Consider the following 288,358-nt stretch of genomic DNA (forward strand, 5'->3'; position numbering starts at 1 on the left):
ATGGCATCAGAAAATATCACAGAACAAATGAAAGCATAGGAACCATTTAGGGTCTACTCAGAGCATTATTCATGGCTCCAGAGGTCACCTTTGCTGGAGCAATCATTAATAAGCAGCGCATTTTGCAAGGATTAACGCCCACTAAACCTTTGCATTTGTTCTAGAGACGGAGATCAATGTGGCACTTTAATTCGAGGACTAACATCATCGCTGAACGGTTTCTTTCCCTCTCTCATCCTCTTTGTGGGGGGTAGAGTCTCAAGAGTTCAGAGGACTTGTTTTCTAGTTTGTTTGTGTGTGCGCGCGCATGAGTGCTTGTGTGTATGTGTAGCTGGAAACTAATTACTCCCCGTGTTATCGAAGCGTTACCAAGTCCAGAGTCTGTGAATGGGGTTGCCCATAACTCTGGTCAGTCACTATAAAATGGAGACTTAAACGAACTAGATGCAGGAGACAAAGACTGAAGTTCAGACAGAAGGAAGAGTTTTGTGGAATACAAACAAGGGCTGAAGTAGTTAATTTTGATTCTTCAACGGATGTAGTATGACAAAGACCAATAAACTCCATATTTGTAATTGTGTCTTTTTACACTCAGCAGAGAGGCAGCTAAATGTACACCCTGTTCAAACAGATTATGTTAAACCTGTAGACCCCTTTCCTTTTAGCTTCTTCCCCCACCCCCAAAGTAAAACAAAATCTACAAAGACTGCAGAGGAAACAGCTATTCTATATTAAGGTGCATTTCCTTTAGATTACATTAGTTTTTCTGCATTCTTCCACATAACCCTCAGTGCTAAAACGTACAGAGAAGATATGCTGTTGAGACTTTGTGCTCTCTCCAGTTGCATGGTAAGAGCATAATAAAGATTTAAAAGTGATAAAAAAACCTCTTTAAACAAAAAAGAAAAAAAAAGTGAACATTGCTTCCAGAGCAAATTCCTCTTCTCTTCCCAGAAGACTGCAGAAATAACTCCATAAGGCCACATGTATATTAGTATTTGAGATGTGGGGCTTCTCTCCAGTCCAGGTCTATGAGCTGATCAGCCATCTAAAGATATTTCCCACTGAATAAATAGCAACACACTGTAAAAATGACTAATCTCACTGAGTGGCTAAATCAAGTCGTGATGTGTGGAAGCGGTAGTAAGGCATTGACTGTAATTATTGCTTTCAGGTAACTTGTGCCCTTCATTGCTGGAGTGATTGTATCACCTCCCTTCTTAATGGCAGTCTCTTGCCCATAAGTCATCAAAAGTTTGTGTGGTTTTGTTTTGTTTGGGCTTTCTTAGCTGTTTGCTGGAGGGAAACAGCACAGCTCCAGTAGCAGACTTTTCGGGGAACTCCGGGTACAATAATCCATTTTTGTGTGCGATTTCAAGGCCTCTTTCATGCAAGATCAGACCACTTACCAACGCCTGCATTGTTCAACTGTCCAGCAGCTCAATTAACTTCATAGTACATTTTGATTTTTACTATAAGGCAGATGAATTATTATAAATTTTTGCTCTCAGGTTTCCATCGTCCATGTTTTCCAATGTCTGTCTCTGACAAGACTCTCAGGAACATCACAAGACAAAGGTGGTATAACTGCATGAATTTGAAATTACATAGCTTACTTCTGTATTAAAAACAATTGCAAAGGTGCATTCATCTAACATTTAGTTTGCATTTACTCTGTGTTGCAATTTACTTTAAAATATGTCTAACGGGATTGAGGGGAAACTAAGCCAATAATTTGAAAAGCGACTACCTGCCAGCAGTACACAGAAACGCTGCGAAGTTTTACAAAAGCAGTGAGCAGTAGCTTTAGGTACAGACTTTCTCCAACATCACACAGGGTGCCTGTAGTAGAGCCACTTGTTGTATCCAAACCTATTTGGTTAGTAACTCAGGCCCAGGAGTTTTGCCTCTGGAACGATTACTGGATAAGCCCTGCAAAATTCACTTTCAATCTTACTTGAGCAGTGCCTATGGATTCATAAAGATGATGCACAGTGTAAATGCCAAATAGTAATTTAGGTCGCTTAATAGATGAGTTTTGAAGCAGTAGATGGCACTGCCTGAATAGACCACCTCGCGGGATGCAATCACATTCCTTTGTTCAAAGGAGTTTTATCTTAGGCCTTAAATTTTGCCTTTGTGATTGTAGGGACTAGCTCAAGGACAAGTTGCCGTTTGAGCACAGCAGAAAGAGTCTAGATCATATTAGTCCTTGATCTAATTCACTTTAAAGTGTTGCTAATGACATCTTGGATTTATCTACGCTGTCTAAAGGAGAGATAGAAAAACTGACACAGCCACAAGAAGTCAGCAGTAAGCTGGAAAGCTCTATTTCCTTTTGAAGGCATAGTGACAGCCCTTACAAAAAACCCACATGTATCATTTGAAGGCATCTCCAATTTTTACAGAGGAAACAGAGGAGAAAGTGTCTTCTGGACCTTTCTTCAGCAGAGTTTTTGCAAGAAACACCTTGACCCAACTCCTGCTAATTCACTTCTGTCTTCCAGCTTATGCTCCAGACTCTATCTGCCATCTACTTCATAGACCAGATCCTCTCTCTGAGGTTTTTTTTAGCCTACAATAGTGTCCTGAAAGGTACGCAAGGACTTTGTGCAGTTCATTCTGAGCTGTGGAAACTTTTTCGACTTTATCAGCCGGGGCCAACTTTTGGGGTGACCAGAGCCCCATCCTAGGCTGCGGAGGTTGCTCGAGTCTCACCTCAGATTGCTTTACAACGCAGAGGCAATTGCCCATGTTCTGACACTGTCAAAACCCAAACAGGAGTAGTAAGAAGGCTTAATGGTTGAAAAGATTTGTTTAAGGGGCTTCTGACTGCTGGACACACAATAAGGTTACATGTTCAGTAGGTTTTTTTATCTGTGTTTTGTTTTGTGGTTTTTTTTTTTTTTAAACAAAAGACTGTTAGACAGCTTTTTCTGCCAGAATATGGCAATTCTTCAAAAGTGAAGCATTTGACAAAGAAACGTCAATGTAATTTTGTTTTGAAAGACAATTGGGCAAAGCCACAACATCTTGGTAACATTTAAATGTTCTATCTTGACCTTTAGGAACAGACTGTTTCGATATTCAATTTCATCATCACTTTCTATGTAATTTCTAAATAATATAGGCATAATCTTTAATAGATTTAGTATAGTTCTGAAAATCTAAATCAGAACTTCACGTTTTAATAAAAAACACAATTCAGAGGTTCAGAAGTTCAAAATTCAGACATTTAAAGTGTTATAGTCTTTCCTGAATGAAAACATTAGATCTAAAAGATAATAATCTACCTTTAGAAGGGACATTTCTAAAGTGTTTGTTTCCATTCCCACTTGGAAATGGGAAAGTTAACAGCATTAATTTCCTCAGGGACAAAGAAATTCTGTTCCCAGTCTTGTTAGATGACCAATGCATAAACAAAATCATTTGTTTCAACATAGAAAAGATTAGATTTTTGATAAAATTTTAAAATTGGCAATGAGAAGCTTGGGTTAATCTGTTGTAAGCAACTCTTTGTCTATTTACTCTTGATGCAACTTAGAAAGAGCACTGACATTGTCTAAGAGAAAAATTCAGTGAGGAAATACCAAAAAATTCCATTTCAAATTTTATTCCTAATTAAAAATAGAACTGCTAATGATAATGCCTGTCTACTTTAGAAGGTGCTGCAAGGCTTAATTAATTGTCGGTAAAGCTCATTTGAGATGCTCACACAATGGAAGTATAAAATTGTTTATGTTAATCAGGAGGATGACTATGAGAGCTCTGAAATGGGAGGGGAGCGCTCACCATACCGGCCCCATGGGGCTTCCATAGGATGCTTGGCATTTCTATGCACATCCCATGAGTTCCCATAGTCCTGCTGTCCTCATTTTACAAAGAAAGAGCAGACCAGGACAGCTGAGGCGCCTCCAAGGTCATAAGAAAAGTCCTCCAAGGAGGTTGGGTTGAACCCAGATCACTTAAATCAGGTCCAATGAACCATCCTCTGCAAATGAACGATGGAAACCTCCTCCTCTCCTCTACTTTTAGGAGGGACAACATCTTCACCTCATCTACTGTTACTTCATCTTTCTTCAAAGGTGTCTTAACAGCCACCTCAAGTAAGAGCAACCTCATCATTGCCACTCAGCAATGTCTTTGCGTGGGCTGACAACGAGCACAGAGGTGCAGTCACACAGCAATGAGCCACTGCGCCTCAACACATCCAAACTGCATTGCGGGGAGGGAGGAAGCAGCCCAAAACGATTGGTGCTGTGGCAGAGCCATTGAGGACATGCCACCAAACTCCTGGTGCAAGTTCTCCACAGTCAGCGGTTGTGCTGGAAACCAAAGGGGATGCACGAATGCGCTCCCGGTTTATAGGTGGGGAAAATTCAAACTAAAAAAATATAGGTGGGGAAAATTCAAACTAAAGAAGGTGCACACTCCTCCTCTTTTGTTGACTGAATTATTGTTTTGGTCTTCTCAAGGCATCCGCATGCTGCTGTGTGTTTTTGCCACCTGACTTCCATGTCCTCTCCCCTTGCCATTGCTCAGACAGGCATGCAATTAATCCCATTACAAATGAATGGATTTACACCGAGATTACCTTAAAACATTGTGAAGCAATGCCTATGACACAATTGCACTTTTCTTGGCAGAAACATTCTGAAAACTGCTGTTTCCACTTCTATCCCCTGTGAATACAAATGACTTTTGCTTACTAATGGAAAGGCATTCCCCTGCCTGAGCTTCACATTTGATCTCTGCTGAAGCAGTCCCAAGAGGAAAAATGGAAATCTAAGAAGGTTTGAAGTTTATGTGTAATCAGGATTTATGTCTGTGCTACTTTAGACAAGCAAGTTTCCCTTTTCTTTCTTTTAATACACGTAAAATATGGAGGGGTAGTTAAATGTTTCAAGAGGACAGTCACTGCTGGGATATAATCTGAGTGTCGACTCGCATCCTATAAGATTAAGCTTATGGAGCTCAGGAAGCAATTGTGGGACCCAGGACTAAACAAAATTATTTCCCTTCCTGTTCTAAACCTAATACCGAGTACTGACCCAGTTTTCAAGAAGAGAGGTTTCTGATTACCTGACAGGAGCTCATATTTCTACGAAAAGAATAGCAAGAGCACATTTAATCTTTTATGCTACTAGTATGACAGCTGCACTTTCACTCTCTCAGCTTGCTTGAAGGATGATCAACGCAGAGCTAATTTTTATACATTCAAGATTTCCAGATAGGAATATGCATAAACTGTAGTAGCTGTTTATCTGATTCAAGCACTAATTGTGTGGGTCCTAGCATGAGTACAACGGGAAAGCAGTGTATTTCACGGTTAATACCAGTGAAGAGACACGCAGTGCTTAGTGGATAAAAGGCTTGTAGTCCCAGCTGGGAAAATAGTTCCATTATCTCCCAGCTGCATAGACCTTCCATACGGCTCCGTTCTGCCTCGATGAACACTGTGGCTTGCTGAGAGCTTGAAACAGTTCTGCAGAAAATTGTAAAGATCCTGAGACATTTCACTGTTCAGATCTGTAAGTACAGAATTGTGCTGTCTACTGCAACGTGAATAATGCTGGGGGAACTGCATTTTCTGTGGGTTTTTTTTTTTTCCTTCCTCACTAATTTTCATTAGCATAAGGGGTAGAGAATGAAGAAAATTCACTGCTTTATTTATGCTATGTGTCTGTAAATGGCTGATGCTCCAAATGTACACATTCTTGGAAGAGAAAAACGTATATAATGAATTTGTATGCATGTGAGGTCTGAGTCAAACAGAATAGGAGACTGTGCTAGTAACAGACACCACAGGTATATTATTTGAGTATATCAACAGCTCTGTGCTGCAGTAAAACGGACAACACAGAGGATGACAGTGCTAATTTTGGCACTTTCATATGACTTTCTACAGCATATTAAAAGATGAAGTGGGTAATGAGAGCCTAATCTAATTACTACCAGCTGAAGGTGTAAAAGCAATAAACATAAATCTTCAGGAAAATTTATGTCAGTCCTAAAAAGAAAGTTTTCCCTGTTGCTCATTTTGACAATTAAAAAAAAAAAATCAAGATCACAATATGTACTGAACTTTGGTTTTTGCATCCAGAGATTTGCAAGAGTTTTAGTTTTGATGTTGTCATTTATCTACGCTGTATGTCAAAGCTTTAAAGGCAATGTAATACTTTATAAAAAGTTTTTGAAGTCTGTGGTTCCAGAAGCAAGCAACTGTTTGACTAGTGCTTTATGGTAAATGGTATATTCCCATAGTGCTTTTTGGGTGAATACTTTGATTTGGACAGTTGTTGCATGTGTAAAGGGTCTCCTCCAACAGCTTTTGCACAATCAGGCTCAATGCTAACAATTTCTTGCAGCACTTGCATATCTGAATGACTAAACAAGATGAAAACACTCTGCAGCCTATTTAAATAACAGTTAGTTGTCCTTTTGTCAACACTGCAACCATTTTCAGATAAATATTACAAGCTAAAAATCCGACTGTTTACTTCTCTGAAGTAGCATTTCCTCCTCCCCTCCTTTTATTTTCTCCCTCCAAAGAGGGGGGACTTGTCAGACTACTCCTTCCACATCCAGCATTTGGAAAGTTCTGTAAGTTCAGGGAGTTTTTGTGTGTGTGCAACTAAACCCTGCGGTGTTTGTAATTCCAGGCACCACATCACCACAAATAACCCATCTTCATCAGCCAGCTTTTGCTTTGGTGCTCCAGAGGCACTATGTCAGTGTTTCACGTTCCACGAGTCTCTGCTTCAGAGGTTTTATGTCACTAAAAAGTCCCAAATCAGTACCTATATGAAGTTACCAACTTCCATATATCACATTTTATTGTGTAAAAAAGAAAAATAAAACACACCAATGTATGCAGCTATAGTTTTCAAATGCTGGTGAGGTACTGATTGCCATGTATTAGAAATGTTACCTTCCATGCTGAGGATAAAATTATAAATAATATATAACAACTTAAGTGCTTTAAATCAAGTAGGAGACATGTCTCTTTTCCTTTTCTTCCAGCTTTATGATCAGTATTAAAAAGGTTTGCGGTGCATAATAAACTACCCTAAAATTAATTTCTTGCAGCTGAAGCAAATATTTCCATCACAGAACAAGGTGCCAGCATCCCCAAGGGGACTTGAAACACAAAGTTGTGTGTGCGCATTATGTGGGCATGAAGCACTATTTGTATTTGAACAGAAAATTTTCATTAGAAGGATGTTTGTCTCTCTCGTGAGTATATGAAAATATATCAGCTCTTCAAAATGGCATTCAATTTTTTCTTTTCCCCCAGAAACTATATTAGCTGCATGCTACTACAAGACAATATTCCTTTTGTTTAAAATCGTGACCAAGTTTATTCCAGAGAATTGCCACAGATTGCCTTCTACTAACCCCTGCCCAGAGGTCAGCTAGATGCTGCTCACCTTCCTGGCACGGGGCTTGCTCAGGAAGACCGAGACGCAAAAACCATCTTAATTCTGCCCTGCTTCCCTGCAGCCTCCCACCCTGCCCCTGGGTGCAGCCAAGCCCCTCTGACCTGCTGCGGAGGAGCAGACTTACAGGGAACACTCTTACAGAGGATCAACACCAGAAAGTCTGGCTCAAAAAGTCCTTTATTCCTTCTTACCAAAGGCTATGCTCAAAGTCGATTATAACTAGGTACATGGGCAAGTTTATAGCCTAATCTTCTAGGTAAGAGGCAATCTCTTTTTGAGAAGTGAAAACACAACTTCAGGCAGAGTTTTGCAACTACAGCTACCTGTGCTGGCAGTTATCATCCCTGGGACACCAAAAAACCTGCTTTGTAGGAACACATCAGTATTTAGATGATTAGGTGACCTTATTTCCACTCATGAACTAGCAGACTTCTGCAAACCTCTCTTATTTACACAAAGTCTTTCTACAAGCGCAGAATATGCAAGAGAAAACACCACACCATTAAAAAGAGAACCAAGTAGCTTAACCAAGTAGCTTAATCGTGGAAAATAAAAATAACCCCTAGCAAAATAGATCAGGACATTGTACTTACAGTTCTCCATCTTGCTGAGAGAACAACCACACACAACTAGCGTGAGACAAAGCACCAGAGATACAGAAGACCCTACCTTAATGCCAGGAGGCTGCTAAACAGACCGGGTCAGCATAAAGTGCTAGCAAGAGGTTTTTGCACAAAAACAAACATGGGGACTTGCACACATCAGCTTCAAAGGTTTTCTCCAGACTAAGGTAGAGAGGAAAAGCCTGAGTTTTGCCATACCTTTCTGCTCTCGGCTCCATCTCCTCTCCCCTGAGGAGCTCCCGGTGGGCTCCCTGCCCAGCTCAGCACCTCCCACCATGGCTCTGCCTGGTGGGCCAGGTGCAGCTGACCAGCACTTTCTTCTGCTTTTATTCTTGAGGACAACAGGTGTTTCCACCCATTTGTTCAGGGACTGTAAAGTTAATTGTCCCATCAGAAATAATTAAAGACTCTTAACAGCTCACTCCATTTTTAGTAATTTGCCTTACAAAACTGCTTTTTTGATGTTTTTTCCAGTAGGAAATGTTTTACTAAGGTCTCACTAGCTCTGTGACTTCACTGCCGAGTTAACTCGGGTAACTCACCTCTGCCCAAGCCTAAAGCGAGGGTGTCCCTATAGCAGACTCTTGCCTGCGGTTACTGTCGTCTCTGTGTTCTGACACTCACCCACGTGAGTTTTTTGGCATAGCTGGGTCCTGAAATCTTCTAGGATTTGTTCCCAGGCAATTTGATCAGCTTCAGAAAGTGTGGGAAGGGCACAGTAGGAGAAACACTCGAGAGATCTCGTCTGAGCTCTCCCCATCGAGCAGGCAGCGTCCAGCCTGACTCGCTCCACACTTCCCTCCTTCCTCCCCAAGATGCAGAGGCCTTCTCTCGCAACACCTCTAAAGCCAGACAGAGGATTGCATGCGTGCAAGGTCTAAAAAGTAACGGGAAAGGACCTGCCTTGAGTCACCTGAAGAGGGAAAAGGACAAAACAATGAATCACTGGCACATACAGAAAGGAATCACTCTCCTACTTATACATGATTGAATTTTCATGACTACAGCAGTCTCCATGCTCTGTTTGAGGACAGGAGACAGATGATGTCTCTTCTGTATTGCTAGCAGCAGCTGTGCAATATTTAATCAGGTTACATGCTATTGGCATATTTCCTGGTTTGCCTTTTTGTTTTTTTCTTTCTTCTTTTCTTTTTTTTTTGATCCTGAGTGACTCAGTATTACAATCCTCCTATATTATTATCCCTTGGGCTGATGCTGTGAGTTGGTCAACTTGTTTTCAGGACAGTGGTGGAGCATGGCTCTGTCCACACCGAGGATGTTCTCTAGCCGTACCACCTTGCTTACCGCGGCTGGGCGCTGCGGGCTGTGGGCAGGAGCCCTGCAGTACGGCTGCCACCGCTCGTGTTCACCCTCTTGTCAGCACCCAAAGGGGTCTGGGAATGGGCTCTGCCATGATCTCGGGCCCTCGTGGAGCTCAGTGCAGGAAGGAGTGATGGGGATTGACTGACAGTCAGTGTGAGTAGGTACTCACAGGTAGCCATAGAATCATAGAATAATCATAGAATAGCCATGTGGGGCTTTTTCAGGGGGGTCTTCGTATTTTGGGTTTCCTGCAAGAAGGTATTTTGGGTTTTCCTGTGGAAAAACTCCACAGTATACAGTGCTCAGGAGAGCGACTGAGGGAGAGGGATGGGGAGGAGGGAGTGGGAGAGAAGAGTAATTTCCCTCACTTAGACCCTCTAATATGTTTCTAGACTATAAAGGCAAGAAGAAATGGACAAAGACGGTCAGAAAGGCAGTTTGTTTTATTAAAATTCTTGACACCATCTGCTGTAATGCTCTTGTTAAAAGAGATGGAAAACAGCAGAAAGATGAGAGAAACTGTGTTACATCCTTGCTTTTTACATAAGAATATGGGAACTAATATAATTGGCTTCCAGATAACTGTTTTTATTATCCATATACAAACAAGAGTGACCCAGCTTCCCAGGTACGCAATAACCCTCTCCGGGCTCTCATCACAGTTCCCACCAGAGGCAAGATTCCTCAGAAAAAATACGAGAACTGTTTCATATTTGGTAATGAATTAAGCTTTCCCGTGACCGTAACCAAAGCACGAGGATCCCAAGTCCCTATCTATGGTGATGCCTGCAAGGAATCTCTTATTAAACTTGTGCCATGGGGGAAGGCTGCCTGGAAAACAAGGATCCTCTGCTATCAAAAGTAGTGTAATTTTATTCATTTCCATTCCGGTGTGGACGGGGCTGAAGTAGCCTGTCTCAGAGGAGTTGGTGGTCTGGGAGCCAGGGCTATCATCTCACGTATGCAATCTTTTGACGTGAAAAAAACAACAAAAAAGATCAGTGGTTAATTTGCTGCTCTGGATCGGGTAGGTGATTACCCACTGCTCTTCTGGCTGAACCTTTCTCATGAGGGTTTTTCCAGGGTCAAAATGACCAAAGCCTGGGGTAGGTCTGCCCCCAGCAGCCAGCAGTCTGGGATTAGGACACTCTCCAGGATCACTAGGTAGAGCAGAAATTTCATCGCTGCTCATAACCTTGTGCCTAAACTCCTGGCTATTCTGGGACCTCGCTCCAGCAGTTTTCTCATATGTTTGAGAAATCTTCCCACAGAAAATTTTGTCAGAGCTGGCGTATTTCTGAAGAGGTTGGACTTTGATGAAACGGCTGAGTGCTGAGCGTGAGAGCTGTTGCTATCCCACTGCACTATGGACCGCGTGCGTTCATCTTTTCACAGTGCTCAAACTCCACTGCTAATAGACTTGGGGAGAGGAAGATTTTAGAGGATTTTAGAAGATTAATGAGGAAAATGCTCTCTATTCTGGGCAAAGGACACGCTAGGCTGGGTTGTCAGCAAGTGTGAGAAGTCAACTACCTTTCACCAGCACCTTTTTTTCTTCACATCCTTGTGATTAACATTGGGAATGGAGAAGCTGAAGCTCCGCACCAAGTTTCCTACAGTCAAATGAATGAATTTTCAGATGTTTAGTGATTATTTCCCCTTCAAACACATCTTTTGCTTTTGTGCATTTTAGGCTTCATCCTGTCCCACTGCCTTGTCCGTTGTGAGGTCAGTCCACCAAAAATAGGCCTGGCTGGACCACAAAATATTTGTCACTGTTTCTGAAACCCTGGTGCACCTTTACCAGTTCGAATCCATTTCTCCCAGACATTCCCTCTCAAGTAATGTATATGCTGAGTTTGGCGTATACAGCATATATGTGGTACGTTTGGTGAAAGAAATGGGGATGAAAAGCACTGAAGTTTCTGCAACTTCATCTCTTCAAGCAGTTCCTGATAATCCTACCATAAAATTACAAAACCAGCAAGACCAAAGCAAACCTCACTATAAATTGTGCTTCCCCCATTTGTAAAGGAATCCAGATAGATAAAATGTAGATTTTTATCACCTAAATTAGACAGCTGTGCCACATGGACTATCCAGCACCCTGCATGGACTGTTTCCCACCCCTCAGCTGAAAACTCTCAGTCGTCTTGGTAGACAGAATTTGGGCTTGTGTGCAGTGACCTATGCTCCATCCCTGCCTTTCCCAGTGTCTTACAGCTTCCAAGGAGTCTGTCCTTGAGCCAGGTAAGGAAACCAAGCATCTTATTTGCACTGTGGGACTGTTCTCCACAGACAAAGCACATGCAGACTTTGGAGAGCCATGCATCCAGTGCAGTTGCTCATCATCCTGCGTGCCTCAGTCGCATTTCTCTGGCATGTCCCGTAGCAGCCACTATTACAACAACTATTTCTGATGCTTGCTTTAGGGTCGGGTAAGCCCTGGATGGTGACTGCTGTGTACTGGTTTGTTTTGCATATCGTATTGTAGCTGGTCCCTGGTACTGCAGCATTTAAGCTCTCCTCAAACTGATGACATTCTGTTAATTTCCTTAATTCAGGCACTTAGCCCCAAATGGTTTCGTTTTTCTTACGTTGATAATAGCAGAGAATCTCTGCCATCACCGGCAGATCTGGGCGCTGAGGAAATTTCTCTCCCAGAAATTGTTTTGTCTGCTGGTTTAACAAGAGCACTTAGGCTGCACAGCAGGTTAGAGGTTTTACCCCTATTATACTCACTTAAACTGCCACCTTTTTCTCAGCACTGACATCATTAACTATGACATATTGTTGAAGCCTCTCCACAGAGGTGACCCAGTCCTTTCTGGAGCTATCAGACAAAGCTAAAAGCCATATATATTTTTAACCCTCTCCTTTCCAGTATTACTCGTTCTGAAGCCACTGAAGGTCCAGGCCTAATTTCACTGCCCTAAACCCCCTCTGGTCCCTCTGTTCCACCATATCCATGAGTTAGGTCTGTATTTTCAGTCCTGGCTCACTTTTCCCACCCAAAGATCCATACTAATTAACAATATTTGCTAACTATATAACTGTGTAATGCCCGGCCAGCTGCATAGCCATCTGTTTGGTGAGGGCATAGCCACAGAGGAAAGACTTGTTAGAGGGATCCTCTTCTACTTACAAGGAAAATCTTCATTTCCTACACAGTTGAAATAGGAACAATTCATGCATTGCTTTGTAAAAAGCTTACATAAAAAGTAAACAAAGCAAAAAAGAAAAGACTCATTCTTCAAGGAGATAATTCTTGTAGGACTAAATGTACTATAAATATTTGTTGTCATTGCTGTTTAAGTACCAAGCAGCTCTGACCAGGATAAGGTCAGGCTGGTACCTGTGCAAACATTCCCCACGGAGCACCCCTGCCCCAGGCAGGAGGTATGGTATGGTGAGAAATGGAGTACGGTGAGAAATGGAGGTATGGTGAGAAATGGAAGCATGGTGAGAAATGCACCTCGCTCAGGTGTGGCTGCCTGAAAAGCAGATAGCAGAGCTGTGACTGAGTTCATAGCGTATCCTCAGCGTACCCTTGCCTTCCACTGCTCAGTGAAGGCTCCTGGCTCCGGCAGCCTCAGCTGTCACCTAAGACTTTCTTTTCCATGTTTGCTGGGGGGGCAGCTGAGCAGAGGGCTATAAGTTTATTGCACCGTTTGGCCACTTTTCCATGTGTTTCTGTCTGTTAATAGGATCGCTCACCCCTCGTGCTGCTGCCGTGCCCCAAACACCAGTCTGTGCTGTGGGGATCGTCCTTGCCGCAGTGGCAGGGATGCTTCATACCCCACTGCGGCACCACCTCCATCCTCTCCATCTGAGACATCATTGGCTTTTAGTAGCCACCTGAAGCAAAGGAGAATCCTGGCTTGTGAACCCATGCACAATTGCTGCACTTCCAGCCAGGAATAAACTGCTTTTAAGCTAAATACTCCTCTGAGGACACTGAGCTTGGGGGAAGAAACGTAACAGTGCTGTATCTAGTGCGAGCAGGAATAAGTGAGCCTAGTATGTACTGGATAACTCTAGGAAGACATTGGAAAAGCAGTTGGAAAGAGGAGGGAGGGAAGGAAGAACAGCGGTGAACACGGCTAAACAATAGTGGCCTCTTTATATTGTAGTAAATGCAATGTTTTCAAATAAAACATACGCTACTGCAGCTATGAAGACTGTAAAGGCCTCCAAAGCAAAAGCTTTGTCCGAAGGCAGGCCGTAGCCTAATACCTCAAGGAAAATGAAAGCTCCAGCGTGTTAAAGCCCCCTTCCATAGCGGGAGTGAGCAGGGTGTGGGTGGGGGCTGTGGTTGGTGCTGGGGCCACCGCGGCGGGTGCTCCCCATCACCCCTCCTGCTGGGTCAGGCTGGGTGCTACGGAGCAGCAGCACCTACAGAAAACACTGAATAATTTATATGACAAATTAAAAAGTGATAAAATGGTAGAACAAAGTAAAGTGGGCAAAGCTCATTAGTGCAATAAGCAGCATTGGGGGCACATTTTAGTCATTCAAACCTGGCATAAAATGGGTGCGCTGGGAGCTGATGTAGAGTCCACTGTTAAATTTGCAGGAAAAATATTTTGCATGTTAATGCAAAATACTCACTTAGGTGAGCCTGGATCTCCCACTAAATCTCAAAGAATATTTGATAACTAGAGACTTGAGGGAAGGCTATTGGTATTTTGGGATGCTCTGAGGAAGGCTATGGGGAGTGCTATTTGGTATTATTCTGTACTTGAGGTATTTCAGCATTAATTGCACAGCTTTACTGAGAGATTACTAGCTTTAAAGTTAGTCTTATTGAAGGTGTTGAATAATGGATGATATTAAACTTTGGGTTAGGGACTCAGAGGATTGATTTGGAAGACATAGGACCCAAAATCAAACTTCTGTCAAAAAATGTTAGAATAAAAGTTATGTATGAAGTGTAAGAACTGACAAAAAGTACCTTACTCACTGATTCAGGTGAAATATAAATGACTGACCATGCCAGGATTTTACCTCTTTGGCTGGCTGACTTTATCAGCAAGATTGATTCAAAATCCATCTAAGCCCTGAAAGGAATTAGCAGGAAACCACTTTGTTTGACAATGCTGAGGGGGTCATTCGAGCAGCCGGAGCAACCAGCAGCAATATCCAAAAATAAAGCCCAAGTCCTGACTAACCAGGGGGGCCCTGTTAAGTGCAGTGAAGTATAAGTCATACAAACTTCTCACTCATGTCCACAGATGCAGAAGAAGTATTTTGAGAGGAAAAAACCCCACAAGTTAGAAATTGATCATGAGATACTCTAAAGCTGAATCACAAAGGTATCGGTCACTGGTGATTTTCTAGACTGTCCTGCAGAAGGTTATATCATAAAATATTGCAAACTTTTTTGTTTGTAAACAGGGCAAAATCAAACATGAAACAATGCTATATACCATGAATGCCTGGGTGATGTCTGTGACCATGACCTTTGAATGAGTTAAAAGTAGTAAGGAAATGTAAGTGCAAGTGCCACTGAAATAAAACCAGGTGAGATCCTTATTATTAACTTTCCTTATGGGAGCTCACATTTTAAAAACATATTGGCCAAATCAGGAGGTTGAAAATAGAAAATTTATTAAGAAAATACATCAGGAAAAGCACAATTTTAATAAAACCCTGTGAATAATCTCAATTCCAGATTTTTTTCTTGTGTATGGGGATGCCCTAGAAAACAACCTGCATCAGGGCTGGGGGGGAGCGAGGGGCTCCTGGATGCTGTGCCCTTCCCACGCACCTCTCCTCTCCCTGGGGGGAGCGAAAGCTCCTCTGCGTGGACTGTAAATATACAGCTTGTTTTCAATGCAAGAAGTGGCCAATTTCCTTCCTAGAACTGTCCCCCTCACCAGCAGTGTATGGGATTTCTTTCTTAACCAAGTGGTTAAAGCCGGTATTTCAACTGAATGTGGGATGGGGTGTTAAGGACAGAGTTATAAAAGGCATTCAGAGGAGTTTAACCCAGATCACTGTGGGCTGATTAGGACACGTAGCATCATGTGAGACCATCCTGGGGCCATCTCTTGCAACTTTTTGTTGACTGTCCATTGCCAGCATAGGCAGCATTAGCAGCGTTGGGTATAGCAGTTGAGGGAGTAGCCAAAATTTACACCATCACAGGAAAACCATGTCACTCACTTCAAATGGCCGAGAAACTTGAGTGTGCTGGACTACAAGTGATCTGAGAGCTGACGTGAGCAAGGCCACGTATGCCTGAAATCCTCACGCATTTATGCAGAATGAGGGTATTTTTCAATCTCTCATGCCTGGTCAACAACCACGGCCTTAAATATATTTTTAATTTTATTTCTGATTATTTTTATACATATTTTAGTGGCCCCTTTTTTTGCATTAAGCTTAACAGCTGTATACACTATTACAAATGCATTGTTACCTGTCATACCATTTATACCATCTCATTTATTCTGAACAATACAGCAGCCCACGCTATAATTCATCAGAATCAGACACTGATTATTGAAGTGGGTAATTGCGCAGGATGTGGCCTGGTGATCAACCCTGGGCAAGGCATAGTCCAACAGACAGGACCAAATACAATGAATGTGATTGCAGTGAAGGTGTTTGCCGTTGATAGGTTGCATTCCGCCACGCAACGTAAATCACTGGAATATGGCTCGTAAAATATTGGTGCCTGAGTCTCATCTGCCAACAGGTGTGTAAAATAATACTGGTCCAAATGCACAGCCACTGTTGCCCTCTTCTGGATGGAACAGTGCTAATTAATACCAGTAATAACAGACTTGTTTGTGCCTCACCTCCCTGCTTTAAGGAGCAGTAGTTTTTATTGCATGTCTCTGTAAAGAACATGTACACCTGCAGTCCTTCTACTTTATATATATAAAGTCCTTCTACTTTCAAGACACATATCTCTCTCAAAATTCAGCCAAATACAAAACATTACTATGAATCCAATCAATGGCCTTTCTCTGGACGAAGCCTTCCTGCCATTTAGTCTTTCACCCATATTCTCCTGATTAAAAAACCAAACAAACAAACCCCCCAAAACCACGATACCACTACCTAGGCTTGTAAATATCTCTATAGATCAGGGGGAAGCACAAAAAAAGGCCAGTCCTTGAATAGGTTGTTTTGGAAGATATGTCATGAAACTAGTATAACTTCTGTGAGATTGATATAATTCCTATAACACGAGGTTTTATACAGGGGCAGGGAAAGTCACCGGGTAACACCTCAGCATCCCTGTCAATTTTATTTCTGATGCTGCAATGATATACCTTGCATTTTTTGTCTGTAGCTTTCACTTTGTAATTGCACATGTATGTCTAATTGCTGTCCAAGTTTAGAGTACCAATTGTTGGCCACCATTGGAAATGGTATACTGGCCTTGGTGAAATGCAGTCTGCATCCATAAGAAAAATATCTGTGTTCCCACAAGTCCATGAGGTAGAAGACATAGCCTCCTTGTTCCTGCTTGGTTCCCATCGAGCACTGAAAGTTATTTGGTTTAAAGTGCTGTCGCTTTGATATCCCCTCCTGTGGACTCTGGAGTGTAAATGGTCAAGTGAAGATGGCTTTGCAGCCTAACCATGATTCTCATTGACTTTTTCTCCCACAAAACTCTGCATTTCAGAAAGCAGATGATTGTGCAAAACAAACAGCGCAAACTCTTGATTTTTCACCCACAGTTCCAGGCAGCGCTATCACTCATACAAACAGTAAACCGCTAACATCTCGCAGTGGGAATGTGGCAACAGAGGAGCTTTACAGAATCGTCTTGCAATTACAGCCCAGTGTCAGAAGTTTTTTCTTGGCTTTGTGGTGAACCTCAGTGCTAAGCTCCTCGCTGGAGCTGAATTGCAAGGTTTTCTCAATCATGCGTGGGGAAGAGACAAGGTGAACTCTAGGCTATTTCCAGGAATTTGATTGCATTGTTCAGAGACGTTTCTGGTGGCTACACTTTTAAAAAAAACTGTAATGGAGATTTCTGTTTTCCTTTTATTTCAGTGTTTTGGAGAAACAGTAATGCTTTGCTTTTCGGTAAAATTCAAATCAATGCAAACCTCATAAACCAATAAAATTTTATAGATTATTATCTGACATGTAATTTGTTACACAATATCTATGTGACTTCTGTTTATTGAGACATAAAGACTTTACTTTTTTTAAGGCAGATTTTATGTGAGAAGGGCATAAAAAGGAATAACCTTTCATACCTATTGTGCCATAAATTAAATTACCCTTAACCTAAATCATTTATCATGTAGTGGCAGCCTAATGAGACCAAAATAAAGAGAAACAAACGGCCTGAAATTTTCTTGAAGGGACAACTTTTATTTATATCAGCACAGTCTTTTGCTCGTAGCTTCACAGGTTGGCCACATGGATTTTACAGTGGATAACATCAGATGCTCTGAGCAATAACTGAAGAGAACTTATGTGGCTATAAAGCTTGTGAAAGGGACTTTTTCACACTTGAACCACGTATCACAGGATGTGAGTGTGGAAGAGACGTTATAGGATAGTCGCATACTTTATGTTTATTTTCTGGTAGTAACTTTCTGCTGGATGCGACTAATGCAAGGAAGGGAAGGAAGCCTTCGTTTCTGCAGCACATCTGAACAGCAGCCTGAGGGGTACTCAAATACAGATCACCAGGGCTTTCGTGATTTGGATCAAGAGGGTTAGAAAACCTTTCAGGAAGAATGATACCTACCATACTTGTGAAATACACTGGAATGTATTGTGCTTACTACTAAGATGTTCTTTTTCTAATATAACATTTCTCTGTGCAATATACATTGGCCTGTACACGACATTATTTTTGCCAGTGTAATTTCAAAGAAAAGGAGCAATACTTTGGAGTAAATGCAACTTTTTTTTTCTTTTTTTTTTATTGAGCCAGACACACCTGCATAAAAGAAGCTTTTACTCAGTAGGTCCTGCTTGAAGTATGAGTGCACTGACCTACAGATACACACAGAACGTATAAGCCTATTTACTGCAACATGTGATTGTATCATAAGCTAAGTGAAGATCCAAATCTTCAGAAAGCTGATCCAAATCTTACTGAAGTCAGTGGGATATGTTTCCCTGACTTTCATAAGACTGAATCAGACCTTGTATGCTGCTTACTAGCTACATTAATTACTGTGTGATTTACCCTCCACATAATGTAATTGTGGTTGATATATTCTGATGTGTACAGAAATTGAAATACGTGTTGATGATCTTGCACACTGATGAGAACTGATTTGCTTATTAAGGAAATAAAAGCTAAAGATAGTGGATCACTTCAGACCTGGTGCTTGCTATTTCCCCTAAGGGATGATGGATTTTTCTAAGAGGAGCAGACCAAGAGAGGAATATAATCAATCTATTTGTTGCTCTTAGCCTAGAACTGGTGAAAAATTTGATTTGTGTGACTATGTAGTAGCAATATTGTTTTATATGTCAAGAAAAAAAAAATAGTCCATTATTTAGATCATCACCAGTAAATGGATGTTTTCAAGAACGAAATGCAGGTCCATCATCTTCTTCTTATCATCTCTATTCAATGTCCTAAGCTCTTGCTGAACCTATAACATATGCTGCTAGAGAAAACCCTGGAGTGTGAGAGAGGCTGAGTCAACGATCAGTGACATGCAGCGTAACATCAGCAGAAGTTATTAGTGCCCACATGCAATTTATGAGTGCAATCAAACATGCGGATGACAAGAACTTGGGGAAGAGCTGCAGTATCCCAGGAAACAATCTGCATTATTAAGAACATAACTCTGGTGAAAGTATGATTAGCATACAAAACTACAGACACTTCACTTCAAGGTCCTCCTCAATGTCTCTTCTTCAAAACAGGAAGCGCATTTAAGCCCATTAGAGACTGAACTCTATTTTGAGGTTTTACAAATGCAATTCCAAGGAAATGTGTAGAAACTTATTGATAAAGCAGCTTTGCAGGTATGTGAAACTGAAAATGATACTCATACAATAACTTTTCTGCAGTCATTGGGATGGGTTTGGTGGTCCTGGAAAAACATCGGGTCGGGGCTCTTCTGGCTCGTTTATAGTATGCAATTCTATACATTCGTCTGTATCTTCGAATGGCAAAGCTACAAGTAGCTCCAAAGGCAGGCTGTTACTGGTATCAAGGTTAGTATGCAACCCAAACTGGTCACAAGCTTTCTTCAATGTTGCATAAACAGTACAGTCTCTTGAGCCTTAGGAAAAGGATACAGAAAGACTTCAAATGGAGACTTCGATATTTGTATGTTTTGGATCCCCATTCCATGGACATGCTCAGCAAATGAGAAGGAGGGATATAAACACGGGCTTTTGACCGTTCAGGTTTGCCAATCAAATCACTCTTTCAAGGAAAAGAATCTTCTAATATATAGTCCCAATTCAGCAAAACACCTAAATACATATTTTGCATTTAATATGAGAGTGATCCTACAACTACAGCAAAGAATGCACAGGAGCACCTGAAAATATGCTAATTAGTAACTTCTCCTGCTAAGGACCAACCGTTCTACAAACTTGGGATTAGACAGACCCCGAAGCAGAGAGCTTACAGTCTAAAGACCCTTTAAATTCAGAACAAGTCTTTATGTTCCTCTTGATGTCCTCTGGCTAGAAATATTAGCAGTGTTAAATAGCCAGCCTCCGCTTTTGAAGCTAATTTGCCTTAGGCACCTTTACAAAATGTAGGGAAAATTTTGGTTGTTGACTTGTATTATTTTTATTGATGTGGAAAATGTAAATGTGATTCCTTATTAAGAAATACACTCAAGGATTTATTGTGACAGAATGTTTTTTCATGTTCTAAATGTATTTGCTGTTGTGGCTTAAAACAAAGGACAACCTTTCTAAGAGCTTTGGGGAAATCACATGCTTTAATAGTAACTCCAAAAGGCTAAACTTGCTTTTGATAAGGGATAAGGAAATGATAAGGGGATAAGGAAATGTCCCCTTTATTACTGAAAGACTGATTTTGATATTCTTAAAGTCTACTAAAACACCACTTGGAACGGTTTACAACAAACAGTTTGATGCAGGGATGAAACTAGAGAAAGTAGGTCCCTTTTATATCATTTTCAAAAAGCAAAGGTCATTTCTTGATATAAGGTCCTATAGAACCATATACGGTTGTGAGGGCTTGAAAAACTTCATGAGGATTATTATATGCAGGTTGGGTCATTCAGACATTCAGGAGAGGATTTTGGAGCATTTTCAATTGTTCCTACTACTATAGGTTAGTTTATACTACAGAAAATGCTTCTCCATATAGTTGAGGATTGAAATGTGATTAGCATGTGTGTGCAGACATCGGTACTTAGGGTTTTGCTTGGCAAGTGATGTGGTCTTGACCGGGTTGTGAATGTTATTCAGAGATGCTACAAGTCTCTATTTTACGGATATAGGTATATTCAGCTCCTTTTGGGAGTACAGTCTGAGAGCAGCCGGTGAGGAGGAGCTGTAAGAAGAGCTGAGCAGTGGCCCTGCAATCTGCGATTGTGAAATTGGACCAAGACGAAGAGAGAGGGATCATGGAGTCACCTAAGAACAGTACAGCAAACAAGATAAACATAAGAAACTGTTTCTTTAGGCGCTCATGAATTAATTCATAATAGACTACATTTTTACTCTGTTCTTTAGCGGTTAAAAAAATAAGTCTGGTCTTAGATCCACATGGAGGATTTTGACTGCTGTACTCCATTCTCCTTGCATGAGTATAATCCTTCTGAGAAACAAACAGACACAGTCCCAGCATTATCAACTGAATTTCATGAGTCACATCAGCAGCAATACCTATTCCTCTCTAAAAACAAAGCTGTGCAGCTGAGATCAGCCATGTAAATCTTGGAAGAAAATTTGGCCTTGAACATTTCACTTATTCTACCACTACAAAAATACAGTCATGTATATGCAGCAACTGTGTAAGAAGTACACAGAAACGCTTAGAACAGAAAATACAGAACAGAAGAATGAAAAGGGCGTGAATAACAGCTAATCATGCAGGTGAATTTTCACCATCTTCCTTTAATTGACACAACAGTAATATTCAAAACTTCAGGATTTTTCATTACAGTAATTTCTCTTGTTAATTTGTGAGTGCAGTGCAGCTTACCTAGATGCTCGGGACTGTGTTATGTTGAGGGATGTGCATAGTTCCCCAGCACCTAGTTATATTTTGGGGTACTTAATCAGCAGAATCATTTGCATAAGTGTTTTGCAAAATAAGGGCTCCTCAAAATGGCCTTGAGTAAGATAGCAGTGTGTTTAATTCACTACTATTTCTTTTTTGTATTATAACAGATCATTTGGCATTGTGCAATTTCCTCTCGATTATTCTCTGTGATTCCAACAACATATTTTAGTGCATAAAGAGAATCTAAATGAAAGTGCTGAATAGAGGGGTATAAAAGAGGCTTCTGAGAGCACTGATGCTACAAGAAAACAGGTTAAAGTCCTATTAGCTTTCAATGTACGGTCTAGTAGATGAGAAAACAAAGCAGAAATGAAAAGGAAGTCCTGCCTCTGGAAAAAAAATTCAATGCCAGTAAAAATCTCTTGCTAAATATTTATATCCAGTCATGGCCAGGTTTGATGCAAATAGTTTTCATGGACCTTCACATTTTAGAATTTTAGAATTGATATATTTTAAATAAGTGCATACATAAATAAGTGCATTCTAAATATTCTCTCTATATATATTAGGAAAACTAAAAAAAAAATTGTTATTCTTATCTTACAACAGATCAATTTAAAGGTGTTTTTTCTTCCAAATATCTTTGATTCTGATTCCTAGCTGGTGTAAATTAGCATTTCTCCATAAAGCTCAAAGCTATTCCTACTTACACCACTGGACTATCCAACCCTGTTTACCTGTCAAAACCCAAGAACACCTCCAGAATAGTAATTCAAGCTCAAATCTCTTTAGTGTATCCAGGAAGAGAAAACATTCATAAATACTGATTACTATTCAAGCTAACATTTTGCTTTTCTAACATATTCTGAATCTATATAAATTGTCTGCTGCATATCCAGCAGATGCAAATGTATTGATACTTGCACGCGTGACTTGTTTGGAGTGCAGTATAATTGTCAAGAAATAGAATCAATTTCTAACAAATCATCTGCCATGTGCAAAGCAGGAGTCCAGTAGTAATTAATGTAATAAAATGTATTAATGTTTCTCTCTACCTCTTTATTTTACCCGCTTGGTGACACTTGATAAGGTCTGCCTTCTGAATGAGTAAACAGCTCATACATGAGTCCTAGGAAACAGGATGGACTGCAGAAGAAATTCATTAATAAACAAACAAAAATCAATTAATCTTAGGCCTAGAATTACATCATATTTTTCAAGCAACATGATATATGTTCTGTGAACTGACTTTGAAATGACTTTGAAGGAATTTAGGTGTCTCTATGGAATTCTTAGCAAAAAGAAAGACACATTTAATTGTACGAAAAAGGACAATAGATTAGTCTTGTTTTAAATGTACCAAATGGTTCTCTGAAATAAAAGGAACCTCTAACCTTGTGCTTATATTTAGATCACATTAACATGTGTTTCTCCGTATATATTCAAATACACGGCTCATAATCAAGTTTTCTTTTCAAATTACCAATTTAAATAGAAAAAAGAAGTCTATAAGTTGTACCATGCTTTGAAACGTGATCATTTTCTAAAAATCAAAACAGTGCTTAATGACTGTTTTGTGGCAAGCTGTTAAAGAAAGACATGGCTATTTACATTTATTAAACACTAATAAATCATTTATCTTCACAGCCTTAATTGAGAATAGCGGACCTTCTCTTTACCCAGATCAGACTCTCTTGGGCAGGGAAGCATCACCCAATTTCCAGCCCCTTGCCCTTCCTCCTCTCTGCCTTAGCTGGTAGACTACAAACCTCAGGCAGGCATCACTCTTGACGTGCTCATCTTTGTCTCACAGGCGTGAAGACAAAGTAGCTCTCTCTGGCCCTGCTGCTCGGGCCGGGCCACGTGTGGCTGCTGCAGGCGAGGACAGGGCTGTGGGCTCCTTTCTTCTCTGCCTTGCCCTGGAAGGACAAAATACTCAGTGGTTGTTTCCCTACAGCTTTCCTGATCAGCCTTTGCAAAGACTGTGTACGGTTTGCATGTGAAGAGCTGACATACATAATTTTTTCAGGACTGAATGTACAGCCAAGGACAAATCAGTCTGATTTTTGATATTCAAACCACGAGCATAGCTGAAACACAAGACCTGTGCCATCATTTCACTGGGCAAAGGTTTAGGACTCTAAACTCTTCTTGCCACTGTGCTGTTTGCAGTTTCCTCAGGGTTTAAGTCTTCTGGAACGCGGTGAGGCAGTTTGTGTGACACTCTGGCCATGCCACTGGACATCCAATGTCACTCCTGTTGACACTGGAGTCTGCAGCCATCTCTTTAGCTTTTCCATTCATAGCAGCAATGCCAAAGTGTCAAAGCCCAGAAGCTGCCAAGAAATGTATTTGCTATGCTACTGAATGTGTAAAGAGAGACCGAAATATAAGGGATATATAAATACAAAGGAATAGCACAGGGAGATGGCCAATGTCAGTGGACTGGTACGGGACAAAATGGTGCGTTAATGACAGACCTTCATATGACCTGGCTTTGCCTTGGTTATTAATTTCATTATTGTTGAGTCAGCCCAAGAGCCCTCTGCTCCTCTCTCTTCTTGTAGCACCCAGAAACCTTCTGTAGAAAAGGGACTCGATATGGTGAAACCATTAGAAACTCCAGCACTTTTCTCATTGGCTTTTGTTTAAAGACTTTCTCCTTTTTTCTTCTGATTCCACCAGTATCCAAATCTATTGTTCAAGTAGAAGAGAGAAATAATTTGTATGCTTGTTCCCATCTCCAGATCATCTTGAACCCTGTCTAGACATTAATACAGTCTGTTTGCTGCACTGATTATTCTACTTGGTTATATCCCCTATCTTAAAATACATAGATTATGCTGAATTAAGTCCAATTTCATCTAGAAACCAACTGATTATTTTCTTCTTTTCCTCATTATCAAAGAGATTCTAAATGATAGTATAAACAGAAATATCATCACCAAGGAGAAAGGGAATGGTAAGGATCATCATTTCACGCTGAATCATTTACTTGTTAAACAATAAGCCCTGAAATTAACTTTCCCTCCTGACACACATGCGTGCACATATGCATGCAAATAAAATGATTAGAGACTTCATCTTAGGCAAAAATAATGGCCATGTATGGTTCAGCTAATCTTAAAGTCACCCTGGCATTACAGTCCTGCCTTGTTCCTGTTTATATTATTTAGTATTCAACTTAGTCTCATTGCCAGCTGGTTTAAATTCATCTAACCTATAAGCACTTGTGTCCGCCTAGGTCAGCACAGAACTAGTCCTAGCCGCCTTATTTATTGCTGCACAGCAATGTATGGCTATTCCAAAATCTAAATGTTTCCTGACAGCTCTCTGGGGAAATCTAAAGTTAATAATTTACATTCATGGTACTGTTAATACTTTCTGCCAGGCTGAAGACCAGTTGTTAATAACTTGGCGGATTTCCAGGTTCTTGTCTAAAATTAGCTTTGGTTTCACTTTTTGTTTTATTTTCAAATATTAACTCCGACCTATGAATTCCCGAAGTAGGAGCGGCAGGCAGACTCCCCGGTCCCCTTCCAAAGGCATTTCTCCAAGCCCCTGGTTCAAAAGAGCATTTCTCCAACTCTTCAAAACTGAACTCCACTGACGTTTTGCTCAGCTGCACATTCACTTTGGGAAGAAAGTTTGCTGGATTGGTGGGTGTCTCTGTGGCCGATGTGCAACCACATTGCGTTGGCCGCTGGTATCCACAAAACCCAGTCTGCATGAGGTCTTTGGTTCACACCTGCTTTTCTCATGCCACACAGCTGCCGTTGCTCCGGGGTGGGTTATATGCTGCCAAGGTAATGTTGCAGTCTGATGGGAGGAGGGAGGTCGTCTTTGGTTTGAGCTTGCTTTTTACAGGATAGCCACCATGTTATATCTTGCTGTAAGATCCTAGTGGACACAAGATGCCCATCGTTCTTAACAGCAACTAGGGAGTGCAATGTCAGTAAATCAAACATTTCTTTTTCCAGGGTAGGCTTTTTCAGGCATAGGAAAAAAAAAGAGGTAATTCAAGGGACAAAAACTGGTGCTAGTGAGTGTCTTGCTGCCTCTGCTACTGGCTGAAACTATTTCAGGTGAATTTAGATGACCCAAAAGGAATCAGCGTGGACATCTTGTCCTATTGCAGTTCTTCAGGAAAGCCTGTTGAAAGCTCCTGTAAACTCCCTGCCCTCATACTGCTGGAGTATCTTTAAGCTTATCCTTCCTGGGAGAAGGAGAGTACCCCTCGCCCAAGTCATGAGAAGATTAGAAGCAATTCATTAGCACCTTTTCAACAAAAGAGAAAAAAGGACTTGAGCACATTTCCCCAAAGTCTAGGAAGTCTTTCCTTTCCCTACAGCTTCACTGCAGTACCTTGTTGTTCAGCTGGGAATACCTCCTGGTTTTCTTTCCTGAAAGCGAGTCCCAAGATGACTTGTTGCCCTGTAAGGGAGTCTGAGAAGCAGACAGGGGACTTCTGATGCACCACGTAATTCAAATGTCATGTTTACTACCCACTCAATACCACTCACAGCACAGGTAATGTCCTGCTTTCTTTCATACCTCATGCCTGACACGCTTTGAGTGCAAAGCACATAATTCCTCCCCTTTTTCCTCCGGAACAGAGAATATGAAAATGAATAGTTTCTTAATAAACTGGCCATAACTGTTTTTCTTAAGTAGGAGAAGCTGCTAGCCGGGTGTTGTGATGACGAGCGACTGGCGCCTGTGCTGGGCTTGGGTGCCCAGCATTTGAAGCTGGCTGGCTGTAATTGGGAGGAATAACAAACAATGAGCGACAGTGAAATGAGAAAGAGAGAGATCATTTCAGATGTTAGAGCAATAAACCGCAAATGAGCTACTATGCCGGTAAATATATAATACATCAACGAGCCAAGAACAATAAAAAGAGGGTCTCTGTCAGTAAATGGTAAATTCCTGCTGCATACTGATCAAATGAGATTTGTGAGCCATTGCAGGGAAATCCCCTCGGCCATTAGCTCCATGAATGGGTGCCAGGTAAAGGCATCAGTTGGGTGTCTCTTGCTGGGAAGGACAGAGGCTTGTAATTAATGCTTCTGAGAAACACAGCAGTTCGACCCTGGCTGGAGTGGAAGGTACCGAGTGAGGTGACCTGAGACTGCACCGGTCCCTCCGTGCACCGTGATTCCCTCCATGGCCACCAGCTGGAGGCATAGATGTATAAGAAATGCAGGAGTAAAAGCTTTGTTACTAAGGATATTATTTTGTTTGAAAGGAGAGCACCATAAAGATATCACAATACCTTTAATATGGATTTTAATAAAATGATCTGGGATATTAAATATGAAGCAAGCAAAAGATTAAAATGAAAACACTGAATAGCGGACTTTACGGTGGCACAAATTAAAGCGTTCCTGTTATATAAGGCTCATATTGAAACAACCGCTGCATGAGATCTTGAAAGAGGTGAAGTCTTCAAGATACCATTGTAAAGGTTTATCAGCAGTTCCTTTATTAACATCCCTATCCTTGAAGAAACCTGCACAGTATCTTTTGATGACATTCTAATTTTGATCTTATTTTACTGAAGAAATATGAATTTTGCTACTAACTTCAGTTGGAATAGAATCAACTTTTTTATCATTATTACACTGATAATATTTGGAAGGCTGTTTTCTAGAGTTCTTAAGCTTTTACTCATAGATATGAAGTAGATATTAAACTTTTCATCTGTGAAGAATAATGTATGCTCTTCAGTCTCAGTATTTGCGTACCATCTAGACATTTAGCTTTAGTGTTTGTGAAGATGTTAAAAGAAATGTGATAATTAGTTTACAGGTTGTATTGTCAGGTTTGGTAAATTTAACACTTTCAGATCTCTTCAGAAAATGTATTTCATAATGTATTGAATTGAAAATTGATCCACACTTAGACTTCAGCCAAACCTTTCAAGCCTTTTTATCAGACTTTTCTATCTCAATGTTTGCTCACTAAATACTGTAGACTGTATTGAGTGATTAGTAGAGAATCTTCTAGTTGTTGGAAATTATCTGTATGATGAAAACTTCTAAACTCTAATTCACATGGAAAATGTTCTCCTCTGCAGTTCACAGAAATCTCTGAAGACTAGGCTGAAGTTTTCATCTCATCAAAACTTACAGGACAGATGTCATCCAGATGTTTGAATGTCCATTTCCACATATGTAGAGATTAAATGAGAGCTGCACTATTTTAGCTGAAGAATGTGTAGAGCTCTTGCATTTGGCCCTGGCAGTCCTGTCAGTTACTTGACAAAGAGCTGGAAAGTCCTACACCAGGATGACTAACCGGAATGACTCAGGAGTATTGAAGTCATAACCCAAGCCCATATGTGAATCTAGTGTATGGGTGAAGTTGCTGTCATGTTGTAGCAGATGTTAACATCGTTCTGCCATGCCTTTAAATAAGTATTCTGATTAGCAGGTTCTGCACAACAATTTCTACTTTAGACAGTTCTGATAAAGAATACTGCTTTGACATATACAACATGATTTAAATGTTTAATAACTATGATTGTTTCTAGTTTTCCTCTATGAACATTTTGATGGCAAGTAATACTCCTAGCGCTGGTACAAAGGCAAGGAAAGGGATGAAACTAAGAGCGAGAGGTCTGTCACCTCAGTCCTGATAAGAGAGAAAAAGGCTTAGATGACCTAAGCATTGTGTTGGAACTAGAGGTAGCATTAGATCTTGTTCCTGCCATCATGAGGAAGGTCATGTCCAGAAGGGACAATGGCTGGAGCGTGCGTATGTCAGTCCAAGCTCCCAGTTCTCCTTTCAGTGAAAACCTTCTGTGAAAGGTTGGGGAATCCCTGGATCTTGACTCCAAATGGAGTCAGGCTGTGACTGGGTTACACAGCTGGGCCAAGGACTCAACATGTTCTCAAGTCTAGTAACATACATAGTAAATTTTGCTTTTTCTGTCTTCATACATACCGCATATTATACAATGGAAGACTTAAACTGCAAACAAAAAGGGAAGTGAAATGGAAAATTGTATGAGGTTAATTCTTCCAGCATGCCTCCAGGATCGGCGTGTCTGCAAATGCAAAGAGATGGCAGGTCAATAGCACATAATCTTTTGGCAAACCGCTCTACATATTGCCTACGGAAACTTCTAAGCTTGAGTTAGTTTTGCCTTCCCTCAGTTGCTGGAAACATGGCAGTCATTGCTAAATGCTACTATCACTGCTGCAAATCTTTCTTTAAGGTTATCCGTTTTGCCCCAGGAAGCTTTTGTGGCTGACATTTTTCTTTCTATCGAACAACATAAGATAAATAATTACTCTACTTTGCCTCACTCTACTTCTGCCTCACTTCTGTTTAGTTTATGAAAAGACTTGCAGGCTAGAAATCCACTGTCAAAGGCACCTATGCTTATCCCAGCTACAAATTTAATGTAGAAAACACATTTTCCTGAAATCAGAAGCAATAATTTCTGCTAGGAACAGAGAACACAGCACTGAGGCACATATAGCTGGAACTGAAACACAGTTGTATTAGGGTATGAGACCTTGTGTTTCTTGATATCACATTTCAGGATCTTAAAGATGAGGAACTTACTCACTGTAAATGGATGCTGATCCTCACTGCTGCCTCCAGGAATATCAGTAATGAATACTAATGTTCATGACATGTTTCTAAACTACTTAAACTGATACAATTCCTTTTTACATTACATCATAGGGAAAATGGGGTGAATAACTAACAAAAACAATAATTCACTGAATATTTTAAGACACATGCAATGATGTGCCTCATTTAATTAAGTGTCAAAAATTTTATACTAGCCTGAATTTGGACAGTCTTACATATAAATGATGTTCCAAAAGAAAACCCTCCATGTGATAGAGATTACCGAATAGAAATTACTACAAACTAGTATATTGACTTTGTAACTACATGTTGCCTTCAATTGACTTGAGTCACAACATGTTTATATACAAAGACAGGCATGATAAGTGGACACAGAAACCATGGAAAAGGTGTTATAAAGAGGAATGTAATTATTGGGATTTTATTTATAATGAATTCAGGGCCCGTATTGGGTAATGGGATAAGCAGTTTACTGGAATGCCATTTACCATTCTGGGCAGTGTCAACCTGAATTGGTAGCATATTTTAGTTTTGTCGTTGCCCTGAAAGGGATTTGTCGGTGGGTCTGGACTGAAGCCAATCCTTGGCACAGCCCAGCGCTGTTCTTGAAACGCTGCAGGTGTGAAGACATACCCTGAAGCGTGGTACATCGCCTGAGCAAGGGCACCCTAACATTTCCCATACAGACTAATATCCTTACTCCACGTATCCCAGAGTAAGAGACCAATAGGCCAGCCAGGGTTTATAATGAATAGAAAAGACTTCACCACTCTTCAAACTAAAACAACTTCTGTGCCAGTTTTATCCCACTACACCACAATGAGATATTTCTGTCTTTATTTATCATACATATCTCTGCAAAGAGCAGAAACAGCACCATAACTTTATACGTAAAAAAAAAAAGACAACAGTTGAGATGATTGAATCAAATTATACCTTTGTTTGTACTATGTATATATACACAGACTCACATACATATATACATATAGACACATACATATATAAAAAGCTAATATGTCTACATCTAAGTTTCAAGGAAACACTACCAGCAATGTTGGTACGTGAGCAATGTGAGTATGTGAAGCAAAATTTTATATTGCCCATGAGACAACCCTTTCAGAATGATTACTGGCATTGCATACTGTGTATAAACTGAGAAAAAGAATATCAAAGTACTAGTAAATAAGCTCCAAATGACATGGTTCGTATGAGATAACTGCACCTTTACTGTGCTTTCCTGAGGCTTGGTTAAGCACAAGGGCTGTGATTGTATTACAACAGTTATATTCATTACTACTTAAGCAGTTTGCTGTTGAAAGACATTTTTATGCTGATTTGTCAACAACGCAACACACTGGGGTTTATATCTTTCAGTCTTTATGTTTGGGTTAGATACAGCAAATTCTCTCATTGCCTCTTTCCTATTGAGACACGGTTACTTACAGTTGTGAATGTCCACTCAAATGTTTGTGCTTTTGCATTGAACCAGTGCATATATTCATCATGTTCTGGTGGAAGTGTGTCACTCACTAATACCTTCCCAGGGCGTTGCAACAGCAATGCTAGTGGGACGCTAACTGCACACAAAGCACACGGGCACATTCTGCAGTGCATTGATGGGGAAGGAGTGTTTCTGTTTCAGTTTTCTAGTTTAAGCTCTCTTGTTGCTGTCTATGAAAATAAAACGATGTGAAAAATCAAAAGTACTTTTAAGATATGGAAATCCTGTTGTGTCTTGTACTCGACTGTTAGAAGAAGGTGTGAATCCTCAGAAGGATCCTTCATCATGGGAAGATGAGTAAGTTCCTCTCATGCAGGGATGGTGGATCCCATTTGTTCGGCAGCTTGCTCAACCCAAGCCTTTTGCCTTGTCCCTAGATGTGACAGGACCACCAGAGTGCCATTATTATTTAGTAGGCCAGCTATGGCCTTTATATCTGCTTATTTCAATACTGGTGAATCCATCTGGGGAGCTGAGTGAGGCCTCATCATAGACACCAAAGTAGAGGCCAGCCCGTTACTCCTCCTATGCCAGCAAGGTGCCTCAATGTGGGGAGTTTAAGAAACAAAAGCATCTATAGTGTCACACTGTATATGAGTCCCAATGTCACCTGAAACACAATGAGCTGTTAGGATTTAGGAAAATGTTTTGAAAACACAAGATTTAAACCTTCCCCGAAGGTTTAAATTTGAATTGCAAATAAACTACAATATTTTCTGTTTCCCTAGGAAAAGTCAGGAGTGAAAAACAAATGAAAATCCAAGTCCTTTTGTGAAAAACGAAAAATAGGAATGATCAGTATCGGAAACCTTAGTTAAATAACACGGGGTACTTTCCTCTTTCAAAATATGGTTCAATAATTTTAAATAAGCAGTAAGTACTACAACAGCATAGGTAAATCTTGCTGGAGACTGTAAAACTGGTCACTTCTGCTTCTGCTCTGGTAGTTACAAGTATTTGCTGTTCAGTCTGTTATAGATATCTGGAAAATAGTTTGAGTGCAGAAAGTGCCTCAGGGATAAAAAGTTTGAAAAGAAAAATGTAGCTGTATATCATTGGCATTCATGAGAAAATTCACATTAGATGCCTTCAAATCAGGTGCTCAGGAGACAATATAGACATCAGGAGCAATAGTGTGCCAAGAATGCAAGTCTAGCTGGGACAGACTCAGCTTATTTCCTGGCAGGTGAAGAATACAAAAGTACGTAAGGCCAAATTCAAAAGATAATATAGATGTGTGGAAGCTGGTGGGAGGGAAAGCTGAGGCTGCAGAATAAGAAGGCTATGCATGCACTCCCTGGATTATAGCCTCTTATCTTCACATTTTTATTCCTTTCCTCCTATATGCATTTGACAGATCTCTTTCTATAGGTAGTTACACCAATATACCAGCCCTGGAGTGAAGCTCCTCTGCCAGTACCACTGTGGAATTTGGCCCCAAATCCCTGTTCTTAAGCACCGTTTCTTTCACCGGGTCAAAAAGTTGCTATTTCTGCAAACATAGCTACATTTTGCCATGGGTAAAAATGTCAATTTGCTTGAATTTAGCTAAAAGCAAAATCTCATCATTCCCACTGCCTGACAACTTTTACCTCAGAAACATGTCAGTTTGCTACCTGAACCGACTCTTTCTTGCTTTTACAAAACTAACAGACAGTTGTGGCAGAAATGTGAAATATTGCATATTTTCATGAAAACTCAGATGACACCAGAAGTGCATTTTCTCCTTTGTCACAGACTTGATCTTGTAAGTGTTTTGTTACTCAAAAAATAAGCAGTTGAAGAAAGTACAGGTCCTGAAACCTAAAGCCTAGGCGCCAGGCTGAGCCTCAGCTCAACCTATGAAATAATGGACAAAATATTAGCGCTTATGTTAATGCACTAAATATAGGTCAGATCATTTTAGTTACTAAATGAGTCTATAACTTATCTCCTTCTAAATTCCATTGCCAAGGGAAAACAGCAATACAACTGCAAGCTTCAGACACACGACAAAAACCCCTTTCCCTCTGTGTGCTAAGTGCAATGCCACTAAGTTAATGCATCTACTCACATCCCATGTTTAGACTGAAATTTTCAATATTCCAGATATCCAGAAAGAAATATTTGATGAAGGCAGTACTTTTGTGCACTTTCTTTCCAATAATAGTACCCAGAGCATTTGCAATGAGAAGCGGATGCTGCACAACCCATCCAGGCAGCAGCTTGGCGCTGCGCTGCGTGCAGAGCCACGGCTGACCCGTGTATTTCCCCCAGACTCATTTCAGCCACCTTTTTTCCACCACAGTATTTCTATCTATTCATCTCGTATATACCCCTGTATGTCCCACACGTCACATTTGGGTGTCTCAGGAACAGATACCTTTCCTTCCCCCACAGATAAGAAGAAAAAGTGGCAGCTAAAAAATATCTGAGGATTGAGTCCTTTCCTACGGACTTGTTTTCTCTAATGGGAAAACAACAAAAAATGATGCTGACTACTTCTGTAACAAACATATTTGTATAAATTACATACTGTTGACAAATGGACATGCAATCAGCATTTCTAGGGGAAAATGTAATGTTTCCCCCATGATCATATTTAACATACTTTGTTTTCCATCTATCTATCTAGACCGACTGTTCAAACTGTGGCATAACAATTAGAATAAGTGATAGCGTTACATCCAGAAAACAAAGAGTATGATGGCACAATTTATCTTGTTACATTTCTTGATTTAATGCCAGTCTGGGATTTCTAGTCTGAACCAGATTTTTCTTATGCTATAAATATTTCAGTTTTTTCATTTGTTCTTGATTTAGTTTGACAGTAAATAATCCCATGGAAGCTGCTGTTGGGAAGACGTTGTAAAAATTATTAAGTGCCTGCTTGCCAGTTAGGTCCTTGTGTTTGTCAGAGTGAAATAAGTAAAACAGTTGGGTTACTTAAAGTAAATGTGTGTGTGTATATATATTTACAATAATGTCCCATAATTTGCGATCTTAGAAGCAGGAGAATTACAGTTCTGAGGATTGATCAATACCTTATATGAATACAAAGAGTTTTGTGTATATATTCTGGATATTGGCAGCAGCAGGTACTTGCTTCTTGGTTTCAAAAGACTCAAGTATAACTCAATGAGAGGAGAACAGAAAGCAGGAAATTTTTTCAGAAGGATCTGTCCTTGCAAGAAAGGGCAAGTATCTTGGAAAAGGATGGATCTGGTCAGTTAATTGGCTTGCTTTGGTGATTTTTAGTTGTTCAGAATATTTCCCCTGGAAAGCACATAGTAACATTGGAGGGTTTAAGTCCTTCTTTTGAGCTATAATTGCCTTTGGTAACTCTTGCACCTTTAAAAGGGATTTCAGGTGATCTGCGCAGAATAGCTCACACACCGAATGTGCAATGACCAGACACAGGACATGTTTGAGAGATCTTGAGGAAAGGGAGTTGGGTGGGACCAGAGTAGGCAGCAGCACTGGGAAATGCTCTGTCCACGTCAAGAAAAACAACCACAGAAAAATGCCCAGCACAGGAGGTGAATGCAAATAGAAACGCCAAGGAAACATGTGGGGATGTGCAAAATGCGTTGCAATAACTTCACCAAAAGAGGATAAACCGTAGACAAATACTGGTTGTTATCTACTGATACTAAGAGAACACTGGCACCCAGCCAGGTGGGTAGTAAATGGGCAGTAAATGGGCAGTTTGAGCCTCTTCACCCAGCGGTGTTGCTGGACGCACAGGTCGTGGTTGCTTGGGGAATCTTCCTGAAGGCAACAGATCCCTCCTGCTAACCTATAGTTAGAAAAAAAGGTAAAACTGGGACACAGGGGAAGGCAGGCAGTCAAAGTCACAAAATTAATATAGGAGGAATTAACATGAAATCTTAGTAAATAATTAAAATCTAACTTACTTTTTAATCTGAAAGGATACATTCTGTTTAGGAAGGACAAGGGAAAAAAGGTAAGGGTTTGGGGTTTTTTTGTCTTAACGATCAGAGATGTGTACACCAGCTTCAGGACAAATATTGACAAATGAGAAAGGGTGTAAAATAAATATGATGCAATTCAATAAGGAAAAGTACAAGGTTTCACACTTAAGTAGAAATAATCAATGCCTACCTTCAGTATAGGCAGTCAGTTTAAAGAAGGGGTTAGAGTGGAACCTGAACTGAATATAAGTATAAAAAAGAAAATAAAAATAGCCACCCTCATTTGGGAATGTGTAAATGGCAAATGGCTGTTCATCATCGCCCTGCCTCAGCTGGAGGACTGTGCCCAGCTCTGGGCAGTGTGCTTGTAGAAAAATGCCAGCTATGCTGAAATAGTCCAGAAGAGAGAAAAAAGAAAAGAGAGGATAAAACAATGACTTAGGATAAACAAAATAGGAATCCTCTAATATAAAATATAATAATATTCTTCAAACATACAAAAGGTATAGAAAGAAACGTCCATGTCCATTGAGAGTAGACAAATAAAGGCATTTTTAGGCAATGTTAGGAATAACTTCGAATAAATCAACAACATTGTCGAGGTTTCCTGAGGAAGTTACGGCAACACTTATGTCACCGTATGTCTTTGAAGCATGATAGGCAAATATTTGTTGAGGATGTTTTAGGTGCAGTTACTGTTGCTTGGGGAGGATTGATGTATAAAGGTGCCATCCAGCTCCTTTTTCTCTGTTTCTACTTTAACAGAATTATCCAAACTTTGAGTTCCTTTTTTTAAACAGCTCAAGCCATTTATGCTTTTAAATGATGCAAAGTGCTTCAGTAGACCCCAGATGTGTGTGAAGTAGGACCTCACAAAAGATTAAAAGAAACTCTGCTTTTTCCATGCTTTTTTTCAAAAACTTAGAAGCTTGTCAAGGTTTGAACATTCCCCGCCTGAAATAGCAACTAGCAATAGTGCACCAGGTTTATATGTGTGTCCCCTGAGAGCACGTGCAATTTTTAGGTGAAGTTTATAAAAAACTATGAACAAAATTAAATCCCTTATAGAAATGGGATGACTTCCAAAAGAGTTGAATTGCTTAATTTTCTAAAAAACATCTCTCTCACTCTTATCAGTAATAAGTTTCAGGGCAACCCTGTATGATATTTTTTCACACTGGTATGAAAAATGAGACAAGTGAGAAGAGAATATGGATCCATAAATGTGGATCATAAATGTAATTTCTCAGTGGGAATTTTTCAGCGCTTTAAAGGTTTAGAATGATTTTATGATTTTGTAAACCCATTTTATTAAGTGATTTCTGGTTTCAGCTGTTTTATGAACTGATTCCCAACAGTAAATTACTAGTTTGCTCTTTGGGAGTAAAGGCCAAACAGATACTTCTTTCCTGGTTTAATTCATCATATGTTGACTGAAATGTCAAAGGAAATTAAAGCAAATTGTTATATAAATCCTTACGGGTGAATGTTTCATTTCTGAAGAATAAAGCTTAACACAAAAAAATTTTTTGTCTTTTTTTACGTAGTGCATGTGTGACGTTGCGTTGCCCTCTCCTCCCCTATGAGATCTGCCATTTTGCATCAGTAACTGCTTTCATTACCATGCATTCACCAAAGGATCCTTTCTGGGGTCAGAAGCCAGACCACTATAGGGCAAGAAACATCATAAAGTGTGACGATCATTTAGGAGTCAAGAAGAGCACATTTTTGCAAACACCTCTCCTCCTAACCCAGCAATGTTTGGCGAACGGACACAGACAGATTTTGCTTTCTCACATGGAGAAACTCACGCCCGTGCAAGTGATCTCTGTGCCACGCGGAGTGGATGGATGGGTCTTAAACATTACGTATGCTTTTCATTGATCTCATTTCCAACTCTGTGTTATTTGGGAATTATTTTTACACTGGGATGATCCTGTCTAGACTATTTATTGCATCTTCAGTGTCTGAGTCTTCAATGGTGCCGTAGAACATGATTTTACACATTAAAAATTGGGGTATTTATTTTGAATCTCTACTTTAATTACCCAATATCTCTTCCTGTTTTTACAGAATATCAAGGTAGTCACAGGAAGACACACTTTACTTTCCACTGATTGGATGGGAGGAATTTTTGACCTTGGAAAGTGGAGATGGTGTTGCTATGGAAACTAATAATTCTGCTGCCATTCATGAGCTGCAGCACAGGTAAAATGTTCCACTATTAGTGTTTGTGATTAATAAATCTATATCAGTATCATAATTCTTCTAGAAAGAGAAGCAATTACCAAAACTAACAGTACTTATTCGCATGAACAAGTGACTAAGGAGCTTTTCATTAGGACATGCTTTAATTTTAAGCAACACAAGGTGCTGCCTTTGAACCAGGAAAACATGTTTCAAGATCATAAGAAAGCTGTACGCCAGGTAATAGCTTTAAAAAATATTCTAAAGTGTAATATTGAGAAAAAAGTACAATTGTTACTTGGCTAACAACATGCACATGAAAGACATTTCTTAGCCACAGCGTAACCAACTCCTAAGCCAGCAAACGGAGCTGGACTGAAAACCAGAATAGCTTAGTAAAGTGTATGGGAGCGTTACATGGATGGTTTAGTTTCCACACTTAATATCATACCCTTTGATTGCCTCCATACTAGTAAAGTGTCTTTAAATCATATTTAACTTAAAGACAAATAAAAACATTCATTTATGAAGTCCCAAATTGGGAAGAATCATAAGGACTATCAAACATAAATACCAAAAATGAAAGAAAATCTTGCTTAATGCCCAAAGCAAATGCAAATGTTCCTTCTTTGCCTCCAGTTGGCATGGTGATAGACCCTCACGCAACCCACCCTGTCACTGAACCATGTGCTGGGCATCCTGGGCATCCTGTCAGTCCTCAGGTTGTATTCAGAGGAGAAAGTGTGGTTGGAGGAAGCAGGACTGCTTTCCCCCGTTCTCCTTCTTGAATATCCCTTGTGCGTAATTAAAATATCAACAGGTTGCTAACATATTGTAAGGTAAAATGTTCTTTTCTGTCTGTCTGGGCATTGTTCACAGTGAGGGTTTGGTATTCTGAGTTCATTTCTTTTTTGAACCTTTCTTCTAGTGCAAAGCATATAACTTGACAATCCTGCTTCATAAAACCATATAAATGGGATTAACTCATGTGACTCATTACAGACTCATCTAAAAGCAGACACAAAATGGTAACTGAACTCTTCGAGGTTATAATGAATTTGGGAATGAACTGACCCTTCACACTTGTCTGTGATAGAAACCATGACAACTGACTTTTGTCTGCAATTAATGTATTGAACTCTAAATAGCTGCTATGTTACTCATGTACTTACGAGGAAATTGTATTAAAGTAACCTCAAACGATACTTAAATTAATTATGTAGTGCGTGAGTCAGCAGCTGTCTGAAATGAAGAAACAGAAGCAAAGTGCAGACTTCAGTAGTATTTTAAAATACGATGTAAATTAAGCTAGACAATATTTTATCTAATAGGTATGAGCTAAAAATGTAAATCTCAGGATCAGACTTTCTGTTAAATCAATACTAAGTGCCTGTTTCAGTAACAAACATCCAACACGTTAAGGACTTCATATTAAAATGTTTGTAGAGATTTCAAGCAAGCAGGCACTCGTTTAGGCCCAGATATGCTGAACTAAACACAACAACAACCTGTTTAGGAACACAGTCTTCCCTTTAATTGCCCACTGCACTGCCGCAACATCTATCAGCCCTCTTGGATACTTCTCACAGATCATTTCCTCTACTAGTCTAAGTAAAGGACTTGTACCAATCTTTTAGAGTACAGGATTCCCCTACAATTTCTTGATTGCTTTTAGCAGTTGTGAAATAGATGGTGATCCTGGAATATAAATCACTTGAGGAGCAGTACAGCTTGGTGATGGACAAGATATTTTTACACCCATGTTTCGTATTTCCAAATATAAACTTTTCCTTCACTTCTTTCCATAAAGCTTTCATTTTTCCAACTTTTTGTTGTCTTCATCTTTCTTGCTAGAGGATCATCTTTTAATGAGACCAGTATGCTGGGCCAACTGAGTTAAAAGATACTAGGAACTCACTTTTACATTAACATGTTCAGTTTTTTGAAGACTTAACAATAGATAAAAATTTAAATGTTCCATATTCCCAGGCACCAAGAGTAGATCACAAAGGCACCTTTGTCCTGATCCTGCCATCAATTAAAGGAACAGCAAAAGCTCCCACTGACTTCACTGACATAAGTTAATTTATACCTGGGTATAAATTAACTCCATTGATTTCAGTGGAGCTATGCTGATTTTCACTACATGGCATTCTGAAACATGCCTGATGGTAATAGTCAAACATGCGGTTATGGGCAAAACTTCTTTGATTTATTATATGGATGGTTCGCATCAATTTAGGAGTAATAAAACTGAGTAGGAAAATGAGGAACTAGTCACGATGCTGTGCAGAGCAGTCTTGTGGGCTGGGGCTTGAAAGGTAATTCAGGTTGTTAGATGACATTGGTCAGTCATTTCTTCCTTGTTTCTACCTCAGTTTTACCAGACATGTAGAATGAAAATGGTATTGACGTATAAATGAATTTTAAATCTAAGGATTAAATGTGCTGTACAGCAGAGCTAGATATTATTACCCACCCACCCCCAAATCAAACTAACCTCTATATTCTCTCTATATGGAAAGATCGTGGAAAGAGTAATACTCCCTCCAACGCTTATTTTCCAACAGAGCTTTTTTATGAGACTCAACAAGGGTCTTTGGGGTTTTCTTGCAAGTGCCTTAGGGGATAAAATAAAATAAAGTAATGTATGCATGCACAGTGACACAGTGAGGGAACAGATTAGCCTTTTTTTCATAACCCATTGCTATTTAAATGAGATAATCTGATCTAAGCAGAGCACCAGAGGCAAGAAGGGTGATGAAGATAAACTCAGAGATCGTTACTTTAAATTCCGTGTACTTGTTATAAGGATGCATGACAACCATCTCCTTACGCTATTGTTGAAATTTAAACATTGCTTGATATTAATACGTTAAGAAAGAGCACTCACTTTCTGGATTAAAGATCTAGACAGAATTTTGAGAAGCTGATATGAATAGTGAAGTGTCCAGAGTGCTCAAGGAATAAACAAATCCTTTCTTCACATCAAAACTGTTTCAGGTTTTCCTCCTATGGCTGCCCCTAGCTCATGCTGCTTCCTCTGGAGCTATTGTGCAAGGCTGGTTGCCAGCAATATCATATTGAGAGAGGAAGCTGTCTTAAGCATTCATCAGATGCACATTCGACTGCTATTTGGCAATGGGTGCCAGGGCTGGGTCTGCAGCAGGTTGCCCATGCAACAACAGGCGCCTCATCTATCTGTCTCTCCGGTCCCTCATTCTCTCCTCTGTCAATAAGGATTTATGGATTTTGTCCAATGCTGTAACGCAAATAACGATTTGATCATAAATGCGTTGCAAAAGCCATTCTCCCACCCTTTTCTATTGCCTAGTTTAGGAATACGGGATAAATACAGGTTGCAGATTTTAAGTGAGAAGAGAAACAGGCACAGCTTGATTTTTCCAATAGCTGACCCAAGTATATGATACTGGGGGAACAAACAGGTCTGTTGGTAGCTCCCTACACAGCAGCTTACTTAGAGTCCCACTTTGTCACCAGTTTCACTGCAAATATCTGAGCTTCCCTGCTTCTTTCTTTCAATTCTCCGAGGCTCTTCACTGTTCAGGAAGAGGAGGAGAGTTACCTTCTCATTATTTCTGCAGTTTCTGTCTTCCTCCTGGACAGTTTATCCACATTTTCTGCATCCCTCCCACTGGCTTCTGCCCTTCAAATAAATACCTGCAGCCTTCTATATAGAGATTGCCTTTGCAACTGTTCTTTGCTCTGCTGATGGTCTTACCCCATCAAGGAAGCAAATGGGTTTTCCAGGGTTAAAGATGAGGAAAAAGAAATGTCAGTAAAAGCTATCAGGCACTTGAAATTAGCTATAGACAATATAAATACTAAAAGCTAAAACAGCCAGTCTGAACCTTCATTTTGGAAATGAGGCAGTAACTGTGTTTTTACACAGTCCTTTGGCTTATTGGCTTAAATTCAATTGACGATGCAACTACAACCTCCCGAGCTGTATTTTGGCCCATCATTTTGAAACTGCTAAATTAGAGAGAGAAATTTCATGATGTAAAGTGTCCTGATACTCCTTTGGGTCACAGCATGATGAATATTGAATACATCACATCCCACACTCTGCCTGCAGTCTCTTGCAGATTTATTGTTAGCATAACAGCACCTTTAGGAATGGAACAGCAGACCATATATTTTAAGACAAGTGACATCTTTGCTATTTCTAACAGCGAACTGTGGAGATGAACTAGTCCAGCCCGGAAATGTTAAGGCATCTCTGAACAACCAGAGGCATTTGGAGACCGGCTGATGAGTCAGACAATGATAATAATTAGGTCTCCCTTGGACAACATGGAAGTTTTCATGGCTTTGGGAAACAGTGACCCTGAAAGCTGTATTTCTGCAAATGACTTCCAAGCATCTGGCAGGAGACGATGACTGGTAATGCAATGACCTTCTCAGGAGAGTGAAGAGTGACATTTAAAGAAAAACCTTTGTTTCCATTTTATGGGGTGCCATGTGGTTCAGCTCATTTCCCGACATCAGTGAAGAACAAACATACTGTGGTACAACAAAGCCAGCAAAAGAGACCGCCTAAAGCCCCTTAAGATGGGGCGGGCGAAAGGGTGGTGGTGAGCCACAGAAAGGCGGGCAGCCCTTCCCCTGCCATTTCAAAGACAACAAATTTTTTGGCTATTGGCAAGATGCAGGAAGGGGGACTGTGACTGTAGCTAGGGAGGATTATTTAGTTACTTTGATTGGATATTAACAGGCTTTACGTGATTTCTGTTCTTAGAAAGACTTTGTAAAGATTTTGCTAATTGCACCACAGCTTTACTCTCCTTCATGCTCGGTTGGGATGCTCTAGGGGATACTGCTTTGGCTGCCTCCGATGCTGAAGGAAGACGCTGTCTCAGGGACGTACTTTCCTAATGGAACAAGCTATTTCTCCAGCACCCGGAGGCCCCGGCACAGGCTAATGTGGGCAGTGAGAGGTGGGAGAGAAGGTCTCTCAGGTGTGACCTTCAGTCGCATCTTCCTCTGGTACCTCATTTGCTTTCCCCTTACCTGCAATGGATCAGTTGTCTGGGTCTGACATGGGCCAGCGACATCTCAGCTAAAATCTAGTACTCCAGGAACTGCCACACATACGTTCAGATACAAAACCAGGACCTAATACTTTTTGTATTAGCAAGAAAAATACTATTATCAAAAAAGATGTGACAACATGTGCAAAGGATGAGGAAAAAGACATCATCGATAGGAAGGGAAAATAAGGTATCTGTCTAATCCACCACCCAGTTCTGCAGACATTGCGTTTGGAAAATATTATCCCAAATACTGCCTTAAACTGGAGAGTGGGTGAGTCGCAGAGAGTGAGCTGCTTGCCCCTGTTCATTTCTGGAAGGGATTACAAGGAACTGCTCCCTCGTATTTAATTTACAGAATGAGAATGAGCAATTTCACTACTTCCATTTCCTGTCTCTTATCGGAACACAAACTGTTTCTAACTCAAGGGCAAAAACCAGACAAAGTAAGCGAGTATGCGAGAAATGTGAATCTCTGTCCTCAGTGCAAGGCAACATAAAGGATGAAACCTCTCGTGACAAAGAGGACCCGCGCTCAGGAAGCCTGTGAGCAATTTCTGTCTCTACCACTTGCTGGCTGCTTGAGCAGGAGGATGTTACAAAGCACCATGGAGTTTAAGATAACTATTATGCACTGGTGAGGCTGCACCTCGAATACTGTGTTCAGTTTTGGGCCCCTCACTCCAAGAAGGACGTCGAGGTGCTGGAGTGTGTCCAGAGAAGGGCAACGAGGCTGGTGAGGGGTCTGGAGAACAAGTCTGATGAGGAGCGGCTGAGGGAACTGGGGTTGTTTAGCCTGGAGAGAAGGAGGCTGAGGGGAGACCTCATCGCTCTCTACAACTCCCTGAAAGGAGGTTGTAGCGAGGTGGGTGTTGGTCTTTTCTCCCAAGTAACAAGCGATAGGACGAGAGGAAATGGCCTCAAGTTGCGGCAGGGGAGGTTTAGATTGGATGTAACAAAAAATTTCTTTACTGAAAGAGTGGTGAAACATTGGAACAGGCTGCCCAGGGAAGTGGTGGAGTCCCCATCCCTGGAGGTATTTAAAAGATGCGTAGATGAGGCGCTGAGGGACATGGTTTAGTGGGCATGGTGGTGTTGGGTCAATGGTTGGACTCGATGATCCTAGAGGTCTTTTCCAACCTCAATGATTCTATGATTCCATGATTTCCTTCACTACTCAATTCAAAGAGGGATATATTCACACCAGTTTGTGGTTTAAGCTGCTATGATAATGAAGCACGTGAAGAAAGAAATGACAATGCAGCAATGATAATAACTTCAATAAAGAAGTGACAACCTACATTAGTAGCAATTAGCTGGTGTGACGGTGAGAAGGACTCAGCAATGGTATTTTTCTGCCTCCACAGATTGCAATGGCAGTCTTATCACTTGCTTTGAAAAGGGAAGAATTAGGGCAAAGCTCAGCATTTCTGAAAGCCTCACCTATTATATTAGTGAATGTAAGGGGTTTTGCAGCTTTTCACTAAACAGACATAAACCCACCTCCCAAGCAGTCTTATTCTGAGTGGGCAACAGAGTGTATCACTGCGATGTTTCCCAAGTATACCACACCACAACAAACTGACCTGCTGGATACAGGGAATGATAATCATACAATATTATATAACATGGGCTAGACTCACATTATAGAAGAGTCTTCCTTATTATACTTCATTTCCAAGAAGAATGACTTTTTTGAATTCCCTTGAGTGCACAGACATATGGTGAAAAAGAGGTTAGAGCTCAGATGCTTCTTTGGGGGTGCAATTTCAGATTTTAGGTTGCACTGATTTAGCTGTCAGAAAGATGTTATTTACCGTTCCTGAAGTTAAGTGGAGCGTGCTAGAATTCATGGAAGTCATTACTAGAGTTTTATGTTTTCTAGATGGTTCTAGTGTGTAAGTCTATTCTATAGACTGAAAGGCCTAACCCATTTTTATAGTGGTTTAAATACTGACTACTTCCTAATCTCTTCAATTAGTTACTTTACATTTTAAAAAAAGGGTTTTTTCTATACTGTGAATTTTACATGGTTTCTTTCTGTTTCGTATCAAGTCATTTCACTTCTCTGTGTGAAAGGCTTATTAACTTCATAAAATAACATCCTGGTACTTCAGAAGTCATTCAAATTGTTTTTTCATTTTTTGTTTGCAACAGCTTCAAAGAAAATTCAGTTGCACTTTATTATCACTGCCAAGAAGTTGGAATTAACAGGTGATTAAGCACTTAAAATATTTTAAGCGTTTTCTATTGCCAGCAATAAAAAATTTAAGTATAAAAAAAATTAAACTTAAGATGGCACAGTAATATATCACTGAAATAGTTTACTGAAGTACGCTGTTTTTAAGTAAAATGTAATTGAATATAATTCTTCCATTTAATAGAAATCTTTGGTGGGGAGCCTGCTTCCAATACTCCAGATCAGTTACATATGAGCACTGAACAAGCTGAAACTGTACATCTGCTGTAGCCTCCCACATTGCAGAGGACTTTTCCCTGACCCTAGTGCCACTCATTGGGTTTGTTCACACCTAGAGACCTTCAGAAAGAAGCTCACAGCCTATGTTTGATCTCTCACTAACAAGCTACCCTTTAAGCTAACTTTTAAGACATTGTTTTGCAGAGTTCACTATTAAAGCAGCATGCTTTGTTTATGAATGTTAAACTAAAACCACTGGGCTGGATTTTGAGATCCCCCATTTCAGAGTTGAGGCTGCTGCATCTTGATCCGACATACTGTTACAGTAATCAAACAGTTACCAACATGGATTCCCTTGGAGTTTAATAGTCAGATCCATTCTATTTTTATCTTCACAACCGATGCCTCAATTAAAGCACTGACATGTGAAACCTTAGATTTTGTTATGGTGAGAATGATGGACATGTCCTACATGAAACGGAGAGAAACCCAGCTGTAGTCTGTAACTTTCCACTAGCAGAAAAGTGATGTAAGTGGATAGTAAGAATGAGAAAGATTTAATCTGTTTTCAGAAAACAGACCTTGGAAATGCAAAAAATGATTAAATCTGCTTTACTTAGAAATGGAAACCCAGATCAAATTTCCATGCTGTTTAATATTCCCATCCAGCAGATCTGCACACACTCACACGGGTGAAGACCTTGCCAACTAACTTTTAAGAGCTGAAACAATACCTGCTACTTCCACGTAATCACAGACTGATCATCCCTTCCATTGTTTGCAGAAGCTTGAAAATAAAACGTCTCTAGTTATCGATTTGCTACTTCTTTTTCATTTAGTGACTATTGATCGCTGTTTATGTGTGTGTGTTTCTTGTTGAGCAGAAATTAACATTGAAAACTTCTTGGAATTCACTGCATTCATACCTACTTGACATTCCTGGGGGAAGCTTGCTACCACAATCACTGTAACTGGGGTTTTCAAAAACCTGTTTCGTTTTCTCCTCCGATCTCTTGGCAGCAAAAAAAAATTTCTAGACAAAATCTTTTTTTTTTTATTATTATTATTGTTGGCACTTGCCTGGGACAGAAAATGTGGTTGTCACAGAGTTTGAGCTCACAGAGTCATTTCAAACCACACAGTATTATTTAGGCTGTGGTTATCGTGCCTACATTACAAAAATAAACCTCTTAGGGATGTGAGGCATTTTTTCATTACTATCTGGAAAAGAAACTCTTGTGATTACCACTAAAATTGCTTGCTGGTGTGTGCATGGGAAGCCAACTCTGAGACACATGCTGGTCTGTAATTTGAGAAAAATATGGATGGATTAGTCTAGTGGAGCCATGTGTAGGGGCTGGATGAATGAAAATATCTGAGATAGAGATGAACCATTGTTCGACTGAAGCTATTACATCTGTACCATCTGTAAAACAGTCCTCTCATTGGTCTTATCACATTCGGATCCTATAGTTTTCCTAGTTTTGGTTCTATCAGCTCCAAATACAGTCAAAATCACAGGCCAAGTACACATTTTCCATGAGACTAGATTATAGTCCTGAACCATCAAATAATAATGCAAATAGATTCTTTTTATTTACCTTGTATTTGTTTTTCATCCTCCAGAACTCCCCTTTTCTATATTCTTTCATTAAACTTCAGTGTTAGACTCTAAACAAAAAACAAAAAACAAAAAAAATCAAAATTAAAAGCAATGTTTAATTCTCATGGAATTACACAGTTTCACAAACTGAGGAAAAATCTCACACCTACCATTCCAGGATTTATGTTAGTAATTGCTCTGTTAATGTACCACAATTAACATCCAGACAGAGATAAGGCTCTCTGTGGCTTCTTCTGCAGGAGTTAAGAGGGGAGCAAGTAAGAGGACAACCTTTGAATGTGGAGGCAAACCTCAGACACGCAGGAGACCTGCAGCCCCCACTTCTCTGGGTCTCTCTGCTTCCCTCTGTCTGTGCAAGGTCCATCTGGAGGTGACAATCCTTGTCCTAGTAGGGCAGCTTAAGGAGAAAGCTGTCTAAAGTCCTACCAGCTTTGCAGCAAGAGGTAAATTTATAGGCTTTAATCCTAATCCTTATGCCTTTACTTTTATATGTTTGATTTTTAGACCCTTTTAGAATTTTGGCAATAGGATTTTTTCCCCCTCCTGTATAGCATAGTACCGTGGTATTTTGTCTTTTGTTCAATAATAATATATGCTTTATTGTTTTATTCTAATTACAATCTCATTATTAAAGGGGCACTATGTTTTCCTCTGACAGATATCGCATCTCATTGTTAGTGGATCTTAGTTATTCTGTTGCTTATTGTTATTAATAATTTGTATCAATTGAATCGGTATTAGAATATTACTCTGCTAAATCACTTTTCCTGCTAATTAAGACACTATCTGTGACATTGTTTAGCTCCAAACATCATGCTCCTGCTTTTCAGCCTGCTATAATTACCTGTAAGTCATTCATTTCCACTTATGTAAGTCAGGTCTTTTAATCAAGACTCCTGTGAGCTTTGCCGTGGTGTGAGCTGCCGTTGGTAGGAATGAAAAGATCTCATGGACAAAGATATTTTTGTAATGACAAATGAACCTTTCACTGCAGTCCTGGAAGTCCTTAGAAATAGAATAATTGTACTTGATGGTTCCAAGCTGGGCACAAAGGAAGAAGGAGGGTTTTGAGGGAAAAGTGAAAGATTACTGAAGTAATCCAACTATTCAAGATACCAGGAAGGAAAGTCACCATAGCTTTAAAATGTCTTCTCTTCACAAAACACTTGTCTGTAAGATCAGATCTATCATACTATTTCTTGGGATAATAATTTCTCTGAATAAGCAACATCCTTTGTTATTTCCCTGGAACATTATTCTCTTTTGCTCCCAAACAAACAGAAGATACAAAAAGGTCGTTCTTGAGTCATTAGCGAAGCCTCACGTTAATGGCTAGGGGGCTTATTGATGCATGTCTGGAATAAGCATGATTCTCTTTTAGTGGTAGGACATCCGACATATTCTGTGTATTGCAAACATTTTACACAGATCCCGGAAAATCAGAAACACTGTTTATTTCTGTGTCGTTCATTCTGTAGTCGTTTTACTGGAGTGTAAAAAGGTGTAAAAAGGTAGCAGATATTTGTACTGAAATTGTTATGCTGGAGCTGTTCTGCACACACGCGTGCACACACGCATGTACTTACATGCACACCAGTGCCATAAATTTGTGTAAAATTTGATTTCTGTATCTTCATTAGTTCATTTGCATTTCTGATTTAGGCAGACAATACCAAGAAAGCTGCAGCTGTCGGTGGTGTTACAAGCAGACGCAGGCTGGACTGAAGTCACACCTCGCCTGCCGGAGATGTCACCCTGAGCCCCTTGTTTTGCTGCCGGTGCCTGCCCACCGAGAGGGCTGCTCAGGGGCAGGCTAGCCGCAGGAGAGGGAAAGGAGGGTTCAAAAGCAAAGGGTGGCTCTCTCTCTTAGCAGCTTCACCTTTCTTTCATCCAACCCATGTGGGACATGTTCTCTCCCCTGTCCCCTCCCAGCTCTATCAGCAGCCGTGTATCTTACGGAGGAAGGCTCTCTGAGACAGGTGGGGGCTCAGGCACTTCAGCATCATTGCAAAGCTTTGTTGCACGGTAGGTTGTTTGTACGCATTGATCTCGTGTGTGAGTATATTGTTTGCCACTGGATTTCCTTAAGGGCAGATGCAAAGCTCGTTATCATTTGGGAGAATTGTCTCGGAAAATAGAAGCACGTTATAAAATCAGAGAAGAAACACTGTCCTTTGGAACTGGCTTCCCCTTTGCTGAATTGCTGCGTGCTCTTGGACAGATTTTTGTTGATATTGTTTCATTGCCCCAACAGACATCCAGGCTGCCATTCCTCCCAAACTGCAGCATAGTGTCCAGCTCATGGACTGTGCCTTGAACTCACCCTGGAAAACGGCTTTGTCGTTTAGAGTAAAATCTATCCAAACTTTGACTCACATGCTTAGATGGTCTTCCCACCAACACGAAAGTGATTTATGGAATGCAATTTCTTCATCCTCTAATATTGTCTCACTTCATACGCTTATGCCAAATAGTTTTTGATGATTGATTACTTTTCCTACAGCTTATAAAAAAATGTATACCGGTACAGGCAATGTGAAAAAAACCTGCAGGGGTTAATCTCTGGTAATGTCTTGTTGAACATTAATCAGATTCATATTTCCGTCATATTAGTCTAAAGCTACTGAAATCACTGATGATATAATGCAATTTAAATCAGAATATAACATTATACCTCCAACGACTGTTTCTAATTAGATTTACTCTGCTTTACACTGAAAGCAGTAGAAATAAAAGAGTTTTCTCTGTGTCTTTCTTGTAAACATTTGTGGTTTTGCAAAACACAAATAGTTTGCTCTAGGCCAGAGAAAATGTAGTCATTTATGCAATAGATATTGAATTCATATTTGCCTGACAAGTGACCTTATCAGCTCTAACTTGTCATCTTCTAATTAGTCTACATTTATTTTTTTCACTAAATTAACCCCCAGCCTCCCCCGAAGATAAGTTGACAGTGTACCGAATTGTGTCTGGCGTTGCAATTAAAATGGTGGTGCGTATGTACTCCACAAATTTGCCTTAAAGAAAGGTACATCTTAATATCATCGCAATATGATTACAAATTGAAATAGTTGTTATTCCCAATGATGCCACTGGCTTGCAAGGCTTACTGACTGGCAACAACGTCTTCTCTTTAGAGAGTCTAAAACAGTCACATAACACTAAAAGCGAGATCTAGGGACCACGAATACCTCTGTATTATTAAAACACATTTCAAAGTACGGAAAGCAAACACCACACCTGGTTTTATTACTGCTCTTTGAAGTTTCCTTTTATAACAAATGATAAATAAGCACCCCTTATAAAATCTGAATCCACATGAAGTTTATCTGGATTCCAGGTTAATTTTTGTTTCCGTATCTATTTTCAAGACTTTCTATGACATAATGTTTAAATTGATAATTTCTGGAGATGTACAGAAATACAACTTTAGGAGCTGGGTAAGGTTTCATGTAAATAACCTGCATGTCTACAATATTTGAACACCTCCAGGGACAGATAGCTGCAGATCAAAAGTTTTGAAGATTTGAAGTTAATTCCTTCACAAGTTAAATGTCCAGGTCCTTAAATTTTTTAAAATGTTACTGTGTTTTACAGATCAAGACTGACCTGAGAGGTAAGCATCTAACCTTTGTATGGAAAAGAATGAAATCCCATGAACAGAATCCAGCCTGATTTGCATTGTATGCCTTAAAATAACTTGGTTTTACCGTTTTGGCTAAAAATCTAAACCACGTGATTTGAAAAATCAGCTGAAATTCATATACATTTTAAGGAAACCTAACCTTATTCAAGACTTTATGTCACAATCTGATATGTGTAGAATACTGCACTGTGCATATACACAACTAATTTATAGGGAGAAGTTGAGAAAAGAGCACTTTTGTCAGCCCAAAGCTGGACGTTCACTGCAAGTCAAAATAATAAACCAACAATATGTTATATTGCACTGACATCTTACTAAAATGTCCATATAGTTTTCAGTAGAGACGCGAATATACTAGCACGCAGAAAATAAATGTGGTAAAACAAGACGTGTTGTAAATTCAGTCAGATACAATTATTGAGGAGAAGAAACATGTAATACCCTACTTTCTTTCCTTTAAAACTCTGCACTCTAAACCTACCTAAATTAGAGCAGTATCTATCATTGATTATGTCATTCTCCAGAAATATGGCCTTCAGACAGTTTGTCATAACTCTACTGGTGATACTACACAGCAGACGCATTAAGTATCAGTCAAGATGATACAATCTTCCAACTACTACAAGTCAAGCAAATACGTTCTCAGCCTTCTGGGACAACCTTTCCTGTAGATGGATGACACCAGACTGTGATGTATGGACTGAAACAAAGCAGCTCCTCATAGACCTTTATCGTGCCTTTCCCCTGGCTTTGGTCAGGACCCTAACCCTTATGGGAAGGACAGGTACTTCAATACCGTTGAAATCAGGGGATCAAGAGCCTGAATTTGAGTAACACCTGGCCTTTTGTCTTTACAGCCTGAAATTCTCCACCACCTCCATCTCTTTTGATTTTATTTTTTTTTTTATAATATCATCTTTACATTATTTAATGCTTTTTGGTTTTCACCTTTGCATTTTATTTTATTTTGCCTTTGCATTTATTACATTTTATTGCTCACATTATCCCCGTAATTTAAATGCTCTCTGCCCCAGCTCAAGTTCACTGTGATGAGAAGTAGCTCCCGCATTGAGTATACTTCTTCCTTTGGCACATTACGGCATCAAACCACTTTCTTTTTTTCAAATCTGCTTCAGTTTGAATTTCACCACTGGCATAGATAAGATGACTAATCCAATTTCCCTCTATGCAGAGAGTCCTCTTGCAGTTCTTTCTGCACTTCTACTTTTTCCCTGAATAGTCATCATTTAATGTCCCGTTATCTTAGATGGCACTCATTTAGTGGTTTATTAAGCAGTAATTTAGCAGCCTGTTATCAGTTGCTACTGTAGCTAGGAAAAACATGCAATCCAAGTATGCAAGATTTCTGCAGAATTACAGCATTTTTGTGATTTTTGGATTAGGGAAAAATTACAGAAAAGTAATACATATGAAATGTTTCCCCTGCATTTCATTATTGTCCTTGCACTAAAGCTCCCATCAGGCTATTCAGAATGTAGATTGCCTGATCTCTATTTCTGTTTCCAGCCCAAGGAGTGGAATTGTACAAAATTGCAGAGAACTCAATGGACTGAGATAAGCGTAAAGGAGGTCCTACGCCTGGACTCAGTTCTTCTGCCTGCACTCATACTGTCTTTCTGTAAGGCTTCCAGGTGGGGAGAAGGCATAAGGCGTAGATTAGTTTTTGTGAGCTTCTCAAAAAACAGGGAGTTTAAATGAAATAATGGGCAAGGGTAGAAACCAAAGTGTGCCCTAAGCATTAAATACAGTAGCATAGAGGGATCAGTGTAAATGCCAGCTGGAAAAATGGTTTTGCAAAACAATTTTGGTGATAACATAGGCAAAGACTTGATTTGAAATGACAGTTTTAAGATCTGGATGAAAACATTTTTTATTAATAAATCATTCCTGTTTCTTAAAATCGCCAGATTACAAATAATGAAAGTAGAGCTAAAAGGAGGCAGCTAAGAGGGTAATGAGGTATCAGCCAGCTAAACTGGCACTGGCGATTGAACCGGTACCAGAGATACGGGATTTTTTTGTATCTGCTTATGAAAAGCATTTCTGGTTCTGGTTTCTCTCTGGAAACATATGCACAAGAGACACAAGAGGACAAATCATACAAAATCTCCCCATGTGGAGTATCATCCCACGCTCTACAGGCTCTTTGGAGTGAGTGCCTCAGGAAGGATTAACAGGGACACCTGAAGAAAACTGTATTTTGAACTACTGTTGTTTATAACAGTATAGCGTTGAAATGATGTCAAACATTGACATCAGAAGGGGAAAGGGCCTGCCTTAAAGGTATAATGGTAGGTCTCTCCACTTTTCCAGTTATTTTCCCCAGGTTTTTCAGCCTGTTGACACGGCCAGCAACGTTTCCACTTCACGTACACCTGGCTCCAAGCCCTGCCGTGGTCAGGGTAGCCCTGCCTGCTGAGCCCTTCCCTTTCTGTCTGCTCCAAAACAGAAATTCAGTGCAGCCCTATCAGCCTGCATTTGTTTTTTCTCCTTTCAGTTGGGTTTTGTTTTGCTATTTATGCTGTCATTTTTTTTGAGAATAGATCAGATAAAGGTCATTTTTTACTTGAATGGAAAAGAACAGTAATTTGACAGTGAGACATTCCCAGCTTGCCTTACATCAGAAATGTTGCTATTAGCTCCTTTAAAACAGAGACCAGTGACAAAAACTGCCTGAGAAACTCAATTGCTAGCAGTTATTTTCCAGAAAATGAGCATTTACAAAGTTATGTTCGTGGCTTCTGCTAAATTTTAGGATGCCATTACTGAAAAGACTTTAACTTCATTTGTGTTTGCTCAGAAAAAGATCATCATGAAGATAGTAAATAGTCACAGAAGATGATGGCTTCAAATAGTGTCTTTTGGCTGATCTATAATCATTTGCTTTGGCAATTTTATTCAAGAACATTAGCACTGATAGCTTATGCTGTGCTCCTAATTATTTCTGAAATATTGTGCTGTTGCTCATGCTGAAATGCATAACGAGCGAAGCGGTAGGTTAGTTCAAAATGCAATGTTCTAACTGGTTTTTAATCAATGAGTGATAACGATAGCTTGTGTTTTGACTTTCACTGTTTAATTGTCAGTAATAAAGCAGATCTTAGTTGATGATATTTAACAGAGTTCAGTTTCATTTATCTCCATTTATTCTATTTATTTTAAAAGTGCCTGGGAACTTTCAGTGCTTGACACAGTAACAAAATATATAATGCTAATTATATTTTGGTTGCCTAATATTTTCCACAATAGAGGATTATGATGTCCTTTCACGGGGAGCTATTGCACCTCACTGTTTTCAGCAGGTTTCTGAAATGCAGTAGGTGTCTAATGGTAAAGCTATGTTCCATGAAATCCCAACCAGATTTTTCTGGGATACAGACTGTTTAAATATCTATCTCCCTTCTGCTGCTTATGGTAGTTGTGAATTTTTTTGCCAGGATGCCAAAATAATAATTAAACATAAGTATTCTAAGGATGAGGCAGATTTGCAGGTGATGCTACACAAGAAAGTATATCTCATCTAAACAGCCATACTGGCTTAAAATAAAGGTGCATCCAACTGATTACATGACAGTCAGCCAAAAGCAGACACCGAAAGAAGACCGTAACAGCAGAGATGGCATATAGATTGCACAGTATATTGCATAGTCTTCTACTCTATACTACGTGCAATGCCCAAAGCAGAGCTGAACTGGGATGATTTTTCTGGTCAGGATAGCAGACACAATCAAGCAAAATCCCCTGGGAGCAGAGAAGTGTGCCGTACACCGCACACCAGGTGACAGTTCTCTATTTGTATGGCAGTACAAAGGGCTAAGAGGGAAAGCGAAGTGACATTTCTGCTTAAGCCTTGAGTTTCTTTGCTGGCCGATAGTCAATTTTGCAATAGACTGTACCTGATTTTATGGTCGAGAAAGACCTTTTTTTTGTTTAAGTTCCAAATTTAGTTTCAATCTACTAAATGGATGTCAATACTGTGATGACAAGCATATGTAAATCAGTCAGTCACTACGATAAATATTTCGATAATTTCCTGCCTGATTAATCTAATTTAAATCAGTATCTGCCTTAGGTTTAAAATGTTATAAACATCTCTTGTGTTCCTCTTCAATTATATGTAAGAAAATAAAGACCTTTTTAATCTTGCCTGGTTTGACATTACCTTAATTGCTTAAGATGATTTATTTTCCAAGATTTTATTCCCAAGTTATCAATCATCTAAAAGCAAGAAGTAGGTGGCAGCCTGAAATTTCTATATCAGAGCTTCTTGTGTCCTAAGGATTTTTGCCATGGTAGTAATTTGGACTACAAAAATAAATTCTCTCCACGTGTTTTTCTATTATCTTCATGATCTCTATTATTTCTAAACATTATTCCAGTATATAAACCTTTCTATCTACATACAAAATAATTTCTGATGTCAAGTTCTTACAGCTAGCTCCTGACTAGCTTTATACATGCCTGTTATTTAAGCCCTAGTGCGAAAAGCATCTATGAAGCAACCATTTCATTCCAGTTATTCAAAGTAAATAGGCAAAATTTAAATAACGTACACAGAGCTTAAACATCCACCTGCAATTTAAGTCCCCTATAATGGTGATTGTATCTAGCTTTCTGCAAGGTCTGGGACTCGTAATACTGCAAAAACCAAAATACTGCTTCACATTACGACATGTTTCCTATTGAACGTAAATGGGAATTGTGAAGTGTGCCCTCTGGAAACAAAAGAGGAATCATTGTTTGCTTTAGTATATTCAAACTGTTTGCAAACTAGCCTTTTTCATAATTTCTTTTTCGTTCCAATGTGGATGGATCTTTGCTACTAACTATCTGCCTGAAAATAATGCAGCTGTCATCAATATCCAGTAGCTATTGCACACTGAACTGGTACAGTTTTCAGACACCAAAGTATTTAGTACACCAATTATAATCTATTATGTAGCATGCAGTCAATATAAATAGAACAGCAAAGAGATGTTCTTAGCAGATCTCCTCCCTCTTTCCCCACAGTGTGTGTGTGCACGCACGCGTGTGTGTAGTTGCTTGTAAGGATGTATATGCACTATACATTTATATACACACATAAGTATAGGATAAATATATATTACGTAGTACAGTGTTTCACACACAGAGAAGACTAAGAAAAAATGGAGTATCAGTTGCTTATACTTTGTTGACTAAGGGTTGATCCATTGCCCATTAAAGTTTATGAAAGGCTTTCACTGACTTCAAAGCACTTTGGCTCATAGTCTTCACACAGAAAAAGAAAAAATTGACGAAGCATGAAACTGTATCTACTACCAGCTATAAAAATGTTAGCCAAACTTAGCATTCATCAGGCTGCTGCATATTTTCTGTACTGAAATTACAGTCACGCTGGGGAAATAAAAAAAAAAAAGTGTCCTAGTAAATTCAGTTGTATTTGATCAGTATTTTTCCAACAGATTCCCCAAGTCTTTCTGCCTTGGGGCAGGAAGAGGGGTGCCATGAAAGATGGTAAAGATTTGTGTAAATGAACTTGAAGATTAAAAGCCTTGGTTGTCTCAGATACCTCAGGCTAGCCAAGAATAAGGGGGGCGGAGGAATAACGCATTTCATTCTAGCTCCTTGAAGCCACTCAGATGGTTTATCTTAACATAGAAAAAGGGAGAAAAGGGAGACAGAGCTCTTCCTCGCCCTAGGCTTGCTCAGGATCTAGTGGAAGGAGGTGATGGAGCAATTCCCTTTTGTTTCCCTCTGTCTCCAGAGTCACTGGATGGGAGCGTAAGGCTGCAAAGAAAGATGCTTAAAGAAAAGACTGAAATGGGTCTGAAATGGAGCTTAAAGGCTGGAAGAAATTTTCACAAATCTCTTTTTTTTCCCGTTTTGAGTAAAAGCAGAACTGTAGCTTGCCATATTGTTATATGCTTATTCAAGTTAGTGTTTCACTCTCTCCCCCCCTCCACAGAACATCTATCAATAGTTGCAATGGAGGTTTGGAGTCATCACACAAAAACCCAGAGCTGATCAACGCTAGCAGTGGCAAAAATTATCTGAGCTTAATTAATCACCGACCTTCTAAGACAGTAAAGCACAGTTATATTTTGCACAAAAAAAAGTTACAGAGAAACAGAGTGCTGGATTTATTTAACTGGCAGGATATTAAATGATATAGCTGTTATCTTTTCCTGTATTGTAAATTATTGAATTAATCCTTCAGTCAGTTTGGCAACAGTGCCAAATGAATATTACAACAGTACAATGCAGCAAACAGTATCTGTCATCAAATCTAGGTCTCACTTATAACTGAAATTACAGTGAACAAAATGCTTGTGCAGTAGATTGGAAAAGGTTCATTATTATTTATTCATCTTGCCTAGTAACACAAAAACTAATGAAATTTCATTGAGAAGAGTGCACATCAGCATTACTATACATCATAAAGACACATCCCTCTAACTTCATTGTGGATATTTGTCTCCGTAATTAGATGTCTGTTCCACAATAGTTCTGTATCTGAAGGACATGACCAAGTTCATGACATAAAACAAATCACCTGCACAAATGAAAAGGCTTCCTTTATCTTGTCTACATCTTGCGCAAGAGCACAAAAGTCTTCAGAAAACCTTTCCATAAAGCCAATGAAGTCATGCGCAGTTAGTAATTCTAGCATTGTTACTCACACATCTTTTTATGTTTTAATAAAATATTATGTTATTAATACAGTTCACACATTGGTGTATTTATAGCCCCTATACCTATTCAGGCTATCGTACCTTTACACGTATCTCCACAATGAATTGTTCATAAATCTGTGTTCATCTGTAGCCAAAAGTGTAAATTAGTGAAGCTCCATTGAATGTTATCCAGGATGCATCAATTATGAGCAGTTTTCCTTCACTGTAGCTTGAATTTCTGGACTGGAATCTTCAGGGAACATTTTGGTTTTGTATTGAATGCAGTTAGTATCATGTAAATCTGAAGTAAGAGTTTGATCGCTATACTCAGTATGATATTATGAGAAACATCACATTTTGGCATTTAGAGATCATTAATTGTTTTGGAATTAGAATGTGTGTATCTGTTAGACCAAAATGCAGATGGGTAATAAATTCACCGATATCCAATTATATTCACAGAAAGTTAGCTCAAAGTGCTGAAGCAATACTGGTTATCATTATAGAACTGTTAAAAAATGTTTGAAGCATCAGATTTTGACAAAATCTTTTGTCAATATGTATATTTAATTGAAAAAAGCTCATAATTCAAGAATATGGTCGGTTTTGCATAATACTTCCTTAATTATTACTTGTGATATATTACACCCTAATTTTATATGCTAGATTCTGGCAATCCTGAGAGCTGGTGATATTAGTAATTAAAGTAATATTTTATACTTTTATTGTTTGTTTTCATACCCAAGTACTTCAGGAAAATGTGCAGTTAGTATATAACCTGAGTGCGTTGCTTGCCACATTAGCCTCTGATCACCCTACCTGCACCACCACACAGGCTATGTTTAAATATTAGGAAAAATATTGGAGTATTTGAATAATTTTTAAAGGAATAAAATTTGGGGGATACAGAGTTGTTCTCATTGAAGATATTTAACATTTCTGTGCCATTTGCCAGGGATAGAGGAGCCCTAACTATGCCGGTCTTGAAAGCTATGTCTCCAAACTCATATCCAGACCGTGGTTCTCCGGGAGAGCTGCAGGCAACCTCCACGCACCACGCGTGGGAATGGGGGACAAAGCGTGGCGGGCGCTTGGGGTGACGGCTCCAACCCTGCTGCTGGAAAATGGCAGGTTCACAGCTACGCCTCCTTTCATCTGCTTACCCTCACTGGTTTTCAAATCTGCGAGGAAGGGGTATCGCTAGCCTACTGTGTCCCAGATGAAAGGGATGCCTTGCACTGTTGACTGTCATTTTATAGACAGCTTCGTATATAAAATCTGCACTCGAGCGCCAAGCTTCAATTCATTATCGAGAGTTTCTCCAACTTCAGTAGGGCCAGGACTTCACCCTGTGCACCTCCTTGATGCCTATCTTCCTCCCTACATCAGAGTTAGCTAAGTGTCTTTCTGGTTTTGGTGTCTGATAACAGAGACAATGCGGAATTTCACCACTACTCCCAATTTGACTTTTTCAATAGAAGCTGAAACTTGAAAGGAGCCCCGCGTCTCTGGAGCTCTCTACATCAATGTCTGAAGGGAGAAAACACATGAAAGTTGAAGGCCCTTTGGGAAAATCCTCCAGGTTTTAGGTTGCTTCTGCCTGCTCGAACCTATAACACCTCTTCTAATCTCCCTTTCTCTGTATATGTCTCCTGCTTCACTCTCTGATTGAGAACTGAATGTCACTGAGAGGGAGAGGAGGGGAGCCTGCCTCCCATTGCCTGTAGTACTGACAAGTTGTTTTTCTTTTTACAGAATGCTTTCATGGTCCTTTTCTGCTGCTTCTTTTCCCATCTTCTCTTTCAGCGTTAATATCTGATTCCTTGAACTGATGTGTGTTATTTTACGCTTTCTTGTTAGCAAACAGTGTCTCATCCATTACCTCTCATTTTGCCTCCGTCATGCTCCTTTTAAAGTCCTTGAGCTACCTGGTCCAGGCTTTTGATGAGGAAAATAATCATTTCGTTCTGCTTCTGACAAGATTCAATCAAAAGCCCCAATGTTATTTGCAGGGAAAGACTCCATCACGTTTAAAGATCTGTGGGCCCTATAAATTCCCCCTCTTCCAATTAAAACTTACCAACGTCTTCTGCTGTGAAGAAGACTAAACAGATTTTGAAGTAATTTGGATTTTTCATAGTCTTTCTACCTATGCTGTCATTACAAGGAGGAAGTCTCTAACTCACCCGTCCCATCCTTTTTGCTAGGACTGACAGGTGTTTTACTATCAAGCTGATTTAAAAGAGGCCTCTTAATCAGGTGTCAGCTTTGGCCCATAAAGTCACATTAATGTTTTGGATCAGATATGAGGCTCTATCTAAGGCACATTAAGAAAGATTCATTAGAAACTCACTACCCCTGGAATTTACAACCTTCCTGGAACTTAATAGCCTGGATAAATTCCTCCTTCTCTGGTTTGCTTATGTGAATTATAGCAGTTTTGCATTTAGAAGCTTCTTAGGGTACAGGTTTTACCATTATTCTGGCCTCTTTATTCTTACGATCTTCAGTAAGGATACACCGATATGCTACATATATACCCGTCTAGGCAGCAGCACGACCCCTCCGTGCCTACTGCATGAGTCCAAGTGGGGAAAGAACAGCCCTAGTCCATCACTTATTTGGGATTCTTCAATGCAAGACCTCTAGCTACTTGTTCTACAGCACACAGCACAAAGGACTCCTAATCTCTGAGCAGCTCCACAAAACACGGCAGCAACAGAAATAATCACAGAAGCTGCAAGTACTGCAGACTTTGGAGCTCTCAGACCAACAGAACTGTACATTTCTGGTCCTTGAGAAATGAATCCTCTTGAGTCTGTCTGCTTGGAGCTGACTCACACAGGGAAACCTAAAGCCTTATGTGGTCTTTCTCTGCAAACGGAGCACGATGTTTCTAGGACACTTTCAGTTTCACCAAACAGAATTTATTTGATATTACTGATCAGCTTTGAGTAATAGCAATTACAACTCCACTCTGCAAAAAAATCATAATAGAAAGGAAAATCTGTGGTAGGAAAGGGATAAAAAGTCAGCTGGTTTGCAGTATTGGTCTACTATTATCTATAGGTATGCTACAGACGGGGTCTTGGCCAGCCTAAATTGCTCTCAGGCTGTATGGCTTGGCCGGCCTAAATTGCTCTCAGGCTGTATTGCCTAGCATTTCCAGCTGAGCAGATACCTCATAAGGAGCTAAATATGAAGCCAGCCAGAGTCGGATGACAGGAAAGAACAGGGAGGATGTCCTTTCTTTTCCAGCCACAACAGGATTTGGCTGGAAATTAAGTTGATTAAGTGTGAGCTCCAGATTTGTGTTTCATTCTTCTTGTCTGGATGAAACAGTGCATACACATTTAAATATTTATTGTGACTAACCAAAAACTCTTTGACTACATTTGACATGAATATCATAGCCCAATATAAGTAACCGTTGCCCATAAAGCAATGAGAGGAAAGCACTGTGACATCCTCTGCTGATACATAATTATGAAAAAAAATAGGCTTTCTCCTCTTCCATTGGCACTGTGTTAATCTCTATATTGGCTGAAGACAATATCATATAACGAATAAAGGAATGTCGATTCATTTTCATACTTTAGATTTGAATTCAAACTAGCCTAATTATGGTCTTTATGGAGATCAAACTGATTTGGTAACATAAAGAAATACATTTTAACTCCTTATAAAACATTTCATAACAAGAGTTTATATTTGCTTTCAAGACCATGCTGAGGATTCGCACACAAGTTTTATGTATAAAAATGATACATTTAATCGAATATTCATATTCCAATAGATTAAAAAAAATCTGAATTATTTAAATCTTAACAAAAGTAAACAGTCCTACAAAGATTCATTTGTCATATGTATCTCTGGAGAAATCATGGTGACTGATATTGAATCTGGAAAATGGGGGAGAAATATATGGCCATTCTCTATATGAAACGCAAAAGGATGCATCAGGAAATTAGAAATGACCAGCCTGACCTTTTCTATAAATAAGAGATGGACTCGTAGTACACCATTGGCTCTGAAAGTGCACATCATTTCTCACAACTTTGGTGTTATTCTCTGTTGCAGATCAGGCAGCAAGAAAAGGATATTAAAAAGAAAACAAAATGATAACATGAAGCCACCTTTACTAAAATTCATGGACAACATTTTTGTGATAGGGACTGTGACGTGTCTACTGTAAAAGAGTTGTTAGGGTACATGTAAACTATTGTGTCTTTATTCAACACAATAAAGGTCTGCTGTATTAAGGACACTGGAAGGGGGTACGAGAACTAAGATGTTCAAAAGTCTGCAAATGCCAAAGGAGTCTAAATTCCATTTAGAACTCATCATGGGAATTTAATTCCAGATTTACCAAAATATTTACATTTTTATCAGCTAAACCAAGGATTTTTATGTACATCAGGTAGCTCACCACTGTTAATTCAGGCCCACCCACCTACATTGATTTAAAAAATGGAACAATGATCCCTAGGTCATTTTGGTGCTTTAGAAAAACTTTTCACTGGCAGTTCTGGGAAGGTAACGAGAATGACTAACAGGCTACGTAAATTAACCCAGAAGAGAAGAAAATTCCTACCAAAGAAAAGACAAGTCAAAGGATCAATTATAGAAACAGTGAACTGTCCTGGTTTCGGCAGGGATAGAGTTAATTTCCTTTCTAGTAGCTGGTACAGTGTTTTGGATTTAGGATGAGAACAAAGTTGATAACACACCGGTGTTTTAGTTGTTGCTAGGTAATGCTTACACTAGCCAAGGACTTTTCAGCTTCCCATGCTCTACTGACTGAGGAGGCTGGAGGTGCACAAGAAGCTGGGAGGGGGCACAGCCAAACTGGCCAAAGGGACATTCCATACCATGTGACGTCATGCTCAGTACATAAACTGGGAAAAGCTGGCCGGGGGGGCCGCTGCTCGGGGACTGGCTGGGCATCGGTCAGCGGGTGGTGAGCAATTGTGCTGTGCATCACTTGTTTTGTGTATTATTATTATTATTATCATATTATTATTATCATTTTATTTCAATTATTAAACTGTTTTTATCTCAACCCACGAGTCTTTCTAACTTGTGCTCTTCCAATTCTCTCCCCCATCCCACCGGGTGGGGGGGAGTGAGCGAGCGGCTGTGTGGTGCTTAATTGCTGACTGAGATTAAACCACGACAGTGCTTTTTGGCGCCCAACGCGGGGCTCGAAGGGTTTGAGATAATAACAGATTAACCGGAGTGTATTAAGGAACTTATATCTGTTAATAGTTGAGGGTCACAATGTTGGTTTCTCTGTTCTCGATATTGATTTGTATAATCTGCATCGCGCTCTTTTTCCTGCTGTACATGTTAAAGATTGGTGTTGGGTTTTGCAGTTTGCTGTGGTCTGCAGTGAATAGTAATGTCTCGCTTGTGAGGTTTGTTTTTAGAACATTGACCTTGACGTTTCTGTGGTATGTAAACTTCGCAATGAAGCCGTTACTGTACCATGGATACCATATCGTGGAGACAACTAGCAATTGCAGTAACTTTTCTGAGAGTTTTTTTACAGAGGAAATACAGAATGGCAGTGTCACTACCTTCTTCTATGATGTTTCCTCCTTCATTACAGTAATTTTTCAGTATTTTGAGCATCCTTGGGCAGTTAAGATACTTCTATTAATACTTCTTGGGAATATTGTTTCGGTTTTGTCTAAAGTTGGTAAGCAATTTAAGAATATCATCCAGAGATCTGCCCCAAGGGTGAATAATTATGAGTGGCAGGGTGTGTGGGACAAGATGGGCAAGTACCTAGGCCAATGGGCACCCCCAGTGTTTTGGAACTTCACCCCTGAGCAAGTGCAGAATCCTGAAAAGTTAGTAGAATATTTGGAAAAAGTATGCTGTCACCCTGGCAACTCTAGAGAGATGCAACTCATTGCAACGTGCTGGGGCCTGGCCCATGCCTACCGAGCCCTGTTCAACACTACTCAGTACCCTCAAAGGGAAGAGAAGGTCTCTGGCTCTGACAGTAAAACGACACGCACTGCGGCCACTCAGACCCGGGCAACAGGCCGTGCAGCCACTCAAACCCGGGCAACACGCACTACGGCCACTCCAACCCCGGCGACAGGCTCTGCGGCCACTCAGACCCCGGCGACAGGCCCTGTGGCCACTCCAACCCCGGCGACAGGCCCTGCAGCCACTCCAACCCCAGCAACAGGCCCTGCGGCCACTCAGACTCCGGTGACATGCACTTGCACTGCGGCCACTCCAACCCCGGCGACATGCACTGCAGCCACTCCAACCCCAGCAACAGGCCCTGCGGCCACTCAGACTCCGGTGACATGCACTTGCACTGCGGCCACTCCAACCCCGGCGACATGCACTGCGGCCACTCCAACCCCAGCGACATGCACTGCGGCCACTCCAACCCCGGCAACAGGCCCTGCGGCCACTCAGACTCCGGTGACATGCACTTGCACTGCGGCCACTCCAACCCCAGCAACACGCCCTGTGGCTGAACCAAAGAACGAGCCTGTGCCAGTATCAGTCGCCCCTGTACACAAGAAGAAATCTTGGAAGCGGAAGTCAGCTCGTTTAGTAAGGGAGGAAGAAGCTTCTTCTAAAAGGGAACCGGAGGAAGAAGTATACGAGACAGATGACCCTAGAGAAGGACCATCACGAGAACGGGAGGAGGAAAGCCGGCCGCTGATCGGGGAGGAGGAAGAGGAAGAACTCATAAACGAGACAGTGACCACCCGATCTCTATCCCTGAGTGAGCTGCGAGATATACGAAAAGATTTCAGCCGTCGTCCAGGTGAGCATATTGTCACCTGGCTGCTCCGATGCTGGGATAATGGGGCCAGTAGCCTGGAATTAGAGGGTAGGGAAGCCAAGCAGCTGGGATCCCTTTCTAGGGAAGGGGGCATTGACAAAGCAATTGGAAAAGGGACACGTATCCTCAGCCTTTGGAGGCGACTCTTGTCAAGCGTGAAGGAAAGGTATCCCTTTAAGGAAGATGTCATATGTCGCCCAAGCAAGTGGGCCACCATGGAGAAGGGTATCCAGTTTCTGAGAGAATTAGCTGTGCTGGAGGTGATTTATGATGACCTGAACAATGAACAACTATCCAAAGATCCAGACGAAGTCAAGTGCACACGACCCATGTGGCGGAAGTTTATAAGGAGCGCACCATCGTCATACGCCAATTCATTGGCAGTGATAACCTGGAAAGATGGAGAGGAACAAACAGTGGATGAATTGGCTAGTCAACTCCGGCAATACGAGGAAAGTCTTTCTTCCTCCATCGTCTCGGCTGTGGAGAAACTGTCCGAAAAACTGTCCCGGGAGATCCAGCAACTCAGAGAGGATAGGTCCTACTCCTCACCTGTACGGACCAGTATCTCGGCTATTAGAAGTAAGCGTTCTTTTGCTCAAGAGAGAGAATATAAAGGATACACACCACGGGGCACCCTATGGTTTTATCTGCGTGACCACGGAGAGGACATGAGGAAGTGGGATGGGAAACCTACTGCAGCCCTAGGGGCACGGGTACGTGAATTACAAGGGAAAACAATCACAGAAAGAGGTTCTTCCAGGAAAATTGCTGCTCCAGTTTCCAGCGGGCAGTTCCCCAGAGAGAGTAGAAGGGCTGATCTTACTCTTGATCTTAATAAAGAAACTTCTGACTCATACGTACAAGAAATGAGAAACGAGTACTGTGATGAGGATTAGAGGGGCCCTGCCTCCAGCCAGGGGGAGGAAAGGGACAACCGGGTTTACTGGACTGTGTGGATTCGGTGGCCTGGCACATCAGACCCACAGAAGTATAAGGCTCTGGTAGACACCGGTGCACAGTGTACCCTAATGCCATCAAGATATATAGGAACAGAACCCATCTATATTTCTGGGGTGACGGGGGGATCCCAACAGCTATCTGTATTGGAAGCCGAAGTGAGTCTAACTGGGAATGGGTGGCAGAAGCACCCCATTGTGACTGGCCCAGATGCTCCGTGCATCCTTGGCATAGACTACCTCAGGAGAGGGTATTTCAAGGACCCAAAAGGGTACAGGTGGGCTTTTGGTATAGCTGCCTTGGAGACGGAGGAGATTAAACAGCTGTCCACCTTGCCTGGTCTCTCGGAGGACCCTTCTGTTGTGGGGTTGCTGAAGGTTGAAGACCAACAAGTGCCAATCGCTACCACCACAGTGCACCGGCGGCAATATCGCACCAACCGAGACTCCCTGATTCCCATTCATGAGCTGATTCGTCGACTGGAGAGCCAAGGAGTGATCAGCAAGACCCACTCACCCTTTAACAGTCCCATATGGCCAGTGCGGAAGTCTAATGGAGAGTGGAGACTAACAGTAGACTATCGTGGCCTAAATGAAGTCACGCCACCGCTGAGTGCTGCTGTGCCAGACATGCTAGAACTTCAATATGAATTGGAATCAAAGGCAGCCAAGTGGTATGCCACAATTGATATTGCTAATGCATTTTTCTCAATCCCTTTGGCAGCAGAGTGCAGGCCACAGTTTGCTTTCACTTGGAGGGGCGTTCAGTACACCTGGAACCGACTGCCCCAGGGGTGGAAACACAGCCCTACCATTTGCCATGGACTGATCCAGACTGCATTAGAACAGGGTGGAGCTCCAGAACACCTGCAATACATTGATGATATCATCGTGTGGGGCAACACAGCAGAAGAAGTTTTTGAAAAAGGGAAGGAAATAGTCCAAATCCTGCTGAAGGCCGGTTTTGCCATAAAACAAAGTAAGGTCAAGGGACCTGCACAGGAGATCCAGTTTTTAGGAATAAAATGGCAAGATGGACGTCGTCAGATCCCAATAGATGTGATCAACAAAATAACAGCCATGTCTCCACCAACTAGCAAAAAAGAAACACAAGCTTTCTTAGGCGTGGTGGGTTTTTGGAGAATGCACATTCCAAATTACAGTCTGATTGTAAACCCTCTCTATCAAGTGACCCGGAAGAAGAACGATTTCAAATGGGGCCCTGAGCAACGACAAGCTTTTGAACAAATTAAACGGGAGATAGTTCATGCAGTAGCCCTGGGGCCAGTCCGGGCAGGGCAAGATGTAAAAAATGTGCTCTATACCGCAGCCGGGGAGAATGGCCCTACCTGGAGCCTCTGGCAGAAAGCACCAGGGGAGACTCGAGGTCGACCCCTAGGGTTTTGGAGTCGGGGATACAGAGGATCCGAGGCCCGCTATACTCCAACTGAAAAAGAGATATTAGCAGCATATGAAGGGGTTCGAGCTGCTTCAGAAGTGATCGGCACTGAAGCACAGCTCCTCCTGGCACCCCGACTGCCGGTGCTGGGCTGGATGTTCAGAGGGAGGGTCCCCTGTACACATCATGCAACTGATGCTACATGGAGTAAGTGGGTCGCACTAATCACACAACGGGCTCGAATAGGAAACCCCAGTCGCCCAGGAATTCTGGAAGTGATCATGGATTGGCCAGAGGGCAAAGATTTTGGAATATTGCCAGAGGAGGAGGTAACGCGTGCTGAAGAGGCCCCAATGTATAATGAACTACCAGAAAATGAGAAGCAATATGCCCTGTTCACTGATGGGTCCTGTCGTCTTGTGGGAAAACATCGGAGGTGGAAAGCTGCTGTATGGAGTCCTATGCGACAAGTTGTAGAAACGGCTGAAGGAGAAGGTGAATCAAGCCAATTTGCAGAAGTAAAGGCCATCCAGCTGGCTTTAGACATTGCTGATCGAGAAAAGTGGCCAGTGCTCTATCTCTATACTGACTCATGGATGGTGGCAAATGCCCTGTGGGGGTGGTTGCAGCAATGGAAGCAGAGCAACTGGCAGCGCAGAGGCAAACCCATCTGGGCTGCCGCATTGTGGCAAGATATTGCTGCCCGGGTGGAGAACCTGGTTGTAAAAGTCCGTCACGTAGATGCTCACGTACCCAAGAGTCGGGCCACTGAAGAACATCAAAACAACCAGCAGGTGGATCAGGCTGCTAAGATTGAAGTGGCTCAGGTGGATCTGGACTGGCAACATAAGGGTGAATTATTTCTAGCTCGGTGGGCCCATGACACCTCAGGTCACCAAGGAAGAGATGCAACATACAGATGGGCTCGTGATCGAGGGGTGGACTTGACCATGGACACTATAGCCCAGGTTATCCATGAATGCGAAACATGTGCTGCAATCAAGCAAGCCAAACGGTTAAAGCCTTTTTGGTATGGAGGACGATGGTTGAAATATAAATATGGGGAGGCCTGGCAGATCGATTATATCACACTCCCACAAACCCGCCAAGGCAAGCGCCACGTGCTTACAATGGTGGAGGCAACCACCGGATGGCTGGAAACATATCCCGTGCCCCATGCCACTGCCCGGAACACTATCCTGGGCCTTGAAAAGCAAGTCCTATGGCGACATGGCACCCCAGAAAGAATTGAGTCAGACAATGGGACTCATTTCCGAAACAACCTCATAGACACCTGGGCCAAAGAGCACGGCATTGAGTGGGTGTATCACATCCCCTGTCACGCACCAGCTTCTGGGAAAATTGAACGATACAATGGACTGTTAAAGACTACGCTGAGAGCAATGGGTGGTGGGACATTCAAACATTGGGATACGCATTTAGCAAAGGCCACCTGGTTAGTCAACACTCGGGGATCTGCCAATCGAGCAGGCCCTGCCCAGTCAGAACTTTTACGTACTGTAGATGGGAATAAAGTCCCTGTAGTGCACATAAAAAATATGCTGGGGAAGACAGTCTGGGTTATTCCTGCCTCAGGCAGAGGCAGACCCATCCGTGGGATTGCTTTTGCTCAAGGACCTGGGTGCACTTGGTGGATAATGCGGAAGGATGGGGAAGTCCGATGTGTGCCTCAAGGGGATTTGATTTTGGGTGAGAATAGCCAATGATCTGAATTATGTGATGTTAAGTACTAATTATAGTTATAATAGTTATACTAATAATACACAGATATACTAATAATACTAATAATATTATATGCCATACTAATGTTATTATAATAAGAATCACCCAGATTAATGAAGAATAACTTCAGTGAAACCAAGCAAAGCACAGTGATGATGGTACCAGAACTGACTTCAACCTGAAACAATCCAACACCACATACCATCTCCATTTTTCCTGCCCTGAAAGATTATTATGACAGATGGAGCCCGAAGTCATGGACTAAATGAACTCACCGAACATTTTAGAGGGATGGCCCACAGATGAAGGGAATGATATCTGTGTATGTGTGTATATATATATATAAAAGGGGGTGGTGATTAATGAAAATGTACTGGAAAATGTGAGACTTGAGCATGATGCAAATGGTATAGAATAAGGGGTGGATATTGTCCTGGTTTCGGCAGGGATAGAGTTAATTTCCTTTCTAGTAGCTGGTACAGTGTTTTGGATTTAGGATGAGAACAAAGTTGATAACACACCGGTGTTTTAGTTGTTGCTAGGTAATGCTTACACTAGCCAAGGACTTTTCAGCTTCCCATGCTCTACTGACTGAGGAGGCTGGAGGTGCACAAGAAGCTGGGAGGGGGCACAGCCAAACTGGCCAAAGGGACATTCCATACCATGTGACGTCATGCTCAGTACATAAACTGGGAAAAGCTGGCCGGGGGGGCCGCTGCTCGGGGACTGGCTGGGCATCGGTCAGCGGGTGGTGAGCAATTGTGCTGTGCATCACTTGTTTTGTGTATTATTATTATTATTATCATATTATTATTATCATTTTATTTCAATTATTAAACTGTTTTTATCTCAACCCACGAGTCTTTCTAACTTGTGCTCTTCCAATTCTCTCCCCCATCCCACCGGGTGGGGGGGAGTGAGCGAGCGGCTGTGTGGTGCTTAATTGCTGACTGAGATTAAACCACGACATGAACAAAGAAGTCTTAAAATTTGTCAAGGGATTAAAAATAGAAGAGTAGAAGGAGAAGCAACAAAGATTGACTGTATCCACCCACCATCTCTGAGAGCCACTCTGCCTTGCCCCGCATGGTTTGCTGAACAAATTGTCTTCTCCCCTACTCCCCACAACAAGGAAGACTACCATGAGAAATAGAAATAGTTCTGGTTTACTTTACAATCATTTGATTCTGAAAGTATGAAATAAAGGAAAAATAATTTGGGGTCTTAGGTCAATATTGGGAGTTGTGTAATCTTTCTGATCAGAAAGTTGGAACTGTAAGATATGAGTTAGTTATTTTTCCTACAGCATCTTGCTCTATGACTAAAGACCCCTGGAAGAATCACAATATAAAGAATAAAAAAATTATGAATTTAAGCTCTAGGCAGAGGTAAGGGCTGAAACGCGTGCTTATCTTTAGGTATTTGAGTAACCCCACCAAAAGCAAACAGAAAGGCCCTACCATGTCTTGAATGTAGTTGAGCGACAGCTTCTTTCATTCGGTTTGCTTCATATTTTCTGAGATTTTCACCTGTGTCCACTAGTTATGGATAAGTCATGAAATATTTGGAGTCTAAGTTCACATACAGTCTGCAAAGTTTAACAGAATGAAAAAGTTATGGAAATGGATACTTTTTATGTGATTTACTGCATTTTATGGTCTGCTATGTCACTTATAACATCACATACAATATTCAGCCAAGTTTAATATTTTGTCTCCAAACCACTAGCTCATCTCAGCTTTTACTAGCCTGACTTACTTTATATCCTAAACTGAGAGGATGTATTTTTTCTTTCTAGTATGCCCACGCTATCCCCTTTATAGCATGAGATATTCTTAAAATGAGATGTGTCTACCCAAACAGCTACTGTGGTATAAAACAAATCAATCTTTTTTGACTGCTACTTTGAATTTTACTCCAGTTCTCTTGAAGGCTATTTCTCACAGGTACTGCTCATGAAAACACAGTCACAGCTGGGCTGACTGTCTGAGTTTCTGAAGGATATACAGTGTAAATCGGGCTAACAGACACATAGGAATGGGCATCTCAATTAAGATACGTGGAAAACATTGTGATTATCAGATGCCATCCTTAAAAAGGCTTCTGGTCAAAAAAGCTTAAGTATAAAACACTTTCATTTGTTCATCACTCTCTAGAGTTTTGCCAGATGTTCTTTGCTTTAGATCCTCTGAAGTAGAAAAGTCTGACTACATTCATCAGTAAAAAACAATTTCACTCCCAGAAAGATGGGGTTGTTAACTTTTCTAGCTTAGTCAAAAATATTGCAGCTATGAAGTAAAGATTAAAAATCAATGATATTTTTAAAAAGTAAATATTATATTCTCATTACTTCAGATAAAAATTATTTACACAATTCCAGGATTAGGACTCTCAGAAAAACAGCAAGTGTCACAAAAAGATGAAAGCTGACAACAATGCTGATCTGGCTTTTTTAAAATTTAGAGGGAATAGATTGAAGCGGTTGAAAAGTACAAAGGGAGATGAATATGTATACAGCTGGTAGCAGATACAGACGATCTGATTTTTGATGTGCACTCTGTGCAGTTGCTCATGGCCTTGCAGAAGGCGCTTGGGTTGACAGGGTGCCAGAGGCCGGAGCTGACCTGGCTGGGGTGAAGCTTGGGGAACTGCCTGGGTGTGCGCGCTGAGTTAATGCGTTAGGACAGCTGACCACCTTTGGGGATGCAGGAAGAGTGCCGGTGTCAGTAAAGCAAGACCTATTTGTAGCAGCTGAGAAAATCCTCTAGGAGATCCAGAGCTATAGAGCAAGAGGATTGCACTTGGCAACCTGGGGACTGAAGTGATGACACAAGGTGCGGTGAAGCAGTGGCCTTTGGGAAGTAGGTTGTACCTTCCCTCCCTCGTTACTAACAAGCAGATAAAATAGGTGAATAAAATCAGACATGATTACTGCCAACATTATGTTGCTTCCAGAATACAACTGAAGAGCAACTAGTTTTTTGGGTTAATACCTCTCCTTCCCAGCTGTGTAACTGTACTGCAAACTTTCTGGGTTTCTTGGACTCATGTAAGACATCTGGGAACTGGAGGATGGTCCAGTCGCTAAGCTTTATTCAAGGATCTGGGGTCATTTATTTGTTCTGTCACTAGTATTTGGTTATAGCTGTGAAAAAAATCAATCTCCATGAAAGTTTTCCTTGCAGGAACCTCTGAGATTTTGAGGAAGCAAATGGGTCTTGCCTCAGCCCATGTCTGTTGTCCCCTTGTGTTTAAATGCTGTAATTAGACTCTGTGGGTCACCGGGAGGATACAGGTTCTAGTGAAAATGATGAATAATCAACCTTTATTTAATGCTACTTCTGTTTTAAAAGGGCCCTAACGAGGGGGTGGTGGTGGGGGAAACCAACCCAAAAAAACCCCAAACCAAACCCTGAAACCAGGCCAGCTAAAGTATACAAAAATAATATATCAAAGGATGTGAAGGGTTAAAGGAGAAGGAAATGACTGATTCCCTTAGACTGTGGTGTGACCTTCTGGACCCCATCACCAGAAAGAGAGGCCAAACGGCAGAGGAGAGGAAAGCCCAGGACCACTGCCCCACCATGACATACCTCCCGATCTAGAAGCTATTTGCTGGTCTGCTAGAGGTCCTCCCTCTCCCTCTCCCATGGTATGCACTCTCATGGACCGTAGCAAGACGTCTGTTGCCAGAGCTTGGCCGCAGTCAATGAGCTGCCTGTCTTTCAAAGGGTGACGTGAGGCTGACACGTCCACTTCACCAGGCGAGCAGGGAGGTAGAAGCGCCAAGCACAGAAAGCCTCAACTTCATCCTTTCCTGCTTCCAGTCATGATCTAAAGCACAAGTATGAGGTAGATGGGGAAGATTTAATAGATGGCCATATAGCTTCCATAGAAGATATGCAAAGAAGCTAGTCTTCACTGTCACTTGCAAAATAAATCACCAGCACCTGGGATATGTGATTTTATTATCAATCAGGCTTGAAATATTTCCTCCTTAATAGTCAAATGTCTGGAGGTGGATTCTCTGCTGAATATAATAGCAGACCTTAACTTTTGACCGAAAGCAAAGGAGACCAAAGGACACTTTTATGTGCAAGGACATGCTAAAGATGTCTAATCTTGAATTATTGTTTTTCTTTCACAGGGGAAGACACCCTTCATGGTCCTATTTTTATCCAAGAGCCATATGATATCACTTATTCCATGGGCTCAGCAAATCCAGAAATCCTACTGAACTGTACCGCTAAAGGATATCCACTCCCATACTACAGGTGAAGTCAACTTTGGAAAAGTATTGTCTCACTGTAAATCTTAACTGTGTTTTAATCAGTAGTGCACTGTCATACATACCTCAGGATGTGTAGAGCCCTCACAGCAAGAGTATGCATAGGTATAGTAAATTTGAGGAATGAAGGAAAAATATTTTTGTTAGTCTACTGTTAAGAAAATTAACGCAAGAAAAGAAAGCACATCATTGGAAATATTTTAAAACATACAAAATAACTTCTGAATCCACAGGACAGCTGTGAAAATGGAAAAATGGAAATGCTGTGCATCTGTATTTGATAAAACTTTCCGTACATCAATAAATGCTTAGAAAGCAAAACAGCAACATCCTTGCCCATTTCTAATTCTAACATTTCATGTATAAATTTATAGTGTTTATTTAGAGAAACAGCAAGGCAAAGCTCTGATATCTAGCTTACAATACTCTGTAGACTCAATAAAACCTTGGTACATAGGATTGTTTGTTTATTCAATAACCATGGACTCATAATTTAAAATGTAGCTTGTTGCACCAAGGATCTGGAAACCTGAGTCTAATAAGAGGAAAAGCTGGAAATCTGAAAAAAAAAAAAAAAGAAGTGTGCTTTCTTCAGAAAAGACTAGGGAAAATAATGATCTGGGAAAAGGAAAATTTAAAAAAAAAGAAATCATGCATGCAAGACATAAAAGAAAATTGTGGCCTACCAAATACTTAGACAATATTTATTCAATAGCTTTTAATTGCTCACACAACAGTTTCCTCTGTAAAGTACCAGTAGTAGTTATCAACTTGGCTTTTGTACTTCATGTATTAATTTGTTTCCAAACATTGTGCTAGTAAAGGAATACTTTATCTCCTTTTCACAGTGTAACTTCTCTTCCTATGAGTCAAAATCCTCACCCATTTCCCATCCCATTTGTTCTTCCTGTTTTCAACATGAACATCTACTGTCATGAATTTCAAGTATTTCCAGTTCATCCATCCATCTGCTTCATATCCATTTATAGCTTCCTCAGAGACCTATAAAAATTATTGACTCTTGTATTCCAACCATGGACTCCTCACATGCACAAATAGTAGAGGCAGCAGGTTTCATTAGGCAGGAGAGCTATGAAGTCTCCTCCCATCATATATCTGACATTCATTTTTTCTCTTTCACTTTTTTCCTGCTCATCCTTTTATTAGATTCATTATTTTCTTTGCACCATAAGGACATTTTGCAAAGCCTCAGTTACTCTAGTAAGATGAGATCAACATCTGGGGATGGATCCTGAACCATCTAGGTCAATTAGAAGTTATCAGACTGTCACTGCTGCTATTACAACCTTTTCACCATGACTTGAAAGGAATGGGGAGTCTTCAGCACTTTTCTTTGATTTCACTAGAGCTAATGCCGGTTTTGTCAGATAAGGATTGAGCCCATATATTTAAAGTTCCAACAATTTTAGATAAATCAAGCACAGTATGAAATTTTAATCGTATCCTTTGTTGAGTGATGGAAAAGAAGAGCAAGGACTACTGTGAGGTTTTTCTTTGATTCAGAAATACAGAACCACTACAATAGGAAAAAAGTTATATACAAACTAATTTGCTATTTAGCACCTTTTACATAAGTAAGTACGCTGATTAATACCTTTTCTTTAAAGAAAAATTGCTTAGCATTTCCTAAAAGTTTTGTTTTATTATGTGCTATATTAGTCTTATAGACTCATTGAATATAGTAGTAACTGTTTGCAACTTCATTTCAAAATCCTGTGTGTCTAACACCCACAATGCAAGAATTGTATAGAATTGAAGTAGGCATAAGGGCTAAGTAACAAAAAATGAGAGACACTGATTTCCTGTTGGACACTGTTGGGAGTAACAGAGAACATAGATCTGATTACAATGGAAACAAAAATATGGATAGAAGTATCTCTAAAATCAGCAGAAGTGTTAGGAAATCTATATAAATGTCCCGCTAAATACCGTTTTATCTATTATGCCTTTTTCTATAGAGTGAAAATTGTGTACAATTATCAGGTACGTTATTTCAACTGTTTCCCTGTGTGATGTTGATGGCAAATAAACATAACCTTTCAAATTAGATTTATAATATTTTGCACTTAAGCTTTTCTGTGATAGATGATTGAGGGATTATCATCAACTAACTTAAGTAATGAATTTTACTTCTTTTTCTGCTTACAGCCTATCCATGAACATATCACAGTTCCACAGTTTCCTTCCATTAAGTCATTCAGTTCAGTACAGCTAGCTGTCCCCCACACTGAAAAAAAACCCAGAAAGAAGTCACCTAGAGCCTGCCAAGCAAGTGTTTGCTGCAGTATTTTCACATTTCCCGTTTGGTCTCAGGTGCTTAGTCCCAACGCTTTTTCCGAACTTACATTCAGTATCCAGAGTAATCACATAATCTCGCATTTTCATGCAGGTTTGAAATTGAGGATTTTTTTCCCCTCAATAATCTTCACAGAGAGCAGTCAATTGAACAAATAAATAAGAAATCCAAAGACAGCATAAGCATTATTCATTATAACAATATTTTAATATTTCAGCATAACTTAGAATGATGCAGTAAAATAAGACAAAGAGATTCAGATTCAATCCAAATCAAAGTACCACAGAAGATAACTGTAACAGACAAATAAAAGTGAGGGGAACGGAAGTGCAAAGTTTACGATGATTGCAAATGACATATAATATGCTTATAATCATTGCAGAAAATTGTAGAATGATTCCCAGTAACCCCGATATATTTATCTTGTTCATACCCTTGAAAAACAAATGACAACCCTGCTATAGTCTACTTGTTCCCTAAAATGCTGTCCCTTGACTCATTGCAGATTCTGCTTCAAAAGTGGAGTAGAATTAAAAACGCCTTCAACCTCTGTTGTCTTGTACAGAGTCAATAGTTTTTAAACTTTCCATTTTCTTCCTCTGTGGAAATACTGTATACTAGGGGGGTTTGCAAGCTTTTTTTCCCAATTACAAGAAAGTCTCGGGTGACTTGGCAGGACATTTCCATTTGAATGTAAATAATCTAAGAAAAATAGAGCACAGTGAAGACTTAAAAAAATACATATTTTTATTATAGCAGTACACTGAAAAGATAATTCATTAAATCATGTTTGCATATATCCACACAGAAAGTAGTTCAAATTAGGGAAAGATATATGCAAGTAAGAGCTTCTAGCTATGATAAATTTGGTACAAAATCATGACACAGCCATGCGTGCTTTGTAAAACTTCCAGGATTTTACTTGTAGAGCTGGAGAAAGCTCAGGAAATTTTAAATAGTCCTAAATGTATCTTTTTTTAAAGACAAGTAAAACAGATTAATGAAATATTGCATTTGAATTCATCCAAAATATTTGCACATTGACTAAATGGAATGTTTTACTAATTCCTTAATTGCTTGAACATTCATACATTGATAGTTTCACTGAAATTGATACACCTTCACATTTCATTTCCAAAAAGAAGTCACATCTTCTGAAAGAAAATGTTTCCTTTTTCTAAATAGTTTCTATGGAACAATGCTATTTTCCAGATTCATTAATCATAGAAATGGGACTCATGGGAAATGGGACTACTTAGACATTACATAGCACTGTATAATATCCTTACAGATGGGATCTAACCAGAAATTTCCTGGTTAATTATCCACTTACCAGAAATCATAATTTTATGTCAAAAGTTAAAATTTTCCCTACCAAACTATCAAAGATCGTAGGTGAGCAAACAGCAGTTTTACCTCCCTGAAACAAACTTCTTGCTCTGGGGCTCATTATCAGCCTGTGTAAGTCTTGGATCGCAAGCCAGAGGCCTCGTGCCTGCATTTTGTCTATAAAGTGGCGGCTCCAGGCTGAGGGCTCTGTCTCCTCAGCTCTGCTGGATGCACTTGAACATGGGTGGGGGTGCAGGGAGAGGTGTCGGGATCGTGGCGTCAGCAGGTACATGGCCCAGAAGAAATTCTGCTCAGAGAGGATGAGGGAAGCCTAAACACCAGAGAAGCCTGTGGGTATGCAGCTTAACAGTCAGCTTGTGTACGACGAAACATATTGACATTTCTCAAACAAGTCCTAAGAATATTTGTATTCTGCAAAGATCTCTAATATTTCACCATTTTTATAAGTTTTATGTGCTTCTGTGTTCTATGAACATTTTTAGCTAGATCAATGTGTTTTTACTGTGAAAACATGATAGAAATTAATTTTTTTTTCACAATTCTTTTATAAGATATTACCCTAAAGACAGATTGCATAATTTGCAGTTGCATTGTAAATACACATTACTCACATATTCATGTTCATTAATAAATTCTACTTCTCATTTTTATTTGCTTGGAGATGGAGACTATTGGAATAGCAAATCACAAGTATTGATTAAGTAGTATAAATAAGAGGAAATCATCGTATATTACAAGTTTATCCCTGTATCAGTGATTTGACTGCAGTGTACGTTAGAAGGGAGTTCCCAACAAGTCCAGCATCAAAGATTTAACATAACCCAGTGGCTTGGAAGAATACTGGTATATTGGTATATTCAAATATTAGGATAAATGAGTAACAATTAAAGAAAAGAGAACAAGAGAGAATAGACTACCTCTTGCTCGGGATCTTTAAATCAAGATGGGAAGGGGGGGAGGTCCCCCCCCCACATATCTTCTGAAAGTCTTTAACTTAATGAAGAATTTTATTGGGAACATCTTAGAACTAGTGTTTTATAAAAAGTTAGATTTTGAAGCAAATAGAATATGACTATTTGTTCTATGAATTCATAAAACACACAGCTTTTTTTTTTTTTAAGTTTGGACATATCAATATGATTTGAGAAGTTTTACATTCCTAGGGAACTAATGAATTCAGCATCAGAATATAACATATTTTTTGAATGTTTAGGTTCTGAAACTGTTAGTCCAGGATGCATTTCCTATAATTGATGAAAAGTATTTTCCAATAGTTGCATGAAGAAGCTCACGAAAATGTGTAGGTGATCCCTGCCTTAACAGGCTTATGTTAAAATTTTCTTAAAATAATTCTTCAAAGATTTCCGTGTATTAGACAGCATACTGCAGAACACAAAGTCATTAAATCATTGTCTATCACATGAATTCGTTAATTTGCTTCCTTCAGTGATGTAAACATATTAATTAGGGAAAAGCCCACACGAGGAGATGAACCCCTTATCTATATGCAAAGTTTAATAATCATTGTACCACGGCGATTAGAATGATTATGGGGATACTGTGAAGAATTCATTTGCAGCAACTAAGCCAACAACTTTGCATTTGTTTTGAAAAACAATTATAGAGCTTAATTGGGAGCCATGTAATGATGACAGCAGTTATTTCAGTGATTGATTCTGAAATTAAAGAGAACTGGCAAACTAAATACCAGAATATCCTATATCAGAAAATTGAAAGGTTTAGACAGCACGTACCATATGTAAATCCTGAAATATGTCAAAATCCTAACACTGACACAGACTACTGCTTCGTAGAACAGGCTCATGGATGGGCACCAGCTAAGATTCTGCTCATCTTTGGTGAAAAAAAAAGAAAAAAGCCAAAATACCCCAAAACAACAGCAAAAGCCTAGACCAACTAAAGCAAAACATAAAAAAGGAATAGGGCAGAGGTATGGAAAGGTCAAAAATCAGCTGCAATTGGTAGGAAGAATTACTGATGGTCCACTGTTGCATCTAAATTTCTTAATGTTGATGCATTCATGAAAGAGGAGGCAGTGATTGGCAGACCCAGATAAATTATTTAATGTTACTAAAATTTGTTCACAGAATTCAATTGATTTCATATTTTAATCAGTCATTACTCATCTTTAAAAAACACAAGTGCCCACTTGACAGGTCAGGATCCTTGCTTCCTCTGTACATATTTGTCAAGATTCCCCTTGGAACACACAATTGCATTTTACAGCACAGTTTGAAAATCTTCCTCCAAAAGAAGAACTACCTGCGCAGTCTGATCGTGTAGAGAAAGGTCTGTGAGTGACAGAAGTATTGTGCTGTATACCCAGGCCAGGTCTGCCAGCAAAACAGTTATGGTGCAAGTTTGCTTCAATTTGTTAACTGTGGAAACTACCGTCACTGTCAGTAAGTTCATCTCTGCAAATAACAAGTAGTAGGAATTTTGTTATGCTGTGATCCTTCAGATAATTAAGAAGGAGACAATTGCCCTTGTTTCGAGGACTGCCATGAAGCCTTCCGCAGACCCAAAGTGAGCCATTAGCAGCCCTTGTGTGGTCTTTGCATCCTATGGAGGGGTAGGCATCATGCCCGCACAGGTCAACAGAAACGATACAGGCTGAAAAAGATGGTTGTGGTATAAAATTAGGAGGAGAAAATATGTGGTTATGTAGTTTTAGGATTGCTGACAACCTGAAGTGTGGCATTAACAAGCCCAAAGCTTGCAGACGTCAGTGACTGAGGTCCTTTATTCTTCCTTTGGACCTCATGTGGACAATGAAAATTCAACCCTTATGTGACTAACGGTAAAGCCACAAAATTTCCCTTCTTAAAACATATATTTATTTTCTTTGAAATATAAATTTTATTTTGACATTTGTAAATGGCTGTGTAATGTTGCAGACACAATCCATTTTCTACTTAGTGGACTAACAGGGACAAATCATGTTTTAAAATAGCAGCGTTCTCATCATTAAATTATCAGTCTCAAACTTGCTGTATAAAACCTCTCTCTGCTTTCGTCTGTCCTCTGACGTGTAATCCTTCCTGATCTATATCTCCAAATCATTTTTGTAGCCAAATTTATGACATCATTTGCAAGGAGTGTAAAGCACATTCAGGTACCATTTGTATTATAAAAAATAAGGTAGCTGTAGTTGAGGCATGTACCATACTTTCGATTGGATGGATAACTTAGTTTGTGTGAATAAATTATAATTAATTTTGTAGACATTTGGATGAACACTGGTGACTAGCATAAAAGCAGTAAAGATTTTTCAAAGAACTGAATTATTGATATCATTAAGATTGATATAAGAAGCAGTCTTGTGTGAAAAATGATATAATTTTGTGATATTTAACTACATTTTTACCATTACAGGTATGCTACAGCACACTATTTAAGATAAATATGAATAGGCTCTGTAAATTATAAGCATAATTTGATTTTTTTCCCCTCAAAGGTGGAAGCAAAATGGCACAGATATTGATCTTACCATGAGTTATCACTACAGGTTGGTTGGAGGCAGCTTGGCAATCAATAACCCACATAAAAAACAGGATATTGGAACATACCAGTGTTTAGCCACAAATTCATTTGGAACAATTCTAAGCAGGAAGGCAAAGCTTCAATTTGCATGTAAGTTGGGAAGTTCATATTTATTAGAGCATTATTTTCCTATTAATTCTGCACATGAACTGTAATTTATTGGATAATTAAAGTATCATCGGTGATTCTGTTCAAAAGTTTTGGCTTACTTCAGCAGTGTTTATTCTTAAAAAAAAAATCATTCCTAGTAAATATTAATAACAAAAACAGACGTCTGATGGCTGCTAGCCCTCAGGAACAAGAATAACTTCCAGAAAATTGAAAGGTCAAGGCAGATGAGTGCAATTATTTCCACTTAATAAAGGTGTTTCCACTTTTTAAGACAGTGCTTTCTTTGCTATCTTGCCGGTAGTTACAACTGGGGGGGGGAAACGTTGCAAAAAGTTAGGCTATTTTCTATAGCATAATGAGGTCTGAGACATAAAAACATTGTACCCCTAATTGCCACACTGATATTTTGTTACATTAACAAAGCAAGAAACACTCTTTTTTTCCTCACACAGCGTGCAAAGTGGTGAGCTGTGCTCTGAAACGTTTCCTATTTCAGCTCGACTGGGTAGAGCACGTATGCTGTCTTGAGACGATTTAAAATTTATTTTAGGATTGCTCCCCATTTCACTTCTTCACAACTTCACAATCTTTTTCACAATGTTTATATGTGGTGACTGAGTTCTGTTAATGCCCTGGGGGGGGGGGGGAACAACAGCGCCAACAAAAAAACCCCAGATATTACCTCCATTCCTTTTTCTTCAGCATAAAGGTCTGAGCTGTCTGTTGCTGGGAGAAAGCAATGGTTTTCAAACCTCATTAATAAAACATGTGTCTAAAGCCAGCCTTGTGTCGCTATTTCAGACACCAGCAAACATATTAATTATTAATCTTGTTCCATTTCTCATAGCAAATCTCATGTCGCAGAGGTTATACAAAGGAGACATTAGAGGTCAGGATGGTTCACAGACTCTCTTTTAGTAGAGCTGATCAAACGCTGTATTGCTAGTATCTCATTTAATAATGTTTTACCCTGAATTTCTCAAAGAGCTTTTGATTCCCAAGAGCTGGTCAAATGGAAACAAAAATTTTGATTCCTTATGTTCCCACTTTTTCTGAAACATCTTTGCAAGCCAGCCTTCCTGTATAGGAAATTATTTCATGATCTGGAGATGCAAATTGTTTAGTGGCAGAACAAATCCCATTTTAGAAAGAAGCAAGAATAGATGGCCACCTCAAAATTGTCTATGGAATCAGTAATCCCCAAGGAACCAGGATAGGCCAGGCATGGAGCTGGGAAAAGACCTAAAGAAAAGGAATACCCTCAAACAAAGGCTCAAAGGAGATACAAAAAATAAAAGGGGGGGGGGCAGGGAAAAACAGGAATATCTGTGAAAGAAAGAAGGCTCTGGTGATTGTTCAGTCTCTCATATTACTCAATGATTTAATCTTTCTCTGGAAAATTCTATCCCTGATTCCAATTCCTGGAAGCACTTTGTTTTCCCGTTCACTGCTCTCCCAGCCCAGAGGGAATCACAAGGGCTTGGTGCACCAGCTCTTGGGGTATAAACAGCTCTTCTGGCCAGTGCTCCTTTGCATAATATTTAGTTGCACTTCCTTCCTACGGTTTTCAATGTTTACTTTTACCTACTGCCATTTCATAACCATGTGTAGGACCAAAGCTAGCTCTGGAAAAATTGTCTTGCTTTAACCCTTTGCACGAGGAAGGGCTTGGAGAAAGCTGAAAGAGTGAAAAGAAGGGAAAGAAAGCTTATGGGGAAAGCCTCATTGGCAAGGAAGAGAGAGGAGAAAGGACGTCTCAGGACGCTGGCCCATATTTGACCCTACAGTCACAAATGCATCCCTGATAGTCCTCAGGAGAATGAAAGATGCTGGTTGGCACAGAAGTGTCTCATCTTCAAGCTCTTGTTGGAAATGTGATCCTTTGGAAGTTTTCCCTAGTAGAAAAGAGGAACTGTACACCACAATACAGTGTGCTTTATGAGACTGCGTTTACTAAGGATCTAAACATGGGTGTGCACCTTCCCATGGAGAGCAAGGTGGATCTGCAGAGCCCCCTTGCAATTCCCCCCCTCCTGGCGTGGCTGTGGGCCAGGGGTCTGCACTCAGACATGCAAACCTGAAAGAAATCACGGGTGATTTCTGGCCTGCCTGAGGCAAAGCACATCTCGGTGCGATACAGCTGATGCCACTTAGCAGCTAGAGGACCTGTTTGCCAGAAAAGGGACTTTGTCAATGGCATTAAGTATTTTCAGCTGTTAAACACCAGTTCTTTAATACTCCTTGCTGGTGAAGCATTCCCCCTGAAGCACTTAACTCACTGATAACTTGAAGTCTCATGCCAATATACAATAATCAAAATGGGCTAAATATCAAGCAGTTCCTTTACTTAGGCTCCATACCCCTACCAAGACACTTCCCAGAGTTACCGCGGGGAGCGGGTCACAACAAAGTTGGGTCTCATTTGTCCACGGCAGCAGACAAACACAGCTACCATCCTGCTTTAATCCTCCTGTTCTTAGCAGCAACCATATAAAGGTAAATATATCTCATATTCAGGAAACACACTACTTTTTCATTAGCGGTGACAGATGTTTACATCCTTTCCCATACAAAAGAGAGAGGACAGACAAATTGAAGGTTGTCATTTACATTGGCAAACACAAACATACAGGAAAACGCTTCCATTTAGTGGCATCACTGTGAAACTATGAGTTTTAACTTGTCTTACAATAGAAAAAAACACAGTACATGGAAAATGTTATAATGACCTGATGAGAAGAGTGGAACAAATTACCTTGAAACAGTTATTTCACAGTTAACATTTTCTTATTTCTTGTTTTCGTGTTGCCGTCCAATTTACTTCTTTGTTTCAACCAATACTTCAGGCTGTATCTTAAAATCCAGGCAGGCAGGCATGTTGATATTATGACACTTCCATTCAATACCTAACAAAATGGGACTCTTCCCTGAATTGGGCCGCCTGGCATATTGTTGCAATCACCATGATAAATAATTGAATCAAGCCTATTATCCAAGTAACAGGGTTTATGCGTATTTGTCTTTTTACTGCAAGGTAACTAACTCCGAGTTCGAGTTTGAATTAACGATACCTCTGGAAACCTACTGTACATCTCAACAAAATATGTGAAAAATACTTTTTCCTCTGTTCAAGATAGCGAGCTCTCCGAGTAGCAAAATAAATGCGCTATGAGATTAGAAATAAGTCTTCAGATTCAGCTGGAGTTTCATGCTTATCCTCTATTAAAAACAGAGCTGTCAAATGAAAGCTGCAGGAGGAATATTGTACAGAAGGAAGTGGCATAGATTATTAAAGCTACAAGCTAAAAATGAGAGACAGCATCAGTGGGAGAGAGTAGAGCAAGAGCACATAAATGCATTAGCGGGATGCATAGGATGGCAGTCCTATGTTATTCGTACTTTCTGGCAAAGGTCTGTTTTGTCATAAATAAAGTTGAAAGCTCCCTATAAATCCTGTGTGTCTCTTGCTACCCAGCGAGCAGTACATTTTGAAAAGCTAACGTGTGTCTCGCGAGAGCTGGAGCTGTTGATCTGGATCTTCAGCCTGGTTAAAAAGCATTGGTGTCAGATCCCAGCTTGTGTAGCCAGAGCCTGTCACGGACGGAGGGGTCCTCATGCAGATTTGAGTTTTGAGCTTTGCTCCCGAGTCACAACCTGCCACCCACATGGTACATTCCCCCCTCCAAGTTCAGTCCCACACAAGGTCACCAGTAACGCTTCAGCTCTACATAAAAGGAAGGTCAAAGACAACTCCGTGGGGACCTCATCTTTGTGAGCTATGCAAGAGAGCCAGCTTGAAGAAAGAGATGGGGACATGGAAGGTTTTCCTTCACGTTTTACACAACTTAGTTTCCAAACCAGAATGAAGATGCTTGTGCACAAGCTTCCCACAGGTTTTGCTTCTCCTGCATGCACATCGGAGCAGACACCTCTGATGAAGCAGCTGCCCTGAGCCCCACCACCAGCAGAGCCACCTGCCGAAGCCACCGCAGAGCCTGACCAGGCACAAACACAGCAGCTAGCGCTTCTGAGCCAGAGATAGCGGGATCACAGTTGCATTCAAAACTCACAAAAGAAAAAAGCATCCAGGTTTAAAGAAGTATTTTGATCAGTAAAACTGGAATTTCTCCTATTCTGTGGTGCCAAGATGCATTTATATGCATACTAATGAGGTGTTTTGCAAAAATCTATTTTTATTAATGAAGAGCATCTAAATTGCATTTCATGCCTTAAAAAAAGACAAACAAAAAACCTGTTGTAGAGAACTGCTTAAATATGGCTTCAACCAGAACTCTATCCCAAGGCACACAGGGGATTTGTTTTAATTATTTCATCAGTTTTAAGTAAAAGTAACTGTGTGCAAACAACTAGTCTTGAGGGAAATCCCCATAACTAGCTGCAGGAAAACAGTTTGTCCAGGCCTGTTACTAATTCTTTTAGTTCTCATACATATCTATAACAGAGACATTAACAGATACGTAGGAGAAACAAGAAGTGCAATTAAACAAACTAGAAAAAAAAGTACTCCACCATGAAAAAGAGTCATGTGTGAACTTAATTCATAACTATTCAGGGCATAAACTCAGAAAATTCAGTATTAATTGAAAACACCTAGTTGCAGAGGGATCTTAAATTAGATTCACAGTCAAATTGTTCTACCATCGCTGATAGACAGTCGTGATGATTGTGGCTTTCTCGGACCTCAGGCCCCCATTATTAATCATGAATTCTGAGAAACAATGACAACAATTTAAATTCATGAATAGGCTTAGTCATTTTGTCCTGAACCACACAGGAGGGCACACAGTGGAGACATTAGACCACGTATTTAAGAGCTTCCCCCAGTGCTACAGACCAAGGACAGATTTGTCCTTGGCATTTTTGGGCTGCAACCATATTCTCACATTTTTCAAAGGGGTGCTCGGGGGTTTTGCTTGGTGCTTATTCTCAATAACATTTTTCTAAACACATACATCCTCCCTCCTCTTGGCCAGTGACGATGTGCTCATAGCAGCGTGGACGAGAGTGACAGTGCTGGAGCACTTGGAATAAAATCTGCAGCTTTCAAGTGCTCTCACATACTTTTTGTCAGATAGACAGAAGACGACACAGTTTTGCTGAAATAACAAATTAGAGAGGCAATAATTCCTCCTGGACAGAGTTTTTCCATTCTGAAACATAAAATAATAGTCCATCATTAACATTTAACCGTTTCAGGGGAAATATATTAAAAGCAATCAAGTCCGTTTAGTCTTTGCTAGATCATGACAGTCTGAGCATTAGCAAAGCCCTGTTAGAGTGACTGACTACGAGATGCTCAGCTAGCATGAAAGCCCACTTTTCGTCTGATTACTTCATCACGTTATTTACCTTTGACTGCACACAAATTACAGAAACATCACAAAGCAATACAGCATGCCTCAAAATGTCATAACCCTTTTTACTTGTAGTATATGCTTTGAAACAGAAAATGGAAAAATCAATACACTTAGATCAGATAGTCTGAATTTGCAAAGTCTGGACATGCATGAATTTTAGTCTAAATGGCACATACTCTTCTGGATTGGTTGTATTGTGGTACCGTGTGTGTCCAGAAATCCCTTTGTAACAATTGTATTTGATTAAAAGGTGTGCTAGAAGTTGTAACTACCACCTTGAGTAAAGCTCTCTGGGTCTTTAAACTGATTGGTAATTCATCACTGCGTGCAAGGGCTGGCATACTGATCAGGCTGTCTAGCAGCTTATATTGTAAGAACGAACACTGCAACTTCTTTCTTTTTCAAAAGGAGGTATATGCTTCTCAATTTAGTGTTCAGCAGGCACTCAGGGATGGCCAACTGATAACTGAAGAGCAAACAGGAGGAAGAGCTCAGCTTTCCAGTGGCAGAAGTGGGTCACCGTCAAAGATACATCCCCAAAAGTTTTACTTCATTTGCTACATTCCCTTATCCTCTGTAGGGACACTTCAGGGAAAGTCATAGACTTGCCTCTATTCACATCATTCTATAACCTACAAACGCTAAGTAACGCATTAAGCCTACCTCCCTCTTTTGAAAGGGCTTCCTTATATATAATGCAGAAACATATCTCAACTTGCAGATAGGTGGAGAATCGGATATAAACCAGTGTTCTTTCCAGACTCCGCACAGCCCTCCTGATCCTGGCGACACCTCACAATCTGCATCTTCCCTTGAGCAGGTGAGAAAAAAATGCAACCTGCAGTAGCAACACTCCCTGCAGCTCGATCCTGTCCGGAGGATGGAAACGCTACTGTCATCTCTCCTTAGGTCACTAAATAGGCTAACAGCTCAAAATTACCTTTTGGACTTTTAACCACAATTAAAGAATCCAATAGAACTACAGCAGCAGTACCTACCTCTCCCTCTGTACGGGTAGGTGGAGCGCAAGCTTCTGAATAGAGTTACAGTAAATATACCAAGAATTCAGTTTATTACTTGGAAATAAAGCCCGTATTTTGTCAAAATTCTGCCTGGAGTAAAAAGAAACGGAACTTTCATTTATCAGTTCTGATTGCTACGGACACTTTGTGCCAATGCTCCAGCACTCTTTGCAGCAGTTCCCCATGGTGGGAGTCTGCATCAAGGTCTTTACTTGATGGATGCTCTCCATGGAGCAGACCCAGCAGCCTCAGGCATATTTTCTTTTTTTCTTCTTATTCACAATGTTTCCCCACAAAATTAGGAAAAACATGGTGAGAACTTGATCTATATCGCTGTAAGGGGTCTGTACACTGCTCTAACCACTCTGAAGTGGGGCACTGTTTCCTTCAAGGCTACTTTGAGCAGAATATTTGAAGAGAACCAACTATAAGCGATGCAGGTTATTCACTCAAAGACCAAAAATGCTGCAAGACCTCACTACGTTCAGTTCATCTTTCTGTATCTCTGTTGAGCTTTCCAGTAGTTATTTCCTTGGAGAAGTCTGTGCACACACAGGCTCTCTCAGGCTTAAAGAAAAGCAGAAGCCATCAACCACCATTCAACAGTGATGAAGCAGGAAGCCTGGAAGCGTTTCACCTGCTTGCTGACAGGACAAGGCAGGGTGATAATAGCATTTCTACTTTAAAGCTCAGATACTACAAGAATAAGATTATGCAAATATCCAGACATTCCTGAAGACAGCAAGAACAGCCTGGAATCTTAAAACCAGAAGATATAGGTATGTCTACATAATGAAGGGGTTTTGCTTTCTCCATCATTCCCTAAAGGTTTGAGTCTGCTCTGTGTTCTCAGAGCCCATCTAATGTCCATCGACACCAAATGCAGCCATGACCTCCTCTCTCTTGTTAAACACACGAACTGGAGCTGATGCTAGCAGCATTCCCCTTTTATTTAATGTCATAGCAGACCAAGCAGCATCGGAACCCCAAGCTGCATTTTTATCTCTCTCAAATGGTTTTAAACATCTCTCAGAGTACTTAACCACCATGTTCAAGGCTGTGCTGTATCAGGACACTTTGTTAAAGCTGTTTTATTCCATTAGGTTAGTTGCTTAAACTTTTATTATAAAAGGAGGCTCTCACTCCTCTTGGACAGGAATTCTTCATCTATGAAATGGAGACACACACTACAGAGATGTTGTAAGGAGCATTACAGGCAGTGAGCTAGTCAGATAAAGTAGTAATAGGGAATGTATAAGTATTTGAAGATTGTCTTTTAGTTATATATTACTTACTATTCTGTAGTTCCTATAAAAGTTTATCCTAAATCAACCCATTGCAAGTTGTATTGGAAAAGCAATATATGTGATTGAGGTACGGTAGGTAACAAAGCACCTACAGATCCCAGAGCTGCTAGATTCTGATTGATAAAATTTAATATTTTTGAAGGATAAAACCAGTCTATATTTGCAGTCTGGGTGATTTTCTTTTTATCTGCTCTACTTTCATTGCAGACAATATGACTTAGATTCCAATAAATTATTGAATGAAATATCCATAATGTCCACGTGAGCTGCTTCATTCTTTGGTGTAACAAGAAAAAAAGTTACTGGTGGAGGCTTGCAAGGGAAAAAAAAATACTGAATTAAATCCTTTGGAATAAATGACTGGCTTTTTAAAATAAAAATAATGAAATTAATTGAGTAGTTATTTTTGCAGTGAAGGTTGATCCTGTCTAATACAAAGGTTTTAAGATACAAGATAAACTTCTCTATTCCATAGCTTATGTTGAAGAAGGAGGAACAGTGTGTGTCATCGGTACTTCCACGGTGTGAAGGAATAAGGCCACAGGCATAGCTTCCTCAATAGGCAAACCACATCTGGTACGGAGAATGCACTGAGCTGTAAATATTCATTTCTAAATGCTACTGAAAGAACAACCAATAACATATACTACACCTGAAATCCTGCTTACAAGATTCACATTCAAAAATCCTTTACATCAATCGTTCAGGTAAATCTTGAAATTCCCATTGGAAGTCTTTGATGGCTTTGCAGCTGGAATGAGCCAGATAAAGCAGTGGTGTCTGGGGATAACCCAAGGTCATTCTGCAAGAAGTAATTCTGTGCTGGACTGAGATCTCCAGAGGGCTCAGCAGGAATTTGGGAAGGGCTGAAATATGCACGTGGACATGCTCATTACACACTTTCAGCAGTGCATGAGCACCCTCTCTTCCTTGCCATTTTTTTTATTGTATGTATTATGAGCGTAATTATTACCTTGTTGGTAGAAGCATTATAAAAAGAAATTAATAGCCTGAAGTGGGACTGTGGGGTGTTTAACAGGAGGTACCCAGGAGGATCCTGGACATGGAGGCAAAAGGGGCTCTCCACAGGACTGGGGGCATGGCTGCTCACTGCCAACAAGGTCAAGGTCCAAGGGAAGGGGCGAGTTCATGAACCATCTCCGCGCACCCTGGGAAACCAGGTCTCTGTGGGAGCAGGGAGAAATATAAATGAGAGAAGCTGGTTTTGGATAAGAGTTAACACCCCTCCCAAGAGGTAGTTTGACACAGGGGGCCAGGGCCATCTCCAGTGTAAGTCAGTCAAATCAGCGTAGTTCTGGGGGATAAATCTGGCCCATGAGATTTAGACTGGGGAGAGAAATCTGTTTTTAAGAGCACTCCAATCTGGAGAAAACTCATGCAGACGGCAAAGTGACTCTGTGATGACAGGTGACAAATGAACTCTGCCGTGATAAGTGAGAAAACTGTTCAGAAATATAAAATATTAAAAATATATTTCTTATGTCCCTCTCCCTTTGAGAGGGTCAGATCCTAGGATACGCCTCTGGCCTGCAGATGGGGTTTAGAGTAAGAGCCCTAAGGCTGCATCAACACTTACTGCTCTGTGCAAGTCCTGTGTTCAGTTCAGAAGAGAGCTTTAATATTTTATGCTGCTAACTCTGTAAAAGGGGAAAAATTAACAAAAAAACAGATGTAGACCAGCATTACAGGTTCACAGCATATGTTTCTTTGCATTGGGTTTCTTGGTGCATGAACAAAAATCAAGACAGCTAAGGATTTCCCCCCCTTCACTCTCCCCGTTTAATTTAATTGTGACCTTCCATTTTTTCCTCTAGAGAAGCTTGATATTACTTTGTAAAGGGCATTTTCACTCTTTAATTGAAAAAGACAATCAGGCTGTGGCAGAAATTATTGTTCCCCACCTTGAAAATTAGTGCCTGGATTGGCTATTCATACCATTTAAGCTGAATTGAAGACCTGGGGCCCATGTGCATCCTAATGTGTAAATTACAGGTCCTCTCCCCTTAGAAGCTCCAAAGCAATTTAACTAAATAAAGGAGCACTGATGAAGGTCCTTGGTTGATTATGCAGCTTTGGAGAAGAACAAGACCCAGTGATTGTGCTTTTCCCTCTCAGTTTGGCAGACTGCTCTGTCGGGGCAGAGAGGAGCAGGGCTTTAGGGCGAGAGCAGCAGCGGGGCTCTCCTGGTGGTCTTCAAGGGGGAAGGAGAGGGCAACTTTCTCTTTTAACCAGGGTGGGATGCAGCGTTCACCTCAGGTGGAAAACTAGAACAAAAGTGGGAATTACAGTTGATTTTTAACCTGTCCTGGTGAAAGGAGACACTCAGGTGTTGCCCAGGCTCATCCTCGCTGAAGCAGCTTCAAGTCCTACAGACCCTGTGATGTTGCAACACTGACAAAGCAGAGGTTCACATGTACTTCAAACGGGGAAGGAGCAGAAGAACTCAGTAGGTGTTAAGTGGAAAATGCAAGTATTTAAAAATCAGGAAGTGGGAAATGTTAAGCAGCTTTCAGACACCTTAGAGATAACACTGCTCTTAATCTCAGAATTGAATTCTTAGAAAATCAATTAGAACATTTAAAAAATTGAGATTAGATGGTAACGGAAAAAGATTAATGTATTGACACTATTATCAAGACAAAGGAACTGTCAGAGGGTTTGTTTAGCAGGTTTACTACAGTTTTGAAAGCTGAAAAAGAGTTTACTTCCCAGTGAAAGTTGTAGGAAATGAGATTAGCCATTCCTTTGGTAGATGTTTGGAGGAAGAAAGATATTTCCATAACACACCCTATTGATAACCAAGCTGCAAGAGGTTGGTACCAGTCTCCCACAAGGCGATTCAGTACAACAATACTGGGGAGAATCGAGAGACACGGCTAGATGGGCAGGAGGTCTTCTGGAGTGGCCTGAACAGACGGTCACAACCTTCTGGCAACAAGCACAGTCTGTGTCTAAGTGTTTTAGCTCAACAAAAGTTTGGGACTTCCTGTATGTGAAAAATAAAAACAAACCCAAGATCTGGCCAAGTATGGGACCTCTCAGAATCTGAGATAATTTAAAAGCTCCAATAAGTTCCAGTTTTTCTATTTGCAGCTATAACAGACCAGATTCCTCTGAATCAGGCATTGAATTCAGACCCACACTTACCAATGGGCCCCCTAATTCATCGCGGTCACAGGCAGGTGAAGGTAACTAATTGTCAGCTCATAACACAGGTGTTAGAAATGCTTACAGCAAGTCAAAACGATGAGCTGCTTTTAAAAACTGCTGAGGTTGTAATTTTTATCCCACTTCCCTGTGAGAGAATTTCTGTTGTGATACATCACATCCAGTAACACTGATCATATTGCAATATATCATAGCCAATAAGAGAAACAGAAGAAACTGGAACAGATGTGATATATCACCATTTGACACAGCCACATGGACATGTGAAAAATTTTATTGATTTGTCCTCAGGAGCATAGCTAATTTGTAAAGTGCTCTTACTACTAATGCCTTAACACTCATTGCACATTTCAATAACAAGTAATTACAACTATGATATTTGGGATTATGTAATGACAAAACATTTATAAAAAAATCAAAAGTTCAAGAAAGCATGAAATTACATTAATTCAGATGAACTATTAGTAATTATGCCAGGTGATAAATTGGACTTTCTCTAATTGTCTGTTACAATTTCATATATTAAAATGCCCCAGTTTTCTTGTTTGCTATTCGGTAATGCAGAGATAGCCTACGCTTCTTCCTAAAATGGGCTGATTTGGAAGTGCTACACCTATCCCTGAGCAGTTTAAGGAATTTCAAACACATGATTGGGAGGTTGAAATGCATGAGTTCCTACTTGTGATTCGTTTTTTGTTCCTATCAGACATATTTAAGAAGTAGTCCCCTAATCCCAGGAAAACCGACCATGGTTTCACACATTCTGTTGCACAAGTTAAACCTACCACTCTAACACTTTTAAGGCAGTTTTATATTAAAAACCAGATGTGTGGGTAATACACATACACCAGTGGTGGTGGGGGGGAAATTAGAAGTTATATATTCATGATACAATCAGCAATTATGTCAGTGCTGAGCTTTAAAACACTAAAGAAAAAATACCATGGGACTGAACCTATTAATTAGCCTATTAATTAACACAACTACTTAAGCAGGAAGTATTTGTGTATATCAGTTACATTTGTTTCTATCTCCATAGATCATCACTTCAAGTAAACACCTCACCCACCATTTGGGTTTGCTTGCCTTCTCCCAATGGCAGCTCTTTACTCAATAAAGCTACATCTGTGGTCATCCTCATCCAGAAACACCGTTCTTCCCACCTTTTCTTTTTATTGTAATTGAATATCCACACTGAAGACCTGCAGGCCATATCCTTTGCTGCCATAAATCAGCATAATTTCCTTGACCCCAGTGGGGTACTATTGACTCACACCAGCTGAAAAAAGCTCTGGCCCATTCCTTCTCCCCATTCCTCCCTTCATACCTGGTAAGGAGCTGAAGGTCTCCTTCACCTCAAGTATTCCTGCTTACATCAGAGAAAGCCCTGTCGTTCTCTAGTTCAGTTTCCACAAAACGCCGTACGTTTTGCTTGTTCTGAGCACATACCTTTCTCACTTAGGTCTGCAAATGTTCCCAGCCGAAGATGATGACTTCTTGCCACACACAGCTGAATCCATATATTTCCACTCTTCACTGTGAAGAATCACTTGTTCACCTGAGCATTTTGCTTAGCCTACATGACCTCATTATCACATCCAACTGATTAATTGTGCTATACCAATAGTAATCTGCCAACATGCACAGTGCTGGAAAAAAAGCTGGTCTTTTTGTTAAAACTCACAGCTGAGAGAGCAGTGAAGTGCGAGGGAACTTCTTGTTCATGAAGTGAGATAAATACAGACAAAGAATGGAAGGAATTATTTAGGAACTAGGTGATAATTTATTTATAGATCTCTGCAGAAACACTGAAGTTAGCAAATATACCATCTGTTAAATAGTCGTATTATTCCTAAGTGCACATTAACAATCTAAATGTGTGCCAAACACCTGATCTTGGCGATCTTATTTCATACTCTTTTTGACAAGCGACATTATGCTTTATTAGATTATGTCATGTTATAAAGCTATGCTAGGTGACAGTAACTGGGAGAACGGCGTGGTTGTGCTCTGTTGGTGTAAATGCCCGCTCAGGACAAAGAAGTGGTTTTGAGAAGCAGCCAGATTTTCAGAATAACAAGAGCAAAGTAGAATATCTACATTTATATTCATCTTCGGGTTTTTTATATATATATTTAACACATTTTAGATTGCAGGTAATCATTGAAAATACATGCAGCACCATAGGGGGAAAAATGGATGCAAAAATCTTTTGGGCAAAAAGACTGCCTCCAGCAAAAAGAAACATTATTTCTGATGGTCCACCTCATTCCTCTGGTTTATCACCCTGGGCTACATAACAAAGGTAGACAATTTTATAACTCATTATTGAATCCCATCTGAATGAGGTGTCATAATATTTCATAGGAGATGCTGCCTGCCTGGAGAAAGGGTCCAATAAAGATGACAACAGAAGTAAGACTGACTCCCCTAATAAGTTATTTTTACTCATTTTGCTTTGTTTTGCTCTTTCAGAGATTTTTAATATGCAATGATTCTTTATTACAGAAAGAGACACAATAAATTTTGTGCAACTATCTGTCAAAATCAACTTCAGATAGAGAAAAAAGATCATTCTTGTTTAGGCCTACTAAATTTTTGGGGGTGGGGGTTTCTAAAAGATGCAGTGTGTTGACCTCAGAGTCAAGCACTGGAATGGATTGTCTAAAGAAAATGTCTATCCCTAGAGGTCTTTAAAAATGGGTTAAATAAGTATCTATTAGGAAGGACATAGCATAGTTGTACCTGTCATGGGCCAGAGGAAAACATTAAATGACCATTTATGTTCCTCCATATCTACTTTTCTTTCTACCTATGATTCACTAGTAAGCGTAATGGGATGAAAAACTTCTCTCCAGCACCAGGAAAAGCTGAGCTGCTTTGTATAACTGAACTATAAACCTACTATGAAAGAGCTTAGACTCTTGCATGCAGGTTTTGATACTCAATTTAAGGTTGAAAAGGCAAAGTCAACTTTTTCCCCACATATAATCAAAATAGTCCTGCTAATTATAAAATAGTGGATCCCATAAAAGATCTAGTACTACTGCTTTTGTGGTATTTAAATCAGGGATACTTGTCATGATTTTAATGGAGAAACACAGACAGGTGATACAGTTTCTAAAATTAGAGTAAAAATTATACCACAACATACCATGTCATTAAACTAAGAATTCCTACTAGCAACTTATTACTTTCCAAAATCTCTTCCAATTTCAGAGTAAAGTATTACATAGTTAATTCTGAATTGTCATGAGAACCTTTGCTACTGCTGCACTGCACTTCCTTTTTTTTCCCCTCCTTTCTCAGGTGTCTCATAACAAGTGAAATTTTGTTCTCAGCAGAAAAGTAGACCTGATTTACCATAGCGGAAAGCATTAGAAACCACTAGTTATACTACGTATATTTTCCATTACAGCCCAAGATTTTGTTTTTTTTTTTTTAAACTCCATTTTTTTTGTAGAAACTGCACAATCTGCATTGTATTAGCAGCTCAAGGAAAGTGATAGGAAAGGGAAATGTGACCATTTTTGTTGCTAGTGCCTGAATCCTGAAAGACCTGAATGTTTTGCACCTTTCCAATCTTTTTTTCTATTTAACATAATAAATAGGAAAATTTGAGGGTCTTGTTTGCCATACAAAGCTGGCCCCTTCTCCCAGACCACACAAGCCTCAGGGCAGCCAACCCAAGCAAATCCCCATCTAATGTCTTGACAGCTGACCAAGGGGCCACTTTTCCACAAATATTTTGTGCTGACCGCCTTCTCAGAATGCACTTAATGCACAGGAAAGAACAGAAAAAGGAGAAAGCTGATAAATTTTCTCAGACTGAATTTTCAGAACAAGTAAATAAATCCACACATTCAGAGACTGGACCAGTAAGTACCTTCTAAGTATGAATCTAAACTCCAGTCGGTCATATTACATCCATCCACTGTTTTCTTTTCCAGTTAGTATTACAGGATGGAATAGAACTAAGTAAATAAATATTTTTCTTTTTTTTTTGGCCTTTCTTGTCTTTTTTTTTTTGTCCTTCCAGACTACCCAGACTGCAAGACAGAGATCTAGCCAGCAGGCAATTAAAAGAACATCAGAGTTTAAAACACTTTCCCAGTGTATTGACAGGTACCATCTATTGTGGCTATGACAGTACAAGGAGGTGCTACAGCTGCCTAATTCAATTCAGTCACCTCTGAGTAGACAATGTCTTCATACGAGACCAATATACAGGAGATGAAGAGGAGGAAAAGAAAAATTAACTGTGTAAAGTTCAACTAAGGGGGAGAAAATTGATATATTGACATAAATAGCTGGGCCTGTACAGGTAGTAATCATTATTGCTTTGACCAACGAGAACTGTTTCTCTCTACTGAACTCTGGATCAGGCAGTTGTTCAGCTGATGAAAAATGGAACAATTGTTTGAAACAAGAATCTGCAGCAAAGTAAATAAGCTTAAGGCAAGCAGTATACGACACTGGAATAAAGATTTTTAAGGGGAAGCTGATATTATTTATTATATTAAAACATATTTTGAACGTATTTCAAGCAGTCATTTCCCAAAGTACTCTGAGAAAAGTAGTAAGTCTTCTCATTAGGATGAGAACTGAATCAAAAAGTAAATAATCAGGTTTTAAAGTACATCTATTGTGTCAGGTTTTGTAACTGAATTATTATTTAAAGGGAATGATATTGATAGAAATACTTCCACATCTTAGTGAAATGCAAGAATGCAGAAGAGATTGTGTGATTCAGTAAAAAAATAATAGCCATAAAAATCACCTGTGGGAGATAGGCATGGTCATGTTTATACAGGAGATTTCCCCAAACCGTCACATGATTTCTTACTGAAAGCATCCTCTTTCTTCCCTTTAAAACCAGTGCTAAAGTTTGTTCAAGCCAATTAAAACATACCTACTTACTGCAGCCCAGCTTTAGGGTAGAACAGACTCATACTTTTATACAACATACTTTTATCATCATTTAAACACGCACTCTGTGGGAGTCCTGATGATGTTTAATTATCATTTGTATATATAGAAGAGCACACCTGCTTTTTATTTCTATGGAAAAGGGAACAATGCAAAATGCTTTTCTCCTACTCATGTAGACTAAGAGTCTAATAAGCTCCAAAAAATGATGCTAGAAAAAGTCATGGAATAATACCCTAGCTTTGCAATTAGGAATTGTAAATACAGACTCACAGGATTAGAGTATAACTGCTTTATGAACAGGTATTTCATGATTGCCAAAGGACTAGATACTAGGTTGGATGAGCTATTTTTCCATACAGTGTGGCAATTCACATACTGAGATTATATTATGCTATAAATATGTGACTATGTTCTTGAGTTACATAAGCATTGCATAGCTTGGGGTACAGTTAAGTATAAATCTGACAGATAATAACTGGGTCTTGTTTTCTCCTTCTCTCAAGATCTTGAAAATTTTGAAATGAAAACAAGAAGCACAGTGTCAGTCAGAGAAGGACAAGGAGTGGTTCTGCTCTGTGGTCCTCCACCACATTACGGAGGTATGATGAATAGCCCTACGTTGTGTGCAGCCTGAACATCAACTGCTATAGCTCAGGAGAAGTAGTCTACGCAGTTCCCTGCCTGATTAGCACTGGAATTTATTTGTGCACGAAATGTATGGGTTTACAGCAAATTTGGATTTCATTTCTTTAAAGGACACTGGGGTTTGGACTTCTTAAGGGTCCCTTTTTTATTATTCTATGGTCACCTGAGGGACTAGAACATGTCATTGCTCTTTGGGTGTGACACAAGCAAAGAAAGCATGAAGGTCCAAAAGGCTATCTCCTGACATGACCGGTAATCTCAGCTCCTTCACTCATATGGAATGGCAGAAGAGCAACCAACAGCAATTCTTTCCACATTAAAACCACTTCAGGTCTGAGTGGAATGACTGTTTTGCCTTTTAGTGCTTGGTACTTCAATGCTATCATTTGAATCATGCATTTTACACGTTAGATTTGTAATGAAAATTTGTCTTCTGTTCTTGAATACCTGATTCTCTCCTTCCTGATAATCGTAAAAATCATAGGAACAATTAGATTGGAAGGGACTTCTGGAGAGGTAAACTCTCTGATCAAAGGAGGTCTGAATAGATCAGGTTGCTTGATAATTTTCAATGCTTCAGGTAAAGAATGAAAAGGATTTTTCTGTGCAATTGATTTGGGGATGCCTTGCATCTGTTGCCATTACCTACTACTGCTTCTTAACCATAAGGCTGTTTTTGAGGTCTTGCCTTCTGGACAAGGTAAAGTCCAGGTGACAACCAATGAACCAGTAATGCATTTCATATAATGTTTGACTTTTCACCGAAGACAACCCTAAACATGGGGCACAATTTTCCTTTTCCTCCTTTTTATAGGCATATTACCACCTCCAACATCAGCATTTACAGAGCAATACAAAGACTTGAACATGCACATACACTGCTGCTGCCATTTTTTCCTGCCATTTTTTGTACCTACCAGAAGTGAGAAGCTCTTGAGTGATCTCTGGATATTTATTTTTTTCTTCCCAACGTTGACTCTTGCAAGTTTTGAGCTACATACGTTCACAAGTCTCCTCCAGGGTTGTTAGAACCCAGATCAAAACTGCTTCAGACCTTTTGAAGTCTGGAGTAAGAACTATGGTTTCCTAATGTAACTAACTGAAGATGATCAGAAATGTCACCGTGGAAAAGCTAATGTATATTAATAACGGGGAAATAGCAATAGCATAGTTACCAAATTGTGTTGTTCTGGATGGAAAGAATCAGTAGCTCTTAGATGACTCATGTCCTGCTTTTGGCAGGAGTGACCACACATCCACAGGAGCCGCAGTTTTCGGTGTGCTAGTGCCAACATCCTACTCCCAATGTTTCCTCAATTCTTATTAAAGAAACAGAGTTATAAGACAAATTCCCATGAGAGAGTAAATAGTGATCTATAAAGAGATTGTAGTATATCAGAGATATAGATAAACCCATCAATCAATTTAAAGCCCACAAGTCTTGAACAGAGGGGAAATGTCAGTTCACTTAGTGTTTACAGCCATATGAAAGATGTATATAATCAAGGGGATGAAGTGAAACCTAGTCCTGAAGGGCAGAAAAGGCTTGAAGAGTTCCTGAAATGTATCAATGGGACAGACAGAAAGACAACACATCCATCCTTGAGTCAGTAAGCTATATACTTTCCTCTTGCTGTAGGGTAAAAGTTATGTTTTGACAAATGAGAATGAGTAGAAGAAAACATTCAGAACAAATAAATAGTTAACAAATGAGTTCACCCCAGATTAATTGAACTGACAAAATTGTATCCATGAACAAAGCCTTTGCCACAGTTTCTTAAGCTAGAGATGTGAGCTGTTGACCAATAGGCCTGAAAAATATGTTATCTGAAATAACAAGTCTCTAGAGAACAGAAACTGAGTTCTTTTGTTATCCATAAACACTGTATTTATGATCCAAAATTATATGCCATCAGATGAAGCACATGATGTAAACTACATAAGTTGTATACTATCTCAGGATGCTTAGGAAGTTGTTTTTATTAAAAAGGATTGTATATTTAGTTCTTTTCTTAATTGAAACCCTTGCCTCTGACTTACAATACCTATAGGAGAAAGGATTACTAGCCTTGCATACAGCTTCCATTACAAGTGTTCTGCACAGTACTTTAAATGTGATAGGAATTAGTTAGATATCAAGGAATCTGGAAGATATACCATACTCAGCAGGAAAAGAGTTGCCTTTCCTATACCGTTAACATGAGTAAGACAACACAAGCTGTATAATGTGTCCTATACACTAGGAAACAAAATTGCTCTTAGAATTTCCTATACAACTTAATAGATACAGCCTATAACCACTGCAGACATTTTGCTAGTATGAGCATTTGCAGGGAAACAGGTTAACTGTTTGGGTAGAAAACACTGACTATGCTCTTGCAAAGAAGTTATCCATGTCATTGAAAAGACACCCAAGGGAGCCAGAGCAGATGGATACAGCCCTTCAGGCACTCCTTCCTATAGACCGGCTGCTTCTTTCCCCAGGGTGAGTCACTTAACAGACCTGGCCCTACCATACATTACACAGAGGGAAAGGAACACGGTTCTGATGGCTACTGGCTTTGTTTTCCTTTGTCTTGAAGGAAGACAGAAAACCTCTGTACACCAATTGTTCAAAGCAGCTATCATTAATACAGATATTTTGGAATAGGATGCACTAGGTAAAGCCTCCTGCCTTCCTGCTAACCTAGAAAGTCTGTAGCTGCTTCTACTAGCAATAGAAGAAGAGACAGAAGGGCAAGAACCTAAGAAAGCAAGGAGATTTTATTAATTGAAGTTTCTTCCCATATAACATCAAGAAGTAGGAATAGGTAGATAGAATGAGAGCTCAAGAAATATTTCTATTATCTCTGGTATCTACAGAAATGTTTCACTTCTCTCTACCTCTCACTACAGAGATCAACACATTGCCAGGCTTATCTAGCCCTATACCACAGTCTGAATTTAGACTTTCTGCTAGGTTCACAGGAAAGCAAGCTCTGCAGATATCATTAAGCCACTCAGCTGTTTATCATATACTGTAAGTACTCTTCCACATTCAAAAAGATTTAGAGCTTAAGTTTAACAAAACTTAGTTTTCTGATATAGTAGACAAGAACAGCTGTACTACTGGTTTTTTTGCACATGCTTCTTAACTGAGACCGCACCAATAACCTATTTTTGCTTATACAAGAGAAATAAGTGATTGCACTCTAATAGTGAATAGAGAATGTATTAGGCAGCTATGTGATAAAAAACAAGAAAAAAGTACAGAAGGGTTGCTCCAACAGCTTTAGACCTTAAACTAACCCTCAGAGAACAAAAACCTCAGAGCTGTGTTAAAGCTATACTGAAAAATTTAACATCAAAACAGAACCTACTCTATATTGCTATGAACAAACATTAGCACTTTTAGCAAAAATCAAACACAAGAATGAAAGAAAAAAGACCCACCTTTTAAAAGCATAACTTATATCAAACAAGGCATTAAAAATTTTCTACAGTTAATGAACAAAAAAACATAGCCTGTAATTAACTTTTGAAAGAAAAAGCAAAGCTGCCTTACACTACCTGACCCAGCCTAAACCCCTCATTTCCTCATCCAGCCCCTCCTTGCCTATTTATGCATCGGCCACGCTCCAGCCTCAGCTGTTGTTATTTGTGATGCTCATTAACACACCTTATAAAGTTCAGCATGTGACTTTTCTCTGCTTGTTAGTGAGGCTCTGGAGTGTAGGTGTGGGAAGGTAAGCTGTATTTCCTTCTCTGAGAAGTGTTTCTTCTCTACCTTAAGTTCCTTAAGTCAGCTGTTTTTTTTTCCCCTATGTAACCAACATATAGTAATATCTTATTATCAAAAAATAGTGCTTTATATAAAGCTAAGATGCAGAGAAAAGCACGTAGGGAGGAGGAAGGAAGTTTGAAGAAGCCTTCATTTCTGTAGCTATGTGTGAGCTTGACCTGACTGCTTAAGAAGCTGCTGCCTAAATGGTAATACTTGACACAAGACTGTGGGGTGGGCTGTTATTCATTTATTTTCTTAGAAGTGAATTCTGATGTAAGGCCTGTTTCCTTCAAGCTGGCTCCCTGCAGAGCTTTAAGGAAGTTGCTAATCTTGTTAGGAGCAGCAGGACCGCTCGTGCATTTGCATTTACTTGTGCATAAGAGCTGCCAGGGTTTGAAGCTGGGATGCTGAGTCTGTAGGCTTTTCTCTATGCTGGCGTTACTACACCAAGGCTATGTTAAAAAAAAAACCCAAAACACTCTTAAGGAAGTAGGTGCCCTGTGGACCTGCTTCGTGGGGGAATAGGCTAAATCCTCAGCCAGCAGAAGGGTGGGAAAGGAGGTGCATGTGAAAGCAGGAGATAGGAAACTGGGTGTGTGGAGGGGATGGGATGAGATGAGCAGTGCTGCCTTATGTAAAAGGGTGTTTGACTTCTGCCTCAGGTTGTTTCTGCATTTTATATTAAACAGTCTACTTCATAAAATGCATAATCTTAAAAGTGAAGTTTTGAAATGTATCTCCCTTTATAAAGCTGAGTGCCTTAGTCACGGGTTTAGAGTCCCTTTCTCTCTGCTCCTATTGCTCCTGTGAATCTTTAATCCTTTCCTGCCAGCTCTGGCAGGAGGGGAAGAGTCTCTTCCCTGAGACCAGCCTGTAGCTGTTCTCCTGCAGGGTGAGCAGTATTGATTTGAATTTGCTTGGGCTGAGGAAAGCACTGAAATGTTATATTCCCTGGACTAGTATATCAGGAGTGATTATCAGCTGCTCTTCTTCCCCAGTTGTGCTCTGAAAGAAAGTGCTCACAGCTGACAGACACAGGCAATGCTCTCCTGCCTGGCCAAGCTCAGGACTTGCCCCACCAGGCAGTGCTTGGCTGGAAGGTGGGGTGGAGTTAACCTACTTTTGGGGGCCCCTGGGTTGAGAAGGGAGACTGACACCACATAGTCCCCTGCCTTGGATTAAAAAAAAAATCCCAAACACACCCTAGGATTGCAGCACTAATAAAATAGCTTATGCTCTGGCATATGCATAATGAAGTCTATATTGCTGTAATTATCCCTCCACTGACATGTAGCCCCTTTGAAGTAAAAGCAGTTCTGTGCTCTCCCAGGCATCTTCTCACAGAGTCAATAACAGCCTTGGGATCGCTGTCTTTTGAGAGCAAATATCATTTTCCAGTGTTCAGTGCTCAAATATGTTAATTTGGGTTGAGGCCAATCAGCTGTACATGTGAAAAGGAGCTGTACATATTTATTATGCCATAGCTAGACAGAATTAAAAAAAAAATTACCTGAAGGTGATTAATGTTTTTGAAGCTTGTCTTAGAAAAAACCTTGACGCATAGGTGTTAAATTAAAAAATTGAGGGTAGAAATTATATGAATAATATTTTTAGTCTTTTGTGAACTAAATCCTGAAACTTTCATAGTGCTCTGAATTTTATATTATTATTTGTAGGTCCAGATACCAGAGGGAATCTCTCTGGGTTTAAAACTCTGTAAGGTTAGCAGAATTTTTTGTAACCTAGGTGTAAATCATAGTTTCTCTCTATCTGTCTTTGGAACGAGCTCAACTTTTACTGTAAGAAATTTCCTTCAAAAGTTTATGGGGGGAAAAAAACCCACAACAATCTGGGACCAAATTCTGCTTGTTTGGTCCATATCTAAATCACCACTGAGTAAGGACTCATCTGAAATTACTCCAACTTGCTTCTCACCATACACAGCGGCACCCTGTGATCAGTGAACATTTCTCTGGAAGGGCTTCCTTCCCCAACCGCTTCTTTCCCTTCTGCCCCACTACATAGTTTTACCTCATACATTTATTTTTCTAAAACATCATGTGTTAACTATAGTGAAAAGAGCAATAGGAAAATTGGACTAATTCCTCTAATATAGAAAAACCTCTATTCCCTTACTTCAGGCATGTTGATTCATCTTCAATGTCATGTGAAAAGTGGTTACTCCAGAGGGAAAGTTACAGCCCACAAAAATCTTTGGTGCTGATAATGGCTAAGACTTGTGTAAGACCTTTTGTGCTGAAGCCCTTTAATATTGGTCTCTGAAATTCAGTAATTCTGAGACTGTTGCGGTGTGTTGAAGCGTGATCCCAACTGCTGTCCGTTTCAGAAATACAGTGGTTAAATTGAAAACAAAAAGATAAACTAAAAAATAATTGTAACTTTATTTGTTCTTCCATAAAATAGCTGTCAGCAGCAATTTTCAAGTTCATTTTAGCTAGACTTCATTAGCAGGTTGCTATCTCTATATAATTTCCCTTCTATGCCTCTATTACCTTCTGTTCAGCATTACCTTCACCAGACTCTTCCCAGCTGCTGATTTACTCAGGCAAATGAATGTGGCCCTGAAAGTGATGGCATGGGCCTTTTACTACTTTCTTTTGCTCATTCAGTGGATCTGCTCCACATCTGATTCATTCAAAGTGACCCAAAATGGAAATGTTTAAGTAATAGTAGCTTCTTTTATAATGCAATGTTAGATTTTCTAGCCTATTACTTCTGTTGATGTTGTCACTTAACTTTCTAAGAGATATTGTGTAAGGGAGTAGACTGCTTTGATCTCCAAAGTTTTGTTCCTTTCTCTTGAGATTTCATCCAACTCCCATTGAAGTCAATTAAAATCAGGGTTTCCACAGAGTTTAGTGGAGCTGAGTTAGGCTCTAGGCAAGTATGGCCTGTGGATTGGTGATGATGAACCCGCGGTTAGGTGAGCGGTAGTGTTTGTATCCTTCATACTGGGGGGGAAAAGGTTTTAAATATGAAAAGGAGGGGCCTGCACTTGTTCCCAGTTAATAGGAAAATTCATCAATAGGTCCTAAGGCAATGGTGGAGTACAGACAGGGAGAGAGTGACAGAAATTTTGGAAGATAAAGTCAATTGGAACCTCCTGAGAACTGAAATCAGGACAGACAAGGACTGGCTCTCTTTTACTGATTAATTAATTCGCACATTGACCTCATGAAGAATTTCTCTGTAGCATAAAGTTGGTTTTAATAGAGTTTTATTAGGATTTGTATACTCTGTCCTACACAGAAAATTTAGCTGCATCACCAGGTCCTACAGCAGGGATCTGTTTTTTGATGGCATGCCATAAGATGGTTTGAAGGTCCTTCATGGGCATCCATTTGGTGTCTTAGCAGGTATGGTGGTGCCCTGCTAGAGTGGGTCAGTGCTTTCTTCAGCCCTGTAATTGCCAGCACCAGAACTAGACTCTGGGAAGGGAACCTCCAAGCTCATCTTTCCTATTTATCTCACTTTTTAAACTACCTCCAGTTTATCATTAGGTACACTAATGTTTCATGAAAGTCTGTCCATCCAGCTCTTGGTGGTTCAAACTCTCAGAGCAGTTTTGTTGCAGATAAGCACACATGTGCCTTTGTGTAGGTCTGTGTGAGGTGGAAAGCAAGGCTTCCAGCTGTCACAAAAGGGACATCAGGGCAGCAGGCCCAGTTCTTGTGAAATCTGAGGAGATTGCAGATCCAAGGTATTCCACAGAAATCCCAAGTTTACAACATACTGTTTCATTTAACATAGATTGAAGCACATACCTTGCAAATCTTCAGCATTTTCTTTACAGTCCCTAAATTGTAGGTTAGATAACTTAAAAAAAAAAGAGTTGAAACCAAGAGTTTTGCCCACACCAGTCACTTTGGTCTGTTTGTCCAGCCAGACTATAGTCATCACACTTTGTGCCTGAGACAGGAACATGGTATGTGTATAGTATGTCTCTGGAAGACATATCAGGTCATGGCTACACCACTTATACCTAGCTATAGGCTGATCCTCCCTGTGGAAAAACCCACCCGTCTCCAGATTTTCTTCTGTAAATAGATGCTTTAACCAGGTACCTAAAAGTACATGGGCATGCAAATGTGAAAACATGGTGTTTTTATCTTGTGTGTATGTACGTGTATATGTACACACACGTGTTGTATTACACTCTTTTAGGAATTGTTGCATCTTCTAGGTTTACTGTACATCAGGAAAAAAGTTTAGCGTTAAGCTGTAGTAAAACAGAGCCTATTGCAGGATTTAGCCAAGTAAAGAAAGTGTCATTGATTGCTCCCTGGAGATGCATCATTTCTAATGAGAGTCCTAAAATGTTAGGAGATGATAACATAAAACTCCACAAAACTACTGGAGTTTGCAGACTTATTACCATATTGTACCCATGTTGTAACTGAGGGGGGGAAAGAAATGTAAATAATCTTTTTCAAATGGGATTGTTGATGGGGGAAATGTGTAAAAATGAAGCTGTTGGCAGAACACTGTTAGCTTATGAATTATACATTTAATTAAGGAAAGCTAAACTGGTAGATTTTGAAACTTGTGATTTACTGTGTCTCATTAAAGACAGAATTTCAGTCCTGCTCCCGCTGTTGGGTGCTGGCAGCAACGCGGAGCAGCCGCAGCGTGGGGCTGGCAGGGCACCTCGGGTGTACCTGCGCTGCAGCACGCTGTGTTATAAGCACTGAACATGCTCGCTGTGGTACTGATGGCAGTGCAAGAAGGCTTGGCCAAAAAGCCCTTCTGAAAAGCAGGGCCCTTGGATAGTAAGCTCACGTGGAGATCGGCCCTTCCAGGGTGGGCTAGTCAAATAAATTAGCTTCAAGTTGCCTAGACTATAGACACACATTATTAAGGTACGCGTTGTGAAACACTGTATGGAAAAAGATGGCAAAAAAGGGTTAGGAAGTCAGAATAGGACGAGAACTGAGAGCAGATGTAAGAATGGAAGATAAGAAGGGTCAAATGTGCAATAGGACCAAATATTAACTAATCTCCAAAATATTTGCATGCAGCTGAGCTCCTCCCTTCATGAGAATCTCATGATAAAGTTGTTGTTACCAGTTTCATTTTTCCATATCCAGAGTGAAGAAAGGAGCTGTAACACTGACCAGCAACTGGCTCTCTTGATGCTCAGAGGAGGAGTGTTATAAATAGAAATTTTTTACTAAAACAGCTTTCTCATGGCATTGCAGCACTGCCATTCCTACTTAAAAATAGGTTAAGCAGGAAAATGAAAATTATCAGGGGACAAAGACTTTTGTGACCTTCTGAAGTGGCTTGAAATAAGTTTAAAACTGAAGCAATGCTTACCTTGCCTTTGCTAATTTGTGCATCCCCAGTGGTTTGCCCTGTAGCTGACTCGTTCTTTCAACTGGCGATATTGCACTTAAGCACTAACGGGAAGCAGATTATACTGGAAGGGATACATGATATGTATCTGGTGTTTTCTAGGCTTGTCCTATACATGGATCTTCAACAGTAATACCTTACATGTTCAGGAAGATGGTCGCCGCTTTGTTTCACAAGAAACGGGAAATCTGTACATTGCCAAAGTAGAGCCATCAGACGTGGGCAATTACACCTGCGTCGTAACTAACTCTGAAGCAGAGCAAAGCGTGCAGGGGCCACCCACTCCTCTCACGCTCCGCAGCGATGGTAAGTTATCTGGGCGTGCTTGGCTGAAAACATGCAGCACAGTGCGAACTGGTCCATCCCCAGTTATTGGAAATTAATACTGCTATGCGTCCTCACGGAGGTAAAAGGCTCCCAGTAAAAAGCTGTGCGGTGGGACATGATCTTAGTTTCTGCTGGATTTAAATGAGATTTGAACTGTCAGGACAGGAAAAATTAGATAAACGTATGCAAAGAAAGTGGTGCTCAATATCATTGAAAAATAGCAAGAGAATGTCAAATGGTATGTTAATGTTTTTCATCTTAGGGATGCCTGTGTTGAGGTTTAAATCTGGCAAAGCTTTCTAAATTTATAATCTAGGTATAACTCGAATAACAAATCTAGAAAGTTATTTCAAAGTGAGTCACCGAGGTGAGAAACTCACCTGCACATATACAAATATCTTTCTGGTAACATTTCTAATTGAATGCTCACAGTGAGAAATATATACCTGGGAAATCTTTACACAAAGTTTGTTTTGTACGTTTGCTCACCTAAATGTCAATATACTTGCACTGTTTGCAAAGCAGTGGTGGCAATCAGTAACAAAAGTCTGTATAGAGTTATGTTTCTAGGATAAATAAAACTCAAGTGTGCATTATAGAATAATACTTCCACTAGGAGACTGTGCTGCTTTATAACATATTCGATCAGATCACCCAAAACAAAGTTATAGTTCCACAGCTCAAAAGTTAATAATTGGGTACAAATTGTGAGTGTACATGCTTAAGATCTCTTCTGACCATTTTCTTCCTTTTCATCACCCTACTTTATTCCTTTTCTCAGAATCATTCTATCAGTCTCTTTATCTTCTCCCATTCACTTTGGTGGCCTCCGGACTGGGTCATAAACAGGCAGCCTTTAAGGCAATGATGCGAATTATATGGGTAATATTAGTCAGATCCCTGTTAAATATAAAATAAGAATCAGCTCATTTTCAGTGTGGGATCTGTCCTGAACTGATAATGGGTTATCTGTGGTTTACCAGATGTTCAGCCAGATTTTCAAATGTGATCATTGCATCTAATTACATCAGCCTTTCTCAAGCCTGGAGCTCGTGTTTGGATGCTTTAAAGAAGTGTTTTACAAGTATTTTGGACACAGAATTCCATAAACCTTTCTTGCTCCCAGAGTATATCCAGTGTCCTGAGAAGTGGCCACTCAGTGAAGTGACCAGTGTTAAAGGCATTGCTTGTTAATGCCTCTTAAAAAGAGGTGTGAACCCTAAATTGTCTCTAAAACTTTAATGCACAAGTGTAACATCCTTGTACGCGTAGAACCTGTGTATAAAGTCATGCTCTTCAACTCTCAAATGCATAGAACTTACAGATTTCACACAAGCTTTCAGCATGGGGTTGAATTTCACCCAGCAGGCTAAGCCTGCTCCATAGACATCACGTGTTGATTGCCACGGGTGGAACGTAAGGCTCTGACATTAACACCATCCTTTCTTTTACACTGAAATTCTGTTGTACTAGACAGGTCTGAGGCTCAACTGGAGTGCTAGCTGTTTTGATGTTCAACAGGTGTGATGGGGGAGTATGAACCAAAGATTGAAGTACGTTTTCCAGAAACAACATATGCAGCGAAGGGCTCATCTGTTAAACTGGAATGCTTTGCCCTCGGAAAGTAAGACTTTTGTCTTTTATTAAAATGTGGGTTCTAACACTGTTCTACAGTGAGAAACAATGGTTCGTTCTAATTTGCACAGTATTTTTTTGGTCAGAATGTAAGTTTGTAAAACTTACTTTTTTAACCTTATCTTGGTTTGATTGTTTCTGTGCAATGTGTTCCCAAGGAAATGAGAGAAAACTATACCACAGCTGAAGCCCACTTGGTTGCAGCTTGAAGGGTGGAAGGGTGGGGAGGGAAGGGAAAATCAGAACAAAGACTATATTCCTTGAGAGTAGATTTAACTCTGGGGTGAGACGTGACTTCAGGTTACAGCGTTCAGTGTAACTGCACATTCATATCTGATCTGCATCAAAACAGGAATATTTTTGTGCGTGGCATCGTTGTTAAGAATGAAACTCGGGGAAACGGGCTGTGTTTCAAGAGCACATAGACTGTCTAGAATGGATCTGACAGATTCACATGGCTCTCAGCACACTCTTCTCCAAAGAGATGCTGAGGAGCCCTGGGAAGCCCTAGCAGTAGCCCCTCCTGCTAAAATCTACAAATCCATTAGGCTTGCGGTAGCCTGTATTTTTCCTAGATTGCTTACACTGCTGTATTCACTTACAGAAGGAGCAGTGCATTCAAACAGCAAGGGGTGCTCTGTATTCAAAGAGCAGATGGTTAACTGAGTAAGCGTAACCAGCCTATGAAAACTAGTCTTTCCAATGAGCATCCGTTTTCCCTGGCAAAGCTAAAATAACCTTAGATTGTTGACCTCTATTTAGTTTAAGTTCACTTTGACAATCTGTTTTAAGGCTGTAAGCTTTTAAAGTGTTTAGAGCTTTCCCAGAGGTTAAAAGCCTGACTTGCAGACAGCACAAATTAATCAAATGTTCCTCTGGAACCTATGCTGAGAAGTAGAAAAATAAAGCAAATAAAAAGTTAATAAGACGGGAAATGGCCGTCCCTTTCAGATGAGATTTTTATATAAACTAATCTTGGGGCTAATTTTTATTTAAGGATGAAGAATATTTCTACAGAGCCATATTCAAAGGCATATGCATTTTTTTGGCCCCAAACAAGTACCAGACTGGAACACTCCTGCTAAAGCTGATTTTCTTTTCCAAATACTGTCAAGCTACTTCTCTTTAAATACCTCCTTAATTATGTGTGAGTCAGTGCAGGCTTTACATTTCGAGTTGTCATTTCATATTTCCATCTGTTGCATGGAAAGCATTTAACAATGATACACTGACTGCATAAAAGCATTTCAAAAACAGAGTAAATTATATGTACAAAACAGTGCCTTCTTACTGAAGGGGTAAAGACGGGTCATGTTAATGTGACACACAAGCTTTGCCATTTTAAGAACATCTTAAGGAGAAAAGGTGGACTGAAGGACATACAGATAATGAAATCCCTCAGCGAACACAGTACCTTCTGTGCTGTGCTTGGAAAATGGAATGGCTGAGGGTTGATGCAGCTTTAATATACATTTTCTTCTTCATATATAGGACTGCAGCTGAAACCAGTGTGGCTATACTTCCCTGGAGTTATACTGAGTAAATACCAATGATCCATGGGCAGAAATCCTTTCTTCACAACTTTTTTTATCATACTATTAAAGTGCATCTAATTTATTGTATGTATTTGAGAGGTGCTGTTTGTGAGTAAAGGCTCTTTAGTGGTGTGGCTAGAGAATTTCTCCTCTCTAGATTTTTTTTGACAGGTTAGATGTCTCATACAGAACTGTACTGTTTTCAGTCTGCTTTTTCTCCCTGAACCAGAGCCTTGAACCACATTTTCACTAACATGTCAATCTGTGAAAAAGCTTTATTTCAGAGCTGGCATTTATATGTGAATAAAGCAACAGAAACAGATTGCAGGTGAAATACTCTTAACTTACTAGATAAGGCCAGATTTCTAAAGGTATGTAGGTGATTAGTGATAGTGTTAAAAGCTTGATGTTTCCTACCCCCAGCTGTTTACAATTGTAGTTAGGCACATATAAATGCAGCAGTGTGGCCATCTGCACCTTTAGATGCTTAAATTCCACTAAAACACTAGCCCCTACTATTGTCTGTTTATGTTAAAATCAATTCAGCTCACCGTTTGTTGAGCTATACCTCTGATCTGCCACAAGCACTAACGGTTATTATCTCTCTTGGATTTCAGAACTGCTTTCCCATTATCCATAATTTTCTATATTCATACTGTTAGGCCACTGGTTCAGACAATGCTGTCAGCTGCTACTACCTCTGTGCTATGAATAACAGAAATCTTTCACATCTAAGGCAGATTATAGGCAACCTGCTGGGGTTTTGGTCTCCAAAAGTCTTAAATGAAAGTACTTTCACGGTATTTAGAGAAATAGCATCTCTTTTCTATATGGAACAGCAAATCATACCTATTGGACCTTGCTCAAAAAACACTTCCACATTTAAAATGCAAGTACAAGAGGCCAGACTTACGGCTGAGTTTTAAGGTGTCTTTTTACCTGGAGGAACTCAAAGCCACCTAACTAAGAAGTACTCCTTCAGCCAGGCTGTGGGACACCCAGAGGTAGGTATGTTCCACATACCTCTGTTGCAAAGCTCTGTGTTTTACATGAAAATATCGTGACTGACTCTCGCGAACGGTCTTCTAGCCCAGTCACAAAACCTTGCTTGTTTTGAGGAAAATAAATATGGGGGGGGCAAAGAATCAGTATTCATTCCTGGGAAGAAGGTTTGGAGGGATGGATCCCGAATGGACAAAAGCACTTGGGCTGGCTCTTGGCTGTGAATCCCGTTTTGCAAAACAGAGACCATGAATAGTAGAGAAGTTTTTGAAAAATAAATTAGTCCTCAATGTGATGAAAATACAGCTGGGCAAAAAGGAGTGTAAGTAGCATGCAACTATCTGATGATTGGCATGGGGAATCTAAACAGGCAAAAAATGCACATTATACTTAATTCTTTAAAAGATGGAAAACTGAAATATGAAATCGTAGCTTGACTATTTCAAATACTGTAGCCTGTGGCAATTTAATAGAAGAGATGAGACTTTGTGTTCTGCACTAATATTCATTGCGTTGACAGTGTTTAATACTATGCCAGTATTAAAAGACATGTTTTGGACCAACCTATATTAAGCATGCCATATGTCTAGATTATTGTTCACTATGTCTTTGAGGGGATTGAGTACCATGGAAAGAGTTATGTTCAGCTGAGTTACTGTGCTGCTTTCTCTAGATTTCTTCCAAAATAACTTTTCTGTTGCACAAAATAGAATAGTTTCTAAAATGAAAATAAGCAAAGTAGTTTCCATGTCTGGTGCACACTTTTATTAAACTGTGTTTTACATTTTTCTTCATTCTCTTCTGTTCAGAATCCTTGCAGATGGGCTGTTGCCAGCTGAGGTTGTAAAGAGCATATGTGAATAATATAAACCAGGATTTCTTTCAACCCAGAATATTGGTTTTTCATGGGAAGACCCCACATATTCCTGTAAATGTATTCAGGAAGGGTTTTTCTAGAGGCTGTTAGTATAAGTAGATAATCACACATCTATAAGGGGGTTCCAAATAACCATCTTTACTAAACTTACATAAAAATACCAGGCTTCACTTCTTCATTAGATGGCTATTCTAGTATATTCTCAAGGAGTTCATGTAGGAGGATATAAAAGGATCAATTAGGGGATTCTAAAATCATATATATATATGAATTACTTCTGCCACCACAAGTGAAGTTTGCTATTTTCAGCCCACATTCCTGATAGAGCTAATACCTAAAGGTTTGTACTTTAAGGGATGAGCAAGCAGCTCTGGAAGATCCTCTCTTACGTAGTTAAGGTGAGTGGCTTGTGACCGCAGGAGAATGAGACACAATATCAGGTTTCAGAAAATTTGCTGCTCTGCTGTTTCCCTAGTAATACATCAGGATGATTAGAAGCCTGAGTGCTTTAATTATTATGCCCCTTGGATCCTAATTCTTCCTTGTGTCAGCAGTTGATGCAGATGTGATAGCAGCTTTCAAACCTCAGCTTTGTCTTACTTGTTTAACTAGGCATGGTCTTCATTATCGAAGCTGTAGATTTAATTTTATCGTGAAGTGTCCTCAGATGCATAGGACGAAAGATGAGGCATAGATGCAATGCATCATCTGGCTGCTGAGTCTTTGCTACAAAAGGGTGGAACCTTCATCTTGGTGTGGGCAGTAATGCTGCAGACAAATTAATTTCATGTTCAGTGTGACAAGGCTTGTCACCAGCCAAAAAATATTTTCCATCTCCTTTTCTTTCTGAGTTAGTAACTTATGGTTTTGTGATTCTGCTGCCTGTATGGTAGAATATAAATTAAATTAGTACACCTAGATGCTCTGAAAGTTTCAGACAAACTACAGATTTATGTACAAAGACACTCTCATGTTTATGCACTGTTTTCCTACTTATTCAGGTGAAAGCAAGACTTTGTCTATGAAGTGTAATAAATTTGAAAAGTGTACTTGTTTCTTTATATATACCAAAACTTTTTAGCTCCAAGCAGTATCTATTTTAATCTGGTTATTGGTAGTGACTAAATAAAAAAGACCTACCAGTTGCAGGACCACCCCAAATCTGCATGGGAGGGTCCTAGTCCGCGTAGCAATGTCAGATACTGGCTTCAATAGAATAGGGTTATGCAACATAATCCTACAAAAATTCACAGGGCTCTATTTATCAAACTAGGTTTTGTATACACTTACCTATACCTAAAGGACAGTTTCACTTCTTAAAGCATCAACTTGTAAAATAGATAATTTGTTACAAAAAGCAATTTCATTAAAGTAAATTTTAAATTTGAGGTAAAAAAGACCCTGAAAGGTTTCATATGGCCTGTAATAATGGTTGCTGTTAAGAGGTTTGGTTATAAAAATGTAAACTAACATCAGAAGAAGGTGAAACCAGCAAAAAACCCCACCTTTTGCAAAATACAGTGACTGAAGATGCTGGAAAGGCTATGATAATGAGGTGTCAGCAAAGGCAAGGAAGAAAAAATGCGCATCTTCTCAAGCTGCTGTGATAACAAAGATCCTTCCTATGGATGATGGCACACGGCTGAGCTATGGATCCTCCTGCAGTCTGCTCATTTAACCTGTAGCTCTGGCTGATGAGGAGCTGCTGTCCTGACAAATGAATTCCCTCTGCTGATAAAACTAGGCCACTTGGCGCAAGGCTCCCTGGCAGGAGAACAAAGTGCTGTTAAGTATTTATTGCAATTCCGCATTTAAACGCAGCAAAGTTGATGAACCGAACTGAGGTTTTTATGTCGTCCTGCTACAGTTAACATCAGAGGGAGTGCATTTCAAACATCCTTGTGTTTGGCCAAAAATGAGGCAAGTTTGCCTTGAAACATCCCCAAGGATGTCATTATAAGTATGTGGTGTGGATAAGGAAAACAGGATAGCGTCTTGAGCTCAAACCCTGGTAAACTTGACAAGTTGACAGAAGGGGCCTTTTTCCACAGAGTCTTGCCTGTGGCCTTGGTGTCAGTGCAGACTTTCCTTCTTCATGAATAGTCAGTACTAAGAGAAAACAAATGGCTAATAGAATAGGAAATATTTAGATGAAGCACTTTCAGGTAGTGGAGCATGAATGAATGTATCTAATTGTTGTTTTTCTTCTCCCATGTGGCTGTTAGTTTCCTTTAATCTCTTTGTTACGAAAAAAAAATCCAGAAGAGAAGCCTTTAAAATAAGTAGTTAAATGCTTCTGGCATTCAATGCACTGCATGCTTCTGTTATACAGTAGCTATTCACCCACTGTTTAATATGCGATAGCATTTTAGAAGCCAGCCATGCTCTCCTTTGTGTCGTCAACAGTCTGTATCAATCCTACCACAAGACTGCAAAACACCTCGTTGTTTTCCTGACTAGAGCACAGCAATTGTGGGACAGACTTATTCTGCGCAAGAGCTGCATTTCTTTTAAATAAACAGTAACTTGGTTTACAGAAATTCTGCATTAATAATGTCATGCAAGGTTTGTGGAAGAGAGAGCAGCTTTTAACAGACCAGCCAGTGCATTGGAGAAAAACAGACAAGCCCTTTTAAAGTTCCTCGTAAAAAATACTATTAAAGAAGTTTGCATCTTAAATAGATTTTGGTCTCATAGTGAAGGGCATTTAATAAAGGTGGTGATGACAACTACTGTTGTCTGAAAAGATTTGGAATTTAAACAACCCTATAGGTCTTGAACCATAAATGGGAAATAGAAGAATAAAATCTCAGGTGTTCTTTCCAGCTCTTTCACTGGTTAATGATATCTGACATGTCCCAGTCTCTCTCATTCATAGAAAATTGTTCAGCCGTATTGGAGGAGTCATGTAAGAGTCAGAATTTGTGTGTGTATAAATTGTGTGTGTATGTACATATGAGTTATCCATATACATGCATACCAGTGCAGAGTTTATTCCAAAATCTGGAACAAATTGTGTCTAGTTCCAAACCACTTTCACAGGCGGCTCTGTTATGTTGGAAAATGTAAGGCAGCTAGAGGAATTATTATGCTGCTTAAATAGCTCTTAGAGATCCCTCGGTTAAATTTGTGGTCTTGGGACTATGATTTTCTGTTTTACGGAGCAGGGGAAGGGCAGCTTGGAGGCTCTCTTGCCCAGCTGAACTCCCACCAGCACGAGGAAAACATTTACAGACTTCCAGTGCACCCGTTCTATCTTTCAAGCTTAAATGCAGAACTAATCAAATTTGTGGGATTGTTATTCATCGTATGTTAGAGTGGTCTAGCTGTAAATTGTCCGGTACATAGTCTGTTTCTGTTGATTTTTATATTTGTAGTTACTCTGTTAACACCTGCCCAGCTGCTCAATCCATGTAATGTGCTGAGCACTCACACTTCTCCCGGGTCCTGGTTCTTCTGGCTTTGAGTGAACTTGGGCACATCATAGCCACACAGACCCAAAATGCAGAAATTAGGCCTAAACTTACCTGTGTTAAGTAATTTGTCCATTCTGTATTTGTGACTTGATTTCTTTGGTCAATAAAAAAGGATTTGAACCAGGGACCTAAATAATTTAAAGTGTGAGCAGTTATAGCCTCTGCTAAAAAGGCATAAATACTTTGTAAGTCAGCACTGCAGGCCAGAGACCTCGGGGACTGGCAGACAAGGGCAATGTGCACTTCCAATTTCCGTGAAAGTTATATTTTTCAAGTTCAGTACCGAGTGTTTGCTGTTGATGTTACTTCCAATGGAAAAGAAGTCAGCATTTAGCCAAAGCCTCTGTAAAAAGCTGTTCGAAACGTAGCTGCTCATCTGCTTAGAAAAAGCAGCTTACTGTAGTTTGCAGAAACAGAAAGCAACTGTGAAATCCAAGACTATTAATATTTCAAAGTGTTTTGGTGACATAATAGATCATGAAAGTGAGGCTTGTATGGTTTGTGATATTACCAGAAATCCAAGAAGTATTTATAGCCGCTTTCACACTTGACTTTTTTTTACTGTATAGAATACATTGATCCAAATATAAATGAAAATGATAGAAAGCTACAAAAACATGAAACAAGAAATATTCTCTTTTGTCTCTATCTCCTTTCAACCTCAATGCCTCATGCTTTCCACTTCGTCTCTCAACTGTCTGCCCTCCTCTACGCTGGCTCCCATTTTTTATACCTAGATTTATTGGTATTTTTAGGTCCTTTGAGTTCTTGTCCAATATTTCCTATTTTGAGGTGTGAAAATACCTCTAACGCTACAGGGAATTTGTTTGCTCTGAAAACCAGTCAATAATTCAGTACTTCTATGGTGTTTATTTGGACTTCCAAAGTCATTCCTTCAGTGTCACAGTGTTTAAAAGCAGGTTTGAGCCCTAAGTAAGAGTTACTGCGGGGAAAACCCAAATTGGCCTAAGAAGCAATCATAGAATTGACTGAGGACTTCATCCCACTGTTGGACTTGTGCCCCGAAATGAATTGGACAGGTTATAAAAATCTCAGTGTTATGAACCTCTGTATGTCACGCTTAGAAATAGAAATGATTTCTTTTTTTTAAATATTATTACTCTTTTGAAAAGATTTCACATTATCTTTTATCTGCTGTAACAAATGCTCTCTCTTTTTCTCTAATGAAATATAATTATTTAGTCCTGTCCCTAGTATTAGCTGGAAGAGGTCTGATGGAAATTCATTGACAAAGAAAATAGAACACAACAAAACCAAAGGAGTTCTCGAAATCCCAGATGTTCAGCAAGAAGATGAAGGCTCTTATGAGTGCGTTGCAGGAAACATTCGAGGAAGAAACATTGCAAGAGGTCGATTATTTGTCTATGGTAAACAGATTGATTAATTTCTTCATTTATTTTTTTTTTTACAGAGCATGATGGTGTTCAGATGTATTTTGTAGATGAAGTCTATTAGCCCCTTACTGGAGATAAGAAATGTAGTTCAGGTTAAGCTGATTAAAAAATGATTGGAGGTCTGCAGTGACCTTCACTGAATTACATTCTCAGCAAATAAAGATATTTTGCATTAAAACTCAGATTGAAAATGTGGGCTGTGCCATGATGAAGTTGTAAAGGTTAATACGAGGCAGAAAGAAATCCCTGGTACATTTACATGAAACATTAAGGGCAGGCAAAAAGATTTACTCTCAATAGCTCACAGCAGCATAAAGCTGTGCTGCCCCAGATGCAGATCAGGGAAGGATTCATGAGGTTTTGGTTCATGGGAGTGTAAGATTATCTCACCTTCTAGTCTAGCTGAACTCTATTGCTCCATAAACAGACGAGGGCAAAGCAGGGGAAACTCATTCCACTGCCTCCCTCTCCTTCTTCCTTGTCTGAAAGTGGAGAATAATATTTCCATGAAACTGGTGTTCAGATGGATTTTGTAGATGAAGTCTATTAGCCCCTTTCCTTTTCCCTTCCCACATGCATTTATTTCCTGTGATCCAAGTCACATATGATGGTCCCTCATAGCCAAGGTGAATTATATGCTCTTTAGTCCCATTGTTAATACCCAGGGAAAGCAACATATTTTGACATGGATAAGAAGGGAGATCTTTTCTTTACCTCATAAAACTTTCAAAAGAGAAGGAAAAAAGAAGTAACAGTAAGAAACAAATTACAGAAAGCTAGACTGAGCCTACAATTAACATCTGTTGAGAAGACCTTGGCAAGTATTTTTTTTTTTAAGTAAATCTCTTCTAATGAAGAGATGTAGGCTTTGCTGATAAGCTACCAGTCTCCTGCAGCTGTGGCTAATATCAAGATATATGCCAGGAACAGAGCATTCTGCTGCTGTTTTGAATATTTAATTATTTCTTTGCTTTTAGGGGGTTATTTTTGTTCTCATTGCTCACTAATTTTTGCAGAACATCAATCAAGCAGTTCCATTAAAATTAAGTTCAGTAGATTACCTGGACATGATTGATAACAGCATAGGCAATTACAAAATTATGATCAGTTAATACAATCTAAAACAATGTGCTTATTAAATGTGCTTTGTAAATTAATTAATAGCTGTTCATACTGAAATATATAAACAGCGCTCATGAAGCTTTTGCACAAGATTTTTTTCATCGTGTTAGGAGTGGGCTGGTATATTATCTACATAATTGACTTCCTCTTGCTTAATTTCTGTGCTGCGGTGTTTTTACTCTGTCGGCAGCTTGTCTCTAGGAAAGAGGGTTTCTTTCCTGGACACTGTCTGCTGCTTTGTGTGTGATACGTAGGTCCCGTGCCTTAGGCTCCGAGAGCAATAAAAATGACGTGTAATCAGAATCACTTTTAAGCATGGTGAGCTGTATCCCAGATACTTTCCCATTCTGGGAAGCGGCTCGTTGGCATTGTATTAATCTAGTGTTGGACAATCTCGAGGTACTTTGTTGGGGCAGAGTCATGACCTACCCGCAGGGTCATGCTGTAGAGGGAGGCTTTTTAGTAGCTTGTTCCGCTAGTCTCAAAGGATAACGATTCTCTTCCTAAAATTAAATTGCTCTATGTAAGAACTACGTGTGTGTGTGTATATATTTTTATATACATATGGAGACTACAGCATTATGATTTAATAACCCAGCCAAAAATTTTTCACAGGATGTTAAGACACCAGCCACTTATGCTAGAGGCAGAGGGATGCAACCTAGTATCTCATTGGCATGTGGCTTTGGTCTATCCCAAAGTTAGGTGGGTGTTACTTGTTCTCCCTAGGTCTCATATTCACCTATATCTTGACAACTATTCTAAATGTCAGCCCACCTCAAGCTAATTCCTGCTCAGCTCGGTCCTTCAGTGCTTAGTTGAATGTTTACAGAGCTTGTAGGTGATTCCTGCAAATTCTGCTTTTAGGCAGCAATGAATTTACGTAAATGTGCCACAAGTATTGAGAGGGTGTTTTTCTAATCTCAGTAGCCCTAATTCCTTTGTGTAGTATCTGTGTTCTACATTACGAAGAACCCATGGTCTGAACCCATGGTCTCAGGTATGTGGGTAAAACAGAGGGGTAATATTTACAATCCATGATTTTTATTAGCTACTGACTAATGATTTTGATATTTCTATTTTCGGTACACAGATCCAAGTCCCTTGAGAGGAGGACTCTTTTTCAGAAGTAGGGGTCTCTCAGTGTTTTCAGAGACCATGTCCAGAATTTCAGGCATCTAAAATCACGCTTCTGCAAATTTTGGCCATAAAAATGAATAATATCTAAACTGAATTTCCTGCCCACTGGTCACTTGATCTCTAACGTTTTTCCAAGTTAGTCCTGAAATTGGATGCCAGGGAATTGTTGTGCAGAATTCACTTGCAATATAATAAGAATGTGTTGGACAAATACTAATTAGCCTTGCTCAGTTCATTAATTAATGGCAACATACCTCCAGCGAAATAATTTTTCTCCTGCTTAAAATGGTTTGCATATTCTTTTCAGCACTCCCTGAATGGGATAAAAAAATCCAAAATGCCTTTCTGTCTCTCTATGACAGTTTAGTTTGGGAATGTAAGGCAAAAGGAAAACCAAGCCCTTCCTACAGTTGGTTAAAAAATGGCCAGCCACTCACATCAGAGGTAAGGTTCCTGTTGTCTTGTTTGCTTTCTTGCTCATCTTTTTTTTTTTTACATGTTTTAGTCATGACATTCATTTTACAGCATAGCATATTACCTTTTTTCAGAAATTTAATTAAAGTTTAACATATTAAAATAAATATAATAGCACAAAATCTTTGCAGCACAAAGCCTCAGTTCTTGGAGTTCATCTTTATTGAAAATGTATGGTAGTGCTAGTTTATATATATAGAGAGAGATATAGATACACCAATTTCTTCATATGATTTATCTTACAAAGCATCTAATTGCTACAAGATATGGCAGTAGGTATGGATGGGTTTAAAAATAACAATTATACTTAGGGAAGGAAGGGTCTGTCCAGAAACACTAAACACCTTTGTAGACATAATCTGTAATTTGGGAAAACGGTAGGATGCCAGCTGACTGTTTGTGGAAGAGTGGTTCGGAGCTGGCATCGCAGACTGATCAGCCTGTTAACTTGCACTTTTCTTCTGTTTCTGTTCTTAATCTGCAGGCTGGGTGGACCTTTGGTCTCATGCAGTATGGCCATTCTTATGCTATGTTAATCCTTTAACTGAATTAGTCAGTCAGCTATGAAAATCAGCTAATATTGAGGTTAATACTTTTCTGGTGCTATGTAGAAGAATAATAGACTAAAGAAAACCGCATGAAGTTATAAGGGAAAGGTGAATAAGTGAAAAAAAACTCACTTAAAGAAAAAAGAAGGACCAAGAGGAAAGGAAAGTAGTGAAGTGGTAGGAGTGCAGGAGGAGAGGGGAAATTAATTGGAGCTCAGACATTTAAGAAACCTGATCAGATACTTATGTAGCCAGGTCTTTGAGAACCCAGCTTTGTCTCTTTCCAGGCAGTATAATTATACTTCTGTGGTGGCCAAGCTTTGGCACATCCATCTTCCAATCTTCACTTGTTGGCAACCTTGTGGAGAATGACTTCTGTGGCAAGAGACTCTTTGCTGCATTTGCATTCTGCTGAGGCCAAGTTTTCCTTTTTATTAAGCATCTATTCAGCATCTATCAGGCATAAAATGGCATGGCTCATCTGTAATGCATTCTTACTGGGTTGGAAAAAAATAATACTGTCATTAATTTCTGTCTAGCAAGAACAGATACAGAATCATTTCCAAAACATATGGGGCGAATTAGCGCCTGCTGGGTTGCAGAACCAGCACTTGTTTGACTTAGTAGTACTGATTTGAAGCAATTGGAGGGGGGTCCAGCCTTCCATATGATTTTCTGCTGGATTAGTCCTAAACAGACCCCAACTAGCATCTGAGAAGGCTAGCTAGAATTTACTTGGATTGCAGTTTTTCTGAACCTGACCATTCTACTCATTGTCACCTCTTCCTAAGCAAGATTACCTAGTTTCTCTCTCTTTGAAGACAGTGATATTTAGAATCTGTAACTCTTCAATGGGATAGTTTCACTAAAAAAAAAAAACCACTCTACAGACACATTTTCAACCAACATTTTCACAGTACTTACAGTGTATTGTAAATGGAATACTTCAGGCAACAAAATGCTGAATGTTACTGCTCAATGGACAAAATGGATAGTTTGGAGTTGAAAGTACAAGGGAGGTGTAATAAAATATTCAGTCTGTCACAGCACCCTGCTTGTTGGAAATATCACAGGAAGAATACCTTCTAGACACTTTCCACCTTGGGGCTGATTCCGAGGATATTGTCTACTCTTTGTCAAACCTTTCTCCCTGACCACCGAGTTGGTCATCCCTGCATTATTGCTGCTTGTGTACATGGTGTGCTTTATTCTTCTCTTTGTCTACGTAGTTCAAAAGAGCCAGCAGAGAATGGTGGGGAATTCGGCATGTGTATGAAACACGAGTGTTGCTTCAGAAGGGGGTTTTATATTCAAAGGCTGTTTGTAAAAATGGAATGCATCGAGAGGATAGCAAACAGCCTGAAGGTAAAACTGAGTATGCAAAAGATATCTGTAATGAGAGCCTCAAAAAAAAATTAACAGTGGATAAGTAATGCAATGTTGTTAATTAGTTTGCAATACACCAGCCGTACAACCGCAGGCTGTGCTCTCATCAAATTTCCAAGCTAAATAAGGTTTGTCTGGGTCAGATCTTGGTCGGGAGACCTCCAAGAAAAAGCCGGAGTATTGGAAAAGAGAGCTCCATGGCTCAATAGGTGGCACTCTCCCCTCTGCAAGCACCGCAAGAGAAATCCCCCCAACAGGCTGTGCAACTGGCTCATCTGTGGCAGCTCAGCGTTAGGTTATATACGTTCAGCAGTTCACAAATACATTTTAGATGCTTGTAGCTGTTCAGCAAAGACTGTAATGTATACTCTAGCAATATATGCTCCCATTACTGCCTCAGAGGCAGCAGAGCCAGACTAAAACAACAGCATAATAATAATAGCAATATCTGTTGTTTCAGACTTGCATTTGGTGAGGGAATTTATATTCCCTGCTGTGGGTTTCTTCCACACTGATCTGTTTTGGGGAATATATTCTCTTCTCCTTCTCAGTGTTACACATTGCAGTGGAGCATTATTGTCTCCGAAGGCTAGTAATAGTAAAATCACAAAATTTTTAGCTTTAAGTTATGCTTTTAACATGAAACAGGCTTTTTTGTTTGCCAAAATTGAGCAAATAAAACTCATTTTAATACACCAAAACCCAAGCTCTGGTCCAAATTTACCTACTGTGCAAGTTCCTCTACTTCAGCAGAATTGCACTGAAGAAACTTAGCGTGTATAGAAATTCAAGCCATGAGGAGCATGCTCTCCCTCTGATCTGAACAGCTGCCTGTGGGTTTCCAGTAGGAATTTAAAAGTGTTGGCTTTCAGTAGAGCTTTTTCAGTAGATCGTATTTCTGTTACTTCTGATCTGATGACATTTGAAATTTTTCCATTATTTGAGCACCTCTGTCTCCTGTGGAGCTTTTCTGATCATCTTAGATTATCATCATCAGATTCATCTAATCAGACGAAGGGGGGGTAGGTCATGCTTCACCGTGCCCCCAGACAGGGCTGCAGGTGCTGCTTCTCAGGAGCCATATGGAAGATGCTCCAGGCTCCCAACATGGAGCAGCCGTACCTGCCCTGTGGTAGCTGCTTCTGCGTCTGCTTCGTGGTGAAGCATACCCACAGATTCACAGTTCAGCAATGCAGAGAAACACGTGACACAGCTGGAACATCTGGGCAAACCTGCCCAAGGCAACGACTCTGCAACACGTGCCTGGAGCTCTTGAAAAGTTTGAAGAGCTAAGAAGGTCTGAAAACATAACTATCATTACATAGCCAAGGTATACATCGTATTTCTGACTTATTCATTCACGTTGCTTCTAAGAAAACAACATTTCTGCTTCTGAATTATGATCAGGTGCATCAGTGTGATACCAAAAAACTTTGGGATTGTACACTCATTGGCTCTGTTGATGTGTTTTGCTTGGTTTTCTTTTATCAGGAAAGAATTCAAATAGAAAATGGAACTCTTATCATACCTTCGCTGAATATGTCAGACTCTGGCCTCTATCAGTGTGTGGCAGAAAACAAGTACGATACTATTTATGCCAATGCTGAGTTGCGGGTGATAGGTGAGTGAATGCCACTGAAATGAGCAGGTACTGAGTATAACAGAACACTCATTTAAAAAATTTGAAATTAAGAAATGAGTAGATTAAATTCCACCTGGCAGTTCAAGTCTGTTGATATTTCTTTGCTGCTTGCTCTTCATCACCCACGTGTGAATGGGTTTTTCTGATTTTGTGACTGGTTTGGAGGAAAATTCTAATCCCGTGTGTGGTCTTTTTTTATCACATACCCACAATTTTAATGAATGCTGTTTCTCACTTAGTATTATGGGTTATTAATAGTTACTCTGCAGTTTTTAAAAGTCAGTTTTAGAAAGTGGGTAAAATAGTTTTAACTATAAACAAAGAGCATATGGCAAATATATATATAAAAACAAATAACATATAGCAAATAATCTCATTAAAAATTACCAGAGATGCACATAAAATTGAATTTGTTCATATATTATAAAAAGTATTCTGTTATAGATATCCAAATATAAAGTTTGTTCAACAGCCAAATACTAGTGAAACCAGTAAAACACAGACTTTAAGAGCATCTAACTGCTGTATAGATCTTGCGTTTCCTCCTTCTCTAAGGGTGAATTTTCACATAAATTACTGGACAAATAAACATATTTTCAGAAAACAGTGTCAGTTTATGAACAGAAAGCTATTGAGAAACTGTATTTGTAATTGAATACTCTAAACTCTGCAGACGAATACATGTGGCTGGGATCAGGAGTGTGATGTTTATCCTGCTGACATCGCTCTGCCCAGGAACCTCATCCTTCATCGCAGATAGACCCATTCTCCCAGCCTGCAGATAACCCTAAGGAAAGATTGTCAGAGCAGACAGTTTCTAGGCAGACAGTTTAGAAACAGCATAAATAAGATACAATGAATTCCTTTCTTTGGTACTTAAAGACATTTTTCATGTTTGATCTATCTACTTCTGCAGAAACCTCAAAAGCAAAGCAATTACTAGATTCATCTACTATGTAACTGGAAGAGAAGAATTTAGCAAGTTCATTTAGTAACTTGTCAGCTGCATATACTGTTCTGCTCTTCTTTCTTCTTGCTTCTCTATTTTTAGCTGCAGCACCCGATTTTTCAAAAAATCCTGTGAAAAAAATGTCTGTTGTTCAAGTTGGAGGTGAAGTTACAATTGGTTGTAAACCGAGTGCTTCTCCCAGAGCAGTTATTAACTGGAGAAAGGGCTCAGAGGTTCTGCGCCAGAACAAAAGGTACCGTCATAAACCAGTTGCTGGATTGTTGGGTGTTGTCTGCTTTAGTGTCATTTAAACATCGCTGAAACACAGCTGACTTAGTATTGCTTTTGACAGCTCATTGAAGGGAAACTTTGATGCCAGAGGCCTGTTTGTCTTTAGCAGTGGTCATAGAGTTCTGCAGATATAAAGCTGAATGAGAACAAAGCCAAACCGAATACACACGGGTAATTGTACGATACATACGTTTACGTTCATCAGCAGTTAATTCACTGCAACGCTATCAGAGCTGACTGTTTACCGCACGCAAAGCCTGAGTGAATCAGCTTCATGTAGGAGACATCAGTGGAGGCTTCAGGGAAGCGGAATATACCCCCAGGCTCCGGCATAATTGCTTCACAGCTGTACAGGTTGTACAATAACCCGTAGCTAAATCAGCCTCCATATTCTCTGTCTCTTCTGTTTAGGCAGGATTTAGCCACTGGACCAGCATACCGGTACGCTCCCTCGCCAACCCGTGTGGGGTTGCATGGTCTTCGGCAGGGCTTTACTGATGTTTTGTCTGTGGTGGCTAGTAGCCTATTTGTGAGTTGCCACAAACCATCCACATTATTACATGCTAACGTCAGTTAAATGGTACTGCGTTAAAATCAAAAGCGGCTTACTGACTTGAGTAAGTTGTGAATAGTATACACAATATACAACCGTGATGATATTTCCATATACAAACGTAGACAGATGAAATGGGCAACAGCATCTAAGAACTGTAATCTTTCTCAGCATCTCTTTCAGTTCACAAATATAACAGCAACACTGTTTTATCACACTATCCTTTTCAAAGACTGAAAACAGTAATTCATAAAGCTCTGGAAATCAAACACCAGATTTTGCACAGAGGAGGAGTTGCTCAAGGAGGTTAGTTTGGGTCACATAAGACTTAAAATAATTATAATTCATTAAAACAATATTATCCAAAACTGTGACACACAGAAATATTTCCCCTATCCCATACTGCAGAAATGTACAATACAGATAAAAGTAAATTGGAGAAGTATATGTGAAAGTGCAAATCTGAGAAGAAGTATTTCACACAGGTACTCGCAATGAAACAGAAAAATTTGGGTAAGCGACCCATGCCACAGGGCGTAGAGAACTTTCCAGTGATTCCCCCTCCCCCTTTCGCCAATGGCAGTTTTACTTTCTGTTTAACTGCTCAGCTAATGATGAAAAATATTTTTCCGACTAGCGTTCAGTCAAATCTTTATTTGCATTTTGATTTGTAGGGTCTATTCAACAAAAATGCCTGTTCATTCCTATTAGATGCAGCCTATCCCTACAGTAGGTAGCAAACATGCTCGGTATGCAGTTTGCCCCAGGTAATCTCTGGATTTTCTGACACTGATGAGAACAGGAGCAAGGAGAGCACTGTTTAAAACTTACAATTTAAATAGTTGCATTAAGCCTAGATCTTCAGGTTCTAGTACCCCGATATTACCCATCTGATTTGCTTATGAAAATGTTTACATACTGCATACAGTATTTACTTGTGCTTCTGTATTAATTTACTAACAATAATTATAAGCACGCTGTAATTTTTGACCATCCCAGAAGGCCTTCTGCTGCTTAGCAGGAGTAAACAAAAGGAGCAGGATTTACACTGAGGCAGAGGGAGAGGGTGTTTAAACTCTCCATGTGCAAAACGTTATTACCAGTGTTTCCACTGGTGCAAAGTAGAATTTATGAGGCTTTTTGATTATTAAATGACAAAATAGCTAACGCCACGGATTTAAAGAAGAGAAAAGAACTCATCTATACAGTATTTTTCCAGGGATCTTTATGACAGAAAACAGAAAATGAAATAAGGATTTGTATGGCTGTAATTAAAGTACACAACTAATTAAAGTACTAAAATCATATGTATCTTTGCTCATAAAAAAGAAAAGGAATCTGCTCTGCCTTTCTCTCTACATATGATTAAACCCTGACATGTCACATGCAGATTAACTATTTTAACTAAAGCTTTCCTTATTTCTGCTCCCATTTTATTGTGCAGCATTTATAATCTCTCTGGACTCCTTTACTAGCTTTTTTTTTTTTTATATTTGGTTGGGTTATAAGTGCTGAAAAAAAGGAAATACCAATCCCTTACAGTTCTGACAGCAAAACTGTGATGGACACATTGCTAAATAAGTCAGATCACGTAGGTTCTTTGGAATGATTTAGACAAATTCAATCTTTTGTTACTGAAACAGTGCAACTAGATCTATTCCACCCTATTTCTTTTTCACCTTCTTTCTTTCACTCATGATAATAGTTTATTCCTGATAGCCATGCATGCATGGTCACTGCTCTCCCTGATCATCTGAGCTCTTAATATGACAAGATAACACTGCTTTATACTAATGTTAGTTTGCAAGTATGTAAAGAGAAATGTGCTGACTAGGAAGAGCTAATTAATACACTGTCCATATTAATAAAAGCACCGTGAAATATTTTTTATTTGATTTCCTCTGAGGGTTTTTAATCAAGCCTTTTTAAGTTTACCAAGATGCAGTATTTGAAAGAATCTTAACATTTCCTGAGTCTGAAGTGTAATCTTCTGAATCTCTTGCCACGGACCAGCAGTGAAGGTCCTCAGCCCACAGTCCCTTTTTCAGGGCACAGACAGTTTCCTCCAGCCCTGCTTGTCTCTCCCATCTTCTCTGCAGCTCAAACACATCATTGCCCAGATCTTCAACAGCTTGTATGCTCTGATTTATGTAGAAGACTTTATTGCATTTAAAGCATACACGTAAGTCCTTCAAAAAATTCCCAAATCAATAAATTACACTAGATGGTAAAACAAAGTCTGAACATACCTGTACCAGGTCTGCTTACTGTTCCCGGTCTTAACATCCCCTCTGCATTGAGTATTCTACTTCAAAATTTTCAGAAATAGGTAAATTCTACCCTCATTCATATGGCTCATGCCCTTAGTAGTGGGATTTATCTTCGGTTCATGCTGCTGACCACCTTAGAGAGGGAATTCAAGGTTATCAGCTGCAGGAATCAAAAAGAAATTCCACAGTTGGCTAATCCTAGCTGGTTTTGTCTGCTCTCTTCAGGTGATCCCCCAGTCCGCTTCTCGGGATCATCTAGCAGTACAGCTTCAGGTTTTCTCTTGGGCAATTAACCTCCTCCTTTGGATCAAAGTCTTGAGAAATTGGCTTTCGGGAGCAATACCGCTCGTCCAATGGGCAGCTGTTCGAAAAGATTTTGCTTGCCCTGTGCTGAATGCACAACTTTTTCCTGGCATGTGTTGTGGATTTTAGCTCAATGTAGAAATGAAATGCAACAAAGAACAACAACAAGCTTCATGCTCTGAACTCCCACCCTGTGGAGTTTGACACAGATATGAGCTATTTTCATGTATGTCATATGTTCTCAGTAAGTGCAATGGGAGTTTTCTTCATCTCACTTCTATCATCTCGTGTCCACTGAGGAGAAGAAAGAGTAGGAGGGAACAATTCATATATTAAATACAGCAAATTTGCAAGTCTAGACACTGACCTCATCACAAATGTATGTCTTGTTATCACCTTCAGTGGATTCAGGATCACGACCCTCATGGAAAACTTATTTTATAAAAATTCTTTTTGATTGAAGCATTTTAATAAATGGGAATTGGAACCCCTTTTGCTTTACCAGAGAGAGGTGCTATTCCCTCACCATGAGTTGAGGATCCCCAAGCATAGTAGTGAATGCATATAAACATATGTGATTCACTCCACTCAGAATTTAAATGAGGATAGCTGAGGGAAAACCGAGAAATGAGGTAGGCTGAAAGAATGCATTAGTCATATACAGCACTTTCCATGCATTAATAATCAGTAATAAGCAAATATTCATAATTTAAATTGTTTTCTGGGGACTGGACAAGAAGTATGTTTAGGAGTCAATAAAATATGCTCAATACTTGTTGGCTCCTAGACTTGCTTGTAGGACACAGTTCAGTCCCATCTCTGTGAAGGATGGTAATTGATTCTCGGCCATAAATGAAGCTGCTCTACATGGTAAATTCTCTCTCCCATGCCACGCTTGTTTCTGGTGTTTTGCACTCAAGTTATTGCCATTTCTCAAAGGAAACATAGGGGAATGATTGAGCACCGAAATGAAAAGCTGTCTTTCAACAGCCTTATGCAAAGAAAACTGAGCAGATGTTGTGACTGGAGACTTCTAACGCTATGGGTGGGAGGAATTATCTGGTAATTGCTGAGGTGTTACAGCCGCCCCTTGGAGCCTCAAATTCAAGGGGATTCTCCTGCTCAAATATGAAACGCAAGGACTCAGCAGGTTTCATTAACTAAAGAGTTGGATCCGCTCACAGCCACGTGCTGCATCTGAATTGCTCTACCAGTCTCCTGGGCAGGACCATTCTCCTATGGCCTTCTGAGCACTCGTGGCCACCATCTGCTTCTGCCTTTCTTCTGCTGCTCCACTGTTCAAAGTCAGATTCCAAACCCATGAACATTTGAAGACATTTTAAGCTTTTCTGTTATTTGGGAAAAGAATTCTGTCTTCTTGTAGACTGCTGTCAGATTTAGAGAAATAAGGAGTTAAAAAAATAAAGGCAATTAATTGGTAAACAGGAGAAGTCCTCAATCCACAGATCAAATACAACATACAAAACATATTGTGCTGTGAAATAGCATTTCAGCTTGAACCAATTTGAGAAGAAATGTGTCAGGGCAGTTCAACAAACTTCAGTGAAACATTTCAATTACCAGAATGTCAACACTGTTTGTTTAGCTTGTACTGAAACCTTCCAGAATATCTATTATCTAAAAAAAAAAAAAAAAAAAAAAAAATTCTGCTTGGGGAGGAATCAAGACAAAATGGATTGAAAATTCCAAAATTTGCACTACTCTACTAACAAAGGAGGAGATTGATGTCACTTAACTTTTATTTAGCTGAAGTCAATATGCAGTCTAAGGTAGTTATTTACTTTTTCTTGGCAGGCACCTCAATCTCAAATGAGATGCCTAACTTTTAGATGAGCAAAGATGGGGTAATGAAACCTATCCACAGCGTTTAAAAAGACCCTACCTATATTGAAGTCAGACCAGATGAGTAGCACAGGCAAAGAGAAGCTTTGCTTGTCACGCTGCTTAATGCCACAAGCCACCCTGCTTTATGCACCCGCTGTTTGCAGATAAAGGTAGTATAGACATTTGTATGCTGGTAGCAAGTTTCATACAGAACATATTTTCTTATGCTATTCCAGCACTTACCGTTCTATTCCCAACTTTCTACAGCAATGTGGCTAGGTGAATAGCAATGGGATATTAATATTTCTATTATTTTATTTTTTAAGTCTGGTTTTTGGAGCCTGGATTAAGTGTATCTCCATTTTTATCCCTCTCGCTTTTCTGCCACAAGAAGCTTTGCATAGCTTTGATGATATGCCTTAACCCTTCTATCTTATCAGTGTCTGTGTGTTTGTAAAGAAGTTCATTTCCTATTTTAGTTTTTAAATAGAGCACTTGAAGTGTGGGCATCAGCAATCAGAGCAATTCCAGATATCTTAGACACCATCGCTGTAAGTCAACATGAATACAAATTAAGCTTATCTCTTGATGAAATACTAATTTTGCTTAGCAAACCAGTGGAATTGATTCCACATCTGCTAAATTTGATTAATCACTTCAGTTCCATTCCTTGCTAACAAATACATTGACAGAAATCAAAGGCACGGATTTACCTGCCTGCTTTCCGAGCTTGGTCTGAACTTACATATTAAGATATGAAAACTCCTACAAAGCCTGAGGTTGCTGTGTAGAATTGCTTTGTTTTTTCATCTCTCAGGCCACACTACTACTACATATTTGGTGCTAACCAGACAAAACCCCGTCATTACACCCTTCCCGAGGTAATGTTGAGAGCTACAAGGAGTATTCTATATTCTAGCTAAAAGTATTGTATGCTCAGATTACAACGGTCTCGGTTTCTATATGAAGGGTAGCAGAAAAGAGGGTATAGCAAAAGGCTAGTGGAGGCAGCTATAATATATTTCTTGAATATTTATTTGCTAACAGCAGTGGTATCTTTCCATTTTCAGTGTTGGTTGTAGGCATAAGTGTGCAAGCATTTGCCCGTGCTTCCTTCTGAATAATGTCATTTAATCTAGGAGGAACATAAAACATGGCAGTACTCATTGAAGAGTGAGTACGCATGAGCAGAATTGTTTGGTGATCCAGCAAAACTGATGATATTGGCATAAGAAAAGTTTTATGACCAAAAGGATGCCAGAAAATGCCTCAGAAGGCATGGTACTTCATGACCTGAAGTACCTTCAGTCTTTCCTTCTTTGTGTTCTCCACATTTCCAGTTATTTCTGTCTTCTCCCCAAAGATGAGAGTGAAGGCAGGGGAGTGGAAAGCATATGACTGAAAGATGAGGAGGGAGATATAGGGAGAAGGAAGAATGAGCACAGATGAGGGGAAGAAAAAGACAATATTTTATTTTTCTTCTTAATCTTATTTTGCTTTGTTTTTCCCCTTTCTTCTTTCTGTGTTATCTTTCCATTTGAAGTCAATCCACTGCAGAGTAATGAGAAGGCAGAAGGGGACCCCCGTTGCTACTTGACCCAATGAAATGCTGGCAGGCAGCAGACAGAGAATATTAGTGCAGTGGAAGACATAAGAAAAGGGCTTTTCCTTTTTTTTCTCTCTCCTTAGAGAGTTTCATAACGGAACAAGCCAATAAACCTAATCTCATCATGTATTACTGACTACTTAATGCAATAGTGTTTAGCACATCAGATAGCGTGAGCATCAAGTAAGCAAATGAACCATATGTTCTCACGTATGAGAAAGAATGACAACCTAAGTGATGCTGGATTTATTACAATTTCTCTTCTGTGTGACACCTCTCTAATACAATTTTAAATTGTTCCTACTCAACTCCTGGGAACCTTGTTAAGGTGAGCCTTTCTGAGGGGCTGTCCTACATGCTGAGATGTCCCAAGCAATCTGTCACTCTTCCATGTCATATGGAGTTGCAATAAACTAAACCCCAGCGAATGTCAGTGTTGTGCCCTCTCTCCCTTTCAGTTCACATTTTATTCCTGCCTCATGCACATATTCTGATTGATGTTCAGGATTTGATCCAAAGCCAGCTAATCTCATTGGAGTTTTTCCATTGACTTCAGCAGGCTTTGAATCAAGGTTCCTAATTAGGAGTTTGCACAAAAAATAATGAGAGAATGCAACCTTCTGTGCTTTTCTTCTAGTCCAAGATGTACTGCCATGCACATCATTACCATTGCCCTATTCTGGTGTGTATTGCCATAGCATACAAAAATACTAGTATTGAATGAAAAACATGCTGCACAAACACCAAATAAAAGATAGTTCCTGATCCCAAAAGTTTTCAACCTAAGAGTAACATTAGAGGTAGCAGATAGATCAGAATATGATGGGGAGGTGATGTAAAAAGGAGCAATAAGATATTGATTAACATGACAGGCAAATGGACTGTTGCCAGTCATGCTGCAGGCATGATGAACAAAGAGTCTTCTAGGGACGTGTTTCTGGGATCATTTTGAGTCTGAAGGGTTATGTGAGTGAAAGCATAGAAACAGCACCTTGAAAATGTGGCTAATGCTTGGCCAGCATGAAGGGTTTGTAGGAGGATACTAACACCTCTGCTTTAGCCGTAGGATTTTACTACAAAGAAATGCTGGTATTTCATTACTTCTTTTCTATGAGAACTAAAAATCTTTTCAAATTTTCAGCAAAAGGAGGAGTCTGCTTAAGGGACACACACATTTTACTCACTGTCCTGGTTTAACCTCAGCCAGCAACTGAGCACCACACAGCTGCTCGCTCATTCTCCCCCCACCCCACCCCCCCCGCAGTGGGTGTGGAAGAGAATCGGAAGAGTAAAAGTGAGAAAACTCATGAGTTGAGATAAGAACAGTTTAATAATTGAAATAAAATAAAACAGTAATAATAATAACAACAATAATAAAAGAATAAACAAAAAAGTGATGCACGATGCAGTTGCTCACCACCTGCCGACCGATGCCCAGCCAGTCCCCGAGCAGCGGCCCCCCCGGCCAGCTTTCCCCCAGTTTATGTACTGAGCATGACGTCCCATGGTATGGAATGTCCCTCTGGCCAGTTGGGGTCAGCTGTCCTGGCTGTGCCCCCTCCCAGCTCCTTGTGCACCTCCAGCCTTCTCAGTCGGTAGAGCACGGGGAGCTGAAAAGTCCTTGACTAGTGTAAGCACTGCTCAGCAACAACTAAAACATCGGTGTGTTATCAACATTGTTCTCACCCTAAATCCAAAACACAGCACTGTACCAGCTACTAGGAAGGAAATTAACTCTATCCCAGCCAAAACCAGGACACTCACACATTAAAAAGACACAAAATTTCTATGATCTGTGTTATTTTGAGCAAGGATGTGGGTCTAAGGCTTCAGTGAACCACATACAGTCCCTACCATTATTGCTCAGATTAAGCATAAATTCAGTAGCCCACTGAGGATTGCTCTAGGGTTTCCTATAAGGCAACGCGTAGCCCAGTGAACAGGCACAAGAAGCTAGAGGTGATGAGAGCTAAAGACATGAGAGCAAGGGCATATGCAGCTGAAAGAAGATGAGTCATCAGCATGGAAGTTGAAATCACTGAAGGTGAACACTGTTCACCTCCAATACTCTATATCTGTTATGGGTGTGTGCACATGAACATTCTGTCCAGGGTTTCTGAAAGCAAGCCAGTACCACGCTGTGTACCTGGTGTCAGTTGCTTATTGTATGTACAGAATACTTCAAAGTTAACAGCAGCTTTTATTGCACTTTTATTTTTGAAATATGTTCTGACAAGCAGATAGCGAAGAAGATTCCTGTAAGTGAATTGAACTCCCACGCAGAGGGTAATTCAGGGCGTTATGTACTGTTTAAATTCTACTTAAGTCCCATATTAAGGGCTTAGTTTTACATCTGAAGTGAATTTGGTTGTATGAATGGCTGTGTCTGAACTCCTAATAATGTCTGAATCATAAAAATAATGATTAATGGTGGGATTAGATTGAATAGTAGTAGTGTGGGCATACCATCCTGTGCTGAAAGAACTTTTCTCTGATGTACCGGAGTTAGAAAGATTTCATAAAACCAGCAGAACTTGTTGGCAAATAGAAAAAATGGCAACCTTTTTCTTTGGCAATTCGGATCATTTTCTACCTGGATTCTCACCACAGAATTTCGCAACGTCTGGTTCCCAATCCTTTCCTTCTCAGTGTACTACTTTATCACTATTTTTTTCTGCTATGAATGTTCAGACTAATCAACGTATGGCTACATAAATACGATATTCCATTGCGTCCTGTCCACAAGGTAGACTAATAACCAACAAATCTTTCTTTTTGCCTGGACGTGCTAAGGTATGGCTCTTGTCTCAGTCCAGGATTATACTAAATCTCTCCTTTCATGACATCCACTGTTTAGATGTTTAGATGCAGATTTGAAATAGGGCAAGAACAGACACAGGGAAAAGAGCCATAAACAGGCCATATCTTGTAAATATGACACAAGACCAAGTTCTCTATGTGGGAAAAGACCAGAAATGTACGTGTTTGTTTAACGCAGCAGATGGGGGATGAACAGGCTCACAAGCACTTTAAAACTAGCACAAGGATTTAGAAAACTGAAGGGATTAAAACATGTCAAGCAACACTTTTGGGGGTTGCTTGTTTTGTTTCATCACTTAACTAGTTGTTTGGTTGGCACGTCTTTCTTTCCAGTACACATAGAGGTGCTGTTGCCCAGTATTCCCCAGCTGCAAGTTTTGAGACATATTACTACAATAGATTTAGACACATGTCTACAGACATGGTATTTTTGCCACTTTTTTCTTTGGTCATCGCATAAGAACATCTGCCTCACGTTTAATACTTGAGTATGTTAAAGATAGGGCAAAACAACTTCCGCTATTTTATGTTAAAGGGAGTACCGTCTCCTGAAAATACTGTATTTTGTCTGGAAGCTTTATGATGGAGTATAACTCAGTTCAGATGTCTGTATATATTTACATAAAATAAATATTTGTGGTCCCAAATTGCAGAGATTCAATGCAAAAATAATGTTCCTTTTTCGGAACAGAGGGGAATTTTAGGAAATAGCAGTGTTATAGTGTCATAGTGTCACCTTCTATCATTGCTAATAGTATTCTTTTCTAAAATATTTTAATAAGACCATTCAGCTAGATTGTGTAATTTTGTTTTGATCCAAATAGTTAACACAGAGTTTAATGACGTTTATTTTATTTCCAGTTAATTGTCAGTCAACTCTGAAGCTCATTTATATCAGCATGCAGATAAGGAAAATTTTCTTTTAAGCATAGTTTATTAAATGGCAATACTATTAGCATACAAATTACACTCAGAATAGGATAAACAGGTACAAAGATCATTAACATATAATACAGACAGTCAGATCTCAGATGGGACTCAGTGGGACCTTTTCAAAAATACCAGAGCTGTCATCAGCAGGTACAATTCATTCACTCAGTCAAACTTTACTCACATTTACATCTGCATAAATCACTAGTAATTCTGAGTCACTTGAGAGCTGTGCTCATGTTTCTGCCCCTCGCTTACTTCCCCCCGTACTTTTTAATCCAGCCTCTCTCATGCCTCTCAATCTTTGTAGAATTAGAAAAGTCAGTTATTGTCTCAATGTCTGCTAGCATATCTGAAGAAATTTATAAACAATATATCTTTTCATAGCCTATGAGAGCAAGAGTGTTTTTGCTCTTGAGCAGTAAAGTGAGACAGAGAAGACATGGTTTCAAATAGGATTTCTCAGATAATAAAAATTACTTTACCTCTGATTTCATCAGATCCAGCATACTCCCCTTTTATCTGCACAGTGCTATGATGATGACTTCAATAACCTTATGAGGTGTCAGACACTTGATATTAGAGGCAGACAGGAGAAAAGAAGAGTGAATCTTTACATTAAGTATCAGGGTTACTTTATTTTGAAAGGAATTATTTTATGCCCTTGAAGAGATATCTACCCTACTGGCAGTGCTGAAATCTGCAAAAGTAGGCTTGATTCACCCCCAGTTTTACACCATTGCAGCTCAACTGATTTTGATGGGGATTTCAAAGACATTTGCTGTATTGAATTAATGCAATCCACATCCATGAATTAAAATCGCACCTCTCTCTAAAACAGATTGGCTGAACAATAAAACAGGGCACAAAAATTACCTCTGCTGCACTTTAAAAATCTAATGAGTTGACACCTCTTTCTTTTCTCATATTTTATTTTTCTATCAGCCTTGTTAAATACATATTATTCTTTCATGCTCTTAAGATCAAAGCAAATAGCCATCAACAATCTTTTGTTCACATGAGACAACACTTTCGGAGATGGTTTGTTTGGCCTGGTTAATTAAAAGCTGTACCTATCATCCCTGCTTGATTTCTCAAGTTCTTTACTTAAAAAGTATGTGTGACAATTTTAATGAGCTCTCACTTCTTCCCAGTCTCATGTCTTCTGCAGAAACATTGCAAACTCTTCTTTTTGAACATGACGCGGTTTTGACTCCAGCAGATCTTGGGTAGGCTGTTTGTTTTCCCTTTCTGTGGATAATGCTTATCTCGTATACTAATGGAGTCACTCAGAGAGGACAAGGACATGGATCAATCCAATGGAATGAGTAGATTAAAAACAAATAAAAGGACGTCGTTTACACTATGCTTAAATAAACTGGGGAAAAACTTCTCACAAACTGTTGTGGGACAAAAGGTTTGCAGAGGCTCAAGGAGCTTCGGATTCATTCCTGAAGACAGATTTCATCCTGTTTAGAAAAGCACTATTTCTAGGTCCAGACCCTGGGTTACAGGTCACTCGGTGCTGGGGAGGGACTGTGGTACCTGCTGCTGCATCCCACCCTGCCCTCCGCCCTCTGCCGCGGGCATCCTGCAGATGGGAAATTGGCTAGACATGCCTCTGAACTGGGCTTTAAGAGCTGCCTTATGTTCCTATGATCCGCATGAAGTGAACTGCATCCAACATATCCATCTTTTTGCAGGTAAGTTCCCAAGCTTGGTACATATGGAATGATATTTCTGGGCATTTCTGATTAGCCCTTGTGTGCAGGAACTTTGTATGGACTTATGTAACTGGACTTTCATCTCTTCTTTTCCTCATAGCAACTTTGCTTAATTGAGCTATTTACCCAGAGGTAGCACCTGTGTAATTCAGAGAGGAACATAGGCATTAGCACTAGTCTGATAAGTATTTAAGCATTTTATAAGTCAGAGATGTGACTTTAGAGTTAGGCTTATGCGTAAGCAATCCCTTGCTGCAACAGGGCTTTAGTCACAGCTGTGTCCCAAGTAGCTCCTTCTTTGCAGAGATGCATTTATCAGATGTGCTTCAGATCTTTTGCTTTTTGTCCCTCGACAGACACTCATTTACTTATTGAGAGAAGTCCAGTTCTCCTGGCAGACAAAATATTCTACTTGCACTATATTGGACAAGTTAAACTTTTCTGTCTTGTCGCAGTACTTGGAATTACCTTGTCTTCTGATGCAAATGCTAAGAATTACTATCTATAGCCTTCACGCAGTCTAAAATGTTGTGAAAAGTAACGGTTTTCAGCAAGCCTTTCAGCAGGTGAGACATGCGTTTCACAGCTGCTTTTTAAATCGTTTGTTAGAGCTTGATCCGAAGCCCATTAAAGGAAATATTCCCATTGCCTTCAGAATCACAGTTCCATTATTTGAAAGACAAATGGAAGAGGATAAAGTGCAGCCCCTCTGAACCCACCCCCGGCGTAAAGTCGTGGCTCTGAGGAAGTTTATGGCAACTTTGTTGTTCATGGCAGCTGGGTCGGTATTTCACATTGCTTTTTTTTCTTGCATTTGAAATGCATCATCTTTATTTTCTGCTGTGCTCTGCTTTCTCATCCCTCTCTTGACACAGACCTCAGTACAGCTGAAAATCACTCACTTTTTTTTTTTCTTCTTTAATTCCCTTCTCCGCTAACTAATTACTCTGGAGTCCTTTGTGCTTTTACATAAATTCTGCCTGAGTATCTTATTTACTGCTAGCTCCCTAATTGTCTTTAGGTAGCATGACCTCTGTTTCAAACAACTCTGAAGCTTTTATTAGCTCATGGTTTCTCTTAGCTTCCCGCTAAGCTCCGTTTTGATCCATTCAAAGAGCCATTCCATCCTCAGCCTGCCCAGTTACTGAAATGTTGCTTCAGAACAGTATTTCTTCAGATCAAATGTTACCTTGTCAGCTCTTGAGTGGGTACAAACACCTCTTAGTGGATAAACCAGGAAGCTGGGATTATTCAGGTCTCAATTCCTAATGAAGAATACAGGGAAAAAAATCTGAGCTAGACATGACAACACTTCGGTGAAAAAGCCCTAGCCAGAAATCCATAGGGGGCTAAGCACAGAGCCTGCGCATTCAAAGATTCTCCCCTTTATTATTCTGTATTTTTACAGTCTGTTTTTCCTGTGTATTTACCTACACTGGAAGCTTTTGGGGACCGGGGTTGTCTTTTTTTTGCCTCATGCCCTCTTCTGGATTCCAATTTGTACCCGGAGCTTTTCGGTGCAACTGCAGTAAAAACAACAGGGCATCAATATTTGATGGTGAGAAAGATGCTACGGTGACTTGTTATAACTTACTATTCAGGTATCCAATTTATGAACGTTTGCTGGTTCACACTTGAATATCTTTTGATACTGTTCGATGAAGCCACCGTATGTTAGCTAACCAGCCAATTGAATCAACTGTTTTATCACCAGCGGTTTCTAATGAGGGTGTTTTCTTGTGGCTGGTGCAAACTGATGTGAAGAAACGCATCATTAATGCAAAGAAAATTGCAGAGGCAGAAGTGAAATACTTGCAAATGTTTCTTCATATTTAAACCTGCCTTTGAAATACTGTCTTCAGGTGTGTCCCCATACTGAGAGGGAGAGGCACCCGTAGTCTCTCCTTTTGATGCACTGTGTCGTGATGCCATCAGAAAGGCTCAGTTCTTTCTTGCTTATTCATCCTTCCTTATCTGAAAAATGTCATTTAGTTGATACATCATTATATTGAAGAACATACTTTGTTGCTTCATATTTTGCTCCTCTCCAGTTTAATATGGATATATGATGGATTATTAAACCCAAACTTATTTTCGCATCGTGCTACAAATTGCATGCAAACAACTGCTGCAGTATCTGGTGATTATTGCCAAGGTAACAAAGATTTTTCATTCAAGCTTAAATGTCTTCCCCTCTCAGCTCCACACCCCAGTGAGAGAGTGCCCGGCACCGCGGGGACATCTCAGCTTTTCTCATTCCTAAATCCACCTCTGCTCAGGAGCAGATCTTTCAGCAGGGTAAGGTCAGACAAGAGAGGGAGACGTGAAACTGGGGGGATGTAAGCGAGAAGACCACCAGAAATCCAAGTCTAGGGCTTCTCTCCATCAGCTGAGAGGCTGGGAGCATATAATGGGAAGCACAACAAGGTCTAATGTGTGTTACACATATAGCAACAAGAGTATAAATACCAGAGTGGAATGCAGCAAGACACTATGATGTTTTTTGTGTGTTTAATGGCTATGATATTACTGCCAGCTTCAACTTCTGCTCTTGTTATTGTTCGTTTCCTTAAATAATTCATTACATCATCCAATCTTATGTTGTTAGTAATAAATATTAAATACCCAAGCTGTGATGCATGAATTAGATATTTTCCTTTTTATAAAAGGATTCTTGTATGAGATTTAAATGTCAATTAAAAGAGGAATATAAAAAAATAATGCGGTGCTTCTGTGAGGGCTGGAATGAATGAAGGCTGGTTTCTTGTGGATTTGTGACTTACAGCTGGATTTTGTCAGATGTAAGAAAGCGTGGCGTTTGAGTGCAGCTCTTCCCCGGTTGGGTGCAGATTCTCCGATGCCTACTAAGGAGTGTGCTCATGCAGTAGCCTTACTGGCAAGAGAGGCTGTACATAGAGACCTTGACCCCATTTTCATGAAACTTCCAGGAACTTCATGTCTTTCAGCCCACTGTCCTTCTAAACTCAGAAAAAATTGATCAAGTACTTCAACATCTACCAGGTGGCATAGGTGGATGGAAGAACTGACACAAAATTAACAAAACATTACAGGATAATATTATTTTCTGTCCAAAGTTCATTGCTTACCTAATTCAGTTTTATTTTTAAATTCTCTACCTTTGATTGATATGTGTTCTGTATAGTTGTGAGCAAAATCCCAAAACCCCAAAGTGCTGTCTTTGTATGTAAAAGCAAAAAGGTGCCAGCCATGCAGTGAACGCTTACCTGAGGAAAACATATGCCAAACTCTGCACTGACTTGCATCCTAAAGTATCTCATTGACATGAAGAAGCATATGAACAAGCTTAGAAATTAATTTTGTCCATAAAACCCAGGAGTGGTCCTGGAATTACTATTAAATGCAATTTACCCAATACTCTGCAAACTGGTGTAAACAACATAGTGACTAATAAGGTGATTTGGGGGCCCTATGAGACAGCGATGTATTTGGTTTGGCTCCTTGGCTTGTGAGGTGGCATTTCAGCATCTCAGCTAGTCTGCTAATGTCTTTTAATAATCCTGACAAAATTGCACAGGCAGCTGGGCTCAGACACAACATTAGTATGGCATAGGAGCACTGGGATCTGGAAAAAAAAAGCCCCCCATGGTAAAATATAGCACAATTAGGTAACAAGTTAGGTCTTCCTTCTTTCTCTTGAGACTCCAGATTTTGCTGCAAGAAGGTCAGCTAGACAAGTTAATGGTCAACTCCAGTATGTCAATATAATATTCCTAATATAGATATCAATAATAAGCAGAGGTGAAAATTGGTTGATACACGGCTTGCTGTAGAAGAGAAAAAGTATAATGGAAGCATTTAAATATTAAAAGTAGCATTGCATTTCTGTTACAGTTCCTGTAACAGAAGTCCTTTTTTCTTCTTTTTTGTTTGTTTTTTTTTCCCCCAGGGTCATCTTACTCGAGGATGGCAGTCTCAGGCTCTATAACATCACCAAATCGGATGCCGGGGTGTACACTTGTATAGCAACAAATCAGTTCGGAGTTGCCAGAAATTCAGGGAACCTGATTGTGAAAGGTACTTTAGTATTTTCTTTTGTGCTTTATGAATATTAGAAAGTATGTGCTTTTTTTTCATTGGGATGCCCAAGTCTGCCAATCACTGCTAGTAGTGACAGGTTTTTACTTGCAGTTTAAAGCTGAAACTGAGCTCTCCACTGCCTGCAGCAAAGAAAACCTCATGACTGCACCACTCTGATGATCAATTTGTTTATCAGGGAGGTCTCCCAAGATATCCCCAGAAACAGGTAGTAACATGAATAACGATATTTGCACTGCAGTACCATTCAGACGTCGCAGGTATGGGCTGCCCTGTTGCAGGCGTTGGACAGCCAGAGTCTGAAACGACACCGAGGCAGTGTGGAGGTTCAGTGTTCCCTGTGCAGTGTGCTTGGATGAGATTATTCAGCTCATTTACAATTTATATCACATCTGAGACTGCAGAAGAGACTTTAAAGCTGGGGTGCCAAAAGGAAATCAGATGTTACGAAGTAAGCTGAAAATCAGGCGGGTTTATTTTCTTCAGCGTGGGGCAGATATATGTTGCACACGTTGCACTCCTGCAGATCCTGAAGCCACCCACGCCTTCTCTGCATCCCAGCTGCTGTGCGCTACTTTGGTAAATAACTCCAAAACAAATCAGAGCCAGGCAAAAACTCGTCTTTGGCCCTTCACAGGGCTTTTGATTCTGAATATTAAAATGGCCATCTTTGACAGCCCTCCCCCAGTCTAATTGCTGCATTAATGATAAAACAAGGGATCCGTTAGGGAATCTACTCTTTCAGACTAGTTTGTTTTCCTGGATATTGATACTAAGACACCTCATTTCACAGGATACCCCTTTGTCTGAAAGCATTTGCTTTTTTTGCTTATATTTTCTTACACTAGATTTTGGTTTAATTAAACCATTTCAACTGTTAACTACAGGTTGATGTAACTAAACAGATCTTTTTCCAAAGGGAGAATGAAGAACATCCTCCTCTCACATTACCATTATTTTCTTCTCCATTATGTATATGAGATAAAATTTTAATTCTCTCCTTAAAAAGAAAGTGACTTGCCTCTTTGAGAGTCATCACTATGAACTTGTCCGATCAGGACCATTATAAAAAGCCAAATCCTACGTCCTCTAAGACAAATTGACTGATGGGATCTGATGAGATGTGCCATAGTGCAACTAACTAGTTATGCATGGTGTTTCCCAAACTCTGTACGGATGTCAGCAAGGCCTGACCTGACTGCATAACACTTCCAGCTCCAATGGAAGTCATGCTTTCCTCTTCTATTTTTCCTTTCTCCCCACCTTGTTTCTGATTAAGGCACTAAGTGCAGGTAATTGTCTACCAGTCACATTTTGTAGCACTTGCATATAAAACAGAAATAACATTTAGGACTGGCAAACCAGGTTTCCTTGTTCTGTCCTTTCCCCCCCTCTATATTCACTGCGTGCCCTCACTGGGGGGGGGGGGGGCAAGTTTCCCCCAGGCTGCTGCTTTCTTTGCTCTCAGCTCTTCTCCGACTGGAGTGGATTTGTACAAAGTCATGGCTGAGAGAAGTGGGAGGCACAGGGTTCACAACCCTTGACTGGGAAGGACTTGACCCTGGGTCTCCTGTACTCTGGATGAGCGCTGTAACCATGAGACTCCAACCATTAGAGCAAAAGGTGGACAGCCCCCCGGTCACTGTTGCTTTTAGCAGCGTGCCGCTTGCCCAGGAAGGTGTGCACTCACAGAAGAGGACCTTTTGTGCAAGATCCCACTTGGGTGACAATCCTTACTTGCTGTCAGCCAAAGTTGCAGTGGGCACAGCCAGTGTTCGGGCACGTGGCTCTGCTCAGCTTCTCCTGTTGGTCTAGGCAATTTATTGAGCAGTCTCTGTTGCTTTTGGATGGGGGTCTAAGTCCTCCCACTGAAAACACTGGCAACTTCAACATCTAGTTCAGCTTTTCAGACCACCTTAGTGAGGCCAGGAATTTTAATTGAGGATGTTGTGATGCTTTAGTTGGAGGTGTATAAATAACTTCCCTAAGAGCCATCCTGTGATTATCAGTTTAAACATCCAGAAAATCATGTTCAGGGCTAGGAGACACATCATATCGAATGGTCACATCTGCTGTAATTCTCCTTCCCTCCAAAGCTGCAGCTTTGTCTGTGCTGGGGCTGATCTTCTGGTGTAACCGCACGCTCTGGCTCTGGTCCCAGTCCCGTGATGCTCTGCAGGGTGGTGTCTTCCCTGCAGTATTTTTCACCCTTCTTTGAAACACAGTTAAACACATTGTGGAACACATTGAAGTACATTATGTCCAAAGCAGTCCTTTGCTTCAAGTTTTTGCTGTGCTGATGGATGGTCTATCCCCATTAATAAGAAGAATTTGTACAAACTTATCACTCAGGTAGACTAGTCCAGAGCTGGAGGACATGAAAAGAGGTTTGTATAGATATTCCTATGAGCAGCGTATGAAATGACTATGCTCTGATCTTTGATCACTGACAGAAAAAAAAAAGAAGGAAAACTGAGGCAAACTTAGTATGTTTTTTTTCTCTTTGCTCCTGCACGATCTTTTCAATACAGACATTTTCTTATAAAAGTATTCGTATTTGTTGACTTTAAATGAGGAGAACAGGTTAAAAAGTGGAACTTCTGAGATTATAGTGAGCATATTAAGCAGTTTTGCAAAACAGCTAACAATAATAATGTCTGTAGTTACAAGAAGAGCTCATTATTAAATGTAATTTGTAACTCTTTCTTTTTTCTTAATATTCTTGTTTTCAGTGACTTCAGAATGGTTACTGTTGCCTGCAGGCATGACCTCCTCCCTAACCTACTGCATCTGGCAAAAATCTTTTTCATACTCATATTATGAAAGAGCAATTAGCCTTGATGCAGTGCAACGTTCAATCTGAGGCGATGTTACAGCACAGCTAGCAATGAATAAACCAAGTTTAGGGTTTAGGCAGCTCTGAGTTTATTAAGGTTATATACCATTTCACATATCACATACATACCTCCTAATGGAGCAATATGGGAAAGTCACATTAAAACATGAAAAAATATTTTGTTTGGCATTTATGAAGTTTATTAAAACACTGAGTAACAACATGGTATAAAAATGATCTTGTTTGTAGGGAACATTTGTTTTTGTTTCCCCTCTGGAGAAGTTTTGGCTGTTCAATTATAGGCCTCATTGCTTCAGCATTATTTTCAACTGAAATGTCGGAACTTGGAAAAGCATATCTAATGTGCAAATTAAGTTTATTGCTGCTCATTGAGTTGTTTATTCTTTGTGTGAGAAGTCTTTATTATACCTCCAGCATTCGCAACATCTTATCTGTTTTCTCTTCTGGAATGGGATTTGCCATATAACGCATGTCTGCAGTTGCTAAGCAAGATAGATAGATAATGTAGAACCAAGAGCTTTTAAGAAGCTTTTAAAAGTATTTGAGGTGGAAGTCTTAAAGACAACCCCATAAAAGAAGCAGAAAATGCCACTTTACATCAGTGGTGTCACTGCATATGAGCAGGCTAGAACAAGAGATACAAGAGGATGATAATACTGTAATAAAATGGATTTTTTTGCTAATACTACTAAAACCTCATACCTCACACACAAACTCAGTATAATTCACAAAAGGACAGTTTTCAATATTTATTTGGTGGAGGCAAATAGGTTCATGCCGGTAAGAAAGTAGACTTCTTATAATACTAACAGCATATAACTATCGGGATTTGTTGTGTTGTAAGAAGAAATCTTTATGTTCTGATATTCCAAAATACCCGTTTCACTAGAGGGTTCCATGGAATGCATTTTTTTCAAAATATTTCTCTTTTCCCTAAGGAGGCATTCCACAGGCTTTAACAGATAAGTGATCTCTGGAATTTTTATTCCTTCTAATAACTTTCCATAACAACAGGATTGCAGATGTCTTATTTCTGATCTCTTTGAATGTGTGATCAAATAATGACACAAGAAATTACATGGCAGAACTAATGAGGCAACCATAATATTATTGGAACCTTCTGATGAAGAAAAGTTTCAGAAAATTCCCAGCCAGTTTCATTACAACCAGCTGGAGCTAATGGCCCCTTCTTGTACAATAGACAACTGGCTTTGATGGAGGCTTAAAGATTTTACAAAAAACAGGACATTATTTTCTATTTGTATTCTGTGGGGTTTAGAATGTAACTGTTGAATCTGATTACAAATTCTATGCAATCCTGTTTGTATCATTCTTGCTTAGTCTTACTTCGACCTTTCCATAAAAATAAATTGATTTTATTGATAGTATTTTACTTATTTATAGAATGCTGTAATTGTACACAGTGCATTGTAGAAGAGTCAAAATGCACCGATCCTGGTGACCAACCATCCAATACAGAGAAGCAGGAGCTACAAAATGAGGTGGCATTAAGTCTTGTGGCAGTAGACGTGATGTGGGTCTTGTGAAGGGTAGATATTTTAAAGAGAAATTTGAAGGACAGGGAGTACTTGACACATGGAAAATGCAGTAGTGGTGCAAAGTTTTATTAATGCTGAATTAACTAAAGCAGAAAAGGTGCATTTCATCCCTGGCATAAGTGCCTTGATTTGGAGTTTTAGCAGAATACCCAATTCAAAGGGTCTCTTCAGGCTGTCATCAAAGCAGTGCAAAACAGATACATCCTAGTCAGCTTTAAGCAAGACAGATAAAATACCAGCAGCAGTTTATACCTGGCAGCAAGGAGCTCATCTTAGGCTTTGGGACTATCCAAGAGGCCTGGGAAGCTGGACCCTGTAACCACTGTTTACTCACATCCAGATACTGAGCTTACCGATGGAAGGCCCAGGAAACATGCTATTGCCCATCTAATTGATTGACATTGTAAACGAGCCTTATTAGGGCCAGCCCTCTCCATTCCCAGGGGCAGTCACACTGTACAGGAGACAGGAGCTGTGGAGGTGACCCTCTGCAGCGGTTTCAGGGGAGCCAGTTCCCACCTCCTGGTTCTCCCAGCTCCACTGCACAGGTCAGACCCAGGGGCTACATGGGCTGAGGGACAGCCCGGGCTGACTAGCCAGACCCTTCAACACCCTCTTGTAAACTAGGCATAACCTTTTGCATCATTTATGAGAGAATATGTGTGGAGACATCTCTCCTGCACAGCTAAAGACAGAGCAGACAGAACCCAAGTGGAGTCTGGAAGAAAGCATACCATAAACGTTCAGAGCAACGTAGAATTTCCACTTTGAGGTTGATCGTGGTGTTCAGGGGAAGACTTGCTTCTTCAATGCCATGTTTCATTGGCTTTAAAAGCTCAGTGTAGAGATGCACAAGGTTTATAGGTTTAAGGAAGGAGAGAGTCTTACAGGATGACTTTGAAGGAAGAGATGATGAGTTTGGAGGACCTTATCAGGTCAGCAGATCATGCCTCTCCAACTGCTAGTGGCAAAGAGAAGTTCCAGCTATCATGAAAGTAACTTTCCAATTTTTAACGTACACCAGGGCATTATTTCTTTTTTCTTTTTTTAACATATACAGCATTATTGCAAGTAATAGAATTTCTTTCCTTAGAGTGTAATTCACACAGTTCTAGTTCAGCTGTGAGAATAAGAAGTACAGGAGAAAAAGCAAGAAAAGAAAACTTTGTGGAGGTTCTCTGTAGTTCCCAGATATTTTTCAGCATTATTCTATAAAAGTTACCTGTACTTCACAATGGAATTACTTCATTTGAGATTTATGGAGCCAAGTTCTTTGCCAGCATGTGCTGAAATCAGTGGAGTTGTGCCAACAAAGAATATAGCCCTTGAATCATCTGGAATTTATTGCATCTGACACACTGCTTCCAGGGAGAGGAAGAGATTTCTCTAACCTAATGTTCAAGTATCTTCAAGACAGTCATCTGAGGCCTTCACGTTTCTGCAGTCCTTGACTTCAGACAAACCGATGGAGCTGCCACAATGATAGTTTGACGTAGTTGCGAAGAGCAATCAGAGTACGCAGAGAAATCTGAGAAAGCGCGTTCCAAGTCTGAGCTCTAACTCATGAGAACCTCTGACACTCGCTTAATGATACCAGAAAAAAACCACCTAATTTGTCTATAATAATAAAAATCAGACAAAAGTTCTTTGTTTTCCTTGGAAAACATTACCTGATGCCTGCAGCAGGTATATCACTGAAACTAGTGGGATCCCGTTTTATTTTAAAAGGTTAGCAGAAAATGCAACAATCTATCTTGTTTCTAGTTGACCACTGCCGTAACAGTCACTCACACAGTGCAGCTCAGGTGCTGGGAAGAAGCCCTTCAAGTTTCAGCCCATATTGCCTGTCTGTACCCACATATTAATCAGTTACTGCAATGATGGTGACAGTCTGAACGAAAAATGTGTTTGAAGGTAAGGGTTTGGATGCCCTATCATGCATGAACCCTTTGGAACCAAGGCCTTGGTAAAACCAAAATCCTGAATTTTCAAGTACGTTTCTAACACATAGGGTTAAACCAGAATGAACGCTGAACTAATACAGCTCGTGCAAATTTTCTTCTCCTCCTCTCACATTATTTTCAGAGCGTATTAATATTGTTGAATAGATTCTGCTTTCATTTTATTCATGTGCCTCTAAATTCTCACCATTTTGTAACACTTTCATGCACAAAAGCTTTATTCAAGGGAATTGCTTACAACAAAGTGGTTGTTCTCTCTAATCTATCTGCCAGTCATATCAACAGAAGTGAAGCCATATAAACCTATTTCTTTCCCCTTCAGCGAGCTACTGCTTCCCTTAATAAAAGCTGCAAGTTTGTTTCCCAGTGTAAGGGGTTAAAAAAGATTACATAAATAGTTTTTCTGTCTGTGAAGATATCTTCTTTGAAGCTGTAACGTGAGCAACACTGTGCAGTAAACTACCTCTAACGTTAATATAGATTAAGGATCTCAATGTATGAAGTAAGCGGAGTTGAACAGCAATTTTGCTTTTGCTGCAGTTTCCTATAAGGAGAGATTTTCAAGTTTGAAGAACCGTGGGCATATTTTTAACTGTCTTAATAATGAATTCTGCGCTTTTTGAGCTGAAATCATACCTGCTGACTATGGGCTTTACAAAGTAACATATGACTAATTTAGCATGTTGCCTCTGACATCCGCTTACTCTCAGAGGCACACAGCGTGTTCGTTGTATTGATAATGCAAAAGTAATAGGCTACACACGGGTGAGAGTGTTCTGAAATCATCACCGTATTAGAGCGAATTTTCTTTATTATGGAACATTTGGGCCAATTTTAAATCATTTCACAAATGGTACAGAACTCATTCAAAATCTACTGTTTTTATAAGCAAGTTAATAAAAAGGAATTTTTTTTTGTCTCCACAGAAAGGACTGTAATTACTATTCCACCTTCTAATATGGATGTAACAGTTGGAGAAAGCATAGTCCTTCCATGCCAGGTGTCTCATGACCCCTCCATTCACGTGGTGTTCACATGGTCATTCAATGGCAATACAATTGATTTTAATAGAGGAGTACATCATTTTGAAAGAATTGGAAGAGTAAGTTTTTTAAACTCCTTAGTGCTTAATGAAACTGTTTGCCACAGTCTTTAGACGACACAAATAATTATCATAATTCTTCCATCGCTATTTATATGCATGGCAAATCACTGTTTCTTTACAAGGGCTGCAGCCATTTATTTTTCTTTCTTAAATTTCATAAAGGCACTTGAGTTATTTGTGAAGCCATAATAAAAATGTCCACATGAAAGAAACTGATGATAGCTATGAATATTTTAATTTAAAAGCTGAATTTTTTATTAATATTGAGCAATTTATAAAAATGTCCAGTATGGAAAGCATGTTGTGAGTGATTAGTTTACTTTCTTTGTATCTCCAGGAATCTGTTGGGGATTTGATGATAAGAAATATTCAGCTACATCATTCTGGGAAATATGTGTGCATGGTACAAACAACTTTAGACAGTCAATCTGCAACAGTAGATGTAATTGTAAGAGGTATGTCTGTTAAATGTAGACACATATATCTTCTGGAGGAATTAGAAATTCTTAACATCCACTGTTGTTTAAATGGTTCCTAGGATATCAATTCAACATTTCAATAGTGAAATGCTATATGTCTTGTACCCTTGGCCCCAAAACTGGATTGAGATTCTGGCCAGCATGATCCTAGTGTGCAGCTAAGCCAGGGAGACCTGTGCAATTCTGCCATGGCCTCTTTGGAAGGTAAACTTTTCTGGCCACCCAGGTCAATATGGCAGGGCATAGGGAAGTCCTCCACTTTCAGTAGACTGCTGTCACCAGCTCCTTGCTGGGCATCTCTGGGTCACTGTGCAGGCTGGAAAAAAACCAAGAGACCTGGTTCCTTTCCACTGTTTGGAGATAATATGAAAAATTATTTTCTATGGTCAACTAACTAATCTTTTTACCGCCAGCGGCAAGAGAAATGCTGTGATGGGAGCAGACCCTCTAAACCCTAGCAGAAATCAGAAATCTGTGTAATGCACCATCTCGTATTCTTTCTAAACCTCAGTTTTGATTAAATTCAACAGGAATTCTGAAAATGTTGGATAGTTCAACAAAAGACACATTGGGTAACTTTCTTTGTCAGAAAAAAAATCATTCCCTTGTTTATATTTCTCATGTTAGTAACGTAACGACATTCATTTTCCTGACTCAAAACCCCTCATTAATTAGAAAAATGTAATACAGGTTTGAAGCCATCATTTAGAGATTGTGCTGCTTTTATGAAACTGCAGCTTCATGAATAACTCCACTGGCTCGAGAAAGTAAGAGTTGCCCAACCCAGCAATGAATCTTCTCTTCCTAATATCTTCATTTAAAATGCTAATCGTATTAGGCCCCCCAGGTCCACCAGAAGATGTTAAAGTTGAACATATTTCTAGCACTACTGCTGTGTTATCCTGGAAGTCTGGAATAGATAACAATAGTCCAGTCCAGATCTACAGTGTTCAGACGAGAACTCCTTTCTCAGTTGGATGGCAGGCAGTTTCAACAGGTGAGCAATTTGAGAGTTGCCTTGTATTTTTTGCATATACCATTAATTACTCCAAAAATACGTTGTAATTGACATGCTTATTTTGCCTTTAGTTCCTGAAGTCATTAATGGTAGGACTCACAAGGCAACAGTGGTTGACTTAAGCCCTTGGGTTGAGTATGAGTTTCGTGTGGTTGCCAGCAATAGTGTTGGAATTGGGGAGCCAAGCAGACCATCAGCTCTACTGAAAACTAAAGCAGCAGGTAAGTCCCTAGTTTCTGTCAGTTTTTTCCACACAGACACGTTGCCACCTCCCGAGTGTGAGAATTTCACTGCAGCAGAGCCACTCACTCCTGCAGGGTTACTTACATATCTGTCTGGCATTTCAGTCTGTGGCTGCTATGGCTTCATGACAGCAGACCTGCACTACCGATGCAAGGGATGCTTGGACATGATTGAGGTACCACACGCTTTGCTCTCTGGTTTGGAGATCACTTGGGCCAGCAATAAAGGCTGGAGCTGGCCCATGCTTCCTCCTTTTGATACGTCCCAAAATATATCTAATCCCCATGCCTGAACACACGCTGTCATTCAAGCAATTGGGAAACAACATTTGTTTTCTTCCAATTATAACCACATTTATACCCCGTTCAGGGACTTGCACAGAAAATGATAAAGCCAGCTCTCTGGCATATCCTAGCACAAGCATGTAATGCCTTTGCTGCAAAGCGTGTTTGGTGTCTGAGCATCGGTGGGGACAGGATATTGGCTTTAACTGGAGGAAATAAATTACAGCATCCAAAGCCCAGTGAAACTAATAGCTTCCACTGACTCCAGGACAGGATCCTTACTATCTGTCTGTCTAACCTTTACTCATTTATCTTCTGGGATTTGGAACCTCATAGGAAGAAGACTTATTCTTGGATGACTGACACTGTCAGTCCTTTGACCTACTCAGTTTGGTACAATTTACTTGAAGCCCAAACCTTTGGTTTGTTTTATGTTTCTCCCAGCCCCCTGCTTATCAACTCTCTCCCACCTATAAAATCAGTATTTATAGGATGGAAAGCAGTAAAATGAAAGCAGCTTTTACAATCCACTTTCACTTCTCTGTTTATCTCATTCACCAAGCTCTGAAGTTTGGCAAGCTGCATTTCAAGACAGAACTCAAAATACAGTAGTGTACATTATACAGCAGAAAATACATATATGCTTAGAAAGGGGGATCCATTTGTTTCTCCTAATACCTACAATATTTGTCCCAAGGCAGAATTACTTCAAAATGTATTAAATCAGTTGATTTAAATTTAATAAGTTCTTTTTCCTATTGTTGAAGCAAGGACTTATACTGAGTACTGATGCCAGAAAAAACAATTTGATCATTAGAACACCAATTTTGATAGATTTTGTCAGCTTTCCAGGTGCAGAGAGATATCAAATGAGTCTTATCAGCAGTCAGGACTACCTGGCCAGTGTGGTAGTAAAGCAGATTGCAGGCTGCTGCCAAGGGGCAAAGGGAAAAGCCTGAGAGCCTCCAGCCTGGAAAGATGCACTGATCCTGCCTGGGCTTAGGTGCCGGGGGAATGCATGCCCCAGTGGTACGTGACCCCTTCCTCCAGCAGAAGAACCACAGGAAACTTTCACATGCAGGGAATAAGGAGCAATGTGAAAAGGGAAGGCTAAAGAAAAGCTGGAGACAGGAGGAGGCCAGATTTTCTAAATTTCCCAGCAGAGCATCACAGATATATGTTCTCCATTACATGACTGATCATGAAATCAAAATTAGTCTTGAGAAGGTCTTTCTTGCTGTTGCCACCACGGAGCTTTGTAAAGTGTGATATTCAAAACAACCTATACAGTCAGTAAAAGCTTTCATCTTTTAAAGCGTTTTTTTTTATTAGAGGGATTCACAAGACTAGGGCTAGAAAGAGAAAGAAACAATAAAATTAATATTATTTATCATGGCAATAGCACAAGGAACATGATTTCCTTACAGTGTAACACTGTCTGAAGCTTAACAAAAGGAATAGAAAGACTCACTTCAGGTTTTAGTTGCTTAACCCCTTCACTGCTGTAAATCATTCTGTCTCAAAACATTGCTGTGCAGTGGGAGAAGTAACAGCTTACCTTTATTTTTTTTATCAGAATAGGAAACTGAAAACAGTATGACAGTGTGGACAGCAAAAGGCTGGCCATGAAAGGGTGAATTTGAACTGCGCTGTTATAATAGCTATTTTGCCGGCTGCAATCTGAGCATTAGTAGATTTGTGGATGCAAATGAGCCACTGTTCATTTCATTAAAATGGAGCTGAGAATTAATTGAGCCTCTGTTGGTGCACTCAGCTGTAACTTTTCATGTTTCTCAACTATGACCCAGTTGAGGCTCTGCTGAGCAGTAGTGCAAATTTTTTCCCCATGCAAATGTAGTAAGTACTGAACACATTTAACACATGAACTAACTGAGCATCAACTGGTTCATGAAATGCTAGGCTTGAAAGTCTGTTTTGTCAGCAAGTCTGTTTTGTCATTTTTTCCTTTAATGCTGTTCTTTTCAGTCTTAGATTATTTGCCTCTGATGTGCACAAAGACATTGACTGTGGGTGACAAAATTGAATACCTATGTTAAACTCTCCAAAAGAGCCTGTCCGTTTGCACTTGCACTCACTTTTATGACTGCACAACAAAATTATCATGAAAATTCTACATTTCTAGAGAGGATGAAAGATTTATATGTGGACTTGAATCTAGCAGTGGTAGTGGGTTCACATAAATTTCTGTGAACTTAAAGGGCTATTGCCTTTATTGCCTCTACCAGAGCTGGGCTAACGCTGGGTGGAAGACGTGGGGAAGGGCAGGCGGACGTGGCAAAACTTGCCAAACTCTCTGAAAAAACTTCAGAGATATAACTGTCCCATCTATTTCTGACCCTGTCCTCAGCCCTGTCTTAACACATCCAATTGTCAGACGGTGAGAGCTGAATGAAGGGAATGACAAAACAATCTTGAACTTTCTAAAAATAGTACCGAGGGTTTGGAGATGGTAAACACTACAAACGCCCTCTTATAGGGGGTTTCTGTCTCAGTCAGTTCCAGAGTTGTCCTCTTTTTTATACTTCTCCAGCAGCTGAAAAGGAACATGTTATCATCCTTGCAAGTAGATCTAAAGCAAACTATACAATAAGAACAAGGCTGGTCTGTCTAAATTCCATCCATTACATCACAAACCAGTTCCCCAAAACTGTCAATATTTATAGGCTAATGGGGTGGGCATGTTTATGGAAATATAGAGCAAGAGGCAAGAAATGTTGATATTTTCCTTGCCTCTCCACCAAGAGCCGTTTGAGTGATGAGAAGCACCTTCAGCCTGGAACACCAGCACATTGCTTGACCTCGACCCTGTACCTATGGTGCCATACACCTGGAGCAACGCTGGGGAAATCAAGCTCTAATCGATGAACTTTTGGACACTTACAGTGTTGGGAGAAGGAGAAAAGCAAATTAAGAGTTTTGAATTTCCTAAGAAAAGCATACAGCCAATTAAAAAAATTAATATATTGCTCCAACAACATGTTTACTGAACAAATGCATAATTAGTAAATCAGTAGTGTTGCAGCTACAGTCTGAATGGAACATCATTTTGCCAATTAGTTGATGAGGCATAATAATGTCAGATACTTGATGCTACTAGCTTCTTTAATTAATTTTTTGAACCAGGGTACTCATGTATCAAATACATCTGTGGCTTCAGCCTTATAAACTTGAAAATGTGTAAACACAATTTCAGTTCATTTAAAATGTACTGTTATATAATATAGTCCCTGTTCTACGTGTTGAAAGGCAGAATAGCTGCACGTGAGCTAGGAAAAACTCTAATCATCCAGTTGACAAGACCCCTGGCAGTAGTGGTGGGTAGTTGCGAGCACCAACGTCTTTTCTTCTCCAGTTCCTGTCGTGGCACCAACGAACATCAGCGGAGGAGGAGGGAGCCGTTCTGAGCTGGTCATCACATGGGAGGTAATCGTTAGCTCAGTTAGCCTAAGCTGTCTAATGGGGAAGGGTCCATGGGTGAAATCACAGCACCGCTGAAATCCAAAGGCTTTTGGTCATTGGCTTTGGCTGAGCCTGGATTTCACCCTGCATCTGGAGAGAAAACAGCCCGTAAGATATACAGCAAGTTTTCTGTGTTATAGCAAACAATTTATAAAAATAAACAGTTTAAGAGGCATGTCATAAAGATGTTTAGAAGTCTGTATAACCCTCTTATCTCCATTGTACAGGAGGTGCTTAACACACTAATCTGCTTGGCCATTTTCTGCATTAACATTTTTCATACTTTTGTTTACATGTTTTTCATTCTGGGACACTGTGCTGACAAGACATATCCTATTATGCGTTAAAGGAGATGAGCCCTTTAATTCTCCAGCACTCCAGCGAGAGGAGAGAAGATACATTTTCAGAACAGTTAATACCATACTACAAGTTGCAATGGGTGAGCGCAGGTCATTTCAGAGAGCGGAAAGGAAGCGGTGTGGGAAGGAGCCCTCCTTCCCCAGCCACCCAGCAGCCTCCCCGTGGGCACCACGATGAAGGCAGGCAGCATCTTGCAAAGCCCGTGCGGTGATGGGGCAGGTGCTTGGTCGGGGCTCAAGCCCCTATGGAAAAACTCCCCAAAACACAGCTCCCACCCTCTGGGTTTTTCATTGCCGCTGAGAAATAACACGTGAAGTTAACGTGACTCACCTAATTCAGTCTCTCCCCTGGCTCTGAGGACATCTGACTGAAGTAGAAGCTACCCCATGCCGTCAGCAGCACCCAGCCTGGAGGGCAGGGGCCAGGCAGCCTTCCCATGTATCTTACTATCAGGTGTGACTGCCTCAGAGGATGCACAAGATGTCCTCTGTCTAGTTCTTAATTTGGGACAGGGCCTCCAGTTCCATTCCAATAAGGAATTAAATTAAGCTAAAAATGATGTTATTCATCAGCTGAGTGAGTTACCTGTATTCTCCTCTATGCTAAAAACCTGCGCCATTTAACCAGTGTTTGGGGGGAGGAAGGGAAGTGATAGGAAAAAAATGAGGCCAAAATTAAAAAATCCCCACTAGATAAATAGCATTGCCAATGCTTCCCCCCTCCACGCTCCAAACAGAGTGAAACTTCACTTTTACTGAACTACATTTTCCTCCGTCTGCATCTTTCACTGTTTTGTTTCATTTTCTCCTCTACTGATCTATTCTTTGGGAGCAGAAGAACATGAAAATTGAAAACAACCTGAGAGATCTCAATCAAATTATCCCTTTGGACTCCATAGTGTGTTCTGAAAAAGTCAGAAGAAATACTAATTATGCCAAACTAACAACACTGAACACGACTCTCCAGCTTTCTGTGATGAACTCGCTAAACATCTTGATTAAATCTGAGGTCACAGAAGCCTCAAAAACAAATTAAATGCTCTAGAAAGTATCTTGAACTTTTATAAATCCCTAGTGCACCATCATCACTCACACTTAATTCTCTCAGGACTGGAAAAGAGCTAGAAGGGGGCATATTGGGGAATTAATGTTTGTAAAACACTTAAGGAAAGGCACATTTGTTATATATGCCAGGCCAGGGTTATTATTAGAATTAGAAGGAATTTATGAAGAAAAAAATAAAATATGTGCCCTGAAATCTTCTGACGTACTTCCTGATTTTTTTTCTCCCATCTTCTCATACCATTAGTGCTCCCAGTCGTTTCTCCGCAGGAGAGGAGCTTGGAGCCTGGAACGATCACAGGGGCTGCGGTTCTGCCCCTGTGTTTTTCTCTCTCTTTTTGCACCATTTTTCATGGCTGCTTTTCTGTGCACCTTAATTTGATGCAAGCATCTAAAATAAATGAAGTTTTGCTGAGAAATGCTTCCTTCCTCCATGTACTACTGATCTTTTCTTGTTTCATAAATGTTCTCTTGCTTTGAGAAGCGAATGTAGAAGTATTTTTATCCCAAGAAAACAAAAAAGTTCATGCTGGATAGAGTGTTGATGTAATTGCTTGTTCAGTACGAGTCATTAATACATAACTTGACATGAGATTTTATTAATAGAAACATTAATTTGCCATGTTGACTTGCAATAACATTTTTGTTCTAAACAAACTTAAATATGTTCATGCACTTGAGACTTTCACTTGTGCTAAAAAAAATATGTAAGTACTGTACTTATATGCAGGCAAATATACAGCTGACACACACTTCTGTGTATACATTTGCTCCTTTCCCGACTCTTTTTTTTCTTTAAAAATCATTTATTTAAAATTAGCATTCCTATACCCCTGGGGGAAAAAAATCAGCTACAACCTGTACTGAATGAAATGCTTTTAATTTTGAAAACTTCATGCCTGAAAGAGAATAACTTTAATGGAGCTGATCAGATCTTTTGTTTCTAAATTGATTGCCTTAATAGATTTATTATTTTGATTTTTATTTCAATATTACATTGACTGATGGACCAAACATTATTATCTTCTCTAAGGCACAGTCAACTAAATCAATACAACTAAAATATACTCAGAGAATGAAGATTCAATTAAAACAGTGTGTACTTGCAAATGCTTATTGACTGACTGCCTTGTCACTACAGCCAGTTCCAGAAGAACTACAAAATGGGGAAGGATTTGGCTACATCATTATGTTTCGTCCTCTCGGCTCAACAACCTGGACAAAAGCAGTGGTGACTTCAGTAGAAGCAAACAAATATGTTTATAGGAATGAAAGCATTACACCTCTCTCTCCTTTTGAAGTGAAAGTTGGTGTCTACAACAACGAAGGAGAAGGGACCCTGAGCTCCATATCCATCGTCTACTCAGGAGAAGACGGTAATGCGTGTTACTCTTGTTATTAATGGTCGTGTCGCATCAATAGGTCCCAGATATGATCAGACAGATCTCTACAGGGATACTAAAGAGCCTGCTCAAAGCTGCTCATTGAAGATTGACAAGAGACACGAGGCAGAAGATGGGAAATTGAAGTAAACAAAAGCAAGGGGCAGGTTTTCAGAATCACTTTAAGTAGACAGCATGTTTCAACTTCTTTGTCCCCAAGGAGCTCCCACTGAGTGGGTTGGGAAAATCAGGAGACATTCAAAAGCGTAGCGCTCAGAGGATCTAACTTTTCAGACCACTCAGTGCAGCTGACCTCCTCTGAAAATCTGTCCCAGCTTATGGGTAATGACCAATTTTGAAAAATTACGGTTTTGCTGATATTCCAGAATAAACGGGCAGCAAAGCGAGGGATTCACACCAGGTTTCCTGAGCCTCCGCCTGCTGCTTCCCCCCAGAACCTCTTCCTCTTTTCTTGAATCTCCCTCAGTTTTGACATAACGCTCTTTTGGTAACACAAATGTTCTACCAGCTGTGTTTTCTCCCATCACCCAGAGCCACAGATAGCACCAGCGGGGGCTTCGGCGCTGAGCGTTTCGGCGGCAGAGGTGGAGGTCTCCTGGCAGCCCATCGCGTGGAACAGGCACACGGGCAGGGTGCTGGGCTACGAGGTGAGGCAGCTGGTGCGGGTGTCTGACACCTTACAGATGTCCCTTTCCCAGCCACATTTGTCTTCTAGTCCCTCCTCCTTTGCTTCCAAGTTAACAGACAATGGAGCCCTTCACCCGACTCTCATTAGCAACATTTCACCTGAGATAATCACAAGCATTTACAGACCAGGACTGCAGCTCTGTCACAGACTTTTTGTAATGTAAATTCAAACCTCAAGATTAATCATTTGTGATGGCTACTATAAAAGGACTTGTGCTTGACTCCACAAAACAAAGCTGATCCTCCTCTTCTTACACAGCTGTAACGCTGTCTGAGCACGATGGGGTACTTAATAGTTTGAGGGCATGCACATGACCCGTAGCATTGCTTACAGAAGAAACCAGGATAAATGCACTTCATTGCTCTCCAAAGCTTGGGCTGTGGCATGTTTGAAAGGCTTTTGGTTTCTCACTCCTATTCGTAGTGAACACCTGCTCATTTACTAATAACTGACAGGTTTTTTGCCTGGTGCACTGGGGTGCATTGCTGGTGTCACGGCATCAAGTCCAGGGCCGGATCCAGGGACAGGCATTTCAGGGTCTGAGCGGGGGGAGCTGTGAGGACGCATGGATGCTGCGGGACCCCGGTGGCACTCAGACAGCTGTGCTGCTTCTGGCTTCGCTCTGGTCTCCAGCACCCAGCGGGAGCAGAAACCCAGTGTCAGCTGCATCTGACATCCACAGGACGGACCAGAGGTCCCTCCGGCGGAGGGGGGAGCAGATTTTTGTATCAATAACTGGGGTACTTCGAAGTAACCTCAGGTATGATTCCTGGGCATTTACTTGCACAGTGAAACAATTTTTTTTGTAGATAGGATAAACCAAGAGTAAAGCAACTCAGAAATACTTTAAATTCTCTCCTATCATTACAAATGTATAAATGAAGGTAATAGGAGTCCCGTACAGTACACAAACCTTCCTAAAACAATTACTCACAGAAAAAAAATAAAAAAAATCAGGTGTAAATAGCTGTCACTGAATCAAAACTAGAGGCAGGATACAAAATAATTAAAAAACCACTTAGATGACTCAGATAAATGTTTCTTTGTATCTTTTAAAGTTTTCTTCAAATGTGTTCAAACCATAAAACCAAACAAGCTTTTAAAATTTCTCACCTTGTCCTTTGGACATCTATAAAGTTAAGGATTTCATTTACTTCCTTAATTGGTATTCAGTCTCTGAAATTTTATTTCTTCTCTATAAATATTCATGCTTGGTTTTATTTCCTGCTGGTTTTGAATACAAAAAATCTTGCATTCCTTGAAATCTTCATTGTCAGCGTGTCTGCTTCCCAGCCAAATCTGTAATTGATGGAAAACAGTGAATTGCCTGTTCTTTGTTCTGGCTTTTCAGGTTTTATATTGGACTGATGATCCCAAGGAAAGCACAGCTGGTAAAGTCAGAGTCAATGGGAACGTAACAGCCAAAAATATCACAGGACTAAAAGCTAACACAGTGTATTTTGCAACAGTTCGAGCTTACAACACTGCAGGGACGGGGCCCTCTAGCACCCCGGTAAATGTCACCACTAAAAAATCACGTGAGTATTCAATTTCGTACAACAAATGTTGCAAACTCCCAAGTGTGATAGTGACATTTCAGCTTACCGTGGCCCACATCTGATAAATGTTGCAATATCAAAGAAAACTGGATCCCAAAATTCTCCATAAAATTAAGCAACAAAATCTGTGACTAAGAAACTTCTCGATCTCTCCCTGACAATATTTTTGTGATCACCATCAAGGTTATTCAGACTCTGGTACTTCAGACATTAATGTAATATTTAGTTTGGGCTTCAGTTCTGTCTCAATGGAAGTCAAAATTCTCATCAACTTAAATCAGACCTGGGAAGGTTATTTCATTTATCCTATTCTATTTATATGCTAAAGTAATTCTGTACACCTACAAAATTAGATACCACCGGTGTCTGTGTTCCTATAGAGTAGCAATTGTTAGGAAGGATTTCCTTTTGCATTGCAACAGCACGCCGCTTGCTTTCAGGAGGTTTCAAAAGAGATGCAGAGTCAATACAGGAAAGATGTTCCACAGGTCCGACAACAGATTTGGTTATGGGAATACGGGTTTGAGTTTTAAAAGAAAAATGTTAAATGCTCCAAATACAGTGCTTTTTTGAGACCTTTAAACTGTGCACTACTGAGGGTAGCATATGGGATACATTCATACAAATACTATTCAGTCATTAATTTTTTAAATTTTCTGCAACTGTAGAAGCAAAACCATATGTTATTCTGTTTGTGAGAAGCAGCTTCATGAAACCGATGCTTTCATAGGCCCATCCTCCAAGGTAATAAGGAAGTACTGAGCACCATCCTGCAGGATTGAACCTGTGAAGTAAATATTCACTAAGGAAAAATAGTCGTAAAGAAGGAAATCTTGGTAATCTGCTGTGTACCCATGTGCCCCAATGTCATTACTGTTTAAGCATTCCAGTTTTTTATACTTTCCTTGGACTATGTTTTCCCAGTAAACAACTGATAAGCCCTTTTGCACAAAAAGGGAAATATTTCTCCTGTCTTTCACCAACTCTGCTCTTGTGCTGTTCCATGCTATTACTTAACTGCAGACAGGAACCAACTTGTAAAATGAGTTCATAATAAAACTTACCATTTAATGTAAATAACATAAATCAAAATAAAGCCAGAGAAGGTATTTTTTAAGGACTCAAACAGAACTCTTCTCACAGGCAATTTCTTAATAGAAAATAGACTCATGTCTGGAAATGATTCTCTATATTTGTATGTGCATATGTATGAAAGACAAGTTAAAGACATGGCAGTCAAGTGACAAGACATATAAGGAATAAATTTGCTTTTGTTTTACATTGACTTCATCTTCTGTCAAATTCAGGATTGTGCTAATGGTTCACTTAAAAATTAAAGTAAAAATAACCCCTTTAATATTTAAAAACATATATTAAAATTTTAAGCTCTGGTCTCTGAAAGATGCAAACGCTTTCAATATGAGTGGAGATAATATGTCAAGAGAATATAAACAATGTACATCTACAGCAGGAGCTGTTGGCTTCAGAGTAATAGTTCTGTCTTCCTACTCATTGTCCAGGATTCCTACAATGTTCTGTGCATGCCATTATTGTAGAGACTAAGCACCATCAATTTATTCTACCTCCATGGGAAAAGAAATTGTGGAGTATTACCACATGAACAGTACCTTCCAAGTTACATACATTAATCATCAATATATAGGAACTGTAGGGAGAAAAGAAGGATCCCAGAAGTTAAGCGTTTTAGTCAGGTCTGGGATATCCACAACATATTTCTCCAAATCTCTCCTCCTTTTTTTTAATTCTGTTCAAGTCCTTATTTCCTCTAACACCCCCAGTGCCGTCCTCCCAGTCAGGGTCCAGGAGGACGTACCGTGGAGAAGGAGATAACGTGTTGTTCTAAATCTGAGCTACAGTTCAAAGGCACAGTTTCAACTTCACATGTTCACACAGGATTCGATTTCAGTCACTTGTAGGCAAATTTTCAAAGTCCTGGCACTTAGGCATAAAAAGCCTTTGAAAAGCTACTCTCAGCCTATTGTGCTGAGAATTTATAAAATCTACAATGTTTCATGATGGATCACATGGAGACTTTAATGTGTAGCTCTTTGTAACCTGTCCTCATGGCTGATGAAAATCTCGTCTTTTGTACTTTGCTCTTAGTTTTAGCTTTTTCTGAAATCCATACAGCAAAACATTCTCTAGTACATTAAAATACAGATAGGAACAACGTAGTACTTAAACAAAATCTATCAAATATAACTTGAACTGTCAGACACTGTCAGGCTTTTCCTAATTTCAAAAGTGAATTCTCACAGTAAGTGGTTTGAACAGATCTTTATTCTGACTAATATGAGAGCAATGATGGACTGGAAAATATTTTTTACTCTTTTAGATTTGAATCACCCATGCATTTGGTACTTCCATGTCAGCAACTCGTTCAATTACACTATGCAAATTAATATTCAGTTGTATTTTGTGGTTATCATCGTCTTTTTTTCAAAGCACCAAGTCAACCCCCGGCAAACATCGCCTGGAAGCTGACAAATTCCAAAATCTGCTTGAACTGGGAACACGTAAAAACAATGGAGAATGAATCAGAGGTGCTAGGCTACAAAGTAAGTCATTTCTTTATCTCATTAATCAGACGTCTTGTTTATAATAGAGGTACAAACAGTGACTTGTGGAAATGTGACTGCTCATTACCTGGAAAACAGTGACTTTTCTGGAGTTATTGGGGTGGTTGGCTGACATTTATACAAATGGAAGAAGAGCTCTGTTCGTTCAGAGTAGGACCTCTTGATCCCGACACAGGGATTTTCTGTCCGTAACAGAGGATCTCTCTTGTCCCCTTTCCCTTGTAATCTCACTCATCTAAGATTCTTGCATTCACATCTTTTTGGGGAAGGAGTTTTACACATATATAAGAAGTAGAGAACAGTCTCTTAAGCATTAAAGACAGGCATAAAACACATTTAAAAGTTCTCACTCTCTGGTAATTCATAAAGGTACCTTTGAAAAGAGATAGGAAGATACTCACATAAAGATCAATGTGAATCAAGTAAAAAGCACTCCCATAAATCTATTTTTTGAGGAAATAAAAATTTAGTTTAAAGTTTGTTTGCAGTGGCTCTGACCCCAAAAGACTCAGGGAAAGTCTTTTTTACTCCTGAAGGACTGTAAAAACAGAGGAGGTGGAGAATGCTTACATGAGGAAAGGTTCTCAGGATCAAGATCCTCATGTTGCTTGGCATTTTAGTGTCTACACAGAGTTATTTATGTCTAGGGAGAAAAAGGACATAAAAAAAACCCACCTTGCAATCTTTCTTGAGATCATATTCTTTTCCACCCTAGTGAGTGTGTTTGAGTAGCTCCACACACTGGGGAAAAAGTTAAAACTAGACTACTAAGCTTTTTTCCTTTGTGTCTAACTGTCATGGTTTAACCCCAGCCGGCAGCTCAGCCCCACCCAGCCGCTCGCTCACTCCCCCCGGTGGGATGGGGGGGAGAATCGGAAGGGTAAAAGTGAGAAAACTTGTGGGTTGAGATAAAGACAGTTTAACAGGCAAAGCAAAAGCCGCGCACACAAGCAAAGCAGAACAAGGAATTCATCCACTCCTTCCCATGGGCAGGCAGGTGTTCAGCCATCCCCAGGAAAGCAGGGCTCCATCACGCGTAACGGTGACTTGGGAAGACAAACGCCATCACTCCGAACGTCCCCCCTTTCCTTCTTCTTCCCCCAGCTTTACATGCTGAGCATGACGCCATACGGTGTGGAATATCCCTTGGGTCAGTTGGGGTCAGCTGTCCCGGCTCTGTCCCCTCCCAACCTCTTGTGCCCCCCCCAGCCTGCTCGTTGGTGGGGTGGGGTGAGGAGCAGAAAAGGCCTTGACTCTGTGTCAGCACTGCTCACCAGGAACGAAAACATCCCTGTGTTATCAACACTGTTTTCAGCACGAATTCAAAACATTGCCCCATACTAGCTATGATGGAGAAAATTAACTCTACCCCAGCCAAAACCAGCACATTCTCCACCCCTTATTCCGTACCATTTACATCGTGCTCAGGTCCCACGCTATCCAATACTTCCTCATTAACCACCACCCCTCTTCCCATCATTTGATACAATGCACAGATATCATTCCCTTAGTCTATGGACCACCCCTGTGAAATGTCTGTAAAATGTCCATAACCGTCCACAAAATGTCCACTGAGTTCATTTAGTCCATGACTTTGGGCTCCATCTGTGATGGTGGTCACTCAGGACAGGAGAGGTGGTGTGTTGTGTGGGATTACCAAAGCCAGCTCAGGTCGGGTCACTGCTGCACTTGCACGGCTGCTTGTCAGGCTTCTCTCCCATTGGTTCAGGGCGTTCCTGCTATAGTAATTCCTATAACATGCAACTCAAACCATTGGTTACAACAATTTAAAGGTATTTCCATTACAATCTTCACCCCTGGCCCCTTTGGACCAGACCATAGGGTTTAACATTGCGATTAACTCCTCCCCTTGCCCTGCTCTGGCTTGGACTTATCCGCAGACTGCAGTCCCTTAGGGGTGTACCTGCTCCAAGTGCAGCCTTATCTATGATCCACAGTCTCTCCAGGGTTACACCTGCTGCAGCATAGACTTATCCACAGCCACGGTCGCTTTGAGGCGCACGTGTTGCAGCATGGCCTTCTCCACGGGCCACAATGCCTTCAGATACACCTGCTCCAGCGTGGCCTTACCCACAGCCACAGTCCCTTCAGAAGTAAACCTGCTCCAAAATGGCCTTACCATAGTAGCTAGCCTTACTAGCTACTATGAAGAAAATTAACTCTATCCCAGCCAAAACCAGCACACTAACCTACCTGCTTCTAGGCCATACTTGCTTATTACATTTTGATGTGGAAAGAGTGCTGTAAGTACTTGCTGCGGTATTTGTTGTTATGATCCCTGTTTCTGCTTCTGCTTTGCTCTTCAGTTGCTCTTTTTAGCATAAATACGTCAAAAGATTGTCAATAGAAAGGAGTCAAACGCTGGCATTGCTGTGCTAGCAAGGAAGAAAGGCTTCTTGGAGGAAAAAAGCTGATCATAGCCTGTAGGATCCCTGCCTAGACTCCCCAAGCTGCTCTGCACCTTAGCCCAATGACTCATTAGCAAAAAGACCTAAGTGCAAGCAGGCACTGGATCCGTCATGTTTAGTTGTAGAAATGTGCTTCCTAAGTGGAAAACCAGAGGCTACCATCCAAATTTCTGTCCTTTCTTGAAGTCTTTAAAAACATATCGCTATGCAATGTCCCATGTTTTCTTAAGCAAGTGGTAATTTTGCATGAAAGTCAACATGAGTATTTCTATTTGACTATAAATGCTCACCACAAACAGGTGAATTTTAAAAAAAAACCCTAAAACTTCAGTTCCTGATGTGTCACATTAGTTCTGGATATAAAAGTTGTTACAGGCTGAAGTCTTGTTTAAAGGTGTGCCTAACTTCCGTATTTACAGAAGAGCAGAAGTGTATTGGATAAGGATTTCATAACGCTGCTTTCAAGGTGAGCCTCAGTTCTAGCAGGCAAAGGCTCTCCTGCAAAACACAGGTGGAGTAAATGCCCGCTGTGGTCTCCATCACAAAATTCTGCAGAACATATTTCTACATTTTGAATTAAGTTTAATACTCTGCAGGATGCTGATAGTGCTCTGAAAAGTTTGTGACATGAAAGACATTCTCAGCCAAAGAAAATCCATTAAACCTTAAAAAAAATTAAGTAACTCTTGTTTTCTAATCACTTTTTACTTAGATTTTATATAGACAAAACAGACATAGCAAAATGCATATACTGGAGACAAACAACACTTCAGCTGAACTTCTGGTACCATTTGAAGAAGATTATCTCATAGAAATAAGAACAGTCAGTGACGGTGGGGATGGCAGCAGCAGTGAGGAAATTAGGATTCCGAAAATATCAAGTACGTGAGATTTTTTTTTTTCTCTGAATGTTATTGCATAATAAGAAATCTGTGTGCCTCTAAGACGTACAATAGATTAACAGACTTTCCATTGCCTTCCTCCCGTTGCTTGGTAAAGCTGGGTACATGTAGATTAGTCTCTGGCACTCTCGCATTCGTTAGCGGAGAATGTTTTTTGCACGACACCTAGATGTCGTGATAGTGTAGGTCTCCATCTGCCCTGGCCTTTAATGCTCAGGGAAGGGCAGAGAAATAAGCTTTCTTATTAAAGTCAAAGCTGCAGCTCTCACGTGTAACGTGCCTCTTGGTCTGCTCTGGAGCTGCTGCTGCTGCTGCTGCTGCTGAGACAGAGAACCTCAGCCCTGCTCCACGGCTGGGGTGGGGTTGCCCGGGATCCAGTCTCTGCCCTCATAAATACCTTATTATACATGCAAAACGGAACACACGTTTGTAACAAACTAGCCAAAACCCTCCTGAAAGTAGATATTCACAGGGAGGGTGGGAAGCCGATTCGAAACCATAATCCATGGAACTGCTTCTACAACTGAAAAAATAAATAAATAGAAATAACATTTCTATTTAATGTTTCATTTTGAAAATAGAACAAAGGTTACTGTTATGCTAAAATGCATAGAAAAATATTTTTTTGACACAAGTTTACTTTTGTCAGAAAATTTTGTATGCTCATATTTTTACAGGTATAAGCTCTGGAGGAATAAAATTGTCCCAAAGGGCAAACCATATATTGACATCTGGGATCCTGCTATTGAGTTCTGTTCTTATATACCCTTTTCCTTGATGATTAAAGCAATGCTCAGCCATGGACTTTTAAAAATAAACCATGTGTAGATTTTACCTTAATACTTCACCACGACCAACATTCCTGATAAAGAAAAATAGTGGGGATGGGGGAGGGAGGTAGAAGTGGTCTATTATTAAGAAAACATTAGGCATCAATATTACATTAATTTTTAAAAATAAGCTTTGAAATTAATGGATAAATGTATATGCATTAATTAAATGGAGTGGTGCCAAACGTAACTTGAGATTGTGAGGAGAGTGGTCTCAAATTTTTTACAAGCAGTAGTTCTTATTGAAACTCCAGTGTAATGGTATGTCAGACATGAAAGACCTGTGCCAAGCTGTTATAACTGAGAGAAGAAGAGACTTGCAGTTGCTTGTGATGTGGATAGTATTCATCTCACGTTCTTCAATGTAACCTGTAAAAAACTTTCAATTAAATAAAAGCTATTTGTTTACTTTTTGCACTTGTTTGTATTACAGGGTGTGTCATACAATGCATTATATGAAGTGTACTGTACTATTTTCTTCAGAAAAGGGAAACAAATAAAAGGAATCATATGTACCAACCCAAAGCCCACTGAATTCAATAGAAAGACTTCCAATGGCATCAGCAAGCCTTGAACTAGATCTGAAGGAGACAGTACCTTTTATAATATGAGATACTGTACATATTCTCAAATACACTTTAAAGGACTTTTTCATGCAAAGACTATTCTGATCAACAAAACTAGCAGAGATGCTGAATACCTTTTTTGAAGGGAGATTGAAATATATCTGTCTTCAAGCAGGTTCAGTTGCTCTCTCACCTGATGCTGTTATTCTTTGCTGTAGCTTGAAAGTGTAAATTTATCTTTGGGCTGGGTACGAAGGTAAATGAGAAGAACATTGATTTTCATCATCTTGAAATATAAATAAAAGCATCTAACTAAGCCCTTCAATCTATTGAGTTATTAGAATGACAAATTAAACACCAGACCGAGCATTGCTTTCAAGTCAGTAGATACAGCTCAAAATGTGAAGTCACACGTGTCAACTTTAACATCTGATAAAAGGTATTTTATTGTCTTATATCATTATTGAGGGACCTTTTCTTCCTTCCCACTTCACTCTGAAGTATATTTTCTTTTCACCACTGTCAAATATGTGTTGTGTCATCTTTGTAACCATTTATAACTACAAGTGAACCAAATATCCCCCGATATTTTTTAAAAGAAAAAGGTTCAAATGGGGATGGTGATGTGTAATCACACAAACGAGCAAAAGGATAGAGGTTCATCTGTGCATGAAAATCCTTCAAACAGCGTATTAAACATGCTGTTTCTTAGCCGTCGGTATGGGACACCAAATTGGCAGCAAGAGTCTAAAATGTGAATTCATATAGGAAGCTACCAAAACTTTGGTTCCTGAGACTACTCACAGAGCCCATGCGTTGGACTTCCAGGGAGAACTCCACACACACTGACATAAAATAAAATCATAAATGATAAAAACGTTGCAAAAGCATGCATTACAGACCGATGTCCGATTTTGACCTAAGGACTCCAGAGGATGAAAAGGGTATTAAGTCCCTAGGACAAGGCGTTTCACGTGGAGTTGCGCTCACCGTTAACCATTTGCATCCTGTGTTGACGCTATCAAAGCCAAAAGAGAGTGTGTTTCATGTTCTCATGGCTGTGCAGCTGCAGTCTCGCTAAAGAAGTGACTGTAGAAACTTGGGGGGGTTTCTTTACTGTGGATAAGCAAATATCACTTACACCTGGTGATGTTTAATAATTCCCATACTGAATTCAACAAAATGGTTCACCAGAGTTGACCACTATTTGGTGGAGCTCTGACAGAGCTTTTTGCATCATCCTTTCCCAGCAGGTCCCCAGCAGGAACTGCCCTCTGCCGTGGCAGCTCACTTGCAGACCTTCTTGTGTCCATTAAGCAATGGGTACTTTTTTTTTTCCCCCATTAAACCGAATCTAAAATTCTTACATTTCATAACCTAAATGCAATCCTTCTGCTAAGTTTAAACAAAACATCTCTTTTTATTAAAGCGAAGAGAGATTTTCTGCAGAGCAGTTATATACAACTGAATAGAAGGCCTGATAGATGCTTAATTACAGGGAGGCTCTAGAAATATAATGCCACTTTTAGAAGCCTGTCCTCTGGGGTTTCTACAAAGATGCAGGAGTTATTAGGAAGAGGTTTAATATAGCTTTCAAAGGAAGAGAAGAGTTTAGAAAGAAGAGGATATGGTATTAAAAATCTTGATAATAACCTAATGAAGTAAAAACATTTTTCTTTGCAGTGAAACTAAACAATGAATCATTTCTTCAGATTTGTGTTCATTTCTGTATGCATTACTGATGTTCTTTGCAAAGTACTTTTCTCACTGTGGAAGATAGTTTTCAAAATCAGGCTCTTTATGTCTCCAGTGTTTAACTTCATAATTTCTACATTGGTCCTGTTTTGTCATTCCCGTGGGAGTAGCCCTTTTTAAAGTAAGGGACAACCTAGGAAGACAACTAACATGAGTAAAGCTATTCCCTTGCTGAACTCCCTTAGAGCTGGAGCACAAGTGGATTGCCCAGTGACTATTCTGCCTTGGGAGCAGAACTCCTAAGCAGTCTTAAGGAGAATCCCTTTAAATATAGATATGATAGCCGCCCCGTCCTCCCTAAATCAATGTAGCCCTCTAACTTGTGCAGGTTCATTTTCTTCTCTTCGGCTCCCCAGTTCTTTTTTGGTGTTTCACTAGGACGGACTGACATCTGAGCTGCCCAAAGCAGTGAAAGTCCAGCTCTCCTTTTCACGTGAAAATATTGTTAAAGCACGTGATGCTGAAATAGAAAGAGTTCAGATGACTGGCAGCTTTCATTAAAATAAAAAAGGGTCAAAAAATAGTTTTGTCACTCACGGTTGCAGGAAAAAGTTTGAAAATAGGAACAGTATAAATCCCCTAAAACCAGAAGTCGAAATTAAAACAATGGAAAAAGTAAAACAAAAAACTCCGTAACGCCCCTGATTTTTAGCAACTAGGAAGCTGAATTAAAAACCCCACTTAAAGGTGCCCAATGCAGGGAACCTTGGGCCCAGTCTCACCAGATTTTAGAGGCACCAGATCAAATCACAGACCAGCCTAAGTTTTCAAATAGCTGGAAAAGTAATACCTATTTTATTTTGATAACCTAAGCAAAGTACCAAAAAATGAAAAAGAGTCACAGTCAGAGATTTTCATTTTAAATTTAACACATCAACAAAATATTTCTCCATGAAAAAAGCAATTTTGAGTCTATCCAAATGTTTCAGTTCACTCTAAACACAATGTTTCTTCGTGATTTAAGAGCATTTAAACTTTTTTAATGCCTTCTCCCTTCTTTATAGGGCAATTTTTGAATATGAATGCCAAGAAACTAAATAAAATAGCCCATGTGTGTTATTGTACCAGCCCCTAAATCAACATTATCCTGAAGTGCAGAAACACCCTGTGTTTTCTGCAGGTCGCTGGAATGCAGCCCTGGTGACAACTTGACACAGAGCTCTAAATCACACACGTATAAATATGTTGTAAGAGTGGAAAAAGATTTTATTAATATCTGACTGTACTGCAGTGGCAGAGAATTTCCCCCAATGATTTGCAGAGCCTGTGTGGAAGAGAGAATTACTTTGCTCGGAGAGGGTTTGGGACGCACTGGGCTGCTGTAGGCCAGGGTCTGGGGATCCTGCCTCCCTCCTTACACCCCTCCGCAGACTTTTGTCTTTTCAGGGAGCATGTGTCCAACCTCTCTTTGCCTTTCCCTGGGCAAAAGCTAAGGCAGAACCTGCCCTAGGCTGAATAAACCAATGCCTTTGATTCTTTCCGGCACTGATATTTCCAAGGCACCGTCCCCCACAATTTCCCTCGAAGTGCCGGAGAGTTGCTGCATCTCAGTGCTCCCGAATATTAGGTTTCAAGTGCCTATGTAGGTGCAGCCACAATATGGCCTTTGGGTGAACGTGGACTGAGGTATGATAATACTAGCAGCAGACTATTGAACTATTGCTACAAGGATGATGAGCTCTTCAAAGCACAGGTAGCGTGGGAATGCGCATCGCCTCGCATTATTTATGCCAAGGAGTGGTCCAGCCTGCCTCAGCCACTGAGCTGAGATAATGTCTATATTCTGCCTTCTGCTACTGAGTGTGAATTAGTGGAGGGCTGCCACTTACAGGATTGTTATCGACTGAAAGTGTAAAAGAATGGCAAATGATGCATTCAGAAATATCTGTCTATCTAAAAATTTAAACAAGGTTGCAGAGACTTAGTATATATATATAATGCCCCTGGTCATCTTCAGAGTATATGTAAGGATCTGGCATTTCTCTTGCTCTGACCATTATCTAATCCAAAAACTGTGTGTGTGTGTGTGAATCAGGGCTATTAAAATAGCTTGTATGAAAACTTTCTTGGAGAAATTTACCATGTAGAAAAGGTCAGGTGGACATTTTGACAGCATGGTACAATAAAGGCCTCTTAATGGCTTCAATCATTCAGGCTTGTTTTAACACGAACTTCTTCTTTTTATCAGTTCCTAGCATTTAGTGCTTGAAAATATGTCTGATATAGCAATTAAAATGTCATATTAATAATACTGTTATGTATAATTTCTTTACTTAACCTATTCTATATATGCCAATATATTTCAGTACTGAAAAATGGCTACAAATATTTCGCATCCTTAGAGAATGAATTGGAATAATTCTGAAGCACGAAAGGATACTAGAAGACCCCTTATAATATGCAAGTTTTTCACAAGATACGTTCAAGTCTCTAGAATTTTTGCACTTGAGTGAGTACAGCTTTCTACAGACGGTGTAGGAGATGGGCAAGGTTGATTAAGGCACTGGCTTGGACACTGCCCTGCATGGCTCTGGTTTCTGCTCTGCCAGAAACGGCTGGTATGACCCTAACCTGCTCACTGTAGCTCTATTAAGTATTACGCTAAAGCATGAAATCTCCCTTCAGCCCATACCTACCACCTGTGCACATCCCTTCTGCATTCCTACTAATGCTATGTACAGCTTGATGGCTATCATCCCCTCCTAACAATCTCCTTTTCCACAACACATTCAGACCCACGGTGAAAAGCCCAACACAAATTTTCACAAATTATATTCCTGTTTGTCTCCTTCTGCTTGTTTGCCAGCCATGCATACAGGGCAATGCAGCTGGAGCAGAGAGACAACCTGCTGCAAGCCGCGCTGCTGCCGCGAGTCCAGTTTCCTTAGGCATAACCCAGTTTTTCCCTTACAAGCAATGCGTTTGTAGTCTCTGCCAGTGGTCTTGCATGGGACTGCTATTATGGCAATATGTAAAATAAAAACCGAGATGCTTAGGTTCAGGGTTTTATAAAAAACGGAGGTGCCTAGAGGAGCAAAACCTCCTACAGCTGTCGGGGCTGTAAAATAACCAGATTGCAGGTCAGCCTTCTCTGTGCACCCCTTCCTATTCAGCCTGGCCTTTTCTCCTGAGGTATCTCACGATGCCAGAAATCCCCCGTTGCTGGCAGATTTGAGTTAAGGGATATTTTCTGGGACTGTTATTGAAGTAGACTTTGTGTGTGAGAGTGTGTGAGCACTGCTAGCATGATTTAATTACATTATTCTGCAGCTCTGCTATCCCAGAGATTTTAAAGAGAAACAGCACAAATCTTTCACATGTCCCACTGCCCTTAGTAGATTTAAAGCCTATGCAGTTTGAGTGGGTTTAGAATTTATTTGAAAGCCTTCTTATACCGGTACAATTTATCCACAGAGATCAGCAGTTTACATCGTATTGATTAATGTGGTTATTGATTTATTCTGTGATTGTACTGGCCGGGTACATACAGTACTGGAAAGTGCTGTTTTCCAGGAGTGATTGACTTCTTTCTTTATTGACTAAAATGAGCTGATAAAAATCATCCACTGGCTGAGCTAGAAGTACTTTTTTGTATTCCTGCTTCTAGCAGAGAAAAGTAGGAGACAAATGCTGATGCAGGGCAGAGGAAAGAAGTTACAAGGCTTAACCCCTACGATATTACCCTGGTTGGGTTAAATCCAGCCCACAATCTTAGCGAGGTAGCAAGCTGGAAGGCTTGGATGGTAAAAAGACAGGCAGGTATTTGAATTTTGAAGAAGAGGATTAAACTGCTGTTCATTCTGCTAACTTCAACTGGTGAAGGCATTTTTCAGAGCTTGTTGCTGTTTCTAATGCTAGTATCTCTGTCTTCTTCATCCAGCAAGAGATGGGGAGCTTCAGACAGGCCCCTAAGGTGGAAAGGCTTGAGACATCCCACGGTCCCCCCGAAAGGATGAAACGTTGCTCTTTTTCCTGCTGTATTAGGAAACGCGCTATATCTGCAGCAAAGCAGCTTAGAGCTGTTCCTAACACCTCTGCCAGCCGGCTCTGGCAGGCAGACGTTGCTTTACAGTGCCATAAAGCAGATATAACTGCCGTTTATCATGACTGTTGTGAAGTTGTCCCAAATTGAGGTAAGAAGCATCCTGTGCCCCTGAAACATTTGATGGGATACACTGCATCAGCTGTTAGCTGTTCTCCCGGTGGAGCTGTTCTCTCAGGCCACCCTGGCTAAGGAAAGTCCACCTTCCGACGAGTACCTGGGTCACGACACCAGATCCACCCCACCGCCCACGCAAAGCATTGTGGCTTCCTTCAACGTCTCTAATTAGGAGCTTGGAAAACTAAATTAACTTCAAAGGCAGATATTCTCATGGGTAAATTCTCTCTATTTTGAGGCTCTCTGTCAACTCTGGCTTCAAATCTATCCTGCAGAATTTCTAAAAAATTTTGAAACAAACAAACGAAGCAAACCCATACATCAAATACTGCAACTTCTCTCCCCGCCTCCCCCCCGAGGGTTCAATGCTTCTTTTATGATGACAAATTTCAAGCAGAATTAATGCTCCTGAAGAATCTTGCACAGCTCACAGGAGCCATAACAGAGCAGGGGTAGAAAGGCCCACGAAAGGCCAGATGAAGAAATACGGAAACAAATAAGAAAAGAAAAAGAGGAAACCTTGTCTCAAACTCCGCAGTTAAAGACACAGCGTGAATTTTGCCAGCCCCTCTCCCCCTACACCAGCCACCAAGGAGTGCCAAAGCTGGCTCCTCTTTGATTTTAAATGAGCCCTCAAAAGCCAAAAGCTACTTCAAATAACGGCACGCCGATATAGCTAAATTACAGCAAACATACAGAAACATCAGTGGGACAGATCAGTCGTTAAAGCCCTAGGAAAAGAGAAAAAGAGTAAGGTGGGCAGCTGCAGAAAAGTTCTGCTCTAGCCGGCAGTTTTTCCTGCTTGTTTTTAGAAGAAAAAGAATAAAATAAAATGGGAAAGCAATGATCAGCTCTGAGCATCCAGAAATTTGGCAGTTCAATCATTATTTGATTTTATGAGCTTGTCTGAAGAAACACCATTTTACTGAGTGGGGCTTCATAACAACGCTTTTGCTTACTCAAGGTCAGGAGAGGGGCAGAGGAACATCAGGTCTATTGTCCCATTAACGGCGATGTTCCTCACCGCCACTTCTCTGGCTCAAAGACTTCTATTAAAGAGGCCACTTTCCTGCACACTGCTGGAATTGAAGCTAAAATAAAATGTATTCTTCACTTTTCCACACGATGACAATTGGCAGTATTTGTGCTACAGCTGGTTGGAAAACGTTTCGTGAAGCTGTTTCCCATCAGAAAACACTGTCTCTTCAGAGCAAAACATTAACAGGAACATGCTGATTTTTGATATTTTCAGGAGATATATTTTCCAGTGACTCAGAATTAAACTGAGTATTTTTTTCAATGTCTCTGATGCTCTGACTTTTTTTTCTTATGATGCACGCACTGGTTTGCTTCATATAAACATTTTACTTAGCAGGTTTTTTAGGCTTATAATGAGTGATGTATCTGGTTTACCACATTCTCTCCCACTCCAGCTTGTGCAGATGTGCACAAGCACAGACACACGCTGTTTTATGTTAGAATAGAAAATAATAACATTTCTCCAGCATTACTGCAAGAGGACTTTCTAATGTTTTAAAAAAGAATAGTCCAGAATAAATTTTTGAACCATTCCAGTTTTCATTTTCATTCACAGTGGTAAGAAATTTCAGAATTGTCTAGAGGATGGAACATCTTTACTCTTATTTCATGTAATCTGTTCTGCATGAGATATACAAGTTAGTATTGCTATATTTCTTTTTATATATGTGTATTTTTTATATATTTGTCTATATGCCTTATCTAGTGAAATATGTAAAGTAAAATTATTATAGATCGAGAAAAATCTTCTATAGAGAATGTCTATCAACACCTACACTGTTCCAGTTCAGAGATACTCTCTGGCTACTGAGCCACACAAAGATTTTGAAAATTTCTCCTAAAGTCTAAACCATAAAATAATCCTTTTACTCCTGTTTAATATACACACACCTCTCTCCCCATATCTCTCACAATTATCTGTTAGAAGAGAGATACTGCATTCTGCGCCTATTGTATCAGTTGGCAAAAGACGAAGTTCGTTCCATTAAGTAATGAATTTAATGCAGAGAATAGTTTGGGTTTATGGATTTGCATCAGGTTTCACTCTTTGCCTCAGAATGAATTTCTATCTCCAAAGACTAAATAGATAGTTCCCAGAATTGCTGCGGGCTGGGCTGCCCCAGCGGTACCCGGCGGTAGGTGCAGCATGTCAGGCACAAGCGTCTCCTGCAGCTGCACTCACCCACCCTTGGCCCGCACAGAGGAGTTGAGTGCACTTAGCAAAAATAAAATTAAAAAAAAAAAAAGTTAGTAACTAAGTGAGCTTTTATGTATACATAAACACACGCACACACATATAAATATATATAAGGAGCAGAAAATGGAGAGCTGTGTAATGAAAAGAGTAATACATTTTTCATTTCCCCTCTCTCCCTGAGAAGGAAAATCAAAACAGTGATTCTGCAGTAGTAGGCAGTGTATAGCAGCAGACAGAGGTATCTAGGGCCTATAATCATTTGTCTAATTTAGCTATGGCACTACATTCATAAGTAGGAGCTCCCAATCATTCCTCTGCATTAGGGGCTGTGTGTGCCTCTCCCATTACCCCCCCCAGTCGCTGGAAGATTTCTTCTGTAAATACATCCTGCTATAAATACATCGCTGGCGCTCTCGCTTATTCCTTGTTCTGAGGAAATAAAATAATAACATGCCTTGCACTTTAAAACTTTTTTTATAAAACATCTTCATGAAACCACTAAAAGGCACGTATGAAATAAAATCATGGTCGCTGCTTACCATCACGCCAGCCCTACAAATTGATTCTTTTTTTTTTTTTAAATTAAAGACATCAACTACAGTATGGTCATTTTGTGGGAGTTCCCAGCTTTAAGTAAAATAAGCCTGCCAGCACTTATTGATTCATAAGCACTCCAGGCTATGCTGGTACATACCTTGGCATTTAATAACATTAAATAGCCCAGGCCAAACTATGCCATCGGTTTTTAATCAGTACAATATCCACTGTTTAATAAGGCTTTCATCATCATTCATGGCGGCCAGGATGCTGTCTGCTTATCTGTGAGCGTCTCCCAGCCAAGCAGGCGCTGGCAGAAAGACATCTGCCCTCTGACGATGGGAAATTTCAGTTTGGGAAACACATCGTATACTGCTTTATCAGAGAGACTTGATTTTTATGACATTTCTTTTGAGGTCTAAGCACACTGAAACACCCACATATTTTCCAAGCAAAATCTTCATTAAAGCAATTTGCTGGGAACCAAAGACCTGCAAGTAGTTTACAGAGACTATAAGACAGAGAAGTGGATGCCTTCATGTTTTTAAAGAGCTGACAAAAATGTAGGTCCCCTTTGGGGCTGTGAAGAAATGGGGGTTTAGTGCATATCAGGTTTTTTGGGGTTTTTTTTTTTGCCTTGTTTCTGATTGGGAACAAAACCTAAAAATTTCTAATTTTTTAGAAGAGTGTTTTCATGTTTTAACATTTACTTAATGCTTTAGCATAATATTTTCATTTAGATAATGCAAGACAGATTTTTAAACAAAACATAATTTAAAAAAGAAAAATGGGAACATTTCTTTGGTTGGATACTAAAATATGTGTTTTTTTCAATCCGTAACACATTTTCTTCTGCCTTATTCTTGTGTTACAACTCTATTTTTGCAGGCGACAGGCACTGCCAAAGCCTCCTAACCAGATTTTCCTAGATCTGTGTTCACTAGAGCAGTTTCAGCCAAAAGAGGCAGCAAAATGCTCTCGGTGTTATTCTGCAGTTGTTCTTGGCCCCTGCGGGAGCTCCACGCATTGGGCTCGTCCCCTCGGGGGGGTCGGGAGGAGACGGCAGCCAGCCCCGCTCCAAAACAACATTTGTTCTGTGAGCCGCACTTTGGCTGCTTACCCTGAGTTTTTGTTTCTACTCTCTACATGACAACTGTTGAGTGGAAATAATTTTAAATTAGAGAATGAAATTACCAAAACACAGTCAGAAAAATATCCACAAATATCTCCTACATATTTTTTATTCTGCAAAGATTAATGTATGAGAAGAAGTGATTAATTCAAGCTTTACTTCGCAGATGATCTCTCAGGCCTAACAGCGTACGCGCACAGTCAATATTTTGCAAATGTTTTGATTAATAAATCTTTATATAGCCCACTGCAACTTTGTAGATTTAAATTGATCTTGCAGTATTCAGAAAGCATACTGATTTTCCCTGCGTGGTTTCCTGACTCAGGCTTGTTAGCCCAAAGTAAAGAACACAAAATAAATGCTGGTGAACACAAAACCTTTTACTTTCACCACAGAAACACCTTGAGGTATAAAAACGTTTGGAGGTGGCTATGTTCTCAGCAGAAGAAGCTGTCACCACTGTCCCAGGCTGCCGCCCTGCCCTCCAGCCCAGCCCAGCCTCCCCCAGCACCCTCCCTGGCTCCGGTCTGGGGCATCAGCTGCTCCCAGAGCAAATGCATCGGCAAGTGCCCAGCACCACTTCCATCCCCTCTCACCACATTTACAAAATACAAACCAAGAACCAACAGCCCTCCGACATCGCCCTCTGTTAACGGTCTGGCTCTGGGGAGGAGGACAGCCCTTGGGCATCCACAGGGATGGGACAGGTTTTTCTGCAAGCTCACACATCAAAGATGTTCATCTTTAATGCTAGAGAAAAAGTTCGTTCTTGCTTTGCTATTTGCTTTGACTTTTGTTTAATGCCACAAGTACAGAGCGATTTGCCTCGGGTTTGTAAGGGCTTTCAAATAACCTTTGAGCACGAAGGGCCCAGTGGAGACACGGATGGGCTGAGCTCACTGTGGGGGCTCGGTGCAAGGAACCAGGCTGCTGACCCCACCTCCTGTTTGCACAGGGCCAACACCACCCCACCGCACTCGGACACTTCTGTTGAATGCAGTCGTCAGAGCTACGTTGAGATGAACACCATTATAGCCTGGCTACTGCCGGAAAATTATTTCATTAATAAACTTAGTCTGAGTGAGTCAAGGGACAGTAAAAGTCTTGTGGGATGCTTCTGTTAGGGAGCGAAACCAGGCAAGATACCTCTTTGGCAATACCTTATCACTTAAGGAAAAAAAAACAATATAAAAAGCAGTGCTGCTTTCTGACGCACAACAGGATCAAACACTGGAAGCTACTTTTTCTCACAGCTCCACATGTACCTCCCATAGCCTCTAATCCTCTCCACTTTCTTTCTTGACCGTATTTTCGGTCCCGCCGTGCACTCCTCTGGGCTGCTTCTTGTCTCTTCTCTTGGCACCTCTGCAAACATACATGCAGATCCATACCAGCCCTCAATCCATAATCAAAGAAACTTCTCTGGGACAGGGCAGTGCCAACGGCTCTTGAACAGCAGGGTGTTTTCATTGCCCAGCATTGGGGTTTCATTGCTGATCCCAATTGTTTCCATTTTTTATGACTAAAAGAAGGGCTTCGCAACTTCTTTCATCTATCCAGACCTGAAGTTTGGATGTCACATCCAGTGACTTTTCTACGGTTTTACCTTAGGCTACTTCTTGGTTATACAAAAACAACAGGCACCATAATTCTACGTTTAATGCATCCCCAAAAGTATGAAGTACACTTAGGCTATAGTGATACTGCAAAATGTGTCATTTTTTCATAAAGAAGTCACCAGAAAAGCACTCAAGTGCCAGATAGAAAGTTCAGTATCTTTTTTTTAATAGTAATGGAGTATATTAATGAGGAAAATTTGAACCCCAGCATTATAACTCTTCCAGTAGATATTAACGTTACGTGCATTTCACATTATTACTAATTTTTTATTCAGCATACCAGGACCATTAATTCAGATTTAGTCTGCAGTTGAATAAACCAGATTGCTTAAGAAAATAAACGTCTCTATTACTTTTTATAGTGTTGAAATTAATTTACAGTTCCAGATTGTGATAACTAAAATTGAGAATTAAAACTATATTTGCTACCTGAGATTTCCCAGAGATTAGCATTCACGAGGCTGTAAAAATATTAACTACTTTAAATAATGCTTGCAATATTTCTAGGGTTATAAAGCATCTTCCCTTAGCTCGTTTTAATTTATTTAGCATCTATCTCTTTCAGCCTTCCTTTTAGCATAGTCATACCACTGGAAGATTAGACCGAGATTATTGCATTAAGAGAAGTGCTATTTACAACAATGGCATGTAATACAACATGTATTTCCAGGGGCTTTGAAAGGCATGGAAATAAAAATTTTAATGATGTCTTTAAGGGCTCTCAGGTTGCCTTTGTGCTGCAAGAGAAGTCGAAGTTGAGTAGAAATTCTGAAGCGGAATGGCATCAAGTCAACAGTGGAGTAGATAAAACCTTTATAGGAAAAGGGAAACTCAATAAAAACACACAAAAAGGCAATGTTATTTCCAAGTTAATCTCTGAGAATCGTAAGAAGCACAGAAGAGAGAGACGGGGGAATCGGGGAGCGATGAAGCTGCTGTGCTTGTTTGGAGCCGGAGTTTTCCAACGAAGCCAGTGGACACCATAAGATCCTCCATATTTCTCCGGTAGTTCTTTCAGTCTCCTCTGAAAACCTCTCCATACCTTCGGCTGTCAGTGGGGTGGGGTGTGCTGCCCTTCATCTCTACTACGCTCCTTTGCAGCTCCATGCAACGAGCATCAGCGCCTTCACTGAATGCAACCAGTTATTTCTGGGTGGATGCATTCAAAAATCATAATTGCTACCCAGAATGGGATATAATTTTAAGTTATATATGTGGGGCTTTTTCAGCCTTCAGTGTGTACCCAAACCCTCAATCCTGCCTGTCAGAAATACGCTTCTTGAAATGAATGAAAGGCTGAGCTCCTTATACAACTGGTTGATACAAGCAGCTGAAGCTTAAAGAAAACCATCAAATTTCATAAGAAATTTGGGTGAGTTGGACATGGTGTCATTGTAGGATTAGGTTCTCAGTTGATAACTTCTGTTCTAATATGTTCCTTGTAGAAAGAGGAAAACAGGATTTAAATTTAAATCCATAGGTTGAACAAGAAGCAGAGTAGCAGATTCATAGCTAGCAAGGTGCGATACTTCCTTAGAGGTTTCGGTAAATTCTTGCCCGATTTTGATATTTACTGATTTAATGAAATATCTGCTTAATTGTATCTGTCTGCAGAAAGTTCAGATCTAAACAACCATGTAGCAGCTGATCTAACCTTTTGCTAGATTTTTTAAACTTTAATTTTGATTTGAGTGGCATAGATGCAGTAATTGGAAGGATATTTTATCAAGGGAGCTGCTACGAAAAGCTCAAGTACTGTTAGGGCTATGTGTGATGGTAAATCATTTTGCAGACCTCCTACAATAACAATTTTTTTAAAAGTTCATCGCTTGACCATCATTCCATATAGACAGCATTTCCTTTGGGTCCACTCTCCACTGGAGAAGAAATCACATTCCCAAAGACTTTTACTTTGCTTACATTAATACTAATTTTTATTATCTCAAATTGGAGGGTTTTCTAGAAGGGATTTTAGGACGATAGCATCTCCAGCTGAGATTTCAACAGCCGAGTTCATACTCTGAAACCACAGAAACAGCACTGCCTCAAGTTTTCATTTTTTAAAAACAGAAAATATACTGTTCTTAATTCTGAAGACTAGAACCCAAATGCCTGAGTGTCATTTTATGAAAATTGCCCTTACATCATGAGTGAGTCTCCAGTGTTCCACAGCTCTGCCTTTGCAATAATGGTTTAAAATGGAAACATTTATTTTCCCCCAGTTTTTAGTAGCTGCAGAAGAAGCAGGGGGCTAATTACCAATACTGAGCTGCAAGGGTCAGATCGAGACGAAAAAATGAAACTAAATGTTTCAGAAAATAGGTGAAGGATCCTGCTGTGGCAAATTTGGATGATTTAGCCTAGTACTGTGGAGTTTTTTTCCCTATAATCTATAAGTTATAGTAGAGTCGGTGCTCTTAGAGTATCGAGCTGGAACTAGCAACTGCACGTAAAGAGACATAATCAGAACTGGACAAAACCAGTTATTAAAAGATTGAAGGGTTATTTTCCCATTAAAAACAATACATATTTAAATTTAAATACATATAAAAACAGAAGCTGAGAATACAGATATATATTCACAATAGAAATACACGTCAGCTATTCAGCAGCAGCGATACACCTTCATTTCCTATTGCTCTTTTATTGCAGGTAGGATGTCTGCTTAAGGAGAAGTATCCAAAATAGGTCATTGAAAGAGGAAAGGATTGAGTTTAAAGTTATTTTCTTAGTAAGTTATGCTTCCATGTCATCTTAAGATCCTGGCAGGGGAAACTATGTGGGACTTTTACATGTCTTTTGAAGACGGCTTGATTGTCACTTTATCGTCTGGTACAAAGGGCAAAAAGAAAAAAAATGCCCAAATCTGCGGGTGAGTCAGAAGAGTGAGCCCTTGGGCTTGAAAAACATAGGTATAAAATCATTGAAAAGCACCACGGGGCTGGTTGAGCTGCCTCATGAGTCCGAGCCCGCACCAGGGCTGCTCCCCACGTGCTGCGTCCTGGTCTGCCTCCCCGACACCACCGGCGCTGCAGCCGGCGGGGAGGTGCCTTCTGCAGATCTGAACGGAAAATCCTGAATTGCCTGGTTAGATCGATTTTGACAGAGCCTAGAGCAGTAGCAGAAGACCAGCACAGTCGTTGCAGGACATCCGACGGCCTGGTTACCCTCCTCATGTTACACAGCCCCATGGGACTGCAAGAGCAGATGGCATTTGGCTCCAACTCTCAACTGGGAGCCCTCAGCCTGCCAAGGTATGCTGAAGACACTGGCACACAGAAAGCTTGCCAGAAATGTGTGGATACTGATTTAGTTTCAAGCAGAAAGCTTTAGGACCCTTCCAGACTCAAAAATTAAATAGTTAAGACCATGCAGGAGCATCCTCCTTCCTCCTTGCCAGGGAATTGTGCTTTGCCATGGGTGCCATAGCAAGATCCATTTAATCAGATACCAGAAAGCAATGGGCAATTACCAAGCATAGCACTGGTGGCGTAAATGAGTTTAAACACCCACTCACATCAACAAACCTAAAGCAAATGGAAAAGTGGGGGAAATCAGTCCTCAGGGCACACTGGAATCTGGGTTATTTTTTGTTTTTCCTTTTGCCTTTCCAGAAAACACTGAGTAAAAGTTCCCCTTCATTATGATCGGTTCGAATGTAGCGTCTCACTGCAGTCATAGAAAGGCAGGCACTAAGAAGTTCTCAGAAGAAATAAAGAAGTTGAGAAAATAATTTTATTGCCTGACAGAAGGGGAGGCTGCCTTAATTTTGTTGTCACTGGGAGTCTAAATGTATAAGGACAGCTGCTGTGCTCAGGCAACAATGCAATCAGTTAATGCTTTCAGCAGGGAGACATTAGCCGCTTCTCCCTCCTGCCAGGCAGGGAGAAACAGAGTTTACCAAAAAAAGAAATAAAGGAAACTTTTAGACATCTTTTCTTTCTTTTTTTTCCAATGCTCCTTTGAGCAGAGGGAGGACAAGGAACATTCCCAGAACAGGGAATGCCTTCCAGGATGTTCCCATTTCAGCATTTTGGTGGTGGTGTTCTGACGCGTATGTTGGCCATCGCACATTTTCTGAGACAACTGCAGAAAAGCCACATGATGATAATTATTAAATAGCATACAGTAAGGAACAGAGAGAGTGTCACCAAAGCTACTTTTGTTATTCACCAAAAAAGATCAAACACGAAAATGTTGAATAAGATCTAAAATGAAGCCATGAAACCAGGAAGAAGTTTGCCCTACATAGTGATGAAATTAGCATAAACAAAATGAAGACATTTGCTATTTTTACATTCCCAATTTGAAATGAAGGTAAAGCAGAACAAACGAGAAACTAAAACTACATGTAAACTCTACGATGTGTTTCTGCCTCAGAGCTGTAATAATGAAGGCTTCTTCTAAAGGAACAACCTTCAGTGCCTACATATGTTTTACCTTTAAAAAGTTTTGAGGTGCTGAAAAGGAGAATCAGAATCTTGGCATAATGATCTATTTTCAGGCATTTCACGAAGAGCTAGGACAAGCACAACAGGACAAGAGGAGAAAGGAAGAGGGGAAAGAGAAGAGAGAAAAGAGAAGAGGTGAAACCCATTCGTGTTCCTCAAATCACTGAACTCTTTTGTTCTAGCTTTGCTTATGTGGGTGTTTTAATGATGATGTGCTCATTAACGAAAAAATTGAAAATAATAAACAAACACATGTATAAAGGGTAATTAAGTTGAGAAACTAACTCAAAGCATGGACGGAAACAAGACAGAGATGGAATTTGATCAATGACTTGGACAAATTTTTGAATAAAGAACGAGAAAGCATGCTTTAACTTATAAATCCAAACAAAAAAATATGTACTTAGTCAAAGAAACGGCAAAAATTAAAACTGTTAATGACTTAATATTTTTTCCTAAGAGGCAGAAACATCTGGCGGCGATTGGGTGCGTTATCCTCGGTATGGAGTATCGGGGAAAGCAAACTAATAAAATCCTCAAATTGCATATGTCATTTGGAAAAGTATGCACCTTGAATGAACATCCCATAACTAAAATGTATGTTATTATCATCCACTACAATACATCTGAATGCAAAAATCACAAGGAGAGAATTACCACTTCTTATAGTTACGTGTATATCTGTCTTATGGAAGTTCAAAATTGACTCGGAGAGAAAGGGGTGAAACTAAAAAGGAGTAACGGTGACACTAGAAAGCTTTTAGATTTTGGCACATTAAAATATGTTTAAAAGATTAGGCTTTGAGAAGCACTTGTTATAGATTCTTCAGTTCTTCCTCTGATCACTGTCGTTCAATCCTTCCTCACATTCAGTAAGTAGTCTTTTTAATAATTTTGTTGGGGAAGCCTGCGTGGGGCTCGCAGGCAGGACACAGCTTCTATCCTCTGCTCAACTGTGTAGCCAAAAGACCTGAGGTCACTCCTAAACCCAGAGCTCAGAAAAAACAACCTAAAGAACGATGTTTTATAGGCAAATTGACCAGGCAAAATTCGGATCTTTTAGTCAGCAAGTCTGAAATACGATAAGAACATTAAAAAAAGATACATTTCAATATAAAGGGGCAGCCACAATATTACCTTAAAGGAAGCAGAAGAATGTTGATTTTATAACTTTAATGCTCTCAGGCCGTCACCGGCTGAAATGAAAGAATTTTCCTTAAGTTGCTGTAAGCTCCAATCTTGATCTTATTCATCATTATTAAATGTTGAAAGTTTAAATATTTCATATAGATGAGATATTAAGATTGCAAGAGAAAATGAATAATCTGCACAGACTTTAGAAAGCATAGAGACCAAACCCAACCTAAAAGGAAATGAACACTAAAACTACATTGCTGATTAAATCCTTTATTTATAACATTTGTCTTAATTTCAAAGATTTATTGAAAAGGGATTTAAAGAAGATGACTTAATCTTAAGAAATGACAGACTAATCCTTTCTTTGGGGCCAGTGATTATATGAAGGTGTATTGAAAACAGCAGAGAGAATGCTAGGTACTCTTGCTGGACAGATACTACAGTTCAGTTTAGACATTAATCTGCAAAAGTGGATTAGCAAAGTCTGATGGTTAGACATTTTCACAAGGGTTTTATTCAGTCTTGGGAACAACATCTACAAAGAATACACTGATGTTGTATAGCTCAGAGAAACCACCAGGGAAGGGAGATGGAAAATAGATCTCAATTCATTTGAAAAGATTAAACACTGCCATAAAGTAATCTAATTAGTTGTATTCTTTGTTCTTCTTGGGACATCTTCGGAGCTGGCTGTTTTTTTCTTCCACTGCTTTGCTCCTTTTTCCCCCATGGAAAGGGCTCTCCTCTGCACTGGTGAAGTTCTGAAATGCGGCCGTGACTGCACCAGAAAAGGTCTCTACGCAGATCAGATGAAGCCAGATATAATGAGACTCATCTTTAAAACCTCTTGCTAATTAAAAGACAACAATCTGAGCCTGGTCATGTTTCCAGTCAAAACAAAGAAAGTTTTGCAGTCATTTCAATGGCAGCCAGATCAGGTTTCTGATAATATTGATCAAACATCGAATGCAAGAGGGCAAGCTGGTAAGTATGAGAGTCAGAAAGACAGTAAGCAGTGAGGACACTAAGCAAAAACATTCTCTTTGGATGTTGGTCTGCTGATACAATTCAGTAGACTAGTTAAGGATGATCTTTGGAAACATCATTCTTAAATTGCTATTATGATCATAATCATAAATTACTGCATGTTTGTCAAAGGCGCTTCATACCACTGTTGCCTTTCAACGACTTAAATCCAGAGAGGGTCTGGCTTGGTCCAGGCTCTTAGACAAGAGGTACGGAGGAGCACAGATCTTATGTGCAGGCTGGAGAAGATGAGATTAGAGAGGACTAAAATGAGCTGTCAAATGCTTTCATTTAAGCATTCTGGAGAGGATTCTTAAGTCATTGAGCCCTAAATATGTTGGGAAACAAAATGGAGCTAGATAAAGACACAAATAAATGAAATTGATAGTCTATTTTAAAACAGAACTTGAGTTTATAGATAATATAACAACACAGGGTATTTTTATGAAAATCAGGAAGATATGTCAAAAAAAGAAAGAAAATTAACTATGACCAAGCAGAAAATACAGTCACTTACTGTGAACAACAGATATTAGATCTGAAGGAAAAATAATCTATACAATTCTCTTTTCTCCTGAATAAAGCTGACACACCATTTTGTCTGATAATCTGCTTTCCCATGATGCAACTGTATTCTAAATTACATAATATAATCACTTTATCCTATTTGAAATTATTGTGTCATATTGCTGTGAACAGTTCAGGAGGTGCTGTTCAGGGAAGTGTAAGCATGCCAATGGTAAATGAAAGGCTATCAATCTATTTATTTTAATTAATTAAAGCTTTTTCTTATTTTTGTGAGTTCAATATGATATAATAATTGAAGATGAAGTTCTAAGCAAAAATGACCAGAGAGCTCTTGCAGACTGTTTATAAAGTCTCTTGCTGTTGTTGCAGGTTATGTTTTTCAGTGGATGAATAAAATAAACATTTTTCAGTAACGATGTAGCCTTTTTGCAGTATTTGTTTCTAAATGGAGACCTGAAGAGAAGCAACAGACTCCCAGACAAAGTGTCTGTTTCAAAGGCTGAGTGATTCCTGGTGAAGGGGATTGCAGAATGCTCTTTCTGACTTCTTCTGTTCCAGAAAAGCTGTTTGTACATTAAGAAAACAAGTTGCAACTAGAAATTATCCTCCAGTTCTAGAAAATCTCCTAGATGTTATTAGGCATTTCCATCACCTTCAAAAAAAGGCTAATAAAGACAGAACGGTACTTCGAACACAGATGGTAATGTATAGTTAAAACTGGTAAGAAAATGAACAAAAGAACACTTTTCCACCATTTTTCATAAACATTTTAGTCTTGCTGAAGTTTCTTAGAGAGATTTTATTCAAATGCCTTGCCTTGAATAGCATCTTTAATAGAGAGCTGGTGAGGTTTAAGAGGTTTAACCATCATATTCTGCCTTTAACCTCTGCTTACAATTCCATTTGCATTATCTACGTCCAGGTCCAGTTCTGAAATGAAGCAAAGGCAATACCCCGTTGATTTCAGCAGGTGATAGAACAAGTCTTCATTCCTTCGGAGCTGATTTAAATTTTTGGCAATTTCCATCTCGGTTCTTCTGTCTATACAAAACAACAAGACTTTTTCTTCCTTCAAATAAAAGCTAAAGAATATACAAATGAGAAGATATGCCAACTTCGGTTTCTCTCCTCTGAGGTTCTTTGAAATTATTTCCCTTGAACTTCCATCTTTAAAAAAGTAGATCGCTTTAAACAAGCCTTAGAACTCTACAGAGGCATCTGTAAAATGTTTTCTCCCAGGCAATCAAAAGCAGGAGACTTTTGTTTCTCAAATCCTATGATAAATAAAGAACTCTGACTTAATATATATATATATATATAAACATGGGAATCACGTTAAACTCTTGTCATCTTTTAGAAAGTCGCACTTGACTTACAGTTTGGAAAGACTTTCAGGGCATACTTCAAAGCCTGTTTATTTTCCCAGACTTGCCAGAAAACAAGGCTCTGAGGGGAGCTTTTGTGTACAGGGGAGCAGTGTTTTACAGGGGTGGTTTGAGTGTTGAAGGCTACAGACTTCTGAGATGTTGATATGGTGCTGGCTGCTGACACCCATAGCTGTCATAGCTGCTGGTGGGTAATTGTCCCAAGGAAGTAAATGGATCATCCACTGGTGAGTTAAGATATCAGTCAGCCTTTAAAGCAGAAGCCAGATCTTGGTCTTGGATTGAAAATATTTTGGGAATTCACACGCTCAGTTAGTGTTCACTGGCATTGCTAAAGAGCTGACCTCAAAATGCATTTAAATAAGGGTTTCTAGCAAAGAATTTGAGGGGGTCTGCATCACGTCACATTTGAGAAAACTAGCAGGTAGAGAACAAGCAGTTTAGAATTCCTAAAACAGCATCAGCCAGACCCCTAAAGGGGACACGTCGAAGGACTGTGCTCTATCTTCATAGATGAATTCAAATTACTTGTAGATTTATGTTGATTTGTTTATCCCTCACCCTTGGTAAGAATCCTTGCCCTGCATTAAAAACTAAATGAATGCTACTTAAAGCCTTATTGACTTGCATTTTATATGAGACAGTAAATTAAATTTATGCTAATACGACACATATATTCTTCCCTGAACCATTAAAGGGGAGGTGGGGCTACACAGTGCAATAGTTTAAATAATTATGGCTGTCACTCACAATTATTCAAACTGTTGTGCTGATCAAAGTTCTTAAAATCTTGGATACATGGTCCTCGAAGTTCCCCAGGAGCAGCTTGGAATATCGGAAGAAGCTAGATGTAGAATCTTTTAGTTTTAAATGGTTTTGACAGGATTACTTTATTGTCATACTTTCCAAAAAAGGTGCAGCATAGAACTAGAAATGACAGAATTATTGCTTTCATTTCATTTCATCCTCCTATAAATAAGATCTCATAAAATCATACATTAATATCCAGGAAACCTTTGTAAAATAATGACGCTTTCTCTGTGAGCACAAAGACCTGTGAGTAAATCTGAGAAAAGTCCTGAGTACTCAGAGAAATAGATGCCCTGGAAAGCAGTTAGCAAAGGAAATTTGTCTGATACCTCAGCACGAGAAAACTGGACATACCTGACCAGAAAGCTGCTCCAGCTGCCTCAGGGCCCACGACGAAGACCTCCACTTGCGTGTTTCCAGGAGGGAGCCCAGCTTTGTATCCTCCGTGCGAGTCGTTCAAACCAGGGGAACATCTGAGAGAAGCAAGAGGATCCAGCGTGTCTTCTCCCGACCCGCGAGCCTCCCTGCAGAGATGCTGTCAGTTCATGACACTTGTGATGACAGATCTGTGATGGGAACAGGTCGCTGTCAAGCACAGAGGAAAGCAGCCAACTCATTTCACACTGGGCACCGAACACCTGGGTAGCAATGCTTCTCTGTCATTTCCAGGCTTGGCTGTATACTTTTATGTATATACATGTGTGTGTGTGTATATATATATATAAAAAAAAAGAATATATATATAAAACCAAGTGACCTAGAACTGAAGGATTCTACAGCACATTGCTGGAATGGAGAGTATCTAGTTCACTTGTGTTTTCACTTGAATTCTGTTAAAGAATCAATAATTTTTGGTATGAATAAAATAGTGTCTCTAGTGTAGGTGGCATTATCTTTAAAAACGTGTGGCTCTTTGAATGGTGTGACAGATCCTTTGAAATGCAAAGGTAAGACCAAGTTATTAAAGCTCTTTTTTTTTTGCTCACAGTATTTTCAGTCTGTGGTTGCCTTTGATTTCCAGCACTGAAGTAACAATACGGGCATAACAATAGAGGTCACAGGAAAGAACAGACAAAAATCAGGTCTTAAACTGTACACAGGCAGATACTCTGGTTCACAATTCATCAATCCAAAATAGTGACCTCTAGAGAGTGACAGGCAGAGATATCTGCATCCTAATTCCTCCGTCCCATTCACTGCAGGGAGGATAGGTCTTTGTGATGACAATTACTTGTATGAATAAGACTTTCAGCTCAGCTGTCAGACTAAACTTTTTGCGTGTTAAAGGCAAGCCACAGTATAGATTTCTGTAGTACTTTGCACTTATGATAACGCATGAATTTTAAAAAATAGCAAGAGCCAGGGAATGGAAATGGGACTGACGCCAGCACAGAATTCCCAGCTCTGAAGCCCTTCCAGTCGGTGCCTCTGCTCTCTCCTTAGGCTGCTCTAATGACGGTCTGGGTAGCCAAAAGCAGCTTTAAGCCAAACTTTTAGTCTGAATCCATTCGGGGATAATGGGCTAACGAAAAAGGAGAGAATATCCTGAAATGGACACAAGTAGATACACTTCCAACTGATGGGGAAGGCTGAACAACGGTCTGCAAAACGCCGCTGAGTATTGCACTAGGTGATGCAGACCTGCAATACTGGTAAAAGAGATCTTAGTGCCTTAAAAGATATATTGGACCTTTGGAGGAGAATGAGGAAGTAATAAGGTATCTGGGTATAATATCGCAGATTTTGTTACATTTTAACCAAGTCTCTCAACTCCACAGTGTACACATTTTGCATGTCAGCTCTCTAAATTGCATCTAAATCTTTGTTCTGTGACATTTAGCATCACTCTGCTTTAGCAAAGGTTGTTCCTTTTTTTTCCCAATGCCTTTCTGACCTGTCTTTAAAGTCAGCACTCTCATCAGTCTCAGCTGACATACAGAAAATAGTGACATATTGACTTTTACAAGAGGTGACACAACATGAATAGATGAAAACTTGGCACTGGATTTTCCATATGAAAGGAAGTGTCAACAAAACAGACCAAAGTCCCCACACTTTATCCAGTTAATGAATCGCCATTGTTTGTGTACATGCATATATTCAGCGCTCTGTGGAATACATCTCCTGAGAGAAATGGATGAACTTTAAAACAAAATTAAAACCTTTAAAGCAAAATTTCAACTTTTATAAACATGAAAGCTCATTTCTTAAAAATAAGAAGGAATTAAGGTAATTGATTTGAGTTGTGTGCTGCTCTGGAAGGGGAAAGTTGAGATGAAGAAACACAACAACCTGCATTTTGTTTAAGACTCAACACAATGTTTCTTCTTAGAGTTTCAGAAAGTCATGAATTGTCCTTGTCCTCCCACCTTCCTAGGAGCATAGGATAACTGAGGCTGGATGGGACCTCAGGAGGTCTCTAGTCCAACCTTGGGCTCGAAGGTCAGCTAAGACCTCAGACGAGGTTACACCACACTTCCCTGCACAGCATTTTGTTCTCACAAAAAGGAGTTATTTTTGCCCTTATTGCCCATTTTCCATGTGTAGGACTCCCTTCACATTCCCCAGTAGCACCCAGGACTAGTCTATTCCCAGCGACAATAGATGACCGGACCAAAAGCGTGTTGAGGCAAAGGTGTTTTGCGAGCACTGGGGTGGTCCCACGCTCACCTACTGGGTGATCCCTTACCCAGCAGGTTACACCTGAGTGCAAAACTAAAGGTGACCGTTCTGAGGATAAACCAACTACCCTGTGCTTTTGACCAGTAGAATCATAGAATCATAGAATCATTGAGGTTGGAAAAGACCTCTAAGATCATCGAGTCCAACCGTCGACCCAACACCACCATGCCCACTAAACCATGTCCCTAAGCGCCTCATCTACTCGTCTTTTAAATACCTCCAGGGATGGGGACTCAACCACTTCCCTGGGCAGCCTGTTCCAATGTTTCACCACTCTTTCAGGAAAGACATTTTTCCTCATGTCCAATCTAAACCTCCCCTGGCGCAACTTGAGGCCATTTCCTCTCGTCCTATCGCTTGTTACTTGGGAGAAGAGACCGACCCCCACCTCGCTACAACCTCCTTTCAGGTAGTTGTAGAGAGCGATGAGGTCTCCCCTCAGCCTCCTCTTCTGCAGGCTAAAACTACTGCAGTAGTTTTGGAAGGCTAAATAAAATGGCTGATTGGGACTGGTTAAAACTTTCAGTTTACAAGCTGTGATGAAAATTTGCAAAAGTGTCCTGAATCTGAAGCACAGAACCAAGGAATTGCTAGAAATGTTTCTTTCCCATTTTTCAGCTGCTTTCTGGTCCCATAGAGCCATCCAGTGCTGTCATACACTGAACAAATCCATAGCAAGAACACTAATTGACTTCGGCTGATTAACAACTGACAACTGCTCAGTGGTGCACTGAACAGTCTTAGCTGGCTCCAAAATTGCAAATGCTAAAATCTACCAGAACTGTCATTAACTAGATTTTTTTTGCTGACAGTCCCGATGCAGAGGTCAAAAAGCCCGCTTCTCTGCAGATGAGGGAAATAGTAAACTATCATGAGGAACAGCTCAGTTTTACTGCACAGCTGATATCTGGCCTCTGGGAATAGAGGTTTCCTGTGGTGCTCGTAGACAAATTTTCATAACAGCACACATTGTTTCAACAGTTGATACTAGCCATACCATATGCACGTTATTTCCTTTCAAGAGTTATCATGCATAGAATTATTTATTATTGTATAGAAATGTTATAATGAAATAACGGTTGCCTCAATGCCTTAAAGCTATAGGGTCATTTAAATGCAACTGTCAGATTAAATGAAAAGCTACATGCTGCTTATAAAACTGCAGGACTTGTTAGATTAACATTTCAGTCTTCTGAACTGAGTAAGTAGATTTGAGAAATGAATGCAGTATAGAAAACTGGATGTTGAGAAAAGCATAGTTGAGTATTTATGAAATGTCATTTCCCCCTTAGAAATACAGATACTTGGAGCGGAATGTTTACTTTCTTATCCCATTTCAGAGGATGGCTTTGACACGAAGTTCAGCAGAACTGCCGCAGCTCAGCGGCCCGGTGGCAGTCGGAAAACAAAGCTTTGGGGCATTTCTGTACTGTACCACCATCACACCGCAGCAACAGAAACTGGGGTCTGCAGCTGGGCTCAGACAAACAACATGATTTCTATAGCTGGGTTTGCAAACACTCAGTGGACTTTTTTTCCCCATCGTTTCTTGGAAGGAGGGTGACCAGCTGCTCATGCAGTTCACTGGTGACAATGATTGCAGTTGCACACCCTCATGGGCAATGCCAAGGAGACAGAGGGAGGGTGAGGACACCTCACCTCTAAACACCTTTAACTCTTTTTATCTCTCTCTTCACAATGCTATTCTATTTGATCCTTTGTTTTCAGCATAGGGGATGAACAGGGATAGCATTTAGCCCCCAGAAGTTATCACCGAAACTAGATTTTGTCATTTATCTACCTTCTAACTTTAATGAATCACATTAGTTAAAACTGCAACAGAAAGGGGAAAAAGAAACCCTCAACATCAACCTGCCTATTATTCTTTTGATCAGCCTGGCCCTTTAGGCTCATTGGCATGGATTTGTTTCCTACAAGATCGATAGCAAAGTCACATATTCTGAAAGGAAAGCTCTTCCCTTTGTGTGGAGCATGAGGCTGTAAGAGGCGAGGGGTGGGGAGGCTTTTGAGCATGTACTGCAGAGCAGAGCCAGCTCCAGCGGCGCCTGTTCCACACATACAGCCTGCACCATGGCTTCCAGGTCCTTCCAATACAAATTTTAACAACTAAAAGAAGAATGTTAACTGTTTAATATTTGAAGACTTGTTTAATATTTTAGACAGTAAAATCCTTCCTGTTGCTAAAACCAATATTGAAGCAAGATGGAAACTACCTTCCCGGATTCTCCATCAAAGAAACCATTGAAAACTGGTAGAAAAAAAATCATGTAAGCTGTCTATCCAACTATACTGTAGGCCATCAAGGGTAGCATGGATAACGTACCCCTGCAAAGACGCTACGTGTCACTGAAGTTTTCCACCAGAGGCTTTGTACCTCTTCCAGTTATTAGTGAGTGTCACCCTGAGAACACAGTCTATAGCTGGACTATAGTTGCCTCCTGTAATATTCCTCCTCCCTCTCAGGCTGTTTAAATGTATTCACTGCCGAAAGTTCCCTGTGAAACCAAGTACTGAGATGAAAATAATTCCTCTGGCCTTTTCCAGTTAAATAATATCTTCAGCCATTTTCATGATAGAGGAATCAAGGTTAGTGTCAAAGAGCCTGAGTTTAAACTGATTTTTTTGTTTGGTAATGAGCACAGCTGCATTCAGGTAGGAACCAGGCAATGGGAAAATATTTCTCACATCCTACATCAGCAACACAATACATTCTGTTCCTGCTAATCATCTTCAATGCTATACCTTCTTTAAATTTTTAAACTGCTCAAACTGAGTCTTCTTGACTTCTCTTTCAGATTTTTCTGCATTTTCCTTTCCTGTTGAATACCGGTTTATGCTGCATGATCCCATCCCAAGGCTACAGCAATACTTTGGCAGCCAACATGTATCTACTCTGAATGCTTCCAAGAACCCAGCCTTTTCTAGTTACCAACCAGCCCAACTGAGCAGGGGCTATAGTATTTCACATCAGCACAAGACACAGTTCTTTGTGCTTTACTCCCATTGCATTCTTCTCTGGGCTTATTATAGACCTGGCATCAGAGTCCATTTCACGTCTCCATTCACAATCTACGGAAAAATATGAATTTGAAAATGAGTATGTACAGCTTGTTCTTTGCAAACTGTTCATGTCCTTTTAATTCAGTTAACTTCAAAATCTATAGTAATGCTTTTAAGTCTCTAGACTTATTAATTGATGAGAAAAGTCCAAAAATTCATGAAAGAAAACTGATCTCAACTTCCTTTCCGGTAGCTTATGATAACCAATTCAGTTGTCAATGTGTGTTTAAATGTGCTGAGATTAATTCTGCTTCTGCAGTTAAATACAATTGCTTAATTCTGCTTCTTGAGCTCCACATAGGATTACAGTTATCTCTGAACACCTCAGTTATAATTTTACTTTCCCCTTGTGGACATTTTTTAACCATTTCAAACATTGGGAAAGATACTGCATGTTGTGACGGTTTAAAACCTCTTTCATCACAGATGTCCCATTATGAAAAGCAATTTTATTTTCTGAAGGATTTAGTTCCCTTAGTTCCTAGTCTGGAACTACCCAGAAGACAAAACAAAACAAAACACACTGTTCTGGAAGCTTTGAAGTATATCAGTCATGTGGAAAGAAGAACCAAAAGAGGAAGAAGATATGGAGAGGCATTGTCACGCTTCTTTTTTATTCCATGGGCTTTTGTTTGCTTGTGTCTTGATTTTAGCATTGGGTAACAAATCCTTTATGCTACTTTGGTTCATTTTTCCTCGTTAAGAGGGGAGGGGGGAAAACGTTCAAAACTGGAAAACTATGATTTGATATTCATTACTCTTCTAACAACCCGTTTGGCAAGACCTTGTGCTGCTTGTCAAACACAACACTGTCCTGCCAAACAGCATGCGAGGAAAGAGCGTGCCAAATCTTTTCCAGCTTACCATACCTTCCTCTCACGTGTCTTTTCTTGATAATATGTACTTGTGCATGATTCAGTTCCAGATCAGTCTCCAGACAGAGACAAAAAAACAGAATCACCCTCACTAACATTGGGCACCTGCCTGGCAGATGCAGCTTTCCTAAGACACATAGAAGAGAGCTGGGCACCCCTATAGGCAACTCAACCCCCAGGGAGGCTGAGTCACCCCAGGACTACCCAACTGTCCCTCTACACCCATAGTTCCCACCACGGGTGCAGTACATAGCGTGCCACAACAACAGCCTGTGCCCCATCTGCCATCCCTGAGCAGCCTGAAACCCTGGCAGGCACATGTGACCTGGGAGCCGACGGGGAAGATGCAGTTAGACATCCATTTGGCCAGAGGAGATCCACCAATTTTAATTCAGGAAAAAAAGCATTCCTAGGTGTCAGAAGTTAGGAAAACACTGATACAGATTGAAAAAGGAGTTCATAACAACCAGCTCGTAAGTTAGGTGTGGTGTTGTAATTAGATGCCTGAAGGTAGTGTCATTAAGCCTAGTCCAAAATCTTGGAAACACTAACATGTCCACAGCTTTAGTTTTTCCGGTAACCCCAGGCAGTGACTGCTAGGACCAAGGCACAATTTAGCTTGCCATTTAAAAAAAAAGATGTTTTGCTCATGCAACAAAACCACCTGAAAAATGTCTGGTTACCCCCTACCATTATAGTTCAATGGAAACCTAACTGTTAACTACTTGCAACCTTAATTTCTATATGAATGCAAAATGGGAACAGCAGTAAGTGGTTTCGTGTTAATAAACAAATACACAAGACACGATCAATTAGTCAAAATGATGTGACTCATCTGTCATTTACACAGCGCTGCAGAGAAACTCATCCACACAAGGATTCTGTTCATCATCCGAGGATTTGGCTTTGTTCTGCTCACAGCTCTTGAAAAGATATGTTTAAAATCAAACAACTCAACGATCTATGCATCCACTAAGCCTTGTTAGAAAGAATCAAGGGCAAGGTTGCTCCCTGTCTACTGGATGTATTTTCTTACATCTGAAATAGCTGCATTAGTCATCTTCACATTGTCCAGATCCCTGTGAGTAAAATACCAAATTGTCCTTCAGTGATTCTCCTCTTTCTGATCTCTCTGGTACCTGTAGAAGAAGAAAAGCAATGAAAATAAAAACCCTGAAGTGGAGTGTGAACAACAATGGATATTCAGGCGTCTAACTAAACTGTATCCTCAACGTTATGATCCAGTACAGTTTGGTCTAATTAATCTATGTCAATCAGCAAAATGTCTCTTTGGGTTGTCTTCCTAATACCTGCAAAAAAAGCAGGTGCCATAATGCCCTGCTTTTTTCAGTTGCTCAGACAAGCCGTTTGTTTGTCTTAATGTAACAAACCTGAGATCCAGACTGTTTCAGCCTTGCTGTGCCATGCATGTTCCTTTCCAGGAGTGGCTTCGTGAACTGAAATCAATGTGACCATTTTCAAAGGTGCAAAAGTGGGCCAAATTCTTTCTGAACCTTTCCTGTTTCAAAAAAGACGAGCTTGCTGCTCCCGTAACCACGGTGCAGTCATCTGATTCACATCCAGACTAGCCCTTTGGTGTTATCCCACCATACTCTTCTGCAGATTGAGCTAGTTCCTTTAGCTCCTGTAATTTCATTTCTATATAAACACAGAATGGGAGCAGAAGCAAGCTGTTTAGCTTAATAAACAGATACACAAGGCATGATCAGTTAGTCTAAATGATATGACTCACTCGGCATCAACACAATCCTACGGAGACGCTCATCCACACAAGGGTTTTGCTCATCACCTGAATATTTATTTAATCACCCAAGATTTGCTCAGCATCAAACCTGTGACCCCCAGGCAGCGCTCTAAATCAGAGACTCGAGGTGCTTCAACCAGCAGCATTCACACTGATTTTTGCCGAAAGATGAGGTTTAAACTTACACTGATGAAGCAGGGAAAGAGCAAGCGCAGGATCAGGAGGCTGGTCTGGTGGGTGTACAAACTCTAAAATGAGAGCAAATTAATTTGTCGAGATGCATGGCAGCACAGCCACAGATTTCACAAAGCACCTTGACAAAACTATCCCAGTTGTCCTCCACATCTTCTTGGTGATTTTACGTGGAATAGCGAGGGGAAACCGCAGGTGTGTTGGTTTGATTTTTTTTTTCTTCATTCCTGAGGAATTAACCTGTTTTTTCAATTCTGCCACATTGTAGAGTCCAAACACAACCATTTTCACTTCCTAGTCTGTCTCCCAGGACTAGAGGGAGAACAGAAATTTCATCTCCCAAAAGTGAGATCTTTATATGCTGGAAAATATGACACATTTTTCAGGAAATCTTTGTGAATACCCTAAATCCTGCAGAAAACCTTAAATGCAGAATCCCCAAGTCCATGGATTTCTGTTGCCTCAGGCTATTGCTCTGACATGTCATTAAAACACAGAATCACAACAGGCTTTGCACAGGAGCCTCAGCCTCTAGCAAACAAGTCCCTCAAAACCTGTAAGCTAAATGCCATTCACTGGGAGGCTCACTGCTAATTGAGAAGAGTGGAATTGCAAATGTAGTGCAGGTCAACGGAAAAGGAGTTTGCTTGGAAGCCAATTCCTCCAAAGTTTTCAGAGCTTCCCTGGAAACCCAGGCAGATAACCATATTTTTGTGGGACCACAGGTCTGTTTTCATCATCTCACTGCAGGTGAAAATGGTTTGCCAATAACGATGCGGAGGTTTTATTTTTATGAGGCTGCATGCTGTGAAGCATGGTGTGCTAATTGGGATGGGGTGGTGTGTAAGAGGCATTACTCACTGTTTGTGGGCTCTCTTTTCTTACATCCGTATGGATTAACTATTTTTATTATACCACCAGTCAGAAGACAAAGGCACGCAAATTGCAAGGTTAAGCTTTAAGATGCATCGTGATATGGGTTCCTCAATATACATCTCGACCAAGAAGTAACTAGACAATGCTGTAGGAATGTGCTTTAAGATACCTTTAAGTATGGCATCACCTATATTTCCTTATATATATTTACAGGCCTCTTTGCCTACCTTACTTCATTCACACCCTGAACTTGTTCAGTTCAGACCATACGCTCTGCTGCGTGAGGAGGTCAGTGGAGCCTCTGCCTGAAGCAGAGCTGTTTGGCCATGGCTGTGGTGCAGAGACCTGTCAGCATGTCCATCTGCCTTTCTGGCACAGAGATATTGCGACCCCAGAGGTAGTGACAAGCAAAGCTGTCCTGGGTATTGCTGGTTTTACCAGGCACTGGTGTATGAGCCACCACAGGTGTCTAAACCCCTCCTAGGCTGGGCATAGTTATAGTCAGCAACTCCTAAGGATGAGCTTTCCAACAGTCACGGACAGACACGTGCTATCTCATACTAGGCAAGAGTGTTTAAAACTGCCCAACCAGTACTCCTTGGAAATAAAATCACAGTCATGTTACTGTGAAGGAGTTAAGAGAAAAATCTCATGCTGGTGTTTACAGACAAAAGTAGGAGCAGAAAATAATTATAGACTACAGCCTGACTAAGGGCATTATATAATAAGGGAAAGACATTTATATAGAACATCTTATTACTATTCCAACAATAAGAAAAAAGAACATGATTGATAGAGAAAATTTAAAAGGCCAGAAAATGCTTTAGGAAGGTGGAAAAAACAAGTGAAAAATCAATACAGTAAAATGTCCTCTGTTCCACTTCCTTTATGCTCTCAAAACAACACGAACAAGGCGCTCTCGCTTTCACATCTAGAGCAGAGATGACAGCAAACAAGGCAGAAACTACAATACTCTTTGGGACCCACCTTGAATTACAGCACTAATAAAAAAAAAATCATTTTGACTATCTCCCTAGCAACACACTTGCCAACTGCATCGAGCCATTAATTGCATAATTGTTCAACCACCACAGCCTATTTTACTGGCTTTGAGACTATCAAAGGAAGAATAAGAAACCCTGCTAACAGCATCATATAGTATTAGTTTAATTAAACATAAATGCAAGGAGAAAAACATAGCTGAAACCACACAGAGTAAGCTGGTGGGATATGATATTTGTTGTGATTATTCCCGTTCCCCTTTTAGTCATTGATGTGTCTGGATTGATATTCCAGGTACATGTACTTGTCAGAGAAATTCCTGACCTTATCTAACAAAGTTTTAACCTCCTCCCTGATAACACAGAGCCATTTTCTAGGGTCAGACAATTTGTGAACAAAGAAGAGATGATCAATCAGCAATTAGGACAGGATTATACGTTCTGGTAATTCTATAGAGTGGGTAACATAGCCTAGGGGAAAATGAAAAAAACCCCAACAAACTCTGTGGTACAAAGAAGATAATTAGATTATTATCCATTACATTAATATTTTTGCATCCCCTTAATACTATCAAATTAATTTAGCCAGGTTTGGAAGAGCTCTGCTGGGTGAGGCAGGCTCCAAAACCCAGAGACTGCGGTGTATTACTTTTAGTGCCCAGCACTTCTCCTCCTTAATGAACCCCCATGCTGATACACACTTCTCCGCTAATCTTCCAGGAACAATTTTTGGGTTCATCATGTAGAAAGCCTACAAAAGGCTTGTCTCCTGGCATTACCTGGGAAAGCACCTTGTCATACTCCAGAATAATAAGAAAACTAACCCGACCTCAAGAGTTTTCAGGCAAATGTCATACATAGTACACTGCAAAGCATTTGTTCTGTCACTTTAAAATTCTGGCAAATATTCTCCCATGGACCAGCAATGGTCTAATTGTTAGGTAACTAAAACTGGCAACCTGTTGCACTCACTTGTTACCCTGTGCTTTTGTCCTCTTTGTAAAAGTGGGAAAACAATGCTTCCTTCTAACCCTTTGTTGTTTGCTTGGGCTGCACGCACTTGATGCCATGTAATTTGTCCTGCTGTGTGCTTGTACAGCACATAGATCGAAGGGCTGGGTCTCTGCTGGACCCTGCAATGAGTGATGGTGAGCTCTTCCTTTGGAAACAAGCCGGGGTGTGGGGGTATGTCACCTCCGCCGCACCCAAAGGATGCTCTGCACCCTGTATCAGCAGGATAACACCACCGCATCCCCACAAACCCCTGTCAGTTTGTGAGTGACACCCGTGTTTATGCTCCTGTCCCTTGTGCCAGAGCTGTGAGGCTGAGCCCCAACCCATTGGGGATGGATGCGGCTTTGGCAAAGCATGAAAAGGGATGAGGAACAATGGCAGGGACTGGTCTGGTTTTAAAGGTGAGTTTGCATTGATTGCTCCTCAGAGGGGAGTCCCAATTTATAATTATCATTTGAGAGCAGCCAGTATGGTCATAAATCCCTTGAATCTGAGAAACTGTGAGCTCCTGCCCTTATTGGGGTTTCCCCACAGGATTCAGAGTACATTCTTGCTTGTGGTGCTGAGGGGGGTGCGTCATTTCACCTATCTAACCTCAGCTTCTCCCCCCCCTCAGATATTTTGTCTTATAGGGAGGTAAGTTTTCCCAGGACAGGATTTATTTCTGTCTCTGTTTGTATAGCACCTACTGCTATAGAGCTATGATCACCACCGGGTTTATTACAGTATCGCAGCACCACCATAGAAGTAGTAATAGCACCATGAATTAAAAGACCATCTGTCCAAGTGTAATTCATTCTGCTGCCCACTCGGTTCCACAGTCTGTCAAAATCATCCAGGTTGAAAAAGGAAACCAAAAACCTCTACTATTAAAAGTGCTCAAATTAACTGGATCTTTTTGACAGAATTGGGTTGAGGAACGGCTACAGCTGCAACATGGAAGATCTGGAGGGGCAGAAACTTCTGCTGAAGCAGCAGTGATGGACATCAAGGAGGATGGGGAGCAAAGGCAAGCTCCTCACTGGTTAAACTGGTGTCATAACACACAGTCCCAGTACTGGGGCTAGGGAGGCTCCCAGCACCCCTGGGAGATGGGAAAAGAACACTGCTTTGGTTAAGAACTGAGGTGGTAAAGATTCTTTTCTCTTTCCCCAACTTCTCCATCTTCATGTTGTTTCATAGCAGAGAAAAAGCATGTTTGGTCTTCTACAGCTCTAGATTTCAAACTGTACAAGCATTCTTCTTACCTTGAGGTTTCAATTTAAAAAAAAAAATTCTCCCCCTTCCAAATATTAAAGGGATAATAATGTTAAAAGGGGAACAAAGCAACAAAACAGACAGTTTCATCAACAGGGAGCCCAGATCAGGCAGGTCTTTGAGCCAGCTCATAATTTCTATTTTTGAGGACAAATATTCTGGACTTTCAATACTTTCTATCATAAAGGATTTTCTCTTCATGCTTTTTTCCTTGCTAGGGACATACAGCATTCTTTCAGCCTTCATTTCCAATTTTATTAAAAAAAATAATTAATTTTACCCCTTTCTCTTCAACAATGTCAATCCGGTTTTGCAGTGCACAGGTCACTTCTGCTACCTTGCTCTCATAATATACACAGCAGTAGGATTTCCAGAAGTGCCTAAGCCCCGCTGACAATTCCCAGTAGTCATGTTTGATCTGTGTCGGGTGGACTGCAAACTCATTTGTAATCAAAAAACCAGAGACAACTGGAATGGTAACTTACTCATTCTGAGCTATTTGAAACAACCCTCCAGTGGTTTTGAATAAACTGGAAACAGAAGAATCTGAGACATCCAAAGCTGCTTTTCAGCTCCTGTGAGCCACATGACAAGATTACCCTGAAAAAGGACGTTTTCATAGGACCAATTCTGGTTTAGTACAGGCTGTGGTGCTCAGTGAGGGCGACTGCTGCTCCACATTGCAACTCCTGCAGCCGCTGCAGCAGTGGGAAAGGTCCCCCCGCCCCACTCATCATTCCTTCCTCCATCCCGCCAGAGGTTGCTACTTCCACAGGGGTAGAAGGTTGACTCAGAATAATTGCACACAAGTGTGTTGAAAGGCTTAGCTAGAAACAAACAAACCCCCACATTGCATTTAAAGGACAGACTCAGTCTAAAGGCACCTGGATATTTGAGGAATTTTATTTTTTTCAAGATTATCGAAACGCACACACACAAGAGAGTATTATACCCAATATCTATGTCTTCATGACGGAGTTGAAGAAAGCTTTCGGGTGGCATCTAGCAAGGCAATACACAACCACTGAAGGCAGAAGAACATTGCATTTTCCTCAGGCTGAAGCATCAGAGGTCTCGGCCCTTCCTCTGCCCCCCATTCGCTTGGTTCCTTACTCTCATCGTAACACAAGGGCTGCGCTCTAAATTGGATCAGCAAATGATCCGAGTTAAAAAAAATATGACCTGAAGGTTTGTTGTGCTTTGAGTTTCTTAATCCGGATAATTACATCTGTCCTGCTTACAGCACAGCCCCCAAAACAAGTGCGATCTGCACCATGGAGACTGCAAGCTGCAGCAGAAGGGTAGGCAGGGAAGGAGCCAACGGGAAAAGCTTAAAGCAGCTTTGCTAATGGAGAGAAGTGTTTCTGCAGCTTCACCCTGAATTTTGAAGCTACATTAAAACCCTCTGATCAGTGCAATTCTTAATTATTTGCACTTCAGTGCATTATGCATATAAACTCATCAGCACTTGAGACACTTCTGTCATCTGCTCACTTGTAAATTTGAGATTTTTGGAACTGAAGTGGTCTCTCACACTGAACCTGGTGACTTGTTAACAACGGGAAGATTTAGCCTCCTCCTAAGGAAAGCAGTTGCTACTGTGGTCTTGAACATTTCTGCAAGTTAGCTGTTAGTTGCAAGCTACCTTAAAGTTGCTCAATTTAGGTACCCTTTTCCCCATGGGGAGCTTTTCTTTATTAAAAAAAAAGCATCAATGAAAAATAATATTTCTTAGCAGTCCATGTTATTTCATCCAAAAAATTAGCTCCAGCTTAAGACTTCAGGAAAAAGCAAAAGACTCCCATGACCCTGAAGCCCAGTTTTCTTCCATACGTATGGATTTCAGCTGCCATATAGACTACTTTCCCACTGAATACTATTCCACAATAACAATAGTTTATTAAACTATTTCTTGTAGTCCTGCTCTCTACCATGGTATCTCAGGTTACAGATGGCCTTGCCCATTTTCCACTTAAAATCAGCCCAAATTTGTCACTGAAATGAGCCTCTGGCCCCTCCTGCAAAGTCCCACATGGCAGTGGAGGGATGGAGCCTGCTGAAGAAGCAACTCCATCTCACAGGATAAAGTGTGGTTATGAACCACGTGAGAGCGGGCTCTTTTAGGGTTCCTGCTAACAGCAGTGCCTGAAATCTTGCAAGACTTCTGCCTACCCTGTAATTTTTTTTTGGAAAGCTTTTTTTGAATGTGCGTACCGAGGGGGAGATGGGCAAACCTCGATTTCAATCTGTGATTGTGAAGATCACTTTTTATCCCAATTCAGGCAATCACTGCCAAATAAAAGCTTTCCTATTAGCATACAGGAAGAGTCCCGTTCAGGAAACATCACTTAAATATAGCTAGGTAGAAAAGAAAAATCTGTCTTAATGGTGATCTACCAGTATTGATCTGTTATATGACACATAGGGTAAGCTGCTTTGTATAGGGACAGTTATCTGCAATTACAAATAAAAAATAAAAAAGGCAAGACGCATCCTGTACTGCGTTTGCCTCTCTCATTTAACTTGTAATTGCTTTTATTGACAATTTCTTCTTGCTTTCCTGGAGTAGAGAGGTTATTAAGCAAATCTGTCTTTTTTGTACAAAATGATAATTTAACTGATTAAAACTGTTTCATTGTCAATACATTTTCATATGAGATGCTAATCCCGCACACCGCATGGGGATTTTTTTTTTTTTCACCTGAAGACATTTTAGACTGCGTAGTGACAAATAGGAAAAAAGCCAATAGTGCCCTTTCTCAGATTTTGCAGCCATCTCTTTAGAAAAGTTACAGCTGTTGTCATTAAAAATGCAATACATCTTCCTTCAATAACTGCTGTCGTCATATTAATTTTTCTGAGCAGGTATTATCAGTTTTACAGTATCGCTTGCAGATTACACAAACACTTAGTGGCACATACAGATGGTTTAAGCTCTGCCTCAAACCCTGTATTTAGGGTTTTCCGCCAGCTGCCTGGGAGCCCTCAGAGGCACCTCTCCAACAAGGTAACACTCCATGCAGGGACTTGGGCCTTCCGATTTCAACTTACCCAACAGTCTTACACCAAAAAGGTTATAACAGAGGGAGAAAAGAGGGGGAAAAGACACACGGAAGCATGATGGTTTGCCTAAGGTCATGCAACAGCAGAGGAGCAAGCAGTCCCAGCAAGCTCCACACCGCACAACTGCCCTAATGGTGGGCAGCCAGGAAGAAAACATGGTTTATAGCACTCCCTCTATCTTTCTTCTTAATTTTAGCATCCCTCAACAGCTGCTAACAACTTCTCACCCCACTAAATGAGGTGGTTCCCCAAGATCTGATGTGTCAATCAAGGTTTGCAATGTTAATTGCCAGCATGATTAAATAGGGCAACGTTAATTCCCAAAGCCCTGTTCAGTCCCTAGCAGCGGGGTTCCTGCCTGCTTGGGTTTTGGTCACGCTGAGGTGAGTACTCGTATCGCCATGGTTGCACCACTGCTGAAGTTTCAGCCTGACACTCCCAGCAAGCAACCAAGCCTGGCCAACCCAGGGCTGCCTGGTCTTTGATGAGCCACAGCATTCAGAAGCAGTACCAGGAGAGCTTTACAAATCCCCCCAGAACAAACAAACAGCCACGTTAATGTTTTCTTCTGTGTACCACAGGTTGCTATAGTGGTCTCCAAAAAGAGACGGAGCTGTATCCACTAGTCCTATTTGGAAGTTTCAGTAGTTTGAGGATATCTTTCCAAATGCTGGGAAGTCTTTCAGGAGTTTACATTTCATTATCTTAGAAATGGTTTCTCCCCTGAAGCTGCAGGAGACTCAGCTGGATGCTGGTTATGACAGATGCAAAACTCAGTTTCCTTCACGTTTTCTGATTCACACAAGACAGCAAGAGAGCATCAAGTCTCCGATGGTCTTTTTAACACAGGCTGAGAAAAGAGAGAGCGTTCAAGCAATCCTGTTGTCATCTTGCAATAGCAAGTCCTACATATTCTGAAGATACCTAAAGAGAAGCTGCTTCACACACAATTTTAACCCGCAATTGCCTTTTCTCATTTTGCACTGTACTCACAACTAATATTTAAGCTAAGACTGAAAGAGCTTGGGGTAAGAGAGAGAAAACCCTACCTGTATGATGATAACTTCAGGCTCCCAGAGCAGCAGCCACCACAGAGCCACCCTTCTCACTGTGAGTTTCCCAGAACACCCTTTGCTTCTTATGTCCCGTTACATTTGACCATCAGCACCTGTACAGACATTTTGTAAACATCTGCTCAGAAACCTCTTTCTTCTGCAGCTGTGAAGTGCTCCTCAGCTCTTTTACCTTTTTTCCCCAAATTTTTACTTCTGTATTTCTTAAATAATAGTATGTTATTACTCAATTTTCCTTTTTTCTTCTCTATTTATAGTCTAATAAAAAAATAAATTACTTTTCTGTTTTTTTCACAAAGTATTTAATGAAGGGAGGGGGTGAGCTCCTGTTCAGTTACTCCAGGAGTTCTAGCAAAGCTCTCAAACAGGAGGAAGGCTTATTAGGTATGCTAAATGAGTTTCATTTCAAATTGAAAACATTTTATGTCTTGTTGTTTTAATTCAAGTCATTAGTTTACTATGAAGTACCTGAATCTAATTTAGCTACATTTTCCTAAACTTCTGGATTATTTTTAAGCACTCTTTCAAACTTCTTTTTCTTTATCTAAGTGTATCTCATGTCCCATTTGTAATGGTCTGCTGTATTCATTAGATACTGGGAACCATCTGTTAAAAATTTGCCCAGAACAAATCCAGTTTGAGAACGATAAGGAGGCATAACTGTGACTTTCTCTGAGCTAACAGCTAAAATTTTTGTGAAAGGGTTTGGATCAGATGCACTTGAGATTTTCACCTTATTTTGAGAAGACAGAAACGTCGGTTAATTAAAATAAGAAGATATTTCTTTAGTCTCCAAAGAATATTTATAAATCACATATGAAATTGGACGTAATTTATCACTGATGCTCTATGAAATTCAGCTGTATATCCATCTGGCCATGGTGCTTTAGTAGGTAATATTGCTTGCAGGGCACTTTTTATTGCTTCTCTCTCATGGGGGTTATCTAAGTATTGCCTCGATAATGCCGGCAGCTCTATTTCATCCACAAAATAATAAATGGATCACTTCTGTTTCTGCAGTATGTAATTCAGGATGAGAGGGAAAAAAACCTCACCTTTATTCATTTGCTTCCTTTAACTTTTTGCATATAACCTCTTACAAACTGAAATCCACTGATTTTGTTACCCTTTACAGGAGCACATGGATGTGGAGGGATGCTGGTGAGACGTGGCCTCTGGGACATTCACCTGCATTTTGTACAGAGCCAAAATAAAAGAACAGCAGAGTGGGGACAACTTAAAAAAGGAGCCAGACAAATTTTGGGTCTAATACAACCCTGAGCTGTGTTTCTTAAGCTCAGATTTGAATGAAAATATTGATTTTAGATATATTGATTTTAGCACATTCAAATGCATTCAAGAATAGAGGTCACATTCAGTGTTATCGATGAACACAAGTATATGACCCAGAAATATTTAGACCTGTATTTAAAAAAAAACAGACGTCTAATCAGATAAGTTTGAAGTCCAGTTAGGGGCTGTACAGAGGTGATAGTTTAGATGAACACCAGTTTTCAAATTAAGCACTGCTTTGACGTCAAACAAGTCTGAAACCAATTAAGCATTACGCAGAAGGGTACGGGCAGTCGCAGTACTGCGGCGGGCATGCAGCTTCGCTACAAGTAGCACAATTTCACCCAATACCGTCTCCCTCCCTTTTCCTCCCATTCTACCCAGGACATGTACTGTAGAAAATGTAGTGAAGGGAGAATTGCATAGTAATAGAACGTCTTGATAAGGGATATCAATAGAAAAACACTGTTGAGGTACGTGCTCAGATTTATTGAAGTGAGGTGTATGTCACATCCACAGTGACAGACTCTTTCGGGTCTGTCCCTGTGATACCACCGGGCTCCAGGCGCCATATGGATCCGGGCTCGGTGATTCAGAGAGATGTGGTCATGGTATTCGCCTGTACCTCCCAGTTTCCATAAAAAACTTGCTTTGAAAAGCAGCTCAGGTAAAGATTTTTCCCCTGTCTGCTGTTCATGGGAAGGAATTGTTCCCAGAGGTCCTGAATGCTGTTTACTGTTTTTCCTGCTTTTCGATTAGATATATCGGACAACTTCAGTTGCTAGGGTTTTATCCCAGTATGAGCAGATACCACGATTATTCATTGGGGGTATAAACCACTTTTTTCAGAACCAGCCTCTGACCCACTGTTGTCAATGAGACAACAGTAAACCTCAGAAAAATTCAAACCCTCAGTTTCAAGGGAAGATATTTGATTTTTAATTTCTAGCAACTTTCAAGTATTACTATAATAATCACTCACTTGCTTCCCTACCACCCCCCAAAAGAGGAAAACAAATCCCAGCCAAATCTGTTTTTTCAAGTATTAATGCAGTGCAACTGTATTGAAGTCCCAAAACAATCATAGGAGAAAATATCAGCAGAGCTGAGGTCAGATTTGCTCCTTTCCAGGCTATTCACTTCCAGCTCAGTGCTGTAGTATCAGGTAAAAATAGATGTGCAATTCCTGTGTTCAACTTAAAATAAATACAGGGATATGATGGAATCTTAAAATCTAGAGGCCAGATGCCACGTTGCATAGCAGTGACGCTGATTTACACCAGCTTAGCAGACGAGTGAAGAAGAGCTCAGGAATGAGCTTGCTGGGGAGTGGGGAAGCGGTGGGACTGCTGGTGGGAGTTGCTCTGTTCATACTGCTATGTTGCTTGCTGATAAAGTGACATCAGTTTAACAAAAGTCACAGAAGAGCAAATCAGAGAATTAGAGGTATTCATTTAGGACTCAGTCTTTCCTTTGGATGCACATGAGCACAGATATGCAGTAACTAATTTTGCAAGGGACGTTACACACTGAAGAAGCCTCAAATAATTTCTTAATGCAGCTCTTCGATCGCTGCAAACAAATTCTGAGTACATTCCTTTGAATTCCGGAGACAAGTTTGGTTTTGGCTATATTCAAGTCCTTTAGTCATGCAATATTCATAAACATTTTTGTGAATAATTTTTTGTACATCTTTGAGGTGTGGGTGTTCTTCCTTCATATGTCTCTATTCCCATGTAAATAAGTGTATTTCCTCCGGTTTAGTTATTTTTCTATAGTGTCTGTCATCGGACAACAAAAGCAACCCATATAACTCAGATGACCAGTTCCACACTGTAAATAGTGAATATTCAATAACTGACATGAATGGGCTGCAAACAGCCATATGCAGAGAGAGGTCTAGCCCCAATTCTTCATTGAACAGCTGTTAATAATAAATACATCTGCAGCAATCCTGATCAGATCACAGCAATTCAGGAGCAGAAAAAGAGCTCAGTTACCTAAATAATTTATTTGCAAAGATTCAGTCCATGAGTTCCAATTGCAAGCATTTATGATTTAGATAAGAGAAGAAAAAAAAAAAGATTTAGGCTTTGAACGGATCCTGCACGTGGGTTCAAGTACCATTTTGACAAAAGATTTCTGTGAATCAGAAAACAGTATCCACTACCATAATGTTACCATAGCTTTAATGATTTCCATTTTTCCTTTGAAGATTGAACTGCTGATTTTTCATCTAAATCTCAGTTTTGGATTAAAAAAAAGAAAAGCTGTTTTCCTATCCCCCATATATAGAAAAGAAAAATTGCAACGTAAAGCAGGAGAAATCTAATCTAGAAAACCAGAAAGCAAATCAAAAGAATCAAGAATGTATTATTTTTTAAAAATGAGATTTATTAGCCAATCTCAAGATGTTATTATGCTGGATGGAGAGAAGTAGGATTATTATGTTTTGCAGTACTGTACAGGAAAGCTTGAAATCTACAGCTATGCAGAAATGGAAAAGCACACGGAGGAATAGTCACTTGAAATAATTCAGTGAAATAGGGAAGAACCTGATGGCACAGGAGTTTCATGTTATCAGTTCTGGGAATTGATTGGTTTTCCTGCAGAATACGAAAAAGACCGGGGAAAGGCTTGAATTGTATGTTCTCTTTCTGTTTATTACGATTTACAGATGTCCCTCCACATCTCATGTGCTGTGTGGTTGGCTGGGTGAGGGTGAAAGCAGACACCGAAGTGTCCATTGATTCCTGGGTCAGACTGTGCTCCTCAGGCGGCACATGGCACTTGTTGAAGTAAAGCTGCTGCAACAGATCATGCAAGAGGAGTGCCAGCTAACAAGGCTGTAAAGAAATCCTTCAACAAAGATATTTGGGGGGGAAATAGGTTCTCCTACAAACAGTAGGCATAAAGATGCGCTGTCCGATGTTGTTTGGGCTCCTGGCGATCCTATTGAATTTATTAGTGCAGTCTTGGTATGATGTGACCATCAAAACACACGCGCTGCTGTAAATGCAAGTTTCTATTCAATTCTACTCTAGCTGCATGTTCTAAAAAGAAAATGAAACATGCAGCTGGGTAGATGCTCGTGTAGTTTCTCCAAGCTTTAGGAAATCTGAAACAACATCTCCTGAGCACTGCTTTTTCAGACAACGCTGTGTTAACTTAGGAGTATGACTAATGCCAGTACTAATGACCCTGTTGATCACTTAACGTGCTCCTTGGGTTATTTTACTTCTTTTCAATACAATTTCAGTGTCCTGAATTATTGCTTTTGCATGTGACAGAATCGCCTACTGTAAGCAGACTTACCTGCCTACAATGTTGATGAAAATAAAATTGTCTACCTCAGATAGACATGCCAGAGCCCAGTTCTCCAAGAAACAGGTCAGATCAATGCTATATAAATGTGTGTGATTTCCTAGAGGTGAGAGTCTGGGCAATTGGAAAGAATGGTCCATCAAATCAAACTGCATTGCGAAGAACCTTCAGGTCAAGGAGTAGCCAAAAAGCTGCTGAATTGATTTATAGGAGAAGCACACAATGTTGTGCATGAATCAAAGTCATCAGAGCAGATCTCTGCCTGAACCAAACATGGAAATGTGGATTTACTACAACACAACCTCTGCAGAGATCAGTTTTCTTTTGACTTTATTACGGTTTTGGCAGCAAGTCTCCACTTTAGACGCAGAAAACACTGAACACCGCAGCTTGGTTTCCTTCCCATTGCTCAGTCCAGGAGACCCGTTTTCCTTAAGGTAGAGCAGAAGACATATGTCCTGGGACTGTCGAGAAGCCCATTCAGAAATAGCAGCTATTGCAACCTGGAGTAAGAGAAGAAGAAAAATAATTGTGCTTTGGGCTCTTTGCCAGGGCAGAGGTACTGGTGAGGATGTCCTTGCTGTCTTGGAGAAGGATGATAATGGGTAGAAAGGGTCTACCTCTAATTCCAGTTTTCTCAGTGGACCAAATCACTCAGCCCTTGAAGCAAGGTAGAAAATCCCAATGAAACTCCAAGCAGGCATTAGGGAACCAGTTTCTTCCACGGCTTGACACGAGCGGCCCTTTTCTTCATTAACAGTGAACAAGGCAAATGTGTGCACCATAGTTGGAAGCAGTGTGATTTGCATGCCTCTTACGGACATATTTCATTTCGTATCAATGATTTTTCATGCGAAATGGGAGTATTAAATTGCAAATGGAAGATTTAATTAAAATGTTCCTTTTTCTAGGATCAATGATCTAGGCAAAGTAGTTTTACTTTCCATTGATATATTTGTTTTTTCCCTCATTTAAAGCAAACTGTGAGTTACACTTTCTAGCATATTGCTTCCAAAAATGCCCCAAAAGCAAATTGCACCTTTTGGCAGCCTTTGATTCATCTTAAGTGTTACATAAAATAACTTAACAGACATATTAGAATACAGCACAAACTAACGTAATTAGGCAGAGTTTTGTGTCTTAAGTTTTGAAAAGGTGGAAGAAACTTTTTAAGCATTTCACTCATTTAGTAAAACTCAAGTGCTACAGAACAAATTGTGAGTAGTTTGATCTATGTAGAATTTGACTCCAAATTCTCAAATCTCAGCAGAGCTTACTTTATAAAGTAACTTCTAATTTATATTCTGTGTTAATATCAAGAAATTAAATCATAAATCTGGAAGCAATTCTACATAATAAGGTAGAAACAATGGAATAAAGTCTGTCAAATAGTTTTAATCAAAATCCATGAGACTTGTGCTACCTGAGCACTATTCTCTCTGCACAGAAAACTTACAGCATTCTAGCATTTTATTTGTTTAAATTTTAATAATACTGTATCACATGAGAGGGTTGGGGTTTTTTAAATCTCAGAATTAGTACAAAATCTTCAAATTCATTTTGTAGTGGTTATAAATCTTAACTAAGAATGTTTTAATTTCTGTGGGATTGTGCAAGTCCAGAGCTGGACTACGACCACTCTGGCACTTAATTCCCATGAATAAGATCCTAGCTTTATGAAAGTTCATAGTGAAACTCTGTCAATTTATATATACAAAGATTCCGTCTACAAATTCTGCCAAGATACTTATTACATTTTTCAATATTTGGGGTATTTCATTACAAAAAATAAGTATTACATACTTAATGCATGAGAGTATTTCTCATTCTGAGAGTAAAGAAAAGGGCTAGAAATAATGTTTATCATACATAACTGTTTCAGTCAGTGTTCTTGCGGTGATTACTCTTTGTATTTGCCTTTGAGAAGTGTGGAGGTAGGACTTGGGTATCTGCTCAAAATAGGAGAAAGCGTCACTTTTCTCATCTGGATTGTGAATACATGAAGCATGAGGAGCGTTTGGGCTTCACTGCATTTGAATTGGGCTCCATTCATTTGAAACTTGTGACTCAGTTTTACACTGTGCCACGTTATGTGAATTTGCACTTCAGGTTACAACTTGGGGCCCATCATTCTTCATGTGATTTGCAAACCTGTGCTCTTGTTCTGATTTATGCACCTCACAAATCATAATTTTCAAAAGCTAGGAGGCATTCTGAGATGCTGAAGTTATTCGAAAGGCATTACAAAGATCCACAATCAAAATGTTTCCATTAACTACAGAGCTGATGCACTTTGCTTCATTCTCTTCTTTAAAACTCTGATGCATAAAAAAGAAAATAAAGGTGAATAGCACAACAATCTACCATTGCAAGTCTCCACATTGTTACTTTAATGATGCACAATCTGTTAGCTATCTGAAGACTGTAAACAGACTAATATTTCGAGAAGTATGGGATAAATCACCCATTTAGAAGCAGTGAAGAGAAAATGATGAAGCTCCAAGTGAGTTGTGAAGCAGTGAATAAGGATGTATTACACCACAGGAAACCATCAATATTTGTTTATTATGTCAGTGTGAGAAATAAATCTGTTAGCTAATTTGTATTCTCTTCAGTTAATTCTACTGTTTCAGCCTGACTTTGTGTGTTTTGGTTTGAGTGCTACACAGCTGCTTAATGGTTCTATCAAGTATTCTGAAGTCATGGTCTCCTGGAGATAGGGAGACACTGCAATGCATCATATCAATCCAGAGATTATGAAATAGCATGTCTTTAGGTGTCACTCCAACACTTTCTACCTCTTTGTCTTCCTACGGATGGTATTTATCTGATATAGACAAGATTCGCGACTCATTATGGGCCAACCTCTTTACAAACCAATCCCAAAATTCAGTTATGCTGCAGTTAACAAAATGGCTTAATACATGTCTAAACTGCCCTTGTTTGGCCTCCCTCCTTTCATTGAGCTGTTGCTTAGACTCAGAAATGGCCACTGATTAAAGCTACATGAACTTGATCTACAGACATGCAAAATTCCCACAAATCATTTGTCTGATGGAGATGCAGTTACTGAGCACCAGTAAAACTGAACTTTGTGGTGTGAGCACCCTGGCACTGAGACAACGGTTTGTTGTTGCTCTTTGGTCCTTTTATTTTTTCTTCTCTATCATTTTTTTTCTTGGTGAGATTCCCATTTCCATTTCTGAGCTACTAAGCTCATCGGCATAAAGGCTTTTGGCTAACATTCTGTTGGCTGCTAGAAGTCAAAATCTGGATGGCTGTGCGCTTGTAATAAAAGAAGGGAAAGAGAAAAGATCGCATTTTGCTCTTTAGAAGATATACAGCTCTTGCTGTTGAATGAGCTGAAAAGGAAAAGTTGTTATAAATTTTCATGCACCTAACTTGGAACTCAGTTTGATTTGCTGTCTGGAAGTTGTCTTGGAGAACAGAGTTAATTCTTCTGCTGGTTATTTAGGCTGGCTGACCATTTTATGAAAACTGGATCAGGAATCAGTAAGCTCATTTAGTTTTCTGCTTCTCTCAAATTCTTCTGCCAACAAATATTATCTGAATTGTTTGTTCATGAAAGATTTTATAAAGGTCTTTTTAAAAAACTCATTTCAAAATTCTGCTGTAAAGGGCTGCAAAGGTTATGAGGGTTTGCTTTGACTCCCACTACCATTTCTTCATTGATCATCTAATTTTTGCCATTTAATAAATGTCTGTATAACTGCAAGACGAAAGTTGGATTGATTCTAATCAACTTGGACTGAAGGTATTTCAGCAAAGCAAAGAAAACAAACATCGGTGTGACATGAAATAAACATGGAAGGAATATTAATCTACATTAAAATATCTTCTAGGAATCCATGGAATAAATAGGAAAAAAAAGGAAAATATTTTCCTGTGAAAATAAAAGGTTTTCATTGTGTTAGGCATTTATTAAATGGTAAATTTCTTGGTTAATGATATTCAGCTTTGGCTAAAGGTTTCCAAATTCATATCCATAATCCTTTCAGCTCCAAGCTGCAAAACTCTCCTCTTTGAGTCCACGTGCAGATAACTAAGTAGGGTGAGGAGAAGTGAAGAATTATGAGTAAATATAATTAATTAATGGATAGATATTTTTACACTTCAGGCAAAAATATAATGCAGCATGAAGGTACTCCCTTCAAAGGGAGTATTGATGGACACTGAGCTTTGGTTTAAACTATAGATTATGCCTGTTTCAGAGAAGGTAGCAAACAAGAAATGCTTAAAGATGGAGCTGGCTGCGAGGAAGCCATGAAGTATAAAATGCTAACCCGAATGAATAACTTGCAATGAATAATGTGTTAGTTAGTACTTTTTTCATTGCAACCTGTGTGTCAAAGAAGTGTTTTTTTCAATTCTTTCATTAATTGTAATTGTTTAATGAATAAGTCTCACAAAAAACCAACACTCACATAGTCTGTGCATTGTAGACTATTCACTGCAAATATTTCTTTGCCTAATATTCATGCTTCACCATTTGAACTTACTGATTATACTGTCTTAATTTCATAAATTGTTCTGACTCTGTTGAAGAAGAATGTTTTAACACTATGAAATTTTGTTTCCTAATTAAAAGGGCTGTGGCATTTGTTTTTCATTAATATTTGTAAAATTGGGAAATCAAGCCTGTTAGAGGTACAATACTTTCAAATCTAAGTTCAACTCTTATGAGGTGAACTATGTCTCCTTGAGAACATCTCCCAACAAGGTCTGCATTCTAGTTTAATTTTTTTTGGTGGAGAATGCCCAACATAGCTCTTCAGACACAGCAAACCTCTCCTGTAGAGGACAGATTGCTGTATGTAAAGTTTTGGTCCAAAACCTCTGCTTCCCAGTGACCTACAGCACAAACACAGTGGCTTGCTCCTGCAGTCCCATGGGGACCATCATCAGTAACTCCCTCCAAGATCAAAACTGACTGTGGTTAAAAGGGGTTTCTTCCAGTTCTACTCCCTAATTACCACAAAGACCCAAACTGTGGGATCTAAAGTCATGTTTCAGAGTCTGGTTTAAGTGCTTCCCAAAACCACAAGCATTGCTACCAGCTTCTGGTTCCCTTGTTGCTCTTGAACAGAGTAACTCAGATTTAGAACAACCCATAAACTGTTTTCAAAAATGTTTGGTAATTCTTCATATTAGAAAGGTTGAGTAAAGCGCTGACTATACCGCAGTACCTAAAGACATCTGTCTTTTCCATGGCATTCAGTAATGCTGAAGAGAGGACGCTAGTGACCTCCTTACCAGACAGCGCAGCCAACACAGCATGGCATGGTCTGAATCAGACACACTTTGCAGAGAAAACTGACAACTCCTCTCATCCTCTGGCCTTCTGCACTCCCAAGAAAGACGTGCCAAGGATGCTTCCTTCACAATATTGCCCTGAGACCATAAGGAACAGTGTAAGAACCACTCCCCAGGTTTCTTGGCCACCAGCTTTTTATTTCCATCTCAGCAGGGAAGAGCAGTGCTGTCACAAGGATTGCACACTCTTCAAAGAGATTTGTGTTGTGCTGAACTGAGCTTGTTCATACCACTGGGGCTATACAATGTAACATGAACAGGAATCTTTCCTCCTCTCATTTCCATATTACACTGAGTCAATGTATTGAATCATAACAGTTAAAATAACAAAGACCTCTTTTTTTTTTAATTGCATTTCACCATGGAAGAAGAAAAAAAAAACAAAACCCACACTGAGCCCTTCAGAACTCAGAATATCATTGACCTCTAGATGTCTTTCCAAATAAAATCATTTCAAATTTCATTACTTGTTTTCAGATTATCAGGTGCATTATGCCTTCATTGGTTCATTTAAACCTCTGCACATTCCACAGAGTCATTTTAATGTCAGTTGATTTACTAGCCGTTAAATCTCAAATAAAGAGAGGAAGACAAGGACAGCTATGTTTGCTATACCTGCAATATAAAAGTATAAAAGCTATAGAGAAGTTAAACAATAATTCAAAGTTATGTCTAAACAGACAAATGCAAAATCTCAAGGTCTTATCCTCACCTCATGAAAAACTCTAAAGTGCTTAGTAAGAAATATGAAGCAGAAGTAAACAAGAAGTGAACTATGAAACACAAGGCAAATAACAGTGGGGTAAGGAGGAAACTGCCGTCATAGCATAGCCTGCAAACAAAGGGATTAGAACACTGACAAGAGACTATGTGATTTTTATCAAATATCCTTCAGTGACATGTCTGTTGGGAAGAAAACCTTGTATACTGTAAAAGCAAATAAATCAATTCCAAATTCAACTAGTTTGAATGAAAATACTCAAATGACGCTGTCTCATAATCTATTAATCACGTTCCACAGTTAACAAATGGTGAGGAAGAGTGGCTACAAATACTCTTTATCCCCTATTTCCCTTGGGACATATTAATATAATCCTTTTAGGATGGATAGGATACAAAGAAATAAATCCTGCTCCCTCCTCCACGAGTGCAGGAAAGGCCAGTGTAACAGAGCAGGCAGTTCTTCACAATTGCTAATACATGGACCGGTATATTCCCAACAGAAAATGAAATGGATCCCAATAGATATCTGTAGACCCAGCATGCCCTTGAGAGAAACATTTGGTACCAGAGGCATTGATTGGAATCCTGTCTGTAAACTTATACTTGAGAAAATAAAAACTCAGGAGTAATCAGTTATCTTGATTCTTTCTCACTACACATCATGAGGAAAACTTCACCAGCAGTGCCTTGAAGGAATATTAACATTGTTTGCAAAAGAAACTTGCATGAAACTCTATAGCTGCACTCCTGTAGTATAGTATTTCCTTTTTATCTGATTTAATTGGTGTAATCAAGACATTAACTCCATATTTTGATACTTTATGCAAAGTATCAATTTGGTTTGGCACCCACTGAAATCAAATGTGGATGTCTTTTGTATTTGTGATGCAGGAACAGTCCGAAGAGTCTAATCCAGGCATTTATTCATGGAAGTAGAGGTCCAGGTTCATAGCTATAGACACCCAAGCTAGAAAACAAGGTCGTTAGGTTTTTAGCCTCTGCAGCGGAGAACCAATATAGAATCCTGCTAAGACAAATATATTATGGATCTGAGGAGCTGCTCTGTGGGTTCACTCACTGAGGCCAATCTGACTCCTAGCTGAAAGTAAACCTCGAGTAAAGAAAGATTTGGAAAGAAGGTGAGCAAATATCAAAGAACTATGTGCAGCAGTTCCATAATCTTTTAACATTGATCTTTGAGGTATACATGATACAAAGAAGAAGGCTTCTAGCTAAAATTCAGTCTTAAAAGGTCATTTTAAAAGAATCTTTTGATGAGTTACTTAGGCCATTCTCTTCAAACTAGTAGAAAAAGTGTACGCCTGCAGTCTACCTCACCAGGCAGTGTGACAAGCAACATGGATACTTTTTCTACCCTCAGCCATCTTTAATTAATATTAGCAAATCATTCATTCTTTTGCTGACTGTGCAATGATGAAACTCATCCTGAATGTGATAATCATGACACGCATAATACTGTGAACAAAGCACTGCACTGGAGTTTGATGGGCAGTTAGGGGAGAGTTTAGAAAAATTAAAAGTAGTATATCTCTAAGGGAATCATCACTGAGATAAGTGGGTTTGCAATTTCTCTTTATTTAGGGACAATATTTTTTTAAATGTTGGAAACCCAAACATTATTTCTACATGCTTCAATACTGTGTGTATCAAAAGCTTTATTTGTAGAGAAGAGTTTTTATCTGATCTCACATAAAAATCACCCTTGAAGAGCATTCAGCCACACTATTTCAACAAGAATCTTTGGACCTAAAATCTGCAAAGCCGTTGTGTGCTCCCATCTGTTTTTATGTATTTTATTAAATATGTCTTTAAGTGCTGTTCAGTAACCATTGGGTCCTCACACCATCTCACTGAGATGCCTTTTCAGAATCAACAGTAGAGAAAAAGTAATGTGAGCACAATATATTTGCCTGAGTATATACAATTATGTTTCCTTGTAGTTGCTTGATGTGGTGACTATTACAATTTACCACTTAGCTAGAGACTTTTCTTTAAAAGCAAAAAATAAAGGCTTGTCTGCTTATAACTGATGTTCAGTTCTGTTTGACTGCATCCATTCTCTTCCCACCTTTGTGTAACAAATGCCTTTCTCCTTTCCATAACAACAACCACAATTATGTGGATTTTAGTCTCATTGTAAACTTGCACATAGGTGATAACAGCTGGACTAAGTGAGTGTAACAGCTTCCTTCTTGCAGCTAAATGTAAGCATTTTCTAGCAGCGTTGGTTTCTCTCTTGGTGTTGACGATTGCAAGTTTGGTTGCAGTAGATGATACCTCTGGTGTTCACATATGTAAAATGAAACATTTCTTACGTGTGCACAGTGAACCATTTTTCTAAAAATACTGACCAAATCTCCAAGCTCGCTGAAGGTCGGTTTTTGCTGCCATTGGGTTTTGGGGAGTTGAGTTTTGTTTTGTTTTTTAAGAGTCTGCAGAACAGGAAGATAAGAAAGTGGACAGAATAATCTTTGTGGGCCCAATTGCAAACTCTTTTTCATTGGTATCAGTTGAGAGCAACTCCAGAAGACATCTTCATTTTAGTGGGTTTTCATCCATCTTATTTCAACCACACTGAGTCCTGAACCTGTCTTGCTTTCTTTTACTTTCTGTGTTTTGTTCAGGGCAGAAACATTGCTAAGTCTCACTCTGGGTAGGTCATGTTGTACTGAGACAAATATCTTGTCTTCCCTGTAGGGAAGTTGAGAATATCTTAAGCTTCTTTATTTTTTATGAAACAGAAGTTCAAAAGTTCATCTTACATAGACTTCAGCTGTGGTGAGGAAGAAAGGGGGAAGTCCTCACGAGATAAATAGTATAACAATGAGAAACTCAAAGACAGCCTTGTCTAAAGGATGACTCCTTTTAATTAGGCCAAGATTAAAGCTTTTCTTCTCTCTGTCTTTGGAGGAACAGATATGCAAGCCTTTTGAGTAATCTTCTTAAAAAACTGATAATAGAGGAGACAGATGTGAAACCTGTACTTTTGTTGGGAAGATAATTTGGGAAGTTTATTTCAGCCCAAATAGTCACAGAATTTGTGATGTAAAATTGTGTTCTGTTTTGCTGATTGATAAAGACTTAAAATAATTTCTAAGAAAATATTATTTGGAATAGATATAGAAGAAAAACTTTGCATCCAGTTCACCTACACTCCAAAATCTTTATTCTTTCATACTAATTGACTTTCTGTTTGGAGTCATCTTTGAATCTGGGCATCTGTTATGAGGGGCAGCACTTGATCTTTTCCGAAGAACTTAGAGCTCTAATTGCAAGAAAAGCTCTGGGGCTCCTATTGATTATCTCCACAAGTGTGTGTTGTTAAGGTAAAAGTAGGCTCCATCTAGTTTTGACCTGACCTGGATCCCATATTCAATTATCTTTCATTTACAGTGTTCCCCCCGTGACACAAGCCTTATGGCCACTCTTCATCACTTTCCAACTTCCGTTCTTTGAACTCTTTTCCTACCACAAACACTGATCACTTAAAACCGGAATGAAACACAAGGATGATGATCTAAAACAGCAAAAAAAGTGTTCTTTTTTCAGGAGGAAGTGTTTGCCCTTGTTTAATAAAAGGTCAGATTAGATGATGATAATAAGCTCTTCTGTCCCAAAAATCTCTAAATTAAGCCATGTACTTACTGTTGGAACAGCACGCTGTGCTGTGAGACCTTGTAATTGAGAGCTCTTCCTTAAATAACAGATGAAATAATTTACCATAGAGAACCAAAAGTCACTCATTTAGGCAGCCAATGAGAGCCCTCATTATTTTATATGTCATTTGTAGTCCTCTTTTTGGTTGTTGCACTTAAGAAGAGTGCAATATATGGCAGATGATTATATATAATTGAACCATTTCCCGTGCTGACCTTGTATTGTTGACAAATTCTGACATTGGCACAGCAGATATTTCCGCTTGCCCATACGTGATTAATACAGCTATTTCTGGTTTCATTTTAATCCTGTCTGCACAGTAGAACTGTGTGTTCTGTCTCATTTACCTGGGCTGTTTAGCCTAGGTTCATTCAGACTAAGTTCTAAAGCCTAAAATCTGGGACCTAATATTTCTTATTGACTGTAAACTCAACAGAAAAGGTTATATGTTTGGGACAGATTAACCTTTATGTGCCACATCTTCAGTGTTGGTAGAACATAGTGAACATACATGCATCATTAAATTACAAAGAAAGTAATATTTTGACATACTATTAACTATTGAAGGTTGGTCAAGCAAACTATCCTGCCCTATAAGCTTGTGCCCACAGCTAACAGCTCCACGCTTGAAGTAACAGGCTTTGTACACATATCAAAAGTGGACATTCCACCTTGGTTACGTTAACACGTACACAGCAAGAAAGATCATACTTCTTCCATAAATGTCCCAGTAAGCTGCCTAACTTTAGAAGAGTAGTTCACTAAGCAGTACAATTTTTTTTTTTTTGCATACAACGGTTTTATTATCTCACTCATCTCTCATTCTGTAGCACGTAAAGATCTAATGGTAACACATTAATGTTCACTGGTTACAGTGCAGAAGTATAGTCTGAACCATGTTCTGATCACACAGACACAGCACACATGAATCCTCATGCTAAGCAACAAATTAAATTGTAAACAATCCCAAGTTTATCAATGAAACTACCCTGGCAATTGTATATTATGGAAAGAGGGAGACAGTGATACTACAGTTCATTAGAAAGGATGGTTCTCTGTTAAGAAAACACTACAAGTGAGGCTTTTATTTACTGTTTACTTCATTTTAGAACAGAGGTGCAATCTATTCGTCATTACCCACTTGGCTATTTATTGTGTAATTCACATCAACTAATGCCTAATTCCTTTTTTCTCGAGAATGTCAGATTTCCTTTTTCCCCTGAAAACCCACAAGTAGATCAGCAATCAGAAGGGACTGGTGAATCCAGTCTCAGTGATGAGCCATGTAATTCCAGTATGTTGTTTTGGAGTCTTCTGTATTTATAATAATTAGCTTCTCTGTTTTTCCTCTCAGCAGTTATCATTATTTGGCATTTCTTGCTCTTCACGTATCTTCTGTTGTTTATTACTTCTGTCCAAAGTGAATTGTGCCAAATTCCATCCTCAGTCACATCAGAGTGGTTTTGTTCCATCACGATTCTAACAGAGTGATGCTACTATAGAGGGAAAAGGAGCTAGTCCCAAACTACTGGTCTTTTCCTGGCCGAATATGACAATATGCAAATATCTGAGGGCAATGGAGCAAGTGAGAAAGAAAATTATAAAAACTAGCAGATTTAGGACCAAAGTGGAAATCTGTGCAGAAAACAGGAGGGTAAGAAAAGAAAGATCTGTTTGTAGGGAGAGAAGACTAGTTGTTCTTTTCTTTAACCAATTTAAAGAAATCTTTTGTAGGCATCATTTGTTCTGTATATCTTTCTTATGTCGCTATATTCAGCTTTGTTTGTCTAATATCTGCTCAGCAACTGACTAACTTTATTTATCTTCATTCCCCTATATAGTCGCTGTAATAATCCTTTGCTATTATTTATCTTTGTTTGACTTACATTTCCTTAGCAGTTTTCCTCTGACGTTTTTCATCTTCATTCCCCACATATCCACTAAGCAGTAGTTGTCTGACATTGCTCAGCCTGGATCTCCTCAGTCGCAGTCAGCAATAGTTGCCTGAAGCCATCCTTCTTCATTTGCCTATCACCCAACCAGCCATCTCATAGCATCGCTTACGTACATTAGAAACGATCGTCTAATGGAGTTCAATTTCTTTTCACTTCCCAGTACATCTAGCAGTCATCATCTGGCACCATTTGCTTCAGTTTTCAGGAGTACTCCAGGATTAGTTGTCTTTATTCTGGACCGTTGAGCGGGCAATCACGTACAGCCCTGCCTCAGGCTGCCCGGCTGCGCCGGGGACATTCCTGCTCTGGATGTGCCACCTTGGGTTTCCACCTCCCCTGAATTTTCTGCTGTGAAACCGGTAGGCCTGATTCTGTTAGATGGGCTCTTTGAAATGTGTATTGTTCTTTGTAAAAAAACTCCATGTGGAATAAGGAATCATGCTCCTGCAAAATGAGCTGACTTCAAATGTTAGCCATCATTCACAAATGCCTGTATGAACCGACTGAGGGGGTTGTGATAAAAGTGTAAGACACATTGAGGAGACCTTGGAGCTTTCTTTGATTTCTCACATAGCTTAAGCATAAGGAAAAGGAAAATGGGTGTAAATCTTCCCGATCTCAAAAGAGATCCATCATCAATGGCTGGAAGGTGCTGTGAGATCTTCTGAGGGAAAGTTCTACCCCAGACCCGAGCACCAGACCTTGGCCAAAAACTCACAGAAATGTAGGGAAACTGTCTAATTGGTTTCACTGTGTTGTGAGTCTGTCTCTGGCTGTTTCTTCCCAGAGCTGTTTAAGAGCTGTTTCCACTCACAGAGTATTTGCATATTCTTCTCAAATATTTCACAGAATCATAGAATTATAGAATAATTTGGCTTGGAAGGGACCTCTAAAGGTCATCTAGTCCAACCTCCCTGCAATAAGCAGGGACATCTTCAACTAGATCAGGTTGCTCAGACCCTGTTCAACCTGACCTTGAATGTTTCCAGGGTTGGGGCATCCACCACCTCTCTGGGCAACCTGGGCCAGTGCCTCACCACCCTCAGCATAAAAAATGTCTTCCTTATATCTAGTCTGAATTTACCCCCCTTTAGTTTAAAGCCATTCCCCCTTGTCCTGTCGCAACAGGCCCTGCTAAAAAGTTTACCGCCAAACTTTTCATTTCATGCTGAGTTCTTTTATTAGGTCCAGGGTGTCACAGTTTTATAAAAGAAAATAGGTAAATGGGTCTTTAAACCAGGTAGGCCGTAATTATGAGCATGAAATTTTGACATTTGTTCCCACACATCACGAGAAACCTGAAATGTTTAATCTGCACAAAGGTTTTTAAGGATAAGAAACCCAATTGTAAGAAATTGTGAATTCTCAGATTTAAAACTCAAGATAAAGATGAAGAATTATTTTCAAATAGTATTTTTCTTTTTAACAAAATCATTTTGGTGAGGTGTCATAAACAGATGTGTTGTTAATAAGGTCTCACATCATCAGTTTTAAATATTGTTTGTTGTTTTTTCAAATTTTCATTGCTCTTCTTGAACTCAGACGAAGAATCAAACATTACTACATACAGTTTTATAGATTAAAAACTTGAATTGCTGTTGAAGTTTAACTGAAATCTTCTGCAATCTTAGCAGTAATATGTACATTAGAACCAAGAAACCACATTTTTGTAACTTATGACATTAAAAGCGGATTAAAGTTTTTAATGGGGAAAAAGAGCTGTTCAGAAAAAAATATGTTATCCCTTCTGCTTTACCCAGCAAAGAGCAGTATTTTCTGTCTGAGTCTCTGGTGGCTCTGTTTGGACTAACATGAGTAAAACACCATGCATCTTTTTGAAAATTTTGACTTTTATGTCCTATTTTAGCTGAGAGCACAATTTCACACATCGAAGTTCTCCAAGTCAAAACCTGTTTTCCCTTTTTCTTCTGCTTTTTCTTCTTTTAGACAAGCCTAACACATTGTTTCTAAATTAAACACAAGCTTGGGAAAAGAGAAGGTTTATCAAATACTACCAAAAGGTGACTGTGAGTTGGAAAATGTGTGGAGAGATGCCGTTTTCTGCAAAACCACGCAGGGCTTCTGTGAAACTTCTGACATTATGGAGGTGACAAACGGGCCAGGGGTGACCCTGGACAAAGGAGGGGTAGTGCTCACTTGGCCATAGTCTGTGGATACCTGCACTGCATGCTGTGTTTGCTGCCTCTTCCCAGCTCAAGGATGCAGCTCCCCCCGCTGTAGTTTTGTAGCAGGAAGGATTGAGTGACAAATGCTTGTCAGGGACAGGAAAGAAATCGCGGCCTTTATTAAATGTGCTACAACGAAAGCTTGCGAACGGACACTTGAACCTGTGCACGTAACACTTTGTGCTTTCACGTTAAGAGAGATCAAGGTAAACTGTTGGGTTTTTTTCTTTTTTTTTTTTTTTTTTTTTTAATGAGAACAGTGATGCTTAAAAGGATCTAAGCTAAACTCAACCTTAAAGTCTATTAAATCAATGAGGTGATACCAGGCTCAAATTATTTTGATATTCAGAGATGGAAATATCACAAATAAATTAACATAAAATAATAAAAACTCCACCTGAAAACAGATCCTGAACCTAAATTTCGTAAGAAAATTGGGTCTTGAGGAGGTTGCTTAAATTCAAATCAAACTTTGGATCCAGGCTTCATAAATATTCTGCTTTTTACATGGCACAAAATGTATTGTCTATGTTTGGAACTATTATTACAATGGGAAAAGACGCAGAGTAGTGTGCAATCTTTTCTACTCTCATGCAAGCAGAATAAGGTTTCAGTCTTGTTCATACATTTCTTTGAAGAATTGTGCCTGTTAATTACTTGTATAGAAATACTATACAAGTGCCACATGTGTCAAACACCATGTTAATCAAAACTTAAAAGGTGAGATTTTTAAACCTATTACTAGCCGCAAATAATCAATGAAGATAGTAACACAGGTCACGAGACTGGGAAGCCCTTTGCAGGACTGTGCCTCCTAGAACAGTCAATCATATCACACAGTCCTGTTCGTAAACAACTCAACAGTTACAACTAGGGCTTTTTCTTGTTGCTGAGGCCATTTCAAAGGGTCTTTACATATTTAACGGCTACCAGACTGCTTTTTGCCCCACTTCCAAGGTCCTGAATTGTAAATGACTTTATAATTAAGTATCACTGGGATTGGTCCTGAAGGAATGATGCTTCCACCGATGTGTTTCTGTTCTGTTCTCTATTCTCATTGTCTATGTTTCCATTCAACAATGAAAAGATACATAAGCTTGTACACATTTATCACTATTTGCCCTTAATAAGGATGAGTCCTCAGCTAGCAGAAACCAGTAGAAATACATTAAAGTTTTTCCAAATAAGTTTATAAATGGATAAATAAGATATAAAGGAGTAAATAAACAATGTTTGCATGTGTACTCATTGAGAGTCTGCTCAAATGAATGCACTCCCATTGGCATAAATAAATGTATTACTGGGTTACACTAGTAAAATGAAACTAGGCATTTCAAGACCACTGTAGTTTAGTAAATGCAGGCGGAATGTCCCACCCTGTTATTATAAAATTTTTACTTGATGGGGATATTTGTAAATATTTAACCAGAAATCCATATGTCTCTATTGGCTGAGCTCTTTGTTTATGGGGTGCTCTAACACAGTAGGTCTGCATTTATGGCAGCCAAAGGAGTGCTTTTCTGCAAGAATCTCCCTTTGAGAAGATTTTGGGTTTTATTGTCGCATATTGCAGCACAATCACATGTATTCAAATACATTTTATTAAAGCTACCAAAAATTCCTATAACTTTTTATGTGTTGCATAAATACAGTATGCGCGACAGTCTTCAATGCATCATCTGCTTTTATTTTAACATAAAAATATCCATAGAAGGTCTGGAAAGTTTCTGAGTTGTGCAGCATGCAGTACATAATGCACTGTGGCATCGGGGGCAGTCTGGGGGTACGGCTCCGCCAGAGCAGACAGTGCTAGCCAGGAGACTTAAAACCCTCCTAAGGAGTTGTGGAGCTAAAAGTAGATGGTACCAGATGGAAAATGAGGGCGACTCCATGCCCCCCTCCATCTGCTTCTAGTCATCTCTAGGACAACATGGCAAAACCGCCCGCTGCTGGCTGAATCTAAGAGGCGTTTATTGGTAAAAAAAAGTCTGTGGTTCTTCTGTAGAGAACAAAACTACGTGCCTGCAGGAAGTTTTGAAGGTAGAAATGTGATATATGGATTACTGCTGTCTCCGGCTCATGCCAGGTATGGAGCACCGGGAGAGCGCAGCCCCGGGTGATGGTCCCATGCAGCTCGTGCGGAGCCAGAGCTGACAGCAGACCTTGGTGCGAGTGGCTGCCCTGCTGCTAGCTCATCCCCTAGAAATGAGTGTGCCGTCAAGAGAAAGCTAACAGCTGCCTGTCCATACAGGCGTGAAAAGCCCTGAGGGATGAGCTCTGGGGTCCGAATGCTCATGGGGAAGGAAAGATCCATAGGGGTCGGGGCTATGCCGTGCACTGAGTTCCCCCAGGCTAACCAGAGGAGGGTGTTTGGCTTCACTTCTAGCAGCTTTTACAGAAAGGCAGCTTTTAGACATAAACGAAAGAGCTCCAAGAACCAGGGACAGAACTACAGAAAAACAAAAAGGACCTTCATGTAGCCCTAAAGGCCTATATGTAAATGGCTGCTCTGTGGCCAACGTCACCATGAAATCCTGCCATGTCTGTGCTCTGATATGAGCTTGACAGCCTGGGATATATCTGCCAGCGCTGCTTTTGCTATGCAGGTTGTTTAGTAGCTTATGGGCACTCATAAACCATGGACTGTGGGCATCCACATTCTTCCTATTTTCCTATTGGATTTCCTCCTGTGTTGGCCATGTACCCATGCCACGGATGAAACAAAGAAGGAGCTCAGCATCCGTCAGTAAAAGCTGCCTCCTTTTCATCTGCACTGTCTGCCCAGCGATTTCCAGTTCTCCTTGAAGTAGATGGGACATGATATGCCCATTTACATGCCAGGGCTTGAATTTGAGTTCTGAAAACAGGTTCCCCTTTACTTGTTCACACTTGTGTATCCATCAAAGAGGCAAAGGCACGGAGTCTGCACTGGCCAGAGCGGGCACAAAGGAGCTCAGGTCAATAAGGAGGCAGCAATGTTCTTGGACCGCTCCATTGCATTTATCTACATGCATTTCTTACCTGTTCCTGCTTCCCAGGGACTTTTCTGGCAAGTTTTATTTTGTGAGCTTTATTTTATTTCTCTTAAGAATAAGCCAGGGTAAGAGGTCACCCACTGGGTTCTTTTGAACTGATGCTTCCCAAACTGTGACCGCCTTGAAAATGATTCTCAAAATATTTTCTGCAGTTCTTTATACCACGAAAAATATTAGTACTGGAAATATTTGAAACATAAATAAGAGTCTCTTTTAGATACAGACAAGTTTTTGCTTTTTTAATGGTCTGTTGTATTATGATAAATATTCTTTAGTGCTTGTTCAAGGAGCACATCATTATCTGAAATTTTCTCTCTTAGTGTCTCCATCTATGAATTTCAGCATTTAAAAACACTATTTAGCATTCAGAAGGCATGTTTCTATGCCTTACATTCTGTTGACCTCCATTGGATGGTGATTTAGCGGGTGGAAGACCATCTTCCTCTGGAAATCCTTACCTTTCCCACCTGCCTCCCACTGCCCACTGCGCTCATGGCTGATTGTAGCTCCCTGTGGCATGAGAAATATCATGCCATGACTTCTGCAAAATCTTTAACAAATGCGTAGTGACCCTGCAAGTAAGAGCACGTAGCAACTAGAGGTTTATGGACGAGCTGAGCCACCTCTGTGCTGGTTCACGGGCCTTTATCCCATGGGTCTCCGTGGAGTGGGCAGTTAAACCCCTCAGCAGCTCACACACGTGCCAGGCAAAATGACAGACATCATCATTCCCTGAATTGCTGCATCTTGTTTGGTGAGGGACCTGTTTGCATCCTGGAGCCCAGCACTCACCGTTCTGGTTTCTGTTATGTTTGTTCTTTCTGCAGTTGATCAAACGTTCTCCTCTCCACTAACTATTTTTACATAAGTCTAGAAATCTCTGCCGAAGGCTGGGATCTAATAGTGGATGACATGACTGCCAGCCATATCGTGAGGCTTTCATGATTTTTTGTATAGAACAGATTGAGAATTCGCCAACACTTGTTTTTTTAAATAGAAGTGCCAATTCATCAAAAATCTCTATAGGGGACAAAAAGACATGGAAAAATCTCCCCGTTCTGGAAAAAATGGTTTTGAAGTTGTTGAAATATCCCACTCCACACTCTAAGTAAAATGTTTCATTTTTTTAATTTGAAATTGTCTTTCGTTTTGAAATTTGAAATGACCAGGTGAGTAGAGAAAACTTAAAATTAGACCATGTGCTTGACATGATCCAATTTTGTTTCAGGCCATTATTTAATTAGAATTTGGTTTTGCCACAATCCAGTACAGAAAAGAAAACCCCATAACTAGATCACAGTTCTTTCCATCCAGCTCTGAGTTCATATACGGTAAATATTGATCACTACGCTCATTTGATCTGGGCCCATAGGAGCCCATAGGTATTCAAAATTTGTGCCAAATCCCATAGCCTGTCAAATGAAATCAAAAACAGAATTCACTGATTTTTTAAAGTCTAGAAGAACACATCATGTACGACTAAGATATTTGTTTGCTACTATATTTGTTTCGATTTTGGAGAGTTCAGCTTCCTACTTCCACGTCTCTTGCCATTTGTCACTCTGCTGAAGGCAGTAACTGCTTCTTCCCCCAAGTTTAGAGGAAAGCACTGTAAAATGGCATCTCCTTAAAATTTTTCTGACTCTATGGTTTCACGCTTTAGACACATACTCCCAGGTAAGCCTTTGGTAATGTCTTTATGAAAACCTGAACATTTGGTCCTTGCAACGCCCAGAGCAATTCATGCTTTTGAAGAATTTGCAAAACCTACTGAAGCCTGACCTTTCTTTTCTGAAATCATGTTGACTGTGTTTAATTCCGTAGACTTTCCTCTGCTTTTTTTTCTATTTGATCTTCAAAAAACTTTCAGTGACTTTCTCTATAAAACGATGCTAAGTTTTCTGATTTTTTTTTTTTTTAGCATGCACCTGCAATTTTTCTTAAATAATGGGGTCAGCTAGCTACTTTCCAGTCCTCAGGGAGTTATTTCTTTAGTGAATTTATATATTTGACCACCTACATTTTGTTCTTACTTAATGTTTGAGTTTTACCTTCTAGGTTATTCATTTTTACGGAAGCTCCTAGCCAGAACCTAAGCTTCAATGGCTTCACACACCCTTGTGAGAAATAACTTATTGCATTGACTGTTCTCTGTTTTGCAGATACATTAGTGAATGTCCATGTTCTTCATTCAGGATAGCAGATGCAATACGCCGCTGGACTCTGCTTGTGGTTTTATATCATTTCATTTTGAAAACCCCAAGGAGAAACTGTTTCTTTAGTTACAGCTCTGGCAAACGAGTAGCAATAATGTCTATCTTCCAGGAGTGGGGAGAAAAGGTGCTTTAAGAGCTACTCCATTTCAGATCATGGAAATCTCCCCATTCGCCTGTTTTTTTGGTCCATCTCACCCCAAAACTTCATGGCTGATACAAGAAGTAACCCACCTCTTCATTCCTATGGTCTAGAAACTGAGACTTGGTTCTTTTCAGCATTGAAAAAAGGCCTGTTTCTGGCATTTGTCTGACACTTTGAGTACTGAGATAGCTCTTGAATTTTCCCAGGAACAGACATCTTCTCTGAAATCATTCCATTTCACTTCATAAGTGTCAAAATAATTGAAATCCTCCCCAGTCAGCATTCAAGATTTTTTTTCAATCCTGCATCTGCTTTCACAGCCTGTCCCAGAGGTCTGTCAAAGTTCCCACTATAAAATCTTGTCTGTGTGTGTACATGCATATACGTTTGCCACTACTTCTTCTTTCACCAAGCCACTCACACCATGATAGCCTGCATATAAAGTTTCTTTGCTTTCTTTTAACTTTGTCTAGACTATTTTGCTAGGCTGTGGGACATAGACATGATGGTGTCTTCATTGCTTTTGAGAAGGTATTTTTATTAAGTTCTCATCTATTCTGCCTCTTGCCCATCTTTCTAAATTTGCATTTTTTGATTGACAAGAGCAGGAATACATTATAAATTATGCTGCTGGGCACAGGTATGCCAATATCATATATTTTACTTTTTATTATTTTTCTCCCTTTATACTACTTCTTTTCCATAGAGTTTCTGGAATGGAGGAAATGAATGCTCAAAGGTGCTGATTAACTGCTGCTCAGGGAGGAAAGAGAAAGGGGAGGAAAATAGGAAAGAATAGCTGGAAAATGAATTAAAAACCACAGTACTTTACTTCAACTCACAATACCTTGTTTTTCCTTTGTCCTTCCTTTCAACTTGTCCAGTTTACACTTGAACCTGCCAAAGCAGGATCTGCTGCTCATGCATCGTGCAGGACTGAAAACATTTAGGGCAGAGAAAACTTATTTAGATGATGCTCAACAGCACTTATGAAATCTAGGTTAACACTAAAAATGAGATATTTAATGTGATTAGGCAACTTCAATAAATGCCAATTCAGTGGCATTTATTAGCCTCCCTGAAATATATTTACACTCACAAACCAGTCTCATCTGGTATCATGTACAGTCTGAAAGTGATAAGATAGGATGAGCTGTTGAGGTAGAAGGTGACCTTTTGCACATCTGTATTTTGTGGCTCCTTATTAGCTGAACTACTCACTGTGGCTTTCCCTGCCAGACTGCTCAGCGAGTAGCAGGTGCCCAGTTCCCCTAGGCACAGAAACAAAATAATAAAAGCATAAGTACAGGCCGGTTTCCTCTGAGGATGTTCACTGATGTGAGAGATGAAGTGAAATGTCTGCAGGAGACTGTATTTGTAGGGAGGCCGACACAGCAGCATAGCAGCAGGAGCCGCAGATGGGGAGGAGATGAACGAGCGAGTCCCGTGCTGCAATGGCCAGTACCTGAACTAGGTTACTGCAAGCAGATGCGGCAGTCCTGGCACCGCTCAGCAGTGTGGGTGCACTGGGTGTTGAGGAATAAACTGGAACTGAAGGAGTGGAGGATGCTGTGCTACAGCATCTCCCATGGCAAGATCAGTCCCGCTTCACTTTCCACTGCCTGCTCTGGTACTGGGCAACCCCTTCATTAAGGGAGTATGTGTGAGCTCTGGAAACACTCTGGATTTGTGATTTAATTTTTTTTTTTCTTGATCAGTGTATCTTTAATTAGCTCCCTGAACCACCATATATTCTCATGAACACAATGAGAGATGGCGCAGTGCCTCGCTGGATGACACGGGAGGGCAAGAGAGCACTGCCACCAGAGGATGTGTGTGACTCTGCCCTTGAACGCGCTGCAGTTCGCCTGTCCCTGAAGTTTCAGCTGTGTGACTTCCAAAGGACCAGAATAATGCCATGAAACTGCTGTGGAATCTGATATTTTACTTTTACAGCAATTAATGTCCAGCCTTTCACAAGGCAAAACCAACCTTAAAACTCAGTACAAGGCATACACAGCCCCATGCTGCTCTGACCACATCAGCCCTGGCTCTGAGAGGCGTGAACCGCCTCATCTGTTCCCATCCGGGCTTAGCAAAAGCAAAGATTTTGCATAATTCTTGCAGTGGAATTAACCATTTTGTTGCAACATACTGACGCGTTCTCTTTTTTCCTTTCTCCACCACCTGCCTGCTGTTTGGTGCTGCTGCTGCTGCGGCGAGCTCTCCACCTGGCCGCCATGGCCCTTCCCAGAACAGCAATGGAGCTTTGTACCCAGCTATGGCAGTACGGTCCCTTGTCCATCGCTCAGAGATGATGACAAAAGTGGCCCCTGGTCCTTGCGTGGTGGCTGCAGCCACGGCTGCGATCCCAGACGGTGGGTGAACTGCTTCTGCTCAGCAGCTGCTCCACAGGAGGGAGCAGTCCCCATGAGTTTCTCAGTAATTTCCATGAATTTCAAAAGCATTGAATCTTTTCAGCCCTGAGCCGCAGCTGTCTGTGTTTGGATGCAGGAAGAGGGAGGCAGGAATTAAAAAGCATTTCATGGAGACTGAATTTGCCACTGATTTTTTTGACTGTGTTCACTAATGTATTTGGATAATTGAAGAGAAGCCTAAGTGGTTCATAAACAGAAAAGAGACAAACACTCCTTTTCCCAGTGTAGTGTTAAATAAAATTTCTCCGTTTTGTTTGATCCCAACGTTAAAGAAGATGTCTTCTTTATAAAACCAGAACCCACTGTTCTTCATTTCTGCTTAAGCTTCCCTTTCTTTCTGAGCATCTCTTTTGAATTTTGCAGGCTTCATGAATTTAAGGCATGACACTAATCCCTGATCTCTTTGCATGAATATGGTGAAATTACACTCTCTCAGCTCTCAGAACCCTGCAGAGAGCTTAAAGAAAAATGGCAATATCGACAATTCTGTTATTCTTTTGTTGTCCCCAAATTAAGTCTATTCCACACAATGTCTTTAACAACTGACTTATTCACAGATAGACATACACGTGCCATTCCCCAGCTGGACTCCAATACGCAGCATGAGGTTGAACATGTAAAGATTCAGGTCATTGTAGCACAGATTTCAAAAATCAATCTGGAGTTTGTAAGTGATACATGGACTGATTTCGTAAATCATCACGTCATGCTGTAGCTCAAATAGGTTATTGGCTTGATGAAAGAATTACTGGGTGCAGTTCTACAACGTGTGCTTCTCACAAAGCCAGACTAGGTTACCAAAATGTCCCCTTCAGCCCTCAAAATCAATGAGAGGAGAATTCTGCAGGATTTGAGAGGCCCTGATCACGGACTCCACACGCTTCATCAGTATTCTGCACCCTTCTTCTCTTTGCTGAAAGGATGAAATTGGAAATTTCAGTGTCAGCAGAAAACCCAGAATATTTCCAGACTTCACCGTGGATAGGAGAGGCATATGGAGAGCAGTGGGTTTATGTGGCATCTCAGCAGTTCTTGCAGCATTATTTCCTTTGTAAGGCAATGTGTCGCCCATACTAGTCAAATCCCTGCAGCTGGCAGAAAGGGGGTTTCCGTGTCTAAATACTTGTTAATGCTGCATGTCGTTTTCCTCATTAATCATAATCTCTCATATCATGTTTTCTTTCCACCTGGTTGGGTGTCAGGTGTGGCACCGAATAGCTACAGTACATTAATTTCCAACTGGTGGCTACTAGTGGTTGGCAAATTAGGTTACTTTGTGGCTATTTATTAGCCGTGTTAATTGTTTGACAGACCGTTATTGACTACCATCCCAGGGATGGCAGGTGGCCAATAAAAGACAAAATGTAGCTTGCTGTCTTTTTGTGGCACCTTGATGGCTCTTAGATTTTTAAAAAAATCTTTGCATTGTATAATGTATTCTGTCATCGGTTACATGAAAATGGGATAAATTATTGAAATTATGCAGGAAGGCCTGAGCTATGGCTATAGGGCTGTATAAATGAAAGTGTAAACAAATCTGCCTTGAATCTCCACTGCAAGGTCTTTCTACAACCAATGGCCAAAACGATTCAGAAACTGATGGATTTATTTTCCAGTGAAAATATTATCAAGGGGTATAAAAAAAGTAATGAGGACCAACCCATATGCTGAGAAATTTTTCACAAAAGTTTTCTTTTTCTGGCTGAACAGAAATTTTCTTCAATGTGAAACGCAGTTTCTGTAAAAATTAAATTTTCCACTGAGATGTTTGTGGATGCCAGCATTCATTAGTTTGCTGCTGCTGAAATCAAAATGAAATGTTGCCTTGTGTCATACCAGCCAAACCATCGGTCGTTCCCTGTCCTCAGATGAAGTTTGAAGTGGGTGAAGCTATCCTCCCTTCATTTAGCCCGGGGCAGATCCGTGATGAGATTAACCTTCTTAATCTAACAAAGACATTCAGAAACCCCTCTTCTGCTGCTGTCTGCACATGCACTTCAGGGGTGCCACCAGGTCTGATTTTTTTCAGTTTGCTGAGGCACCTGAAGTGGCACTTCACATGCCTACATTTTTTTCCAGTTTTTGTCATGGCTTAGCTTCTCAGCACCTAGATTATGACTAAGCCTGATAAATGTGTGGAAACTTGGTAATTCTCCACCCACTTCCTCCAACTCCCCTGTTCTGAGTCATTCTCTGCTCAGCTTTTGACATTTATTTTGAGTTTCTTTGCTGTCACATGGTTCCCATAATACCACAGGCTGCTGAGGCACCAAAATCATCAAGGTGTCACAGGAATGCACAAAGGGCATCCCTTTGGGGAGAAAGGGGAGGATTAGATTTCAGTCTGAAAAATAACAATTTCTGCACACTGATGCTCCTGTGCATTCATATTTGGGACCACTCAAAAGGGCCTGATAGCTGGTTTGGTATAGGAACTTTAACAACCTCTGGATCTGAGTTTCTCACTTAAAGCATGTGCATAGAGGTAGCGAGAAGCTGGCCAGAAAAATAGATTTATCCTCCCCACTCACCAGGCAACGTAATGTATAAAAGGGAGAAAAAGAATATGATTTGCTGCTAGTGTAAAACAGGAGAAAACCTCTGCTAGCCCATGTCCCACATCAGGGGGTCACACTACATGCCCTAAGTACGAGACCTTCTTCGCTACCCTCTTGCTGAGAGCTGTGCCAAAAGTCATGCTGGACTCCCAAAGGAATTGCAGCTATGAGGATCCATCACCAGATGAGCAGTTCTTCAACAGTGGAAAATTAGGTACGTTCCCAGGGGAGCTTGCCTCCTCTAAGAGGCTATGGCACATTCTTGGAAGAGGCTTGCATACGTGGAGACCGTGGACAGTAGCCACCTGATCGATGAAATGATTACCCCAGCCATTATCCAGCAGCCAAGATATATAGTGATGCAGTGATAATTGCTCTGCAAGACTATCATTTGAAATGGATGGAGCGAGGTAAATGCTAAAGCATTTCAAACAATGGCTCCTCAGCAGACTTAGAAGTAATCACTGAAAAAGTAGATCTTGTTGCCGAATGGCAGTGGTTCACTGTCCATCTGGTGAAATGTTTGCATCAAATTTAGCAAGAATACCACTGAGGTTGTATTTTCTTCTCTCAATACACACTGACTCTTGAATTATGTGGATCTTGTATGCTGTGTCAATGGCACCTCCCCTTTTTCATTGTTTCTGTGGCTTCGATGCCATTGTGTTAGCTTTGGCCTGCATTTTCTTTCATTCAGTGTATTTCCCATTACATATCAAGTTATTCCACAGACAGTGTGTTTTCCATAGACTTGGTGCCCTGTATCACAGGCTTATATACTCTTTACTCAGGTTTTTGCTATTGCTATTTTGATTTCTTTGCACCTCCAAAAATACACGTACTTAACTCTGTCAGGGCTGTATAAAGACCATTGAATAATGAGGGCAATTGTTGAAAATGTGAATGAAGACAACTTAAAATAACAGCAGTACTGTGTAGAACTTGCCCACCTTTTTTCCCTAGATTTAAAATTCAAAGAAAGATGATGATATTAACATATACGGAACTGTTGAGGAGGGAGGCTGCATAAGGAGGCTGCTGTAGCATAAATTCATCATATAGAATACTTTCATTCCTACATTTTATGGTTATTTTCAAGACTGGCACGGCGTTGTTTTAAATGTAGTTTGATTAAATTCAGTCATAGGAGAAGCACTGTATTAAATCTTTCAGAAAGCACTTTGTATCACACTGAGTTGCATCAGTCACACATTGCTATGACTGCAACAAAAGCCAAGACCAAAATTGTTTAGTTTTAGATGGTATATGTTTACACTCTATAGTAAGATATCAAATGTTCTCACTACAACCAGTTGTCTTTATCATAAAAAATCCTTTCAGAGAGTACGTGAATCTCTGTGCTTTTCTCTTTCAGTCTAAAAAGAATAACTTGAAAATACAAGGAGTGCACTTAGTCATTAATCAGTGACAGGGACAATTCGACCAATGCAATTAACTGCACTTGTTCTATTAATAATCAAGCATGCCAAAAATGCTTCTGCACTTAGGTGTTAATCAGGACACCATGTAGCTCTGCGTAACTTCACTTTAAAGTGCTAAAGGAAATGCAGATTAATGGAGAATCAATGTGAGATATGGAAGTGTGACATGCACTTGTCAGTAAAATTCAGCTTTCTTGAGAAGACATCAAGACGATGCAGCTGTACAAAAGGCAACTCAATTTAACAGACACCTTTACAGACCTGCCTGTTTAATCAACCCAGAAATACTTTAATATCAGGAACTGGAGAAATAATCTTAGCTGCTGCCTACTCGCTGCCTTGTGTTTAGTAGATACACACAGAAATGCATCTGGGTCACAAGGTATTATCTCTCTCCTCCCAATATCTCACTTTTATTTTCTAAGAGGCAATGTTAAGTGTGTCCTGGATGTTATGGTCTCTCTGATGTTAACAGTTCACATGCTCAGGGTACTGTACAATCCAGCCACTTGCTCCAAGGTCTGTCTTGCAGAGCTAGGTAAAGCACGGGTGCAGTTTAGTGAAGGCTCTGCAGCACATCCGTCAGCAAATTAAGCTCCCATAGGCTAATGAGCTTGTGTCTGCTTCACTGGACATGTTTTCCCCGATTTGTCATGAAAACAGCAGGTTTAATATCTGCTGAGAAGCCGGTCCTTTCACTCTCCTGGTGGCATATTCCAGGACAAGGTGAGGGAATAAGCCTAAGGGAGGAAATGGCTGAATAAGTGATGTATTTGAAAATGTATTTCCTAGTAGCACATCAACTTTTTTTTCTATTTTCAGCTAAACATCCCATACGAACTCTACCAGACCTCTGTTTAAGTGGTAAACACGTAACAGCAGCAAGGAAGCTGACTCCTGAAACTCTGCGTGAGGTCCTGCACGGTAAATGGCTTCATGCTTCAACACAGGGGCCGAGGACTTTGCACGGTGCCTGTCAGGCTGGCAACCAGGTTGCCTTTGGCTTCTCTCAAAAGGATGGGGGTCCTTCAATCGTTTAGGATCAGGCATGATTTAATGGGTCATTTCAGGGTTTCATGGAGGCAAGTCTCTAACAAAGTATATAACTCAATACTATTAATCTATTAATCAGAACCCTCCTCTTCTCACACCCCAAACTAACCCACTAATTTCAGTGCTAATTAACCTACCAGTTAAAGCAGACAACAACTATCTTCCACATAGATAGTTCAACATCTACCTACCTATTTATCTCCAACATCTACCTACCTATTTATCTCACCACTTGAGCAAGAGTGGTGAGTGCAAGAAACGCATTGGGCCCACCATTGGGTGCTGGCTGCAGCCCACCCCGGCGTAACAGGGAGCTCCGGTGAACTGCCTCGTTACAAACAAGGAGCTTAATCTTCTGAGATGCTCATCACCCTGTTTCTGTGCGCTCTCGTATTAGTAAGAGAACTGAGTCGTGCTTGTAGGCTCATGCAGCACAAATACACATTTGTTCAAATGTATTGGTTTCAAGGCATTGTGCCATTTAAGAGTTAATTACTCAGGAGACTCATAGGGTATAGGAAGCTCATCTTCAGGCATCTTTAGGGCTATAAAACAGCAGCTGTTTGCAGAGGTGTGCTACATGACAGTGTGGCATAGAAAAGCAACATTATCATACCATTAAAAGTTAGAAAGAGACTTGGCCACACTTGAATTATACAGATTTTGCTTCTACTAGCACTTGTAGGCTTTCACAACCCATGTTGCTGTCCCTGTAGCAGTTATTTACACAAGTTAATAGTTTAGCAAGAAGCCCACAACTTATGACATGATCTTTACGAAACTAACTCATTCTAAGTTGCATTTATCCTTAGCTGAAATGATTAAGTGCCAAATTGTATTGTAACATTATCTTGTAATTTCTGCTTCTGATGGACTTTGTTCCATTTAGTGTGTTTTCTCTATTCTGGCCTAACATTTTTACTATCCAGAACTATTTATCCAGAGAAAAAAGATTAATTTGGCCTTTTATATGAAATTTAACTAACTTTAATTTTGGCAGCCTATTTTATATGGCTTTATTTGCAAAAACAAAAAAAGTGTATTTCCTACTTTATAGCCCATTACACTCTAATAATTTCAGGGAAACATCAAATTAAAAACTGACAAAAACATATATAGAACCTGGCAATCCCCTCCAGAGTTTTAGAGCTTATGATCACATGGAGCTTGCCAGAGAAGTTTTTATCTCCCCCAAATCACTGATCCATTACAAAGCATCATGTAATTATGTAATTAGGTGGTATGTCATCTGTATTAAAAAGCTTATACAAATTTGTGTAATGTGTGAACTACTTATGAACAGAGGCCCATTTTGAACTGTGGTATTGAGGCTGCTTTAATGATCTATATATTTGTTGTGTCAGTATCTCTTTTTTCTCTCACTTTCACTCTCCATGGTCATCAACACAGAGGAAAAATATACGATCTATAATAAAATGTAAATTTGCTCTGAGGCCAAGCCATGAAGAAAGATTTCAGAGTCCTTGAATCTGTATTTAGACAGTTCGCTAGTCAAATAAAATAAAATGATAGAAAGAAATTGATTCTGCGTTGCTTTCCTTCCATCACATTTCATTCCCACCTGGCAAATCTGTAGGAAAGCACTCACGCAAACCCGTGACCGCACACTTTAGCAGGTGGATGGTCCTTGCAGCCATCCCTGTGGCCCAGACCTCGCAACCTGGAAGCCTAAAATAAATTCACAACATCCAGTTAGCCCCAGCGCTGGAGATAAGGTATCTAAAGGGAAAAGGGATGATAGGTACAGTCACTGAGTGGCACGTGGGGACCCCTTTGTCCCTGATAAACTGGAGCCCATTCATCCTGTCGTTAAGTCCTGCGTTGGGCAGGATGGCTGAAGACATACTGTGCATGTGGGCTGTGGGTTCTCCTCCACGGCCACTCATCCCTGCGCTGCCACCCGGCCCCTTCCCTGCCCCACCACCGCACCTTCTCCCTCTGATCCACCAGTGCTGGGGTCCAATAACTCATTTCCTACCTCCTATTTCAGCCAAGTCAGCTCAGCTTGATCGAAATAGATTTTGGAGTGCTCATGCAAGTATTTCAGCTGGGACATGAAGAGACAATGACCCCTGGCCAGGGTGGCGGTGAGGGGTTCTGGGGACAGCAGGCTGCATAGGTTAAATCCACCGTCTTATAGTAGGTGGTTTAGCAAAACTAGCAGTGTTTGCAGGCAAAAAGACGTATTTATAAATGTTGTTTTGTTTCCTTGGAAGCAACCTTTGGACTGCATTGATTTTCCTCTTATTTAATACTCAGGCAGCTTCCTACTTTTCTATACAGCAGTATCCCCTAGTTATTCCGCTGCCTCTTCCCCACAGAGACACATAACCAGAGATGCAGCAAACGGCACACAAACCTGCACTTGAGTCATAACAACAACCTTGCTAATTCTGCAAATTTTGCCTTCCTTCCAGTTTTTCTTGCTCAATAGGAAAACAGAAAGATTACTGTATTTATAATATACTATTTTCTGTCATCGAGTGTCAGAGAAAAAAGTTGTATAAAGAAAAAAAACACTCTGCTCGGTAATATTGCTATGAAATAAGGGGGGGGGGGGCAGGCAGGGGGAGAGACAATTCAAAGCAAGTGTCCTCCTTTTATCTGATCCCTGCTGTTCTTTTTACAGCCACGCAGCCAGTAATGTTACCTCTGATGCTTTTAAAGAAGCCAGGAAAAGTAACATCGGCTTTTAAGGAAATCCAGTTTTTCTTTTGAACCATCTTTGTTCCCTTCTCAAAATAAGCTGGCGCACCAATGAATAGTGCAGAAGCTCCCAGTCAGGTCAAAGGAAGGTGATCCCACAGCGAGGTGTACTGGCCCTTCAATTCTGTGTCATCAGAGCTTGTTTCCTAAACACCGGGGATTTTTTCTCTTATAGGATGCCCTCATGCAGAGCTATCTATAGAAAATGGGGTCCTTTCTTTGCTCCAAAATAGCTGTCTTTGGGTTCATATAAAGCGCAGAGTATTCTTAGCTGTACTAGCCTAACAGCGTCTGCTGGACCCCTATAGCCACAACTCAGAACTGGGGACGTTTTTCATGACTGGCATCAAGAACAGAGTGGTCTGTGGTTTCTTTAAGGCCTCCATTTGACCCAGGAGTCAAATCAACCACTTTCAATGTTGAATGATGAATAATGAATGCTTAAAGGAATACTCATAGCGGATAGTTACAAACGATACACAATCTGAAGCTGGCTTGTATGAAATATTCATTGAAGAACCGGGAGTAGCAAGTGGATTAATAAACCAAGCCAAAAAAATTTTTAAAAGAAAATTCAATTTTATTTTTGGACAGTTTTCAAACAATTAAGAGGGCAAAATTTTATAAAGCAAATTGGTTGTTGCAGATTCTTCAGCCAAACTAGGAAGTGTTAGTTTACTACATTACTGTAGTAAAACATTACTACTGAAGTAATGTTTTTGCACGGCTTCTCAAGACCCTTTACAACACTTGTATGCTCCTAGTACTGCAGCTCATCACAGCTACTCCCAACAAGCAAGGAGTAAGACCTTCTCCTTGTTATTGAGCAATGATTCCTCACAGCTTGTAGAAAACAGCTCTTGGCTGTGTACGGTATGGACTTACACTCTTTGCCAGTAGAAAGCTATTGAGCACAATAATTTTAATTAATAGGAAAACGTCACCAGGTTTGATAACTCAGATTCACCTTTCTTCCCGTGTGATCAGGATTTAGTAACACAAAACCACGTCTTTCTCTTGAGACCTTCAGAAGACTTCTTTTTTATTGGCACCTTGACAAATTACTCAAAACAAAGTGTGTGGCTCACTTTGCACCTGCACAGCACGTGGGAGGTACTAGCACATGAGCATCACATCATAGGGAAAGAGAAGGTAATTCTGACTTTATGAAGGAGCTATTCCACACCTCCGCAGTCATCTGTTACACATTTTAACTAGTTTTTAGATATTTTTGCCAACTCACCCAGATCCAGGACCTCTAACTTATGGAAGCATATTGAACATCCTGATGGGAAACAGAAGACCTCTATCTGACATCAAGAAAGAGACTCCCATAAGGAGTAAAGATCTTGTCTGGTTTTCTTTCAGCTATATCAGCTGATCTAATAAAAAATATTGTCTTTGCTGAACTTGCTCTACTTATATCCTTAGAGCATTACAGCTACTGATAGCACAGTGATTGCACCAATACAACATGACACTAATGATTAAATAGTCAGCTTACCAACGTTGCAGCTGGAGGCAAGTGGAGACTATGCAGGGCTTCGTGTGTGTCTACATTACCATTTCAGCTGGAGTCAGGAATGTGATTCCAAGGCAGATCCCCTGATCATTCCTGCTCATCACCCAGCTCACACCGGGCATCTCTGTGCATGCAGGAAGGATCCCTCTGGGCAGTGCCAGATGGGACGATGCACACCAGGAGCACAGCTCATGACAGCCCACTCCAGCCACAAAGGAGCATTCAGTCCACGGGGCCAAACCAGAGTAGGTACGAAGACAAACCTCTAAAGTATGTGCAGGGCAGACATCAGGTTCTCACCTCCAGATGTTTTGCTCTACAGTTGCAGCCTTGTGGGCCACACGTAGGACCCAACCTTCTGCACGTAGCAGGGGGAGGCTCTGGGATGTCCAGTATAAACCACTATAACAGCACTGCCAGATGATTAGTACATGTAGGGCATGGTCAAGGGCCATAGTTACATTTATTAAATGACGTCTTCCCTCATCGCAGCGAGCCCACAACACCTGCGTGAGGGTTGCAGCCATTACCTTAGTAAGTATTTCACTCTTTCATTCTGCTTGTCTCTGAACAGCTCTTGAGCTCGAGGTGGCTATCCCAGCCCCCAGGAACAGACTGAAACCTCGTGAAGATAACCACATTGCCACACGATCAGGACTGAGGGACCGATGGGGTTTTCATTGAACGCGCCGGCATTTATGAGTTGCAGAAAAGTGGAGGGAAAGAAAAAGCACTCACTGAGAAGGATGATTAGTCTCCTACCCTTGAAGAAAATTGTTTTGCTCAAGACCTTACATTTCAGTAGAGCTCTTTTTGTTCTGATTTTAAAGCTATAGATTAATCTCTCTGATTTAGGCAGAAAATAAGCCATTAGTCTAGCTAGCTCTAACAAATGTCTTTAATGGAAGAATTTTCAAATATACTCTCATTTCCCACGTATTTCCACTTATCAAGGCTATAAAAGTTAGTTTGTGTATGGCATTGCGGAAGCACATTTAGACAAAAACATAAAGACAGATTTTATTCTCAGCATAAAGGATTTAGCTATGGTTCAGTTGTCAAAATTGTTCAACTGAAACTAATTTAAAAAAGGAAACTGTATTTTTGATTAATCAGAAATTTCCACAAAGAACATCTGCTTTCTGTAGAAAATGTTGACATGTCAAAGAAACAAATTTCATGAGCACATTCCAGCCAAACATAAACATATTTTAAGCTCATGAATTTCAGAATCTTTCCTTTCCATGTCTTTTAGTTGAAATGAAATTCTTAAACAATTCTGCCTCTCTTTAAATTTGTTAAAATGAATCAGCAATTTCCTGAGTAGTGTTGGGTCTTCTGAGAGGAAACCTGTGGAGACCATCACTCCCCGGTGCAGAGGAGCGCGGGATGCTGATGGCGAGCCACCAGCGGGCTCCCGCAGGGCTCCTGGGTGGCCACAGCTCTCACCGTGTTACCTGTGGGGTGGGGAGGGAAAGAGTAAGGAGAAGCGAGACTGCTCCAAGCTGCTTGAAGAACCACAGCTTACCTGCATGCACCTCAGCCGAAATTTTTCCAGGCACACAGAACAAGTGAAGCAGCTAGCGTGAGCTGGAGGCTATGTATAATGTGATTCATTGTGCCCTGGATCTGAGGAGTCCCAACTGAACAAGTGAAATGTAAACTTTACCCTGGAAAAAAATCAGGTGTTCTGCTTTTGTATGTGAGAGTCTGTTCGCAGTTTAAAAAAAAAAAAAAGTACTAATAATTTTTTTTTTTTTACTTTATCTAATAAAAACTGTGCATAATAGATGGTAGGAGTAATACCTCATTCCTTTGTAAGTCACATGTTAGAGGCATACCATCTGAGTACTCCTTCTGCTTCTATTATAATTTATTTTGTTCATAGCTTTTGGTGAACCATGTGGGCTGAGACATTATGGCTTTTCAATAGCTCACTAAATATATTTAGAATGCTTAATTGAAGCTTAACCTTTATTTTGTTCAATAAATGTATTCTCTATCTAACAGCTCCAAACAAGAAAATAACTTTGTTGAGGTTTTACATTTTGCCAGCATTGTTTCTCTCTAAAGATAGAGAAAATGAAGCCTCTGCAATAAATTGATGGAACAGGGAATCAACAGAGTAAAAAATAATTTTGATGATTTCTTCTTTGCACTGCAATTATATCCAGTACACTTGACAATGAAATAAACCAATAGTACAAATGAAGCCATTAATTTCCTTCCTATCTACACAATTTTAATTAGAATCATTTAATTAGTCTTGGCTACAATTTCTCAAGAAGATTGCACAACACACATTTAAGCTACTCTCCTGCAAGAAGATATATTTATCATTGTTTATTAAGTACAACAAATAGCTACAACAGTACTAGGTAGCCCATGATAAATGCTGTTGTCAAAAATAATTCTTTATCACCAAATTTATTTGAAAGCAAAGTTCTCTCCAGGTTCATTAGTTATTAAGCTTTTGCTATTTTAATTGTTATAATAAATATAATGACATATTTAATATATTCACTAACTTTTTATGACATGTCATTTTTTGTAGCTGGCAATAAATGTCCCTGAGCCTTCAAATAATTTTCTCTGTTTGGTTTCCCAGAGCTTTTGGTTTAGAAAAACAACCTTTTCAAGGTGCAACATGAAATCACAGAAAATTGGTCTGAAAGGGACTTTAAGTTCATCTTCAGAGGTCACCTAATTTACCCGCTTTTCCCTGCCTCACCGCTGCTGATAGCTTTTGTTGTAGAATCGGTTCCAAGAGCCTCTAGTTATCGAGGTTTGAAAAGGTCCATATGCTCCTCCCATGGTTAACTGCTCTTACACTGAGAAAAATTTTCCTTGTGTCTTACCCAAATCTTCCTTTCAGTTTAAGCTAATTATTCCACGTGCTGTTGGTGGTAGACATGGAGAAGACATCAATACTTCCCCCGCTACGAAGCCTGTTTCCATGCCTCCCTTTAGTCTTCTCCAGCCTCCGCAGACTGCTTTGTTTTTCAGCTCTTCCTCTCAAGGTGAGGTATGTCAGATTTTGCAACTTCTTCAAAATGCAATAATTCTCAGGTGGAAAGGTCATTGGGATCGGAGATCATTGCACTAGTAGAAATAATAAGCCATGAAATTATTTCAACATATCTAACTGAACCATTGTCACAACCTGAGAAAACGTTAAAGGAAGCAGGTTTTTTTGTTGCCGGTTACAAGTAGAACTGGAAACACAGTCACAACAGATAATTTGCCAGATGAAATCTTGTCTTTCATTCTTCGCATGAACTGCCCAAAACCCTGACAGTTTTTTCAGCTGTATTTTCTACTTAAAGTTATCTACTGAAAACTTTTAGTTAATAATTCCTGGCTTCTAACTCACTTACAGGCACTTCTACCAAGCCTTCAATATTCAGGTTTCCAAGAGGCTAATTTTATATCTAAGTCGAAGAAAGCCAGATCCTACAAATTAGTTTGCTGAGGATGCCAGCGCCACTGTTGCCCATGAAAAGCCATACAGCCCTGAGATGATGAGAGACCACAGTTGCAGTCAGGGTTTGCTGATTTTAAAGAATATTTAACTGATGAGTGTAAATCCAAAAAATTTGTGTTCTTAAAGCAATATTTTATTATAACAAATATAAAATTCCTCTTCTTGGACATATTCTTTGATATTTTCTTTTTCTGCCATAAAGTTTTAACATCATTATTGTATGAGAAACCTGATGTTGCACAGTGCACAATGGTCATATCAGATGGTCCAAACCTGTTTTTTGAGTGAGTCAACAGATGGTCATAGGTCCCAGAGAGCCAGGAAAATTAGCAGAGAGATGTGGGAAGAGAAAAAATTTAGAATGTCTAGATGAAAAATTCAAGTGATAAGTAGCATTTTTCAAGAAGTCGGTAAGCTGATTTGTTGATCAGGGGCAAAAAAGTACCTTCTGTGGAAGTTATAAAATGAAATCAGATATTAAATGTGAAAAACCACTATATAAGTATCGGAAAGTGGAAGGACTTTAGAAGTATAAGAAGTTGACGAGAAAAGCTAAAATTCTCAGGATAAGTCCACTCATAACAGTTGAGGAAAATAGGATGCAGTTATAATTTTTTTTGTGCAAAAGAAATCCTGGCAGTGTTCTGGGTTTATTACTTCACAGTAGTGGTGATAAGGTTGTTAATAATAATGCAGAGAAAGGAGAACTGCTCCATAAACATTCATGTCTTCTACTTTCAAAAGAAATATGAAGTATTTAGGAGTCATGTAGTAACTAATGGGGATGTTAAACAACACATATAAATACAAATATTCTAAAATTGACAGCCGTGATATCTTCGACGGAGGGTGACCTCTGTAGCCAGTTGAGGTTATCTTAGCAGAACGTTTATTTTCAATACATCATAGAATACCAGAGAAATTCTAACAGGTTAGAAGAGTATTAATGTTGTGTCAGTACTACAGATACGCCGTCCGCACGACCTTGGTAGCTCTGAGTCACTTAGCCTGACCTCAGTCCTGGGCAAATAATGGATTGAAAGCTGATAAAAGATTCAAGTGATGAAAAATTGAAGATGGGACTATGATTGTCATTCCACATGATTTTATGAAACAGGTCATGTCAAACAAACAAACCTGCTTTTGTTTTGCTGATAACATTACAAGCGTGGTTGCTGTGCAGCTCTTACCTACTCTGACTTCTGTATGGTATTTGACTCAGCCCTGGGAATATTTTGATTAAAAATGAGAATTATTCAATAGCAATAAAACACAGGTTAAATCTATTAAAAATGGGCAAGCTAATGGATCTCAAACATAGTCATCAGAGGCAAATCATAATTAAGTGCAGTGCTGGTATTCTGCTGGTATCTGCTTACTGCTATTAATAATTTTCAGTAATGATTGGCTTGTGAAAGTTTCAGATGACATTAAGATTGATGTGAAGGTAAATAATTATGAGAGCAGGGAAATAATAAAGAGCATTCTGGATCCCTCACTAACCTTCTTCCTTCAAAACAAGAATATTTAATACAGTCAGATTCAAAGGTATGTTTAGAAATCAAGAATGAGGCCGTATATGCTAAATTTAGGTTGGTACCTTGGAAGTTATCCCAATGAAAATGATTTCGCTTTCCACACAGCAAAGGAACAACAGCTCTGAGAGGATGCACCAGCAAAAAGGGTTGCATGTTCCTGACAGACAATGACAGGAGTACATAGGGGATGTAAATCCATGCCAGGCTCTCATGAGATATACCGGTGCTGGTGAAAAGAATTTGGAAAAACCCTACAAATTCCTTGAGGGAGGAGAATGTCTCCCCATGGGAAATCAAGGGTTTGATTTGTTTTGTTTCCTGTTAAAAGGGGACTCTGTTAAAAGGGGATCTCATTGAAGCACCTTCATGGGGAGCTCAGGCAGAACCCACTAAGACCTGTTCCCTGTCGCAGAGGACAACCCCGCTCCCAGAGATGATCCTGAGCAGCCCTCATCTGCCAGGCAGCCCTCACAAGGGAGAATTGTACTGGATACTGAAAAGTTCCTTAATGGAAAAGACATCAGAATAACCAAGAAGTGGAGGCTGAAGCCAGATATATTCAAACAAGAAATAAGACAAATATTTTTAAGAATGAAAGCTCTTTCTTTTTTGGGACAAACTGGGAGGATTGTCCTTCACCATCTGCTGATGCTTTCAAATGCCTTTTTGAAATTACCCTTTGACCAGCAATACGAACTACAGGGATTATTTTAGGGGAAAGCTGGGTGCAATAATAATGTTTAGAAGAAATGCCAAAGCCTTCTGAACTAAAACTTTATGAATCAACATTAATTACTCCAGTTGTAGTACCACTTTAACACAGTTACAACCAAGGATTCCAGTCACAAAGGCTTATTGTGTTGACCCATGTGCAAACAAATATGAAAAAATGAGATCATGATCCAAACGCAATGGGATTGGGTTTAAAAGTCCCAAAAGATGCAGTCCTACCAACCGCCGTCTCACTCTGAGGAAGGTTTCCCATATGTGTCTTTCTAATTTTCCCCTTTCCATTGCATTTATGACTCTCAAATGATGATGTCTCCTTTCTGTTCCCTATTCTGTAACTGTCCACGTGCTTTTCTATCTTTCTCTATCTGCATGTAATTCCACCTTTTTTCATGAATCATTGTATCTTAATGAGTCTAGACTTTTTTTTTTTACTATATTCTAAATGAGATCATGCCAGAGAGAAATTCTTCTTACCACTTTTGTGATGTTTCTCCATTTGCAGCCCTAAATTTTACAGTCATTTTTTTCTACAAAAACACGTCTGCATTTCCATGTTATTGATTCTCGGGTTTTTTAGGTTGAAAATATTAGGTAATAAAATCAGATTCAATGAGTTGCTGGTGAAGCTCATAAGACTCTTTGCAGCTTAATAAACAGGTTTTTATCATTGCATTTAATCAATCACTTTTTAATCCACACTACAGAAGATAATATTTCTATCCAAAACAGCTAGAGTGAATGCTCAAAATATGATTTTTCATGGAAAACATCAAGTGTTTTGCTAATATCAAAATATGTCTATTGCACTTTTTCGTACACTAATCTTTTATCTGAAGTGCAAGTAAATCTAAATACTAATAAAAAAAATCAAGCTCATCTAACAAGCTCCTGTATTCTAATCTGTTTACTTCTCATTGTTCAGCTATGGCTAAGCTAGTTACGGCTTCACCCTATAATCTTGCAGGCTCTTAAGCATACCAGTCCCTCAGACATGAGCTTAGAACAATAGAGTAGCCTTGAATTCACTGCATTTAAGAACAAGGTTAACTGTGCACAAGATCTTAGTTTATAAGTCTTCTCTGTGCTCCTATTCATATAATAACTACCTTTTACTCACCAAAGCCAGCTGAAGAATTTTGCTGGAGCTACTCACGTGAGTAACATACACTTAAATGAGAGCCTGCAGCATCTGCTTGAACTACTTAAATTAAAAAAGCTTTTGTGGAGAACAGTAGCAATTCAGTGTGAATTATGAATGAAAGTGGACTTCAGAGTCTGTTCTCTGTCTGAAAATACAAATATCAGTTGTAGGATGCACAGATTTTTTTCCCCTTAGCTACTGTAGCATCAAATAAGTTCTGCTATATGTCTTGATTTACCACTAAAGTTAAGTGTCAGATTTTAGGCAAATAAAAATGATTAAAATATGACAGCTGGCAAATTATGCTAACACCTGGTAACAAATCATTCTTGACAGTTCAATAGTACACTTCTTAAAGCACAGCTATTAATATTATAAACAGTGAAGTGCAAAAATTGTAGTACTTGACTAACATACTCAGTTTATCTTAACGTGGAAAAATGTCATACTCTTATTCCTTAGGATTGAAGAAAATTGGAGATGAATAACTGCAAACACACGAATACTTTTAAGTAACATTAGTGTAGTGATTCAGAACTAGTAGAACACGAAATTTTAAATGTAGGATGACATTCAGCCTCTTCCTTGTGCTGTTAATTCAGTTAATGTTCCCATGTATTGGTGGAGATTTCCAAGTATCTAAGTATTTAGGCGATATTTGATATTCATTTCATCAACCCCTTTGCGATCTGCTATGAAGTCATGGCACCTTGGATTGTTTTGAATAAATAAGAGCAACCCATTTGACTACAATAGTTTTTGGAAGATCATACTCCTTATTCATATCCCAAGGGAGTCTATGCAGATGGGTCCATATTAATTAATACATTGAATCACTTAGTATTTTAAAGCCATTAATTGTCTCATTTAATTGGTCTAACAATAGCATAGTACTATACTTCTGTTTAAATGTACCTTCAAAGGACTTCAAACCATGGATTTCATGCTCAGTTGGCTCCTTACTTAACTAGAGGATCATGACAATTTAAAGACAATGGAAATGTGTCTACAGGCACAGAGGCACCCAGCACCATCTCCTCAGGACTGGGTTTTCTCCTGCCTGCTCTGCTGTTGCCTTTGCCTGTTGCAAACCCTGTTTCCAACAACGTATAAGGCAGGTGCATCATGACACCCACAGATGCCTGTTGACAGCCAGTGGTGGTGTTCCTGGGCCAGCAAGGGGATGTGCACAGGGACGCAGCAGAGCAACCTTTGGAACGAACACAAATCGGCGTCGGAAGCCCAAGTTGCATCTGTGGGAGGTTCATCCTACAGCTGGCAAAGGACTGGAGAAAAGGGAAAGAACAACTCTACTTTCTAATCATCTACCTTTCTCTCTAACCTACTTCCTGGGCTCTTAAGCTGAACTTCAGCTGAGCATAAAACTCAGCAGTCAACTCTGTCCCAAATTTTATGAAGGATAGATGAGGTACCGTACATGCATCTATTCTACCCCTTGAAATATGAGGAAAATCTTCAGATTAATATTAAAATGTGAAAATATATGAGATAAAATCACGTAATCTCTCTGTATGATAGAGAAGGCTGATTAATATAACACTAAGTAATATGCTTTCCTAGACGTCATCAGGCAGAAATTTCACAATGTCACAAATGAAATGCGTATTATTTTTTACTTTTAATGTTGTCTTTCTGGTTTTATTTCACCATGTTGCAGTGGAATAATTATTTCTGTATTATACATGTTGCTGTGCACAGTTTGAGGAACTAAAAATAAACTATGGCTTTACTGATACATTTTTTGACTGATACATTTTTTGACTTTGTCATAGATAATTTATGGAATAATTTTACACTTCTGCAACACCCAGCTCACAATTCACAATCCAATACATGAGGTGTCATTTGCAATTTGCGATGGATTCTTAATGAAATTCTTTGGATCTTACCTTCTAAATGTTTCATTTTATGCTTGGCCAGAAGAGTGAAAGTGTGTTCATATACATTTATACATTGTAAATGGAAATAAAGCTATGATCTGGCTCATCTTTCTAATCTATTTATCCTCCCAACTCCCCCGGTGCTACGAGGAATATTGTCATCTGCATTACATGGGTAGAGGAGTAAGAAACAAGAAGTTAATCTGACTTGTTCAAGGTCACAAAATGAATGTGTGGGAAGTAGGGAGCTGAATCCACATCTTTCAGGTTTAAGGCTTACACCTTCACGTCTGTGCTGGGCTCCTTCCTCACTGGCTCATCCTCCCTCTCCCTCCAGTTAATATTAACTCATTAACTAGGACACAAATTAATGTTGACGTTTACTTAACTTCAGTATAAGTCACCTGGAGAGTCTGTCTTGGGAGCAGTCACCAAAAAATATGTTGCGACCACAAGAGATAACGGCTGAACACATGGTCTCCTGAAGATACTACAGCCAAAACAGATACCGAGTTCTTCAGATAAAGCAAAAAAAGACATTTTAATTACCAGCAGATTATTCTACTCTTTCAGTGCTATGTCCCTTTCTGTTGGCTACTGTCCAAGAAGGATGCTGATAAATTGGAATGGGATCAGATATGTACCACTGAACGATGAAAGGATTGGAAACATGCCCTCAAGTGCAGAGACAGAGAGCTAATTGAGCTGTTGTTTTTTTCTTAGTAAAGCAAAGATCAAGGGCTAAACTTAGAGTCTGCGAGCATCTATCTGGAGAAGGGAATTTCTAAATAACAGACTGTCAGTCTAGCCAATGTGTAACTAGGTAAAATAACTGGAAGTTCAAGCTAAACATTTTAAGATATACAATTAATCTTTCTGATAATTTTCAAGGGACTCTGGTAGGTTCTCCATCCCTAGAAATGTAGACATTTCAGATCTCAATAAAACCGTTGATAAACAAATAATTTTTCATTCTAAAAGTCTTACTTTATTTTGAAATATGTTGTGTATAGAAGGAAACAAAGAAAATAAATTTAAAAATTTGGTGTGTCAAAATTATCAATGCAAATTAGTGGATTGGAATTTGTTCAATGTAATTACAGAACAATGTAATTTTTCTTACCCCCACCTTGGGATGCAAAAACCAATTAATATAACAGTGAACATATTTCACAGTTTTCCTACCATCTTCACTACAGGTGTCTCTTCCAGCAGACATCTAGCTCAGACAGCTGTTTCTGGCATTTCCAGCAGTGTGTTCTCCAGGGCTTCTCCCGGGCTTTACCTCTGCTGAGAGCATGGGGAGCTGTGGCCAGCACAGCCCACGACTGCCCGTTGACAGTGGAGGGAGCACCTTTCAGCTCTCATTGACTTGTGGCTCTCATTTGAACCACACAAACCCTCTTCTCCTTCCAGAGTCTGGCTGTGTTTGAATGACGCAGTGGATCTTGCTTGGGTTTGGGTAATTTAGGTCCCTCGCTCATCGTGTGTAATGCCTTCCCCGCCAAGCAGAGCTGAGAAGCATGTTATTCAATGAAGAAGCTTTTACGATGGAATCTGTTTCCACGTTGGTCTGATTAAGCTTACATTTGTTGACCTTCAGGTCCTGATTCAAAGCTCAAGCGGATTTTAGCTTCCAGTTAGAGAGTCCTTCATTGTAAAGAGCTGTTGAATCTATGAGAAGACTCCTCTGGGGGCTGATTTCTGTCAATTAGTTATCTGAAATATGATGATTTATGAATACCTGATATTGTGTTGCTGGATGAATATGTTTAGTAAACTGCAAGTGTAAATAGTGCAGCCTCCTTGAGATGAAATAGATGGAGAAAAATAATACTCACTTCAAGATGATCAAAAAGGTGGAGAAAATAATACTCGCTTCACGATCTGTACTCTGCATATATATATTGCAATGCACAACCTGCTTCCACAAAAACTAGGGAGAAGATTAAATACGGATTTTTAATGGGTGCATATTTACAGTCAAAACCATTTCTCTCTATAGAATGCATAAATGTACAAACACAACATGAAGGAAGATGTAGAACTCTATATTTGAGAAAAGAAGCCTTTCATAATATTTTGCATGCCTAAACTGCATGTGGTTTTGTTGTAATTCATTTTATCCCCTCAGTTCTGAACATTCAAGCATTCTGGGGTGCTTTGTTTTATAAATTTATAGTGACAACTTTCAGTAAATTGTCTGAAGAAGGCCATAAAATTGGACCCTTTGGATTGCTCTGTGAGTGGATCAATGTTCTATTTTCCAGTGTTATGATAATGAGTTAATTTTAAAGATGTATTGAGTGATTTGGTGTTAATTCTGGCATTAAAATTTACCTCATGTCTGGACAACAGTGCAGTTGCTACAGTGCTTAAGATAAAAAGTACAGAATTGTAAATGGGATTTCTTGGAGTAGAATTTAGCTCATCTACTTATGCCTAAAACTTAAAAATTTTGAGCTGGTTGTCTTGGCTCTAATTGGCTGAAAGCAATTGGTGCTGCTAGGACTAATGTCCCCCCCCCGGAACATTAGGGGGGATGTAGTGAGCAGGTAGGGTGCTCCAGGTGGTCCGTGGGGCTCGGGGGGAGCATCACTCCAAAACCTCCTCTGCTCCTTCTCCACTTCTACTGGCAGCTCCTCTGCTCGCTCACCCTTGAGATCTGTGAAAGGAAAGAAAAAAGATATCTCTAGATGATTTCAGTAAAGAAAATACTTGATGAGACTATAAGGAAATTCTCAGCCAGTGCTGCTGGAGACCTCTGAGGAGCAGCGGCACCTCCTTACTGCTGCGTGAGCGAGCTGGGGGACAGGACAAGACCGACCTCGCTGGGGCTGCTGGCATCACGTCCGCTTCTTCTCATGTCTCTAACCCACAGAGGGTTTCCTCTAAAGAATAAAAAGTTAAAGTGGGTAATTCACTTCAGAAAGCTTCTCCTCTGCATCTGAACAACAGGGGAGAAATCCGCTCTACCCGGGGGCAGATCAAGGAAGATTAAAAACAATTGCAGAAATACAGAACATAAAAGCATTTCCTTGTGGTGGTTTTGTATTTGAGTTAATTTTTTTTCCAAGGCAGTTTGGCACAGAAATTGTGTGTTAGGTACAGTGTTTTTCAGCAGGTAAAAGGAGAGTGAGCTCTAACTCTTGGCACTCCTGCCTAGGTTCACACTGCACAGTGAGGAAGTACAGCTGAAACAGGGGGAACTGTTTGTCATGAGCTTTCTCACCCTGGCTCTTACTAAATTCATTTCACACAATTTTCAGGTCCTTAAATCATCTCTTTTCACAACATTTCAAGGTGCCTTTTCTTTTTCCTTTCCTTTTTTTGCAAGAACAGGTTGCAATATACCTCCATACACACTCACTGAAGACAAAGCAATTACCCATCGAAATAGGCTGTGTTACATAGTCAGGAGTAGCACATGAATATATATGCCACATTATCTGGAAAGGCCATGGATATACATCCCTGTGTAAACACTGGTGATGGTAAGCCAAGGAACGAAGAGGAGGGACCCAGCCAGCTACGTGGTGTGATGGTAAGAGCTGTTGCATCCTACTTTACTTAAGTGAAAAAAATGGCTACTTTCACGCAGCATAGCCAAACAGGGAAAAAATAATTCAAAGTCACCCCTGAAAAGCTTTGAGATGTGTGTGGTCCTTTCTTACCACTCTGCAGCCAACCCCAAAGATCTGAAGCTAATGCCACAGGTCACCAAAGGGCAGGAAGGGGTGGTAGCAGGGTCTTCCCATCGCTGTCATGATGAAGTTTTCCTCTCCCTGCCCTCCATACAAAGAGCTATATATAATTTCCAATAAAGAGTCTGGGCAGTTGTGGCAATGGAAAAACATTTCAGTCTGAGACATAACAGGGTATTTTTCAATCACACAGGAAAAAACCAGCTTCTTTCCCAGCACAACCTAGAGTATACCCAAGCACCCTCAGTTCCTTTCCCTGTATACGCTGGTACCAAAGGTCACACAATAAAAGGCATTAGGTTTCCAAACTCAACGCAGCCAAAGCGGGAAATCAGGTGAATTGCATTCTGACATATATATTTGACCCTTGCACGACTCATTTTTATCTTATTACTTTTGGGAGGCCAAGTTGAAAACGAATAACAACATACATTGCAGTTTACATGGCACTGCAGTGTCCTCCCTCGAATACTGGAGAGAGGGTAATTTTCTCCTATAGAGGCAAAGGAAGGCCGGTAGATAGCAATGACTGGTACCTGTCACTGATAACGAGATGAGAGTAATGCACTATAAACATTCATAGTCCTCCTGCTCCGTGAACCAAAAACCCAGTAGAGAGGACAGATTTGTTCATTAACCCTATTCTGTATTAGCTGTATCATTTCCCGATGGCCTTGGTTTCCAATTACTAAGGCAATAGTAGCATTATCAAAGCCATAAAGACTTCTTTTGCCACATAATCTCAGAGAGAAAGGACAAAGGTGGGGTATCTGAGAGGAGAAACTACGTTTCTTTAGGCTTCATACTTATTGTGTATTGCTGTACCGATGATGATTGCAATACGTAGGAGTTCCTGACGTGGACCAAGCCCGGAGATGCTCCGAAATGCTTCTGGGAGGATTGGTGTCCTGGGGTCACAAAGTGGAGACCAGCGTACCTGGATGCAGCTCCAGCTCTGTCTGGCTGTGGTTTTGCGAACGACTAAACCTGGTTAAATAAACCAGATGAGATTACTCCATGTTTAAATTACATGTACTTTTAAATACCTTGTGAACCAGGCCTTGAACTCTGTCTTTTGATTCCAAGCTAAAAGTTGTAGGGAATATTTGCTTTCTTCCCTTCTTTTTCTTTTTCTTTTTTTTTCTGTTTTTCTGAGATGCTTCTAATAGAAAGGATTATTTTTTACAGTATGTTTAAATCCCCTTTCTCAGTTAGGGTCAACAGAGGCAATAATTATAACCAAGGATCTATTCTAAGTTTTGGACAAGCTGTTTTAATGATTATATTCACATGTTAATACCCAGATCTTTCAAGGTGTTGAGAAAATAATAATGATATTTTGATAAATGTCAGATATTAGAAAAAGTTGTCTGATACAATTGGGTAATATTAATGTGTTTTATAATTTATGCTGACGTTTTCATGCAATAGTGGTACACTCTGGTGCGGGGATTATGGATACCGAAGAGATTTTTAGTGCTTTTAGATTGTGGAGGATATTTTTACACCACTTCTGTTTGAACAATTTAAAAGTCAAGATATTGAAATGTCTAATTGGATGCCTGATTAGACCAGGATGGAGTTTGATTTCATATTGATATAAATCTGAGAAAGCCCTCCTGATGTCACCAGGAATAAACCCACAGAAGATCAAAGGGCGAGCAGAATCAGACCCTTTTTATTCTTATCTGGTGAAATCTGAGCAAACCAGAGGCATATTGTTTTTCCATTGGCTTCAAGGGCAATTAGGATTTTAGCAGTCTTTAAAGGAAAGGTATCTCTCACTATGTTTCATTTACTACTCCTTTGCCCAAAGCATCACGTGGCAACTCAATGGCTCTGACTTCTGCCAGGTTCTCCCTTCATCATCTGATACATGCCTTTGTGAGGATTCGAGTCCACACAGTACGATTTTGTCCTCAGATTTAGTTTTTCAACTGGCCTCCAATATTAATTGTGAAATGTATGTATTATTAACTAGGCATGAATTTTAAATAACTCTGTTGAACATCCCAATGCATAAAACCTGGATTTCTTTTCATTCCTGCAGCCAGGCTTGGCTGTTCATGCCCATTTATTTAACATTTTTTCATGTTTCTCACTCACAGGAGAAAAGGATACAATCACCTCCCACTTTACGTGTTTATATGTATATGGATGGATAATTAAAAAATAAAAACTATTCAGTATATTACTTGTATTATTTATTATGATTATTGTGATAACATTTTATCATAACTATTAAATGCCAAAATATTTTCTTTAACCATAGGGTCTGGATTAGTACTTGCTGGATGTTACCTTTTTTCTTTCCCTAGTAGGAAAGAAAAACCCCATATAAAATGCAGGCTTACTTCTGTCCTTTCTAGCAGCATAGCTCTAGAGAGTATGCAAGGATTCGGTGCCAGTCTTAGGGGCAGCTGCCTAGCCCGCAGGGGACCCACGAGACCAAAGGTATGTCTCGGTGGCCGTTTGCAGACAGATGCAAACCTGTTGTGCCGGCACTTGGAGCCAGCCAAAAGCCATGTGGCTGCGATTAGCGTAGCTGCAAGCCCTGCGGAGAGCCACCATGTATTCGCCCGGGTACCGCTCCACATGGCCATATGGCTCCTGGTCGGCACGCAGGATGGGCAGAGCCAGCCAGCAGCCCCTTGGAAAGGGTCCGCGTCCGCCGGCAGACCACTCTGCAGACCCTTTCCAGGGAGGGCGGCAGCACAAAAGGACCCCGCTCTGCTGGGCCACACTCAGTGCCAGCAGGGAATGACAAATCCGTGCTGGAAACAAGGACGGACAGCGCAGATATGCCAGCTCTGAAAGCTTTGCTATTAGGAGGTGCAGCTTCCAACAGTGTTTTAGCCTGTGAAATCCATGAGCTAAGCAAAATGCTGTCTAAAATTGCTGCGGCAATAGGAATGCTTCCAGATTTGAAATTTGACACTGCATCAAGGCTTTTTATTTTTTCACTTTTCTTTTCTTTTTTTTTTCCCCCCACAAAATAAGCAAGAGAAATTTAAATAAATCTTAATGGCTTTTGTGGAAAAGCTGTTTGTTAAAGGTCACTGCGGAAAGTCCTTACTCAGATGGGCAGGCTGATGGAGTAAGTTTTGTGAGCAGCAGTGTACCAAAACGGCCATAGGTGGAGCACAGAAGCTTGAGCATTATCTTGGCAAGTGAGATTGTATAGAAAGATCAATATAATTGTCAAAGCAGCAACAATGCAGGAACAAGAGCCAAGCAGCAGTTCTGCCCATCTTTACCCACACTGAGTAGAACCTGTCTTGGTCAGCAGCCCAATGAAAACCAAGCATCTTCAGCACGGGTCAGCTGGCAGGTTTGGCCCTGTTCATGTCAAGAATGACAAATATATGGTTATTATTGCTGTTACCTGTTATTAACAGCGGATCCACACTAGTGGATCTCAAAGGGAATCACAGATGCAGATCCCTAGTGGGAAACAGAGCTGCTCCAGGTTATCTGCTGGGTCGGGGTGAAGCTGCGAACGGAGGGCAGGTCTCTTCAGCCACGGCTCAGTGCTATATGTACTAGCCAAAAACTACAATAGAAGCAGTCCATGAGAAAATCTGTGTAAGTCATGACTAACATTCTTCAAAGTGCTGAAATTGCTTGCTTTTTTTTTTTTTAATAACACTTTTTGGCAAAACTTAAAGTATTTAATAACAGTAAAAGCCCACAGCCCACCTCACTCCCTCATAAGCAGCAGATGCAAGTGTAACCGATAAGCTAATTAAGCAAACAAAAACAGCAAAAAAGGAAACCTCAGCAAAACCCCAACATTTCTTCATAGCTTCAGATCAAGTAGTAATCGCTGGATTGTCTAAAAACTATTGACCATTGTGGAGCATTCAAAGTACTCATCTTTGATTTGCAAGTTTTTAAAAGCTGCATATGGGTGATAGCTGCCTCATACCAAAGCTGGGGATAGTCTATATACCACGTTCCATCGCACTGATGCCATTCTGCTCTCTCAAATCTGACCTATTTCAAAGTTGGCTCATCCAGCCCATCTCAGGGTTACCAAAACAAACACTTTCAAGCACCGCTTTTGAGACTGTTCATTACATGTGGAAACCCTGCTGTGCGTGGTGTTAGAAGTCACACTGCAGGTGAATGGCCTAGCATTTCCATAGCCAAAGTCATTTGCCTTTTTGCAATTTGAGTTGTTCTAATGAGTTTGGACTTGCTAGGTGAGGCTGAAACAAAATCAATATGACCCAGTCATCCTTTGCTATTTTTCTTTTCAGGGTTGGATCAAAACACAGTGGATATACTTTCATTTATTTAAGAGGATCAGGCACTTAAGCTCTGTTGTGTGTAGAAGGATGACTGGGGCTGTAATAAAAAGTGTGGTTTACAGAAAGTAAAACATAACTACAGAAAAAAAGTCAAAACATGATGGAATCGAAGGATCTCAGCCTCCTGGCCAAGAAGGCAGAAATAGCTTATTCTGAGGTTTTCAGATTTACTGAACTCCAATAATTGAAGAAAAGTCTGGTATATCTCAGATATTAATCTTACAATAAAGTAATTTTAAATGTAGCTTTACAAAAGATTTGGAGTGCAGTTTAATTCTGAATTGACATTTACTAAGTTTTTTTTTTATCAGCAAAATAGGAACGTGCTTCTGTGAGCCCGGAGTCCACCTGAGTTCAAGTCCTATCTGCAGAGCCCAGCACAGAAAGCAGAGCCACGTCCCAGGCACAGAAACTGTGAAATCATGAATGGTGATAATTTCAAATACATTTGCATATGAAGTGGTTCTGCTTTGTTTTGCTCTATCAAAAGTTGAAAAGGTTTACAATTGCATCCAGGTGGTATTTGGTATGAGAAATTATCTGCTACAGAGCTGCCCCACTTACCTCTGCCCTTCACTTACTTTTACCGGAGGCATGAACGGAGTTGTAGATGCAGAAGTTTTCCTCCCTCCAGCTGATGTGACCTCGTGGGAGCCGGGCTGGAAGATCAAGCAGCCTTTGGGACATGTGGGAGGCAGGTGGTGCCACCGGTGCTGCCAAGTGCCCTAGTGGGTATATTTTGTCTAAGGAAATCAATACTGTTAATATACACTATAATTAAACATGCTATAATCGAATTAACTTAAAAGTCAAGCCTGGACGGCTGCTTTGGACCTGCTGAGAAGGATCTCAGCTTGCTGTGAGGAGGACATCACTATCTCTGCAGGGCCACAGCGAGGGACTGAGACCTCCCAGACTTGAGCAGTGGGTGAAGTTTCCCTCTTCTGCCGGTCGGGGCAGCCGGGGACACAGCGTGGTGTCTCGCTCAGAGGTTTCAGAGATTCAGGTCGTGCTGGCTGCAGGCAGGGCTCCTGCCAAAGAGCCTGAGGAAGGTGTCCTTTGGTATTGATTCGGCTGTGTGCTGATAGGAAAGGGTGCTTTGGTCTGTGACCCAGCTAAAAGAAACCTTTGTTGGGTTTTTGTACTTATTCGTTGAGTGCTGGATTAGTTTGAAACCAGAAAGAGAAAGTTTAGTTTTGCCCATAAATGTACATACAACATGTCCTCCTCTGCAGGGAACGACCCTGGTGCCCCAACATTAGAGGATTTTTCAAGACCTAAAAAATTCACAGTTCAGGGCATTTCCCCTTCATTTTGGCTTTCCAAAGCTAACCATTTTGGATGGGTTGTTGGCTTCCCTCCTAGTCCTCTTCCTCCACATTGAGTGAAAGTACCAGCCGGCGGCTGCCAGGTCCAAATAACTGCCTCTCCACATGCAGCGCTCACCCTGCGCATCTCCTTCCGTAAACCGATCCAGAGCAAATCCAGGTGTTCACGCACTGGCTTTGCAGCCAACGGGGGAAAGAATAGAGCTGCTCTACCCGGCACCTTTAAACACTGAGAGGCTGCTGCTGTAATATTGCCCTGCAAACAAACGCAAAGATCCCACTGGCCCCACAAATGAGAACTGAAACGATCTTTTCCTGCAGTGCATCTCCACTGAAGCACATGGGCCATCCCCACCGGTACGCGCCACCCCGCAGTCCTGTCCCAGTTAAGTCCCCCCAGTTGCACGGAGGGTTCCTGTGCTGGCACCCAACACACAACAAATCCAACCAATGCCCAAGATTATAGAAATATTAGTGGAGCAAGACACGATGTAAAACTTGGATAAGGGTATTTGAAGGCTCCTGGTACCAACATCTTCATGCAAAATGGCATTTTATTTTGAGGTTTTGATCACTCTGCCTTACTCATCATTAGCATTTTCCTTTACTGCTAGTCCTTCTTACATATGTAGCTACCTAGTTAGTACACATGAATACCTGAAATTATTACCCAATTTTCAGAATCTTTTTGTTTGATCTTTAATGTTTTATTTCTTTTCTCCCTGCGCACACTCTGGCAAGTTTTTCTAGTTAGCCCAGGAGAGTTTTCACAGCACACTCATGCTTTTTATGCTTTCATCTTTTCTGTTAATCTGGTTTATCTATATTCCTCTTCCATTAGTTTTGTTATTTATGTTTCACAGGCTGGATATGTACTTCAGGGATAAGTCATCCTTGTTGGTTTTTTTCCTAGAAAACATACTACTTCTCTTTTATTAAAAAAAAATCCTGTCAAAGGTTGCCATACCGTAACTGAGAGAAACCGTATTATTTCCATTTCATATGAAGCCTACATTTTAATTAGATGATGTTTTCTTTTTCTTTTTATATTGTCAGAGAATAAAGTTTAAGACAATATTCTTTGATACTTTATGCTTTCAATAAATAATTTATACCAAGGTATACCCTAAGCTACGCTGGCTGCTTACTTTACAAGGGCAAGGATTGTCCAGAAGGAGAACAGTGTCCATAAATATTCTAAAAAGATATATTTAAAGAAAACAAATACAAAGGAAGCTATTACAAGCAGAACTTTGGGAACCAGATTGCAAAAACTGTATGATAATTTTGATCACTACCAGACTTGAAACGGATATCTGGGTCATGTTTACAACAGCATTTTCTCTCTGTAGACTTAAGAGGTTTAGGAAAATGTTTTTTTTTGTGAAAAACTGGATTGGGATACAAAAGCCTGAAAAGTACAGATTTCCCTAGCAGGTTTCCCAAGCAGCTGCAAAGCGCATGGGCTGGGCTTGCTTAAAGAAATAGAGAAGCATGTGTGCCCCATCAGATATATCCAAAATTTGACTGCACTTCTTTGATTTTTTTAATTTTCAAATGTTACTTCAAAAAATAAATAGATATCCTGAACGTACTAGCCTGATCTGTTAAAGTAGAATTATTTAAGCCCAAAGTTTATGCTTCGTACCAATGGAAACAATTAGAAAACAATTAGGAAAAAGTAATTGGCTGCAACAGAGTGATCTACCCTGTTCATGGATTAACAATTCCCCTTCCTACTTAGATATGCAATGTTTTTAAGCAAATATTTTGACCCAGTTTTTGCATACTGCTTATGCAACCTCTGATGTTGCACTAAAATACTTGTGTTTGATGTTTAGTGAATGAGGTAGCGCATCATTTCCTTTACAAGATGTATTTAACTTGAGGAAAATTCTCTTATTTTCTATGCTGCCATAAAAAATTCAATATAGAATTGCTTGGCAGAGACATTCTGAATACCACCTTGTATTTACGTTAGTAATCAATGTCTTTTTAAAAGTTAACATCTGATTACAGCCCCTATAAACCCCAGCCTTGCTAGAACACCTTCGCCATGCCAGTATGGGCACTGTGCACACTCTTTGCGCATACACTTGTTACTTTTTTTTTTCTCCAAGACAGTTCTTCTTCAAAGAATACGCAGATTTGCTGTCTTTTCACATTGGTTTAGGAGTGTGCTGGTTTCTGGTTTAAATTTTGGATTCTGTAGCTTGTCATAACTAGATGCAATTAGAAGCAAAATAAATCCTTCAGGCTGAACAAAGGCTAGCTGTCTGTGTGCCTGCCCGGTGGTGAAGGTGATGGTTTTAAGTAGCTGATTGCAGAGGACGGGTGTCATTTGCCTTTGGTTTGTACTACAAATTGAAGAATGACTAGAAATATCATTAAAAAGGTAGGTAGAAGGGGCTTTGTTAACTAGGGAGGGCCTGCCTGTGTCTGAAATGTCACGCTGATTCCTAAGAGAAGTTGTGATCCAAGACCAAAGGTTTTGCATATGCACATGGAGAAACAACCTTGGTACGAACTGAATGTGGAGTGGATAATCTTCTTTCCCACAAATCTATCTACGAAAAAGTACAATAGTTGGCATTTTTCTGTAATTAGTAATCCAAACCTTCAAGTTCTTACCCAGTTTTATTCTTGCAAAATATCCGTTGATTTCCAAAATGTTTTGTCATAGCAGGGATTTCAGAATATTATAAAAAGAACTAAGTGGTCTGCTACTTCCATAAGGAAAGATAGAGTATAACTCATATGGCTAAGACATGCCACAGGGACTGCAGCAGCATATTGAAGTCCAGAAAGTTGTTTTATTTTAGCCAGCCTCATATTTCATGAGAAGCTGTTGGAGCGGAGGGTGTTCTTTTGTTTTTAAACCTATGGGACAATTTAAAGGTTTTCTTCCCACCCAAACTCTGGAAGTTCTCCTATCAGATCCAGGAATAACTTGAAGCAATCCCTCAATACAAAGGGGTGAGGAAATCACAAGACACATACCCTTAGCTGCATGCAGTCACCCTGGGAAGTCTTGCTTTGACCTATGCGTAAAGACCATTCAAGAGAGTTTTCCTACGTATTTGCCCTATCACTCCTTTCTAGCCCTTCTCCGTACGTGGTCGCTGGGTGCTCCTGCACACTGTGGGGCTCTCTGCATTCCTGGTCCTTTTGCACCAGTTGCCCATGTTGCGCAGCACTGGAAAGCAGTATCACCACCTAAAACCACAGAGCAACGTTAAATAGCTGTTCCACGCCCTGAGCACAAAGACGGTACCTGCCACACACATGCAACGTGTAATTAGGTCACCTTTAAACAGAAGTATACTCTACTGCAGTATGGGGTAGATAATGTGAAAACTTTGCCACTTTATCGGTGCTGGTGCCAGTGTGGTGGACTAAGCTAACTCCTGAACTGCAGTGTAACCAACCCAGACTGGTGCTGGTGTCGTAAACAGCGGACATATGTTATCCCGTACTCTCTCTGTTTGCTCATTCTCCGTGAAATGTAGGTACACGCTGCACGGCCAATTAAAATGTTCTGTAGTTTTGCCTGGGTAGAAGCACATCACCCATGTTTCACTAAATAGACTGCTTATTTATATTCTGCAAGTGCATAATCCCTGAAATACAACTGAAAATGAAGTTTATCCCAGTCTTATATCCTCCTGCAACATTAAGAACGTACATAGCAAAATTTTATCTGTTTAGATCATGCCATGTAGGTCACTGATTCTCATCAAATCAGTAATTCACACATAAATATAACTACATATGATTTTTTGCAAGGGTAACATTACTTTTTATGGTAACTTTGCTTTTATTGATGCACATTTGGTCCCTGACTTCTCTGAGCATTGGGGCTCAGATTTGAGGCATTAGCTTCTGTCTTCAAATAATGACAAAAATTAAGTGCCTTATAAGTATTGTATATTAGCTTTGTTTCCTTGGGTCATCTTGTGGGTACAAACTCTGCACCTCCAAAAAGGAACCAGAGGAAATATGCCCTCCTAGAGAGCAGAATCATTCTGTCTGTGCTTAGATATCACTTCTCTCCATTTCTGTGCTACTAGATTGATGTATGACATGATGAATGGGAATTTTCTTAGCTAAACCCAAATACTCTACAGTGAGAAGATGGTTTGAATACTGCAAATGTGATATGTATACACTTAAATATCCTGTGAGTCTGCAATTCCCTCTCCATTTGAAATCACCCCAGTCTAAAGCTCTGCAAGACCAATTTCAGGCTGAACAAAATTTACACTACCATTTTATTTCCTGATTTTGGACCCATTAAAAAGTAAGACCAGTACAACTTTACATACAGAAAGGTTATTAGAAGTAAATCACTTAAGTTTTGCCCACTGCTAAAAAACATGGATCCTTTTTATTAGTTAAATCACATGTTCAATTACAGTTTCATTGCAGTTAGTAGCATGATGTGTAAACTGATGAAGCCCCATAAAGCAGATGGTTAAGACTCTGGACACAAATAAAAGAAAGAACATGTGACGCTTCTTTTTAAGTGGCAGTTCTAGTGTACTATAACTAAATGGTAAGGTACTGAATGCAATGTAATGAATAATATGGCAAATGCACTGCAGGGTAAATAAACTGTTATGAGTTACACTTCATTTTAATTAGGCACTCAGTTCATATTCTTCCACATTTTGAATAGACCAAGCAAATAAAAACATGGCATAGTGCTTTGTATACAGATCATGCAGTGCTCAATATACAGTTCAGTTCCCATGTATTTTTATGATAAGTATATAAGCAGTCTGATAACCACAGTACATTTATACTGATGATTGTCACTTGGAAGAGAAAATTAAAATTTTGTTGCTCAATAGAAATAGCTGTCGGAATGAAGTAGGTCACTAAACCAGGGAACTTGTACAAGAGAGAGCAAGAGATAGATCTTCTATAACATCATGTACACTCTACACACCATGAATTGTTAGTAGACAGTCTTGTTTGATATTGTCACAATCTGCAGACCATGAAGCTAAGTGCCAAATTAACAGTGGCAGCCTTTCCACTCCTTCGTAGTTCAAAGGTCAGTATCACATGCAGACTCTTTATAGAAGTGAATTTGTGCTGCTCTTCCAGATGCCTGCTACTTCGAACTGACCAGTGCTTCTGTGGCACCAACACCATATCTCACACCCCTGGAGTGATGGCATTATAATCTTCATTGCCTCACCTGCAGCCAAGGACAGCTTTTTCTGAGCCAAAAGAAAAATTCTTGGAGGTAATTACATAGGGGGTAAACAAAAGCAACAGCTTTGAGTACAAAACTTACTTTTGCAAAACAGTGTATCATGCTTTAAGCAATTCTGCCCCAGTAATTCAACCCAACTGTAATTGCAGCCTGGGTCCTAGCTTATATTCTCAAGGTATTGTATGCAACAGTGCTATATATGCCATTTGTGGTAGCGGGGCCTATACTCTAGGCAGTGGATCAATATCACAGCTCATTCTACAGTTTATTAGTTCTACATTCAATGGTCACAGCTTTTGGTCTGATCTGGTCTCGAATGAAAGACTGAGAATGCGAGAGATGCGAAACAAGCTCCGTGTACCATTGCCAAATGAAATGCATTTTCAATCAGGTTCATGCAGCTACAATATGGTATTTGTATCTAACATTCAGGGATTTTAAATGTCTATTGTTAACACATTACTTGTAAACAAAGAACCATGAAGAACATGACAAGCCTTAGAATCAGCATTAAGTCTACTGGATGGCCTTCAGCAAGGCGGCGGGAGGTATTTGTAAGCAATGAGTTAATCAAATGATCAGAAGGAACAACAACTGCTCATTTGACTTCCACTGTAAAGTTAGGCTGCTGGAAAAAGATCGTATTATGTAAACATGTATACCTATAATTGTTACATTTATATGTTTATATGCATACATATATAATACAGTATACATACGTATGTGTATAGATATATAGATAAATATACCTGTGTATGTATATGTATGTATCTCAGACATTTTCAGTCCTTCAGGCAATAGTCTGCCATTGACCTTCATGTGGCTATAATTATCTATACTCTCTCAATTATGTCATTATGCATTTTACTTTCATCTCACTGGTAGAAATCCAGAGTTACACAGGTGATTTTGATTCCCCTCAATTTTGTCAAATCTCACTGAACCTGTGGGCTGAAACCGTTGGTATCTATTTAAGGCAAGTGCATTTACTTTCCTGGCCACCTAGGTGAAAGAAGCAGGAGCAGGCTGCGTCTGACCTGGGAAGCCCTTGGAATGCCCGGTAGGCAGAGAATTTTGTGAATGTTTCATGTACCACGATTACTGGAGTCTGGGAGATGGGCTCTGTGCCAGATATAGGCTTGCTGGAGAGTGAAGGCTTGAGGAAGATGTTTAAGGTCCAGGTATAACATAGAAGAGGGAGGGAGTAGTGGAGGTGATGTTGTGTTTTGCTTATTTTCTGCTGCAGTTATGAAAATCTGACGGAACAGCTTGGGTAAAGAGGCTGCACTAGAGAGCTCTGCCTTTTTCCTTTTTTCTTTCTAAAAGCAAACCCACCAAGATATGAACTTTGATTAATCCAAGTATTTCACCTTTCACTGTGGGCCACAGTTTTAAGCTATTGACATCAGGCAAGTTCTTGTGCATTTACAACCAAGAACGGAGATTTTTTTTCCAGTTGTGTTTAAGCTTTCAAGTTTCCTGGAAACTATAGAGAAGACTTGATTGAAAGAATCAGTACATGTTTCATGCAGGGTAAATGCTTTTTTTCTGTTTGCAGGGTCTGCATTATATGCAGACAGCATTATGGCATCTAAGCAGCATTAATAAATTTCTGTATTCTTAATTTTCAAATATTTCAATTCAATCGGCCAGTTCATTTTAAATGGGGTCAATGCTGCCTTTTTTCTAATGTGCAGTGATCGGTTGATTTCCCTGTGGCAGTGCTAAATTGCCATAGTAAAATGGAGTTCAAAATCCTCTGAAATAAATGTATAGTGTTATTTGTGACCCTAAGAATGTGGTCAAAATAGGACAAATTACACTTGCAAATGACTTCTTATTTGAGCCTGAGGTAGAGAGGCATAAACTCTAAAGATCAGGAAATGACTGCTTTTACTGCTACTACTAGCAGGTCAACATATTTAATAAAGAGCCTGATATCAAATATACCTTTTTTCCAGGATGTTATGTGTTCATTTTACAGTGCTATTCAGTGACTTTGCAAAAATGAGGAAGAGAGGGAGACAAAATCTTTCTCAGCCTGTTTTATCAAAGGCTCTTGTCACACACATCACCTCTTTGAACTACATATGGTCAAAACAGCAGCGGCTTTTTTATGGAAGTTGCAGGAAAACATCAATACTTACTGTAATCCATAAAAGCCATCCAATACTCTTATTTACATCCTTGCAGATAAGGAGCATTGACACAGACGTGCTTGTCTGGTTACTCCTCCTTGCTTGTTGCAGGCTTTCACAGCCCAGAATGTGTCCCTTCTGTGGGATGGAGCAATTGTGGACTTCCATAGCACACTGGAAGGAGCCTTTTGTCATAAGAATGTCAAAAAACTCCCTTATTGTTAGTAGTTTGGACATCTTACACTTGAAACACTACTCAATGAATTGCCTGCATTTACAAACCTGCAGGACTGGAAATGTCCACTGACTTAGTATTTTCTACTATAAATATACTTATTGTTGCTTCTGTGAAGCCAGGAATGGGATGAAAGGGTAAATATAGGGTATGCTTGGGTCAATATGATGTTACTGTGTTGCCCAGGAAAATCAGAAGTACTGTGGAGCATTGTGCTAACCTGAGCAGTTTCAAATTGCATGCTATCTGGTCTGCCAATTGCCTGTTAACACTTAAGGGTCTTAACCTGTTCTTAGCTCGCTTGACCAGATGACAGCTATTCAGATTCTTCCCAAGGCTAATTAGGAAAGTGTAATCATTGACTTCTTACCTCTTACTTCATCTCACTTGTCAACTGCTCATATCTTCATCAGAGGACTCCAGAGACTTTTAAAACTTGCTCACTTTTCTTGTGTTAGTGAGATCTGCCCAACACCTGATCTCCCACCTGTAAACTCTTCTCCTTTGGTATCTACCTCCACAGTCTCCGGACTTTGCTTTGCCCAGTTTCCACGTGTGACATAGATGTCTTTACTGTAATACTGAAAATGATGGTGAATAGAACTGGTATGCTCTTCTGACCTTAACTTAAAAATCCCACCAGTTATTCTCAGCTGGTAGGAAGAGTAAACACCTGCAGTTAATATCACTGCAATACAACACAGATTATAAATTTCCAGGAATACTGGAAAATAAATATTCCATATGATCCATCTAGTCTTTCTGATTGTTCACTGAACAAGCTGCAAGTTACAGAAATAGGAAAGATGTGTAGGAAGTAGATGTCCAAAGAGAAGTCAAGAATGATTGCTTCACACAGTGCAGTGAAAAGAACGAATAAATCGGCCAAAGCAAAGGGCTTCCAGCAAATCAAAGACCCAAGAACTGGAACCAGAGAATTTAGATCAGCCCTCAATGGCAAAAAAAACCCACACACACACCCCCCAAAAAAAAAACAAAACCAAAATGACTGCTCCTTTCTTGGTCAATCAATTGCCCAGAACTCAAGCTATTTAGCTATCTTGACACAAGATGCTTTAAATCATATTTTACTATCTCCCTGTAATCTTCTGCTTTCTGTACCTGTGCTCCCACCAGTTTTCAAGCATGTTTTTATAAAAAGGCTTGTTTTCCAAACCAGGGGGTCAGCAAGACTCTTCAGCAGTGAGAAAGATGCTGCTGTATTAATTGGTTTGATTGGTCAAGTGGTTGTTAATGTTGCTGGAGGAATGGGAGTGGTTTGAGAATTTTTAGCCTGTCAACATAATTTGATAAGAATTAAATCGGAGAAATTTAGTATTGTAACAGCTTTATGGACTTTTAGAATGCGTGCTGCTTAACACTTGTAAGAAGCTTCTTTTGTAATTTAGTCCACATAGTTGTTTTCTGCTGATAAAACCACAACAGAGCCCTCTTATCACAGTAGGGAACTTCCCTCTCCCCTCAGATTTTGAGCAATAACAATTCTGTGGGGTAATAATTATTCCAGTTGCACTGTACCATGTAAATTAATCTGTTGCTTTGGTAGTACTACTCCAAAAGCAATGCTGACTGTGTATGCTCAGAATGAGCAAATTAATTAGCCAAACTGTGAAATCAAATAAATCTCACAGCAGTGACCTCTGTGTCACTGAATAAAGACAGACATTTAGTTGATGTGTGGTTGCTCTAGTTGAAGTAAAACCAGAACTTAAAAGGGCTAAATGTTCTCATTATTCTGACTTAAAACAGACATGCAGGCTGGCAATACATTGCTGGCAATGAGAGATTGATATTTGATGTCCATTTAGCTTTTTGTCTGGATCTGCTGAGAACAGGCATACAAAGAAAATGCCACAAACCAGAATGTTTCATTGGAAAGTTGCATCAGGGATAAAAATCAAAACCTATAGATCTCCTATTGATATCAGTTTGCGTCGTCCAATATCTCTGCCATACACAGAAGCTCACTGGAGCTAGCATCTAATTTGGCTTTGTGTAGCCCTTGGCCTCTCAGCTGCTGAACTTGGAAATACCCTTCAGCGCTGATGCCTTTATCTCATCCTCTCTGGGGGGCGAGAGTTTCCAGAAGACCTGAGGAGCATTCATGATTTTGGATAACAGTGGTACTCTGTTCTCTCCCTTCTTTCTATACTAACCCAAAAACTAAAGCCTGATATTTACAACTCTTACATAGCAAAGAAAGGAAATGTGACTGTAGTAGCAGGGTTGTACAGCAGCTTATGCTCTGCCGGGTTGCAGATGTTATCAGCCATGGTATTATCAATATATCCTGATGGGACAGGAATTTAGTAATGTTTTGCAAGAAAATTATTACAGATATCTCAATCTTGAAGTTTTTATGCTGTCATCTATCATGGAATTACTGCAAGATGAATAAGTATTTTTCATCTGAAGGAAAAAATAATACAGGCTTTACTGCATTTATTTAGAAAAGGTCAGAGTGATATGTGGAAAAGTTCATTAGGTTATTCTATCCAGAATTTGATGTTCGACAGTAAGTGTATATGATCTACTGTTGGGGATGTATGTAAGAAGCAAAGGGACTTTTGCCTGAATGATGCATCAGTGGCAGGAGGAGTCCCTGGCTGGGAAACCTGTCTCGGGAGAGGAGGTTTTTGGGGTTCAGTACCAATGGTCACCCAGCCAGCGAGTTCCATCGGAGACAATTGCCTTGTAACGTTTTCAGTCTGCAAAGTCAGCTTTTAGTTATTGAAGAGTTTGTCTTCCCTCATTGGTTAAATCCTAATGGTGATCAAAATCATTCATGCTGGGGGGTTTCCACAGTACAAATTGGAGTGTTGGTAATTCTTTCTCCACCCACTAATTTTTGGCTAGGCTGCAGTACTGACCCTAGATCCCCAAAACCATTTGTAGATATCTAACTCCCACCAGTTTCAATGGAGAATAGGTGTGTCAGTAGGAATTCAGCACCTAAAATCTTGGCTAATCAAAGCTGTATTAAGATTTTTAATGTATAACCAGCAAAATGAGCATGAATGTTTCATTCAGCTATGGATGTGTTTGTTCTGTGGGGTAAAATTATTAAAAATCACTGTACTGTCACTGAGGGAGAATGTGTATGATGCTGATGCTTCCAAGTTAGACATACTGTATATGAATTGCAACATTCCTGTCCAGAGTACTCGGTGTAATCCCTCTGATTGGGAATGATCACAAACTCGGTTCCCCCTGGGCTGGTATCTATAGTATTGATAGTGAATGCATTTGTCTGTTAGTTAATTCTGTCTACCTTGCAAAATACATGAATAAATGAAAAGGGTTTTTCTGTCTGAGGTGAGATGTGAAACCTCTATGTCTGGGTATCCATATGCAAGCAGGAAAGTGATTCCTAATATAAGTCTTGAAAGATAGCTGGTAATAGTTGATATATATAATCTTTTACCGAGGAGGGAATGTTTTTTGGATACTTTTCATTTTACAGCAGGTGATTAATAGTAAGACTTTAAGTGTTATAATATTTTGGATCTTTCAAAAGCGAAGGCGCCAGTACGTTCAGCTGCTGGATCCTGCCGTGCCCCAAATAGAAGGCTGTCATCGGGTGTAATTCAGTGTAGGATTTAGATGAAATGCAAAGACAAAGACCAATAGCAAACCCAGCGGGAGACGAGCGCTTCATTCTCCATGTCCCATTAGGTTTGTAATATGGATACTTTAAGCACTGAGGGGTTTTCCATTAAAGGAACAATATTCCTTTTTAAGGAACCTGTTGGTGATAATCTTCCTTCAGAGACTTAATTTGCACCATGCTTTCTCCAGAAAATAGCAAACCAACTTTCTTGTGAAGTTTTATTTAATCCTCCCGAAGACTCGCCTTTCTCCAGCACCTCTGCCTGGGCTGCAGCCTTGGCCAGCCGCAGCCTGGGGTCACTTGTTGATGAGATGATAGCAGTACAGATATCTCCCATATGATACTTGTTTGGTAAAGCCAATTTGCAGTGGCTTCCTATAGCTGTTCACTGTCATTCTTTAATGCCTGTTTCAAACCACTTCCCAATTCTTGGTTTCAAATCTACCCACAAGACTCTCTTCAGAAGATGACATCTTTGGGATTTTCCTTTCAGATAAAGCTTGTAAGAGGAAGTTATTACAACTAATAAATGATATTTCAGTAAAGTACATTTGATCCAATTCTTTTTTTGACCATGCTGATGTAACTCATGAAACAACTCCTGACTTACATCAGTGTCACTGAAAGGAAAACTAAGCTGGAAGGGTTCATCTGAAATGCAGATAGCAGGAGCAGAGTGGAATAACCTGGTTGGAAACTTGCATAGAAGATTATGATGTGGAAAATATGTGGGGAAAATAGTCAAAAAATGAATTCAGCAAATTATTTTATTTCAGTTATACCAAAACTGCATAATTTTGAAGTGATTAAAATTTTATTTTGAGTATTATTTTGATAAATCTTATTCTTTCACAGTTTATGAATTATGTAATATTGTACATACTAATACATTATTCAAACCAATAATTTAATATAAATGAATTGGAATAAATGAAAACAAAAGATTTTTATTTTATGCTAAAGATATATTTTGACACTGCTAAACCAAATCAGGAAATAATGCATTTCTTCCTTAACCTTCTTTAAAACTCTCCTCTGCAACTGCTGCTAAGCTGCAGATTTCAACCCGAACACAATTCTTCAAAAACCTGTAGACCAATTGTAATTTTAATGTTTCCTATTCAGAACTAAAATATATTTCAAGTGCCACTCTCAGATTAGATAAATATACTATTGTTTACAGTTATGATAACCTTAAGATCCTGAAAATGCCTCAAAAAAGCTAATTACATGCTTTTATTTGCTGTTAGTAAAAACAGAAGAATAACAACCCAACTCATTTCATCCCTACTGTGATTTCCTCTGGGCTAATTAAAGTGTACTCGACTGATATCTTAACTGCACAGCTATAGGCAATCAAAATATTTAAAGGGACAAGCATTATTTTAGAGCTGTGCTTTCTGTAACGAGCTGTGCTGCTGAACAGGACTGAGGGTGCATTTATGGGTACTGCTGAGTTGAGAGTGTCCCAAGGAACTGCCCCGGAGAAAGAGTCTGCGCTGGGCTACCCTGCCAATGCTCACACTGGGGGCTCACATCACCCAGTGCTGATTGGGGGTAATACCAAGGGTGGCCCTGCCCCAAACACCTGCAGGACTCTTAGCAAGGCCTCCTATTCCTCCTCCCACATCCCCTTGCTCCAGTACTGGTACAACAAACCCTCCTTGAAACCATCTCACAGGTGTAAACCCAATGGGGTCAGCCAGCACTGCTCTGCCTACACCAGCAAGCCCAAGCAAACTTTCCCTTGGGTGGCTGTGGAAGCAGTAAGAGAAATAGGATGCTAAAGCCAGACCTACTGGTAAACACATTACCCAAGAGTATTGTTGCTCTCCACAGGAGCTTGCAACACCAGCTACTGGCCACTCTTCACTTTTGGAAAGGATGGACTCCTTGTTGCCAAACTCTTCTAAAAAGAATGGGTCTTGTGCTGTCTATAGCTATCAATATGTCTGCAGTTTAGGAAAAGAAACCTTCAAAATACTGGTATTCAAAGATCAAAATAGGTTTTACACACAAACATACAGTACTAGCATGCATAATAAGTATTTTGAAGGAAATGGGGGTGCCACCGAGGTCAAAAAGAAGGTGATTAAACAAAAAATCACCCTCTTATTCAACAATTCCCCCTCTATGCCTCAGTGCAAATGGACATATTTTCATAAGTAATGGCTAGATTAATGCTTTTGAATGTCTGGCTAATGCATTGTGGTGCTCATGAAAGAATGAGCTCTTAAGAAAAGCTGATTCTTTACAAGCAACTGCCATTGACTTTTTTGACATTGACATTTACATTTATAAGTGGCATGAATGGACTATTCTTCACCTTTAAATGCACGTGATATTTTTCTTTCCTATTTCTAGGTGCTCCAGCTTGCTCATGAGTCTTTAATGCCAAGATTCAGTGTGTATTAATTTTTACAGCTGTTAGAGATATGCTAGAATGGAAATACTAAGTCTTCATCCCTTCCTTATCATATTATACTATCGTGCTCTGAGGCAATAAATAACAGTGATTCATTCAAAGTATGTAAACGTCTCCATTAAAATACGCAGTAGGCTAAAGAGACCATCAGTGGTCTCCTGTGGTTTTTGTTTTCTTTAAATGTTAATATTTAGCTCATCTTTTTTTCTGTCTACCCTAAACAGTAGTGTTCTCTCCTACTACTCCTGAGGTAGAAATGGGTATAAGTCTTACTTTTTTGGGCATTCAGCCCACGGGGGATGTCTGAAGCTGTTAGCAGAAATGGTTTTGTTTGCTTTTACAATATGAATACTAATTATGTCCTATCTTCTGTTGTGGCTTTTTCTTATTCTTGAGAAATGAATCTTTCTCCTTCAATGTGGATTTGTTCTACTGTGATTTTCCTCAAGATCTTTGTCCCCTCCAATAATGTTGTAGCATAACATATGAATTTCCAAGAGAGAGCTGCTTTTTTTTTCTCTTGCAGTTGCTTGTAACCCCATGGATTCACTATTTTTTCTTCTACATCTTTAAAATACACTTAATTGTTCTTGTTAGGCCAAACAAGAACAGAAAAGACTTTTTTAAAAAAAAACTTCTTGTTTTATTTCAGGCTATGACCTGAAATTTCTGGAAAAAGAAAATAGTACCATTTTCTGAGTGAAGCTTTGCTATGTTAATGAGATTTAAGTAGTATGTATAAGATGTGATCCAACATTTAAGTGCTTAACCTGAAACAGTTCAATTTCATCCATCATCCAAAGCATGTACAATAGCTTTATTCAAGCAGTAAGTGAAAATAATTCCTTCTGTCTTTACCAGAAACCCCAATCAGTGCCCAGTATGTCAGTCAAGGTCTGGCTGAAACGTTACCACTGAGTAAAGAGCACCAGGGCTTTGTAGTAAAGTGAAATCTCCCCTGAAGGGTCCTTTTCCTTTTAAAGTCCTAATTGTAGAGGAATATGGTTATAATTTCTTACACTGAATATAAGAATTCATATCCACTGAAGCTGCCAGATGATAGGACTTTATTAAACATCAATAGAAGTATCAGGATTGGCCTCAAAGAGATGACCCATTTTGTCTCCTGTGTTTTACAAGTTTGTACTTTGTATGACTTATAGATTTTCTGCAGTCATTTGCCTTGTCCTTGAACTTTCCATGTTTCATGTGTAGGAAGAGACACACATGCTACTAATAGGAAAAATTCAGGCCAATCTCCTTTTTGTTTTGTGTTGATAGCAAGAGTACTGAGCGTCGAAGGTAACTTGCCACTTCCCAAGGTAACGCATCAATTGTTTAACAATGAAGAGTACCATAAGATATATAGCAAAAGATGACTGGGAGAGAAAATCTGTCCTTGGCATGTGTATGGTGTCTCTCACGTACTCCATCTTCTTTAAACAAACTCTAGGAGCACAGTAAGAGTGCTGAATTGGAGTTATACATTTTCAAGGACAAGTACAATATTATTAGAGTAACAGACACGTGGCTGACCCAGGAAAAAGAACTGAGGATTTAAAATACTAGAATGTAGAATTTACCAGAAGACTGGGCAAAATAAAGGAGAAGTATAATCCCTTATCAGTGTTATCACAGGACCTGCAATGAAAAACGATCATATTTTGGCAGATGAAGCAGAGCAATTTTGATAAACTGTCAGGGCAACCAAGTTACTTGTAGCTTTTGTTTTTCTGTATTTCACTTTTGATTTAAATTTCCCCTGGTGCATATACTTTATAGTTCTTATTGGAATTGAGGAAAACCAAGTGTCAGTCTTTCCCCTAAAAAGGATTACTCCAGCCATAGCCTGCAGGCTATGTAGTCCTGGATCTATGCAATTGCAATAAGACTTATGCAGTCATGGGGCCATTCAAAATGACACCTAGAATTTCACATCCCCAAATTTCATGATAGCTTAACTTCTTTCTACCACTAATACATCTGCCAAAGGACAAGGGAGCTTCTAAAAGGCAATTGAAAAAGCTTTTTCTATTGGGGATTTCCCTTTTCTCCAAAAGAACATCAGATGGCTGATTTGGCCGAATGTATAGCTCTTCTGCGTGGCAGGCCCACAGACATCCATGTTCCAAGCAAATGCAATAATTTCTCAACATAAAGTTGGAAATCTTGTGGTTTCTGTTCTGCCCATACCTTTAACCAACTGCTGTCATTATCTCACCCGTGCAGACATCACAACTTTTGCTGTAAGGAAGCAGTTAGCCAGAAGCATCACGGCACGTCGGTCTTTCCAGTTGTGTTCCTGTGCAAGAGAAACATTTTCAGAAGTCATGACACTGCTGCTAAGGCAGGAAACGTTAATACAGGCACTGAAATGTTAATTGAAAGAAGACTTATTCTTCTATAGTCTAATGAATGGAGTACAGAGACTATTTAGTTGCAAGTAAGGAAAAGCAAGACCTGCCAAACTTGGGGACCAGCTTTGGTGAACAAAACTTCTTTATAGAAAGACTGGGTTTGAATCGCTGCACAGGATTTAGTAGCATGAGAACCACCAGTAGTTAGGTGTATTTTATATAAAAGTGTCAGCAAATAATCTATCATGTTGAAGAAAATAATACCTGGAACAATTTTACCAGCAGTTTCCTAGGGACTGTGATACACAGATCAAGCGCACAGGGCCCCGGAGGGCTTTGAGGACAGCCATTCTGCAGATGATAGTAGAGCAGAATAGCCTACTTCAAGTAATCAAATTGAAATTGGCTAAAGAAAACCCATGAATAGCAGTCCATGGAACTGCACTGAGCTGCCCAACTTCCTCTACAGCCCCTGACTGATGAGAATGGAAAGTACATGAGCTATAGTGCAATGCCACTGCCACGATCTCCATAGCTATGCACTCTATCTCATGTCGAAGATTCAGCTTCACATAGAAAAGACTATTCAGCTTTCAGTACAGGTCTACATTTGTAGACCACTCTCATTCTTTTTCAACACAAGTAAGGAACTGCCATTTAGAAATTCCTGCAAACTTGGACCAATGTAAATGAAAGCAGATTTGCTCCCACTGAGGTGCTAAAAGACTCATCTAGTCAATTAATTTCCTTATTAGAATAAGGAAAAAATGGGCTAGTGAGATCAAAATTAGACGTTCTTTGTTTGCAAACTGCAGTTATCTTGTTTTGTTCTCTGTAGCAGTCTTCTGTGTTCAAGTCTTTGTTGTCCAACTCAGGGTATAGGATTTCAAATACAGTCAAACCTTGTTCTTAAGAAAATTCCCTGTCGTTACTGATTACTGCTGCACATTGCAATTGTCTTTTCAGCATTAGAGTCTTTATTTTGTTGTGAAACCTTTAAAGTAAAGCTCATTATCACACCTGAATAACAAACACAGGTTTTAAAACAGAATATGCATGCTATATTAAGGATTGTAACAAGGAAAAATTAGCATAGCTCTCTAACTAGCTTAGAAAGCTTTGTTATCATTGATACAAAATATTATTAGTTTGTTCAATTTTTTTTCTGTGCATTTAAATGGTCATTAAACATAAAAGAAAAAATAATTTAGTTTCGGTTCTCTCCCATGCCATTAGACCAAATTTTGATTCCTCAGTTTGTTTAAATACTATTTTACACAGCAAATTACAAATTGAGTTCAGTGGGGAGTCCCACACCCAAAGGGAAGTCTTTTCAGTTAATTGCTTCATCAGGTTTATGGGCATGTACTAGAATGTGACCTGCCCAACCAAGTCGTCTTCCACTGCAGATCCAGAACCACACAACAGTTCATTGTGCCATTTATGTGCCTTTACAGACATCAAGTGAAATTTTGGCCCTTTGAAATCCAAGGTTCCCATTGGCTTCAGCTGGTTAAGAACAGAGTAGCACTCAACTAATGAATGATTAAAATGAAATCAAATATTCAGGGAGTAATACTCCAGTAAATTTGGGGGGAAAAAGCTACTTTAGATTATACATGCAACACTTACAATCCCTATGCTAAAGAGGAGAATGAATAGACTACCAGTAGTACTACTGCAAATGAAGAGTTATCTCCATGAACTCGGAATAATTGGAAACAGAGAACGCGGGTTTTTTCCATAGGCAGCAAGTGAATTCATATGATTTTTACAATGTCAACTCAGTGAAGCTATTCATCTTCACCAATAGAAGAGAGATGAGTAGCTGTTAATGAAGTCTTGGTACAGATCTATTGCAATTTTTGAGCTCCAGTATTTTATTGGAAAGATTAAAATATTTATTTACTGAAATTATTTAAAAAAAAACCTCTGAAGAAAAAAGTCAGTTTGCTCGTGGCTTCGACACTTTCAGGCTAAGCTATGAGCTATTCAAAGTGGTTCTACATTAAGTTTAATTACAGGCTTCACTTTCATTTGGAAAAGATTGGTTCAGTTTAATCAAAATAGTTGGCTAGAGGATGACCACTTTTTTGGAGAAGCAGTATTTTTTTATTATACTTTGGAAAGAAAATAGTCTCATGTTTTTGCAAGGTGACATTGAATTAAACTTCCCCTTTGAGTCAAAATGACCTGGTTCCCAATTCATGTTTTCCAGTCAGATAAAACCAGGAAACCTTAGTTTTAAGGGATTTTTCCAAGTATAAAACAATTGTTGGAATTAACGTTCCTACATAGTTTTTAGCTTTCATGAAACTGTAGAGTTGGATGAAAGTGTTTCACCCAAAATTCTGGAAAAAAATAAGAATATACTTTATGATCAATCTATATGATTAATAAGATCTTCATTAAAATGCATGTGTACAAAGAAATCTTTTAAGGCTAATCTGACGTTCAGAGGGATGCAAGGTGAAATTCACATCCTCCTTACTCTGTGGCAAAGATTTAATTGACACAAAAAGGGTGAACGCTTTACCTCTTAGCATTCTTCTGAATCAGAGTTTAAACTGAATTCTTTATGATATTTCTTTATGAGCAATTTATCTCTTCATTTATAAAAATAAAAGCATATACATGCATACAACACTCAGGTTTCATAGTGCAACACGTATTTTTCAAAGCAGATTTTAAGCCTCTCTCCAAATTCTTCAGGCCAAGTAAAAATACAGCAAAAAAACATTAAAAAAGACATTCCCTTAGGCCCGTATCCAGCCAACTTGCTAAGAATATCTTAGCTATAAACACATCGCAACAATAAAAATCTCTGAAGAATGGTTTTAGGGGTTTTTTTATGCCAGAATTTGGAACCTCTTAATCTGCTGTGAGAGTGCTGGTTCTCTGGATGGGTGTGAGTTGAAGTACTGGGTTCTCACTGAAAGCAGATGAAGAGTGATGAAGCTGTGTCAGCCTGACCATGTAAAATTCTGTGAATTATTGCAGCTGCACTGGTTTTTACTGGGCTGTAGAAGAGGTCACAAATACCTCCAACTCCCAGTGCAATCAACGGGCAGGTTTGCATTTCGGTGCCTTGCACCTCCTGTAGACCCAAGCATATGGGCATAGATTTACACAACTCAGCTGGTGACTCATTGTAACCATCCCGATAAAACGCTGCGATAGAGAAGGAAACTAAATCTGAACCAAACGATTAGAGCCAAGGCCAGCACTGCAATTTGATAATTTCTGTCGGTTGTTCGTGTCTGTGCGCTGATAAGCTGCTCCAGCTAGCGGCAAACCCTGCGGGTTAGGGAACATCCAGGTGAAATTTATGACACGAAAGGGCTTCACATGCTAAGAATTAGGAAACAAATGTAACCCTTGCAGATTATTTACATTTCAAAACATGTTCTGAGGAATCAAAGTGCAGTAAACTGCAGAGAAGAGACTCTCCCCTTGTAAAACAGCAACTGCTGTGGTGCAGATGGTTCTTTGCTGGGAGGGCGATGACAGGTTAATTCATGTAGCCGCCATCATCAGACCTGCCCTCCTGGGGCTGTTTTGCCTGATATAGGGCAAAATTAGTGCTCCATGAGCATGGGCAGGATGGAGTGTGGTCCCAGTATCATGCCACGGGGCAGCTCCCCTCTCGCAGGTGAGGCTTGCAGTTTTCCCTCCTGTGAAATGAAATGGTTTATACTTACTTTTTGCCTACAGGAGTATTTGATTTTAAACAGATCCCCATTTCGCAAAGAATATGCTAAATAAAGCCACTCTTAGAAGGTATTTGAAGGTATCGGGAATTATGCCTTTATTGAAACTAAATATGAGTTACTTCTCCCTGCTGAATCCAAGATACAAGCTGCTATACTGTTTCTAGGAATTTATAATTATTATTATTTCCATTCCATATGGAACTTAATTGTAAATCTGCCAATGAATTTACTTCAGCATTGAAGTTGCCTGCCTGGATGAGTTTGGAATTTATTATTTCAATTTTATTCCCTACACTTTTTGTAGGAAATATTTTGTATTCTTTAGTGAAAGAACTCATACTGAATTTACAGCTCTTTCTTCATCAATAAATTCAGAAAAATCAAATTATTGTAAGGCATAAAACCCCCAAATACTATATTATTAAAGTACATTTTGAGACAAGGCATCATCTTGTTTTATGAGATATAGTTCAATGCTACAGTGGTGTTAGAGCCTTGTATACGAGACACTTGGAGTGATTTTTTTTTTTTTGGTTGAAAGATTGGTATGGGGAATAAGTAATTACTAGTGAATATTTTTACTACTATTAATTTGCTTCTGTTTGTGTTATTTTCAGTGCTTCCATTTTTTTTGTTCGCTTTGCAATGGCTATTTTTAATTAGGATCCAAATTTGAATGTATTACTCATACTGATGAGTAGTAACTGCCTTATGCAGCCTTGCTGTTTTCAGGAAGCTATTTTTGCAAATAAGCACTGACCAGTGCTGTTACAGGAATTACCCTTCCTGGCAAGGAGGGGAAGGCTGAGGGGGTGCGCCGTCTACAGGCTCCCCGTTATACAAAGCATACTTAGTCCACCACGGGCTGGTGAGATTTCTCATTAGGAAAGCGGAAAGGATGAAAAATCATACTATATTTATGTACCATATTCTTCCGTCACTTGCACTGTCAACAACAGTCACGCTGACTTAAAAGCCTTCCCTGGAAACAAGGACAGAACAGGGTTAAATATTGTTCTGAAGCTGCTCTGAAATAAATTACCAGAATCGAGGCATTTTACATAAAATTTCATAAGCTTTATATGATAAAATGAACAGCGGGATGGAAATCCAGGGTAGGCTAAACGAAATCAAAGCAATGGTTGATTCATAACTCGTGGCCTGTCATGTCCATCCTAAATCTCACTAAGATAAACCTGGAGCTTAAAATGCATCTGAATTCTAGGCACAGACTAAAAATTATAAACTGTAAAGGTTCTCCAGAGGGCATTGGAAGGGTCTAAATCCATTCATTTAGCCATATATTAATGAAGAGAACTAATGTGTTGGAGTATCTGTTCCTTTAAAAGAGCCAACAAAAGTACAGTGGTCAAATCATCATAAATTTGAGGGTAAAAAATACAAAAAAAAGTTATCTTGTTTGGACCAGAAATGGATGATTTATTAATTTGAGCTCCTTCTGAAGTTTTCTAACATGAAGAGTGTTATATCTATTCATGAAACTCTGCAGAAGACTCGAGTCCAATATCAATCCTAAGGAGATTAAATACTTAAGCATTATACTGTCCTCTAAATTAAGGAAGTTGTATAAGCTTAATTTCCAGAGGATTCTAAATGTGATTAGACTGGATATGCCATGATTAAATATCTTGCTGCTATCCATTTCTGGGTGGATTAACTCCGTTAAAATGAACTCTTCCATAATATTTATTTCAGATAACTCCCTGGGAGATTTCTTATTCTGTGTTTTAGAATCTCGCCCATATTTTGGCAGTTTTGCACAGAAAATAAAAAGTCTGACTGAAAGCACAGATATTACAGAAATTTACTGAAAGCTCATGGGTACTCCTCAGATTTGTATGCTAGCACCAGCCCCCTCTGGCAGCTGCATTAAATTATAGGGGAATCTGCTTTGCACGGTCTGAAGCTGAGGCTCCTCACGTTCTGCCTTTGGAGATTGCTATCGCTGGATTCTCCACTGCCTCCATGACTCACCCAATACCTGTTCAAGAAAAACCTCACAAAAGCCTTCATACAGCTCCCCACCAGTCACACCTCTTTCACAAAACCGGCATCTTTTCCTTCTCTGTCTGACACTGATATGTCTATATGGGCAAAATAGTCTTTTTTTAAAGAATTAAGAGGTAATTTCACCTTGCACTGGGATTTGCAAAGAGGTCCAAAGGGTTTCTTTGTAGCCTTGCATATTTCCCTACGCTTTACAAATGTATTGAACCTTATTTTTCCTTGCTAACTTGTAGACTGTTTAGACTTGTAAAAATATTAATTTCATGTAATTCATTGTCATGAGATTGTGAGGGATAACCGGGGGCTCCAGTTTCCAGTATTCCTTAAATGAGTGCATTGCATGAAAGTTTTCACTGGCCACAATGAACATTTCAGGAGCATTATATGCTTCCAGAATTGCGACAGATCGCAGCATGGCAAATGTCCCCTTTTAATAAGATTTTTTTTAGATGTTAACTGTTGTCAGAAAGAGGGAGAAGGAGAAGTCCAGCCCTTGTGGTCCCTGTTTGTGGAACCTTCCACTCCACTCCACCACGCTGTGATTCACTTCGCTCGCGGCTGACCTGTGCATTAAATTTCACATGCGAGAGACATTTCTTCAGTTACACATTTTCCTCTGGCAGACCTTACTTTTCCTTACTCTCGCGTTAGATGTGGGATTTGCTGGATGCGAACTGAGGTGAAGGTGCATTGACCTACTGCTGGTGGCAGTTATGAGAAGTGTGTCCAGGAGGATAGAGGGAAACCTGGAATAAGTTACACACAAACTTACAAAAATACACTTAAATCTGCATCGAGATAGAGTAGCATCCCCGCTCAGAGTTGCAGAGGACCTGGATCGAGCAAATATATTTACTGATTTACTCTGTAAAACTACCCACCACAAAAATTCAAGAAAGCTCCTTCTGTACTTCCACATGGATCAATACGAGTATAGTGTAGGCTTTCTCGTCTACCTACTCTGTCCCACCGCTTCTGAGTAGAGAGACATGTAGGAACCATTTACCAATTTTTTTTAACCTGCAAAGATATTAACATATGGAATTTTTTATATACTTATTATCCATTTATTGCAAGGTGAACCACTCCGAGTTCATTAGTATAAGCCAGCTAAACTATTGCTGAGGTTACTGTTGATGCTTTAATGGCTTTTGTTGAGTTCATCCATTATTCTTATCCTCGGTGCTTTATAAACATGAGTGTTCCCTCTGTAATAGCTACCTCGCATTCTTTCTTTCTCTGACCTTATGTCTATATGTATATATGTATGTATTTGGCTGGCTTGCTATCTCTGCTTTCAGCTGGCCTAATGGATAAATCATCTACAGAAGAAAGGTTTTTAAGCCACTAGTTTTGTTCTTCCTTTTAAAGCCAGTTCAATTCAAATAAACATCAAATCTACCTGACTGCATCTGTTTGTCAGATAGGTGAATGTTGAAAATCCATAGCATATACGTACAAACGCTCAAGACTGCAAAATCAGTAGTTTGGTCAACACACTTTAAAATTTCCCCTGACACAGGCACTGTTCAACAAAACTCGGGGAAAATACAGAAAAAAGAAATAATAATTTCAAAGAATGAGATACTATCGCACTACATAATGTCCTTCATTCGCCCAAATCCTATCTCACTGGGAGAAGATAGCTCACAGAAATGCCACCTCATTGGAGTGAAAGTAAATAATGCTCTCTTCTCCAAGTTTCTTACCCCAAATGCCAATGATCAGGTCAACAGAAGAAAACTGCCGCAAGCACCTGCTCACAATGAATGAAAGGTCTGTCAACAACAAAGTTAGCACTATTCATGATCTGATTTTGGATGAAACACTAGACCTAGCCTGAAGCCCAAGGACCTAGTTTAATGTCACCACTTCAGCTCAGTCCAGTATTACAAGTTTCTCAGTACAGTACAAAACAAGCCCTCCAGAAAAGAAGCGGCAGCAGCAATCTGTCAGATATTTACTGAGCCTTTCCTTAACTCACTCTCGCGTTGCTGTCCCCAGCACCTGTCCGCAGAAGCGTGGACTTGGGCTCTATTATACACCGGTGAAGAGGGCAGCCCACGAGGGCTTATTCGTTCTACAGAAAGAAGAGATTTTCTCAAGTTCATTGGCTTTCTTTGCATACTGACCACCCACTGACCTCCAAAAGAAACGCCGATATCAGGCTGGAAAAATAAAACTTTGCTTATTCCTGTTTCTGTGTAGAAAAAGGTACTTTTCTTACATGGCATTGCAAACTCATCTGTGCAAGATAATGGGCTAACCTGAGCGCCTTATCGCTCAGACCTATTGCTGAAGGTTCAGAAAGCACATACTCAAATATGTGCATTTCATGGTAATTCAATTGAAGTTAGAAGCTGAAAATGTTGTTTTTTCATGGAATATGCAGAGTCCTAAATAACCGAAAGAGAGATCAGGCTGATCTGAGCGAACGTGATTTTTCAGCCCTTTCGTAAGACAGCTGTCAAATGGCAAAAGGATCTATTGGCAATATGGCTACTGTTGAGTTAGCTACGATATTCCTCTCTCCCTATAATTTTTCTTTTCACCTGCCAAACCTATCCATTTATATGCTTATATCCTGTTATTATATAAAATCAGGATGACAAATTGTATGTCTGCAACCCTCTTTGTTCCCATTCTACAGCCCAGTGAACATTCCTGGTGTACATCAGTTTTATGTGAATGTAGGATGTTTGGGGTTTGTGAAAAATGTTGCTCTGCATGATTCATTTTACTGCAGCTTGTGCCAGGGAAAAAAAAAACCCCACCACAACACCTCTATTGAAAATAATAGCCTGCTTCTTGGACTTTGCACATATATTTCTTTTGTCTGATTGTTCTTTTGTTTAAGCCACTATCCAGGTGGAATAATCAGGTCTCTACAAGCAGAAACCTATCAACTATGGCATTATATATTATGGTTTCTAAGCATCAGTCACACATGTCAGTGTACGGGGTTTGCGCCTTATTTATTTATTTCAGGTCTCTAAAGCTGCACCCATCAGCAAGCCCGGGAGCCAAGCGCAGCCTTGGCATGGGCGGAGGTGTGCCGCAGGGGAAGCACGGTGGGCTCCAGCTCGGAGGCAGAGCACGGCCCCTTTGATTCATCCTCCTTCAGTGACAAGGCAGATGCTGACACGATCAGCATGTACTTACATACAGGAATAACTGTAAAAAGCGGAGATGAAATCTTGGTTCCACTTGCATCAGGCATAAAAATCTCATTGACTCTGTTGGGGCCAGGATTTTATTCCTGATATGAATTTTCTCTGTCAGACAATTTAAAGATGCTTTTATGAGGAAAGGAATCTCACCATCTAAAATACCATGTTTGCAATTCTGGAAATCTCTGACATATGTTTTAAGAGTGTGTCATATTTCCTGCTGGGAAACTTTATGATGCCAGTAGCATTGTGGGAAGATAGCTTCACGAAGGCTGTGATAAAGAAGCAGAGATATTCAGTGATGGTGCTGGAGGTCATTTTAAAGTTACAACTTTTCCTGGTTTTTAATCAACTTCCTAAGCCTCAATGTGTTGTTTAAGTAAAAAAGAATTGTCGGTGTTTTTCTTTGGGCCTCTTTCATTCAGATCTAATACTATTTCGTGTACTACTGAAAGAAGCCATACTTGGTTCTTTTGGTTTTGTGGATTTCTTATTTATTCTACTTTATTATTTCAATAACACGCTAAGGATCTGATCCAAAACCCTTTCAAAGCAATAGGTGGATTTCCCTCTGGTTTCAGTGGAGCCTGAAACATTAATATGAAGAATATATGTGCTTTTTTTGCCTTTTTTTTTTTTTGTGAGTGCCACAAATACTCATGCGCTTCTGAATCTTTAAGTCTGCAATTGAAAATGCCCCACTTTACATTGCCTTTGTTTCTTCCGTGAAGCTACCCTGTCACATACCAAGTGTGCAGTTATCAGCAAAATACCACGCAGTATTTTGTGGTAACACAGTATATATCTTGTGTCACCGCTCTATGTGAGTTTAGCACAAAATATAACCCTATTAAAATTACAATGCATTTATCATCTAGCTCAGTTCAAAGAACTCACAAGCTGCAAAGAATTTAATTAAAACATGATGATTTAATAGGCAGGCTCCATCTATTGTTTACTCAAGAGGTTGAGATTCTGTTTAAAATTAGGTCCCAAATTTAATTTAGGCTTCCACGAACCTTGTCACAGAAATGAGACTCCTATAGAAAGAACAGACGGTGAGAGCAGGTCCTTTGCTCTTACATAGCTACAGAATAGTTTGGGAAGTCGAAAAAGGTGGTGTCTGCATTTCTCTTCTATGAGGATCATGAGAAAAAGAGTGTATTCGCTTCCAGGAGGTTTCAGTGATGCTCATAAACTGAAGATGGGGAGACGAAGTGATCCTGCCTGCAGGGTGGCCCAAGGAGAGCAAGCCTCGCGAGGGCAGCCCTAGGAAAGGTTCACGCTGCCTCTTCCCTCACCTTACTGAGGCCCTGGAGACTGCAGGCAGAATTTGTCAGCTTGAATTGCTTTGTTTTGTGCTAATCATCTTTTCTGTTTTCAAATAATGAGTCGTTCCCTGAGGCAAAGGTCTTTTCAGGACTCTAAAGCTGGTTTTAATTTCTTTCCCAGGTTTATGATACCCAGCTTACAAAAGGATACCACAAAAGGCCCTTAAAATGCATTTTATAAGAACAGCTTCTCGTAAAAATATAACTAGTAAAGGTGCTGCAGCACAGCAAGTCCCAAGAGAAGAGAAAAGAGTCACTGCCATTTTGTACAGCATTGAATGTTTAATAGCACAGGGGACCTACAAACAAAAGGGTTTCTCCTCAGTACCGAGCGCTTTCCCGCACCCGTATATCCAGAGACATTTTCACGCGTGCTCACCGGCAGAGCTAAGGTTGGCAGAGCCTCGTCCACAACCACGTTTCAATAATTCCATTTATCAATTATGCAAAGCAACCAGCACCGGGGAGTCGTACCTGCAGGAGCATGCCGCGACAAAGGGTTTGGGGGCAGTACGTTTTTAAAACTCTCTTCTTTACAAGGCAAATATATCTTTCTTTATACAGATGGATCTTGGTGTGACTCAAGGAAGATATTGTACATGACTTCTATAAACAGAAAAAATGTAAAAATCTTGCCACAAAATGCATGATTTAATGTACATATAAGAAAAGGCACTGTGCCAGTTTCTCAGTTTCTGTCACAGTTTTAATGAAAAGTGACTCTAGCATTTGAAAAATCTTAAAAGCTGTCCCAGCCAAATGCCATGTTTCTATATATTATCTGAGCTGTAAATCTAAGTTTTAGTAGGATATTACCTACATTGCTTGATAACAGACAGTATTTAATAATTTCTTATTATGAAATGAATTCTTATTTATTATAGCCGTAGTTATACAATGAAACATTTTAGGGAAATTTCCTCTACGTTGCAAAATGATCCATGGGAAAAATATGTTAATTCAGTTTAGCTGCACAAACCTATTATGTACTCACTGGTAATGTGCTGCAGCCCTAATTCACTGGATCCAGCAATCTGCTTAGATAGTCAGTACATGTGTTTTCTCATCAGAGAGCCCAGCTTTAACATCCATACCTTGACTCTTAGCAGAAAATTGAAGCCGAAATGCCTGCTGTGTTTTGCATATCAGTAACCCAGATTATTCAAATTCACAGCTCTAAAACCACTTGTGCCCATCTGGCTTTTGAAAATTGAGAATTCTGCCCTTGCCCTACGTCCAGGGAAGGGTTATGGTCCAGCACACACAGGCTACGTCAACACCGTGCGTGCTTACAGATGTTGACCAAATGCATTATAAATCCGTGGGTTTGGGAACAGAATACGTATGTGGTTAATTGGACTGCATGGTACAGGGAGGGCGCTGCTGCTGGTGGGGCCAGTGATTGCCTGCCATGCCCAGGCTACCTGCGGACGTGCTATGGAGAGCCGTTGGTTGGTGTTAGGAAGATGGCTCAGCAGCCTACACCTCCTGTCCCTGCCACTCTGTCATTTTAGACGATCTTTGGGTTAAAAGACCGTTTTTTCTTCCATGTTCAAAAAGTGCTTGTCCCTTTTTTTATGTTACCCTGAGCTGACCAACGGCTGAGGGCATGGCGTGGTGTAACCCACACCCACCAAGCTGGTCCCGGGCACCGTCTCCTTTGGAGGGACCCCGGAGCTCTGGGAGCTCCACCAGGTACTTTTGACACCCACGGGCTCAGGCGGCTGAGTTTTATGTCACCAGTGGGTTTTGCCACTGTTTATAGGGTTTAATTGTGATTTTGGCATAACTTGGCCAGGTGCCTGTTCCCTCGCCTTGGTGGGACCCTGCTCTGCTGAGAACTGCAGACTGTTTCTGCTGAATAGAGCCATAAATTATTTACATTACCTTCATATAGCAACTTATTGACTACAGCATTGTAAAGTACCCTATTAATGTTTTAAGCATTTCACTTTATTTTAATACAAGTAAATTATTTAGGAAATGTTAAAATGCTTTATGCTTTGACTAATGAGAAGGAAAAGTGTACGCTGCATCTTATTTTAATTGGATGTTTACCCTATCCTGTAGAAATCAGGCATTTATTATTTCATACTTAATTAACTATGCATACAATCCCTGATGGATATGCATTCAGTTTTTCCACTTGATCTAGTCATTAAGAGCCATAAATGTGCAGATTATTTTTACTTGGAAATATGAAATCATTCTGGTTTTCAGGTAACTTGGTTACCATATAAAGAGTCAGTGACTATATCGCTGATCATACTGATGCGTTCAGTTTTTTAAATTAATGCAATGCAGTACCTTAAATTTGGGATAATGTAAATCGATTCAAGTGGTGCAAAACTCAGTCAACCTGAAATGAGTGATGTCTTTGAGTCTCTCTTTCATCTTTGTTAGCACAGAAATATTCTGCAAGATTATTTTTATTATGTCACAGTACATTATAGTCATTTTTATGCAATATTGCAGTGTTGTATCTGCACTTACAGAATGTTTGCAGTATTTCAACATTGTCTTGATTGTCTTCTGGATAAAGACGTGGAGTATCCACTTTTGTCCTAAACCATTTACTTACACCACAAATAACAGCTCAACCATCCACAGAGGTGGGATAAAGGGCCTAGCAGTAAGCCAAATTTTGCTTTATCCCCCACCTGCCCAGTAGAGCTTTTTCTTAGAAGAAATAATCCAAATTAAATTTGTGAAAAACAGCAGAGCAGTCTCAGAAAATGCAGTCCCTGCTTCACTCTGAGGACAAGACAGCCGAGTGCCGCTCCTTGGCTTGCGGCAAAACTCGGGTTTAGCTCAATCTTGTTATTATTTCTTTTGTTAATGTTTTTATTTTGTGTCACAGATCTGAAACCTGTTGATTAACAAGCGTCTAAGCTAATGCCTGATCCTGAGCAATGGCAATCTGGAAGTCAGGAGCAGTTTAACGCTGAGAGTGTGTTTCAGGCGAGGCCTTTGACAGACAAGTCATGTAATATGCTATAATGTTGTACCAGGGAAAAAGAGAGTTGGATGATGACTACAGGAAAAAGCGAGACATAAAAGACCAGGCAGCAGATTCTTCCTTATGTATATTTGATCAGCCAGCTGTTGTTGCTGAGTTTCCTTACAATGGTCATATTTTCTTCTAACATAAAGAACTTTAGGCTTCAATCTGAGAAGAAGCAGATTAGAAAGAGCAAGTTTTCTAGCCAAAGGAGATGGAGGAGGAAATTAAAGCAAAAGAAACAAGGAGACAGCAGGGGAAGGTGCCGGTGGTGGAGAACTGCTGAAGAAGCTGCAGCAGACTCTGAGAATGAGGATGGCAGACGACTCCCAGAGAAAGCCAGTGACAGCCCATGCACAGGAGCACTTGAACAATGAGGATGTAGCTGCTGTGGCTTTTGCATTTTTCGGTGTGAGCACTTTCCAACCACAGAAATGCTGTGAAACGGTAAAAGCCCACATCGCATTTGTATTGACAGCCCTGCCTCGGAGAGCCCTCCTAAAGCTTCCCCTGGCAAAAGGGGGTCTGAACACGCAACATCAGTAACAGGGGCAAAAGTAGCACTAATAAAGCAAACTCGGGTCTGGTCTGATTTACCAGCCATTAACAGCAGAGCATAAACCACCGTCACATCAGATTGCTTTATGTCAGGTCCTGATTAGATGAAGTGGAGGTCAATGAAGAAACAGGGCTCTTGCCTGTTGCAGAAGTTTCACAATGTTGGGTTACAGGAATTGAAGCAAATTAGTCTTTCCCATCCTGTAATATCTTAGCAATTTTCTTAAAACCATCCACTTAAAAACTGCTTTCCAAATTACCATACAGGCTTCATAAAACAATTATATGAGTGCAAACCAACACCATCGCACTGATGCACTAATTACCTCCTTCGAGTTGCGAAATTGAGACCTAGAAGTGAGTTCCTGCCTCCATGTGCTGTAGGAAATGGCCATTTACAGATACACACTTTACTTGTGTGTAAATTTTAAATGCACAAATTACTTGTCCGTAACCAATTCTGTCCTCATGGTAGCCGAGTTTTAGAAGTTTCCCAGATATTTCCAAATACTCTACTTTTTCCAGGGAAAATACCTTTCTTCTTAAGAGTAGTTATGAAGTATAGTTTTAGTCTGTATATGGCACTGATGTCAATAAGGTCTCCCGCTGAGGTTTCAGCACGACTTTGATGGGAAGAAATGCATCCCTGTGATAAAGACTAAAATAAAAAGCTACCTGGAGTGTTTAGCTCAGAAAGGGAGCACAGATATTTCAGTGCTAGTGATCTGTTTAGTCCAGAGGTAAAACTGAAAAAAACCTGCACTAAACACTGACGCTATGGGATAAACCTGGCTGCTCATTTCTTACTCTTCAGCAGGAAAAAAGGGTGATTTCTTGATACCAGTCTTAAAAGATGTTGATATAAAATGTTTTCAATTAATATTCCTGCTTATTTTGTTCACGCCACATTTCAGGACTTTTGATTCCTAATGTGCTCCTGGATTCATTGCTTCCCTGTGTCTGCACATTCCACGGGCAAATTAGCCTGAAAATGCATTAATTGTGTATGCAGCCCTTTCTGTGGTCTTGGATTGTCCCTCCATTTTCACGTTGTGTAAAAGGCAGAAGGACATCTAGTTTTCAGTATCATTTATAAATCATCTTTACTCACTTGTAAACCTGCTGCAGAATAAAGGATAACAACTCTATTACACTGTATTAGCCCATTGCCGGCAGCTCCTTGAAAGAGGTTTACATGCTATAGATATCACAGAAAATGTGCCAGGAGGAAAACTGTTACCTCTTTACAGATGGGAAAAACAGCCACGCCGAACTGTGATGAGCTCATGCTTTCCTGATTTGGTTTGGGTTTTTTTTTCCCAAAAAATGCAGGTCTACTGTTTGTACAAGACTCAAGCTGCTTCTCTCCTAATTAGCCTAGTAACATTAATGAGTGCAGTAGAAGCTGTGTGTGGCCAGAACTTTTCCTGATCTTACCCAGGCAATTCCTCTAAGACCTTTCCTATTTTTTTCAGAAATACAGAAAAATGGAGACGTAAAGAAAAGAACATATTAGCTATTTTTATCACTTAAGCCATTTTGGTCAAAACTGACTTTTTAGAGATGAAAACCCAGCAATCTAGATACAGATGGATAAGAAAAAGGCTATTTCCTATCCCACAGCAATTCTTTATGTCTTGAGATGTCAACAACCTTATCATTCCTATTGGGGATGAAGTGGTGCTCTCAAATAAGAGGGGAAAAAGAGTTCCTCCAAGGAGTCACAGCCTTATGGTTGAGATACTTAATCAAGATCACCAGAACTGTAGCAAATACAGGTAGAGGGAGCTCAAGAAGCCATTTATTTCATTCGACCCAGAGATAGGATTAACCACATCATACCTGTCCTTAGAAATTTCCAATGATAGAGATCCCACAGCTTTAGAATGGAAATAATTGTATTGCTTAATGGACTTTCCTCTTAAAATGTCTTTTTCTTTCCTGGCGTTCATCCTGCATCTTTCTCCCAGATATTTCTGTGGCAGAGTGGGGAATCGGTTGCTTTTGGTGAATTCTGCCAGTTGTGTCTTAACAAGTCTGTTCTTCCCTATTTACACCACAGCAATATCAGGTTTGTCATTAAAAATGTCATTTAAGATTGACAAAATTGGTAAAATTCTCCACTGGGGACTTGGTTTCTTTCCTGTTTAGCGTTTGATGGAAATCCTGCGGGAAAGTTCTTGTGGTGTTGCAGAGTCTAAGTGTAGTAGATCTGGAAACCATTTGGGAACATGGCAGAGCAGGAACAGGACGAGTGGGTTCACCATCAGCACCATTATAGACCACTTCAATTCCTGAAATCTTAAGAAAGAGGCAGCTTAAAGAAAAGAAACCAATTCAGTTCACTGTGAAGAGCCTGCCTGGGGAGAAACAAGCCAGTGCTGCGGTAGTGCCCATTTTGGGAGGTGTGTTTTCCCAGCTACAGCAACAGCTGGAGAGAGCAAAGTGTTTGAGGTGCTCCTCCGCGCGGCTGCCAACGCAGGGCGTGGTGCATTGAATGGCAGCCCTCTTCTCTCTTTCTAAGAAATTATATTTTTGCCAGGTGGATTCAGGCAGACTCTGACATTTGTGACTCTATGTAGTGCTTTTTCTTTTAAATATAGGCTCATTTAAACTAATCAAGAAATCAGTTCTTTTCTGATTGATTTGCGACCCTCTGAAGCATATTCCTGTGGGTGCTCTGTATTATTCCTCTTTGTAAATATGTATTAAATAGATTTGATTTAATTTATTGCTTGATTTAGATCTGAATTTGTATACGTGTATATATACATAAACAAAAAAATTAGGGGGACACACATATATATCTATACATATACAAAGGTACAAAGGTTTAATTATTTATAATAGTGAAGACACTCATTTCTGTTCATTAAAATATAATCTTTAGGACCTATTTTTTACATCCAGCCATATGGTGCTGTGACGGATGGCTGAGCTGTTTGCGTTATTCACAGTTTACCATATATGTACTGCAGATTTTCTGTTTTACATAAAAAGACACGTCTGGGCGGAGGCCGGGGAGAGCTGCTTGCTGGTACCCTCCTGGATGTCACTTTGTGGCAGGGGACCCACCAGAGGGATGGGGGCTACTTCTGCTGGGACAGCCAGGGAAGGAAGGCAGCCTGGGAGCAATGGGCGAGACAGAGGGAAAAATCACTGGGAAAAGCTCTGGGTGTGTTGGCAGGGGGGAGCAGGTTCACGTGGATGTGATGGAAGGAAGATGGCTCTTCCAGGGCCAGGGATGAACCCTGTGGGGTTGGTTCAACCTAGACGCCATGAAACCTGCTGGATGGCAAAGCAGGGCTTGCAGGAAATCACCAGGTGAGCTGGCAGAGAGGGGGTTCATCCCACCCTGGATTTTCTCTGGTTAAAGAATTCCTCACTGCTCTTTGGAAAATAACCAGCTTTCTCTGTCTGGCCCAACGACTCTCCTGTGCATTTATCAAGTCGCTCAGGA

At 39.9% G+C, this 288,358-nt stretch overlaps 1 protein-coding gene and 1 long non-coding RNA gene across 4 annotated transcripts; one reads left to right on the forward strand and one right to left on the reverse strand.

Moving 5' to 3' along the window:
* Positions 1 to 5,391: 5,391 nt before the first annotated feature.
* On the forward strand, positions 5,392 to 163,508 carry CNTN6 (contactin 6). Of its 3 annotated transcripts, none has more exons than XM_076346681.1 (23): positions 5,392 to 5,531; positions 36,642 to 36,776; positions 71,241 to 71,367; positions 78,527 to 78,702; positions 95,055 to 95,150; positions 104,438 to 104,641; positions 106,184 to 106,286; positions 114,391 to 114,575; positions 117,172 to 117,308; positions 120,764 to 120,893; positions 121,966 to 122,116; positions 138,134 to 138,261; positions 145,586 to 145,761; positions 146,102 to 146,219; positions 147,082 to 147,240; positions 147,333 to 147,482; positions 151,162 to 151,232; positions 153,831 to 154,065; positions 154,624 to 154,739; positions 156,132 to 156,318; positions 158,806 to 158,918; positions 162,081 to 162,249; positions 162,948 to 163,508. In XM_076346681.1, the coding sequence occupies exons 2-23, from the start codon at positions 36,722 to 36,724 to the stop codon at positions 163,046 to 163,048; spliced, it is 3,087 nt and encodes a 1,028-aa protein (XP_076202796.1). In that variant the 5' UTR covers positions 5,392 to 5,531; positions 36,642 to 36,721; the 3' UTR covers positions 163,049 to 163,508. The 3 variants fall into 3 exon arrangements, with proteins under 3 accessions (XP_076202796.1, XP_076202797.1, XP_076202798.1); XM_076346682.1 differs by having other exon boundaries at positions 114,403 to 114,575; XM_076346683.1 differs by having other exon boundaries at positions 78,578 to 78,702.
* Positions 149,090 to 184,932, reverse strand: LOC143164263 (uncharacterized). The gene is made up of 3 exons (XR_012996042.1): positions 184,796 to 184,932; positions 155,894 to 156,079; positions 149,090 to 151,358 (listed from the first exon to the last, which is right to left on the reverse strand). It is a non-coding gene; the product is annotated as an uncharacterized LOC143164263 (long non-coding RNA).
* Positions 184,933 to 288,358: the final 103,426 nt, after the last annotated feature.

Source organism: Aptenodytes patagonicus, chromosome 8 (genome assembly GCF_965638725.1).
Source record: "Aptenodytes patagonicus chromosome 8, bAptPat1.pri.cur, whole genome shotgun sequence".
In the NCBI taxonomy this organism is placed as follows: domain Eukaryota; kingdom Metazoa; phylum Chordata; class Aves; order Sphenisciformes; family Spheniscidae; genus Aptenodytes; species Aptenodytes patagonicus.

Bases quoted from the DNA above. Each gene is read 5' to 3' on its own strand.
- CNTN6 (XM_076346681.1), top strand. From the start codon at position 36,722: ATGGTGTTGCTATGGAAACTAATAATTCTGCTGCCATTCATGAGCTGC. The intron at 95,151-104,437 runs GTATGATGAATA...GGTGTTTTCTAG, and splicing joins TCCTCCACCACATTACGGAG to GCTTGTCCTATACATGGATC. The intron at 162,250-162,947 runs GTACGTGAGATT...ATATTTTTACAG, and splicing joins TAGGATTCCGAAAATATCAA to GTATAAGCTCTGGAGGAATA.